This window comes from Dermacentor albipictus, chromosome 1 (assembly GCF_038994185.2).
Source record: "Dermacentor albipictus isolate Rhodes 1998 colony chromosome 1, USDA_Dalb.pri_finalv2, whole genome shotgun sequence".
In the NCBI taxonomy this organism is placed as follows: domain Eukaryota; kingdom Metazoa; phylum Arthropoda; class Arachnida; order Ixodida; family Ixodidae; genus Dermacentor; species Dermacentor albipictus.
In genome coordinates, this window is record NC_091821.1 from 405,993,790 (window position 1) to 406,237,582 (window position 243,793).

Consider the following 243,793-nt stretch of genomic DNA (forward strand, 5'->3'; position numbering starts at 1 on the left):
TTGTTTTAACCCCACAAAGCACAATACTGTATATCATTTTTGATACGCTGAATTTGATGCCCAAAAGTTCCGATTTCAACACTGTAAACCCGATGTAGAGCCCATATTAGCGTTTTTGAATGCTGGAGGGCATTTTGTTCAGGAAATCAATTACTATATAATTACTGTAGTAATTAATTTTTCATGAACTATCCTCTCCCTCTTTTGTTCATATCAATACAGCCACAAACTTCGATATAACGAATCATGCAGGACCACCGAAAATCGTTTGTTATTTTGAAATATTGTTGTAATGAAAAACTTGCGGTTATAAGCCAGTGGACAAACCTAGGAAATGAAAATGACGTACCTTGGCAGTAGATGCGTGTGCAGACAAACATACTCTCAAAGCATAGGTACGCTCAAATAAAATGCTTTACTCACTTCAAAGCTGCTTTATTTGCAGAAATCGGCAATTTTCTTCTGGTGTGTGCAGCATGCACGACCGATCAGGAATGCATCTATATCTTCCACTTTGCATAATACCTCATCGGGTACGTCATTACACCTAGCTATGAAAGTGCAGACTTTGTCCATGTGCACTAAAACATCGATGTCCAACGCGATCTCACCTTCCGTGTTCGGTGACCCACAGTCATCTTCCTTCGGGTTCTCATCGTCACTGGAGACATCCCGATCGCAGTTAACAATCTCTTCGGTTGTCAGGTCCTCCGCTGTTAGTGCTGCGCTGTCGCTCTCCACATAGTCGTCAAAGGAAGAGACGGCGAGCAGCAGTTCGGCAACCTCGGCCCACAGGTCTTCTGGGTTGTTGTCGGTCACCTCCAGGTCATCTTCAAGTTGTACAGGTGCTTTGAAAAGCCCTGCGTTTCGCCAGCAGTTGCTAATGGTGGACGCCTTCAAGTTCCACCATGCTCCTGTGAGCATTTCCGCTGCCTGACGAATATTGATTGCAGTCAGCTGGCTTTAAGCGGAGGTTGATAACCAACCACTGCACAAGGCACTTACAAAATTCTGCTTTTTCACTCTTTATAATGCCATGGTCTAGGGGTTGCAGCAAGGACGTGTTGCTTGGCGGCAGAAACTCCCAAGCAAATGTGCGTCAAGCGAACATTCACCATGTGAGCAGAGCAGTTGTAGACAACCAGTAGAATTCTTCGGTCATCCCTCCTCATTTGGTCACCCAGTTTGATGAGCCATTCCGAAAAGAGCTCTCTTGTCATCCAGGCTCGTTTGTTGGCGTGGTAGTCGTATGCTAACGACATGACGTTCTTCATGCAGCGAGGCTTCCCATACTTGCCGATGATGAGCAGTTTCTTCGTGCCTGTTGCATTACATCAGAGCAGGATTGCCATGCGAAGATGTCATTTCTTCCCTCCTTTGCACTGCTGCCCTTTGAAGTGCATCGTACGGTCTGGCAGGAGCTGATAAAAACATGCGGTCTCATCCACGTTGAAAATATCGCCTTCAGAGTATGATTCAGCCACCTCTAGAAAACGATCATTGTGCCAGGAATCTGCGCCTTCTCTGTCAGCAGCCTTTTCCTCGCCCAAGACTACCTGCCAAGTTATTCCATTCCTTTGGTGGAAACAAAAAAGCCAACCCACACTGGCGTCGAACCCAGTTATTTCCAGTGCATCGGCAAATTCGTAGGCTTTTTCTTGGAGCATTGGCCCAGACACGGGAATGTTTTGCAGTCTGGCATGTTTGAACTACGTGAGAACACTTTGGTCCACATTTTGAAGTTTCCCAGTCGCAGTCGTTTCCTCGTAGGAGCGAGTTGTGATTCCCAGTGAAGTTTGAAAATCTTGTCTCGGCCTTTCAAAATGGTCGCGATGGTCGATGGGGCAATGCCACACTGTCTGCACATGTCGATTTGCTTTTTCTCTGCGTCGATTTCATGCAATACGTCCAATTTGTCCTGCAGCGAAAGCTGCTTTCACTTCTTCTTGGTGCAGTCGCTAGCTGCTTCATGTTGGATCTCGCGCAAATATCACCGAACCTTTGTCGCGAAGTTCTTGGTGGTCTGTTGAGAAGCAGTTGGCACTCGACATGGTGATGATGATAACTACTGCACTCGCAGTTTCTGTTTTACGCGAGAGTTGCGGTGCTGTTACTTTTAGCCGAATTTGTAATACTGATGTTGCTCGGTTATAAAAGGGAAAATAAACTATGTGCGTTATTCTGAAATGTGCACTGTATCAAAATTTGTAGTTCTGAAATATTTTTACATTGAAGATATATGCAGTCTGGTGGGAATTTTTAAAATATTCATAAATTTGAGAAATTCGTTACTGTGGGACTTGTAGTAACGAGATTTGACTGCATACTCTTCATGGCCAGAAACAAATGCGAGAAAGTTATAATTTTCTGTGGTCTGAAATGGTGTACAGGCTTTGTAAGGTTAATTAACTACACTGGTGTAAGACAATCTTGTTAAAACTTTGCGTTTGTGAAATATGATGACACACCATGCAAACTGCCATAATTCAAAGGTTAATGACATTTTGCATTATACAACTGTGACACAGCAAAGCAGACAGATTTTCTGGACCTTGTCAAGCTGCAGATAGCTGCTTTTAGTCCAGGAAATCTTCTGCCCTTATGAGAATGGATCATTCTTTTCAGTTTTTTTCAATAATAAGATCCCACGCACTGTGAAAATCGTCTTACGCGAAGCATTGTTTGGTCCCCCACTTGTGCTAAGCTTCTTGTTATATGTAGGCTTAGCAGTAAAAATTAGAATTTCAATATAATCTCGAAGTGCTAACTGCAGACAACTGCGAAGAAGAGTGGTAGGTGCGAGAAATAAGGGTACACTCTTAGAAGCCCCTCCCACAGCTGTCCCTTCATGGCGACACGACGTTGTCCACGAATATAGCAAGCACAGGGCCTGTGCATACCTCTGAGGCTGAGCCAGCTGACCTCCTGCACCCATGTGCCATGGTCGTACGCCTGCGCCCCAGCAAGGGATGTTGAGCACGGTGATAGCCTCCAGATGCTCCAGATTTTTGGGCTCTCCATCCAGCCAAAGGCGCACCTTGCGCGGAAGGTCCCGGCACTTTTTTTCAAGCAAGTCACGGGTGCCATACGTGATGTACAGGAACTGCATGTACAAATTTGCACATTTGTATGCAAGACAAACTGTTTCAGTACAGCTCTCATTGCATTTTATGCCCACTAAGTGCTTACAGCCTACAGGCCACATCTTTTTGCAAAGATTAATATAGTGGCTGAACAAAGGATGCCTCCCTGGGACCAACGAGAGGCATCACTTGTTTGATTCCTGCTGATCATTTCAAGACCTCATCTTCTTGTGAACCTTAATCTTCTTTTAATATCTTCTTGCAGAGGCTATAACCACAGTATTGCATATCACTACGCTAAAGGGTGTGGCAACCTTTACTAAAGAGAAACAGAATTGCCTGGGAGAATGTGGTAGCATAGGTGCTGACTACAGGGAAGGCTGAGGGGGGGGGGGGGGGGTGCTACAGGGCCCAAGCATCCTCCAATGCTTCCCGGAAAAAGCAGAGCACTCCCCCCCCGGCGATGCCGTAGCCTACCTCTTCCTTCACCCTCCCCCACTTGAAGTGTCATTACCACAGTTCTGTTACATCATTTGAGGTTTCTTTCAAGTTGCCTCTACCTATTCACTCAAAGTTTTATTGTGGCTAAACGCTGACCGCATCATTGTTGGCGGTGACGTACAAGCCTTTTAGTTCATACTTTCGCTTTATATGAGGAGAAGTGCATTAGAAGCACCAGTGGCAGCTACACCATCCATATTTTTTCCCTTCAACATTTTTTTTTGTAATTCCCACTGTGAACACCATGCACAGACACAATATTTTAAGCATGAAATGCTTTTGCCTCCCATTGTCGAAAACCTTTAAAAGACTTCGAGCCAAAATCCAGAGCCATTATCCAGGCACTAAAGACAAGAAGGAAGTGAGAACAAGACGGGAACATCTGGGCATCGTTGCGAGAACAAAATGAGATAACCTGGGCACAGTCATAAATAAATAAAATGCGGTCTCTGGCACCCAACCCTTTGTCCAGGACCACACTACATACACAGATTACTGCCCAAACAAGTTACAAAAATATTGCTTCCAATTTCTTCCTAACGTTTGTTCACAATATCACTCAAACTAACTTCTAATACACTGAAGTTTAATTTGTCACCTCCAATAGCAACATTCAAAAGGCAGACAGATACAGAGCACTTGATTGTCATCTTTAACACTAAAACAGGGTTGCCTGTGCACTTTTCAACACCAGCAGTCTGTGAGTTCTGTGGCACAGGCTTTGCGCCACCTCGAGAGATGGTACCACACTGCGTGGCTAAGCCAGCAACATCCGGCATACCGTGGATGGTTGTTTGGCCAATACGAGACTTGCAATGAGGTTCAGTTCAAAACAGGCTCATTTCGGCTCAGTAACCTTTCAGGCCTGTGTCACGTCGTGGCCGCATGATACACTTCTGCATCATTCTTCATTTCTATAAGGTCGCCATCACAAATGCTTAAGCCGAGCAATGCAGCCCAATGAAAGGAGAGATAGGAAGCGTTTTCCAGAAACGAATTGCTTAGCAGAAGAATACACCAGAGCAGAAGACTGCTCAACTGTGCTGACAATGACAAGATTATGCGGCCATTCATGAAGGTGACAACACCACCATGGACCACGGCCACCAATTAAGGCCACACATTTGCAGCAAACCACTTCAATGCGGCAAAAATAAAAAGTAGCAACAGATGCTGAGTGTGCTGCACTGTTGGAAAAGAAAAGCAGTTATAGGCAGCAGCACTACAGGCAGCAAAAGATGCCATCTGGCTGCACCTCTTTCCTGTCCCTGTTTGCGAACAATTTGAGAACAATTACCCCCATATGGACCAGTACGCAATATGGTGTGGTGTGGTGGCGTGGGGCGTGCCATTGCCAACATGCACTATACCCATTTTAATATTGTGGCTAGTATCATCTCCAACTAATCTGCTTTGCCCATAACCATTTCATGCTTACATCTACTCTCGATTATGGGCGAGCCAGGATTATTTAAGGGGGGATGCTAGGCTCAAGAGTCAACTTTTGAACTACTGCATCAATTTTTATCAAATTTTCAGCGACTGGTTATAATCTGCTCATCAGAATATATTTAAAGTTTCAATGCGCTAGCTCAAACAGACAAAAAGTTATAGCTCTCATATTCAGCAATCATGTGTCTCAGCTTAGGAAAACTATCATTTCAAAAATAATGGAGATATATCAACTGATTGTAATTAGATATCTTCTAGATGGTTCATAGTGCAAGATAAGACCGCTCGCATGCTTTTTATGCAATTTCTGTAAAAATGTCATCAATCTAAAAACAAAGTTCAATTTTTTTGTTGTCATTACATGTCAGACATCTCAAAATATTTTCTGTTAGAAACTATTTAGCACCCTAAAAAGTATCTTATCTTGTTCCTGAGAAAATTTCAGTCTAGAAACCACCTTGAAAGCATCTTTTGGCAATGTAGTTTAGAAATGATTGTTTTCCTAACGGTTTTGTTTCCCCAAAAAGTGCAAACTCAGAAAAATGAGTTCAAAGATTTGAGAACATGCTATTTTATTTTGTGGTAAAAAAAAATTAATCAAAGTGCCCTGCTCCATAGGTCGGGCCCTCATCTTCAACGCGACGCTGTTCTGTGGCGATTGCTTCAAGCCTTCTTTTCTTTTTCTCAACTTTAGAGCTGTCCATCGCCCTTGCCTTCGCTCGGGCAATGCTTTGATGGGTTGCTTGTTGGACGTGCTTCATCGTCTGGACTCCATGTTCTAGTTCCAGCTTGTCAAATACTCTCTTGATGCCACGTGCACCCTCATGTTTGTGGTGCATGGGCATTGGCGCGTCCATACCCGCAAAAAAGTTTGCCATGGTTTTGTAGTTCATGCCGCAGTTACGGCTTGCAACCACGAGGCGCAATGAAAGCTCAGGCTGCCGACTGGACTTCACAGGTGGAGCATGCGCGGCCTTCTTGACTTCACCACACCATCTACACATCACGACAAACTCCAGATTCACACCCACACCGATTTCTTCCAAGTCCAACGACTGTCCGTGACAATGCGGGCACAGAAGCGATGTTACCACCGCCTTGATGGCTGTAACTTTTACAAAACGGTAGCCGCTGGACTCCGGCGTTTCCTCGCTTTCGTCGGCAGGACCCTGGCAAAGTAGCGCGACCTTCCTTTCAAATGTCGTCAATTGGCACTCACCACCATCAGAAGAACCAGTAGACATTTCCATAGGTGACGAACCACCATCGGAGCTTGTAGGGTTCGCATCAGCCGCCGGCAGCAGGCTTGGGCTTGGCGAACGCACAGGCAGACGCTCACTTGCTGGCGGTCGCCCAGTGCTGTTTAGGCCTCTCGCTTTCGTCGTGCGTTTTCGCTTCCCGAAGCTTTTCCGTGTCGAAGCCTTCGTTGCGGGCATCTTCGGGTCAAACCACCGGCCACCCGATGATCGCAATAAGCTCACAGAAGGAAGATATAGCAACACATAGCAAGCGTCGAGCGCAACCAAAGCAGGAACGACTCCAAATGGCGCGAAAACAGCGTTAGGTGGTCACGTGGTACATTTCCGCCAATCCGAGCTTCTGTTTCGGTTTGCCACCCACTGCTTTGGTTCGAGCTCCTGTTTCGGTTTCTGCGGCCAGTAATATGCCTTTCTTTTTTAGTTCTTCGATAGTTGCCTTGCATAGTCTCGATGGAAAGTATTCCATCACTAAACAGCGCGAAAAACAAACTTTCTATCACAGGCATTCACTTCACGTTCGGTTTTTTGCCCGCACCGCGGCCGCGTCTTGAAAAGAGCGTTCACAGACGCCTTCGACGGCAAATGCGCCCCACCGCGTCGTGAAAAAAATTCATTTTCTTCTTTTCTACTTCTCCGATAACAACCAAACCTGGTGAGAATATTCTTCATTAAACCAGCAGTCCAAAACAACTCAAGCTTTAAAACACATTTTTTTTCCGAAAATCGGTATTTTAGCCCCGCATCCCCCCTTAAATATACAGCAGAAGCCTGTTCATTCACAATTTAATTCACATTTTTTCTCTGACTTTCATTAGTTCGAATTTTGTACAATTTGAATTTTTGTAGCATCGCCGAAGAATTTGAATTAATGAGCTTTTACTGTATACACAGGACAAAGTTTATTATGTTTTTAAAGAGAAGAAGGTAGCCCAAAAACAATTATTTGTAATGGCATGGATAGCCTATGCCTAAAGAATTAAAATGCTGATGTATGTTCACCTCGCTTCCAATAGCTTTGCGTGGTTTTTTTCAACTGAGAAAAAGCCTGGAGACTTCAGTGACCCCTTCGGCAGAGTCGTTGGTTGCCAGCGCAGCTGAGCACATATGTAGCCCACACACACTGTTCTAAGGTACGACACCCGTGTAGAACCGTAAAAATTCGAATCTTTCGAAGTGCTTACATGAACATTGATGCCTGATGCTGTTGCCTGATGTTTTCTACACTGCACAGCGCAGACATTCTCCTTTGGCATTCATCTGCCTAGGCATCTGGTGGTCTCACCAACACAACACTTTCATGAGAGCGCAATGCTTGGTGCAATCAATATGCTGATGCTCAAGTGTATAGCGGGGTGTGCGAATACCAATTAGTAGATTTCGAATTGAATATCAAATCGAATGAAGAAAAAAAAAGCCAAATAGCAAATTGAATATAGAATATCACCAAATTTTTCAAAAATTTTAATGCTTACAAATTTTGGGCAAGAAACTGTGGTGCTGCACATGTTTGGGAGTCTCACGGCATTGCATAACAAAGAAGCAAGCTATCAGTAACTTAGGTACATAGAAATCAATTTATACAGTATGACCTGCTCTTGTTAAAGGAAACGTTAAATTAGTATGCCAGCCCTGATTACAGGTAGAAAATTTCTTTATCAATAAGTTTATACTGAAAAGAATCAAATGCTTTTTCTCCTCCTGCAACTAATAAATCAGTTACATTCTGTTGTACTGAATACCAAAGATGTTCTCAGTTTAATAGTGGGACAGTGTTTTGCAGCAATCATTTATCAATCGCATAGAAAGTTTTGCTTTCCAGTTTTTCCTCGGAACGACAAAAAGGCTATGCCAACTTTATGGCAGGTGGGTTATCCCAAGGCCAATCTGCGTGACAGACGAAAGGACCGTGTATAACATGACTCGCGGCACCGCTCCGTGTGTAGCCGGTGCCGACAGTAAAGAACAGGTGCTGTCCACTCCGCTTCATTGTCAGGTTCAGTGTGATTTGCCATCTGTTAAAGATTAGAAATCAGGAGGGGCACGGCAAGATTGCGCGATGCCCACCAGCCCCTCCCCCTTCCTCACTTTGTTCACCCGTTGTCTGGGCAAATTCATGCAATTGGGTCATGACATTTTTGCACCCGCTACGTAAATCCAAAGCTACCCTTGTGACGGGTTGCTCAAAGCTATAAAAAGACACCCATGAGCATTCACGAGTGGCATCGGGAACAAGAGGCCGCAGTAGGGTGTGTCGTAAAGATGGCAGCTATCAAGAATTTTGTTGCCACATTGTGCATTCACTTTCGCTTGCGAGGCGATTTGTCAGCTTTCTTGAGTGTCGCACAGCTGCTGTGAACAGATCTGCATCGATTCAGCACCAAATCGTAACTTTAATCACCCACGCCCGATGAAGCAGTGTTTTAGGCCAATATGATAATGGGACGCAAGCTGTCCTGGAGTGCTTCTTGCCACTAATATGTTCGCACGAGTCGCTCATCGGTGATCGGTCCCGAGATCACACGTACCGGTTACATTGATGGCTTGAAGCGGCATGGAGTTCGTCGGCGTGGAGTTCGTTGGCATATATCCAACACATCCTGCACGCCTGTCAGCAGCTAATCATCCCAATATTCGAACTTAACGAAATATGCGCAGCTTTTGTTGCCATTCCCTCTTTCCGCGTTGCGTTATCATATCAATCGGCCCTGTCGACCCGAACGTGTCTTGTACCGACAGAGACAGCCCCAGCCAACGCAGCGCTGTGGTGCCCGATCCCTGCAACGGGTTAACATCAAGGAGCGCTAGCATTCCCAAAGCCCGCTACTACAGCAGACCGGCTGGCCCAGCCGCAGCTCGTTTGGCTCCTCTTTTGTACTGAAAACGAAGCGAAACACTCGCTTACACGGCATCAAGCACGAGGGGCTCCACGGCACATGCAACATGTGGCACTGCACAGGTCTCTACATCGAATACAGTCGAACCCACTTATAACGATACCAGTTTTAACAATATATCGGTTAGAACAATGAGAGGCTGCTGCACTGTCGTCTTTTGTATGTTTTCCATGGCGACATAGCCCACATACGACAACACCTTTATGCCGCATTATCTGTTATAACGATGAAGTCTGGCTGCTGGGTGTCCGAGCCGAAAGGTATTGAAATGTAAAATTCTTCAAAAGAAAAAAGGGAAACAAGAAATTCGAGCCGCTGCATGATGGGCCACTCTTCCAACAGCGGCCGCACGCTAATTTTCCAGCCACCTCCGCACAGCTCTCTCCCGTCGCCCTTCCACCCCTCTCAACACAAGTGGGTTGCACCCATAGCCCTATGCCGCCCCACCCTCTCAAACACAAATGGACCGTGCCAACTGTGCCACAAGATGCCACAACTGTGCCACAAGATTGCTCGCAAGTTTCTCACTGTCTCGTCATTCAGCGCAGTTCTGCAAACAGCTAAATCGCTCGCGTTCGTCTTTGTTGGTTGCATCGGAGTCATTCCTGGCCACGCGTCTTGTCACCTTCACTTGACTCACCGCCAAACCGAAATATGGCTGATCCGCTCACTGATCATTGGCAATGCACAATGTTGCTGGTGAAGACAAAGCGCACAGCTATAGGTTTGGAAACTAAGTGCTTCTAACCGATGAGACGATTGTCGTGAATGTGCTTGCATCAGATAGCGAAGGCAACGACAACATGGTAGGACAGGCTGCCACAACGATGTCCTCAGAGGAAGCCCCGCAGATGATTCAGTCCCACCAGGGCTTAGTTTTTGCAAGGAACCTTCCGCTGCACTACGTGGAGCACTTGGAAGCCTTGGAGAAGGATGTCGGCCAGCGTTGCGTAAAGCACGCATGGCTGACGAACATAGGATTTTCTCATGCAAGCCAGTAAGTATGTGGCGAGATGCTCGTGGCGATCTCTCCTCAGCATTTCTTCTGGGTTTCTCAAGCTGACAGGCTGCGCAACAGCCTTCTCGCAATATTTAAAAGGCTCCTTTTGGGGCTACCAAGGCGATGCCTCAGCAGTGCTCACATATCGCTTGCCACCAATGACACCTCTTTGCAGTTGTTATAGCAGTGCCATTCTTTAACGCCGACAGCCGCGACTTGTTAGACACGATCGGAGGTAGCAGTTAAATGAGTTAATACAATCAGCAGCCAGGCAGCGGAAGGTGGTGGGGAGGGGCACTGGCCTCCCCGCTGCGACGGTTGGCGTGTAACACCCTGGGCAAAAAGGATGCTCGAAAGACCCTGCTCAACCGAAACGGAAGATGGATTCCTAATTTGCTGTGGTTGTCTCGTGTGGATGCTGATCTGGCAGGTGCCCTGCAGTAATGACAGGCCTCTTTGTGTGTGCGACCAAGGGGAGAACCCTTTCCACGAACTGTCCAACTCTAAGGGAGAACGCTTTCTGTGAACCAACTTCGCCTAGAAGAAAAAATCAGCCGCCTACGATGGTCCCCGACCCACGTGTCGCCACCAGTGGAGGGAAGTACGTGCGAACATCACATGGGACAGGGATCAGCAGCCCATCCACAACCACACTCAGTGCCTGTCACATGACGTTGACGTGAGCAAGATCCCGTTTACGGTTTTAGGGGGCCTATTTAAGGGGCCCCACAATGTACTTTTAACTTCATCTTTCTCTTCATCTTATCCTTCACCAACCATTGAATAAACAGCGCAAGTTTCGTACTAGAAATCGTCTGGTCTTTGCCTGGTCACCATGGTCCAGACGATTTCTAGTAGAGGACCAGACGGACTTCTACCACTTCTGTGAGCATGTTCCATGTGAGCATGAGCATGTGAGCATGACTTCCATGTGAGCATGTTGCTTGGCGTGAGTTAACGAGTGATGCGTTCGGCTTGAGTAGTTTTGTATGGGTTGTGTGTGCTGTGTGCACTGTGTTTGAGAGCCGCCAGACTTCCATGTGAGTGCATCGCTTGGCATGAGTGATGTGTTCTTGCATGAACTTCTTGTACTATACGTGGTGTACACAATGCTTGAGATGCGCCAGAAAACCACCAAGTAAACCTGGTAGAGTATCTAAAGAAAACTTCGCTATAAAGCCTCTTAGTGCATACTTTAGACAGCATCTACTATGGTGTCGCATTTCTATTTTTGTTCATAGTAGCACAAGAGATGCAAATTTATACTTAGCATTTACACTGGAGCTTAGCAATTCCGTGTTACTGCCAGGTACATAATAACAAGGTCGTACTGTACAATTAAACCTTGTCGATACAATCCCATTTCTTATGATGTCCCAGTGCCAACGTTCACAATGAAGCACACAGGAAATGACCCAATGCAGTTACACTTCTCTTTTATTGGTCGATACGTTCCTGGAAAATACATCTCTTGGCACTAACATTCAGTACATTGCCAAACTACGATCGCACGACACATTTTCCTACCACTAGATCCCATGTAAACAAGAACGCACATGCGATCACGAACTGTAGTCACCCCCCCACCCCCCTCAGAAGCTTCCTCGCAGTACTCACCCGCCTGTGTCACGTGAAAATACCGGCCCGCACCCAATTTTCTATTCAATTACCAGCAAATCATCTCCAGGGTCTGTCACCAGCCGCATTCACAGCCATCAACACCAACTTTATTGCAATAAACATCTTCACCGATCTGTGTCACAGCTTATGTGGCATAGTGCCATTGGAGGCGTACTGCATGCTTTAATGGGTGATAACCGAAATGCGCCGCAATTCCTTCTGCAGGTGCTGCAAAGTGAGCATCACGTTTTGCTCTGGTGGCATCGTATTCTGCCAGCAACGAATAGCTCAATTTCGTTTCAGTTTCCCATAGCCACATTAAACACTACGCAATAGAAAAATGACAAAGTGCACACTGGGTTGATCAACCACTGCCAGCTCGACACACATCAACGTATTGTGCTACAACGACTATCACAACGTTGTTCTGAATTACATAAATGTCAATTACAGTTGAGTATGTCAAATTGTTTAGGGACATCAGATCCCACATTTTCCTAGTTAGTGTGTTTTTGCTAGAATTTTTTTTTCTTTTTCTAAAGCTTATGAACGAGGTTCTACTGTATATATATGAGCTACACATGTGAATTTTTCCTTTTTTTTTTGCAGAGGTTGTCTTTAAAGCTGCAAGAATAAAGCACTTTACATCGCCTTTGTCCTTGAAGTGCCACAGCCTGTCAATTTTTACAATCACCAGATGAATATGTTTATGAGTACAGTCCAAGCACATATTCCTTACATTGATTCCTAACTCGTGCACTTTGTTTTTCAATTTTTTTATGCTGCATTTTCAGGAATTCGTACGTGCCAGAATGTACCAGCGCAGGAGTTCACAGGGTATGCAAGAAAACCTGAATTGCTGAATAGCTTGAGAACGTAGCCACTGATTTGGGGTTTAGTCTGCAGAGCATCCAAGCAATGCGATGCTCTGAAAATACGGGCCTCATGCCCAGGCTAGCAAAACTGAGCTTTGTCTTGGAACCTGTCCCCTGTAAGTTTTCAGCATTGATAGTCCTTTATCAAACACACCACCAAATGTCTCACACCAAATCGGCACATTTCATGAAATGGTTATGGCATACTAATCGCAAAATTCCCAGTCAACATAGCAACAGTGTCATCTCCTTTTGTTTACCTTGTTGAAAAGGCGATTTTTCCAAAAGTAGAGCCAGGACTGCCGTGTCTTATGGAAGTTGAGGGTAACCAGGGCATCAACGCCAACAGAGAAATAGTTGGTCATGTACATTTCCTGCAAGAAAATTGCAATCCCAGGCAATATGAAAGAAGGAAGCACATCCTAAAAGTGACTGCTAGGTTTTACTCAAATGAAGGGGTTTCTGCATACAATTAAATCCCTACACAACTAATAAGTTTTCCAATAGAACCTAATGCATCACAATATGCACCACAGCTAACTGTGATGGGTGTACTTTAGAAACTACCACCGCCCCCAACAGAGAAAAAGATATCACTCAAGAGCTACGCCTGTGAGTTTTGACACTAAGAAAATGTTGATGACCAAACAAAATGCAAGCATTCATTGTGTTTGAACAGCCCCCAAAAGTAGCATGGGTAACAGCCATTGAAAAGCCTACTTTCAAAGACAACGTCACCACCACTGTCATCACAAGAAAATGACAGAACAAGTTTTTGCATAGTTGCCTGTGATAACGTTTGGGTGGCTAGAATGGGGAGGTTCTAAAGTGTGGTACAGTAAAACCTCGTTAAACCGTACCCGCTTAAACAGTAGTTACATTTTAAAAGTAGTAAAGTCAAATCTTCAACTCAGTGGTTATTGAACATAATGTTTTAAATTAAATTATGGGGTTTTACATGCAAAAACAACTTTCTGATTATGAGGCACACAGTAGTGGAGGACTTTGGGAATTTCGACCACGTGGGGTTCTTCACGTGCACCTAAATCTAAGTACATGTGTGTTTTCGCATTTTGCCCCATCAAAATGTGGCTGCCAAGGCTGGGATTCGATCCTGCGACCTCGTGCTCAGCAGCCCAACACCATAGCCACTGAGCAACCACGGCGGGTTAATAATGTGTTTTGTATCCGCATAAACCGTACCAGCTTATTGCGTACGTGTCGGTTAACACTAGTGTTTCCACATTTCGTCGCGCAAACAGTGCGTCGTCTCCATCAGGCAGTCCAGCAGAACAACAAGCCTCAGAGATCGGAACAACAGCCTCCAAGCGACCTGTGCGTTGGAGGCCATGCCAGAGAGCTTTGTGGCGTCGTGCAACCAAGGACTCGCGTCATGCCGAAGTTCGGATAAAGAAGACGCCGAGTGCTCAGCATAGCAGAAAAATCAGACATCGTTCATGACTATGGTTCGTGCTGTCGAACGTGACACAAAGAAGTCAGCGCTAACGCGCGACAGGTATCTGCGGTTGACTACGGTGTGTGGCATTTGGAATGCGAAGAAGTTGCTCGGCAGCACTGCTGTGGCCGCGAAGAGATGTCGGCTACGAGGTTCAACTTTTTATCGTTGCCAAAGTGTCGACTAGCGACAGTGATGAGGACAGCACGGAAAGTGACAGCACGGACGATTCAGGCCCGAGAGTGGCAGAAGCTACACGTTAAGTCAGCCTCACGAATGCAATTGTCGCAACGAGAACAGCACCCCGCAATGAAAAAGGCACCCCGCAACTTCTGCAGCGTTACCGCGCGTGTGCACAAAGAATACGTAACGCCAACGAGGAATCTGCTTTGCGAGTGTTTGCTGAGAAGTTGTGTCGCTGGCTCGCAGCTTCAGTAAGTTTGAGGCTGCTGTGGTTGCTGCTAGGCCACCGTGGCATCAAACGAGAATAACACTTTTGTCACGTGAAGTGAATAACTACTGCATGTCTTTTTCCCCTTTCATCACGCTCTTTCTGAGTTTCGTTTATGACAGGTAAGTGGGCAATCTCATGCTATTTCGGTTAAGCAGTACTACCCCGTCTAGTACGTACTTTTTCCGAGCTCCAGTCAACTACAGCTTAACGAAGTTTCACTGTACATTTCTACAAGAAGTAGCAGCTCTGTGATCAGCACACGCTGCTAGGGGAGATATACTGGCGCAGCAGCTAGCGGCGCTGTCAACATGATGCTGCGTGCGATGCCATAATAACTAAATTTCATGGGTTCTTTTTAACAAAGGCTTAACCAGGACGAGAAATGCATAAGAAATTCCAGAAATTGAAATAGAAGTGTGAAGGCATCAATAATGGAATATTGCTCTCCAGTTTATATGTTGAAAGGGAACTTAAACTACATGCAATATCTTATTTTAAACATAGAGAAGTGGGAAGGTATTCTCTCTGTGATCACTTGTAAACTGACTGTGCAGACTCTTATCTGCCACAGAATGAACAAAGATCTATATCTCAATGCTCAACTGATGTGGAAAGTAAGAAGCATGCATGCAGAAGCGAGATATACCACCTGTTTTTTTTCTTCTTTTTTTCACCAGAAACAGATTTTTAAAAAATCGCAAACGACAGATAGCACTGTTCTATCTATTGAAGTATGCTTTTGGAAGAGGCAGGTGTTACTTGTGTGACAAACTGCAATGTCCAGGTGGTTCATTAAGAAGACTCACTAATTAACTTTTTAACCATTCCCTTCAGGGCACATGTTTCAACTGTGAAACTGAAGCCAAGCTGTAGTGGAGTCACGCCTGCTTAGCAGAATTATTCTAATACTTTGCATCACTTTCAAGATAACGTCGAATTCTATTAATTCAAAACAGACGGGACACATAAAATAGGTCAAATTATCCATTAGGTCGACTTAAGATGTAAATAAGACTCAGAAAAAAATGCAAGAACACACCGCTAATTCATTTGGCAGTACTATATACCCGATTCTAATACACCCCCAAATCAAATCTATGCCCATTTTCTGTGTGTACAAAATAAACTAAAATAGAAACGACATTAAAGCCCCTAAAAACCTAAAAAAAGGCATAAATCTAATGCATGAACGATATTTTTAGCAAGAAAAGTGGTCAAGGGTTTATGTGTCGCACAATGGTGGCTGGTTTCCTAAAGTTCGTTTCGCCGCAATACAGCCATGTAATGCAGTAAGAATATGAATGCTTCGAAGGCAGTTTTGGTTTCGTCTGATTGCACCGCACAAGAAATTTTCCGGCAAATTAAAAAAAAGAAAAAAAGACAGGGGCGTCCATTATAATCGGGTAAATACCATAATCAGATATATGAAAATCTTCCTAGGACAGGCCAAAAATAGGTGTTTTCGAAAGGAGATTGATGGGTGTTCAACACATTCACTGTACTCTAAGCTCTGCTGAGACAGGCATTGCAACTAAACAGGTCATTGGGGTCAAAAACCCATTTTAGCATCGAAATAATGAAAGTTTGGGCCCATAGAAAGCATAGGTGCTGGCCGGGACCTTTGATCGGGATCAGATTAACCAAAACAATCAGGTTAACCGGAGCCAAATTAACAGAAGTCCAATGCATTTGTCCCAAAAATCTGCTAAAACATGCAATGGCATTTTTTACTGCTTGAACCACTTTTGGGAACCTTTCACCTGGAATACCGATTTATTGTGCAGAGTACTCAGGATCTCTCGAAAGTGATGCTAATTTTTCGATTTCTGCTAGGCCAACATGACTTCACTACTGCTCGTCTTCAGTTTCGCAATCGCACATGTCCCCTAAAGTGAATAGTTAGAAAGCTAACTAGTGAATGTCTTTAACTGCCCACCTCAACATTGCAAGTTATTGTGCTAATGCCCACCTCTTCGGGTAATCCATGTCAACAGACTGAACTGCACTATGCTCTTCTTTTTCTTTAATTGGGTCTAACTAAAAAGATAGAACACACAGCTTGCTTGTAATAATTTCGCTCGCATCCTTTTTCGCCCATTTAGGCACCTGCCACGCCTTCTTTAGTGACTCTGAGGTTTAAAGAGTACTGAAATCCCATGAGAATCTTAGCAGCAACAAAAACTCGCATGGTCAACATGTATGCAGCCAATTAACCTTTTGACCAAGTTCCATTGTCGCAGTATAGGTTGAGACTGAGCTGTATATTTTTTTTTTGCCCTTATATAGTTTTTCATGCCTCAGTCTTTTATTGTTTTCCATCAGATTACAAATTCTTTTGTTCCACCCCACTTGACAACCAGCTCATTCAACCAGTACACTGAGGCTATCACAAAGGTCACCCCACCCCCATGATAACGCCCCGTACCCACACCACCACATTTCTGCCATCTTTCCTTCTGTGCATTGCGTGGGATGGGAACGACCTTGCAAGCAAAATAGCACTAATTAACAATCTCTCGCACTTCAAAACTTCTACTGAGGAAGCAGACTAATTTCCATCATAACTATTGCTGCTGTAGATCGAGCTCTTTTTATACCCAACCCTCATGTAATGTCTCTTTGATAGGACCATTGAGATATTAAAAAATATGAATAAATAAACTTGATTTGGCAGAGCTTTATTTGCCTGCATCAATTTTTCACAAGAACATGCACTCTAAATTATAAAGCAAATCTCTATATTTGATACTGCAGAGCAGGAATACGTCTGATGGGACTTGCTAGTGAATAAAAAATGCAGTGAGAACGTTCAAATGCAGCAGTTACTTGCTGTATCTGTAATAACATGAAAAATGTATTCGAATACTTCTACTGTATATACGAAACTGCAGAACTACAGAATAAAACTACTTGCTTGACATGGTGGTGCAAATCCCAATCGCCGGTGGGGAGATATGTGGACTCTCCACCTAAAAACAAGCAAAAAGCTCATTGTGAGTGCCGTGAGCATCAACTAGCTTGTAAAGAGGCTATTTCCTTTTTTATTAATGGGATAAGTATAAAATGCTTTCTTTAATTCCGCACAGAGTTCCCCATAAGCTTGCTATGAAAAAACATATAATGCATTTCCACAAATGAAAATGAGGGTTTCTTTTTCTATAACGTCTAAAAATGAACCTCACACTAGATTCAAAAGCGTGCAAAAGACACTGCTGCTTTGTGTTTCTGTGCACAGTAACATGGGCCTCCAGATTAGATTATGGTGTTTTACATGCCAAAACCATGATCTGATTATGAGGCATGCCGTAATGAAAGGCTCTGGAATAACTTGGCCACCTGGGGTTAACCCTTTCCATTCCGTTGACCAGTACAGTCATAGAAATTTTGTACTAATGTAATCAATGACGACTATAATCACCATAAACAAAAATTTGTCACACGGTGAACCTGTGATGACTATACCCATGCTATTGCATCTTGTTGCAATTCCTGACGGTAGATGGCCACACTAGTCCATGTTGTGCCATCTGTGTCCTGGCTTTTATTATATTGCCGCCTGTGACATCATCGCGTAAAGCATGGCTACCTCCTCAAAACGAGGCAACGGAAGCATGCGTGAAAAAACGTTTTTTGATGACTCCTCATTAGACAACAGCTCTGTAGAGTTTTGTACGGGAACGGAAAGTGATGTGCTCTCATCTGAGGAGTCCGATGATGACGATTCTGTTCATGGACCGGAGGCCCTTGCGGCTGCCCGTGAGTCTACTATACGAAGACAGCCTATTAACTGGTTTAGGAACAGTAGAAATGTAGCCACTATTCATGTGCATGTCGTTGCGTTGTTTATTTTATTTTTTCTTTGTATTATCATTTTCCATAGTTTATCGAGCCCTGCAAAATGCTTTTTGCAAGACACTAGAGCCCTGCAGTGAAGCCTTCTTCAGGCTATCTTTTTATGCAATTTGTGAAATAAAGGAAACTCACTGAATTGAAATAATGGTGCCGTTTTATTCAGAAGTAATGTCTCTACAAACTGGAAGAAAAAATTTCTGGTATTTTTGGTAAAATTTTCCTCTCTTTTTTTTTGTGATAGTGAAAGGGTTGACGTGCACCTAAATCTAAATGCTCAGGTGTTTTTCCATTTCGCGCCCATCGAAATGCGGCCACTGTGGCCGGGATTCAATCCCGCGACCTCATGCTTAGCAGTGCAACACCGAAGCCACTAAGCAACCATGGCAGGTGACATGTGCCTCTGACATGAAGCACATGAACAATGTAACAATGAATACATGGGGAAGCAGACTTCCCCACACAGCTTTGCTGTGTAGTAGGGCAGTGCGATGCAACAGTGGCAGCACAGTGTGATGGGTGTTTAAACATTTATCAGGTTGCACTGCCTACAGTACATAAGCAGGAGCTTAGCAGAGATAAATGATAGCTCAAAGTGCTTAGACGGATACATTTATGAGTATTCTGAGAACATAATTTCTGTTTAACAGTGTACAATGTCAGGTCACATTATGCAGTCGATACCACTTATAACACTAACACTCACAACAAATTTAGTAGATTGCATATAAACGTTAAAAGAACACCTGATGAAAATGGACAATGAAGCCAGAGCAAGCACAGGGGAAATCATTTGTTATGTTTAATCGAAATGTAGAAATAATAAGGTAAAAAGAAATGAAAGTGGACAAAAAGACAACTTGCAGTAGTTGAGAGCTGAACCTGCATATTCCGCATTACATGTGCGGAATACAGCATCTGCAACGAATACAGTGTGTTATGCAGTGAAGCATACTAAGCAAGGAACGGTGCCACTATTACGGGACATAGCATGTGTTCCTTAATTGACACCCGCACATGCGCTATGGTCAAAGTACGAGCACCAAGACGCTTAATAAGTTTAATGGCAGGCTTTCAGAGTTTTATATAGACCCCCACTCTTTTGTTGGCTTTAAATATCCACTCGACTTTTTCAAGTATTTCATTTAATGCCTTCCTTTTCACTAGCTTTCCCAAAACACAGATGATCTTTCTACGCTTATCAGTGCATGGTGCATGTGCATGCATATAATTAAAGAATGCCTACTAGGCCCCGCTAATGGTCTCATATATGAGACATGCATGGTGAGCGAAACAAGAGCTCAAATCACCACAGCAACGTCAGAGACAGCTCTGAATGGCTGCCAATATGCTTATTAGACGTCTAGGTGCTCATACTATGACTGGAGACGGTGCATGTACTATGTGCTGTGGCAGTGACCCTCCTGCATGTTTTTTTTTTGTAAGCTTCACTGCATAATACAGCTGTACTGAGGCAAAAATGACCAGTGAAGTTCCAATTATCCGGCAAAGTCCAACTTTGAGATCGAAATAGCAGAAGTTCGAGCAGATAAAAATAAATGTATGGGCACCGGCTGGGACGTTGGGTTGAATTGGATGAACCAAAATATAGAATTAACTGGAGTCGAATAACAGAAGTTTACTGTACAAAGTCTGATCAATAGTGCACTACAGCATGCAAAACCAAAACTGCCACTGAGCTCACATTGAAAAAGTCTTATCTTTCCTCCATCAGCATGCGACATGTGCCGGAAGAAGCCTAGGTTCCGTATAAAGTCCAAGTGTGATAAGATCATGCCTCGTGCACCATTTGCTGTGGGTACAAGGGAAAATGTGTAAAGGTGAACCAAGAAGGATAGCGGGTTGACCCGTGCATGCTACTGCCTGCCCAATGTTGGAGATGACATGATCAAGCACATGCTGGGAGGGGGGCGTAGGTGAGTGCACAGTAACATGATAAAGCACGCACTAGTAGGGAGGGTGGAGGAGGGAGCAGAGTGCACAGGAGCATGATCAAGTGTGCTCTACGAGAAGGAGTGAAGATGCATATGCAAGCGCGTGCTTAATCCTTCCTGCACCTTTTAAGTCTGATGTGAAAGAATGGCACACACTGCTCTGCTTGCTCTGGTTGAGTCTCGGCGTCTCACAGATCATCATTTTTAGGGCACGCAACATCATGGTAGCTAGCGACGCATAGAACCTTTGCCTTTGGCTTGGCCTTGTCCAAAGAGCAATGTATGGGAGTGAGAGATTTTGTTCAAAATAACTGTTGCATGGTTTTGAGAGTTCAAATTCTTGGGAGCTTTTCTCTAGTCAAATACATAGACCTTTGCGGGGACCAGCAGAGCAGTCCAAATTATTCGTCAAATCGAGATAAAGATTTTGAATTATCAGAATTTTACTGTACTTGGATATTCTCGGGAGTGTAAGCCACCACCCTCTCACACCCTCTGCAGTGGATGCCTACTTTTAACTATAGGCATCATGTAGTAAGCGAGCTCTTACTGTGTAACATATTTTCTCTTGAGCTAAAGTTCTCAAACTGGGTTCTGTGAACGGCATTTCAGGGTTCCATGCGCAATCTAAACAAATCCGACCCCATCTTGTTTTCCCATTCACTTCCACAATTTCTCAATTTAGAGAAGAACTTTGCATTGGACTTCGGATTTACTGAAGCCATAACACGTCACACCAGCACTTTGGTAGCTTGCGCAAAAGACTTGCGTGACAGAGTTGCGCAAAACTAATCACTGCGCGACTTGCGGGCCCACAATTTCCATGCTGAGCCTTTATCCTTCATGCTTGCGAGGGCGGTTTGTGAGAAGTGAACGGGGTTTTGTAAGCTGAGAGCCACTTCCGAATTAAGCGGAACCTGCCTGGTCAGCTTTTGTTGCCAACAGATGACGATATTGGCCATTTAAACAGCATAACAGCATACAAACGTCTTTTAACAAAGTGCTCTAACCTTCTACTTAGTCAATTAAATAGCTAATTTTCTTCTTCATACCTCGTGCAATGAAATGTGCTACTGCAGGCAATGCTATGGAAACAAGGTTGGCAGCTTGCTCAGCAGTGAAATTCAGGAGTAATGCAAGGTACATCTGCAGAGAGTCAAGTGCCATGATTACTGTCTTGTCAAAATTCTTGGTTACCGTAAAAATCTGCACATAATACGAAATTTTTTTCCTATTGTTAGCATCCCTTATTTTCGCCTCATACTATATGCGGATCCGAACGAAAATATCAGTAAGAAATTTGGGCTAGAAGTTTCGGTTTCGTCACTGCTGCATGGCTATGGCTTGGCTTCCTTATTGCTGAGTGGCCACAACTTGGTTTAGTTATTGCTGCGTGACTACAGCATTGTTTCTTCATTGCCGAGTGCACACGTTGACAGCATGTCTGCAAACCACGCTTTGCGAAGTGCATCTTTTTTATTCCCCATTGAAGGAACAAGATGTTTGGACCCCGAAAACAGTACTCGGCTGCTTTCAAGAGAAAGGTTATTTTAGCCACACAGGAAATCGGCAACAGTGCGGCCAGGAGGCAGTTTGATGTCAACGAGGGAAGCATTCGCAGATGGCGTAGACAGAAGGAAAACCTTTTCGCGTGCAGCGGAATGCAAAGAAGCTTTCACAGCCCGAAGAGTGAGACATTCCTGAAAATCAAACTCGCCCTGACGGAGTTCATATGCCAACAGCGAGTCGCGCATAAGCGACTCGCTGTAAGCGTGGAGCTTATGCAGGCAAAAGCTAAAGAGCTTGCAAGAGAAAAAGGGCTACCAAGCTCCGCCTTCAAAGCGAGCAAGCATTGGATTTATCATTACATGTGCCCCACTGGATTTTCCTTATGCCGCCGAACTTCGTTTTTGCAAAAGCTGTCAGAATCGTTTGAAGAGCTGCTTGCGGCTTTCCAGCGCCACATTATTTCGCTGTGCAAGTCCAAGAACTTCCAGCTAGGGCAAATTGGCGATGCTGACCAAATGCTGGTTTATCTGGACATGCCATCGCCCCTCACCGTGCACGAAAAGGACTCTAAACAATATTATGTCTAGTCCACTGGCAACGAGAAAACGTGAGTTACCATCATGTTGTTGTGCATGGCAGACGGACGCAAGCTCCCTCCCTATGTCGTCTTCAAGCACAAGACAGTGCCTAAAGGTGAGGCGCTGCAAAAAAATGTGGTCGTGAGATGCCATGAGAAAGGCTGGATGAACGAGGATCTTGTGCTCGACTGGATAAAGTCCGTCTGGCGTAGGCGGCCCCACGCACTGTTGTCAGCTGCAGCTCTTAGATGTTTGCGTGAACAAGCTATTCAAGGATGCAGTCAAGTGATGTTACGCAGATTGGATGCGCTCAGGTGAGCCTGTAGTGACGCCGACCGGGCAGCTGAAGTGGGCTTCGCTAGCCACACTATGCAAGTGGACTGCGGACACATGGGCCAGCATACCAGAGAACCTTGTGCGTCACGCATTCAAGAAGTGCGGCATCTCGAACACACTCAATGGCACAGAGGATGAATACCTCTGGGAAGATATGTCAGACAAGGAACTACCCAAAGAGAGCGCAGCTGAGGAAGACAGCCATTGAAGTGCGGAGTGCAATTCAAGTAAATGTTTTCCTCGGGTGTTCCTAACTCGCATTATATGTGGATAAAACGTTTTTTCCATTTCACATACCAAAAATTTCACCTTGTACTACATGCGGGTTTGTATTATATGTGGGTTTTTTTGGTAGTCTACAGGCTCTTCATCAATCTTGCCTTCATCGGCCTTCACCGCCCCATTCTGTTCTTCATGGCCTCGAGGGTGTTGTTATTCATCAGTTCTGAGCAGGTCAACACTGAAAGTAGGGGGGGGGCTACCGTTACTGTAATATCTGGACAATTCGGCACGGTGGAGCTTCCTCTTTGCACCACCGTTCAGTGGTGTCTGCAGAGTGATATGGTGATACCGCTATGTGCATTCGTTGTTAAGAAACAAATCGGCCCTCAGAGATGCCTATATTCTTTTATTGTAAAGGCAAATTTGTTGTTGTGGTCTTTACTGTAGAGGTGTTCACAATACACATGGCAGATGGGAATTCAACTCGGACATCCGAAATATTTCGTTATGCACGTCATTTTGTTGCAGAACCAGTTGTGGTAAGTGGTTGTGTTCAACTGTGTTATAACCGGGGTGTTGGAACGAAATGCTTTTCGCTCTGGTTTTAGTTTCGTTCCACTGAAAAAAAGCTCTGTTCCAGCTCTGCTCCAGAATGAAAGAAAAGTTATCCCGAATGGTTCATAATGGTTTTGGTCTACACGCAAAAATTTCGAAGCAATGTAACAATAAAAACGTAGTATTTATTTTTCTTGAGAAGTAAATTATGAATTCTAAGATCATGCTCAGTGTCTTGAGTCAAGGCACTGGGCATGATTTCAAAAGTAGCACATTATCGAGTATACTTCTCAACATTTGAGAATGCTTTTTCCGATAAAGCGAACTTAAACAAACGTAAACGAGTGATAAAACTTTGGTAACAAAGCATTGTACCCACAGAAAAATAAACAATAAGATCTTCAGCACAAAAGCTTTGGGTTGTGCCATGACATTGATCTGCTAGTACACCGAGCAGTAGCTTAGCGGAGCGTTCAACCAGCTATCGCCTGCACTATCTCTGGCTGAGATATGCACTTATTAGGACCCCTACGATAAGCATTAATTGTGACAATGCCTCATGTCAGTTCTTTCAGATTGCCAACTATCCCTTTGAGCCAAAATCTGACAAAAAGATATTTTAGTTTCACTCCGAAACAAAATAATAAATAACGTTTTGGTTATGGTTTCATAAAAAATATCATTTTGTTTCATTTTTAGTTTGCATTTTCATTCCGACACATTGGTTATAATGGATACAAGGGGCACATTGAGGTGTTTCGGTGCCAGCATGGTGCAGTTTCGATAGAGGCTGGTTTTCTACCGCACTATGCCAGTTTCCATCTCATATAAAATAAAAGCACACCACAAGTATTTTGATGGACGCGAGGAGCCACACTGCATGCATTGCAACACAGGCATTTGGGGTTACTGTTGCGACCGGTATACTGAAGACCATTCTGCAGTGTGCATGACTTCTAGCATTTGTGTGAAAAAAAAAAAACGAACTTTTGTGCATCTGACATTTCATTTGCATCAAGACGCCTTTATGGCGCACAATGGCTAGAGCCAATGCCTACAGTAGCTGTACGGACTGCACACACTGCATTACGGTGCATGGAGCGGCACGGAAAAAAAATATTCTATCTATTATCATGAGTTCCTTATCAAGAACGATGCCCTTTATGATTAAAAACAACATGCCGAACCATTACTGTCAAAGGCCACACGCAGGCACGGCATCAGTACTATGCAAAATAGAAGTGAGGCGTGCAGACAGGACACAAGAGTAAAGAACACGGCGTTCGTGTTGTCCACTTCTCTACTCTTGTGTCCTGTCTGCACGCCTCACTTCTATTTTGCATAATGAATCCTTACCAACTAGCTCAGCTTTCTGTCGTTCTAAGCATCAGTACTACTTTGGTTTTTTTACTTACGCATGCAGTGGAAGGCTCAGAGGTGAGGCTCTTCAGTTATATACCAATGACAGTTGCATATCACCTATGCAGATATTTACTGCATAAATTAGGCGTGTCTAAGAAACCTTAATAAGAAGCTAGACTATTTTTAAGAGTGTGGTTACATAATGTACAAGAAACAACATATTTGTTCACTACAGACATTCTCATGGGAACTAACATACATTTGCATGAACATAATGCAAGGGGAAACTACTGAAAACAGAGGACGGTGTAACGATTGTGACTGAAACCAACAATGTCATAAAGAAACCATGCTGTATTTACTCGATTGTAACGTGCACCCGTTTGCCGTGACCTAACAAAAAGAAAAGTCCTTTACAGTACCGCGCACCTCCTGCTTTCATACAGAAATACAACTTTCTCTCATTTGGAAAAAACAAAGATTTACTCCCAATGCACTAAAGTTGCGATGAATAAAGAAAGTCACAGTTTCACCTGAAAGGTGAAGCATCAATTACAATAGCAAATTAGTAGACAGCTATACGAAAAGTAAGAATAGTAGTTTTATCAGCCATACAAACCTTTAAACATTAGCTTACTAGCTAAATGAACAAGCATGGTGTCACGCACACACGAGCAAACATGAACATGTCTCACTCAATGATGGCGGAAACTCTTTATCAAAACGCTGGAGCAAGGAAGTGCGGTAGCAGGAGCAAGGGAATTGACCTTTGTGCAGCCTCTCGCTTCAGCACGAACTGAGCGACGCGAACACAGCGCGGTGCGCCTAGATGCGTAGACTCTTAGTCTCCATCGCAAATCACTTTCACGATAGGAGCCATGCATCTGCGCCTTACGTAGCAGCCGTCAGTGTAGAACACCCCTCCTGTTTGCACCAGTCCCACACGCAAGTTTTGGGAACTCTGAATGCCCGTGATGTGGCCCGATTTCCATCTGTCTCCGCACACGTGATCACTTTCCTTTTAATTGTGGCATCGCGATGAACTCGGCATGTCTTTGCAGTTGGCACTTCTATGATGGTAGAGCAAACACAGAAAATGGGAAGACGGACGGTGCAATAACTGAAGCCAAAGGAAGCAATGCCTAAACACCCCTACTGCAGCACATGGAGAAAGTTACGGCAGCTAGGCTTGAAGCGTGAACGAGACGGCCATTTTGAAATGCTAATGGCGATATGGTAACACAGATTTAGGGTCGTACTCTATTCTAACGCACACGCAATTTTTGGACAAGTTTTACCTGAAAAGAAGTGCGCATTAGATTCAAGTAAATATGGTATTTACTAGATTTAACTAAGGCCTTTAACATAGAGCAATGATTGATTCATTGCCATGATGCATGCTTTCATCAAAATGTGCCACGACCTGTGCAGGTGCCCACTGCAGTAATCAGCTACACACTGCACCATGTTAAAAATTTTAACATGGGTTCAATGTGATTCACAAAGAGAATAAACATGGCAATTAAGCAGCAAAATTATCTCAACAATCGTTATTGTAGTTGCCATGGTCACTGTCACTTAAGTACATGAATGTACTTTAATATTGAACTTGTCTACAGCCAACATCAAACTACTTCTTTCATTTTTCATGTTCTAATTCAATCTTGTCAGCCTCTATCTCAAAGACTTTCCAAAATACTACCAGCCTTTGCAACGTTCTTCTACTTTCTACATAAAATTCACATACCGGTCAATCTTCTCCACTTTGGCTTGGTTAATGCTGTCCACGACGTCGATGACATTGATGTCTGATGAGCTGTAGCCCTCGCCCCAGCCAAAGACCCGTGCAAAGTCATTGCCAGTGCCCAGTGGCAGGACACAGAGAGGAGGAAGAGGCTGCAAACCCCAAGCAATGCAATGGCGTCACTTCTCCCTACCACATGGAATTACTTGTGCACTGGAGAGGTTCGAGTGAACTGGAATTTATTGTCCCCAAGTAACACAGGGGCTAGAAACACCATAGCAGAGGTCTCCAACAAGGGGTTCTTCAACATGCCCCAAAGCTTGGTACTAAAGTAATTTTGCGTACTTTTGGGTAGACAATATTGGATCTAATGTAGTGGCAGATATTGTTGATGCAGGATTTCAGTTTAGTGATGTTTCGTTGTTGAAAGATACAAAAAGCATTGAAACCTATGGCCATTCGCCAGGCCCACAAAAATATTTCGTTGTAGCGAGAATTTCATCCTCTGACTTTCTTTATCGTGGGCTTTGACTGTGTAAAGCATGACCTTGATCTCAGCTGCAGAATGTCATAGCTACAGAGCTACCATGGCCAGTCACTTAGATGTGTGGAAAAAGGCAGATGCAATGACACCAAAAGTTAAAATCATATGGGGTTTGAGCTTCTTTCTTCTGCTGAAATCTCTGACATAACCGAATGCTGCAGCAATAACTTTAATGTGGCATTGCCAGTTGGGTTCCTACTTTGCTTCTTGTAAATCAAGCTTCCATTCACACATATCTGCTGTTGCAGCTTAGGGTGTCGTTAGGGCAAGGAATCCACCAAGCCCATGGATTGCTACGTCAGGTTGTAGGAATAAAGGAAAAAGGGTTTATCGACTTAGTTACACGGCTCCAGTTACAGAAGCCCACTCCATGCAGGAGCAAGTTAAACATCCGAGTTCACATCAGGACCCCCTGTCCACTGCTCGAAAAGTCACAGCTTTTAATACCGTCAGCTTCCCTAGTCGGCTCGTCTAGGGAATCTGAAGACTGTCCAGCAGCAAATCACAATCGTCGACTCTGTTGCGATACCACGCCCATGCTCGCAACACTCCGCAGTAACTCTGCTTCCAAAGGCAAGATAGCAACCTGCGAATCCAGGGTTGCCGTCATTGTTTGGTAGCATTGGATGGGGTCCCCCTTTCATCCTTAGTTCAGGCTGCCACGTAACAGTGGGGTTGCGGCCTTTTTTGGGACCCGTCAAGAGTCAGCATCCATGCTGCATTGACGTCTGGACAGGCGCTGATGGATGGGCGGGTGCTTGCCTTGTGGCAAACGTCCAATTAACGCCTTTGTGGCGTTGAAACATAACACTGCCTACCTGTCAACATTAAATTCATAAAGATTCAGCAGACGCATCAGCAAAGTCTCAAGGTGTGTGTGTGTGCGGGGGGGGGGGGGGGGGTTAGCATGCATTTCTTTTGAAACCTTGCCCCATGCACATGCCTTTTGTGGTATACATATGCACTTTAATAATTATTGTTTATCTTTTGATGCAGCAAATAAATAGCAACTAATTTGTAACAGCAGGGACTGATAAGCTATGTCTAATTTTTAGATCACAGTGAATTTTTCAGCGACCTTGTTCTTGTTGATTTCGCCTGTTTCAGAAACTTGTCTGTAAAGTGTGAATGAAGAATGTACACCTCTGGCAACCTTTCAGCATTATAAAGGCTTCCAATAGATGGTTTGAATACCAGCAAAAGAAATGTATTTGCTCACAGAATTCATTCTTAAAATGCTTGATAAACCATTCATACACTTCATAGAAGAAAATTAGGGTGAGTTGGCAAGTATACTCGCAGTAAGACTTGCCCTATAGGAATTCTGCAATTCCAGAATTCTATAGGAATTCTGCAGGAATTCTGGAATTCCTTCAAGGTGAGAACAGAGTTCCTTTTCTAGCGACCTCTACAGCTAAGAAAAAATGATATTTGTGACAGCTGTCATACACACTGGGTGAAGTGACCCGAACAGATACAGTAGACTACTCTACAATTCTGGTTTGAGAGTTCAGTTTTGAGAGTTCTTTATTGTGCATAACAATAAGGTTACAAATGGGGATTATACATACATATAGAAGGAGGGAGGTCCCGTAGTCAACAGACTGTACAGGGGACCTCCCATTGCAAATGAGTAGGATATGTAAATACAAAGCAGCTATATGCAAGCACACAAGACACCATATTAAGTTAGTCACTAGCTAAGGCTGTAAAATATTTAATGTCACAAAGCAATTATTATTATAACGATAATGACCAAATTGTTATATTGAGTGAAAAAATTTACGGAGGTTTGATTTGAATGTGTAAAAATGAGAAAGTATCTTAATATGACACGGTAATGAGTTCCAAAGTAGTGTGGCTGAAAAATTAGCAGTAAATTTACCATAATTAGTTCTAGGTTTCGGTAGTAAATAGCTGTTGGTAGAAATGAAGCAGGTAGACATAACTAGATTTCTCAGCTAATCCAATCCTGGCCAAAGGTTCCAGCCAGGGCCCATGCCCCTGATCTCTATGGTGACTCCTCTAGCGACCCATTTAGTGTCAGCGTCTGTGTTGGCTATACCTGCCCTAGGAAGACCTTCAAGCAATAATCATTACTTATAATGTTTGATTGTAGTATTCACTCGATTATAACATGCATCTTCTTTTTTAAAAGAAAACTGGACCGAAAATGATCTGCGCGAAGCAGTTGAACACGAAATCAAAAACGCCTTCAAAATGTTCGCATGCTCTGGCGCACAACATGTATTGCGGAGAAGCTGACTTAGGAAAGGAGCTTTATTGTCATTTCTACATTGGCTTGCTACTTTGTACACACAGAAAGTGAGCACATGTTTGGTTCGTGGACGTATTAGAGTTGGGCAAATGCTGCCAAATGAATCAATAGTGTGCTATAGCATTATTCTGCACCTTGTGTAATTCGATCTGCCGGATAACTCAATCAATTTAGTCCAGTCGGTCCCGGCGGGGTCGAATTAACGAAAGTCAACTGTAATGTGGTAAAAATGCAAAAGTACAGCCACACTAACAACAAAATCCACAGGCATTTGCAACACTACAAAGGACCATGTCTCTTTCACCGAGGCAGCCATGTGACAGCTTCCAAATTTACATTTTCTCTTTATGCTACAAACAGCAGTGATACTGAAAGAAATCAGATGTTTGGTCCATGCAACAATGCTAAGGAAAAGCTGTCCTCCATTAAGCTCCAAGTTCCATGGCACATTGTAAGCCAGAAAAAATAACCCTGAGGCCCATTTACCATATGCCAAGGAAATGCTGCCATTTTCAAATTTCTCAGTGCATATTTTGCAGCCGGTGGCACACCACACAAGTTTTGCCTGCTAGTGACATTGTACCTTATAAAGGATGATCAAATTCTGGTCATGCAGTCACAGCAAATGCAATGAGAACGTACCTCTAGCTTCAGCCTGTCTATGACAGTAAAAATCCAGTTGATTGTGCCATCACCCCCAGCCACAACGATCCGACATGTGTGACCTTTGATCAGGTGGCACCACTCGAGTGCAGATTCTGGTGGCAGATCATTCAAGTCCACCACCTGCACAAATAATTCACAGAACGACTTAATCACGGTAGCATTTATCCACCAACTATCCTCAATGGCTGAGTACTACAACTCATAACAGCGGTTCAGGAACGACAACCTTAGAATGCAGTGGCAAATACAGTGTGGCTCAACACAAGAAAAATTTGTACAGATGCATCATAGCAGTAACTCATTTGTGTGACATTATTGTAAAAACCAACTTCCTTCAATAGTGACACCTTTCAACAACTATGTTCTGGAGCCTGAAAGCACAATTAGCAGGCACGAGTGGCTTTCTGGATTGAGCTTGTCATAAATTCTTAAGTTGTCACCAGGTGCACCAAACACAACCTATGTGGTTGCACCAGGTGCTTGCACAGAGGCTGTCTAACCTTCTTCAAGACATACAATGTTGACAAATAGTAATGGTTAAGAATTATAGTTAAAACAATGCCCGGCTTTTAGTTTTGCACAAGGTTAACAGAGCAACATGGTAATTATAACAACTGGTCACAACAACAAATGACAAAGAAAAAGTTGTTGCTAAAGCCAAGCTGAGAAACAGCTACTGCTGTTACCTGTGGCACTGGGGTTCAACTTTTGTGGGTCGTACGACCAATAAACATGGCACATTGTAGATAAGGGCAAATAAGGAGGTGACAGAAGTGTCCTGTTGCCTTTTTGGTTATTCTTGTTAGCAACACGCCACATTTACAGCTCATATAGATCACTAACAAGGCAAAGCCGTTACCTTAGGGACTGTTTAGTGGCCTAAATCTTGACCTTCCTTTTCCCTCAAAAAAAAAAAAAATTAATGGACAGTGTTTGCGCATATACTATAAAGTTTTAGCGAGAAGAATAAGGGGAATTGCGGGGTCAGATTTTCTTTTTTATTAAAACTGCGTAGAGGAAAGCAGACAACGAAGCTAGGAAAAACACAGGGGAAATTATCTGTTGTGTGACACCAATGGTTAAAAGGACGCTTCACGTCTGCTGCCATGGCCATGAGCAGTGGCGGTTAACACTCCCAGGGCTAATCTTGTACACATACACAAACACCCAAGAAAGTGGGCGGGCAGATGGCCAATACAAAAGCTGAATTGATAAAGTACAGCATGCGTAATATGGAAGCTGTGGGTTCTTCTCCCACTTGTGGGAAGTTCTTTGTCCACTTTCATTTTTCGTTTTTTTTATTATCTTTATGTTTCAATTAAACATAATAATTTCCCCTATGTTTTATCTGGCTTCATTGTCTGCTTTCTCCATATGGTAATTCAGAGCATACATTCAAGTTCACAATAAAGTTTCTATGTTCCCTTTCAAATGGATGTCAACTTTCCATATCAAGCAACTGCTAATGACCTGTGCTGGATTGAGGATGCCACGGAAGGCACTGAGCACATGCTCGCCATCATTGTTGCCACTGCGACGATTGGCCACTACAATGAGCGGGCTCCAGGGGCTGTAGCTTGGAGGGCTGACGCCGCGCACCACCAGGTGACGCCTCCCTTTCCAGCCGACCATGCGCAGTCGAACGCAGTATGGTGGCACCACACATGCCCGGTGCCGACCCAGGTCGCACACCTCAGCAAGCTTGCCCGTGCACCCTGTGTGCACTGTCCGCTGACACCAGCAGCACCGGAAGTCAGTCAGGGCTGCCTCCAGTCCGCACAGCTCGTCACACACCGTACACCGGCTGTTTGGAGAGGTATTTCCTGTGCACGTTCAGTGAGATAGGAACCAGAGGTGTCCTGAATGCCCTTGAAGGAACACTAAAAGAAAAATATTTAAGTTAAGCAGTACCAATAGGTCAGTTCTCCACTGTTTCCAAAGCAACACGTTTACCCCGAGAATGGATTCATGAACACAGGACTAGTAACACCACTGTGAAAATACAGTGCCTGCTTCTCACGATGCCTGCATTTATAACTGGCAAACTGTAGCCGATCACTGATAATAAAAAGTTAATTATTCTGCATTAAAACTTTTCAAATTCAGTTCAGAAAATTTTATTGTACTTTCCTACTGCATAACTTGCTGGTGGACATAGGCATGTAGTGTTAAATGGGGCTTAACTGGAGAGGTTGGAAGCAGCACGTCTCTAGCTACTTCATTTCACTTGCATGCAAAAGCTAAAATTGATTTTAAATAAGAACAATAATAACAAATAAAAAGGACACATTAGGGCACACAGGCACTCACACAAGCTAAAGAGAAAACACACTGTCAGCGCTTCTTACTACTTCTTACAAGACTGTGGTGCCCTCTTTGAGCAGGTCTCAGCCATAATGCAGGTAGTAACACCTCACAAAGCATTGCAGAGACACAGAAGCAGAGAATTCAGATGGAGCACTCGGGCAAGTGTTGCAAAAGATCGTGGCGCCACCTCTTAACCCCTCTTTTAACACCCACTTGTACATGGTGCCCTCACTGACATTCGTAAGTGCAACTGTTTTCTTAATTAGGATTCATGCACATTTAGCACACCCATTTCACACAATTCCAAACATGTTCAATGCTGACTTTTTCATTCCTTTCATTAAAAGAGCAGCTTGGAACAATACCACACAAGTAAGTCTGCGGGCGTCATTTTTGTGAAGCATGAAGCACTACCCAGGAAGGACTCCTCTGCAGTGTTGTCGCTGTGCCAACCACACGTATGAATTTAGCCCCTGTCAAAGAAATTAATTGTCTATACTTTTAATATGCTAATTAATATCTATATGGCACTGCTACAATAATTATTTTGTTCCTTGCAAGATTTCATTCGAACAAGTGGAGACCTCTATTATCAGTATCAAGCCTCCATAATTATTTTACTAAAAAACAAGGCAAAAGTGCACAATATACCATAGCTGCAACTTGCAGAGAAGCTTCTTAGTAAACACCTGCCTACAAGATCACTTGTAGCAACAGGTTCTAAACTATAGCTGATCTCACTGCTCAAATCTGCAATAGCAAATCTAGTAGCCTTGGCTCTGCTGCAAGGAACTACTGAAACAGAGTGCAGTTATCAGGCAAGTCCCGCATGTAGCCACTGCGAATTCTGTTCTAAAAAGTACCAAGAAGATGCTTTGCCATTCTATCAAGCTAAGAATTATATATATGCACTGACAATAGCAACAATGCGTAAACAATGACTGAAAGTGCAACAAAATGTGGAGCTAGAAACGTTAAACCACATCTGAACATACCTTTTACCCAATGATGATTGATGGAATCTCCGCCGCAGGACAGAACCTTGCATCCGAAATTTTTGTCGGCTGCACCCCGACAGCAGTGATCCACACACATGCCACAGCAGTCGCAAAAGAGGCCATCCACAATGAGATTCTCACAGACGCTACAGTATCCTGTGCGGCTAAGGATATCCGTTACAGACCAACGGTGTCCCTTGGTGATGTCCCATGCTGGCACCTCGTAGACAGGAGCTTTCTTAAAGCACCTCCATATGAGAAAGATTATGAATAGCAGCATTCCTAAATAAACTGTAACCTGAAAGAAGAGGCAGAAGTGTTTACTGCAGCACAGTATTCCTACAATATTTTCTGCAAGTTTGAGTGAGGGAACCAGAACTCCAAAATGTCACAACACCATTATATCACATGCAGATACTGACAGCCGTGGCTAAATGATGAGAGTTGACACATGCTTAATATCAAAGAAATGCAATCACAATCTTGATTCATGAAAGTGGTACTAAAAGGAGAATCTATTTCATCTAAGTGGCGACAAACGGTCGTTCCACAGTTCCCCATTAGGGAATTTGTATAGCCGGCATTAAATCTTTATGTGGTGTAGGTTCCGTGAGAAAGTTGAACCTACAAACTGTTCGGGCCACAGTGAGTCAAACTGCGCAGCATTATGTTGTTTGCACACACTAGTGGGCGAGAGGCGGGAAGAGAGGGATGGTTGGATGCCTGTGTCAACCCAAATATAAATGTATTGCTACACGCGTCTGGTACTTGATTGTTTAAATGAAGTGCGTGGGCGCCATCGCTCGAGAAAAGAGGAGGAAGAAAAAACTGGGCTCGCGCTGTGAATCTAACAGGTCAGCACTGCAACTACTGTTGTAAATATGACCTGTAAATAGTTGCTCATCTTATTGACTCGTCCTTTACGTAACACTGCGGTGGAGGTGGAGCGTTCCCTGTCCTCGTCACGGAGCTCCAAAACGGCCGCACCGTCGTCTTCTAGGCCATGGCTTGCGATGGAACCACCCCGCCGCCACCTACACCTGCGGCGCCAACCATAACGTACATTACGGTTCCTAGTCTCCGTGATCCTGGGACCTTCTTTGCCCAAAATGATGTTGACATCGACGATTGGCTCAGTATGTATGAGCGTGTTAGCCAAAGCCACCCCTGGGGCCCTACTATCATGCTTGCCAATGTGATCTTTTCTTTGGACGGGACACCGCGTGTCTGGTATCGTACCCATGAAATCGAGCTCTTCAGCTGGGACATTTTCAAAGAGCAGCTTTGCAACCTATTTGGCAACCTGTCAGGTCGCCAACAGGCTGCACGAAAAGAGCTTGCCACCCGTGTCCAGTCGTCGACCGAAACGTATGTCTCCTACATACAGGAAGTGCTCATGCTTTGCCGGAAAGTTGACGAGCACATGACTGAGGTTGACTAGGTGGGCCATATCCTAAATGGCATCGCAGACGACGCCTTCAATTTGCTTGTCTATAACGCCGTTTCTACCGTCGATGCCATCGTCAAAGAATGCCGCCGCTTTGAGGTAGCCAAAAGCTGCCGCGTCGTCCCACAGTTTTCCCGGCACCCAAACACCCCTGCCACATCCTCTTGCTGCGCTCTTACCATCACACGACCATTTCAAGAGAATGTCACACGTATCGTTTGCCGTGAGACTCTCTGCTGGGTACTTTCAACCACTCAACATTCCCACGGAACCATTCTTTCGGGTTGGTTTGGACTTATTTGGCCATGCCACGCGCTACGCCGTCACCCGTGCGCTATCTACAAGCTGTGCCACAGATGTCGCCAATTTTATTCTATGCGACGTGATTTTATTACATGGAGCTTCGAGACAACTTCTCACAGACTGTGGCTGGACATTCCCATCAAAAGTTATCGCAGACATCCTGCAGTCCTGTGCCATGAGGCACAAGCTATCCCTGTCATAGCATCCACAAACAAATGGCCTCACGGAGCATCTCAATCGCACTCTCACAGACATGCTCATGAAATATCTCTCTTCAGACCACACTGACTGGGACATTGCTCTACCTTTTGTCACATGTGCTTATAATTCCTCACACCACGACACAGCCAGTTATTCCCCATTTTCCCTTCTGTTCGGCCGAGAACCAGCACTGCCCTTCGACACAACCCTGCCTGTTCACGCGGCACCAACCAGTGAATATGCACTTGACGCCATCGCCTGCTGACCATGCAAGGGAAATTGCCCATGACTGCCTTCTGAAATCCCAAGAGAGTCAAAGGCATTTGCACGACCGGCGAAACCAAGACGTGCACTTCCCGCCTGGTTCTTTAGTGCTTCTGTGGTCTCCGTCGCATCAGGTCAGCCTGTCAGAAAAAGTGCTGTCTCGTTACACAGGCCCATACCGAGTGCTTCGTGCCGTGACTCCTGTCACCTACGAGATCGCCCCTGACGCCCCATCTGCGTCCCAGTCCAGTGATATCGTGCAAGTTACACGACTGAAGCAGTATCATCCTCCCAGTGATGGCATTTAGATGCTCCAGGATGTCACTTCTGCCGCCGAGGGATTATGCTACACGCGTGTGGTATTTGATTGTTTGAACAAGGCGCAAGGGCGCCATCACTCGAGAAAAGAGGAGGAAGAACTAACTGGGCTTGCCCTGTGAATCTAACCGGTCAGCGCTGCAACCGCTGTTGTAAATACAGTGAAAGCTCGTTAATTCGAACTTCAATAATTCGAATTTATGGATAATTCGAGCTGTACGATTTGGTCCGGCCAAGCTCCATAGAAGTCTATGTATGAAAAAATCCGTTAATTCGAACGCGAGAAGGTTCCCTCACGGATAATTCGAACTACGCTCGCCTGGCACACGGCCAGAGAAGCGCGCCTACTGCCTACACACAAGGCTGCATTGCCTCCGAAACGGAGAGAACGGCGAGAGAAGGCAAAATCGGACAAAAATCTAACCGACGCGGGGTCAGCCAGAAGGCAGCGGCGGCTGCCGCCTCACCGTTCTACGTAACCTTGGAGACTTCTTGCCCGTTGCGAATCTCGGAGGCCTTGCAAATCTTGTACAGCACTAATGTTGTGCGGAGATGGCACGGCAAGCTCCAAAACACAGCGAATCAAGTAAGCGCAGCTGCACTTGCAATCAAGAACCAACGAATCAGGGCCTTCGCCACCTTCACATGTTCAGCGTCTTTGTCTCGGCAGTCTTCATCGGTTGTGCACCTCTGTTTTCAGCTTAGGAGGTATCGGCCGTCGCGATTCATTGGGATGGTGTTAAGCCTCGGCTAACGTTCGTTTCGATGGACATCGGTGGCGTGGCACAGTCGGACCCAGAGCTTCGACTTGAAGATGGCATGTGCCCGCGGCACACGCCATCACTTTCTGACACGCCAAATTTCTGTCATGCCCTACTGCTTCCAAATCGCAGTGTACTGTTGCCCTCCTTCACTTTCGTTAGTTCGAACTTTCGTTAATTCGAACTGAAGCGGCTTCCCCTTGCGGTTCAAATTACCGAGCTTTTACTGTATAACCTGTAAATAGTTGTTCGTCCTACTGACTCATCCTTCACGTAACAATATAAACTACACAGCTCAAAACACCATTTGAGCTATGAAGTTGAGGAAGCCTGTCATAGATAGCACTGACATATTTATAATTTCGATAGTAATTTGTCGCCGCTTCATTGTGAAGTGCAAGTGAATGAAAAATTGCCTTTTCAACAGCAGAAAATCATTTGCAGTTTTGTTAACACTCTAAAGCCAACACAGCAGCGCATGTGTAGGGATGAACCAAAACTTTCAAAACATGTATTTCTGGAGTGTTTTCTGCCACTGTGTTAATCAAATGTTCCACATAAAAAGTGATTTTGCTCTATCCTGTACCCTTGTGAGCAAGAGGCAGCATGATGCAGAGATTAGCAGGATGTCTACCCCACCTCTCCTTAACTGTGTGACATGTTTTGGCTATTTTAATTGCAAATTAATTTTCTAAGTACCTATTCATTCTCCATATCAGTTTTAGAACACAATTACAAGATGTAAGCACGTATACAAAGGGATAAATTAACTGGATAAAGAATAGCAATAAAGGTAAGGTGCTGCAAGGGCACCTAGATGTTCGAGAGACAACTAGCACATCAAGTGACAAGTCCGTTTTCTTGACGTCAGAACCTTAACTTAACGACTTAACCGCTGACAATGAGCCACAAAGCACATCAGCAACAGACCATAAAGAGGCCCCAGAGCAGGTTAAAACCATGATCTTTTGTAAGGTTGTACATATTTATATGATGTTTAAGAAAAAGATAAGTCATCATTTTTCGAGGGCAAGGACGAGCATTGATGACATGAATATAGTTGAAAAGGTCATGAAAGAAAAAGCAAACATGAACATTCTTCTTTCCTGCCCTTCTGGATTGATGTTCAGTGTTAAGCAAGGACATTATGCTAAAGCTGTCAGAGAGACAAATGGCCAGGGGTGCAAAAGACAAAGGTCCTTGTTGGTGCAGTGTTGACCTGCCCACAAATAAGGTCGAGTAGGCAACATTTAGGGTCACATGTAATGTGACTCATTCCTTTGGCAAGGATGTCCCACTCCTCCCAACAGGAAGGGTGGAATGGGTTACATTTCATTGCTCGTCAATATTTTTCTGCAAACTTTCAGAACACCTTGGAAGATAAAGTTTGTGTTATTGTAAGCAAATTTCGGGTGCAAATTTAGAGCAGTTAAGCCTGTATCTATGTGTCAAATAAACTGAGCAAGAAGTTCGAACGCAAGGACTGTCCCGTTCCTGCCACCTCTCCCCTACAGATTTCAAATCGGAGTAACACAAATCCGCGGACATGGAATTCAGCTTTTTTAGTACAACCCGCGTCCCGTAACCTTCTGACGCCAGTAACACAAGCACAAGACCGACCACGATAAAGAAGGTTTTCAATGCTTGAAATCCTGGTCTCTTGCATCAGCAAGATCCCTCTCCGTTACGACAATTTTTTTTTCCAACATCGCTCAAAATTCCAGCAGGAAAATAGCGTTCGAAATAAAATCAAAGAGGTTAGCAGAACACAATAAAAAATCTGGTAAGAGCTGACACACCTCAGATAATCTCGCAAAGCTTTCGACCGAGAGCAAGGCCACCGATATTGGGAGCAGCATTCTCTCGCAGCAGCACCTACGAATGCAACGAGGGCCTGTTAGCAGCGCTACACCATGGTAGTAATTGTACTGATGCGATTGATCTTCATACCAAGGCTAAAGCGTGCGAGAGAGCAAGTACACAGTCATGCAACGTTTACAGTTTATCGGTCAGAGGTTCATCATGCATACTTACTGTGACTCGGCGAATCAAACGAAAACCCGTATCGACAGTCTCTGTAACCAATACCCGGACAAACACAGGACGTCACGTTCGGACACAAGACGGTCACGGACGAAAGCTAGACACATTGTCCCATAACGTAGTATACTTAAAGGTTGTACGAAGTACCATTTTTGAAGCGGTATCCGCCATTTTTACATCAAGGAAGTTCACGAGCGACTGGCGCTAGCGCGCGCACGAGAAGCAGCGAAGCGAGCAACGCACGTGGAGCTGCGGCCTAGTAAACAAACCAACTGAATCCGGCGTGACAAGTAGCGCCATCTTTAGTAGGCGGGAACTTTTGAAACCTTGATTTTAGGGTGATGTTACTTGTAACTCCGGGCGCTACAACGTAAAACTATTCCAAACTTTTCTATTCCAATTCTGCTATCAGGCTCCACGATTGGACAAAAACTTTTTTCGACCAGCCCCACTTCACCTGTCTGTCACGCGACGTCACGAAAACCGCGATAGCTCCCCATCTGATAAGATGTGTACATACTGATTATGCATGATTTGGCAGAAAAAAGAAAAACAGTTATTTCTGATTCGACCCCTTTTCGCCATTAGCCCTCGGCTATTGGTAAATAGTTTTCGGGCTGCACCCACTTCACCTGCCTGTCACGCGACGTCACAAAACCGCACAAACTCACCGAGTCAAAGTGACGTGTACGCGACAAAGATGCATTAATATGCCGAACAAAACTGAATTTTCATCGGAATAGCCGCAGGCTGCCCCGTTCCGAAAGGAATAAAAGATAGCTGCCGCCGATCGCTGAGACGCTGGGTACTCGCACCTGCCGGAGAGCATGGGTGTATTTGCATATAATAAAACTTCTTGCGTGGCAGTGTAACGTTTTCGAGCACTTTCGGCACGTTTACCACCTCATTATGTCAACTCTTCTTTGCTGAGGGTCAGTTTTAGCATCATTCTTAAGCTTCCGTTGCATGCCACCGCGATTTTCGACCAGCCACTACAAGCTAAGTAAGGGCAAGCCGACCAATCGCAAATGCCGGCACCACCCTCTTCATCCGGTTATCGATTTTCAGTGCACTGGCTCTGCCCTAGCGGATCCCTCTCCACTTGAGCCTTCTCCTCGCCTCTTGTCAGCCAATTAGACACGACAAGCCGCTCAGTGTAGGCAATGTTATTCGTTTTTCAAGCAAACAAAGGTGACCTCCTATGAACGAGGAAAGTGTTTGATTGGTCTGCGCAGACAACCCTGTGGGTGACCGCCCGGTGCTTGCGTCGGTGGTTACGCAAATTTGACGTCAGGAGATTGGAATAGAAACATATTGGAATAGTTTCAGGTTGTAGGGCCCTCCGTGAGCGGAGTTTACGTCTTAGATAGCATTACCTGAAACGTATAGCCACTATATGGCGTAAACCGGGACAACCTGTTCACATACCTTTGCACGCATCGCAAAGTGCACTCGAACGCTAACTTGACCGACGAACACTTGCTCCGAACGTTGGCCGCGGGCAACGTTGCGAAGCCACTAATCTTCACTAAAATTGCTCCCTCTATATCAGTGGAAATCAGTGGTTGAAGCTGGTTGCAGAGATCCTCAGGGCAAGCGGCTCCTCGCGCTCGCAGGAAACAGGTCACAGAACTGTCTGTGGCTTTCTAGAGCAGTTCAGGCTTCTCTACCGACGCAGACGGGGCGCGGTACCGTGAAACAAGTACTCCGTGCAGCACAACACGCGATCTAATAGGGAACGCTAGAGGCGTAGCAGTGTACAGTTCTAAATATAGCATTTTTCTATCTCTTACGCGCCTTCTCACTTTCACTTCTCCCTGACATTTCCTTCCCCTCTGCAGGCCACCGTTCAGCTGCTAAGGTAGACAGTTGCAGTGTGGACAACTGAAATTTCCTTCCATCCTTCAAGACAGCAATATCTTACATTCAAAATCTTTTTTTGGTGCGACTACGCGCAAGCCGTTCTTTTGAAGAACGTCGAAATCTTACCGCAGTGTATTCATTTCATAGACAAAGGCCAATTTATCACTGTTGCTGGAAAACGTATTCTGAACGATTCATAAGTATACCGCCCGCGAGAGGCGATGCTTTACCAAACAGGCCGATTTTCTCAATTAAGGAAACAGTTGCGTGATCGGTTTTAAGAGATCGCAACAGGTTTAACGGGAGCAACAGCATATGGAGCGGTTTATGCGTCGGATAGTGACAACTGCATGCCACTGAAGCCTCACTGATAAAGTCGACTGTTTTTTTTTTTTTTCGGTTTTGGAAGGGGCGTTGCCATAGTGCGGGGGGGGGGGGGGGGGGTGAGTACTTATTATTCTTTGTGGAATAAACAGGCGGGTGAAACAAAGAAATTAAGGTTGTGTTAAGCGAACCAGGCGGTTAATTGCTCCCTCTGCGCAAAAATATTCTGAACTTCTATCTCAGTGTGTGTGCGTGGGGAGAGGGTGATAGACGGGTGTATGCGTTCGCGCGGGTGCGTATAACCTGGAAAGCAAAAAAAAAAAAAACACTGTAAGCAGTCGACATCTGAACAGCTTTAGCGTGATTAGCGAGGTGTGCAGAAAAACAAGAAAGTATAAAGACGCATATAACAAATAAAGAAAACGCTGGATCGGGGAAGTGCTGGGTTTCACTAATTCCAGCGCATTGGGGGGTGCAAACGCAACAGCTTATCACCGAGGAATTAACAGGCACCACTACGGATGTTGTCAAGAGGCTGGCGGCATAAGAAATTTGGGCGCTTCGAATATCGTGTTTCAACTAGTCGGAAGCACTGTGACTGCTGCATCCCAACAGCTGCTGCCTTCTCAACATCCTTTGCGCTTTCCAGTGCAGGATTTGGCTGGCATTTACTGTACAACACGCGAAGAGTTTGCCTGCCTCTGGCCGACATCTTGCTCTTCTCGTGTGACCAGCCAGAAAGGAAATCACAGCAGCAGCCCTTTCGCACACTTTGGCGTAGCTAAAATTAGAACCCTAATCCACTCCGTAAGGAAACTAAACAAATTTATAGAAGTTAGAAACACACGTACACGAACACGCGCATCAACACGGTGTTTTCATGTCCCTGCCCTAAATATAACATTCCGTAAAGATACACGGTGTTCAAGTCCTAGAATACAGCACTCATCTTGTGACTATGGGAGGAAAAAGGTAACTCGATATAATTCGCTTTATTATTGGCGAGATTATTATTTGCGCTAGAGACTCTATTAGTACAGAGTAGTTTGGCTTTAGCACAATTATTTTGTTATCAGCGTAGCAAAGCGTGCGGCAGCTAGTGAGGCTGCCACCGTTGTTCTTATGCCTGAAAATACCCACAAGGCGAATTGGCCCATGCAGAGGAGGATATAAACCACACGCAGCCAAAAAAAAAAAATGCTTTTCTTTTTTTTAAATTAAGCATGACGTGAAAACAACGACTTGAGTTTGGCACACACACACACAAAAAGGGACGTCATGATTGCCAGAACTTAAAGCGCAACCTTCCGAATGCATTAATGAACTTATGGATGGCTGCTATAATTGATCCGCGGGTGGCACCCAACTGCCATGCAAATAGTAGGTTTCAAGGTGATAAAGTTGAACCAAAATGACGTTATATAAACTAGAGGAAACTCATGAGGCCGACATGCCATTTGGAACAATGTTTTTTGTGTGCGTGGCATGTCTTCTTCCTCTTCTCACAACGATCACATACTTCGGGGGGTGGGGGGGGAAGGCACCCATCCCACCCACCCCCCCTACCACCCCCCCACCAAGAACGATCGTTCAGCAAGCTCCCACGCTCGAGGCCTGGGAGCGAACGATCAATGCTGATGAACCAAAATGCCAAGCCATACTGGCAGAGTAGGCTAACCACGTCGCGGCCACATGGCCTCCACGCTAGCTCCTCGGCCAGGGTCTCATTAACTAATACGCCTGTGATGAAGCTTACTTCTCTCTTCCTTAGAACGACAGGAAGCTGAGCTAGTTGGTGTGGATTCATTATTCAAAAAGGGGGGCGAGGCGTGCAGACAGGACACAAGAGAAGAGAAGTGGACAACACGAACGCCGACTATGCAGAAATCAGGCATTTGTATTGGCTCAAAGGTTGCCCCTATTCTTAGCGATATTTCTGAGTAAGGTTGACAACTGCTTAGAGAAAGCCTTAGGAGATTGCATTATCAAGATATTTCGTTACGTTGATGATTACCTGATTTTCTGCAATAGGGAACAATTCGATTCCGCTGCTACCTCAGTAAGTGAGCAATTTAAACTTTATGGAGGAGGATTAAAGTTTACCAAGGAATTTCCTCAGCGACGCGTAATTCAGTTTCTAGACATTTCCTTGGTCTTCGAAAAAAATCACGTTTGTTGACGGTACTCCCCAAGATCTCCGAAGCCGTTGTTAAACTTTCAATCCAAGCATTCCAAAGTAGTAAAAAAACGTATTTGCCATGTCGTGCCTTAAGTCTTCTCTCACCAGATCCTGCATGCCCAAAATGAGCGCCAGTTTTAATGCGCAGGTCCGGCGCCTATTAGAAGCAGGTTATCCTAGCGTAGCAGTGGCCACTCGCCTAAATAAGTCGGTTTCGAAGGGAACGGACGTGATTACAGAAAGCAGTAATAGCAAAAAAAAAAAGAGAGAGAGTAGTGGCTATTCCGTACATTCATTCAGTATCGCACAGGCTTTAAAAAGTTGCAAATAGATATGATGTTAAAGTTGCTTTCACTGCTCCCAATAAGTTAGGTAAGATATGCGCTGCCGTGCAGAGAAAAAAGGAGCAGGTAAAAGGCAAAAAAAAAAGAACAGATATTTGTCCAGTGAAGCACAATAAGAACAACAGTTTTACTGATTGCCGTATCGGTGTGGTCTATAAGGTTCCCTTTAGCTGTAGCCAGTACTACGTAGGACGAACGGGGCGGTGTATCAATCAGAGGCTAATGGAACATAAAAGGTCGTTAACCGGTGCATCGCCTTCTAATCTTTCCCTTCATTGCCAAAATTGTAACTGCACGTCAGAGTTAGATGAGTGCGCGATATTGTACAGGCATAAGAATGATACGCGTCTTATGGCAGAGGCATGGCATATCTATAATTGTGTAAGTGTGTGCGTGAGTCAGCCTTCGATTACATTGCATAAGGAAGAGATTAAGGTATCTCTCACGTAGACCGACTCATGTACCCGACTGACACGTGGTGATACCATTCCACATCTTGCGCAGATGGGTTTTGTGTCTTCTTTCTTTTTTCGCCTCAGTGCTCCCTTCAGTTGCTAGTCGGCGTTCGTGTTGTCCACTTTTCTTTTGTCCTGCATGCACGCCTCACCCCCCACCCCCCATTTTTTTTTTTGCATAATGATTCTCTCTTCCTCTTCTCCTAGTCATCGTGAAGGTGATGTGTCGGTGCGGGTTACATTTGTCTGAGCCAAGACGCCTCAGACAACACTCTGGTCACCAAGTCTACTTCAGCACACCAGCTATTGTTGGGAACAACGTTCCGGAAACACAAATGCATTGCTCATCTCTAGCAAAAGAGGTGTCAGAAAAACCCATATAGTATATGTATACGGCGGCAGAACTTGAGGCAGTCCGCACCGCTGTTAATTATATCACTGAACAATCATCAGAGAAACAGATCGTGTTTTGTGACTCAAAAGCCGCGCTTCAGAGCGTGAAATCTATTTTACGTCACAGTACATGTGAGCAGATGATATCTAAAATAAGATAAAGTAAAAAACATGCTCTGGAAAAAGGGCACCATGTCATATTTCAGTGGCTTCTGGGTCATTGTGGCGTTGTCGGTAATCGCCTCGCTGACAAGGCTGCCCGGTGTGTCCACGGAGGCAGCCGCAGACTAATGAAATTCCACTGGCAAGGATGGACGCTGCAAGATAAATTCGCTTGCTCTTTTGCACAAAGACGCAAGCTCTGTGGAGCTCTCCGAGTGTATCCAATTGTCTATCGTACTCTGGATCCTTTGTTACGGCTTCAAATACCAGCTAGCCCATCCCGCGGGTATTCATTACTGTTCTACCTCCTATGGCCTGTTGTGGCATTTACGAACGCATATTATTTCACTGTTGTAACGACCGGTGCACCAATATACATCGAACACCTGCTGTGCACTTGACCTCAGTGCAACGTCCAGCGCATCTCTTTACAGACCACACTAAGCCGACTGGACTCTGGCAAAACATTTTCTGAAACAAAAATTATTTGATCGTGGCCACATCCGTCGATGACGCAGAAAGCTATTCGTGCGCTATTGCAGTTTTTGAGGAACAGCGGCTTCAGTGACCGATTGTTGTCCTGCTGTGTATCCCCCTGCGCGCGTGCTGTATCCCACTGCATGCGCGCAGTGCACATTCTCTCCTTGTTTTCCTCTTTCTATTCACCTTTTTTCTTAACCCCAGTGTAGGGTAGCAAACCGGGCGCTCGTCTGTTGACCTGCCTGGCTTTCCCCTCCTTGCTTTCTCTCTGTCTCTCTCCCGAAGAGCAGAGCGACATTAGAACAACGTGTAACGTGAACGACAGAAAACATAATAAAATAAGGGCCGAACTGCACATGAAAAAAAGAAGTACAATAAGAACAACCAAAAATAAATAAACGAGCTGGTCATCAAGACACAAATCACTAAGAACTAAGTTATAGACGCATACACGAGAGGCACCACAGTCCCAGATGCTATTAAACAAACCAGCAGTCGGATAGGCTGTACCAAGGACGCCTCCGCAGAGGGTACGAGAGATTTCTTGTGCGCGCTGCAGAGGGTGTAACCTCTAAAATGACGTAACCAAATACACAAGTTACATTTGTTCACGTATTACAAAGATTACATGCCTAGCTTATGCTACATCTAAGGGGGTTCTTATGGTCTAATTCTGCAATCGTGTTCTCTCGCTATTCGTAGTGGGCGCGCCGAGGTCAAAGGGGTGGACACGATTTGGCGTCCCTCTGTCTTGCTTCCCGAGCATTCGTGCCATTTCTACACCTTACGTGTCGAACGCGGGGGTGCCATATGCGACCGGGTAACCGTCACACTTCTGCAATAAAAGGCACACTTGTAAGCCTCATATCTCCTGATGAGCACGTTTTGAGTCTCTTTCAAACGTGACCACCCACGCTCAGATTAACAGACCTACTCCTGAGCTATGCCTAAATCTGAACGCTGAGGATGTGGTTAAGGTTAGCCCCTTCGTGGCACGACAACAACGCAATTTGTGCGTGATATATTCATACATGATCGAGTAATGGCTTCTTTCCTCCACACAGCAATACAAACATAAGGCGCGTAGGTCGGTTTTCAATGATATAGGCGATAATAGTGTAACACGTTTTTGATACATGCGGTTTTAGCAAGCGACCTCCTGTGAACAATTTTAATGGAGTTTTACGTCAAGAACAACACTATTACGCAACACGCCTCTAGATTATCAACGTACAGCACAATTTGTTTTTGTGCCTCGCTCATTTCCAGAAAACACGAGTTTACCCCAGCTGGCCCGAATGCCCATTTTTTAGTTGTAAATCTATATTATACGCTATGCTTCTACATCGACAAAAAAGCAGCTAGATTTCTTTTCCCTCCTAACTTGGAGGAATTAGGCAGACCATACTGACTACGTTTGCTTCAAACATACAGAAATTCCTCCAGTTCCGTATTTATCAACTTGGAGGTGCGAAAAAATAATGCGTTGCCATCCTACACAAAACAACTGCTGGCAACTTGCTGCTGAATCAGCTGAGGTAAACAACCAACACTTTTATGTTGCAAAATCAATCCACGAAATTTCCGACTGGCTGGCTTTCACTGTAAAGCTGGCTTTGCTGTGAGTAGAGATTTAGAACAGAGAAGCCAGCACCCTGGTTTTGACATGATGTAAGATCTCTTGTCATATGAGCGACACCTATACAGAATGACTGGAATACTTTCTAAACGCCGGAAAAAGTATCATGCGTTTCGGCAATGCCATTCTTATATGTTCAAACAAATTTTACCACATAGTAGAACACAAACAGGGCGAAAAGAACAGAAAACGAAATAATCTGACTTCATGGCCAAATGGGCTTTAATACTTGAAAAGATGTCGAACAGAAATGCCCTTAAACCTTGCTTTTAACGCCATTCCACGCCATAAATGGCTGTGAGACTTTATTGACTTTTTCCCAGGCGTACGTCATGCGGTAGCACTAGTGTTGATACCTAGGTCTGCCTTGACACGTATTCACTGACCCTCTCGTCTAACGTTTCATTTACTCACCTACCCCATCTAACTAATTGAAGTTCACCGTCAAACATGTTTTTTTGCTCAACTACACTGTATCAACACGGGCGCTGTACCAGACACCAGTCACAGCAAGCTGCGCTTTGTGAACATAAAATTGTATATGTGCAGTGTGTGCAGCTAACCTGAGCCAGGATGTTAAAATACACCAGTGGATTATAGAAGTACGCGAGTAACAGAATGTTTCTGGGCCACCATAAGGGTCAAGCCGCACTAGTTTTGTATTTCGTCTAAATGCATAGTTAGGGAAGATTGGTTAACCAACTTTGCAAGTGTGAAATTTAGGGCAAAGCTTCCAATTAGAAAGTTCTACACAAAATTTTAGAAAACATCCTATTCAGAAAAGTTCTACTGCTGCCTATTACACAATAATTATTCCGCGTACTAGAAGAAGCTCGCGAGGGAGAGAGAAGAAAAGAAGAACCCTGTCAACCTCGTTGCGATCCCGATGCTCTCAAACATAGTGCGTATGGAGAAAAGGTGCTTGAAACATAGTCCGCGGCCGCTGAGGTTTGTGAAATAGAAGCTATGATTTCGTGTTCTTCAGTCCACTTATCGCTATCATGAACCATCACACCTGCTTTTCTTGTCACTGCCAGCAAGACCGATCGCGAGCGTGAAGTTCGCTGCAAATGCCTGCGCCGCTCTTGCTCTCAAATCCTCTGTCACTTCCTCAGCGCCAGGACACCAAGCCAAAAACGTTAGTCCTCATGTACAGTACGTTTCAAAGCACCGCGGTTATTGTCTGGAAGCGGCTAGTTATGTGTTTTAAATCGAAGTTTTCGTTGCCTACCTCTCGTGATGCGATTTGGCCAGTTGTCGTCATCGGCTGTCTCGCCGAGCAGAAACTGTCGCTCAAGGGAGAAAGAAAATTACGTGCTTGATGGTTGATTCCGCAAGCGTTTGCCCCAGTGCAGAAGCCTCATGCATATCTGCCAAGGCTCCGGAATTTCTCTTACTCTTTACGAATTTTGACAATTTTTACGATTTCAAAATTTTTGCGTCAAGTTTTCAGCAATAATTATGTTTGCGACAATGTATCCTACGTCGGCCCCAGTACTTTCGTCGCGAGTCTGTTGGTGGTGAAAGGATGCGAAATGGGATGCTTTCTTCAGGCAAATTTGCACAAACAAGTTCTCCAAGCTGGTGAAATTGGCAACAGCTAAGTGGTAGAAAACGCCACAGTGATCTGGGAACAGTTCGTGTGTGTTTTTTTTTTTTTGGCAGTATCTGCTGTTTGAAGTTTGCTGCTACTCGGAGTGATTCGTCTGAAGGTAAATCATCGTTACATCGTGCGTATGTATCGCTGAAAGGACGTGCACTCAGGGCAAGCTTTAAAAAGAAAATGTGTGGTATTTTTCCCCTCCCCGTCCGCCTTCCTCTCCCACACCCTCTCCCACCTAGTTCAGGATTTTACGAATTCCAATATTCACGGGTTGGCATGTATGCCGACGTTCATCATAGCTTCGTTCACACCGACTCTAACAGGGCAGAGGGACTGCATTATTTTCTTTTTGATTTTCACGCAGAATAGTTTTTCTGTACGTGGAAAGATAAAAAGTGCTGAATCAGACATTTTCTTGTAAGCTCCGCAAGTTTCTCTTTAGACAATTGCTTGCTTGCTTGTTTGTTTGTTTGTTTATTCTTTAATTTAAATTGCGAAGTTGTTCATTCGTTTTTCACTATATTTATTGCATTCTTTTAGATAATGCAAAAATAATTGTGATTTGCTCCATAGAGTGGCCAACAGTCATCTGCATGCTATACGCACCGGTATACTTCCAGAACCTCGCCTAAATTTAGCAGGGACATGTTGTGTATTCCGTCCCAGTGGCGCTACAGATGCTGGGTATTAAGTTGACCGATGTCCCGCCGTGCTGGCTCAGTGGTTATGATGTTCTGTAATCTGAGCACGATGTCATGGATTCGATTCGCGGCCTATAGGCGGCCGTATTCTGATGAGAGCTGTAGTAAAAACGCTCTCACACTTATAGTTGCGTGAACTCTAAGCAAACTCAGGTGAACCAGATTAAACCGGAGCCCTTTCACACGACGTTACTATTGCACCAGTGTCGTTTTCGTACATTAAATTCAATCGGTAAAGTAGGCCGATGCTGCGATCTCACGATAAATCATCGGAGTTGTCGATGCCCCATCACATGCCTACGACTTTGCTCGCCAACTATGTATACCAGCCTCCGGAGCCAGATTACATATTTCTGTTCCCGCAATTCTCTCTCTCTCTCTCTGTCTCTCGACAAAATGTGTAAATCGATAAAATGAGATGTCCCACAGAATCACCACACAATTAACAAAATATGGTGCAGCTTGAAATATACCGTTTATTGCTGTATTTCGACAAATATTCACTTGCATTCATCCGCACGTATGCAAAGTGAATGCAATGTTATTACGTAAATTTGTTTTCTAAAGATGTTTAAGGCATTTAGGTTATGGGGACAATGCGTTTAACATTCAGTGCTGTGAAACTACCAACGATAGTTATGCTTGAAACAGCATCTATTTCACTAATCCCAAGAAACAGCCAAATGTGTCAGCGAAATCCTGATCCAGTGCACAATGGACGTTTCATGGCGTCAACGTGCTTTGCAAGATACCCACTTCATTTCTGAAGGTCTGAAGCTATAAGGACCACTCTTCATGAAGAAAGTTTAAGCAGACATTTATTAGTCCACAAACAAATGTTATGAAACAAAACACCGACAGCGCATGCCTTTTATGTTAAATCGACTCAATTAAATATTGCTATGGGGCGTTGCAGCAGCGAACGGTGATGAAAGGACCGACGAAGACGATGATGGCCGATAGTCGCGTGCACGGGCTCCATCTGCTATGGCTGTCTTCTGCCCATTGTATATGTCTTGTAAATATATTGTCAAGCGTCTTTTCTCCCCGTAACACTATTAGAAGTTCTGAACGATAACAGAAACCATAAAAAGATGCAATTTTTTTGGCGCGGTAGTGCACTACCTCCGTAATCGGCTCGCGCAAGAGACCGCGTTTGTACCAGAAAGCTTGTCTTTGTACATAGCGGTCGCCACCAGCGTTTCCAGTTAAACATTATGGTTACATAACCTGAAGTTACCGGGAAGTGCGAGAAGCTGACTCAGAGATATTTGAATGATATCACGTTCCACTCTTAAAGGCGAAGCTTAAGCATCTTCCATGTTTTTTGTCTCTAAAATGCAAGAAATTTAATTCAAATAATTTCAATATCTGTCTCATGAAAGCATTTCTGTGTTTTACATATGTGATTTGCATGAATATGAAAATATGAGTTGGCCTCGACAGCTAAAATTGAAGCTTCTCTTAAGCGAGTGGTTTTTTAGTTGGGCTCGGCTGCCAATGCATCGTTTAATTATGAAATAGTCACGGTAAATGCATAAACCCTGTACAAGCGCACGTCATTTTTTATGCTGCTTAATTCAAACGTTGGCTCGATCAGTGCGAGAAGTATGCGGATTGCGCACGCACTATAGTGGAGCGGTTCTGAGACTGCAGTGTGATAGAGATACTATCTCTGACCTGAAAAGTTAGTTTTATGGCTGTGAGAAGCGCGCTTCGAACTTTGTCACTTCTAAGTGAGGCGTGGCGCTTCGGCGAGTCTCGAAAAACAACTCATGACTGCGTCATTTCCTGTTATCATCATACAGTCACTTCAGGCACGTACCCAGGATATTTTTTAGGAGGAGGGGGGGGGGGGGGTACCTTTACTAGCACAAATATGAATAAGGCCCACCATTCGCCATAAACACACGTAAACCCGAAAAAGATAAGGGTGTATGTCACAGTTACGCCTGTGAGGTAGCATCTCCTTTACTTGACGAACAAGGGACCACATTTAAAGGACTAGCGCAAGAAAGAGGTATTTATTACAAGAGAAAAGCTGAGAGGTCGGCCTGAATCAATATTCTGATCTGCTACTCGGCGCAGGAAAGAAGCGAAGGAAGAACACTGCCAACAACAAGTAAGCAAGCGAAAGTGTAAAATAAAAATTTCTACTAGCGTTTTCTGAATTACCTCTGAAAGAATGATAGATAAATATATATTTGAGGAACAATCACAGTTCTTTGGAATCCCTCGTTTACTGCTCTGCCAAGTTAAGTGCCAAAGCCGACTCGCATTGTTATTTGAGAAGTTGCGTAACGATTCGTGGCCGCCATTCATCTATAACCGCGCAGAGCGCAGGACAGTGCGGTCCTAGACGTACTGCGCCCACCGCGGAAAGTTAGAAAAACACCCACATAAGCACAGCAGAGAAGTGGCTACGTCAGACGGCTCGACTGAGAAATGTAGGAGCGTCATTCAAAACACACGAAATCATTCTCAACTTCTGGCGGTGTTGTCTCTACCTCCCTTTTTAAATAAAAAGATGTTGATCCATGAATATTTTCACAAACAACGGTTAATTTTGTTAATTTTCGATTTTCCTTGCTGTTTGGGTGTTGTCTCGGCGGTCTTCCGTAGTAGGTCGCTTAAAATCTCCAACCCTTGCGACTCCTGTTTCTATTTACCAATTTTGCATGAAAAGTGCTGTACAATTAGGGAAAAGCCAGACGAGGTATACCGGGTGACATTCATATTGCTTAGGGATTTAACAGTTATTGCAGGGTTTCACAGTGGACACAGTTTTGTATGATTTTGTTTCCCACCTTATCTAACCCATATCACGGGTATATGGTTCCGAGGATCTGCCAGCATCGCGGCGAGCCGTCACTCGTGGAAATAGTGAAGCAAAAGGGAAAGTTAAATGCAACTAGCGTTTTGTACGGCCACAACTCATTCCACGAGTATACAGACCAGCTGACCACGAATTGAATTCCTTTCCTGGCCCTTGGATCAGTTTAAACAAAGAAGGTTGAACTAACGAAGCAACCGAGATGCGTGTGACCGTTGCAATAGATGGTGACAACTGAACGCATCTCGAGTTAATCGCGCGGGCACCGAATCGATGAGAAAACTGGCCTTCACACTCCAGGAGATGGCGATAACTACCACCATCCACAAGGATGAAAAAGGCAGCAAAATGTTGACCGCCGAATAGCTGTCAAGTCTCAAGATTGATCTGGCGGCGTTTTAGGAATGTGTCGAGTGAAAGTTGGAAGGGGGGGGGGGGGGGGGGGGAGTTATGCCACTGAATTTCGAAAAGGGCGGGGGATGCGGGCTCCTCCGAGCCCTCTCCTGGGTACGTGCCTGAATCATTTATCAATATATTCTTTGTGGAGGAGCCGAAAACACAGTGGCGGCATAAGCTGCTGGCCACTTCTGAGTAAATAAACTATTCAAGCTCGCTAAGACCCGATTTAACGTTACCGCGAGACTCGTTAATTTTATTTAAATTTCGACAGCATTTCCCCGTTAGTACTCTATTTCAGTTGGCAATGCAACAACCCCCAAACTACACTTCAAGTTGACGCTAAGTTCATGCAAAATGATCGCTTTTCCTACATTTTCGTTCTCAGACTTCAAAAAGAATCTAACCCGCCGTGGTTGCCCAGCGGCTATGGTGTCGGGCTGCTGAAAACGAGGTCGCGGTATCGAATCACGGCCACGGCGGCCGCATTTCCGATGGGGGCGAAATGCGAAAAAACCCGTGTACTTAGATTTAGGTGCATTTTAAAGAACCCCAGGTGGTCGAAATTTCCGGTGTCCTTCATTACGGCGTGCCTCATAATCAGAAAGTGGTTTCGGCACGTAAAACCTCATAATTTAATTTAACTTAAAAAGAATTTGACCCTGAGCCTTCTTGCCATTTCTCCTCACTTTCGCAGCAGACAATCCACAACGGGATTTTCTTTGCCTTGCGCAGAAGGGAAGAAGACTGGCGTTAGCAACAGTTGCAAATCATCAAAATTATTTCAGTGGAGCCGTAATTAATGACAAGGTTCCGTTAAGGCAAATGACATATTCACTGGGTGCGACTAGTCTAATATCTTCATAATCATACTAACAAAAAAAAACATAAGCTGTTCCATAATGCTCTTTAGGGTGATGGAATTGCTAAATTTACTAAAGCAACCATCTTAGACAATATGACGGCGCTTCTACTACGACACTTGACCTCCTTGATGGCAATAAAATTTGATTAAAACATTATTAGCTATACTACTTCAAACTGAAAGACGCGTTCGGAATTTCGCTTTCATGCGCTTCGTTCACTGCGCCAGCATTACTTAATGAGATATTATTTATTTAGTGAATGAGTCGTTAAGTGCCACAGAAATATTCGATTAGGTAAAGAAATGTCCACAGTATCCTGACTCGACTGCTTGTCTAATTCGCCGTGGGCCACACCACAAGGAGCTGAGGATGTTTAGGAACTCGCCGACTTAAGAGACAGTCAGGAGGGGGAACATAATGAGGCCTGAAGTTGACCCATTCGGCTCGCAACCTTCTGGCCAAGCGCAAAGTTTAAAAAGAAGCGAGTGGTTTTCTTTTATACTGTAGCAATAACCCCGAACACAACAGCAAAAAAGAAAAAAAGAAGTAAATAAACCTCGACACGCCGGTTGACAGGCATCACTTCTGAGGCCTCACGAGTACAGACGCCATTTGTCACTCATACAATACCGAGAAAACTACGAGGTGTCGCGGAACCAACTTGTAAGACGATTCGCATTTTGGACGCGTGTTATTCGTTGGAAAGACGAACGAGAGACCAAATAAAAAAACAAATATCCAACAGAAGCCTCCTTTTGACTGATGCCGACTGCCCGGCCTTTTAGTGTCTTTGCATTTTTTTTCTAGCTTCTCTCTGACAGCTTTCTTTCTTTCCTTCTCTTTCTCTCTCTCTTTCTTTCTTTCTTTCCTTCTTTCTTTCTCTCTTTCTTTATTTCTTTCTTTCTTTCTTATTATTCGCCTGGTCCTTTACGTAGTTTGGACGGAAGCTCTTTACTTGTGCGCGTTTCCCTTGGGTACATCATCAGAATTTGCTATTAGTTTGTACGTTTCTTTTCCTTGTTATCAACCATTGCTCGCATTTTTTTTTCTTTCAGTATCTTTTTCTTGTCTTTTTTTTTTCTTTTTCTCCTGTCACTCTCTCGTTCACTGGCAACGCTGACACTATAGGCGCTCCCTCAGACTCATCGCCCTAACCGTTTTCTGGAGGTGAGTGGAAGGAAATGCATCTTCGTGTTTTCCGACATGATTGCACTATACAGGCTCCTTCTTAAGTTTTTGAAATGATTTTGTGATAAAGTGAACTGTTTCACCGGGAGCGCACACTCTGCATGAAGTCAGTGGAGTTCTACCCTACCTCATCCCCATAACCCCCCCCCCCCCCCACCCGAAACAAAACAAAGAAGACAAAGAAACAAGACAAGACAAAGCGAAGAACGTACAGAAATCGTAATTTGAAGTTATTCGTTCACAACGTAAGCAAAAAAGAGAGAAAGAAAACATGCCAAATCAGAGTTTCAGCTGTTTTCCAGGTAGAGTACACATGATACGCTAGCCACCGAGCTACTGCAAGCAATCGTCGTTCGTGCTTAAAGTGCTCTTTACGCGGCGTCTGAGAGCCACTTGGTTCAGTTTTGAAACCGCCCCGTAACTGTAAAGATATGTTTCCCAGTCCTGTTGCTATGCTCCTGTAGCACACCGAGAGCTCCAAAGTCTATAAGAATATGAGAAGCACTGCCGTTTGCGTTATCTGAGTTTTCGATCAACGGAATTTAAAATGCGCGGGACACACGTACTAACGGCAAAATCCGTCGAAATTTTTGACAAGCACTCTACGTAAGTACGGTTTGGAGAAGCGCACATGTTTTACATACTGGACTTCTGTCGTAGAGTGAAAGCGACTTACGACTACGTCGGCTAGCTAGTTAAATATAGCCACCTTCAAAAGCGTCTGTTTAAGTACGCTGACGACTGCGAGCGAGGTTGAACTATACGTAAATAGGGCAACAACTATACCGTGTGTCCTAGATAACGTTAGCGAATGTATTCAAAGAAGAAAAGAAAGATTTAAAAAATCTCGGTGCAAGATATGATCATATGACCTACGGTGCTCGGTCGTCAGATGTCTGACGACCGAACATCGTCGGTATTAAGATGGTATATCGCATCGTGTTTTCTTAATTTTTTTTTTCATCTTCTTTGACTAACTTGGCTAACGTCAGCTGGGACACCCTATAAACGCCGATTGCTAAGACAACAGCAGCGATACCAATAAGATGAACGCGTGCTCAAGTCATTGTGTAAGACATGAATATATGCCGATAGAAGCACGATGTTATGCTTATACCTACGGTCGTAAAAAAGAAATACACACAACAAGACACCGTTGTTTAATTATGGATACATATATTTATAGCATAGAGCTGGCTTTCTTGCAATGCTAAACTGCTCAAAATATGGCATCCAGCTGGTACATTGTTAAGATGGTAATTGTTGCACAGCGCACTCGTTGTTCTTCCTTTCATGCATTAAATACGACAGGAAGAAATGCACAAAAAGAACAGGAACAAGGCATGGAGCACAATCATTTTGACAATGCGTTAAACCGATATAATGTGGCGCGCTTTGTGCATCGACCAAGACAACAACAATGTTTCTGGCTGCCGCACAGTGCTCGTGCTGACCTTAGCCTTGGATACAGTGTTGTACCATACTAACGGCGTCTGTAAATGCACTCTGGTAAATATAATATCACCGTAACGTTTTTGGTGGAGGCGCAGTTTTGACCAATTGTGCACCGGGGACCAACCAGACTGACACTTATAAGAAAGAGTTATAGTTCGTAGGAATGAGGGCATTGAATTATTTGCGTGGCTGTGTTTTCAAAGCGGAAACGATGTCATCCTGCCGGATTTCACAAAAGATGCACCTGGTGCCGGCCCCCATCTTCTATACAGGATTGGAACTCTATAGAGAGGCAAACACTCTGTCTTTTCTTATCTTGTTTTCATATCACGCTGTCACTGGAAAAACACAATGGTCATGGATGATCAGTAGAGTGCGGCACTAAGTGTTATACACGGGAACATAGGAAATGACTTACAATTTGACACCGCGGCAGCAGCACTGTGCGAGCTCTGAAATATCATGGACAAAACAAAATCCAAAGGGAAATTTTGAATAAGAACAGCAGTATTTGAAAGCCTTGCTCGAGGCATGCGACATACTAGTAGGCTTTGTAGAAAATTTATTCGTGATTTACTTTTAACTTGTATTTGAATTTACTTGTTAGCGTTCAATTTGACCACGATGGTAGCTGAAGGGCCATTGGTTCTGCAGGCAAGCCGTCCTTCAGTACCCTGAGGAGGGTAACATGACGTCATCGCGTTGTATTAATATTCTTATTTATTGAAAATTGTTGAGTAGCAAAAGAGAAAGCTTCCTTAGAGAAATCTGTATTTTATTTGTTCCCCATAGATGTCATAATTGGAAAAAACGCGTCATATTTAAGAGAACACAGTGGTACTTCTCAACAGGACGAATACATCACGCGATTAACATTCACTGCGGCCGCAGTGGTGGAGCGCCATCATAGTTGTGAATCGCCGAAGTCGCTGTCCTCATTTACAAGCACGCCAGATTTGAAAACAGAAATTACCTTCAACATGCATTGTCGCGAGACATTTTTGTTTCACAGCAGCATTACGCTCCAGATATTTTGCCTCTCTGAACGGTATGAATCCTATGGTGCCGTAAGCGATTTGTCATTTATTCCAAATAGAGATTAGTTTTTAGCCTTAGGGTGTCAACGGCTACTACTTTCTTTTTCTTTTGGTGAGATATGCGCTAGATGAGTATCGATAATTACAGGTAGAGCAAAACACCTTAAACAACACTGAAGCATAAAAAAAAAACACACACACACACACACAAAAGCTTTAGCGGCTTTGCACTACGTCCCAACTTCGCAAAAGCCCTCCTCGTGGTCGCACCTTTCGTCGCACATTCTTTTCGTAAGAAAAAAAAAACAAGTCAGCCGCAAAAGGTTTCCCGCCGTCAACAACCCACCACTGGCCAACTCTTCGGCTCACTCCTTTTGTCGTCGCAAGCCTCTGCAGCTACTTTCCCTCGGAACTCTGGTGCTCGTTCCCTTCGGGCGCGCAACAGCGTGCTCCAGCGCGTATCTCTTCCCCCGGGGCGCGACAAAACGAAAGCGGCAGAGGCGGGAGAGGGGCACCTGGTCCGTGCCAGCAGCGTGCCGTGGGGGGAAGACGCCCCTCCGGTGCGCGCGGGAGAAGCGCACCCGCGCGCTCCAGCGCCCTCGCGCACCGGGCCGCGGCGCGCGACCAATGGGAGGCGGCGCGGGACGGGACGGCGGCCCCATTCGAAGCGGCCGGAGAAGAGCGTCCGCGGCCGCAGTATGAGGAGCGCGCCGAGAGCGCGGCACGCCGCTTGTCTCCTGTGAATGGGGGCCCCCACGGCGCTCGTGTCCGGCGGCGGGCCGCCGGCCCTGCTGCTTGTCCTGGCGCTGGCGGCCACGGCAGCCGCGAGGGCCGCTCCCTCGTCGGCCTTCCTGAGCTCCATGTTCGCCGCGCAGACGCAGCAGGACCCGTGCTTCGACGAAATGAACAACCCGCGCCGGTGCATCCCGGACTTTGTGAACGCCGCGTTCGGCAAGGAGGTGCGCGTCAGCTCCGAGTGCGGCAACCCGCCGTCGCGCTACTGCGCCACGGCCACCGACGAGAAGGGCGAGATCGTGCGCAACTGCCAGATCTGCGACGCCGGCAACCCGAAGCGCCGGCACCCGGCCGCCTACCTGACCGACCTGAACAACCCGAACAACGTCACCTGCTGGATGTCCGAGCCGTTCCAGCAGCCGCTGCACAACGTGTCCCTCGTGCTCAGCCTGGGCAAGAAGTACGAGCTGACCTACGTGAGCCTGCAGTTCTGCGGCGCCAAGCCGGACTCCCTGGCCATCTACAAGAGCACCGACCACGGCCGCTCGTGGCAGCCGTTCCAGTTCTACTCGTCGCAGTGCCGCAAGATATACGGCCGCCCCAACCGCGCGTTGATCACGAAGGCCAACGAGCAGGAGCCGCTCTGCAGCGACCCGCAGTCGAGCACCGAGCAGCTCTCCGGCGCTCGCATCGCCTTCTCGACGCTCGAAGGGCGCCCGTCGGCCTACGAGTTCGACAGCAGCCCCGTGCTGCAGGAGTGGGTCACTGCCACCGACGTCAAGGTGGTCTTCAACCGGCTCACCAACTGGGCGCTGCCGGAGCCCGCCTCGGCCGACAACGAGACGCTGGTGCCGGCGCGCGACGCCTCCTACTACTACGCCGTGTCCGACTTCGCCGTGGGCGGCCGCTGCAAGTGCAACGGCCACGGCTCGCGCTGCGTCCAGAACAGGGACGGCCAGCTGGCCTGCGAGTGCAAGCACAACACCGCGGGCCGCGACTGCGAAAAGTGCAAGCCCTTCTACTACGACCGGCCGTGGGGGAGGGCCACGGCACACGACGCCCACGAGTGCGTCCGTAAGTACACCCAAAAGCACGCTTTCACCCGAAGCACTTTTTCCCGCTACCTCTTCTTTACATGTAGATGTGTCCATGCGTTCAACCCCCACCGATAAGAGCTGCATGAAGTTTGAACTGTTGAATGTTTGTGTGCGAGTTATCGTGATTCCGTTCACTGACGTGGGAGTTCTTCCCGAAGTGTTCTTCCCAGGTGAGAGCAAAATGAGGCTGAAGAATCCAAAGTCGTCATCTTGACAAACTGCAACATATGGCGTGGATGAGGGATGAATAACACAAAGATGCACGCGAAGCGCGCGAAATGCATGAGCAGACACTGTCTTACAACCTCACTAAGTTCACACGGCCGTTCTCCTAGACTCCTAGACTAATCGAAAGCAACAAAATAACGTAAGCAAGTGGAAGAGTGCTCTGCTTGTGCTTTGACTGCAGAACTGTCCAGTCACTTTTGAACTGTCCACCAATTCGCACAATGTTTATGCAGCGACAGGAAACTCTTTTGCTTATTTCGCGTATGTCTACCGTGGCACGTATTTGCAAGCAACATGCACCGTTCGTTCCGCATGATTATCCGCTTCCGCTCACTGTCAGCGGGGCGTGTCCTGTAGGATTACAGGGTGTCTTACTGCACACTTCCGTGCTTGCAGCGTTAAAGATTGTTACTTAAGCGATCTTTGAAAAATTTAAACTTTAAAAACAATATACAATAAGGATTCTTGTCAGTGACGTCGCAGCAACTGGTAAACAGAAAAAAAAGAAGTTTTACGCTTTACATTAATGCCGCATATTAAGTTAATAAGCTGCAATTTTGAAAACAATAATAGTCACCGTGTTATTAATATAACTGTAGGAACTTGTTCTTTTTTTACTGTCGATACTAGAACTTTTTTTTTATCTGCGGACCCAAACGCATAAATTTAAACGCGAGTCTTTTTTGCGCACTGTACTAAATGTTTTTAGCACAAGCCAGACATGTCTGAGCCAGAAACCCGGGTCCAGGCTGCCCACGTCCGAATTGATAGTAAATAGACAGGGTAGTTTAGTTTTTAACACTAATCACAGCTGTCGGACGCGCGTTACAGTATTGCGTATACAGTCACGGTATACAGTATACAGTACAGTATATATAGTACAGTAAACAGTACAATATAAACAGTATACAGTACAGCATATGTACAGTATATACAGTATACAGTACAGTATGTATACAGTATATGCAGTATACAGTCACATAGCTGCGTGTACGCAGCTATGTGACTAGTCTTTTTGATTTTGTCACCTAACATTTAGTTATTATTTACTTCTTCAGACTTGTCTTACATCAGAGCTGCTTGTCGTCAGTCTGGCACACTCGAGGCATAATATGCTTCCATTTTTCTGGTTCATTGTAGAAAATTTACACAGCGCTTGGTATGGAAAGCACAGTGAGAGAGAGAGAGAGAATGAAGAGGAAAGGCAGGGAGGTTAACCAGATATGAGTCTCCGGTTTGCTACCCTACACTGGGGATAGGGGATAGGGGTTAGAAAGATGACAGAGAGAGAAAGGAAAAAAAAAACGAACGCGCACACATGGAGACACATACACAAAAGGCGTTCCAGTTAAAGTCGTTCACACAGGCCGGTAGATCGCAAGAAGCGCAAAAGCGCTTGCACGGCCTTCTTCTGTGACGGTAGGTCCTTTCGATGTTGCAGAATTCTTTTTTCAGATAGCGGTTGGTCGTCCAGTTGGTCTAGTTCCTGGCTGAGGCATGCCCTCTGTGGACTGTACTCCGGGCAGGTGCACAAAATATGGCCAATTGATTCTTCATGGCCGCAGTGGTCACAGGTTGGGGTGTCGGTCATCCCTATGCGGAAGGCATAGGCTTTAGTAAAGGCAACGCCCAACCAAAGTCGATATAAAAGCGTGGCGTCTCTACGGCGAAGCTGTGATGGCGCTCGAAGACTTAATGTTGGATCAAGTGAGTGCAGTCGCGGATTTCTTAAATGTGGCTCATTCCATTGCGACGCGGTGCACTGCCGAGCAAGTAGGCGGAGCTTCCGTGCAGCGTCAGTTCTAGAAAGAGGAATGGGGACGTAGCGCTCCTCAGTATGGGCTGAGCGGGCAGCGTGATCCGCCCGTTCATTGCCGACAATCCCGCAGTGACTTGGAAGCCACTGAAAGGTTATGTCGTGGCCTGCATCACTGATATGGTGTAATGTCTCTGTAATATGGAATATTAGTTGTTCGTGCGGTCCGCGTCGTAGAGGTGACAGTAGAGACTGCAGTGCCGCCTTCGAGTCACAGAATATAGTCCATTTGTGTGGCGGTTCATCACCAATGTGATGAAGAGCAGTAAAGAGCGCTGCGAGCTCTGCTGCTGTCGATGTTGTCGCGTGGGTCGTCTTAAATTTGATTGTTGTAGCTTTCGCTGGTATGACGATTGCCGCCGCGGAGCTGCTTGGAAGGACAGATCCATCAGTGTAAATATGCGTAGAGTCACGGTAGTTCTCGTACAAATATAGTAGCGTGAGCTGTCTAAGGGCTGGTGATGACAGATCAGCTTTTTTCGAGATACCAGGTATTGCGAGGTTGATTTTCGGCTGAGCGAGGCACCATGGAGGGATCGAAGGTCTCGCAGCCGGAGTGAAACAAGCTGGCAATGATTCATCATATGCAGTTATCGTTTGGCTGAAAGATGTGTGTGGCCTGTCCGCTGGTAGAGAGGCTAAATGGTGACGAGGAGTCCTGGCTAGATGCCTTATATGGGTCCTGAGTACTTCAATGTCAATGTGGGTCTTGACAAGGTGGTCTCTAGCGATTGCTATCGTAGCCACTGTTGAAGCACTCTGAGGCAGGCCTAGATAGATCCGGAGCACTTGACCCTGAAGACTTTGTATAGTGCGTAGATTCGTTTTGCCTGTGTTGATTATTGCTGGCAAGCTGTATCGCAGAAATCCCAGAAAAAGCACCCTGTACAGTTGTAACATGGCACTAGGCGACATTCCCCAGGTCTTGCCAGCGAAAAATTTGAACAGGTGGCATATGCCTGTCAACCGTTTTTTCACGTAAGATATGTGTGGGCTCCATGACAAGTCCCTGTCGATTATGACACCTAGAAACTTGTACGATCGGACCCGTCGTATTACTTGGCCATTTATCGTTACACTGTAGTTTGCCATGGGTTTGCGCGTAAATGGCACTAGTGCGCATTTCTCGGAGGAAATTTCCAGGCCTCGACTACGGAGGTAGACAGCAGTTTGTGTCGCGGCTTTCTGAATTCTCGCTCGCAGCTGTAGGCGTGTTACCGCAGATGTCCATATGCAGATGTCATCCGCGTACATTGATAGCCTGACTGTGGTTGGCACGTGCTCAAGGAGAGCAATTAGTGTTAGATTAAATAACACGGGGCTAAGTACACCGCCCTGGGGGACTCCGCGGTAGCTATAATGTAGAGAAGTATGGCCTTCCTCGGTGCTTACAAAGAAGGATCGCATGGATAGATAGCTCCGTATCCATTGAAACATCCGACCACCCACTCCTACCTCTGCGAGTGCAGAGAGGATGGCTTCATGCGTAACGTTGTCATACGCCCCTTTAACGTCGAGGAATAAGGATGCGCAGAGACGCTTACGGCGTTTCTCATCTTGAATGTAGGTGACCAGGTCGAGGACGTTATCGATCGATGATCGACCGCGTCGGAAGCCCGCCATGGCATCTGGGTAGGTGTTGTGGTACTCCAAGTACCACTCCAGGCGTCCTAGGATCATCCTCTCCATTACTTTGCCCACACAGCTCGCCAAAGCGATAGGGCGATATGATGAGAGCTCCAACGGCGACTTGCCAGGCTTCAGCAGTGGAACAAGGCGACTTGTCTTCTAGGTTGTTGGTAGCGTGCCATTCCTCCAAGATTCATTGTACACCTCAAGAAGAACCCCTCTCGCTCGCTCCCCCAGGTGACACAGAGCTCGGTTGGAAATTCCGTCAGGTCCTGGCGCTGATGTGCGGCTACACAAAGCTAATGCTGCCTTAAGTTCGTGGATCGAGAATGGTAGATCCAACCGGTGATCACGTGGTGGCGGACAGCTGCTCGAAGGCGATGGAATGTTGGTAGCTGTGAGTTGGCCGGATAATCTGGCGCAGAAATCCTCTGCCACGTCAATCTCCGATCTCTTTTGAGAGAGGGCAAGTGCCTTGAATGGGAATCGCTGTACGGGAAGTGTCCGCAGTCCGCGCACCGTTCTCCATAGTTGCGATAAAGGCTTGCGTGGATCTAGCGACTCACAGAAGGCAGCCCAACGTTGCGATTCGAGCTTGTCTAACCGGCGCTGTATCTTCTTTTGCGTGCGCCTGGCGGTCCGTAGATCATCCATTGTTTTCGTACGTCGGTATCTTCGTTCAGCACGTCGTCTGATTGCTCGAAGTCGTTCTAGTTCCACATCATAATCATTAAGTTTCGAGGAGCATGTTAGAGTACGCATAGTGTCTTGCACCACGCTCTTGATGGCCTCTTCCAAGTCGAAAGATGGATTGGCGTCGCAGTGTTCTTCCATAATAGACTGAAATTTAGGCCAGTCCACTCTTTGGATCGTATCCCGTATTTTGGAAGCGGTCAATCCTCTGATCTTGATGTACGTGGGGATATGGTCGCTTCCGTGCGTCTCTATGTCCGCAAACCACCCTGCACGCCTGACTAGGCTTCGTGAGACGAAAGCCAAGTCAAGACAGCTGCTGTACGTGGAGCCACGCAAGAACGTAGGACTTCCATCATTCAGCAGCCAAAGTTCATTACTGGAGGCGAAAGATACCAGAGCTCTGCCTCTTGCGTTGATGATCGGACTTCCCCAGAGTGTATGATGGGCGTTGAAATCTCCAGTGATGACCCAGGGATTGGAACTTGAGGAAAGGATGTCTCGTAGTCTTTTGTAATCAAATCGACTTGACGGAGATAGGTAGGCGCCTACAAAAGTGAAGGCCAGATTCTTTTTCCTTACGTTGAGGCATATATATTGATTACTGTCATTAGGTGGTACAGGCTGATGAGTGTAGGTGAGGTCACGGCGAATGAACACCAAAACCTTACTGTTTTCATAAACAGCTGACGACATAAATGATTCATATCCAGAAAGCCTGATTTTGTTCGATAAGTTCGGCTCGCAAATGACGATAATGGGAAACATATTGGCGAACACGAAGCGACGGAAATCCGAAAGGCGCGCTCTGAGTCCGCGGGCATTCCACTGAAAAATAGCTGCTTGTCGGACCTCTTCCCTAAAAGACCGTGGCTGTGGAGCCATGATCTACTCAAGGGTTGCAAGCACCGGACTCAGGGCGTCCAGTACTTGAAGCGCACTTCTGGCAGACGGTGTGTGCATGTTGCTTAGCAGCACGCGAATGGCATTCATTAAAGGCCTAATAAGTGCTATCACTTGCTCATCTGTTTTCCGCGACTCCTCGGATACAGCACCTTGCTGTACTGGGGGCGGCTTCTTCTGCGGCTCTTCTGGCGGTCGTATACGTGGAAGTGGCGGCCATTCCTTTGTGGAGAGAGATCTGGCAGTTTGCTCCCTTCCAACATTGGTGATCGGAGTGCTGGAAACGTCCGCTGATGATGATGCTTGACGAGGGGACTTTTCCTGAAAGCTTGATGTTTTCCGCCGTGAAGACCGTTGTCGGTGACGTCGTCTTCGCCGTACTTTCACAGCGGCCTCTTTGTGGGTAGAGTTGTCTCTCACCATTTGCTTAAGAATGGTGAACTCTTTCTTGATCTGGGGACAGTCTTTGGAAGAGGCGCAGTGATCACCTTGACAGTTCGGGCACTTGAACGTGGTTGCGCTGCAGTTGTCTTCTGAGTGGGGTTCGGCACATCGAGGGCACACGGCCGAATTTCTGCAAACACCCTTCACATGTCCAATCTTCTGACAATTGAAGCATTGCATTGGTCTTGGAATAAATGGTCGAACCTGGTGGCGAAAGTGGCCGACCTTCACGTAGGGTGGAAGGCAGTCGCCTTTGAAGGTTATCTTCACACAACGTGTGTTGCCGAGGCGACTAACATGCACAATCACGTTGTGTTCGCTTGCTGGTTTTATGAGAATTGGGAGGTCCGCATTAGATATTTCATTGTCAATGTCATAGATGACTCCAGTTATTGTGGCACCATTCGTTGGCACGATGGATCGGACCTTGATGTTTCCCAGCTGCGTTACATGTTGTAGTATGGTCAGTGCACTCGGGTTCATCACATCGATTGCCAGGATGTTTCGTCTAGTATTTATCCTAACATCCTTGATCTCATTTGGCACGGTGTTCTCTAGATACACGGAGAGTGCTTGCCTGTTGAGGACGCGCAGGTTGTCGGTAGCGTTCTGTGGCACAAACAGGATGGAGTGAGGCCATCGCTGAGGAGCTGTTTTCACAGTGGTCGAGCTGGACGCCGAAGATGAGTTGATAATTCTTCGTTTGGCCTTGCGGTACTGGACAAGTCGAAAGCTGTCCTCCGAGGACTCGTCACCTGATGCGCAGTACAGCTCCGTGTCCTCGCTACCACTCGACGTACTTCCTCGCTTCCTCGAACCGATGTCCGCGGGTGAACGGGAACCGGGAGGATCCTCGGGGTGTTGTACATCCATCACCGCGATGGAGGGGGCGGTAGACCCCACAGGTGCAGTAAGAAGTCCAGAAAAACACAGAGACGGGCGAGATGTGTTCCGCAAGAGAAGCACTTCGTCTTCCTCCCCCCGAAAGCACAGTGAAAAATCCGAAATACCTATAAGGACATTTAATGACTGAAATTAAAAGGAATGTTCAACTCTGGACTGGGAAATGACGTCAATACATGTATTATGAATTTACAACTGACCGAGTCTTTATTTCACGTGTTTTAACAAAAAAATCACGATTATACTTAAGGATAGAAAGTTGGGCGAGTTGGCACCGTAACATGACACATGTCCATGTCACTTCGCGCTACAATCCAAGATCATATACTTTAGGAATTCTAATGAGCACCTGTGATTATAATTTAAAATGGACTTCTTATTTCTGCGCCCACACAAGCATTTCAATCTTCGCCGTTATCCAATGTAGGCGTGATCACAAAACCTGCCACGTTTCTTTCCCGATCCGTCTTGCAGGCGTCTTGCACGTTGATTACAAACACTAAAGAATTATCGCTTAAAGCGCGACTAATGGCTTTGTGACACTTGCGAGAAATGGATCACCTTCATTCATCTTGTTCTGACAGCTTGGCATCAAGTACGTAAGCGAAGGTGGCATAGCTGCAAACAGCTGGAAGCTTCGACCATAATTAGATTGGCCTGTGGCAATTATTAAAGCTCATTAAAGGAACACAAATCCTATTTAGAAACGTTTATTCGTAATGTGAACAGCTTGTACGTGTTTCGTGACGGCGAACGCGCCACTGAACAAGCAATTAAGTGCCTGAAAAAATAAGCTGCGCCTGCATGGTCGCAAAAACGGACCCGATAGTGTTTCTGTATGCCACGATTCTCGTGTCTAAATTGCGTGTCGCTTTGAACGAACGCTCCAAAAAGATATAATAATAAATGGCGAGAAAGAACTAACGGAAATGAAGGAGTCCCAATATACTTAATCGAGTAAAGGCCATGGATACAAAGCCAAATGACACCGTAGTAAGGAACGTTCGGAAAAATTGAGGAACATTAGCTTCTTTTCATCGTGTAAAGTATTCAGTAAGTGTATAGGAGGGAAAGTTTGCGATTATTCACATATTTTATTAAAGGAAGAAGGTTTATTTTGGCCTCGGTGTATGCTGGGTTTGTATGATTGCTCTTTCCTTATTGGTTACTTGTCCAGCAGCGGCAGCATTCGAGCTGGGAAATCGCTGTCCTATAAGACGGAGCTTTGCTATTAGTTTGAATTTGAATAAAGGGAAAATCAGACATCCACCCGCACGTAGCAATTGCTACAAAGTTTGAGTTCATTACGTTCGAAATTTGAATTTGATCATGTATAAGCAAGGTGCAAGGTTTCATCATTGCCGAATTATTCCTATATGCATATACGACGTACGGTCACCCCCAACTAAACCAACTTCAGCCTTCGTTCAGAACGCAGGCCGGCACAGCTTCTGTTAATGTATCTTACTCGTGCAACGAAATAACATCAAGGAATAAGCAGCGCAGTTCCAATATAATGAGCAACAGTAAATCGCTCCCAAGGGCTTCATGCTGTCCATTTTACCTGTTTCTCAACTCTTCATTCCCTAAGAGTAGTACTACGCATGACTACATGTAGCTGTTCTTTCCAAGAGACAGCATTCTCTCATTCGCTGTCATCTGTGTACGATGAAGCTTCTAGCCAGCACCTTCTACGATATTTTTTTATCGAATCTGCTACAGGATATGTAGTGAGAAGAAAAGAGTCACACTGTCTCTGTCAGTGCCCAAACCGCACAGACTGCTTCCGTGAAGTCGCGGGACACGGTTATGTGCGCCGCCCGTGACGATAAATCACTCACTATACCGCGCTTCCTCGTCGCGTGTACAAGAGACGACCGTTTTTGCCCCGCGAACGTTTGTTTCTGCAGGGGCAACGTTTTATGACTTGCTACTGGGAGTCAGAAATATGAGTCACAAACCGCGGTGCCATCATCGCAAGTGGCTTTTATCTTATTTTCCTTATTCTTCATTTGCTTTCTTTTTTTGTGTGTGTCTGTTCATCTCTTTTTCTTTTCTTTCTTCTTCCGTTTCTATTCGCGCGCACCAGAACATCGTCGCAGTTCTCTGCTGTTTCTGTGCAGATAACGAATAGTATATATGGTGCCAAGTTTACGAGCAACAGCAGCAGCTCGCATTGTCTCTTTCGGGCAGAAGCACTCGTAAGTCAGCGACGCCGGGACGAAACTGCGAACCCGTTGCGAAGTTTCCTTTCCTTCTTTTTTTTTTTTTTTTGGTGTGGGCGGCATTGTCGGACATCTCCCATAAGCTATAACTATACGGGTGGCGTCTAACATTGCTCCTTCCCCGACACCTCGCGCCCTTTTACGTTTCATAACTCAACAGGGAAAAAGGGCCATTACAGGCTGTCCACGGTGTCAGCTATAACGGCATGTACGCAAGGTGATGTGCAGACCCGGAGAGACGGGAACGCCGTGAGGCGAAGCACAGGTACTCGTGATTTGCAACTATCAGTGGCTAAAGGCTGAGGAAAGCTTGTCTGCCTGCTTTCTTTATGTCCCTGCTTAAAAAGCCCCTCATGACTGGCTGAACAAATTACGCTTCTTTATTGCTTTGTTTTCAGCGGGTATCACTGATCGGTTGAATCTATTTGTTAGTTCTTATTTAGTTTCCTATATGCAGTAAGAAACGAAGAAATTTATGCACGCTTTACAAGAGCGAGCACTGAGAATCCTCGAGAGAGAGAGAGAGAGAGAGAGAGAGAGAGAAAGTAGAATTCAGGAAGGCAGGGAAAAGAATTCAGGAAGGCAGAGAATCCTTGAGCGTGCGTCGTATGTTAGAGGTGATAATGCAAAACATGCATTAAACAATATGGAAACAGAAAAAAAAAGAAATGGAAACGAAGACGGGAAAGCAAAGGTCGCAAGTGACTTGAAAAGTTCTAAAGAATGATTAATCTCGCAGTTCATCACGTTTTCAGAGAACCATGATGTTGACGAAGAAAATGAGTGCTAAGATTGTGCAATAGCTATGGGCACACGGTATTCGCGCTTCAAGTACGAGTAGAGACCGCTAAACCTTTCTCGTTTATTTTATTTTCTCTTTATCCGTATATTCCCGTAGGGAGCTGCTGCTACTCTACTGATCATGTTACAGCAACAACTCGCCCTCCTTTAGAACACTCGGAATTTCGCGGCACCCGATATTATATATGTCCGTCCATAAACGCTGTTTCGATTATTACCACTCCGAACACGCATGCGCGACAACAGGGGGGAGAGGCTTCCCATTCACTGTCATCTGTTCGTCTCCTCTTCTTCGACGGCAACGAGCGTTTACATTCAAGCCGCGTACTTGCAGGTACTTACGGAGACATCACTCTTACATCTAACCTGTCTTTCTCTCTCCCTTCCCCACAAAACACTCACACGCGCAGACACCGACAGACAGAGAGAGAACGTAGCCCGGTTCGAGCAACCGGCCGGCAGCCCGGCCCAAAAGTGCAACCTCGCCACGGCCTTGTCGGTCCGGCATTGGAGAACACAGACGCGCGGTATAGCCAGGCACGCGGGGCGTAAGCCGGTTTCGCGCACCTAAAAAACGCCGTCGAAGAGCTCCGCACACTCACGCACCACTGTGCGATGCGCACTAAGCAATTGAGCAGCGGCCGAACCAACCGAGTGGCCGGGCATTTAATGATACTGTCGTGGTTAGCTCCCCCCCCCCCCCCCAACCCCGCGGCCCTTTCCTTTTCTCCCTCGACCACTTTCTTTCCACCGAACTTTCGAACGCTTTCTTTCTTTCTTTCTTTCTTTCTTTCTTTCTTTCTTTCTTTCTTTCTTTCTTTTCGAGTCTCCAGTTCATGCTGGTACACGTACGCACCTGCAAGAGCGCTGCAAGCCGCCTTCCCGTCGGCCACTTATCCAGGAGGGAGCCGCTCGTAGTGCCTTAAATATCTACTCGGCTTAAGCGGGAGGGAGGTGCCGTTTTCATCTGTTTCCAGAGAGGAGAAGTGCATCGGTGAGAGAGAGAGAGAGATCCAAAGTTACGCTACACGAGTACGTTTTGCACGGTTTGTTTCCTAACGACGACCACGACGCTGGATTGTTGCCCTCGGCAGCGCGTTCAACGCGAGCGTAGGCAGGGAAGCCCGGCGTTCTTCGCGGAGCACAATGACGGACTCGGAAAAGATTAATGGCCCACGCCGCTCATGTTGTTGTTCTCGCCGAGCCGTTGCTTCCACGCAATGTCTGAATGGTAGAGCCAAGCAGGCGTATATATACGCTAACGGGTGATGCGTGGGGGGTCGTGTGGTCCTTCGCAATTTCACGCGCGCGCGCGAGTGAATGAAGGGCTGTGTGATTATACGTGCGAGATGTTCTGGCTTCTTTAGGGGTGCCCAAAAAGAGGAGCTGGCCGCGATACTAGTTGGCGTTTAGCCGAGCAAGATTCGTTCACAGGGGCGAGTACGTCCGCCTGCAATTCGTCCACGTGCACTTGGTGTGGGATGACGGCAACGGAAATTCGGTCCTGGCAACAACAAAACATTACAAAAAAAAGTGATGCACTCTGGCGAGTTCAAGACTCGCACACAAAGTAAGAAATAAAGAAAGGGAGAAAAAAGGGGACATATCCTATTCCGAGCTATGTGTACGCATTGACACGTGAAGTTCTTTAAACGCGTTGGTCTACGTGTATCACGAATGTGACTGCTTTGTGAGTACGGCGTCCTCAGAATATTCGCCGTCTGTATCCCCCAGGATGTCGCCCGTCCACATACATACATACATACATACATACATACATACATACATACATACATACATACATACATACATACATACATACATACATACATACATACATACATACATACATACATACATACATACCATCACGGAAGATGCGAAGCGATCGGGTTCTCGCTTCAAAACGACTCGACTCCCTGTCGACTTCAAAGGACGGAAGGCGCCGCAGGCTCGTCGCCTCCCCCGCAGCGGGCGGCTTCTTCACCGGCAGCCGCGATGCCTCCGGAAGGAGGATCGAACAAAGACGCGATTCAGGTGCACGGCTGTCGGCGGCGGCCCCGTCAAGGCCGGCGCGTCCCCGCAGCAGCCAGCGATGAGTCAGCCTGCGAGGAACGGGAGACGGCGGCGCACAAGAGCCGCGTGCGGCGATTCACCACCTCGCGACGCTGCCCCGCGGGACCCGGGAGGAGAGGACTTCAACCTCGAAATTGCTCTCCCGCCTCACTCGCTGTCTAGCGGTGGCCCGGTGTCGCCCTTTCTTTTTTTTTTTTCGCCAGCCGCGCGGCCGTCGCTGCGAAAGCGCGTCCAAACGAGAAGTCCGCGGTGGCAGAGCGGCCGGGCGCTCTGCTACCGTTCTGGAGAATCGCCAGCCGGGTCGCGGGTGGGCGAGCGGCGCTCTCGCGAGCTCGCCGACCGGCTTAACGCTTGGCACTGATTATAAACATAGGGAGACGCCGACTTTGTGACGACTCGGATCGCTGTCGCCGCATTCACTTGTCACCTGTAATGCCTACTTCATTCGTTTTTGAGCCTCATTCTCGATGCCCGTGTCACTCTCAGCTGATTGTTGTGCCCTCGTCCGCTTCCTCGATCACGTACGTAGAAATGCCGGGAATTCTTCGGGCTGGAAGCTACGTTGCTGACAACGAATTTATTTGCAGTTGTCTTGTATACATTCTTGAGATATCGGCTTGATGTGATTCTTCGGGCTGTTTCGTGTTCGCTATCATACGAGGCTGCAAAGGCATTAACCGTCGCTTCATTGTCCGGCATCACGTTCAATTTCTTCGGATCTCTGGTGAAACTGGCACAACTGGAAACGAGGTATAGCCGACCGAATACTGGCTGCTGCTCACTGCTTGACACTCGTCACCCACCTGGAATTCATCCTATTTGACCGCGTGAGAAAGCGGATACCTTCTAACTTCCAATACTGTGACGCACCAGAGATTCCTATGTGGAGAAATACCTGACGGTTTCTATCCGTAATATAAAGCACAGTGCGGCCATTTACGCGAGAAGTTGAAATAATTTGTCAGACGTACTTCTTTTATAACCAGAACATACTTTACATTTGCATGCCCTGCCAAGCACGGATGTGCTCTCACAGCCCTTCGGGATTTCCTTGTGATCAGCAGTCTATAATTAATTTGATTTGTATACATTTCATTTACTATGCGCTACACTTTGTTGCGAAATATACTCACATGAACAATGCGACATTCGTGCGTGCTTGCGTGTGTTAGACAAGAAAAATATTATATTGTTCGTCAGTAGAATGTATATAGCTACATCGCGTTGGCTTAATATAATATGACAGCAATATTGGGTAACTTCTGTCGAAACAGCCTGCAATCGGCCTTTTTATTTATCGAGTGGGTTTATGAACATAATAGATAGGGGGGCTACCTAGCCCGTGGCCTGCCCGTACATACGATCTGATATAACCCAAGAAGAGAGCACGTCTTCAGTAACACGTCTACAGTAACACGTAAAAACCTCACTTGGCACGGCGTCACCTGTTACGTGCTTACACGAGTGACTCGGAAGCAGAAACAAATCAGGTTGCTTTGAAGCTACGAATACATCAGCACGCCACTGGTCCAGCTATGCCAAACAGTTGTACTCTTACGTTTGATGCGTCGAAGAGGGAAGTCTCCGTAAAAGCACCTATATAGAGCCGCACTGTATACGGGCCCTGCCATAGGGTACCCCCATAGATCATGCTATACGCCACCTGAAATGATGACGTGCACGCATCGTTTGCTGGCTGCTACATGGCACTATCGTTGCCGGGGCGCAGGCTTCATAACTCAGGAGTTACGCGGAGGAACACCGCGACACACTCAAACAAAGGCAAACGGAGAAAGACAAACAGGCGAGTGTGAAACTCTAGTGCCAGTGCCGACGGGGAAAGAAAGAAAGAAAGAAAGAAAGAAAGAAAGAAAGAAAGAAAGAAAGAAAGAAAGAAAGAAAGAAAGGAAGAAAGAAAGAAAGAAAGAAAGAAGGAAAGAAAGGGAAAAAGAAGGGAAGAACACGTATGCACGTACACGTTGCACTTATACACACACGCTCATATATACACAAACACGCACGTACCAAACAAATGCACGCGAAGTGTGTATATCAGAGAGCCAACAAGCGTGTACGCATATCCGCTGCAGCCGGCTTGCGCAACGGGACACCCGTGCGTGCAGGTAAATCAGTAAGAGGACCGCGGCAGCGCCTGTAAACACAATCAGTGGTAATGAGCCACGTGCGGGACGACGCCGGCTTTGCGCCATAAGTCAGCTGGCCGCGACAACAACGGCACGTCGCCGAGGAAGCTCCATTTGCATGGACTGCGCGCCGCAGCCAGCCCGGCATCCTTGCGCGAGCGATGGCCGTGCGAGAGCGCGTGCGTGTACACGTGTGCTCGCTGCACTATACTGCGCAGTATATATAGCGGCATGACGTGCCAGCGCGCGAACACTCCCCCTTCCCCTCACCGTTCACCCTTCCTCTTTGCCTGCCCCCACGCGAGGGCCTTAAATCCCCATCAGACTTTTCACGACGTCTTTGTTTGCTTTGTTGTGCGCACGGGAGGGAGACATTCATCAATTACGGCAGGCCCTCGCGCGTGCATGCACGCACGCGCAACAGCGGCTGCAGCGCATCGTACACTCGATGCATCGCCTCTCTCTCACCAACATTTTTTTCCTGCGCGCTGTGATGCGGAGTGGCGCTGTATCTCCCGCTTAGTCCATAAGTTGTACAAAGGGACTCCTTGCTTTGCTTCAGCAAGGTGCCTAAGGGTGGCTACCTTTCGTCTGCGTTAATGTTGCTCGCGAGCGGTACAGCCTCGACGAGTTAAGTAACCGGTTCCGATGGTCACTCTGTGAGCATTGTTTCTGTACCGTGAGCTGCGATGTAAATAGCAGATACTATTTCTTAGCAAGTTATGTCATATCGTTTTTTTTTTCTTTGTCGTCTTCTTTTTTCTTTCTTTTTTCTTTTTGTTCAGCTGATTAATACGGCAGTTTTTCACAGTGAGCGAGACTGATATCACTCTCCTAGCCAGGAACTGCGATGTAGACTTAGAGGCATGAATTCGTTCACGATCGAGTTTAGCTGTACTTCATCTTTTCTGATAGGAAAATAAGTTAGTTAACCACTGTTAGCCGTTACTTATACATACCATTGCGTCAGTGTGTATTCTTCCCCCTCCCTCCCTCCCTCTCGTTCTCTCTCTATTTTTTGTAGTTGCTCTGGAGCGTGCAGCAGTTAATCGCGTCGAGGCAGCGAGTCTCAGCATATATCGAAGTATCGAACCAGTTCATGATAAACGCGATCACCCGTTGCGTTTATCTATTTTATACGGACACAATAAATGTTTTTTATTTCTCTCTCTCTCAAGCTCAATGTACTATATATACGTCGTATCAGCATACTTTAGAAGAGTAGTGTCGTGCGAGAAAGTACAAACATAAGTTGTTACAAAGGAATAAATAAAAAAAGAAATTAACGATAAAGAAGCCTCGTGAATAATCAAAACAAAATAAACGGTTTTATATAGAGAGAAATAGAAACGAGGGAAAAGAACTTCGCACTGCAGAGAGAACGCGCGTCGCTCAAGAAGATTCAAAGCCCGCCTTCCCTAACGAGAACTTGTCGCTGTGCTATGCTATAACTAGGCGCACGCACAACTACACTTTAGAACGCCGAGTAAAACTTTTTTTTTTTACTCGAAGCCGATTGCTACTTTGCGTATCGTTCCCATATCAGCGGAGTCATCCCTTCCTTCCGTTTAGATCTGCATTATGACTGCTCGTACGACCTAATGATTTCTCTCGGGCAGTTTCGCAGTGCGACCGTCTGCACGCATCCGGCAGCAGACGTCGCTTGCGCGCGCATACACATATATAGCTAACGTGTATATAGCTCGCCGAAAAGTGCACGCCGTACGCGGCCGTAAAAGAAGTCACTGCACTCCGCTCTGGCCGTTTCCCACGTGCGCACCCCCATAGTGCCGAGCCGGCAGACGACGCGCCGCAGCGTACGATTCCGCAGCGGAAGTAAAACTGTCTCGCAGCACTGACGTACATAATATCCCTTTACGTGAAGCGAGCGCTCGCTCTCGCGTAAGTACAGCGATACTCACGCCCACACATACATTACAGACGCACACATACGCTCACTATATAGTCGTCTCCGTGTGCACTGTATATACGTAGTGTAGGCTCCCGATGGTCTCCTTTTATCTTGCTTTCGGACGCCAAGGCGCAAAGTATACGATAAGAAGAAGTGAAAGATTGAAGCGCGGGTCTTTTCCCGGGGCTGCGCCGACCGGCCGGATCCACGATTCCCGCGCAAGCCTGGCCGAATCGCGAAAGAGATATAAAGTTCTTGCCCGTGTGGAAGCAAATATCGACGGACTTCCTAGAAGAGCGAGTCTGCTATGTGGCTCTCCCATGCGCGCATGCGGGGGAATTTACGACTCCGACCATTCGGCAAACTGCGGCCGAATGAGCGACAAGCTTGCGCGAGATACAAGCCGCGCGCCGCCGTGTCGGCTGTGGCGGTGAGAAATGTATCTTACGCTGAGGCTGGGCAGCGCGGTCTCCGAATTTCTCGCTCGCGGCTTCCGTGCGCCGTTGCGGCAGGTCTGCTTGTTTCTGCTCCGTGCGTCCGGCTTGCGCTGTGCGCACATTTGTATGCACGTCGCGATACGAGGAATCGGACGGCGCGCGAAACGTCATACTGGCTGCGCAAGCGGGAAACGGTTAGACGCATAAGGCATGTATGACTCCGCCGGAGGAGACACGTGTTAACATCTATCACGGCCCGTATTCGTAAACCTTCTCTTGCGTGAGAACTCTCCCTGATTGGCTGGTGCTCTGGTGCCCTGCACACGTGATGCAAGCGGCATGATAACGAAACGCCACTTGGCCGGCATTTACATGGAAGAAGAGTTTTGCGAATGCGAGCCCAGAATGCGCGCACGTCAACGTGGTGTTACGAAAGTCATTTGTCTATATCAAATTACTTTTATAACTTGAACATGTCGACTTTGTTTGAGTGAAACGAGGTCATTTATTTTGATTGAGAGAATTTAATATTTGTCTCATGGACAAATGTGTATGCGTGTGTGTGTGCACGTGTGCTACATTGCAAAGGACAAATAACTGTAGACTTCAATTCTTCACTTTCGTGCCCTTTCTCAGTGGTGTGTTTTGAATCCTTTGTAGAAAGAAAGTACATTTATTATACAGGTATCACGAACATGTAGACGGAGCGCCAAGAGAACGGCAATTATAGTCAAGCCCGCATGTAATGAAACTACCCTTAAAATGGGATTGATTCGTTATATCCAAGAATTCGTAATAGGGGAAGTTTTTCTACATATGGTGACAATGTGACGTAGGTTCATTATGAAAAGGCCAGTCAGTCCATGCAACTTCATTCTACCATCGCGAACGTGCGCAACTCTTTTTTTTTTCTTTAGCGGGAATAACGTTCACCTACAAGGGCATTGCTGCGGACAAACTGGCACGAATCGTGCTGTGTAAATGACGTGTCCATCTCTGGTGGTTATGCTTTTTTTTTGTTCTTCTATAAGCCAAAACACACTGACATAATGACAGCCATCTTATAGTGGCCAATTGCGTGAGGCTGCTTGCAAGGGAATGGAGAAGCTTGCAAGGCAGTGGAGAAGGGAATGAAATGGCCATCTTAGGGGGAAGAAAAAAAGTAAAGGTAAATGGACGATGTACGGTGCGAAAGAAATGTGAGACGGGAGCCGCCTCGCAGTGCAATATGAGCTCGCTCAAATTCGTTGGGTGCCTGAGTATACTCCAGTGAGGCCTGAAACACAAATGGAGCGGCAAGTCGTTAAGACGGCTGTGAGAGCGAAATCTAAGACTTTTCCACATTCCGGAAACCACTAACGGCCCCGGGAGGGCTGTAAATGTGTTCGGTGATGACGGCGAATAACCAGGCTGTGCGTACGGCACAGGTACGCGAATGAGCCATGAAAGTTAACCTTCACATGCACATTTAAGCGTTTTCTCTGCTTAATCAATAAGCAGCTTTAATGTTATGGTGGCCATGCCATTTATTTCTACATATTCAAAAAATTGATGTAATAACGATGAAACAGCTGTGCGTTTTCTAGAGAAATGATTTTACATTGTTTGCAAGGTGTTTACGAAAAATTCAATGCTGGGCAGCTGTCGTACTTTTTTTTTTTTTCACCGGCAACATGATGTTAAACTCTAGGAGAGTGTGTTGGGAGGCTTGGTAAGGCATTATTTCGTGAACGATATGGACGAGACACCGAGGTAGAAGAACACGGGACGAGCGCAGATTGCGTTCGTCCTGTCTTCTTCTAGCTCGGCATCTCGTCCCTAGCGCACTTAAAGTTCACGAAACACTAGTAAAGGGGATCCAGCGGGTGTAAAAAATATTGCGATCATATGTAATAAGCTTGTAGTTAAGTAAAGTCTACCAGTTTACTTATAAATCATTAACTTTAAGCAGTCGCACCGGTTGCCCATTTGAAAACATCCAATGTTTAAAGACATGCTCATTTGCTTAAAACGCTGAGTCTAGCCTAGCTTCCGAGGTAACGGTCTCCGGATTAGGCAGCAGAGCACTATGGTGATCCATGTAAAGTTCGCAGAGAGAGAGTGAGATCAGATGCAAAAGGTTGGTGATATTAACCGGAAGACAAACATCCAGTTTGCTACTCTGCGCTGGAGAAGGGGTAAGTGATGACAGAAAACTCCAAAGAGAACAGCACATGCAAGGAGAGAGAATGCCGAAATTCACGAAGAATCTTTTTTGGAAAAAATTATACGTGGAGCATCTAGTTTACCGTCTACATTTTGTGTACTAAAATTTTGGAAGTGGTGCTAGTTCAGTCATCATACCCAGGAATGTTGTACATTGGCCCGGGGCCATCTGTCGAACTTCACCGCAATGCACTAGCGTAACACTTGGGCACCATTTTCAAACACACACACGCATATATATATATATTTCAAAAGGCCGCTTGAATTGCAACAAATTTCAGTTAGCGACGTCGAGAGAGTGCACCTTTCTAATAGCATGCTTATTTACGGCGCTTATTCGTAATTTTCCTGCTGCGTTATAGCGGTGTTTTAATCCTGACCAAAATTCTGTTTTACCGCATCAAGGACGTTACGACTAAGAGCCGTAGATACTGATGTTAACAAAAGGGCGTGCCCTCTCCTTGTTGCTAACTGAAAGTTTTTAAAAATTCTGGTGGCCTTCTTAAATATCAATCTCTTTAAAATGATGTCTTCCGAGTTACGCAGGTGCACTGCGGTGACGCTCGACAGATACACGAAGGGGTAATGTTCAAAATTCCTTTACCTGTGCTAATGAGAACGAACAGCGCTGGTGAGTTAATTATTGGCCCTGATTTCTATATGAACCCCTAACCTCATGGTTGAAAAGCTATGCAGTGAAACTTTAGCCAACTATAGCGCCCTTATTTGGGATAACAAACACGTGTGTTGCAGAAATCACATTCCTTATTGGCGCCCGTTTAAGTTCATTCTTTCAATGTTTATTTTAGAAGAAAAAAAAAAGGAAGGGGTGTAAAAGGAAGCAATGTGTAAAAAGATTTGCTTTTTACGGTCTCTTAAAAGCTGTCACCTGCGATACACTCCCGCGTCTTTATTAAACTAAATGCAGCGCTCGTCATCTCGTCGTTGGGTCGCACAGTTGCGACCCCGTTCCGTTGGTGTATGCACGAAACACGCAAAGCAGAAACCCACGCTGAAGCACCGTGCAGCGAGAGCTTCCACGCGCACCACTGGCTGTCCCTTTTCGGGGCAAAAAGCCCTCCGGCCGAGTCGCCACCCCGCCTCTTCCCGTCCCCTCCTTTCCGCAGCTGTTGCCCCTAAATTAATTCTCGCACCACTGGACGTCCGCTTCCTCGGCGAGAATATTATAAAGCGTGCGCAATGGGCACTTACACGGGAGGAAAAATGAAGGGAACGTATAACATGTAGGTGACGGAGAGGTGGCGTGAAGAGGATGCGGGCCAGAGGAAGCGACGCGATGTCGGCTGCCGCGTGGCCCCACCATCGCGTGCTTGTTTGTGTGTACGACAGGGGACGGAGAGGGAGAGGGAGGAGGCAGGAAAGGGGGCTGCGTTGTAGTCGTAGCAGATCCGGCGCGCGTCGTTTGTAACGTTTAAAAGATTAAGACGTGTCAGTGCGTGGACGGCGACCGGCGGCGCACGATGAGGGGAGCGGTGGAAGAGGGGCGCGAGGTATGATGAGAGGCGGGAGGCAGCTCGGACCGACAGGCAGCCAGCGGATGTACGGATGCCTCCACCCCCCCCCCCCCCCCCTCCTCCACTGCTGCTGTTCCTTCTTGTACTGTTTTAGAGCCGACGCTCGAGAAGCCGGGGCGACGGAGAAGCCGCGGCCTCTTGTGGCCCCGTGTCGCTTCGGCGCGCTACGGGGCTGCACCGCTCGCTCCGTGCAGTGCCTGGAGAAGCCGACCCCATGGGTGGTCCGAACGCTTCCACGCGCATGGTTGCCTGCTTGGCTGCCTGCGTTTGTGCGGGCTTTCTCGGACCGCATAAACGCATAGCATAGGCGCCGCGTGACGGCGCCTTTGGGTCGCCGCGAGCTGCTGGCTCGCACAACGAAGGAAGTGCCTCCCGAGGAGCTGCTTAGGCCTGGCGAGGGATCGGCGCGATGAGCGCAGTTCCGATACGGCACGTTTCCGTTGGTTATCGTTCCGTTTTTCTTTATATTCTTTCTCTAAGAAAGCGCCGAAAGAAATGCGCTGCTGTTTGTAGACAGATATAAAAAAAAGATAAGAAAATAACCGACAGGATAGGATCTAGGTGGGCCTTAGATGTGACACAAAAAGCCGTCTTAGAACTGACTGCCTTCAGACTGTTCTGAAAACGTGGGCAATCTTGTATTGCGTGGCGTCGCAGATAAAGAGCACCGCAAGTGGAGCCTAAATATATTTCGGAGTCATTAGCTTGCGCCTCTGAAACACTATCACAGGCTGCTGCGACACTGCGTCCTGGCAAGTTGCCCGGCACATGCTGCAAGGGACGTAATGGAGAAAGAATGGCGATAGCGGTGTCTGAGAGAGATTGCGCGTTTTGCCTTTCTTTTCGTTGTCCCTTTGTAGCAATGGCTAGCAAACACTAGTAATTGTGCAAGACGTTTTGTTTGTCATCGTCGAGTTTCCAATCTGAGGTGCTTTGAAAGACAGACGCGTAGAGTTTACATCTACATACGTGGACGTCTAACTTGAGCAGACGAATGCCGAGTGCAGCTGGTGTAAGGGAGTGGGGTCCTTCTTCCTTCTGCTTACTCGATGAATTTAGAAGGTAAGAACAACAATGGAGGTCGGAGGGTGAGGTGCCGTGGATTCCCACTATAGACCGCCTTAACATTTGACGCCTCTGCCCTGCCACCTAATCACCCCATAAATAAATTTTGTCTCAATATACCCGGAGTGTCATACTTTCACGTGCTTTCGACATGAGTGATACGCGCTTCTTCTTGTTGGTGTATGTGAAAAGACGTATTCACTATAACGTGTAGCGTAGGACAAGAAAATTTCCTTCTTCTCGTTGAACTAGCCTGCGAGAAACATAAAGCCGACGCAATGTCCTCATTGCACGTCTGCAAACCTTATGCAGATGCTCCCGCATTAAACTGTATTGTTTAATCGTAAACTGTATGGGAACCTTTTTACTCCAGGCATTTTTGGAAAGCGATGAAATTAAAACCTCGTCTGACACAGCCTCCCGGCTTCTTCGATCATTTGTCCCGATGATGCCTACTATATATACTGTCACCGATGGACTCGTACGTGCAACCGTCGAGAACAATAGAATGTGGCAAGAGGGGTTTGCTGGTAGTTATTATCTAAATGAAAAGTGCACGCAAGGCGAACTGATATTATTTTTCGAATGCCCAGCTTCAGTCGTTTACTCTTTCCCGTGATTCTTCCGTGGCACAGAATAGTGTCGAAATTTAACGCTGTGGGTGTCTCTCTCTAGCCTTGTCAGCTTTCATCCCGGCTGCTCCTGTGTGCACTTTTCTCGGGACCACCAGAGGAAACATTGATTTATTTTTCCATTTATAGGAAAGTGAATACGTGAAAGTAATAACGCGTATGTGTTAATGCACTAAACAAAGCCCGAGGACGCCTAAGCACTGCTTGTGAGTTGTGAATCCGAAAACATTAATGTCCAATTGAACACCTCTGAGAGGTCCTCCGAGTTTTGCGCTGCGAGTAATGTACCATAGCGGTACGTGCTGCCCGAGCCAGCAAGCAGCAGCAGCCTGCGGTGTCAACGCCGCAAGCCACCGACGTCCAGCAGCCACCAAGCCGGGCGGGCGCGAGCAGCAGCTAAGTTCAGCGGGGATGAGAGAGAGAGAGAGAGAGATACGGACTGCGCGTAAGCTCCCGAGAGCGAGTGCGAGGGTGACGTGGTGACGTGGCGTCGCGGCCGTGCCCTTTCCCCTCACGCAACACCTGACGCGCTAGCGAGGCAGCAGGTGTTCCTTTCCGCCCACCTTGCTACGTCGAGGCGCGCTCGTGACGTGGCGTCACGTCCTGTGGGATTTTAGGTGCCGTTTCGCTGCTACAGACGACAGACGCTGGCTTTTTCACTCAGTGGGCCATTTGACGCTTTCGCGTCAATAAGTTTCCGTGTCTGGAAACGTGAAAACCACGCGGTTCTGTTTCAAATATGTCTTACCAACTCGCCCAGACGTCTGTTTTAATGGGCCTGTATGTCGCCCATATAACTCGGCCTGGCGAAATCGCACACGTCGAGACGCAAACTAGTTGATTTTGTTCGCTTTCTCACTTTTTAACAGGCATAGGCGGGCTAGTTGGTGGTCGATATTGGAATGCATCATGTAACCGCGCAAACAACAAAGGACAAAGAAGGAAACGCACAGGATAGGCGCAGAATTCCGCGCCTGTCCTGTGTGTTTTCCTCTTTGTCCTTTGTTGTTTGCGTGGTTACATGATGCATTCCAATATCGCTTTCTCACACGCGTCGTATAAGCGCACGATCAGAAAAAACACAAACGAATGGTCAACGCGCACTCATGAACAATCGAATTCTCGTATAACACCTTTGATCCTGTGATTCCTCACGGGGTGGTAATCCAGTAGTCGGTGGTATTTTCTCACCAGCTTCACGAATCGGTTGTTTTATGAAACCACTCCGCAGGCTCTTCGTATATGAACGATTCGCGGAAGATTCCTTAAATTATTCGAAACCCGATGGCATGCCGAAGTTGTGACCAGGCATCGCTTAACCTATGCAATGCGTCCTCACTTTATGTATCATGTCGTAGACCACAGAACAGGTATGAAACCTATAGCGTGATAAGTGATATTGTCTTAAATTCACAAACGAGCTAGAATTCCGCGACATGTGTTGCTGGCCGGACTCGCCCGGATCTCCGTTGCGAGCGTCGACGTCACACGCGTATACACGGACGCATCGCGAGACTTGTCACATGAGGCAGAAACGACGTCCATGCGAGGAGGTCTGCCGGAGATAGACGTCCCGCGCAGCTCGGTTATATATACGGACAAAGACGCGCGCGCTTTCGAGGCGACACGAAAGAAAGAATGAGGAGGAGGAGGAGGAGGAGGAGGAGGAGGAGGAGGAGGAGGGCCTGACAAATTCCTTGTCGGACAGACGTCGCAGAGACAAAGGAAGGCTACTGCACGGGACATCCGTCTTCGGGAGCTTCGCTTTCACGGTCGCCCGAATACGCTTGCCTGCCTTCTTTTTTAATCATTTTGTCATACTACGTAGCGGTACAAAATGCGAATTATACTGTATCTCGCTAGAACAGGACAGTGCTGATAAGGTTAGAGCGTGCTTCGTGCTATCCAACGCGAAAGTGTTCAAACGTGAACGAACTTTGTGACTGACCAGCGACATACCACTGGACAGTAGCGTTGACCAAGGGTACTGTACCCTAAGAACCAGGCGCCAATAGTGAACCGCTGGGAAGCGGAAATAGGCTTTTGTGAGTTCGGTCTGTGGTAGGCTAGAGCACGCGCTATGTGCACTGCAGCTTCCGCAATATTGCACGCTTTTGATGAGACAGCTGGGGTATAAATCGCTCCCATGAGTTTTCTTTTGCTCTGCATGCCTCGTACATCGACGCGGTCTTCAAAGGAACCGGGCACGCATGGAAGCGGCCCGCGTTGGCTGTTTCGCGGAACGGTTGTGCCAGCGTTTCTTCTTTGCGTCAGCAAAGAAATGAAAAGAAAGGAAAAGCCGTGCAACGTACCCTTTTGGCTCGGCTCTCTTTAAGAGATGATACGGACAAAAGGGGAATTCCCGGGTCGTTCACGCCTGAGCCGTTCAGTTCTTCAGATATTTGACGCTCTTTAGTTTCACTGCATGGTAAATTAGAAGAAAAGGAAGTGCAAAGTGAGAACAACAGGAAGAGAGAAAGAAAAGCAAAATCTGCGAGAATAGCGGCTTCCTCGAATTGTGGCGTAATTCAGCTCAGCAGAATGAGTTTGCCAGGAATCTGAATCCGGCCAACAGGTAAATTACCCAGAGACCACCCGAATGGCTAAGGCTTTATACGGAGAATCGAAAAATTTGCCCCCGTGAATCGCGGCGGAAAATGGAATTACCATAGAAAATGGAATGCTGCGGACAGTGAAGAGAGAATAGCTGCTCATCTGACGTGCCTATGTGTGCTGCTTATTAATTTGCTCGCCTGTGCTGCTTTACAGTCTTTTGTGTATAGGGATAGATCGTATTGACGCCACATAGCTTTGCATGAATTCAGAGTTAACGATGGGTTAAGATCACAGCAGGAACGTTAACTAACGGTTAACCAGTGTCGCGCCCGGCTGGCTGCCCTGCACTTGGTCAGAGAGCAAAGAGCGCCTAGATTACGAAGTTTCTGGTGGGCACAAGGTTGTATGGGTACCCGCAATGCTATAGCAAGCCAGCCTTTCCTTCTCCCTTTTATCTCGCTCTCGCTCTCTCAATCAGTAGCATGGTGTTCGGGTACCCTAATATAAAGCTCTGCATAAAAAAATATAGAGAAAGACGCTAAGTTTGTTTGCGTGGCGAGAAGGTGACGTTAATGGAGTCAAGTTTATCATACGTGCATTTTTTTTTTCGGCGCGTGACTGGTCACCTTACGCACGAAAGATTTAGAGAGAGATGAAATCATATAGAAGTTTATTGGGAGTGCAAGTACTCGTTTTTTTTTTCGCGTTTATTTAAGTACAAGTAGTGAAAGTTGGACGACCTTTTAGCTATGCAGCGTGCACGCAACAAATGAGGGCACAAAGGCAAAGGTAACACGCAAGCGTATTTAAGTACATATTTCTTCCAGGAAGCGCCGCTTCATTTAACTCCTTTTAACTCGTATCTTCTCCTTCGCTCCCGTAAGCTGCCGTTCCACCTTATCTCCGTTGACGCGTCGAAAAAGCTCTCGAAGCGAGTACAGCGGGCACGAAACGAAAGAAACGAGCTAGGGGACGACGCTATAGAGCGAAACAAAACAGTAAACACGAGAGCTTGCGCCGAGCGTTTTGTGTCGGATCGGAACATTCCATCACGGCGCTCAGATTCATCGCCGGCTGGCTGATGCCAGCCTGCATTCCTCGAGAGTCTGCGATTCTGCGCCTCGCCGTGAAACGCACACAAAGGGGAGACGGAGCCTTTCGCGCAGCGTCGGACTCGCTGCGTGGTCCGCGGAGACGCGGTTCCTGGGAAGACGACGACGGCAGCGCGCTCGCGATCTGCTGGTCACGTATAGCGGAGCGCACACGCGGCTTGCCCCCTCCTCGCCCTCCTCCTCTCCACCAGCTTCCGTCCGCCCAACTTATTTCGCCGAACCGGAGAATTCCTGCGACCACGACTCGCGCGGGTCCGGTGCGTACGCGGCGATCGTGCGCCGTGCGCGTGGCGGTGGAATCTGCGCTTCGGTTCCGACCCGCGCAATGAGTTCCCCCGAGAATAGTGTGGCCCCGTTCAATTTGCAAAATACTGCCGCGGACTGGGATGAGACGAGCGCTGTTCTTAGAGCTGCGGTCTGCTGACTGCCTATGTACGGACCTCGCGAACGTGGTAAGACAAAATTGAGAAGCGGATACGAGTTTCATCACTTTAATTTGTTTCCTGCATGGCCAAATTTTGTACGAAGCGGTGGAATGTCGCTTATCTTAACAAAAGTGATAACGGAGCTCACCGTAGTGCCATATTACTGGTTGCCTGCCCTGTCAAGTTCACCCCCCACACGCCATGTTTTACCGGAGTGAACAGGAGCACTGCGAAAGGAACCTTTCGTTTGGGAGTGTCCGCAATGTCCCATTGGGTCCTTTAAGCTTTGGGTTGAAGCCCAAAGTAAGTATTCAATTTCACGTAGGTATTCAGGTTCATGGGGTAAGCATTCAATTTCATGTTGCGTAACAGTCACAGTGCAGCCTATAACGTACTGGGAAGTATAAGCCTCTCAATATCCTGTAATTTATAGGTACTGTTCGGTCATACAGGCATCTATAGTTATTAAAGAGGATGTAAGTGTCCCTTGTCGGCTCTTGGTGGTCCTTGCTGTGAGATGTGTTGTCCAACGTCCAACATGCGTATAATGCCACGCTTGTTGGATGCTTTCTGGCTCGAATTCTGGCTTCAAGACATATCACAGTGACGTCTTTTACGGAGACTTCTCAGCTGCGTTCGCTACGGTCGTGGAGTGGTGCATTGTTGCCTCAAAATCTTTCTGCCGTCGTTCTCTCTCTCTCTCTCTCTCTCTCTCTGCGCCTAACAGCACTGATAAAGCACTCCCAAACAAAGCCTGCTTTGACAGTGATGCAGGGTGACGTTGGAGCCGGCAATGAGAGAGGGAGGTAGATGGCCCGGCTGGCCCGAAAGGGCACTTTAGCGACGCCCGACTTGAAACCCTATATCGTATAACTATTCCAATATGTTTCTATTCCAATCTCCTGACGTCAAATTTACGTAACCCCCGACTCAAGCATCGGGTGGTTACCTACAGTGTTGCCTGAACCACCCAATCAAACGCTCTCCTCGTTCCTAAAAGGAGGTCACTTTTGTTTGCTTTTAAAACGAATAACATTGCCTGCATTCAGCGGTTTTTCTTGTCTAAGTGGCTGTCAAGAGGCGAGGCGTACACTCAAGTAGAGGGCGTTCCGATGGGGCCGAGCCTGCACACTGAAAATAGATAACCAAATGACGACGGAGGTGCCGCCGCCTGCGATTGGTCCGCTATGCCTTACTTAGCTTGCGGTGGCTGGTTGACAGTTGCGGCGGCGTGCAACGGAAGGTTAAGAATGCCGCTGAAACGGATCCTCAGCAAAGTTGGGAGAGTGATGTCGTAAACATGCCGAAAGTGCTCGGTAGCGTTACACGGCCACGCAAAAAGTTTTATTATACGTAAATAAACCCATGCTCCCCGGTATGTGCGAGTAACGGTTGCTTGAGTGATCGGCGGCAGCCGTCTTTTATTCCTTTCGTAACGTGGCAGTCTCCAACTATTCGGAAAAAAAAATCTGTTTTATTCGGCATATTAACGCATCTTTAACGCGTACACATTGACGCGATGAGTTTTCGTGGTTTTGTGCAGCCTGAAAATGTTTGACCAATAGCAGAGGGCTAATGGCAAAAAGGCGTCGAATCAAAAATAATTATTCTTCTTTTGTTCGGTCGAATCATGTATAATCAGTGTGTATACGTCATATCAGATGGGGATCTATCGTGGTTTTCGTGACGCCACATGACAGACAGGCGAAGTGGCAGTGGCCCAGAAAAGTTTTTGAGCAATCGTGCAGGGCTGGTCGCAGGATCGGAATGGAAAAATTTGGAATAGCTTTACGTTATAGCGCCCCTGAAACGGACAACTGATTCACAGATTGTTCGCACTCCATTTGTGAATGTGGCATATTATATGCGAAACCCTTAAAATCACCGTGCGCATGGTCTGGGGTTATATTCTCGGTTGGCCATGGATTTCGGGGATATCAATTTCAGTGCGGATCCTTTGTAGAAGTCAGCAGACAAAGTGGCCGTCGCTCATACGAGATACCACGGTGAACGTTTAACGTCACGAAAAGGTGAGAGTATATACTTCTGTTATTTATCGGCCGAGAGTGCAGGACCTCAGCACGGCTGTCGCAAATACCGCTTCGATCTTTGTTCGAGACTGCAATTTCATTTTGTTCTCCTTCTTTTTTTTTCTTTTTTTTGCCAACTGCTAACGGCAACACAAATAGCCTGAGTGCATAACTAGTTATAACATTCCGGTGTGTGTATTTATGTTTCTGCATCAGCATATTAATTACCACTTTTCAGTTCTGTAAGCTCGAACAGACAGGCGCTAGCACCGGCTCCGCGTAAAGGACATCATACGCGGTGCTACATGGGGGAAACGCTTCCCGTGGCAGAAACAACTCAATCAGTCTGGCGTAATGCGGGGGGCCGAGCGGGCGCTGCGAGCTATCCGGCCTCAGGTATATAACTCAATCACCGCACGTACACACGCTGCGCAGCCAATTCGTCTAGTTGATACGCACGTCCACGACGTGGGGCAGGCGCACACGCGCCTTCCATCGGCTAATATGCAAATGATACACCTTTATTTTACCGCCCCTCATTCCAACAAACGAGAACAACTCGCGCTGCGGCGCGTATTAAATGACCGCGCAACGAGTAACCGCGGCGTGTTTCGAAATGCGAAGGCGGGAGCGTATGCAACCTACCTCGTTATTACCAGCAGTATGGCCGTAACAAATCAGCCGAGGAAAATGAACGCCGAGTTTTATGTTTCTGCTTTTAAGTGTACACGTTCTGTCTGGGCGTGCAAAATGCGTTCCGAAGGACGTCGCACGTCCCCAACTCCACGCAGCGCGTCTTGCGGTATGGAAAAAAAAAACAATTACAAGGCCTCACCTGAAAAAAATACACACACACACACACACACACACACACACACACACACACACACACACACACACACACACACACACACACACACACACACACACACACACACACACACACACACACACACACACACACACACACACACACACACATGCCAACTGTGAAGCCACTCCTTCGCCATTGGCAAACGGAAGCGAACGAAGCTGTCCGCTATGAGAATAAATGAGCGAACGGTTGGCGAGGCGCGCGCACACGCTATACACACGTATACGTTTCAAGGTGAGCTATGTCGTTTCTCAACATTGGAGGAAAACCTAATGGCTCGCGAGATGCTAATGGGTCGGTCGTGTATTTGCGTGTCTCTCGCGTTCCTCCGCGAATTCCGAGGCGGCGCGCTCGAATAACGAGCAGAGAAAATAAGCCAGCCGGCCAACCGGTGCACGTCGGTCCGTTTGCGATGAACGTTGTGCTGCCACCGCCGACGGCACCGTGCGCTGTACGCTGTAGGTTTCTCGGCGCCAAACACATTCGCGAGGAAGTGACCCGAATATGAAGCAGAGAAGTCGATACGCGGATATGGCCGTCGATTTGCCAAATGCCCGGTCATTAGGAGAGCGCGCGCGCGATGCCCGGCTAAATACTCAGCGGGGAAGAGCTCGTTCGCGATTTTCTTGCTTGTTTATGTCATTTTGTTTGACGCCCGAGCGAAGTAGGCTGTACTACTTAAAAGGTTTTCACGCCCGTGGAAAGAAGGCTGGTATAACTTGTAGAAGGAGAGGAGGGCGTCATAAATAACGTGGCCGTGAGAACCAACCTCGAGATTCAGTTAAAGCGTATACAGGAAGCACGTATAGGGCAGAATAAACACGTTCGTTTAAGGCAGAAAGCTGGGCTAGTTGGTGGTTATCCGTATAAGGGGACATAGCACTAGCGCGTAAAGAAAGGACACAAACAGGAACATGAAAAAGACACGCCGAACGCTAGACATCAACTGGCTTTATCCTCAGGAGGACACGAATATATATACGCAAAAAGACGCGTGCTACTACATGATCAATCCCTGAAGCGCATGCACAATGGCACCCTAAAGCCAGTTGACGTCTAGCGTTTGGTGTGTCTTTTTCATGTTCCTGTCTGTGTCCTTTTTTACGCGCTACTGCAATATCCTCTTAAACATGGTCATCATTGTGTAAGGCAGCACCTGCCTTAAAATAATCGCGGTAAGAGAAGGCTTGTAGCTGCAAGTAATTGAAATGTCGCTAACAGTACTTGACATAGAGTATATAAAAATGGCCTGTAACATGTGTTCTTGGGCACGCTACCGATACGTATATATATATTTACACTATAACTTCTTAATATCCTAATGCCATGAGAGTTAACGCGCCTCGCAATAACTTGTCACTGAAGAGAGAGAGAGAGAGAGCAAATGATAAAGGAAAGGTAGGGAGGTTAACCAGGACTGAGCCCGGTTGGCTACCCTACACTGGGGAAAGGGAAAAGGGGACGGAAAGATTAAAAGAAGAAGAGCAAGTCCACTTGGGATATCGTTCGGTCACTCAGTCCGGATCACAGACGCTGACTCAGTCCGGTAGCCTTCAAATATCGCAGCAGAGCTTTTGTGGCCTTTTGTAGCTGCGATATGTGAGGCCATGGTCCCAAGATCTTCTTCAAGGTGAACGGTGTTCTATCCAGCTGATTGAGAGCTGTGCAGAGGTCATGTCTTTCGTTTTGAAAAGATGGGCAGTAGCACAGTAGATGTTCTATAGTTTCCTCCGCACCACAGGCATTACACTGAAGATGAAGGTATATACCTCGGACGTTGACCAACCAGGAGCGCGCTCATGCGATTGCGTTCACGTTATCGCGCTTGTCCCTCCAGCACCGGATAACTGCTTGAAACTTCCACTCCGGTTCCGTATTACTATGACACAGACTGTAGTGTATCGGTACATCGGAGTAACAGCCCGAGAAATTAGTTACAACCAATCACGAAACATCACATTGTCAGTAGCAGTCCCCGCTTGCGGACAAAAGCTTTTCTATAAGCGAGGGAGAGAGAGAAAGAGAAAGAAAAGAAAGGCAGGGAGGTTAATCAGGTCGCACTTGGTTTACTACCTTACACTAAGCGAGGGGGAAGGCGGCAGGAAAGGGAAAAGAAAAGAAATATTAAGGGATGAGCGCACAAACGTACAGGAGCATTTGCTTCACGCTCAAAGAGGTTCGCGGAGCTCAGTCGTCTTTAAAAAGTGCATCGGGACTCTGGAGGCTTTCTGTGCCAATGACGATAGGGTCCATGGTCACGATATTTTTTTTTTTATATCACGAACCCTCTCTCGTTCAGTCGGATTGCAGCAGCACGCAAGGACTGTCGTTTGTCATCGAAAGAAGAACAACAGATGATGAGTTGTTCTACATGGCCTCGTCGCAATCACCGAAGTTTATCTTGTATAGATGAATTGCACGCCCACAACCACAGGCCCAGCTTTTGTACGCCACGACTAAAGGCTATCCTGTCATCCACGTAGTAAAAGACGCAGCGCGAGCTTTCCTCCGATGTGTCCGCAACAGTGAAGCGGTCGCCACACGCACTTCCGCGTTTCGATGCCGCGCCTGTTTCGCGGCGGGCGTTCAAAAGAGTTCGCGCCTGCACGCGTAGAGCGTGTTCGGGTTGCAGGTCACGCTTCTCAACTCGCACTTCTCGACTCCGCGAAACGCTGGAAAGTGTGAGGAAATTGCAGAAGCGGAACGGGCTCTTGGCGGGCGGCTGCTGGCGGCGCGAGCATTGCGATAAAAGAAGAGATAACAAGGTTACGTGTACGTCCTTGGCCTTTAACATTGCCTATTTTATCCTCGCTTCTTGCTCAGTTTGTGCACTCCTGTTGAGCGCGAGCAAAGTTTCATTACTGTGACGCTTATTTTTTGCATAAAGTAAGACTCTCGTATTGGAAAAAAGGAAAAGGTTCAGCAGTGTGTACACTCGGGCGAGCGCGGAACCTGGAATCGTAAGTACCATTGTTTTGTTTTTAAAGTCTTTTTCTTTTTCACTCTACTCTTTCTTTTCACACACAAAAACTACATTGACTTTCCTACTCTGTAACGAAGAAGAAAAAATGTCTTACATTGCGATTTGACTGAAACATTTCTCTGGAATTTGATTAAGAACAATACGTAGGCGAGAGAATATACATTGTACATCAATACTACGACGTGGCAGAAATGTGCTTGTCTGCGTGGTCAGTATCACGTTGACCGTTGTATGCATAATAGGCTCGCCTTTTTCTTCTGAGCTTTTCGTTTTCTGTCATTCTGCACTATCCAGTAAAGTAACCCCGAGTTCTCGATTATGCTACAATATTTCAAGAAGTATGATTTAGCGAGATCTCATTATTTTCCCAATATACCGGCATTCTTCGCATGAAACCATTTAATCCAGACGATTCAATCCAGCAAACTTTATTTAAATTAGAGGTTCTGCGTCCGAAAGCTGCATCTGGCGTAATGACGTAACTAAGACACTTTGTATTAATTTCTACATTCAGGAGCACTCTGGCGTGCACCGAAATCTCAGCTCACTGTATTTTTATGATAGTGGTCCTTTTTTTTGTTATTAGGCCTTCCATGTATGCGGGTAGCTGTTTGTTGCTGCTAACATTGGCGGCCTTTCAGTTGGTGAGCAAGACTACGCAAGACTAGACTAAATGAGCAAGACTAAATGATTCATTCATAACGCTGCCGTCACGGTGGACGATAGAACCGGCAAAGTCGTGCTCGGCACGAGGAAACCCGCCAATGTTAGCAGGAACAAATTTCAATCCCTATACGTGTTATTCTGACCGACGCCTCTACCGCGTTATACATGTACAATGAGGCACAGAGAAAAGACCGCGGTGTATCACGATTATAGTATAGCAGCCTGCTGCACCGACGTGGCATGATAATATTTGTTGTACCACTTGTATACAAAAACCTTCACATATCTTAGGCTTCACAAACATGTCATCTACTGCACACTACATCAAGTACTAATATGCCAACAACAACCTCGAAGATGGTCAATATTAAGCGACTCGAAGACAGCACTGCAGTGTTTGCTTTCAACCCTGCGACGCGGACCACAACAACTGGTATTCGAGACTAGAAAGCTAATCCACACCTTCACCTGCCGTGGTTACTTAGTCGTTTTGGTGTTCCGCTGCTAAGCACGAGGTCGCGGGATCAAATGCCGGTCACGTCAGCATCATTTCGATAGGGACAAAATGCAAAAAACAACCGTGCACTTAGATTTAAGTGTATGTTAAAGATCCCCAGGTGGTCAAAATTAATGCGGAGTCCCCCAATACGGCATGCATCATAATCGGATCGTGGTTTTAGCACGTGAAATCCCGTAATATAATTTTTTATCCACACTTTTGCCCGAGAAAGGACACCACGTGACATTTCAGTGGCTTCCCTGTCACAGCGACATCATAGGTATATATAACGAACACGCCGATAGGGTTAACCTCCCTACCTTTCCCTCTTCGTTTCTCTCTATTTCTCCGATAAGACTGCTCGGTCGGCTCTTCAAAGCAGAAAAAGGAGCTGATGCCATAATCAAGGACAGATGCCGCTAGAAAACTTCGAATGCTAGCACGAGATATCCCGTTCTCCAGGTTGAACGCACGAAGTTTTCAAGGCTGCACCCCCTGGACTCTCCTCCCCGCCTTCGCATCCCAGTTGGACTCTGACGACGCGATGCTACCCTGCTTTGTTGAATATGACTAGGGATGGCTTTTACGAAGTTTTTGCTTTCCGAATCAGATGGGCCGACAACGCCTCGACAACGCCTCGCGCTGTAGCGAGGAGACTCTTCAACGCTTCCTGTGTTACTGTCCTCGCTACAGTTCACAGAGACTATCGCCAGCCATTGCGGTAGCACGCTTTGATCAAACACCGTTAACAGAGGAAATCGTCTTAGCATGCCGACCTCACAAACCGTCGCAGCTGATGGCGTTGAGGACACTGTTGCAGTTTTTAATGTCTACAAACCTGCACAAGTGCCTTAAGCCTAAACTGGTGTTTGCAGTGCTGCACATGCTACTGTGCGGTCATAGTACACGGTGATAGTGACCGGCTGTGATTGTGCGTCTGCGCTCCCATTTTCTCTATATACTTTATTATCTCTCTCGCTATACCCTCTCACTATCCCTTCTCTCTCTTCCCCTTCTCCCTTCCTCCAGCTTAGGGTAGCCAACTGGAGTCTTGACTGGTTAACATCCCTGCTTTCCTTATCTCTCTCTCTCTTAATCTTCCGCCCCCTTCCCCATTGTAGAGTAGCAAACCGGATTTTTATTTCTTGTTAAACTACTTGCCTTTCCTCTTTCTTCCGTCTCGCTCTCTCTCTGCCGAGCTTAGGAACTCTATTAACGTTTTCATTGCTTCCTACGCCAGCGAAGGGCCTGGCCATGGTCCAAAGACCTTTGTTTCTAAAAATGCTCTTGAGTACAGCCGTTGTAATGGTATAGTGTTCACGCTGCACGTCGCACGGGCTACAAAGGCACAAAATGGGCTGACTAGTGTGTTCGCATCCGAAAGAGTCGCCCATAAAGACACAGTTACCGTCGTCGTCGGGACACCCTCTTTCTTCCGTCTTGTTAGCTTCCGAAAGACACGGATGCGGCCGCACCTCGACGTCTGTGCATGGCATAACGCGACGGGAGGCAGGCGGTATAGGCGCTTGAGGTGCAGAGACGGGCACTTATTGGGAGGCGCGCCGCTATATAGCTCTGCATCTCCTCGCTCGGCACTCAGCCGTCGCAGAAGCTTCTTTGCGAGCCCTACAGCTGCCGTCATCGGCGTTATCTGCGGGGTGCTATCGAATGACAAATTGCCGCGCAGTCTTGTCCCTTCGTACGAGCCGAACGTGCGGCTTTCGTCCATCCGGCGGAACGGATAATCTCTGTGTGGCTGCGCCGACTCCACGCTTCCTTCTCCTGTGGAGTGCAGGAGGACCTCAAGGCGGGGCTCCCGTATAGACAGACACTCCTAGCATGTCTTGAAGGGGCTCTGGAGCAAATGGAGAGCACTGCGCGATTTCTGGTAATGCGTACGGTGTTAGTGGCGGTGAGTGGTCCGAAGGGGTTTGACAAGGGCCCTGCCCGAGGAAAACACTTCTGCTCATTCTCACACCGCCGGCTCCCTTTTCGCACGCGTGTGGTTGGTGTGAGCGTTACGTGCTCTTGTGTCGCTGTGCGACTGCTTTCGGTAATCTAACAGTTTTTGTTGCGGCACACTGCTTGCCTGTCAGTGGCATAACATTAGTATATTGAGCTGTTAATTATACTATCAACACACAGTCGAGGGACTGGACTAGTAGCTAGACTGGACTAGTAGTAGATCATTTGAATCAATCAATTTATTTCTATTCTATGTAATTCAAACGTACGGTCCAATGGTACCGTGAGAGGGCTATATAGAGAAAGAAATATCAGCAGAATTCGACGATATCTCTGGTACGTTACTCATTATTTACTGCGACAGCAGCAGGAGCACAGTGCGCCCCGCCATTTCCTCGAGAGCAGTTCCTTCTTCGCAATGCGCGCAACTCGTCATCCGCTACGGCATTGCCTGACGTGACCGTCGTACGCGGTACATGCACGGAAGCCACACTCAAGAGTTTGCGTGCTGCACAGCAACCTGCACGAATCGCCACGCGCCATATTTCGCGCCTAATTTAGCTTAGTGAATATAGCGTGTCCAGCTCCCAAATGCCCTTTCCCGCAGGCGCATGAAATCGATCCTTAGTGGCGATGGCAGGCAAAGTTTTGCGTTTCTGTGCCATGTGGTGACGGTGACGCCGAGTGTTAGCGGGTGGCTTGGGGTGACGATGAGAACGTGACAGTGACAGCGCAAACGAAGGGACGATCGGATACAGCCAACCCAGCTTTGAAATCATGGCTACTATCTTAGTAAAGTTTTCTTTACCTGTGAAAATACAATTCAAGTGCTCCAGCAGAATGATTTATCCACATAAACTAAATTAGGAGCTTCGTTCAGAAGGTATGTCTATGTAAATGCATCGCACCATTTAACCATTACGGCTTGCACAAGCACGCCTAGTTTCCTTCTTCATCTACTGCAGCTAAACTTGAATAAAATGATCCTCGTTACCAATGAATTATGCAGAATAACCCGAACCTCACTGGTTACGACATGGTCTATTGATATATTATTTTCTTTCTCATCTGGGGGCGCACGCGCGGATTTTTTAAAATGTTTTTTCGTTAAGGCTGCATACTCAAGGTAACCAATAGCTACACAGATAGAAAGCCTTGTACCGCTCATATTTCCCCCTTTGTTCACGCATTTCCGCGTCTTCTTTGCGAATATGGTCCTCGACTTGTTCATGTCAGCGCAAGTAACCGAACAGACGTCATCGCAAGGGATGTTTTGAAGTTATTCGCATGGTCTTGCATCACAACGCAACGTGGCATGTCCGCCTGCAGAAAGAGTGAACGTTTTCTCGGTCCCTGGTCGCAGGACTGTAATGAACAGGGATTTCGAAGGAAGAGGAGCCTGCCTTCAGAGAATACAAGATGCAATCTACGGACAAACGCGTGCTTCTTTTAATTGTTCTTTCGTTGCCTTCTTCTCCCGGTGGCCTTCCCCCGCGCCCTCCCTTTCCTTCGGTGTCGGGGCACGCAGTGTTCAAGAAGAACAGGAAGGGTACAAGCAGGACGCGAAGAAACCTGATGCATCCCCTGTTGCTTCTGCTCCCCCTCCCTCCTCCACTGCGATGTGCAAGCCCGCCAAGCTGCCTCAAGGAGAGAAACTACGCATGACGCGAGTGAATCCCACGCGACCAGACTCGCCCGCCCACCAAACGACCATTCGCCTGTTGATCCGCGTTCACCAAACCACACAGCACCAGAGGGCCCCTTTCTCTTTTTGTCTTTCGCTCTCCCCATCTTTCGAGTGTCGCTCATAAATTATTCACCCGCAAACAGATCGAGATCGGAGACGTTCCCAGCAGAGGCGAGGACGCTGCATGCGGCCCACGCCGAATGGCACGCAGCTGGACGAATGCCGTCTCTTTGCTCTGGACTCGACGCCGCGACCCCGGTTCCTATATCATCGACCCTTGGACAGCGAAGGAAGGGGGGTGGGAGGCTGAAAAGACAGGGGATGGCAGCTGCTCTCTCTATAGGCATCGCGACGTGTGCGTAGGTGACGTCAGCGTGAGAAGTCCAGATGTATATCGCGCCGTTGAACTTTGAGATAAGCCACCAAAAGGAGACATCGGAAATATATCCGATCACTTCGTGTTGACGCGCGAGAGTCGGAATATACTTATTGGGCTATAGTTTAAGGCGCTTTGCACTACAGTTGTCGGGGTTCACAACGGAATGATAGATATTTCGGAACAGGAAAATATTTGTAGCACTCTTTTCAACAACTCCTCGCTGCCCAAAAAAGGCAGCTCGCTCTGTATAAGCATCAAATAATCACGCCTTCGGGCTGCCCGCGCATTTTCAGCGAACGTGCCGCTCTCGTGTTGCGGTGAGCGCAGGCCATATGCCCACACACGCTGAATTATTAAAAGCAGCCCAACAGTCCCAGAAGGCGCACAAGCTAAACACTCGGACGAGCCACGCTAAAACGAATTCCCGATTGCCGTCGACGCCGACGCGCGTAACAAAGCAAGTGGGCTCCACAGCAAAAGCCGGAAGGGCTGTGTAGGAACCACTCCGCGATCCTGGCGGGGGAGCTAACTGAGAGGTATATGCCAGCTCTCGCACCACATGCACGCGGCTCAGCGATTTCGAGCTCGTCGGATCCAAGGGCGCCTCGCTGCAGCTTCATTCCCCATCTCTGCGTGAACGATTGGCTGGCAAACACACAGTCGGCGTGCGCGTACGGATCGCCACTCTCCCGGACATCTTCTCCCGAGCGCAGAGAGGAAAGAAGTCCCGTGCGGTGATCCGGAATGAAGACAAATTGTGCCGTCCCGACGGTGGCATACGCCCCGCGCGATTCCACCCCTCATCTACCGCTCTCCTCCCGCCCTTTTACTCCGCGCTCTTCCCGCACGCTCACGCGCCCGGAACAAAACGAGGCGGTGCGTGCGGGGGTGTCGGTTTACTCCGTTCCGGGCGCGCTCCGTATACATGCATATGAGTGCCTATACGGCACGCGTCTACCTACAGTAACCGAAAGCCTCGAGGGACGGAAGTAATTTTCAGATATAGGAGGAGGAGCTTCGCTTTTCGTGGTGTCACTGCCAGGAAGGTGTCGCCCAGGTATTGTGGTGATTTCGGCCAGAATTAAGCCGGGGAAATGAATGACTAACGCTTTAGTTATCAGTTTACTCGCGGGTATGATTTAAGTACCTAACTAGGATTATCTTAAAAGCTGATTTGCCCCCGTCTGATGTCTCATTGTTTGTTATTAATCAACTCTTTATACCTGCCTCTCGCTGCGTTCTTAAGCGAAGCAGTATTATGAAAAAAAAATACAAACAAACACTCAAACAAGCCTGAACGCTCACTTCGAAACCTTTCGTGAGAAGAAAAAATCGGGTAACAGGTGGTCATCTGTCCTACACGTCACGTGTAGACAGCTCTGTCACGAATAACATTTCAATTTGCTAACATGCACTTGCAAGAGCGTGAGTCAACAACATCCGAGAGCTCTCAGGAGAAAGAACCTCTTCGAAATCGGCGCACACGACTGTGAGCTGTCCGAAGGTGCAAGTCATTGGCATTGAGTTCACTTGGTGCATGGTTGATTATTGGAAGGTTGTTTTCACAAAGCGGCGACCACATATGCAAAACGCATACTTTGTTACAGTAAGTGGCGCAGGCTGGTCCGTACGCATCATCACCATGAATGCTCGGCGTACGCGTAGAGAAATGGTCCCTATGCGGTAATGCTGGCATCAAATGCTACTCCGTCGGCCGACTCCCTTACGTCGCAATAAGGAAGGAACGCGCGATGGCAGGGCACGTCACTCGAGACCGCTGCGCCTGGCATACGTATAATGTATGTGCCGTGATTTCCTCTGTTCACTCCGCGTGTGCGCTCATGAATTTCAAAAGACATTCACTGCCGACGTAGTTGAGACGGACGTCCAGCCACGTGTGTTAGGCAAGGAGTTCAACGTGTTTGTGTGTCCACAAGGTCCCTCCAAAATACTCGGTTCTAACCTGCCTAGTCCAAGAAGTAAAGTACAAGCTGTTGTCGCGCTCGAGCGAAAAGTGGCCTGTTAGTAGGTATGGCACAGTCTAAACGGTGCGGGCATAAAATTTGGAAAAGAAATAGAAAGATTATTATGAATAAAGATAATAATTTCTGCGTGGACCTTCCAATGCTTCAGCTAAATAAATGTGTGGCCAAAAGACTACAGAAACTTGCATCTAGCTGCAAGTTTTAACTTTCCTGTATAAATGCAATGATTGTGACCACATGTACTGCTGAAAGGCGAACCGCAGGTCTGTATTACGAACATGGTGAGCTAAGATTGCGACGCAAAACGGTGCTCATGCGAGGACGAGGGCGAGAAACGTGCATAGGTCTGTAAACGAGAACAGTCTTATGTGGTGTTTGACAGCACCTATGCAACTCTGACCTTGAGCAAATCAACTACGCCAGACACTGCTGACATGGTCAGCGTATCGAAAATTAGGACGCGTTTTTTGAACCTCTCACCGCAACGGAGTGGTCAACTGACATTTCGCTGTCAAGAGTAGTTGTTGTCTACCGAACACGTGACTCCTGCAGAGTTCGCAAATAACTCGTTCCGCCTCTTCCTTTTTAATTCAGTACGTTCTCGGACTTGATGTATCAAATACATATGCAATTACACGTCATGTACTTACGAATATTATGCGTTGTAACTCTGCGCCGAAGATTAGGTGAGAGTCCAGCTCTATTCTGCGCACAACTCCTCTGTTCTGATTAGCATCTCTAATCATGCCCCTACGCGTTCACGTCCATGTTCCAGAGGAAGAGCACAGACACGTATACTTGCAAGAAGGTTCGGTTAATCGGTCGAACCTTTGACGGTGGCTGCAATGAAACTAATCAAAAACAAAAATAAAAGTGCAGTGCCTAGCAGATGAAAGACGGTGCAAAGCAAAAGAATCTGCATTTAGAGGTGGTGTACCAGTTTTGGCGCCACGCAACCCATTACTCATTCCAGGATCGAGAAAAGGTCGGCACCGTCACCTGCATGTAAAGCATGGTGCGCGTGTCATATCCGTACCGCTGGTGGGCGAAGATATATCGCAGGAGCTCAGTCACCTTCGCTTCGTGCTGCCCGAGAAGGATGAGCTGTATCACGCAGGGAGTTCTGTGGCGACCTGAGGAACTTACAATCTTTCCAAAGGAGGATGCCGTGCGAGTGTTGTCCGTATAGATTCTAGACGGCTGGAGTCGGCCTGTGCAAGATAAATCCCGTATGCCGATGCCAGGAAGGTGATATGGTTAAAGGAGCCGAACAAGCCTGTAGAGGTCTCGTTCTTTTCCAGACTGTTTTTGTACACTGCCCGATTTTGTTGTCGTCGTCGTCGTCGTCGTCGTCGTCGTCGTCGTTGTTGTTGTTGTTGTTGTTGTTGTTGTTGTTGTTGTTGTTGTTGTTGTTGTTGTTGTTGTTGTTGTTGTTGTTGTTGTTGTTCTGTTTATTTGCCTTGAAATCGCTTGAAGGTTTCCAGGGTAGACTACCTCTTCTTCGTGGCCTTTGTTTTCGCTCCATCATGGATCATGGGCATGGAATAAAGAATAGCACTCGGCTACTGAGGCGATGCAGATTTAAGGTCCTCTGTGACGCGTCAGTCACGTCAATGGAGATTCTCTGGTCGATTCTCGGACGTAGGAAGCAAAGCGTACATATTTCTGTGTATTACCGAGCTCACAACTTGAAAGCCACAGAATGCACAACTTTACACACACACTGTCAAGAATGGCGAGCTGCGAAACAAGATTGCCACACAGTTACGACAGGGCGACACGACGCGCACCTCTCCCTCTCCGTCGCTGCAGCTGGGAGGCGTTCAAAGAAGCGGCCTTCGCGCTGGAGTCCGCCGCCTTCCACCCGCCCCATCGACATTGTGACGGAACTAGTTCGGCGTGTGTGAACAATGATTCCGGAGTTCCCCAACGCGGAGCTGATTTGACACGCATGGACAAGCTGCCGCGGGAACAACGTATTTTTGTGCTTCTCACGCTTCGGCGTGGCACGGAACAACGAGCGACCCTCGATCGGCACCGATAGTTCCCGGAACGGCACCCCGCCAACGCCGTCGTCGGGCATCAGAGCGCGGTTGCCTTTGTGTACGTAAACTGATCTGCAGAGCAGCGGCGAGTTGGTGATGAGTAAACGAACAGTCGCCGCGTCGTATGACCGGCGGATCGAGTGTATAAAAACTGTGGTTGTGCGAATGCTGAGGACACTTCTCTTGAGCTGTCATGTTAGACTGAGTCACTTCTCTCATGCAGTCATGTTGGACTGATACTCTTTTTCTCAAGCAGTCATGTTAGACTGATTTAATTTCTGTATATAAACCCTTTTCCTCGTTCTCGATGAGAAAGAGTTCTTCACTTCATCAACGATCTCAGCGTAAATAAGTTGGACGAAGGCATGGGCCAGCTACCTTCGAATTCATGCCGTACTCCAATCTTGGCAAAGGACCACGGACGATGGGATTGAGCCCCCAATCCTGACAACTGGCTGACAGCGGTGAGATGGACTTTGCGACATGGTGCTGTATCTGCGGTGAGTGCTTGGTTTTTGCTTTGACTCTCTGGGCTTCATTTTGTGGTTGTTCTGTTTAGAACAGTAGGGAAGCTAGATTGTTGTGTGTTAGCTAGGTTGCGTTTTCCTAGCTAGATTTAGAGAGCAGAATCAAGGCAGTTAAGCAGCAGTCATGGAGTTAAGGACACTGCTGAGAGACGAGTTGTTGATTGTTGGTGAGGAACTGGGCCTAGATGTACGCAAGGAAATGCTCAAATCGGAATTATTGGAGCTAATTTCCGAAAAGGCCAGTGAGGAAGAAATTGAAATGGGGTTTGAACTTCTGAAAAAGAGAGAAGAACGAGAGAGAAAAGAACAAGAGAGAGAGGAACGCGATAAAGATCGCGAGTTAAGAAAAATGCAACTGGAACTTGAAAGCAAACGTTTGGAGATGTCTCAAGGAAGTGAAGGCGCTCTGGGACGATCAAGTGAGGCAGAATCGTACCGCATGGACAGGCTATTAAAGCCATTTGAGGTCGGGACCGACATAGGCTTGTTCCTATGCAATTTTGAAAGGACTTGCGAAAAGATGAACTTCGGCCCGAGTACATGGCCACAGCGGTTGCTGTCTATGTTGCCGTGTGAGGCGGCGGAAGTAATCGCCAGACTAAGTGTGCAGGATGCATATGATTATGCAAAAGTTAAGGCTAGTCTCCTGAAGAAATACCGCCTTTCAGCCGAAGCTTTTCGGCAAAGGTTTAGGAGCACAGGCAAGAAAGATAGCGAGGGCTATCCGGAGTTTGCATATAGCTTAAAGGCCAACCTAGTCGAGTGGCTTAAAAGCGCGGAAGCGTACGACAGCAGAGACATGATCATTGAATGCATGTGTCTAGAGCAGTTTTACAAAACCATCCCCCAAGCTGTGAAACTGTGGGTGCAAGACAGAGGTAATGCAAACACTGTGGAAAGGGCGGCTGAATTAGCCGAAGAGTACGCAACCCGTAGAAAGTTGAACGCCGAGGAGGGAAACTGGGACGGTCGAAATGGACCGCGGAAACCATTTCCGTTCAAAAAGGGTGCGCAAACTAGACGATCCGAGCCTGTAGACATGGCGGAAAAGCCCGCAGAAAAGAGCGAGGAGAAACTTAACGGAGAAACCGCACAAAAAGAACAGAAAAGAAAATTCGAATCTGTTAGACCAAGTCGCTGTTACAAATACCACAAACTGGGACATATAGCTGTAAACTGCGAGAAGTCTAGCGTAGTTTTTTTCCTACGTGGAGGAAAAAGATGAGAATATGGAACTTTTAAGTCCATATCTCCACGACCTGCAAGTTAATGGAAAACCATGCCGAGTGCTAAGAGACAGTGCCGCCACGCTGGACATTGTCCATCCGTCTTACGTGATGGTAGATGACTTCACCGGAGAAGTAGCATGGATAAAACAGGTTGTAGAAGAACACAGCGTGTGTCTGCCCATGGCCAAAGTCAAAATCAGTGGACCATTCGGGGAGCTAGAGACTGAGGCTGCAGTTTCCAAATTTTTGTCACGGCAGTATCCCTACATCTTTTCGAATCGTTCGAATCAGTTACTGCGTGACAGAGGGCTCAAACTGGGAGAGGGCATAGTACAGGCATTGACCAGAGGCCAAGCTCGTAAGATCGCGGCGCTTTCGGCTGAAAATGCTCAAGCTCCTCCAGCGGAAGCAGAAAAGGGAATAACTTCAATACCCGAATCCGAGCTAGGCCCGAGGGACAAAAGAACAGTTGAGGAGAGCCTGCCAGCTGACCAGCTCAATGAGAGCGTAGCACTAGAGTGTCAGAGTTCTAGCCTGCAGGAAGAGAAAGCAGACGCGCTCACAAGCGAGACAGGGTCGTTATTATCACCGGCCTCAAAGAACTTTGATCAACTCTTACGCGTGGATAGAGAGTCACTGGCAGCTGAGCAAAAGAATGATGAGAGCTTAGCTAAATTACGTGACACAGCTAAAGAAGGCATTGCTAGGCGCAACGTAACGATACATGAGAGAGGAGGATTGTTGTATCGGCATTACAGAGATCGAAAGGGTAGGATTTTAGATCAGTTAGTCATACCTACTAAGTATAGGGAGGACCTTTTGAGTCTTTGTCATGGAAATGGGTGGTCCGGCCACCTAGGCATAAACAAATCAAAGGAAAGATTGCTTATGGAATACTACTGGCCTGGCTGTTTCAAAGATGTAGAAAACTTTGTAAGATCATGCGACGCCTGCCAGCGTTCTGGTAAACCAGGAGAGACTTGGAAAGCTCCACTGAAGGTAGTGCCCTTAATAACAGAGCCTTTCAGACGACTTGTAATAGACACGGTAGGGCCTCTTCCAAAAACAAAATCAGGCTACAGGTACTTGTTTACCATGCTGTGTCCGGCTACCAAGTTTCCAGAAGCAATCCCCTTGAAAGAGCTCAGCTCCACCGAAGTAGTAGACGCGCTTTTGACAGTGTTTGCACGAGTTGGGTTTCCAGCCGAAATTCAGGCAGATCAAGGGTCAGTATTCACGAGCGCACTGACTTCCACATTCTTGCAAAAGTGCGGGGTAAAGTTAATACACAGTTCTGTCTATCACCCTCAGTCAAACAGTGTAGAGAGGTGGCATTCGGTGCTTAAGCGAGTTTTGCGTGCGCTCTGTTACGAGCACAAGGAGGACTGGGAGAACTGTCTGCCGGCAACTTTGTTTGCTTTGCGAACGGTTCCACATGAAGCGACAGGGTTCTCACCAGCAGAACTAGTGTATGGGAGGACACTCCGTTCTCCACTGAGAATGTTAAGAGAGATGTGGGAGGAAAGAGGGGAGAGTCCAACCGTGGTTGAATACGTGCTAAATTTACTGGAGCGGCTAAGCGCAACCCAAGAACTAGTCGGAAAGAACATGGCACTAGCTCAAAAGAACGCCAAATTCTATTACGACAAGAATGCGAGGCTTCGTACGTTTAACGCCGGAGACCAGGTAATGATCCTCAAACCTTCAAGAAAGAACAAGCTTGAAGTTCACTGGGACGGGCCCGTTAAAGTGTTGCACAAACTTTCAGATACCAACTATGCTTTGAGAATGCCCGGTCGCAGGAAGGAAGTGAGGATATATCACTGTAATTTGATGAAGCCGTATGTAGAGCGGAGCGGAGTCGTTAACTATACCGTCAAAGAGCCGGATGGCATTGGTACCAAGTTTAAGGAGTATAGGGCAAACTCCAACTCTGAAATCGGCCTAGAAGAAGTAGTAGAACACTCGGTAAGCTCGCATGCTCTAAGACCCGAGCAGCTAGATGAGCTAAAAAGGGTGTTAGGGGAATATCTCGACAGATTCAGCGATCGGCCGGGTAGAACCGAACTGATAACGCATGAAATTGAGCTGACCTCTGCCGAACCAGTAAGATCAAAACCTTACAGGGTGTCTCCAAGACAGAGAGAGATTATGGAGGCAGAGATACAGCGCATGCTAGAGTTGGGAGTTATTGAGCCCGCTGAGAGTGACTACACGTCACCGCTAATACTCGTAGAAACCCCTAACAAGGACCCTCGTCCGTGTGTTGACTACAGGAAGTTAAATGCGATCACTAGGGATCAGCTGTACCCGATACCCAACATTGAGGAACGAATTGAAAGAGTTAGCGCTGCTAAATACATTTCAACTATAGATCTCGTGCGGGGGTACTGGCAAGTTCCCCTTTCAGAAAGTGCCAGCCGCTATGCCGCATTCATCTCGCCTGTAGGCACTTTTCGCCCTCTCGCACTCAGCTTCGGGCTGAAGAACGCGCCGTTTAGCTTCTCTAAGTTAATGGATATTGTCCTAAAAGACTTGCAGGAGTTCGCCTTACCTTATCTTGATGATGTGGCCATTTTTTCGGACAGCTGGGAACAACACGTATCGCACCTCAAACAGGTGTTCTCACGGTTGAGGGAAGCCGGCTTAACGATAAAAGCGGAAAAGTGTAGGTTTGGTTGTTCGCAGGTTGCTTATCTGGGCCATGTTGTCGGTCAGGGCATGAGACGGCCGGCTGAGCTGAAAATAGCGACGATTGGAGATTTTTCTCAGCCGCGCACGAAAACGGACCTTCGTTCATTTTTGGGACTTGTGGGGTACTATCAACGGTACATTCCGAATTACTCGCAATTGGCAAGTCCATTAACAGACGCCCTCCGAAAGGGAGCACCGAGTAACGTACACTGGGATAAGGACAAAGAGAACGCTTTCCAAAGTTTGAAAACGCTATTGGTTTCTCGCCCTGTGCTTCGCGCGCCAGACTACACAAAGGAATTCATAGTTCAATGCGACGCAAGCGACAGAGGTATGGGCGTGGTACTTAGTTAGGTCGGCGACGATAACGAGGAGCATCCTATCCTCTACGCCAGCCGTAAACTAAATGTAAGAGAGGAAGCCTACAGCGCTTCAGAGAAGGAATGCGCTTGTTTGGTTTGGGTCGCCCAGAAGTTGTCGTGTTACTTGTACGGAGCGAAGTTCATCTTCGAGACCGACCACTGTCCTCTGACGTGGCTCAATCAAATGTCACACAAAAACGGCCGCTTGCTCCGATGGAGCCTCACTCTCCAAGAGTACAACTTCTCCGTTAGATATAAGAAGGGAAAGTTGCATAGCAATGCGCGTGGTTTGAGCAGGCTAATTTGAATTCTGCGTTTGAGGGTCCCGCCTAAATTTTAGGGTTACTAGTGTTAGCTTTTCTTTAGGCGAAGAAAATCCCCTCTCATTCAGCAGAATTCCCTCCATTAATTGCTGAATTTGTCAGCAGGAATTTGCTTCAGAAATTGGCATAGTGAAATGTAGCATTTTTTTTGTTTCTGCACTTATGTTGTTGTTGTTTTTTTGAAGCCTAGCGAGTCTAAAGTGAGAGCCAATGCACGTCATCTCGGCGCAGAGCCGTGTTGTGGGGTTCATTTTGCAGTTGCCTGTCCTTGTTGGATGTTTTGGGGCGGTGACATCAATGCACAAGTGGTCGCTGCGAGCCAAGACATCAATCCCCCCCCTGACCAGCAGCCGTTCTCTTCCTGCCTAGCGGTTGTCAGCGCTACACAGTCGAGACTTTCCGGACCATGGAGGCGCTGTCAAGAATGGCGAGCTGCGAAACAAGATTGCCACACAGTTACGACAGGGCGACACGACGCGCACCTCTCCCTCTCCGTCGCTGCAGCTGGGAGGCGTTCAAAGAAGCGGCCTTCGCGCTGGAATCCGCCGCCTTCCACCCGCCCCATCGACATTGTGACGGAACTAGTTCGGCGTGTGTGAACAATGATTCCGGAGTTCCCCAACGCGGAGCTGATTTGACACGCATGGACAAGCTGCCGCGGGAACAACGTATTTTTGTGCTTCTCACGCTTCGGCGTGGCACGGAACAACGAGCGACCCTCGATCGGCACCGATAGTTCCCGGAACGGCACCCCGCCAACGCCGTCGTCGGGCATCAGAGCGCGGTTGCCTTTGTGTACGTAAACTGATCTGCAGAGCAGCGGCGAGTTGGTGATTAGTAAACGAACAGTCGCCGCGTCGTATGACCGGCGGATCGAGTGTATAAAAACTGTGGTTGTGCGAATGCTTAGGACACTTCTCTTGAGCTGTCATGTTAGACTGAGTCACTTCTCTCATGCAGTCATGTTGGACTGATACTCTTTTTCTCAAGCAGTCATGTTAGACTGATTTAATTTCTGTATATAAACCCTTTTCCTCGTTCTCGATGAGAAACAGTTCTTCACTTCATCAACGATCTCAGCGTAAATAAGTTGGACGAAGGCATGGGCCAGCTACCTTCGAATTCATGCCGTACTCCAATCTTGGCAAAGGACCACGGACGATGGGATTGAGCCCCCAATCCTGACAACACACACACGCACACACACTCACACACCCGCCGCGGTTGCTCAGTGGCTATGGTGTTAGGCTGCTGAGCACTAGGTCGCGGGATGAAATCCCGGCCACGGCGGCCGCATTTCGATGGGGGCGAAATGCGAAAACACCCGTGCACTTAGATTTATGTGCACGTTAAAGAACCCCAGGTGGTCGAAATTTCCGGAGTCCTCCACTACGGCGTGCCTCATAATCAGAAAGTGGTTTTAGCACGTAAAACCCCATAATTTAATTTTTTTAACACACACACACGACACGCGCACGCTGGGAGAGAGAGATAGAAATATGACGTACAATCATGTCCTGTACTTTTAAAAAACTGTACTTTTTCTAACAATGTGAGGGATTCAACTTTGACACACTAATCACCTTGACCTCAATAATCAACCTCGCCCATTTAGGCACTATTTATAATTCAATTGCCCAGCATGCCATTATGTCCCACTTGCTATGCCGTCGAGGGCTTGGACCACGTAATTTGCATTTCCAGAAGCTTTACAACCTCGACAGCTGTCTTGATGAGCGCTTTAAGCATGCATCGCGACACGCGTTTTGAGCGGCTATAGACGTTCTTGGAAACCGGCAGCGTCCAGGCTTAATTGTTTTGTCCCTACCAAGGTGCCCATAGCTTTTCTGCGGGATACAAGCCTACATTGTTTACTCTGTAAATGATTTGTGCTCCTGAATTTCGCGTGTATATATGTGTGAGTGTTTGTGAGTGAGTGTGTGTGCATGCAGTGTTTTCCCATACTGCCCTTCCTAAATCCCTTATCAAGTACACCAGGAGCACGCAAGCCTATCGCTAGACTGACTTTCTCTTTTGCTCACTTATCTTGGCTTTGAGCGCGGCTTGAGTATTTATGGAAACAATGCGTTACCCGTAGCACTCCACAGGCGACTACTCTACTTCGTATGGCGTTTTTCTGCTGCCCTCCTTGTTCTGTCATATATCGTTTTTGCTGGCCGTGGTAGCTTTTCCGACATGAAAGCAGAATTCTGTACACCATGGACCGCAACTAGTTACTTGATCATGGAGGTTTTCTGTCAGGCTGAACCAATTCACCTAATTATCTGTCCTGCTGAATAAATAAGATGAGGTTGTAAATAAGCACAGTTCCTAAATATAGTTCGTTACTACTACCTATAACGAAGCATGAAGATATGAATAAACAGGTGCTACAAGAAAAATTAAATAACAGGACACACATCTATCAGAGACATGTGTAGCTTTACAGGCTGCCGCCTAAATTATTCACTTACGCGCAACGCCATCCACGACACCGTAAATCACTCGTGCAAATGGGGTAGTTCTTTCGATTGACTTCCTTTAACAACGCTTCCGCTATCACCACTCACCGGTATTTCGCTTTAAGCATCAGTTCTTCAATAAACATAACTTTCTTTGATTGGCTTTTTGACGATATCATGTTGCAGTCAGTTTATCTCCGCCGTTAAGCGTTGTCAATCACCTTGTATAACGAACACCGTATTGCCCCGTTACCACTTTATGCTGCGATCTGTGTGGCCGTTCATAATCAGTGCCCTCTCAGTGCACCAATTCCTCATCAGTGTACTCCTTCTCCACACGCGACGCTGCGGATCAAAAGACGTACGTGCGATGGAAGTGAACGAATAATGCAGGACACGTCGTCGGGGAAACAGGTCGATTCTGAAAGAATGAGACGTTCCGCTTACTCTCTTCTGTAGGTGTTCTCGCTACGTTTACGCCAACCGACATTGTTGATTACCCTTCACACCCTTCAGGCACCCGTGGCAACGGCCACGCTAGGGGAACGTCGTGCCACGGAAACTGGAGAGGACGAAATAAAAATACGAAATGGTTCCATTTATACAAGTTTCCCTACAACGTCTGTTGCCTTGCTTTCCCTTCGTGCACATGCTGTGTCAATCTGGCGTAGTATAGAATGGCCTCATAATGTCGTAATTACGACTCGTCGTGTTAATTAGGAGGCACCATTAACCGGCGGCTAGTGCCCTCCCCCCTCATTACGGGAGCGCGCGGTAGTCCTGTCGTTCTATGTACGAGCTGCCGCCTATATACGACCAAATTGCATTAGCAGAGGCAATTTGACGCCCATTTGTTGCTTCTTCCCGCTCTCATCGACGATCCCCGGCACATTAGTTGCGAGCTCGGTGTCGGGAGGGAAAGCAGCAAGCAGCATTTGGCGTGATGCATTCTTACAGGAAAGCGATTAACAAAATTCCAGTTTTCTGCCTGTACGTTAACGCACGCACATGCGCATTCCCACGCGCACGCACAGGCACTGAGCTAGCTGTAAGCAGCGTCTTTATTTCCAAGACCCGAGTAATGCATGTACACTTCACCAGGCGTGTTAACAAACACGTGCTCAAGGCAAATTTACTACGCGACAAAAAAAATATACATTTCTATTCAAATAGCGTTATTTGCTTTGTTTTTCTCCTTGACATTAGGGGAAATGAGCGTGATTAGTAAAATGTTTCATCTATGAGAGTTGTTCTTCGCCAGTGTCCGATGCCTTTACTTTTCATTGTTGTAGCGTTCAAACAATTTTTTGGATATTCGGACAACACCCGTAATCCGGGTGTAAGAATGTAAAGAATGAAAGGAAACAGGTTCCTAGCATTTTAAGAGAGGTAGCCGGTTCTTTTTTTTTTTTTAGTTTCTTGCAGCTCTGACTAGTGCATGTGAGATACGTACAATACACGTATGAGAGGGATGTTCTCTGTGAGCATAGGCCCACTCTTAAAGGAGCTTGCGATGGACTTTTGCAAATGTTATCTCGAATCTTAAGTGTTAAAAAAAACACACTGCGTTTATCAGCTTAATGGGCGTCATACATGGGTCAGAGAAAGTTCACGTGCCTAGTTCAAAGTATTGTATACATACGTACGTAGCATTATTTATTCTCTTCACTCATGAACATAATCTTTAAGTAGCCTGCATATAGCGCACAAGCGTGTCTTTGTGCACATTTTTTTTTTCTGTTGCGGTTTCCTCCAATTCATCACCAGGAGCTCCTTAGTTTCACGGCACGACGCGCTCAGAGCAAGGGGAAAGGAAGACCTATCACGCGCGGCCTTCCTTTGGGTGCGCTGCACTTTCACAGACCTGGCCGTCGCGTGCAGGTATACCGCCACACCCAGCCTATCAGGCGGGTGCGAGGAGCGGAAGGCTTTTGATCCAATAACGATGTCTTCCAGCCTCCTCTCTTTCCTGCCGTTCACGCGCATTCTACGCAGACGTGTATGAGGCGGCGACCATGTCCCATCGCTCGACAGTTCTGCGGTGTCATGTGCGTAATATAGTGCATACACGCACGTATACCCGGTATGCACGGGATCGCACCCCGATTACGTCATAAGAGAGAGCAGCACCGCAAAGCTGACAAGCACGTGGGAAGAAGGCTATAGCGACGCACTCTTCGCCCCGTGTATGCGGCAACTGACAGGGAGCGATCTTCAGTCAGAAGCCACGTTTTCTTTTTATGGGATGACCGTGGTCGTGGTAGATTCACAAAAAAAAAAAAACGCAGCGCGTGCACTCTCTCTTGTATGCGGATATACGACCTATTATGCGCGTAGTTCGTGGCGGGGAATTGATTACGCCTCACCGCGGGGATTCTGTATACCTGTAGTGTGCGCTCACCGCGCTGAGCTTGGCCGCGCAGATATCGGGATGCCGCGGCACTGTGCTGCTTGTCACTTTCGCGAAGACGGATGCTGATGGAGCGCCGAGGTACGGGGTGAAGAAAAACAAAAGTAAAGAAAGAAAGAAAGAAAGAAAGAAAGAAAGAAAGAAAGAAAGAAAGAAAGAAAGAAAGACGCAGCAAGCCGGTCAGTGCTGACGCTTTTGCCATCGCAGGTTCGCGCGTCGCCGCAAGGCGTCTGGGCGCGCGCGTGTATACGAGCGTGCACACAGAGTCAAACAACGTGACTGTCAGCCAAGCCGAAACAGATGAGCGGCTGCCGCAAGAGGCGCGCGAGCAAGGCGGCGACCTTAACGGGGACTCGAAAACGAATGAAGAAACGCGAGGGGGGGGGGGGGGGCAAAATAAATCTGCGAGCGAGCCAAGGGCCGCGCGATCGAGAGAGGCTTTACTCATTTTAGTTTAGCCCTGCACTTAGAAAAAGAGGAGCCCCATACTCGTCGGCTGTGTACGGCGCCGTTATAAGGTCTGCACTGCGTGGACACGCGCATTCCGCGGCCCGGTGTTTACACCGGGGGCTTGCCCTGCGTCGTTTGGTTGCAGGCTGCAGCAAATGCGGCAAGCACGGCTACGTGCTCGGCCGCAGGCATGCGAGGGACCTACGTCGCATTCCTGTGGAAACTGAAGAGGTGCTCTGTCTGTATATATACACACACACACGGCTCGTTCGCAGAGCACGTGGAGCGCCTGTTGAGAATAGCCTCTGGCGTCGGCCTCAACCCTGCTCTCAGGACAGAAACACTCGTTTTTATGAACCGTCCCATTAAGTAAGCGAGTGCGCTGCTGCAGAAGAAGGGGTTCGTGCAGCGGAGAGCAAGCCCGTTCGCATAAACGAGTCACCGCACGCACGCATAGATCCGTTATAAGGGCATTCACTAAGCCGCGTAAGTAGAATACGAAATGATGCAGGCGTCAAAGTCGTGTTTAACAGAATTTCATCAATGGGCATGCAGAAAATCACAATCAATTTTGTGGGTACATTCGCAAGTTTCGTTGGTTCAGTCCTTCTACTCCGCGAGTGAGCACGTTGGAGACGCGATGTAGAAACGACCATATCCTGAAATATCTCTGCAGGTGATTGATCATGGATCTGATTTTATTTGATTGATTGATCTGATCTTTATTTATTTATTTACTTGGGAATGACAACTTTAGTCGCCGCGGCTTTTCCACAGTCACATAATTGTGAAATCGACAAACGGAATTAATATGAGACGGCCAAGGTTAGTATAGTCTGCTTCCTTTCTCCCTTTTCAGAAATGAAGTTGGAAGGTGTACTGTAGAAATCTATGTTTTCCAGTATTTATTTTTTCAAAATTTTCTCTCGGACCGCATTGCGTTTATGTTCTGACTTGTGAACTTGTGACTTGAGTGCGACGACTTTTTAACTGTTCGAGGGAATTCGTCTTTGAGTGTCTTCTCTATCGTTATGCCGTTGTTTTTCTCAGGGTGAATAAAGGGAAAATGAGACATCCACCTGTTCGTAGCAATTGCTACAAAGGAAACCCATACGGGTTCCTCGAAAGAAAAGCCTCATAGTTGAAGAAAAATTCGTCCTCGTCCGGGACTCGAACCCGGGACCACCGCCTTTCCGGGGCAGCTGCTCTACCATCTGAGCTAACCAGGCGGCTAGCAGATGGCAGGGCGAAGTCGAATTTGTCGACAACACGAAGCAAAGGCAAGAGTTTGACGTAGTGGATTAACCGGGTGTTTCAGGGTGTTTCCCTTTTTATCGCAAGCCGGATGTTGACACCTCGACGAGGCACCATCATCTACAAAATTAATAATGAACGAAAGTTCAGTGTCAGGCGTTTCAGCATGGCGACCTCGTTAGGTGTGTATTTTGGGCGCAAATATATCAATAACGTAAGCGAAGATGGGCACTCCATCATGTACTCCTATGGCTTTAGCATTGTCTGTAGATCTAGAATTAGTTCTTAGTAAATTAAAAGCCTTCTGAACATTGTTCTCGCAAGCTGTGGCAGCACACTTGCCTACTGGAATCGAGGCACTAAAGGAACCGAAGCGGCCCAAAACGTGATCCCGCGAGCACGACGAAACGATGCAGTTGGTGAAGACATAAAGCGTGTTATTTTCTCCTGTCATTTCACTTTCTTCACTATACTGAACGAAAATAGGCAGGCGGACTTCTCAGCGAGTGGGCCGGGAGGCCAATCAATGAGGAATGTTTGGCGAGACTGTGAGTTTGAGAAATAAATAAAAAAATAACGGACGAAGTTTTGTTCGTTCCATATTTAAAGAGTCGATCTTCGTTGCCGTGTGTATAGTGTAGTGTATACGCTATCGCCTGCCGTTTATCTTATTATTACAAAAACATACACACTCCAATTGTTTTTATAGCGGTTCCTTTGAGTTCGACCGAAGAAAAGCAGGCGAAGAAATGCTTTGCTTTGATTTCATGACAGGTTGCAACAATGAGCTTATTTTGAAAGCACTTGCCCAGCTCAACAAAACCCAACTGGCGGACGCAACAAGAACTCTAATCCTTTTAAAGCTTATTTCTTGCTTTCCTTTCCTTGTTAGCAACGTCGTGATCTACCCAGGATAGGTACCGGCTATTCTTTAGCTTTTGATCGATATGCTGTGTAGACAGAGAGACAGATAAGAAAAGGTAAAGGCAGTGAGATTAACCGAAAGGCGTCCGGTTTGCCACCCTAGGTGGCAAACTAAGGGAAGAGAAAAAAAAGGGATCTGAAAGGAAAGGATGCACAGCGTAGTTACAGCAGCGCTGAATTAAGTGTTAAACATGTCATTTTGCTTCACTACAATAGCTCTCTGCCCTGTCGCATCGCCCATCTTTTGTAGAAATAGCTTTTTACGAGCATTGCCGAGTCATAGTCTGAGCATCGTCGTTTTCATAGAGTGACTGATTGGGGTCTGGAAGATGGAAACTGGCATGATAACTTTTCGCATGAAATACAGCTTTCGATTTTGCTGCGCTTTTATACCACACTGCTAGCTGTTTTCCTTTGTCGTGAATGTGTACCGACATTGTTTTCGGCCGCGCTCACTTACGCGCCAAATGATCACGGCATCTGAAGTTGCGGAGGACATATTCTTCCTCGGGCAGAAAAGAAAAAGGAGGGGGGGGGCAATAATTAGAACTGGAGATCTCACCCAGCATTGCGAATTCTTCCAGATGTTTTGACCACGATCAGAAATGAAAGAAGGGGGGAAAAGTCAAATTTGCGGACCGTGACATGCAAGCTTCGATGATCAGATAAATTTGCAAATGTGTGCTTGCCCTTCGATGTATAAGCTCATAATCTTATCCTGTCTTGTGGATTGTCTTTTTTATGCATTTATTTCATACCGTCCCATTGGCTGAACGAGAAATGGGTAAGGTCTGTCTGCTCGCGCCAAAGACGAACATCGCTGGTAGAATTACTTGCACGGTCCAGGATATGCAGTTTTGAATTAACAGTAGCGAAAAGATACGCAGCAGGTTCTGCACTTACTCTGGCTGTCGGAACGTTCAGACTTATATACTTGCTGGCTTATCAAACAACCAGTTTTACCCTGCGTATCTATTGCAAAGGAACGCGCCTTCCCGTGGATGTCGCAGTTATACATGTAAAAGAAAAATGCGAAGGAAGGAAAATGTGGAGAAGGAAGGCAGGGAGGTTAACCAGTTTCGCTTAACCGGTTTGCTACCCTACACATGGGAGCGGGATGGGGGAGATGAAAGATGGGAGGAGAGAGAGAGAGAGCACATAACACAGCGAACACATCGTCAGTTACAGTCCGTCACTCTTGCGCAGTGCGCGATAGCACTGTCACAGCCGCTTGTCCAAGCCCGTATCCTTCATAAACCGAAGTAGTCCCTTCGTCGCCTTCAGCTGCGATCTCTTCTGTCGGCGATGTGTGAAAATGGTTGCAACTGACAATGGTCTATTGTCCAGGTGCGCTAGAACAGATGCCATGGACTGTCTCTGAACATTATATTCAGGACAGTCGCACAGAATGTGTTCCAGAGTCTCCTCGCAAAGACAGGCATTGCAGAGAGCGTTATCGGCCATTCCAATGCGAAACGAGTAGGATTTCGTGAAGGCCACCCCTAGCCATAAGCGATAAAGCAGGGTGGCCTCACTTCGGCGGAGTCCAGTTGGCATACAGAGACGCATCAATGAGGGCAGGTCGTGTTGATGATTGCTGCGGTTGGTCTGGCTGCTTGGTGTGCACCATAGAGAGAGCGTGATCTCCCGTGCAAGCACTTGAAGTCTGCTGGCTGCGTCGGACCGCGAATGTGGTATGGCCTCTTCCTGTGTGTCTTCAAGAGCTGTCCGAGCGGCTTTATCAGCGTCTTCATTTCCTATGACGCCGCAGTGACCTGGCAGCCATTGAAACGTCACGTGATGTCCTTTCTCATGTGATGTATGAAGCAGGCATCTAATATCGAGCACGAGCTGTTCGAATGGCCCGCGACGCAGAGCTGATAGCACAGATTGGAGGGCTGCCTTGGAGTCACTGAAAATTGACCATTGTCGAGGTGGTTCCCGATTGACGAAATCCCGATTGACGAAACTAAGAGCAGCGCGAAGAGCAGCTAGTTCCGCAGATGTAGATGTCGTTGGGTGGTCAGTCCTAAAGCTGATGGTAATACCTCTTGCTGGGACGACCACAGCACCGGACGAACACTGGATGTTTGTGGAACCATCTGTATAAATATGTGCACTCTCCGCGTACCTCTCGTGCAGAAGAAGCAGAGACAGTTGTTTGAGCACAGGCGACGACAGCTCAGACTTTTTCCCGATTCCTGGTACGCTGAGATGGACTGTGGGGCTGACAAGGCACCAAGGGGGTATCGGTGGCTTAGATGGAGCGGTGAAGCCCGAGGGAAGTTTGTCGTTGTACTTGACGATAGTTTTCGAGAATGATGCTTGGTGCCTGTCTGAAGGTAGTGTTGCAAGGTGGTGATAGGGGGCACGTGCAAGATGTCTGATATGCGTTCTCAGGGCTTCCACCGTGATGTGAGTTTGCATTGGATGATCCCGAGCAATCGCAATAGTTGCCTCAGTTGACGTGCATCTGGGCAAACCAAGACAAACTCTGAGTGCTTGAGCAGAAAAATGCGAAAGTTTGTGTGTGTAAAGGGGGAGAGGGTGGACAAATAATGATCAACAAAAAACCAAGGGTCAAAGCTGTTAGGCAAAGTGGTCGAGAGAGAAGAGCCAAAACAAGCTTCGTTCTGTGGGACTCGAGGCGGAAGCGTATCATTAGCGTTAAACCGGTTAGTGCGCTGCGGCGAGTCCGTATGTGCGTAGCAAGTCTTTCGAGCTCGAAGCGCGCGAGTTGTCGAAGGGATCCTTTTAAAGCCTAAGATAAGAGGACGACCGCCGCGCCGCCCGAAGCGAAGTCACGCGCCGCCGTGTAACTAACTCCCTCGTTCAACATTAGCGTCACATAAGAACCTCCGATCACGCGACCCGATCAGACAACCTCGCACACGTGAGTGCGGGCGGCGTGCGTTAGTCGTTGCGTTTCCGCAACCGCGCCGGTGCGTGTACCTACCGCAGCGGCAGTAAATCGTAATACGGGCAATATTTCTTATACTCACGGGATCCGCGTAATGGCTTGCTGAAGCTTAGTGGCGCGCACACTTATTCCCTTTGTACTCAGAGAGGACGTCACTCTTCGAATATGTCAACTGATCGTTAGAAATATAAATAACCGTACAATTTCGCCCATCTGTAAGTCCCAGCCCTAGAATTTCATGCTGGCTGAGTTGCTTGTTTATGCTGTAAAAGCGAGAACCTTTCAATAGAAGGAGCAGGCTTCGTCGTATACGGAACGGCCAGGGCCTTCTAACAAGAGGGACAGCGCGTCGGCACGTCTGCTCTTTTCCTCTGTGTGCTGCAAAAGCTGAGTGGCACGAGCGCTCCCTCTTAGTTGTTCTTCTCTTCGCACGCCACTCTGCTGAGCAGAAGATGCTGCTTGAAACAAGAGACGATTGGTGTAATGCATAGAAAGACAGGCAGGTTAACCAGAGGCAGTTCCAATTGGCTACCCTACATGGAGGGAAGGAGCAGGGGGATAAAAAGAGAAATGTAGAACGCAAGTGTACGTCGTTTGTTTGTGCTCGCTTGAAACAAGCGAGTCAACACGTGCTATATGGGAGAATGCAGTTATAGTTAATCACACTGGACGTGCTGAAGTGTTTGTTACATCGGAAATTTCGTCCCAAGGAATGTATCTCCAAACATTTGGTTCAGGCAACTAAGTTTTTTTTTTTTGGGGGGGGGGGGCAATTACAAAACTGGGACCATATCCAGCAAGGACTTCTCAAGTGTTGCGTAACAATTGAGAGTAAAAGGCGCCGGCAAGTCGTATAGTAGTGAATACGTTCTTAGCGAAGTCAGTCGGCACCTATAACCGAAATGATCTTATGAAATTATCTTAGGAAAGCAACCTTAATGAATTTAGGCACTCCTAATTAGCGAGCCAACAAAAGGCGAAATCCTGGAAACCTGTACTGCGTTCCAGTAAGAAGTATATAGTAGCAGTATAGTATAGTAGTGCAGAGTAAAAGTTCGCTATAAAGGATGGCATTCTCACCAGCGCTTCAGTGTAAACTGCACCAGAGCACCAGGAAGGGTGGTGGTGGTATCTGCTGCGAATATTAGCCAAAAATCCGATACACCTCCGTCCGTCCGTCCGTCCGGTCCGTCCGTCCGTCCGGTCCGTCCGTCCGTCCGTCCGTCCGTCCGTCCGTCCGTCCGTCCGTCCGTCCGTCCGTCCGTCCGTCCGTCTGTCTGTCTGTCTGTCTGTCTGTCTGTCTGTCTGTCTGTCTGTCTGTCTGTCTGTCTGTCTGTCTGTCTGTCTGTCTGTCTGTCTGTCTGTCTGTCTGTCTGTCTGTCTGTCTGTCTGTCTGTCTGTCTGTCTGTCTGTCTGTCTGTCTGTCTGTCTGTCTGTCTGTCTGTCTGTCTGTCTGTCTGTCTGTCTGTCTGTCTGTCTGTCTGTCTGTCTGTCTGTCTGTCTGTCTGTCTGTCTGTCTGTCTGTCTGTCTGTCTGTCTGTCTGTCTGTCTGTCTGTCTGTCTGTCTGTCTGTCTGTCTGTCTGTCTGTCTGTCTGTCTGTCTGTCTGTCTGTCTGTCTGTCTGTCTGTCTGTCTGTCTGTCTGTCTGTCTGTCTGTCTGTCTGTCTGTCTGTCTGTCTGTCTGTCTTTTTTTTTTGCTAGTAGTATATGCTTATTCGGGGTCATTGCCGCTGATTAAGTATATCGATAGACTCATAATATCCGAAGTGCCCATATAACGGGAGTCGTATTCAACATAAGCCATGGCAATACTATTATTTCGTAGCAATTGTCTGTCATTGGCAGGCCGCTTTCGGTAATATCTTCGTGTCCTTCACGCTATCAACTGTTCTCGCGAACCATTCCAGCCTGTAGAAGATACTTTCTGTATCTGGAACCTGAACGAATGTAGACCGATGCCAACGCGTGCGCCGATCAAGAGTAACGAATATGCCCGTACCTTAAGAACAAAAAGGCCATGCATGTCGATCTCCTGGTGTCTATATATCCTCTCATGTACAGGTGGTCAGGCAGCACCTCTCGTTCAAAGTGACCGTCTATTTGCTTCCCATCTCCTCTCGCCAATACAAATGCGCTGGATCAAGCAGGTTTCCGTACGTAGGGGAGTAATTCTTTCTATTTTGCTATCCGCCACCACCATCGCTTTAGATCGCTCAAATAAACAGATCGTCTGTAGTGGTAAACGAAGGATCTGCTTGTGCGAAGGAAGTTTAGCACCCACGCAAGCTAAGCACATGTAACTATGCGTCTATTTGACGAGTTTATAAGCAGACGCGTGCCTGTACGCTATTTTAATAGCATGGCAAGAAACGAGTGAAGCGATTCTGTCCACGTCGTTCTTCAGGGCGCTCCGAAGCTCACGTAATCATCCCCATCATCACCGGTCCGATATACTCTTTCGAGTTGCTTATCTCTGTTCCTCAAAGAGAAATGAAGGAAAGGGAGTAAACGCACTAGCATACCGAGCCACAACTGCAGGGAAAAATTGCTCGGTGGGAATCTCTAAGCCGGCAGACGAGAACGTCCATGGTGTGGGCTGCTCGCGCGCTGGGCGTCTATTCCCCCCCCCCCCCCTCCGTAGCCAGTTCGCTCGGAGCCATCGCTCGAGCAACGAGTGGGTGAGAGGAAGCATTTATCAAGGAAGGGATCGCGCAATAATCTCGTCTTAATTGCCTCGCGTTTATTGTGTTACGGGGCGACGTCCCCTAGTTCCCGTCCATCCGCGACGTGCGCATAGCATGAAACGAGCGCGCAGGCTGCACAAAAGAAAGCGAGGGCACACAGCCGTGTTCTGCCCGTGAGCTGCCCTTACTTCTCCCGATTCGTTCCGGTGCTCCCGTCTTGCTTCTTTTCTCTCAGTCTCTGTATGTGTTTGTGTCCTGTGGGTGCGTACTGAGGTGTGCATATTTCGCAATGTCCCGTTTGATTTTTTTTTCACCCTCTCTCTCTTCTTGCCGCACATTTTGCCTCTCGTTTCAATGCGGCGCTGCCGGCCACTGATGAACGCCGAGCTCGCAAGGGAGATAGAAAGTTCATTTGGAAGACAAGCTGGTCAGTGTTGCAACAAGACAGACACTGTTAATAAACGCAGCCCACACAAGAAAAAAAAGAAAAAAAAAGAAAAAGTGCGTGTGTAGGAGTGGGGGGAGGGGGGTACTGAGAGTACGTGAATTGAAAGAAGCATAAATCAGAAAGCTCGCTGTGATTTCATTAGCAGCGTAGGAAATATTCTGCGCACGTAGTGTAGGGAGTGAAGTGGGTAAGCCCGACATGTAGGGGCATTAAGATTATGCCGTAAGACGCAGTTAGAAACTTACGCAATCAGAAGTGATTCGGCCCGTGTTCTTTTCTTTTTTTCTTTTTCCTCCTCCGTGACTTCAACTTTCTGTTGTACCATTACTGAGAAGAGTTTTGATTAAAGTGCAGAACGTTTCTTCCTACGAGTGTGCTTGTATACACTACATGCTTGACGACGTCCTTACCGCGACAGATACCGTAGCACATGGAGGGCGCTCCCTGCATTTGGCCGCACATTTCCCGTACAAGGTCAGTGCACACTTCGGAAGGCTAAAAGTTGGCGCGGCGCGCTAAATTGGCTCTCAATGTTTTCCATTCCGGATGTCGATTCAGGGTGCCTGCCACAGAGCAGGCGCCAGTGTTTCCCAATTCTATCCAGATAAATAACTCACGCCAGCGCAGGGGTGCAAACGATGCCTTCTCACTGAGAACATGTCATTTGGCACACTGCTGTCAGAGTAACGGGAAAGGAAAAGTAGTCGTTTCTGGAAAGAGCCGGCGATAAGAGACTCCATCTGTGGCTGAGTGAATTTGACCACGCGTTTATAATTAAAATCGATACGAATGTATATAGCCAGCGCGTATAACGCTACGCAAAACTCACCATGACAGAACATGTTACGCTGAGAAAGCTACCAATAGTTATCGCGTGTACATTGTTGGTTATGCTTGTCTCTGAAAGCGTTCTACCCTCAGACGGTTTAACAGGGTCTGCAGAAACGGGAGCGGCTCGCGGTAGTGCCAACGGTCATACCAGGGGCTGGATAACTTTACTATATCCGACCGCAATAATCACCTCAAATAGAGAACGCAGGGATGCCATATAGCTCCGGCATGTCGATGAATTATATCACCAATTTCCGCACCCGATGCAGAAAGTAGGGGACAGAAAACTTAATTAAATCGTACATGCACAGTGCGGCGCAAATGCTGGTCTGTGTCCGCAGGTTGAAATTACTGACATCTCTCGTGGCCCGAAGCGCCGATAGTAGGGCTAGAGACCAAAAGAACGGCGGCTCTCCCACCATACGTGACTGCCAGCCAGAGGGACAACTGTATTCGCGTGGTGTTCAGGTGGCAAAACCGTGCACACAGCCAAACTGGCGCGCGCGCGCTCTGTGGCTGGCAGTGCTCAGGGAGGGGGGCTTCTCTCCTCACGTTCGAGTCCCCTTCCCCCGCTTCACGCAGCGCAGCTTCGCGAGGGTTTCGTCGGTGGGTGGCCGGACTTTCCATTGTGCCGAGGTGGCGTACAAGCGCGCAGCCGGCTCCTTTCCAGGTCTTTTGGCACCGTACACGGCAGCGCAGACAAGCCGCTCCACTACGGGGTGCCGACGGAGAAATCTGTGACCCACACCCGTCGCTGCGTGCTTGTCACCTCGCCCTTTCCAGGTCCATTCACCGCTTCTCTGCATTTGCCGATGCTTCTACTTGTAAACCTTCTCTCTATTTCTTCGTGCGTATATTTTCTTCTTTTTTGCCTTTTTATATAAGTATTTGGGGTCCCTGTCTAGCATTCCCATTCTTATTCGTCCTCTTCTCCTTCTCTTTTTTCTTCCCTCCCGGAGGGTTTCGGTCGAGACCGTCGTAGCAGAGTGCCTTCCGGATTGATTCCGAGAAAGAAAGCTCACTGGCAGCGCTGAAACGAAACCGGGGCGCAAATTTTGCTCCGCCACTCTGCCAAACGCGCAAGAAGCGGCGAGAGACGTCGGGTATATCTCATTATCGCCTTGGGTATAGGAGCTCATTTCGTTTCATTTGCGCAGTCCTTCTCAGTCGGACAGATTACTACTGAATGTCCCCCTTTCAAATCTGTAATCATCGTTACACGTTCGAAGCAAGGTAAGATATACATGAACAAACTTATCTGCACGCGGTGAAGTTAGTGCGTTCTTTTGCCCTCTTCATCCATCGTGTGCTTCACTGCCCTACCACAGCTCCTACGCATATTTCTATCTGTTTCACAGGCTCACGATGTGGCCGTGAGGCTTGGCCTTCCAGTCCCAACGTGGGAGCAGCCCACTTAGTGGTTAATTATCACTACTTGCAGGACCAAATAAAGTTTCCCATCAATCCATTCACAATGAGCTCAAGCCGAGATAATATTGATAAGAAGCTCATACAATGCAGTCAACCAGTGGAGGTCACCACAGGCTGCGTAACCGATAGCGTTCCTGATAATTGTTGATCACGAAAAAACGAAACGAACCATGCACATAGTCCGCAGGAGGCGATACTCACTCGTTTTAGTTTCCTTCAACTTGCTCATCTTGAAATTCTACGTGACAACAAGCAATGTAGCACATCACAGTGCAAAACTTTTCCTGATATATTGAACAAAGCTATGACAAGAGATGCGTCTATGTGGCCACAGTGAATTCTCATAGTCGAAGTATAACTGTCTGCTCGTAGCCACAACTTAGTATTTGAAAAGTGTAAGGGGACAGGTTCAGACGCTGTAAAAGCAAGAAAGTAAGCTCTAGGCTTCAATGCGTGTGAACCAAGCAACAGTTCCCTTAATAGCATTTGCTCCCTCTTTCCAGGCAAGCTAAGTGCCTTGAAAATCCGAGTGCCTTGAAAACACAGGTCTCTAAATGAGATACTTCAATTAGTTTGATTGTTGCGTGCTGTGATGTGTTTTGTGAATGTTGCGTATCTGGGACGTGCACAGCGCATATCATTTAATTTCAACGTATTCTTCTAGAGTTGCATGCCTTCGGCATGCCGCCAGACAAAGAGCTCTCCAGGATTCATTAAAGAGCTCTCTCTCTCTCTCCCCCTCTCTCTCTCTCTCTCTCTCTCTCTCTCTCTATTCAAGCAGACATTATAATGTAAGCATTGCGGACACTTGCGCATTGCTACAAACGAGACACTTCTCGCTCGACAGCGATAGCGCGGGGTATAAGTGTGGCTTGAGGCGCCGGCTAGAGCTTCATGCTATAGCATCAAAGCGTGGTTATCGAAAGCGCATTGCCCATTGCAGAGGGACATAGAAATATTGGTAAAGCTCTCTGGCGCGTGGTAAGCAGAGTGAATGAGAGCGCTAAAACGGCTGCATAGCAATGAAAGAAAGAAAGAAAAAAAGAGGAAAAAAGAAAAGAAGGCGGCAACCGGTAGCGCTGGTGCGGCGTTTTTTACGGCTCCGTCGGAACCTTTGTGGCCCGGGCCATTTCGACCGCTTGGGCACCCGCGAGCCCCTTGCATGGGACCGACCGTTTCGCAGGTGTCCCCACAATGGTGCGAGCGGCTCGAGTGTAGTACGGAGAAGACGCGACGCGCTGAAGGCGACGAGCGGTGAGCGATGGGAACACCCAGAAGACTGGGAGTCGTATGCTGCAGAATTTAAGTGTGCAAGAGGCTCTTGCTCCAGCAAAACTTCAAGTAAAGCTTAAGTTTCTCTCTATTGAGATGAAAGTAAGAGTATCCATCACCATTATAAGGTGGCTTCATCTCTTTATTTTGCTTTCATCTCAATAGAAAGAAACTTAAGCTTTACTTGAAGTTTTGCTGGAGCAAGAGCCTCTAACACACTCAAATTCTGCAGCATATGACGCGACGTCTTCTGGGTGTTCCCATCGCTCACCGCAGTTAAGAAGTAACGTCGCAGGTTCGAAAATTCATGGGCGGAGAGAGCTAAAGTGAGTATCTAAGAGAGATCCTTACATAGTCTGAGACACTGGAGCATACAGACGCAAAAGACGAGGTCAAGTTGCGCCCCACACTATACTGAGGCCCGAACAGGCATACCAGGCCGCGATGCCATTCGAGATGAACAGGCCCACAGATGAGGAAAATACACAGATGTGATAACAGAGAGTTTTAGAATAGGGGCCCCAATAGTTTGGGACCCCAAAGAGCTTTGCGGGTGTTAGCATGGGGGCACGCAGGAGTGAAGAGCTTTAGAATAGGGCTTTGCGTTTGCGGATATCGTCTTGCGCTGACAGCACCACTACGATGTCAAAGAAAAGCTATTAGAAATAAATAAATAAAATATACCATTTTATGATAAGAATATTAATTTTGACTTTCGTGCATTCGCGTTTAGTTACAATTATTTAGAGGTTATTCTGTATGCAGGAAACAATTGGTTGCCCTTAATTATGAGTAACCAACCTTACGTGCCTTCACCAGCCAAGCTAGGCCGTGTTAGGCCTACGAGCCATAAAATCCACAATCGAATTCGGAATCAGCGGCGTCTAGCTAATGAATCAATCTTCATAATACACGCTAGTTGAGAGAAAGCGATAACCGCAGTCACTTCTCCTAGCTTGCGAACATCACACCTTACCCCGAATCGGACCTAGTTTGGTGCTATAGGTTAGAGCCGTCGCTTCGATGGGTGCCGCCATGTTTGTTTACGCAAATCTTTTGGGGAAACGTGACTTCATTGCATTGATTCTTGAGCACGCAATTCGAAATATTCTTTCGAGTTCTTGTTTTCTCTCTAGCTTTCTCTTTCATCTTCTTTCTTTCTTTCTTTCTTTCTTTCTTTCTTACTTTCTTTCTTTCTTTCTTTCTTTCTTTCTTTCTTTCTTTCTTTCTTTCTTTCTTTCTTTCTTTCTTTCTTTCTTTCTTTTCTTTTTAGGGGAACAGCAAGTGAAGTTAGGAAGTAATCTTAATCAATCCTCCTCTCAGGAATTAATTTTCTTTGGTCTCTCTTCAATCTCGACATCAAATGTAACACTATATATAACCACGCAAGTTGTAACAGACACTTCCAAGTGAAGTTCGGGGAGGATACTTACACAGTACACAGCGCGCGTTTCGTTCTGTCTTTGTACCCGAGCCTATTTTGCGTCGTCGTAACTTAAACCAATGCCACGTTAGCTCGGCATAAGCAACTGCGTTGCGACAACGATACGGTAGTCTCTCCTTCGGCCACGCGAGCGGCAACAGGTGCGCGCGAAAGGCAGCTCACAAAACTCTATCTGACTTTCCAGAGTTGTCGGGGCTTGCTCCCCGGCTTACAAACAGTAGCAACGACGACGACGAGCGGGGCCGTGCCACAATTAGGCACCATGCGCAAACACAGCACGCGAATTAAGGGTGAACTTCTACTTAGTCGCGAAGTGTATACTGGGCATCTCTGCGAAGACTGCCAGAACATGTTTTAAGATTACCTGTGGCTATTCTTTGATTAGGATCACTCAATGAGAGGAAGATCATTTGAAACTGAAATGCATAATTGCCTAATTACTAGAATTAGCTAAGTATGTTTTAACTAATTACCTTATGGCACGTATTATATTTTACAAATATGTGGCCAGTGAGACTGGAATGCACTTGGAAAGAAGTTCCTGAATGACACCATTATCGAGACATGTACCATCAAATTCGCTGTTAAAATGCCCTGTATTTATAAATAAGACACTGTGTTATTTTCTTTTGTTATTCTTTTTTCTTGGGTTGGAGCATAAGAGTAAGTGGACCAACAATGCATTTGTTCGCGAAGTTCGGGAATTAATATCTCACAACTGATGTGCTACCTAGTATTTGTTCCTTGCGAACTCCCCGGCTACACTTTGTAAACTGCAATATGTGCGGTATAATAAATTAATTAATTAGAGCATAATTATTGAGCTTTAGTAACTAGTGACTTATGAATTTTCAGCGCAAATAATGTCCGCCTGTTATTAGGTATTTAAGCTACAGGACTGGAACTGTGGTATCTGCCACAGTTGATATTTAAAAATTTTGTAGCAGTCTTCGCAGAGACCATGCTGTATACAGTATACGGTATTTACCATTTCCTATCTCATCTTTCTCATCCTCTCTTTTGCTCCAGTTCTCAAGCCCCGCATTTCTCGGTCACCGTTCAGGTACAACCGTTAAGCAAGACATGTACAACGCGTTCATTTTTCCCACATTTATTTAATAAACACAACCAATTACTTCAGTAGGGAAAAGGGGGTCGGGGGACAAGGAGGGGGAGTGTTAGAAGCTCTGTGAAAAGTTGCGCAATACAGTTTTCTTCGCTAATCCTGGCACAGTGAACGGCGCAGACACGAGTATGCAGGCCTTATTCTTGCACTCGCGAGGAAAGAGAACTGTTTCTCGACCCTTCCGACGTGACCTGGCTTGTCAAATACGCATTCGCCTTCCCCTCCCTCCAGACTTCTCCACCGCCAGCAACCTGTTCCTATTCTTTATGTTGTTTTTTTTTACTTCTTTCATTTCACTATCCTTTGATCAACGTTTCCTCCGTCGACACGGGCATTCAGAGAGGGCCTTCCGCGGGGCATCAGATCGCACTGCGCACCGACTTCCAACCACACTTGCTGCCTCTTTATTTCTTTTTCTCTTGAAGAGCCGTTTAAAGCAGTTCAACAGGCAGATAAGAATTCGCGCAGGCACAGCAAGATCTATTGCGGAGCAACCGGCTTCGCCACAGTTTAAAGACTTAAATGACATAAATGATCGCACTCAGCATTATGGCGGTAAATGCAACACTTGTTCCCTGTTTAAGTACTGTTTCTCTAGACCCGTGAACTTCATCAGTACCTGCAATACTCTGCCATATACTGCGAGCATATACACAGTTATCTACACGAGGCCTGTGGATCGACGTAGCGTCTACAAACGCATAATGCGCTTCACGTAGGCATGAAAGACAGTCCTGCTTCTGAAGTATATATGTGGTTGTGATCAAACCATGAGACATCTAGTTTGTGACTATCCCTGGCTTCACTAATAGACAGACGCTCTGTTCTGCCTTGCTGATAAGCTGTAACGCCATCCGCCTTCTGAGTTTAAAGGCCAAGGCGCTCGGCTTTTTTAAAGACGATAGGCTTAGAAGTGCGATTACATGCCGGTGTAACTTCCCTCTTCTTTCTCTTTTCATCCCTGCATTCCCTTTCCTCCGTGTATGGTTCCAAACTCGATTAATTCAGGGGTTAACCCCCGTATACATTTCCTATCGCTATTTTCTCTCTCTCGACACAAGGCCTGCATACTGACAATTGGTGAGTCACATGGGTGTTTGGCCCTCATACCGCAACTCCTAGTTCTGCAGCATCTATACCGCATCTAGCCTTCGCCTCTGTCGATGAGTGGCATGAAAACTGTGGAACTGGTCTTATAGCACGTGGCTTCTCGCGCGTGTGCAAGTCCTACGAAATATGCCTGTGACTGTTTTGGTTATTTGCAGAGCGGTCAGAACTCTACACGTTGACCAGAATTCTAAAAAAATATAAAGAAGAGAATAAATTTCGCTTGAATGTCCAGATCTAGAAGCGCCCAACGCTCCTCGTTAAAATTCGTTTTAATTAACCACCCGTACGCAACGAAATTATGCACCCGTTCACCGTGAGCACGGCACCTCTTCAACCCTCGTACTGGCATCACACGTGCGCTCTCAATGCTCCCTGAAATTAATCGTCGTTGAATTATTCAACAGCATTCTTTATCGAAATTAAAATAAAAGAGAGATGTAGTCACCTTACAATGGTAACGGCTGTTCCTTTTCACTCAATAGTAACAAATTTAACACATATATATTGTAAGAAGAAACTGTGTCATAAGGTTGAAAAAGTTAAGGCATACAATCCTATTTTAACGTGCGAACATAGCTGTGAATGAAGTGAGTTTCCTGTGAGCAACTGAGAGTTGATTATACCGCATGTAGATATGGATGCTGCTTTCGGACTCGGCGATCATCGACAAGCGCAACGATGAGAATGCTCAGTGACCATTGGTACTGCAGGTGCGAAGCAGTAGTTACCGTTTCTGAAGCCCGTGTACTATACTGCAACGTGCCTCCCGGCTCAGAGTGTGCAGACTGTATAGGAAGCTATACAAAGACTTAAGATAGGGCGCTCCGTGGCCTGAGGAGTTTGCCCACGCCTTCTCAGAAGGGTTCCCGCGCAGAGAGTGAAGGAGAGAGACGCAGAGGAGGAGCGCTGACAGTCGTTCATCTTCATCTCAGTCAGCGCGCTTCAAGGCCAGACGTTTCGACGGCAGCTGCTGTCACCGTGGACGCCTGCGGCCGGACGTGTGAATTGAAAACCCGGCTGCACTCTGTCACGTTTATTTGCGCTATGTTTTTCCGTTTCTTTTTTTCTCTTTTTTACGCCTTTTGTCTTTCACTCGGTCAACTGCCGTGCTGTCGCATAATCACTTATGGTTGTAAAGCACGCTCGACAGATTGTCTTTCAGAGCAAGACCCCTCAATGTCACACTGGACAGATTCTAAACATGCGACCATAACGTCTCTTTTTTAAATGAACTTGAAGTAGCTTACTGCACATGCATCAACATCCTAAAATTGATGTTAGTCTTGCTGCATTTATGGTATCAGCAATCGCAATGGTCGTTGCAAAATACGATACGCGAATTTTTGTGAGTGGGCTTTCCCGCGCATCTAAGTTGCTCTACATAAGAAACACAACCGAGTTCCTGTTGGTAGCATTCAAGCTGAAAGATAGGTTTTTAAAGCTTCGATTGGTACTAGGAACGGAAGATGGCAGGGATGGTGACATCACACGACAACACCTCCCACCCCCTCTTCTGGTGCATAATTTACGATAGTATCATGAGTTCCGTCATCCTGGTTACATCTGATAAAGTGTGTGGAGAAGCAAGCTTGCGAATCTTGCAAATCGTCCATTTGCTGGGAAAATAGAAACAAAGGAATTAGTTCTGATCCTTATCGAAGTGAACTCTGTTGAATTTTTCGAGCGTGAGGAAAGCTACGCAGCATGACTGAGTGCAGCACGATGAAAGACAGAATTTTAAAAAATATATCCTTGAAGCAGAGCTCCATCGGCGCTGAGTGAAATCTGCATCGACTGAAAATTGCTCGAAAGGCTTCTGTGACGGATGCACGAAGGCGAGGAAGCATTGCTTACACCTTCGTCCCGCGGACCTTTTCGAGAAAGTTTCAGACGACAGACGCAAAGAATTTTGTTTCTCTATAGTTAGTACGGGCGATAGTTTCATTACCTTGCAACAACTCTGTCGTGAGGATTTGTCACATTTGCTTAAGAGGAACGCAAGAGCGTTGTCATTGCAACACGTATCCTTCCTTTCGTTTTTCTAAGTCTGCGAGCGGGGAACACTCTTCTGGCTTATAGTGGCGGGCCACTCCGGCATATATACGCCCAGCGATGGGCCCACCACGTAGCCACCGAAATGTTGAGATGCACCGTGCTGACCGCTGTAAACAGAACTCACATCATCTAAACAATAGGAAAAAGCAGGCAGCGCGAGAACACCTAGCCACACAGTGAGGAGTAGATTTGATAAATCTCCTGAGGCAGATTCACCAGCTCCCCGAATCCGGAAGTCTATCTCGTTTTCTAAGGTTTTATTTCCACTGCTTTCTCGCATTCAGCTCGTACAGCTAACAGCGTGCAATGTCTATCCGCAGGCCGCGCAGCGTGCGTAGATAGACGTAGCGCTCTACCCTTGCTGGCAGGGAAATTGCTTTCTAAAAGAAACAATCCGTCTTTTCCCAGCTCGGACCTCAATTGCCACACCTTTCTACCGCTCGCCTTTCTTTTGATACTCCATTCTCTGTTGCTTTTCTCGTTAATTCGTCTTTATTATTTTTTTTCTATCTCTGCCTTTCCTCTCGTCGCAACGCAAACGTGGGTGGTGAATGAATGCCCGGCGTTATCTATAGCCGAAGAAAGAAGAAAAGGAACGCGCGGGACGGAGCTGAAACAAGGGGCGTAACGCGAGCGCGCCGCGGCATGCGGAGAAAGTTTGTTGCGCGCCCTAAAGCTTTGTTTGCTTTCGCAAGCCGTTTATCCTCCCGCCCCAGCTGTGCCCGGAGCTGCGCCGTGCTGCGACCCGGTCTGAGGCGCGCCTGATTTCGCCGGAGAAGCTTGTGCGCCCGCCGTCCCTGTAAACGCCAGCCGCAAGAAACAGGTGCACGCGTTGTTTGTGCACGCGGGCTATGGGGAACGCGCGCTGTTTGTTCTTCTCTAAGCGTAACGACAGCGAGGGGGTAAAAGAAAGCTTGTCGGAAACATAGCGGACGCACGTCACGTCCGAAGGAGAACACTGTGTCGCAAGGTCAGTGTCGGTGCAAGATCTTGAGAGCATGGGGGTAAAGAGGAGGGGGAGGGGGCATGCTCGAAGTGTAGCACATGAAACGAAGGACCGCTGGTCCCCCTACTTTTTGGCCTCTTCATTAATGCTTAATACTTATGTCTTATGTAAGTTATATAGTATGCCGCACATACACAAAGAAACCAATGATCACTGACAATCAGAAAGTGCGGACGGGGAAAATATTTCCATGGTGTGGCGGACCTAGCGCAACGTGAAGGTTACATGAACATTTTGTTGGCTTCGCCGCAGCACACAAATATTATGTTGCCTTCACCGCAGCACCAGCTCTACCGCTCAATCACTGTGGCAGAGCAGGGAGTCAGGTGTGTCTAAACACACATAGTCAGATGCGTGTTTCGCACATTTGACCATGTGTGAAATAGTCACACATAGACACATAGTCAGGCGTGTCTAAAGGCAGCCTGCCCATAGACGTGCCGGCTTATTTTACCTCCCCCTGTTCCTGTTGCCTGTCCAGTTAGTGTTCCTTTCGTGTTGCGTGTCTAGAATGGTTCATTGCTTTATTTACTTAATATCCGTCAGTTAAGCAAACTAGAGCTAGTAGTTTACATGTACTACACGCATCGGATGTCTGCAGTATCGCAAAGAGACGAGTGGGTAGCAACTCACGTGCACATAACACCGAGAATGTCATGCGTGACGATTACGTTGCATTAGTAGGGGCTGCATTATATACTGCTTTTATTTTTCCTTTTTTTCTCCTTTTGTTGTTTCTTGCTGCACCAATTTTTTTTAAATAATTGCCTATGGCCCATAGCGCAATTCTAACCCTTTAGCTAAATTACTTGATGAGGCAGCCATTTTTTTCTACGAGAAATCAAAATGTGTAATTAAGTATTAAGCATAATTACAATAACTTTTTAGTTTGTTACATTAAGGCACATATTTCAATTTACTATTTGTAGTCGGTGAGTTCGCAAGGTGTATCCACTTAGAACGAACTCTCAGGTCTACACCAATTTCGAGATAATAATTTTCAATGTGTCCGATGAAATTCATTGGCATTCCTGTTACTTCTGCGCTCCAATGCATAAAAGAGCGTTTTCTTAAAAACGTAAACGGCACAGCAGTGCGATTTTGCTGCAAGTTTGACGCCGCATTTCTAGAAACCAGTGCTATTCTCCGAATTCGTTCTAAGTGGATATGCCCTGCCAACTAACTGTACTCGCGGACAAATTTCTGTGGCAACGAAAGGAAAGCTACAAAGGCAAAGCGCGCACAAGTGAGAGCGCTTCTGAAAAGAGTCCCGTGTTTTCATCCACGTTAGTTTAAGCTGGGGAAAAGAAAACATAAACACCTTACTAACAACGGTTAAATAAGTTGAAACACACCACTGAATGCAAACGTTTACTTATTTTGCGGCTTTTCCCTTCCGCGTCTCGGCAGACGCGAAACCTTCACACGTGAAACTGCCTCGATCCAGCGTCTTTTCCGAGCAGCCAAAAGCACCGTCAAACGCTGGCGGACTACTTGGCACCGTAACACATGTGCAGCAGCCACGCGCCCGTAGCTTTCCCTTCCTTGCCACAGAAAGTTGTCTCCGAGTAGAGCCACATTTCGTAGATTTAAACGTGCTCCGTAAAGTAATCAATTAAAAAGTTCATTAGTGTAACTATGCTAATTATTCAATTAAGCGTTCTGATTTCTCGTAGATGTAATCACCGCCTCATCGAGTAATTTATATCGAAGGTTATAATTGTCCTATTTTCCACGGGCAACGTTTTTAAATTTGAGTGCATGTCAAGAAAAAAAAAAGCACCCTATAGAAAAGCTGCAATATATGCTATTTAATTTCACGGTGGCGTCGACACCACACTACTCAAGCAGCATTTTATCGGCGTTTATTTTTCTTTATTTTTCCTGAGACGAGACTTCTCAGACATGCAGCTCTCGTTCCTTTCTTTTTTTTTTTTCTTAATATGTCTTTCCGTACACTCCGCGTGATTTCGCGAGGATTTTTGTTTGTTTATGCTTGTCGTTAGAAAAGATTTAAAAATGAGACAAAGGAAAGGAGAAAGACAGAGACATCAACCACAATAGAAAGTCCCGTTTGCTACTCTACACAGGAGAAGGAGACGAAGAAAGAAATAAAAGAACGAAATGGAGCAAGGTAGAGACAACGTACACACTATCATCACCGTTCAGAGACCACGTTTGCAGCACAATAATGTAGTTAACTCAGTGCTGAAGCCGTTTGTGCAACTCGGTTGCCTTTAAGAAGCGCAATCGTCCGCTTACGGTAATTAGGATTCTTAGACCCTGGTCCCAGCCGACGTCAGCCCGAGTTGCTTCCAAAGGAACAGATGCGCTTTTCTTTAAATCATCGGGACACTATGAAAGACTGTTATCGCTGTCAGGTGCCTTCATAGTGTTTGTGAGGGAATATCCTTGCATATAACTTATCTTCTTTTCCCCTCACCTTTTTTACCCTTTACTGTTTCCCCAGCGCAGAGTAACCAACTCTCTCTCTCTCTCTCTCTCTCTCTCTCTCTCTCTCTCTCTCTCTCTATCTCTCTCTCTCAAGAGCCGTAACAACGGCTTCGTCGCCCTCTGCTATATACGAAGGTCGGTGAGGTTGTACTTCCAAAAACGATTCGCTATTCTAGAGATCTGTCATGCACGCTAGATAGCGTTAGATATCGAGGACAGTTACGAAGAATTGGTCCAAAGCGCTCTTCGCGACCCCAGTAACCACATGCACTGATATCGGCTGTACAAATAAGGACAACAAAACAATTTGCAAAGGCTACTCCAACAATTTTTGGGGCAACCGCCCGCGTCCTCTCTCACCCGCTTAGTTAACGTGAAAGGCGGCGTGCGGGGCCAGTGCGTGACACGTCGCGGGGCCGCTCCATCCTTCGCGGGGTGCGCGTTTTTACGACGCTCTCGGGGTCTATTTTTTGCCCTCATGCCCGGAACTTGCCACGTTCCCGTTCGTGCGATGTCTGGGCCACATCTCTTCAAACAGCTGGCTGAAGGCTCCACTTTTCAGCCGCCGGTGTTGGACATCTGCTTAACTCGTTGCACAGGCGTTTGATTTAAACCGGAAAGCAGACTACACCGCAAATTATGACCTCAGCTTTGGAGGTGACCCTCATAATTTGCAAGAGAGAAACACGAACCTTTCGCCGAATCGGCCTCATCCCAGCGTTCGTACCTCTCCCCTTCCCTCCTTTCTTACCTTCTACTAGGTGCGAGGGAGAGAGAGAAAGAGTCGTGCTTGCACTAGTTCGTGTTTTCAGTGATTTCTGGTGGCCAGCCTCTGTGTGGCACTCGTTTCTGCCCTACAATTTGTTCATTGGACTTGGAATTTTCCACGAAGACATGGTAGAAAAGCCAATGTCGTTACTTAGCGAGCGTTAAAGCAATCTTCTAGTCAATTTTTCTGGATTGTATTGGTATTTATATTTCTTTTATAATATATTTTACACTTAAAATAATATAAATAGGTATTTCTAGATTTCTTCTAGGGAAGCTTTTGGTACACAAACATAACATTTTGATAAAGATTGAGCAGATAATGATTTAATCACGCCCTGAACGTTAAAGTGTTATTTCACTCTTCCTATTTCTTTTTTTTTTTTCCGCGTGCAACCTAAGGTGTTCCTCTTCTTCACGATCGCGGCTTCGACCTACTAATCGGCGCTATCGCATTCAATTATAAGGCTGTATGCCGCTCGTTTTCTGGACTGGCGACTACTCCCACCGCGGCCTTATTAAACGCTATAGACACCCGACGAATGACCAGCGCGCTCTAATCTGGGGCGCCAAAATTTGCCCCGATTGCCGGTAATTAAGGAGAGAGAGAGCGAGGGATTGACCCCTTCCTCGCACACTCATCTCGACACAGCCTGCTATACATAGGTGCAGGAGCCAGAGCACTAAATCTGGTCTGGTCAGGTTCTTTCTTTCTTCCTTTCTTTCTTTCTTTCTTTCTTTCTTTCTTTCTTTCTTTCTTTCTTTCTTTCTTTAGAAGTGTATGTGTATCCATTGCTTACTTCGCCGACTAAGCACTGTCAAGTGCAAGGACCCATGGACCTTGTACGGTTTTGTCGACTTTATAGTTCGCAACCCTCAACGTTTCTGGATATTTATGATCTGAAGTTTAACTACAGTTTTAAGGAAGTGAGTTTACTTATTTATTACTGCATCGTTAAATTTAGAAATAATAACTGTAATAATAGAAAGAACACGAGCATAGTGCTTATCATCAAGCTTATTACACAACTAAAAATTAACAAAAATAAGTTGTTTCGCGATGTCACAGAGTAACTTGATCATGGAGTAACCACCCGGACAAAGACTAGTTAGCGTCCCGGCCTTCCCTTTGTCTCTCACTCTTTCCCTCTCCCGCGCGTCTTCCTTGTCATCCCTCATTCACTCCTCAAATGTCTTGCCACCCCTCCCCTCGACGCTCGCTATACTACACGCCACGCCACTGGCTGTGAGGACTGCGAGGAGACAGGCGGCGTCCTCAGAGGCCGGGAGCGCGCGCGCGGGGCGCGAAATTGCCTTCACCTGTTGCGGCAGGGTGCGCGTCGTCGTCGCCGGTGGCGTCGAGCCAAACTGGAGCAGTGTCAAGAACCTCGCCGCGGCGCGAGCGTGGCGGCTGTCTGTCGGTGCGCAGATGCCGTCGTCGCACGGGCGGCCAATGTTTTTCACGCTACGAGGCTCCCGGAGAAGGGATACACGCTGTACAGCGTCCAACGGCGGCGCGTCGGCGGGGGGCCCAGAATAGGCGACTCGGGCGGCCCGGCGTCGACCGGGGCTCGAGGGGTCAGGGAACGCACGCGCGCACATCGCCGCGATATGCTTCGCGCCGCGTTATGCATGCTATATAAAGTTCCGTTTGCTTTGACGCGTTTGCGCTTCTGGGATAGCCGTGCAAAGCGCGCTTGTTTGATACGTTAGGGGCGTCGGCACGAACGATGTAGCGAAGCGGGGGACCGATGTTACGCTCCGCCGCGCTTCCGGGTTGCCAGCCAAGTGCATCGTTTGCGTAGCTCGACTTAAATTTTTTTATTCGTTTGTTTCCCTTTTTATGTTTTTTTTGTTTGTTTGTTTTGACGCTACGGATTCTATTTTTCATTCTTCATGTCTAGATACAGGGTGGCTGGGGAAGGTGAAGGGGGGGTCTAATTTTCTGCTCTACAATATCACACTGATGCAGCGCGACTGTGAAGCAAGGGAAAAAGCAAATGCAACTTCAGATCATCAAAAAGCTCAAGCACACGCTATCACCTGTCCTTGTCTGACTTTCACCCTGTTTGAAGTTTCATTTCGAGGCGATGTCACGCGTTTCCATCACAGCTTCGCTCCTGTGCTTTGATGCCAACATTCCCTTTCACACGGCATTTTACTTGCTGTGCATTTTCATCGTCATTCAACCCGCGTTCTTGCAGAGTGAAATCATACTTACTTGAGTGCATCGCGCGCGTTCGACGTTTTGCCCGTTCTTCGTATTTACCTCCTCCTTTTGACGAACTTAGTCGGCGAGCGAGACAGCAACAAACTAACTCTACGGCCCGGCGTATAGGCGCACATAACGCGAGAACTCCGAGTAGTGCAAGCACCTTTTACAACCTCAATATTTCACGAATTCATTCCATGCTTTAATCTTGAAATACCTCGCTACAACGTTGAATGGCACGAGATGGTCATGTCAGTACAAGGGAGTGCTGCTGGACCAATTAAGCTCGCTAATTATGCGCGAGGGTAATATCGCGATAAACATGATAGTTGCTTTTTTTTTTAGTAGTGTGATTTGCTGGGCCATTTGGTGCATGGTGAACGTAAAAGGGGTTCCAGCAACTACAGACGCGAGCACAAGTAAGAGGAAATGGACAGGACAACGCTAGACTTACAACTGATGTTTATTGGGAATACATTCTACAAATCTCCGCCACGCATGCGTATACACCCAAGAAGAATAACAAGGTATATAGTCAAAAATCAACAAAAGATATACACGTACACAAAAGCCTGGTCACGCCTCTTACCGACAAGGGCAACAACACTTGGATTAACATGATAAATGTAAAAATTGAAGTTCTTTATCCATGATATGGACCGAAGGTTCACTCACACATGTATGCGCGCCCAACTTTTTGATGTGGAACGCTTCGCTTATTTCTCTTTCCAGTTTACTTCATTCATTTTTCGCGAGACATTTGGAGAGATGGACCCACGAGGGCGAGTCTGTCCTGTCCGTTTCTTCTTACTTGTGCTCGCGTCCGTACTCGCTGGAACCCCTTTTACGTTCATGATACTTGGCACTTTCCTTTTGTGCATCATGCTATCTATCTATCTATCTATCTATCTATCTATCTATCTATCTATCTATCTATCTATCTATCTATCTATCTATCTATCTATCTATCTATCTATCTATCTATCTATCTATCTATCTATCTATCTATCTATCTATCTATCTATCTATCTATCTATCTATCTATCTATCTATCTATCTATCTATCTATCTATCTATCTATCTATCTATCTATCTATCTACTTTCCCTGTGTAGGGTAGCCAACTGCACAATTATTTTCGAGTTAACCCCCTTATCTCCTCCTTCTACGTTCTTTCTCTCGGCTGAAAATGTGAAGTACACTCCTGTTATTCGGCGTGAATGTCAATGCATCCCTGCAATTGTCAAGTTCAATGATGCTCACCTCGTCCTGACGTTTAATATCATGCGACGCGCAAGTACGGACGCCATTCAGGGCTGACTCTCCGCAGACCATGCGACCCGCACGGGCTGCAACACCAACTGCACTGACTCCTCCAGTAGCTCTCTCTCTCTCTCTCTCTCTCTCTCTCTCTCTCTCTCCGGGTTCCTTAAATGTCCATGCATTCGCGTTGTGCTTCCTCCTGAGCCATATCTGGCTCGTCGCCGTTGTTGTTGTTGTTGCGGCGCCTATTCAGAGTAGGGGAAGGGAGAGTACATGATGAATGCCCCAACGAGACGATACGCCAGTTCTAATTACCTGTCACGCGGCGGCCGAAGCAGGGCGCGGGAATTCTTTGTGCCAGAGACGAACTCCCTCTCTCTCCCGTACTCCCTCTCCTGTTCTCACTCACACCACCCGGCAGTGGAACCTTCCTCTAGTTACCACGCCTCCTCCCCTCCCCCCCTCTCCACAAACACACACAGACAAACTTCGTGCCGGAGTCACCGCATACACCTTCTCCCGGGTTCTCGAGTACGCGAGAGGACTCCTCCTCGCCCTTGGCATGAAGAGGCGAAGAACTACGTCACGTTTTGCCTTTCCTGATTAAGTACTTACGCGTCTCCGAAACCGCCCGTCCCATCTCCCCAGCCCAGCATGTAATGGGCCTGCGTAGGAGAAGGAAGACTCGCACTCGTGGGCCCATCCCTCCAAATGTCTCGCGTCGCTCGGTAGGCCCTTCGCCCCAAACCGTGTTTCTTTTCTTGCATTAGACCAATTTGATAGCTTATAAGTGATCGTAGGTTAAAAAAAGGAAAGTCGCAAGTTTGGCTGAGAATTTCTTTTTCTTTCTTCGTCCATTTTTCTTTGCACCACGGTGTCATCCGTAAGCGCAGCCGATACGGTCGTCATGCATGCGGTGCGCACCAAGGCGGGCGCGAAAACGGCCCTCACTCTCTGAAAGATTGATCGACGACGGTGTGCTCGCGTCTTGTTTTTAATCATCCTTGTCGACGTTAATCAGAACCCCGGAACGACATTTCACGGGTGAGTCGTGACGGGACGCGTATTCACTGGTTAACGTGACTCTAGAGAGCCGGCAACTCCGTGAGAAAATAAGTATTTGAAATGCTTATACGCTCGACGTGTCTCGCTATACGTGTCGTTTATTTGACGGTTCCCTAGAAGAACCTTCTGTTGCTATCCATGAGACGCGGCGGAGCGTGCTCACAGTCTGCGAAACTCTCTTGGGCCACTGGCTTTCAAACGGTGTTGTTTCAGGTGAGAGGACACATACATCAAGTGCCACGCTTTGACAGATTTGACGGATTCGGCGTCAGTAATACCAAGGGTCTAGAGCGCGGGATGAATGCCTGGTCCTGCGCGAAATTCACGTGCTCAGTGGGCGACACGTGAGAGAAAGAAATACAGTCTTTCATTAGTGCGGAGGATATTGGCCTGGCCATACGCCCAGCATGCAACTTCCCCATGAGATCGGTTATGCATGAAATGACTCACTCAATCACAGACAGTGCACATTTGCAAACAAGATGCACAGGTAACAAGCAAAAGTATATACAGTGTAACGAGCCTTTTGATCATTTGCTTCAAGCCATCGTTCAGGGTAGATTAAAAGCGGCACCTAAACAGGCGTGTAAACCTTAGATAAAACTGCTCTGCTGATGTATTGCTCCATACTGCCTCGTATAGAGTCCGAGCTTGCGTACGCTTTATGTCAGTGTTGTCGAGTGTCCTGCGTGCAAGGCCAGCGTGGCACTGTCTTCTACACTTTCTCTTCAGTTACCATGGCTTACCGGCCATGTTGTTCTACCGCGGGATCGCGGGTTCTACTCCCAGATGCGCGGGGGGCGCATTCTACTGAAAGTGGGTCGAAAAGAGTCCACGTATGGCAAAGAGCTCCAGGAAGTTGAAGAACCTCAGCCGGTCAAAATTATTGGGAGGCACCCATTGGCTATAACGTCTCTCATTCCCCAGGTGTAACTTTAGGGCTTGATCCTACCGATCGCGCGCGCATCTCCAAAGGGCAACCAGAAGGGCAACCAGAAGGGTAACCTGCTGCAGAAGTACAGAATTGACAAAGGGTACCAGAATTGACAAAGGGCAACCAGAAGTATGATTCAATTGAATACAAATACTTTGTTTAAGCATGAATCATTTAAGCAAAAATGAGTAATTTTGGCCATCGTCTAGGAAACAATTATGTATTGAGTGTTCTGTACACTCAAACGCGAATACTCTAAAGTACGGATCCTCCACAGCTGATCGTTTCAGACTCTATATCGTGATGTCCCCGCGATCTCCTTTGTGTCCTACGAATGACACACGACCCCCACGACCTCGGTCGCCAACCCGAAAGTATATGGTCGACGAGGCCCGAGCACATGTCTCGGGCGTTGACGACGCGATAAGCAGGCGCCTGCGTGCTATAATAAAAATCCCTGCAGAGCGCATCTGCTCGACGACGTTCTCAGCGGAGGAGCTCACGGGAACAGAGGAAGCAGCGGCGGCGGAGGTGGAAGGGAACGATGGAGGGAGGGGCCCTGGCGGCGGTCGTTTCTTTCTCGACGGGACGGACAGATCCCACCTGCGTGCCGCAAAGTCAAACCGCGCGGCAAACAGCGGACAGCGCGCGCGCGCCCCGGCACCGAATTTCGAAGGCCCGGACCGGCTATAATAATTCACGCCGCTCGCGGATTTCCCAGAACGGTGGTGCGCGTACCGCGAACAGCAGCCGGGACCGGCGGGCCGGCCAGCCGTTATCTGCTCCGATGGTTCACCAGCCGTTTGCGATCGTCTATAGGGAAGCTGGAATGTCGCCGAGCTGGGGGTGTACGTAGCTGCTCGCAACGGAAGCGCTATAGGACATGTGTCCGTCTTCTCTGTCGTGTTGCTGCTTCTTCACCGGCACTAACGTTAAGTAGTGCGATCGAAAGAAAGTGCATGGTCTCCGAACACGCCCTTAATCTATTTGCACGTAGATTAGACTATAGAAGTGAAACATATTTGCAAAAGTGTCCCGTTTAGTTAAATATTGCAACCTATGCACCACTTTTACGAAACTTATCAAGTTGCTTGAAATGGAAAAGAAGAAGAAAACGCAGGAGATCTTTAAGATACCGGTTCTCTGTGTGTGTGTCTCTCTCTCCCTTTGTGTGTGTGTGTGTGTGTGTGTGTGTGTGTGCGTGTGTATGTGCGTGTGTGTACCCTCATCTGTGTACTCGCATATGTCTCTCTTCCATTGATCATCGTACACTTTCCCGAGCTACCATAAGGGCGTGTCGCGTGCCCTCCTCCATCCTCCCCCGCTTTCAGTTATATAATGTAAACATCTACACAGTCATGGCGCATTGGCGAGCACTTGCTTTGCAGTATGTAGTTCGAGGCAGCTTATTCTTGGAAAAGAAGCGCAGTGCCCCAGTCTTAAGAACGGTGACAGTGGTTTCTGAATCATTTATTTTCAATGTATTTATAGCGCACGTGCTAAAAGAACCAAATGCGTTCAGGGCGGGTGCCGCGGTTCCTCGGCGGGCCAATTTCACAGGCTAATTTTAATTCCTGGCGCTTATGTTCTCCCGAAGGGCGAGCGCTTCTCAACCTGATTTCTCTCTCTCTTTCATGTTTGCGATAATATGAAACTTACTTAGAACCACTGAGATTATTTGAGCCAATATTCTGCACGTTATAGCTGGAGTCCTGAAATCACGTATTGACTCGCCAGAAATATGTCACCTTCTATCTACTCTCTACGACTGGCCTACCTGAGATTCCCATAGGGCACCGTCACGAGCGTCATCAAGGTAATTCATTCAAGGGCATCGATTCATCCCGTTTAAAGGCAGCGCTGGCCTTTTTTAATTAACTGTATTTAAGGAGAGGTTGGTGCTTATGTGTGGCGCCGGCTACTCCTCTTGCATAATAGTTATCGTCGGAAAGTTGTCAACAATCACAAAACTGGACTAATAAACACATGAACGAACATTCACGTACTAAGTCTCAGTACTGCGATATAAATAAATGTTCGCGCAACAGGAGAGCTCACATAGCATAAATACTCACAAAACCGAAGTGTTCACACGCAACACACGAGTTCACACAGCATAAACGTTCACAAAACCAAGATGTTCACAGAGATGTTGGGCACTTGAATGCCGCACTTTAATTACAACAAATACAAATGCTGCATGAACACGAAGACACAGTGAACATGCAATTAAGGCTGCCGGTAAATAATAACAATGCGAGCAATAACTATTGTACGACTTAGTATTCTTGTGATATTTCTGATTCCTCCAGAAAATTGTGCTAAGGCGCGCGCAGCGATGTTTTGAAGTTTTACTGTTGGCCACGGACCTAAAATTTTTCCTAAGTATAGTGGCCATCTATCCAAGCCATGTAGTTTTTCCGAAACATTCTTGCGGGGAGCATCATTACCTTTAAAGTGTAGGAGAAGGTGTTCCATGTCTTCTTCAGCCTCTTCCCACAAGTATGTAGCACTGTTAGTTTTTCTTATCCTACACAGGAAGCTTTTGGTATAGACACTGCCTAGCCGAAGCCTATGAACTGTTGTTTCAACAGGTCAACTAATTTTGAACGGAATAGCGCTGCTCTTAATAATCACCAGTTGAGATATAAAGGTTATGAGAGTATGGTTCTCGCATCTGCCGAACGTCGGTACAAAGTGGGTATTCTAGTCTAAGTTCACCTCTCTCTAGCAGTTATATGTGCGGCGTGCTGTGACTAAGGCTTCGCACTGATCTTTATATGGAAATGGACGATCTAACGGTATCGTTCAACGTTTGGATTACGTTAAGGGTTGCCACTTGATGCGTATACTCCAGTAGTTTTAAGCCTCATAGTCTTGTCTGTAGCGAGCCTAACATTATGAATCCTGCCACGCTCGGACGCCCAGGTCAGCCGTTAATTGCGTGCAAGGAATATATTTCTCACTATCAGTGTATCCACACGAAGCTTAACGATGTGTCCTACACAGTATACGCCGCATACAAGTAGGTTCGTCTATACCGCATCTATCAGAGCATCGTATTCCATATCGTATAGCTTGGCGTCGCTATAGCCGATGAAGTTTGTGTCCACGGTTGCCCTATTATGGATATCAGGCGATCATTCACTGTTTGCTATGCGGCGGCCTCAGCTCTCGAGCGGATCTAACGGCCAATTATGAAGGTGATTAGTCGTGCGTGAGCGTGTCTCAACACAGCCGCTTTGCATCTGCGGTTCAGCATCAAGATAAGTGGAAAGCCGGAAGCATCTCTACATGAACGCGCGCAGATGTTGTGGTTCGGTGGTATCAAAAAGGAAACGGGGGCCATTGCGTTTATTCGATTGCTCTTAGAAGGCTCCACCAGGGCGACAGGGAAGGGAATCCTGCTTCGATGCTTACCAACTATGCGTTTTCTTTTTCTTTTCTTGTTTTTTTTTCTTTTTTGTTTTGTCTTGGCCGCAATACTGAGTTTGGGAGGCACGTTTCGGCCGCCCTGCGGCTGGCATGGCCGGAGCATAAACCACGTATGTACGTGATTGGCCCTGCACCGTGTGCGTCAGGGATAGTGGTGTCACGGAAAGCAAACTACATTTTGCGACGTTCTTGTCTCACTCGCCTTTCTTTTTATCCTATCTCGTTCTTACCTTTGTTAGGTGCAGCAAGAATACGATCGATCTGTATCTGTGTGCTTTGGCATCTGTATGTGACGTGTCGATAACTTAGGATGCGAACAGTCTGCACGTAGACGTCAGCTGTCGATCCAAGGAGACCAGCTGTTCTGTTCGTGCAGCTGTCCATTACTCACGTGGCACAGCTGCTCCGCGTAAGGGTGCACGTATAAGCGCGGCGCACGTGGGGATTGGGCTAATATTGTTACGTGCTTTTTTTGGTAAGGTGCATCGGCCACTCAAGTTGGAAGAAAACATGCACGCCTGAGTAAATGAAATAAGTATAGCAATGAGACACAGCTTGCTTGGAAATGTCTTGCACGTGATTTCGACTCCTGCCACATTATTTACGTGGGTGAATTATGCTGAAGTACTTTTTTGCAAGCTAGCTAGTCGATTAATTGTTTATTCCAACATTTACCAAATATGAAAGAGAGAGAAAGGAAGAAAACAAAAGGCTAGGAGGTCGATCAGACGAGCGTCCGGTTAGCTGCCTTACACTGGGGGTAAGGGAAAGGAGGAACAGATCGACGGAAAGGGGGATTATTTACCGCGAATGTTATAACGTTCAAGTCAATTCAGTGCTCAAATGCTGAGCACGATGTTATTGGGCCAGCTGCTTAGGCATTCTTTCTTTATTTCTTTTTTTCATCGAGCATTCTATTTCTTCTACTCTCTTCGTCTCGTGATGTGCTTCTAAAACCATTGTTATGTTTGTTGGCAAGTTAATGCACTTGTCAACTCCGTTGGCTCCGTTGCCGCATCAAATATCCGCTAAACCCATCCTATATTCCGCAAGCTGGCTCTCCCACTTATGCTGGCTGGCACAGTTAGTGTAGCTCTCCTCATGCTCGCTACATTTCCAAAAGTGAGAACCGCTTGCCAGAAGCGATGAAAGAAGATTTGAACATGGCACTAACCCGGGCACGTTCGCACCTTCTTTTCACTTGAAATTCGAATTCCACGATCTCTTTGGGGAGAAAGCTATGTGAGAAAAGCCTGCGTAGTAAATTTGGTGCTTGGCCCTGTTCTCTTGATTGCTAACACAAACTGCCATAAACAACATTATTCGACTGCACACGTAATGACGAGACTCGTTCTAACGTCTCATTCTTCAACATCAGTAGTGTTTAATCTTGCTTCCTTTCCTCGCATTCTTTCTTTTCCTTCGGGAGACACAAGTGCAGTAAAGGGGAAACGTTTTGAACTCGAGACCCTTCAATAAAACTAATCGCGCCATATTGTGGAGGCAACTTTGTTTATAGCATGGAGCGTGTTAACGACTCGCTGACAAGGAAGCCGCCTGGCCATTGCGGCCTACAAGCAGCCCTTTTATTTAGACAGTGCGCTCGCCGTGTACACAGTTTTACATCGCACGCTTAAAAGTTCAGCGGTCCGCGTGGGCCCGTGTGCGGCTCCAGTAGTCGCAGATGGGGGCCATCACGCTTGCAGTCTTGCAAACCGGCGGCTGGACAAATAAACGCGGCGGAGGCCAACTGCGCGCTCGTGCGTCGCACGTCGAACCTGGCTCGACGCTCGAGAAGCCCACGCACGCGTTGCTCCTGCACTTGAAGATACACAGGCCGCACAAAGCGAGGTAAACATGTGAGTGGGTCGCGACCTCCTTGATGCACATATATATGAATGAGCCATGGTTCTGTAAGTTGTGCGCTCGTCTTCAGAAACACATGTTTTTGTAATCGTCTGGAAGGCACCGTTTCTTTTTTTTTAATATGTATAGACATATTGTATTGTATGTATAGACAATATGTATAGGCTGTTTATGTGGACCCTGTGCCGTAGTTGTCGGACTTCACTAAAAAGGGGCGACGTGACCTAGCGGGAAAGGAAAAGAGCTCAACAGGTGGAAAGGGATTGGAGTGACCCCTTTTATTTTGCGAGAACGCTATGTTATACGCGAATCTCATACTGTTGTCACGCCGTGCATTTTCGGCGATCGAGCCAAATCGGCATCGAATTTATCTACAATTGATTCCACTCTGCCGCGAAAGAAACAAATGGTGTGCCGGCGGTTTGTGGCCAACGAACAGCGCTCAGCGATTGAGACGCGATACTAGGAGCGCGTGGTTGCCGGCAGCCGCGTCAATCGTCAACCCAATCCAACCAATCGTCAAAACGATTGAAGCGCCCGCATCTCCAGTGGTGGGCTTTGAGCCCAATGTAGGGAGGTTTGGATTAGCGGTTCCGCACATTCCATCCCAGCTACAACTGTGGGAATACCACGAGTAGTGCGTACTCCCGAGGAAGAAGCTGCCTACCGCGAAAGCGAAAATGAGGCGAAATAATGGTGAAACAAAATATTTACAATACGGACTGCTTACGAAGTTCGACTTGCATGGTGTAACACTCGGTGTATCTAAAACATCTTCGCTGTTCGACCATCTTCACGAACTGAAAGGGGCGGTGTTTTTATTTTTTTGCTTTTTGTTTTCTGTGGCCTTCCCTCATCCATGGACTTGCAGCTGTTTACTCATATTCATCCACTGATTTGAAATTAGAACGACAAGCCTGATCTTGTCGTCTGTGTGTGTCGTATTATGTGTGTGCGAACGCAGCAGAACGTAGTGCAGAAAAGACCTTGGGCGCTATAACGTAAAACTATTCCAAACTTTTCTATTCCAATTCTGCTATCAGCCCTCCGTGATTGGTCAAAAACTTTTTTGGACCATCCCCCATTTCACCTGTCTGTCACGCGACGTTACAAAAACCGCAATACCTCCCCATCTGATATGATGTGTGCACACTGATTATGCATGATTTGACAGAAAAAAGAAAAACAGTTATTTCTGATTCGACCCCTTTTCGCCATTAGCCCTCGGCTATTGGTAAAAAGTTTTCAGGCTGCACCCACTTCACCTGCCTGTCACGCGACGTCACAAAACCGCACGAACTCACCGCGTCAAAGTGACGTGTACGCGATAAAGATGCATTAATATGCCGAACAAAACTGAATTTTTTTCGGAATAGCCGCAGGCTGCCCCGTTCCGAAAGGAATAAAAGATAGCTGCCGCCGATCGCTGAGACGCTGGCTACTCGCACCTGCCGGAAAGCATGGGTGTATTTGCGTATAAAAAAACTTCTTGCGTGACCGTGTAACGTTTTTAAGCACTTTCGACGCGTTTACTACCTCATTCTACCAACTCTTCTTTGCTGAGGGTCAATTTTAGCGTCATTCTTAAGCTTCCGTTGCATGCCGCCGCGATTTTCGACCAGCCACCACAAGCTAACTAAGGGAAAGCCGACCAATCGCAGAAGCCTGCACCACCCTCTTCATCCGGTTATCGGTTTTCAGTGCACTGGCTCTGCCCTAGTGAATCCCTCTCCACTTGAGCGTTCTCCTCGCCTCTTGTCAGCCAATTAGATACAACAAGCCGCTCAGTGTAGGCAATGTTATTCGTTTTTCACGCAAACAAAAGGGACCTCCTATGAACGAGGAGAGCGTTTGATTGGTCTGTTCAGACAACCCTATGGGTGACCGCCCGGTGCTTGCGTCGGTGGTTACGCAAATTTGACGTCAGGAAATTGGAATAGAAACATATTGGAATAGTTTTACGTTATAGGGCCCCTTATTTAATTCATGAATAATTGCGCAATTGCTGTATCTTACCCACGTACGCAGCGACGTAGCAGAAAAAAATTTGGCAGCGACCTCTTGGCGTTTTCTTGTTGTCTATATTGATCAGGTGGTGTAGTGCACGTGTTCGCGTTATTGCCGTTAGCAGTGCTTAGACATGCGATACACCATGTTTACACCATACACCATGTTTACACCATACACCATGTACACCATGTTTCTGAAAGGCCTGTTACGGAAGGAATTGCCAGCAGTGTGTCCACGAAAAACGGCACGAACCGCTAAAAAATATTAGCCAGCATATCTCCTTGGAATGTGAAAGTTGTGATTCATATGGAGCTGTTGAACTTTTAAAAATTGTAATAATAGTAAAATGCGAACAGCAAAAAAAAGGGGGATAGAAAAACATTCCAACAGACAAACTCCCCAAGAGCGAAGAAATCCCGTCCTGTATTATTTCTTGGGTAAAATGTCTCAAAGTTAATCTCGAGATATGTTTTCCTTTGCAACAGTAGCACTGTATGTATCGAGAACGCAAGACGCACGGCTAAGTCACAGAAGAACAGCCTGTAGATCTACAGGCCGAGTAGGATGCGCAGGGCCGTCGACAGCCCGGCGCATCCTACACGGTTTACTACGTGAGCAGTTCGCCGGCTGTACGGCAATTCAGAAGAAGGACAGCAGCTGCAATAAACATTTACGGCTTCGATCAATGGCTTGCACAGACGTACCACAACTGGTAAACCTACAGAGAGAAACAACTGAACAAAACCTAGAGACGAAAGAATCGTAAACTTTGAGAATAAAGGCAGGATGGTTCCGCAACAATCGCCGAATTCCTCCCGCCGTTTCCTAGGGCAAAAAAATAATAATAAAATAAACTCCACACTTAGGACCCGTAAACATTCGACGCGCTGGCCACGTCCAGAACAATGCGATCAGCACTCGCCAGGTAGAACGCACTGACAACGTGCGGCAGCTCATTCAAACTTATTCCCAGTCCGCAGTCGTACACAAACAGCCGCTGGCGGCCATTACATCCTGTTAGCGCTGAAGGGTCTTGCCCAGGCGCCGTGCTTTCTTTACAACGTTCAGCAGCGGCAGCGAGTACGAGACTAGCACAAACAAACAGCGAAAGTGAGATAAAAGTTTGAACAAACGAGTACGCTCGGCTCGCCGCCTTCTCGCGATGCTCCCGAGCGCCGGTCACGCGCTAGTTTTATCACTGAAATGGACGGGCGCGAGGAGTGGGCCGTATGGTTTAACGACCGTAACAGATGTGTAATGTATGGGGCCCGTGGACAGGCAGGCGGCGAGCGGCCGCCACAGATCGCGTACGTTCGTGCCACGGGATGTCTTCATCGCCACCGTGGCCTGTTGGAGGACTGAATGCGCGATTCAATCTCTCGCGTATTATTTCTCGTGCTACACTAGTCATTTCCTTTCTTTCTTTTTAAAAAACTTCTGGCTGTAAAGAAACATCGGTTCTTCCCTTTTCCCCCTCCCCAAGTGTAGGGTAGCCGATCGGGCACGTCCTTGGTTAACCTCTCTACTTCTCTGGCTCTGATTCTTGGCAGCTGTGCAAATGGCAAGCCCGCCTGTCGTGTGAAACAGCTACGTTGACTAGAGGGAGATGGGGGGTTTATGGTCGCGTAGTGCGCAGCTGTATACGCCCGATGTTTTGGATTCGTTTGCACCTGTGAACTCCTGCGCGATCAGTTAGATACTGAGAATGCCAGGATGTTCGATATGTAGCGCACTTATATAGGAGACAAGGAATGTGAAAGAGAGAATAGGTAAAAAGGAAAGCATTAAGTGACTTGCGCACACACACAACATGCAGTTCCCTGCGCTTGTTCAAAGGTGATCGAAGAATCCAATCGTCCGTAAAATGCGTAGCAGGGCGTTTCTAGCTTTCCGTCAGGATGACGGTCCGAGCAGGCTTCCAATATCTCGTTCTGCGAGCGATCTGTCAAGCAGCATTCAGAGAATGTCCGGGATCGTCAAAACCAAGTTACGGTGTCAGATGAGCACGTATTGGTGCATTTTTTGAGCGAAATGGTGGAAAGTTGATCAAATTAATTGCATTTATGATCCCTCTAGCGGGGCCAACTTCCCAGGTGACTTAGACTCGAGTATTCATATAGAATTGCAACATTCGCCTAAATCGAGGAGCTCAACCCAACACGATCATTATATCATTACTGATGTAACGTAGCGTTGTAATCGATGATGACGACCGGCCTTTGAACTCTTTGTCTGAAGTATTCCGCTAACAAATTTAGCTAAAAAACCAAGTGGTATATACAAAGTCCTTAGCTCGACTCTATGCGATGCATATAGTGTGCTTTAATTGAAAACAATCTGAATTTTTTAATAATGAAATATCAAGAGAGAGAGAGAGGAATGACAGGGAGGTTAGCCAGTGTAAGTACCGGCTGGCTATCCTGTGCTGGCGAAAGGAGTAAAGGGAATGAAATGAGAAAGAAGAAGAAAAAAAGAACAGAAAAATTCACACAAGCTTTTTCTTTGCTTCTTTGCAGAGACCGCGCTGCTTCCGTCTGGTTATTAGAAACACGCATATCCGCTTGCTCGACCTCATTCATCTTGGAATCCTGAATATCTAGCTGCTGCACCACTCCAACAACTTTACAAAATATTTTTGCCTTAAATTTGTGACAACAGCTGTCTCGCTTACAATCACGCAGCAAAGGTCAGGCTGGCTCCACATTTATACATACATAAATCTCGGAGTCTCGAATACCCGTTGAAACTTGTCGTATTTAGCGTATGAGTATCTTCGCATTTTAACCAGGAATAAATTTTCCTTCAACCACAAGACATTGCTAAAATGCGCGAGGAACACCTCGAGAGCCCATTGTCACCACACAAATCTTAAATACAAATTCCGTGTTCTTCCTCGATTCTAGAGTGAACGGTTGCTCGAGGGAAATGTTCACTTCGAGGAATACAGCGAACCCGCCGCTTCTTCAGCTTTGGTTCCTAAAGCTGCCGGCGTAACATTTCTTTTTTTTTTTTCTGCGGATATCGACGACCAAAGAACGAGGTCTATAGTAATAAAACAAGACGCCGTGATAGAATGCTCGCGCTGTCGGTTCCATACCCGGGCTTCAATTTGACAGCGCCTCTAATTTTTACCCGCTCCTATATAATGGCATGCTCTCCTCCTATACTTGCTACAGCTAAATGGGGCCGTGAATCTTCACAGGAGATAAGGCCAAAGTCCTCGCAATGTTTCCCTCGTTCTATTTTTGTAACCCTTTACCGCTTTCTGTAGCTTTCCGTACGTGCACAGCTGGTCAACAATTGAGGAAAAAAAAAGGAAGATGAACAAAAAAAAAAACCATAGGTTTCCACGCCTGTCCGCACCGACCACACCGGCATAACTCTTCGGCCGACGAACGAAAGCCGCTCGAACTGCCGGCATGAAAACGACCTTGCGGCGCTGCTCATAATAGATGGCAATCGCGCAGTGAAATATTGTGCGGCCATGTTTTAGCGAAAGGGCTGCAATTTGAAGAGGGAAGAAAAAAGAAAAACAATAAAGGGTTTCACCTGCTTCGGTGCCTCTTTAGCAAGCAAGCGGCAGTGTTTACTTGCGCGCACAAAACGCGAAACAGTGAAGATGCAGAGTGCGCCACTCGTTATTATTTTTATCTCACTGCCGGGCATTTTTGACCTCGTGCATTGGACGTTGTTGCGAATTTACGGCGGAGCGAGATCCTGTCTGTCTTCGTGGGAGACAGCGTGTACGTGTGTGCGCACCTTCAAGGTTGTTCATAAATGCTGTGCAGTGCAGCGTTCCGATGCCGAGCTGGAGCGCACGTAAGTCATCGGTGCGTTAGAATGCATTCGGGCATGCCTGTGTGTAGACGTTGCGTGACACGGCGCCATGCTCGCGTATACTTCTGCTTCGGTGGAAGTGTGCTATAGCGCACTTTCTTTACTTTGCTCATATTCACTTAAACCCCTTTCGCTTGAAGGTGAGGGGTCACTTGCGCGAAGTATGTTACCCATCGTAAAATTTCCTCACGGGTGTTAAAAAGAAAAGAACGACAGGCAAGTCAATGATCATTGGCTTGCTATATTAAATGGAGGAACACAACGAGACAGGCGATAATTCGTGCCTTCACTTGATGCACCACTATCCAGTTTTACGAGCCGTACCGTAAATGTCTCGTCGCATAAAAGGTGCATGTGCTTGACCACAGCTTATCACGTACAGTAGCCCGGATCACGACCACCTTAAATTGTGGACAGGTTCGTAGACGTCACTGACGCTACATAACATGTTCCCTATGCGAAATTTTTCATTTTGCTAAGAGCGACTCGTCACTATTGACACTTTCAACAATTGCTGCCCTGAACGTCGCCATAGTACCTGGGCTGTGGTAAATGCGCGTGAAACCCCAATAAAAAAAAAAACATTGCGGACGCTGCATTGCAGACGCTCCAGCACGTGCCTTTGTACTCCCACGCCATAGTCTATAGAGGAGGTTTTCGCTCTCCCCGATGACAACGTCTATGGACTTCCCGTCATCTTTAGGCGCAGTATAAATACAGTAAACCGTCGTAATAACGAATTCAGCGGGACAAGAAATGAACTTTGTTGTAAGCGGTACCTCGTTAAAAACGGAGACGCTCTAACACAACCAAATTAACGTGGGACGTGCACTATGACAGCGCAGGAGCTCGTATAATATATGGAAACAAAGCCGCGCGCTTGACCTGCACGCATCAGTTATGCTATTCTTCAATAAAGAGCCCTTTCTCACCTTCCGTGCTGCGCGAAATGATCACTCCTCCAGAAGCGATGTAATCTAGCTTTCTCGTGTTTTAGTCATCTACCATGCTTCTACAAAAGACTCTTGAGGATGACGGGTGGCTACCAGCTACCATACGACATCCCAGATCCATGATTTCCCTTCCTTGCTGGGTTTCGCACTCAAGACGATTCAGTGCATGCATTCTCTAGTCAAAACCTGTGGACATCGCAAGTTTCTTGACCTTTAACTCCGCGGGGAGGACATTTGGAAGAAAAAGCAAGAAAGGAGAAAAAAAAAATCATTGAAAATGGGGTTTTTCGCCTTCAGAGGAACGATTTAGTTTGCAGCACGGAAGAACATTACGTGATCGAAGTTTAGATTGTTGCTGTAACGAACCCCGTGGATTGGCGCGGTGAGATGTGCGCATGGGTAAAACCGCGTGCGGCACACGTAAAACCCACAATTTTCTTCGACCCCTCTTGAATATTCATCGCGCTTCCTCTGCCCCGCGTAGTGTCATTCGTCGAGATTTAGGTGCCAACGAGTCGAGGCGGCACGTCGCGGCAGGAAAGGAGTGGTCCGTATCCCTTTGGCGGCGAGCTGCCCAGACGATAGCCTCGGTCGTTCATAACAAGCTGTCGCTGCTTTGGCCGCGGCTAATCGTTCTCCATTTCTCTGTCTTCTCCCTCTTTATCTCTTCTGGAATTTTGCGAGACCGCGCTGAGTTGCTACGTTGTCGCGTCAGTGCTCTTTTCGGCCACACAAGTGCGGATCGAGAAGATCAACTGAGGAGGCAGACGAGACGTCCTTCAAGCTGACTGTTTGCAGTGAATGTACACGTGCTGGCTCCGTCTCCCACGTTTTTCTTCCAACTTTACTGATTGATCACAAAAGCATGACAATATATATATATATATATATATATATATATATATATATAAACGAGAAGAAAGGCGGTTAACCGAGGGACCCGATATTTATTAGTCATGTAATGAGAAGCCAACAAACACTGACACCAAGAACAACATAGGGGAAATTGCATGTGCTTAATAAATGAAATAAAGTAATGATAAATTAATGGAAATTAAAGTGGATGAAAAAACAACTTGCCGCAGGTGGGAACCGAACCCACAACCTTCGCATGTCGCATGCGATGCTCTACCAATTGAGCTACCGCGGCGGCGTTTCCCCATCCACTTTCTTGGGTATTTATGTGTACTAGTAGAACCCTGGGAGTGTTAGCCAGCGCCCCCACACACAGACCTTGGCGGCGGACGTGGAACGTCTTTTTTGCCGCAGGCGTTACGAGAACGTGATCTTTTTGGGTGAAGGCAACTGGTCAATAAACCCACATATGCTACCTGAAGGCATCTATCTACCTACCTGAAGCATCTACCTACCTGAAAGCATCCACTACCTGAGGCATATATATATATATATATATATATATATATATATATATATATATATATATATATATATATATATATATATATATATATATAGAAGCAAAGGCAAGGAGGTTAACCAGAGGATATGGCTATCCTGGACTGAGGAACAGGGAATCAGGTATGAAAGATGAGAATGAGAGATTACCGATGAAACGTACCTATGAATTTATTACCTTGACGTTAGCTATACTCTCATATAGCACAGGTATTCCTCTAAGAAAGGAAATATATCTAAAATTAGTTTGTCTATTTTAATTTCTTCTACAATTTCAACTTTACCCTGATATATACTTTTTCTCTCAAGTTTTATCTTCACCCAACCGTGTTCAACTGCCGGCTTTTTGGCCAATCTACCGCAGTGCGTACGCGCCATGACATGAAGAGAAAACGCGCAAACGAACTACAGTGGATTGTGTGGGTGCTGTTACACAATATGTCAAGACACCATATTGCCACACACAGCGTCAGCGTCAGGTGCACAGACGCATGCAACTTCACACAGGAAGAGACGACATGTGTACAAGAAACTTCACTTTCCATATTTGTGCGCGTGTCCGAAAGAGTTATTCAAAGGGAGCGAAGCAGCCAGAGGGTCAATGGAGTCACCTAAGGTCAGTGAAACCTGTTGTTCAAACGGTCATCGGGACACATGACGGGAGTGTGTAGGTCTTGGTAGCCTTGGTAGGCGTGGCATTGGAGCTGCTTAGCGCAGTCATTGATTAATCGGGGCTGTGGGGTCCGTGCTTTTCTTTCTTTCTTTCTTTCTTTCTTTCTTTCTTTCTTTCTTTCTTTCTTTCTTTCTTTCTTTCTTTCTTTCTTTCTTTCTTTTTCCTCTTTCTTTCTTTCTTTCTTTCTTTCTTTTAACAGTCAGCACACATACGTGCGTGGCTAACTTCAGAGAGAGAGAGACAAAGAGGAGGAAAGACAGGGAGGTTAGGTTTATGCAATGCTTAAACCTCGTTTTCGAACATTTCCGTTCGCCTGGAGAACCTGAACGTTTTTCACCACTGCGGGACCCCACGCATCCTCATCGCCTCTCTGAAAAATTGGGAAGCTACGCAGCTCGATTTAGTTTCCTAGTGAGTTGCGCTGATAGGAACTAGCCTTTCGCAAGTATGGCACACCTTACCGCAGTATATAGATTGTATAGATTGTATTTTATATATGCCTCTGTGGTGACTGCCTGCGCGCCTTTGACTGCCCTTGGCGCATTCTTTCACTACTTTCACATTGTTTTCTCGCCTACTAATTTCCTTATATGCGCCCGGTCTAGTTGACATATCATCGATAATCAAAATATGTCGCATTGAAACGCCGTTACTGGGCGTTGGAATCGCCATCAGTGTACAGCATGTGTCACCTGAACCGTTGCGGGGGGCGCTCGATCGGTTTAGCGCATGCGCGGTAGCCCGATGTCTCCATGTTACAGCGGGCTGAGCAGCGGCCTCCGATTCGAAAAGACCTCGGCTCCCTTCGGTTAGAACACCATTGTTTGTTTGTTTGTTTGTTTGTTTGTTTGTTTGTTTGTTTGTTTGTTTGTTTGTTTGTTTGTTTGTTTGTTTAACCGCGCTTGCCGTTCCAATGTCATCGATGTCTTTTGTACGCACGACTTCACTTGTAACATAAACCTAATGCTCGCAAAAAGAATAAAATACAGAAGCGGGCTTCACCACGCGAGTATTCTTGGTGCGGTGTGGCCAGCTTTAACAAACACATTTTAAGGGAGAGGGGCAAAGGTGTAGAGAGAACACGAAAACTGCATCGAGATACGAATACGGCTCGAATAGCCTGTAAATAAAACAGCGTGTAGTATATTACGAAAACAATTGTTAGAGGCACTGGACGCGACAGATAATTTGCTTGAGTTATTAAGGAAGTACGATGTGACGCCGATATGCTCGCTGATCGATGACGAACTGATCAGCGCGGCGCAAAGCTTCTTATACACTGTGTTTTTAAGACCATCTTGGTTACACAAGCAAACGAGATATGCACACGAACCTTTAGTAGTGCTTCGTAGAACCTCCACTGCTCTGGCACAGCCCGAAACAAAATTAAACGCGTTCAATGCTGTAGAGCTACCAGTCTCATTATTGTTCACGCACATCAGGCATCGATGGAACGGTCGGCATGCTTGATATCACGTTCCAAACTTGTATTTCCACACAGCGTGTGACTCACCTGTTTACAAGCTGACGCGTCATCACAGAGTTATGTATAGTAACGCGTCCTCTGCGAGACAACCCCATGCACCAGAGATCGTGTTTCTTTCTTTTTTTTCTATCGGCCTTCTGAGCGTGGAAGCCGATAGAGAAGCCGACGGTAGAGAACGTCCTTGAAACCGGAGTGCCCTGGACGGCGAACCAGACGCGCAACGACGAGCGTCAATCCAACCGCGCAACGAGCTGCTCCTCGGCCCACGAGCCGAAAAAAGAACATCAGCCGATGCCCAACAGCATACAGAGTGCAATGGCCACAAATCAAAGATGGGATAGAGTCTGGAGCCGCTACGCTACCTGGCGTAAGCCGTTAAGCCCGCGGGAGAAAAAAGAAAGCGAGTCACCGGTGGGGCAAAAGGGGTGGCGTGGGGTGATATAAATGAGCGCCAGACGATAAGGAGGAAGAAGAGACCGGCCGAGCCCCCGTCTTTGATGAATGCTCGGCGCCCCGCGATTGTAGGCTCCCGGCGGCGCATTAAAGGTGTTGCCGAGCGCTGCGGGAGCCTGGCCTTGTTTCGCCCGCGGCCTTGAACCGCTTATGGTTGTGCTTCGACCGTTTCGGGCGACGCTGGTACGGTATACGCGGACCGATCGTTTCTGCACGCTCTCCTTTTACTCGGCGAGCCTTTGTAGTGCAACGAAGACCTCCTCACCATGGGCACGGGCAAATCATCCGTGGGGTGGCGCTGACGTTCCTTATAGGTGTCTCGCTGCGAGACGAAACGAATGCGGGGCAAAGAGATGCGGCCTCTTCCATTTCTCAGCGTTGCAGTTTGGTCCGCTGCAAAGAAACTTATTGCACCTATAAATTGAACAAGGAAGGAAAAGAAGAAATCTGAGAGGGATTTTCTTGACGTTTATGTATTAGAACGTTTGCAAATTTATTGAGCACGCAAATACACGCGCACGCAAGCGCGCAGAACTCGTTAGTGCGAGGGAGAGAACGCTCGATTATAAATGGAGAATCAGCCTACCCACGGGCTCTGCGTGCTACTGCGGGTAAGCGTCACGCAGGATGAAGAAGTGTAAGAAACAGAAACCACACAACGCATGTGCACGCGCACACCATGTTTCTCTATTTCGCACGCACATATACACATGTATACACGAGCGCAAGCCTCTGTCAGCTATCTAATGTAGGTATACGTTTTCCAGCAATGAGAAAAGTGATATCGGTATATAACCATACTATTATATGTTCTATTTTAATATGTTCACAGCCAGGACAGTATAGTGTTTCCTGGCAACATCCAATTACTTCGGAATTATGTCGGTCGACTACACATACGCCGGCGAATTTCAATCTTATCACACCATCTACAGCATTCTGCAGCCCTTGTAATTGTCTACCTCCCCTTTACACATCTTTCCTTTTGCTGTAATAAACAGCCGGTCATGGGTTCAACGTGTTACACGAAGTTCTCGACTTCACTTCTTCCTCTCATTTCAACTACACTATGCTACGCGTGCTCACTCTCTAATTCGTACGGAAGTCTTCTTACCGACTTACGTCACGCCTATCAACTTAAGCTATCACTTCATGAGCTGTTTTGGTATCATTTCTTTTTACCCTTCCCCCAGTGCAGGGTAGCAAACCAGAATCTCATCCAGTTAACCTCCCTGCCTTTCCCATCCCGTTTATCTCTCCACAAGTCGGTCTCACGCGGTAATGCTGGCAATATGCATTGACTTTGTAATTTGATTTTCAAAGATGTTCATATACAGCCCTTCATAACTTGAGAATGCCTTGAATACGTGCTTAAGTTTATTTTTTGTATTGTTATGGATATTTACTTCTCATAATCCGAGTCACCTGTGACCTGCTTCGCTTAGCAAAGCGTTCTTCCCAGCATCAAGCCACTGAAAGTCAAACCCCGAACTGTTGCTCCCTCGGCATACTACTGACCATGGCTTTAGACTTAAGCATGATGTTCTTCAAGCATACCCGCAGCCTTTGATGGTTCAAGCCTTCAATTATTTGCTACGATGAGGAGGCGGAAAGGAGAGGGAAAGACAGGGAGTCTAAGCCTGCGTAAATACCATCTGTGCACCGACTGTGCAAGTTATTTGTCGTAGGGAATGGAGCTATAACTTATTGTTAATCCAGGCATCTGCGAAACTCCTTTGGTTTTGCGATTGCATTATAATCTACAACCTAGAATAATTACCGAATCTGACACTTGCCGCGTGTCTGACTTAAGTGGCAGAGGTATACCTTTTCATTGTTGTTCAGGATTAAACGCATGCTTGAACCCTCATTATGTGACCGTTTTCACGACAAAAATGACCGAAGTGATGCTACCAGAAAGATGATACCTACCTTCGTTATCGCCGCAGAAGTCATCAATCGCCTTGCAACAGTGTTTTCGAAAAATACCGCAAGGCAAACTCGTTAGCTTACCGACACCGAGTCATCATGCAGACAGATTATTCAACGTAAATGTCTAGCGCAAGCAAATTGAGCAATCCCTCTTATCTCCCAAGGGTTGACTGAGAGACTACTTTCGTACAAGGTTAAAAAAAAGCCGCATTGCCTGACGGCATGATACTATAGAAGAAGCACATAGACACAGCCCCTCTCTCTATTCAAGTTATTACTTTTTGTTTTCATTATGCACTAGACTGCTTAATTGCCACTGGAAAATATCACCCCCAAATAATTCTAAGCATAGCCAAACACATTCAGCTTTGACCCTTACCTACTACGCCCTCCCCTCCTCTCCCGTCTATTCAATAATGCAGGGGAGGCGAGGGAAGGGGAGCAGTCGGGGACATTATACATGCTGACATAGCCTCTATATAATGGCACTATTTCTGCGTATGCTATTTAACCTGGAGTAGTTGTCGATGACATGAAACCGTATGATATTCCTTGCACACATAGTCGAGTTGTGGCGTTACAGTGCACTTCAGCGGTACGACATTGCTGAATTCAATGCTCACAAAAAGATTCGTATGCCAGTGTTTGTTACTCTTTGCGTTACCTTGCAAACTTCTGTCATGTCCGCAGTCGTTCGGGTACGTTATGGAAATTAATTAAAGTGCATGTCAATACGCCGAATATGCTTCTGTCACTATACATTTAACCAACTCTATGCATCGCCTTTTTTTAAGGAAGAGAACATTTCCTTGTAGTGTTCGATAATTCTCCGAGGAGAGGAACAAAAACTGGCAAAACTACCAAATAAGCGTTACCCCTGCAGCTCAAAAAAGAAGTTGAAACTGCCATTAATCGAAGCGGAACATGCGGAGGTGAATATAACAGATAGCAATAAAACCCAAGAATGCGGCCTAAATTCGGAAAATTCCGGCCACGCAGCCCGTTCCCACGCGGCTCATGCAGAGAGAAAAACAGGACGCGCTGTATACACTACTTATCTACTCCGAAGATCTGGCAATTCGCATGCTTGTTTCTCTCAGAAGCATATCGTGCGGCACAGCCCACCACATGCAGTTAAGAGGCCGCGCATCTTCTAGTGGTGGCTATCTTGACTTCGCATCGGTGTTTGTCTTCCTTTGCCTCTCGTCGATTAGTATATAGGAACTCGCTTGGTACGGTGGCCGATGACAGCCAGGCTTTCTTTGCTAGTTTGTATCTGTGCAGAGACTATCAACCTTTATTTAAAGAAAAAGCGCAAATAAAGCACGGACAGGAGAAATAACAGCAAGAGGGCCAGTAGTGTTTATGTTTCCATCTGCGCTCTTAATTTTTTTCTACGTATATTGAGTCAACTCGGCCAACAGCATTCCTGGTTAATATATCAGCTCTCCTAAACGTTACACAGCCTCATGCACGCTATCGATGCAACACCGAGCCATGTAGAGACCTGACTATTATGCCCCTATGTAGAGATAAGATGGACGTGAGAACACGCATGAGTATGGACGCCCGTCGTCAAATTTGCATGGAACTTGTGCTCACCAAGACACTTCACCGTGGGCTACGAAAAGCGCACCATCAAAATGGTGAGCGGAAAGGCTGGCTTCTTTCTCTGTCCACCTGCACTGTCCTACAAAAATTGCCTCCGTCAAGGGGGAAAATAAAATATTAGGTAAAACAAAACGCTGCAGAAATAAACCCCAGAAGAGGACTTCGTGGTGCAATCAACGCGCGTACATCGTCATTGATCTTCCCCTAACAGGAAAACTTGTCATATTTCCTTCTCTTCTTTTTTTTTTCGGGACAGCAGTTTTTCGAGCGTTCAGATTTTTCTTTTGTTTTCTTAAAATTTAACGTTGCAGAGAGGGTTTAAGGAGTGCATGCTTGACGAATAGTTCAGACAGCCGTTATCACATATTTCTAACTATAATACTGTTCTACTTGAATAGGCATCGAAAAATGAAAAAAAGAAGAAATAAATACATACGATAATACTTCCCTATACTCTTCTATGCGTATACGAAATTTCAACATACAATATTCGTATACACCTACAATGTAAAACAGTGCATCAGTAATTATAGAGGTACACTATACGAGCGGTGGCGTTTGTGCATGAGAATTTGTTCTTGAAAATACTGTGTCAGCTTCGAGAGGGAGGGAGGGAGGGAGGGAGGGAGGGAGGGAGGGAGGGAGGGAGGGAGGGAGGGAGGGAGGGAGGGAGGGAGGGAGGGAGGGAGGGAGGGAGGGATGTTGAGCCTTAATGTGGCTAGCTTTCGCCAACAGTTATTTCCTCAACATGACGCCGAGAGTTATTCGCAAACTATAGGCCTGTTTACAGCAAACAATATCTACATTCTTCCTCTTTGCTGAAATAGGAACGGCTGTGTACCGCAGGTCACGAACTGTCTGCGAAATAAATCCAGATACTAGCAGTAACCATTCAAGTGTTGCCCCGCCTTTTTTTTAATGGTCACAGTACTGAACATCGCATTTAACAACGTCCATCTATACGATTCGTGACAAGATGCACAACACTAGGGATTACGCTCAGGAGTGCGCGTGTTCAGGTTGACTCGATTTCCGCTTTGAATACAGGCTGGATGTCGGGCTCGGGCTCTTAAAATATAATATTGGAGTTCTAGGGTGAGACGAGGCGCTTTCCTCCTCCCCCCCCCCCCCAGAAAAAAAACAAGAAAGAAGAAGAAGCATGCTCCTTGCGCTGATAACGACATTCGCACTTAACGCTAAAGGCAGTCTTCGTAAAAATAAAATTGCAGGTGGTACTAGGACCCAAGTCTATCTTGTGTAAACCAGACGACTACGCACAGACAGAATGGACCACTCCGAAACACAAATCTGTCCACGAATTCAAGGACCCTCTTAAAGCACCTGCGCCGTGCGGATAGCTGAGTGCAGCGGCTTTCGTAAGAATGAAAAAAAAAAAGAAAGCGTCTAAGCGCGTTGACGGTGATGGATTTCATCTACTTGAATGGCTTGTAGCGCTGTTCATTTCATGGCAGTCCATTGTATGCAGAGCCAAACCAAAAGAGTGGAGAATCGCCCTCGTTAAACGATTGAATCGAGCAGCTCAACAATGAGCTTTAAGTGAGCGTCTGCCGTCGTCGGGTTCGTCGCGTCGGGTCATTTTGGGACAGCGCGAAGAGGAAATGCTTCCCCGGCAGATATCGCATTACGAAGACTGTATTGGCCCATTTACTAAAAGCTCTACTGGCCTAATTACGAAAAGCATTACGCCTACGGTGCACACTCAACGCGCAAATAGAGCGTATGTTCATTGTAAGATTGGATAAAAAATTACGATAGAACACTTTCCAGATCATAGAAGACTGAACAACACGTTTCCGTTAAATACGTGGTAGGAACATGACAGTGTTTAAAGAAAGTAATATGTCCTACACACACAAAAAAAAGAAACGTCATTCTCTGGCAGGGGTGGTCGAGTAAGTGATTAACCTTCCGATAAATTGGAAGGATAAACATTATTCGACAATAATTTCTGCTGGATTAGATAGTCGAAGCCACTGAGAGTGAGGTAATACAAGCAAGCGCGTTCTCTTAAATAGCGGCGTCTGCCGCACCATTACTTGCACCTTTGACGTATGTTTGTTTTTTTAAGAAAAATCTGCGAACATGTTTAGAGGGGGGGGGGGGGGGGGAGTTGAAGAAGGACATCGCACATCTTCGTCGTGCTCTATAGTGTAGAACGTGATCACTGTGCTAGCGCAACCTCCTTGAGAAGCCTTCTCGAAAATGCCCCTGAGGAGAACGGCCGCTTTGCTATTGCATACGGGGACGGCTGGTAAAAGCGGCACTCACATCACATTTAAGTCAGCGTGTTAGAACTTACAACCAGAATAATTTGCAGTGATTCATTACGAGTGCGGTAGCATGAGACAAAACGAAGACAAGGAAGCGCACTCGCCCTCTTTCCATTCTGGAAAGAGGGCGAGAAATTAGAGAAATTAGGCGCGAGATTAGAGGGTAATTGATTAATTAATTAATTTTAAATATAAGAATTTGACCTTCATTTGCTTTGTAACAACAAACCTATTACATCGAGATTAACTAAAATGGGCTTATTAAAGAACTTTGCATTTTAGACTTCGTTCAGTGCTTCCCCTTACAGTGTATCTTGAAAGGTTGTTCGGTGCCTCCTTAAGGCGGCCGAAGCGCGTAATATATAGATGCGCGCTATCGAAATCTTGCTGCTCGGATCTATCGACGCGAAACCTCCGCGACCGCGGGGATCGACCGACGGACGAGGGTCCGGGGCTCGTTATGCTATGACGGAGTGGTCGCTGATCCAGCGCGGCAGGTGCACGCCGCGTGCGCAGCGCGTCGGGGCGCCATTTGTCGCGAGAACAAACTGCGCAGCGCGTCGATTTCTTTCTGTCGCAATAACTCCCGCCTCGTCGCATACGGACGCCGCCGCTCTCAAGCGCGGGAGACTTGGCTTGGCTGGCGGCCACTGGCCTGTCCACACGACGACGCCGGTGCCCAGGAAAAGTAGGGGGAGGGGGGGACACGCCCTCGCGCGTCGCATATAAATGGCTTCATTTTGCCAGCGGCGGCGCGTTCACACGCAAGCTCGCAAAACCGCAGACATTGCACCGGTGCCGGTGAAAAATTGTGCACGCAACTTAGGAAGTGACCGCCATGGCGTCCTTCGTTTAGAGCAATGGCTGTTAGGGGTCTTTACACTGATAGGATACGTTGTTGCGATGTTGTGATGTAAGGGCGTCGCGTCCGTCGTTTAGTTTTCGACTAACCTAACGTATTTTATTTATGGCTGTTACAGTCATTACGAGCAGGCTAGCTTTCCAATCTATAGATCTACTACATGGTTTTGGAAGCAGGGCCACACATACTCGCAGACTTCATACCTGCATACAGGCCATACGCAAAGACTTCAAGGTGATAATTTTGCCTACTTATCTACATCGTGACAGGGTCTTCGATGACAACCAACCATGGGGGCCACGTGCCGAGGCCCCGCATATCATGCTCGGCGACTGATTGGACCACGCCTCTATATTCTGAACTGAGACACGTGGGAGATGTAATGTTGCGTCGGTACCAGGCTTCGCAAAGTACCGACAAGTTGGTTTCTTCACTTATCACTGTCCAAGATCGATCGCATACTCAGAGCTTAGGAACTCTCCTCTCCCATAGAGTTACTGTATAGGCCCCCTTTAGGGAACCTGTACAGTAACTCTACATCTCCCCAATTCCACACTCGTTTTTTTTTTCTTTATCGGACGTATTCCTTCTGGGACATCCTTACCACTTTCGCTTTGTTCTAGAATGTAGTCTCGATAAGAAGACAGGTGAGCCCTGATGATAAGTGACCGCGTGAAGCATAAGCCCCGGCTCCTGGTGACTCTTCGGAATGAGCGTGGGCAGGTGACAGCGTCCGTGCTTTCGACGGAGTCAGTGAGAGAGAGAGAGAGAGAGACAACTTTATTTGACCAAAGGATTTGGGCACGTAGGTCCCAGGGTCCCCGCACGACCCCACTGCACTACACGTTTGTGAGTTCATGGAGTTCCATGACGTGGGCGGCCCGGTCAGTGGCGATCTTCTACCTGGCCGGACCCCTCGAGCCAGGGGTAGTCGTCGATGAAGTAGTGACGGCTTCTAAGTTGACTGACAGCGTCGCGGAGAGGTGCAGCTAAACGGATGCGAATCGAATGTCCTACGTACTTCTTAGCAGCTGAAACGTATTTCGCCCCCTTCTGTCTTAAAATTCACCCCAAGGAAAGTCCACATATACATTTGCAGACCTCTTAGTACTTACGGCTATTTGAGCTGTTTAATTGTCCAGGCAAGGTTTCTCTCACTACTGTAGTGTTTAATTGCGTCGCTGTTATCTCCACTATATGCCGTTTCTTCTTTCTTTATCGCGTGGAGCATTAACGCAATTCGGTCTGTTCAGGTGAACAGGCACTTGCACGAGAAATTGTACTGTCCGGGTAGCTAATTAAGAAGCTCCATTAATTGCACGTCTAGTTATTAATATTAGGGTACATGTTTAAATATCAGAATTGAAGACAGACGGTCTACTCAGCAAATATCCTAATTCTAGCGACACTTTTGAGTCAGTGCCTAAAGTGTATGTACTGCGATATGCATTGTCATTTCAATTGTTAGTTCGCCAAAAGTCTACTTCTAGTAGTTCGGGACAGTTATAATATCATTTAATTATTTACACATTTGATATTTATAGAAAAGATCGCGACAAAATATTTTCTAACATGTCCCCGTATCTCCAAACAAATCAATTAAGCAACGCCGATTCAATTTCAATTCAATTTTTTAGCAGATTTTGGGAACGGATCTATCGTAAGTGGTCCTATGAGTATTTTAGGTATGGAAGTACGACTGCGTTGTACTGCTCGGCTTGTATTTCGAATGTGTTGCGCGTGTGTTGCAGTTATTAACTGAATTGAAAAGATTATTTGTGGATATTTTTTTTTAATTAATTACCATGACCTTGCCATTTCTCACGCGGGTAAATATCACCTCTCCCAGAAATCCACGTGAATATGCAGAGCAGCGCTACGTTTCACGGGCAACTTTTTTTTTTTCTGTAATCGGAACTGAAAGAAAACAAGTGGTAATACGCAGTGCCCAAGCAGGCCATGTGGTCTGATAAGAAGTCACAGCATGGCCCACCTGTTCATAGAGTACTCGCACTCTACGTCGCCTATTGGGCCTTCTGGGACTTCCTGTATTCATTCTCATGGTCGTTGGTACCTGCTAATGCTGGCATAAACGAAACCACGCCGTCACAGCGCTTCGCGACTTCCTTGTCGATAGTTACAGCCTCTCGGAATGGCAACACCGTACTGCAGTGTGTGCGTCCAGAGTTTTAATTTGTGTCTTTTGCTGATATTGTGCAGATTCACCAATGGTTCGATCTCTCTCTCTCTCTCTCTCTCTCTCTCTCTCTCTCTCTCTCTCTCTCTCTCTCTCTCTCTCTCTCTCTCTCTCTCTCTCTCTCTCTCTCGCTCTCTCTCTCTCTCTCTCTCCCCTTAGTTTCTTTATTTTTTTGTGTGTGTTTTTTTTTAAGAAAGCGCCGTTGCTCACTTATATGTATATACGTAGTAACACCAGTGAGGTGCTTGTATGCTGCTATTTATTTTGTTCCTTTATTTTTCGTCTATGCTGTAATTGTTTCGCATACCACTTGTTCAGATGTTCTGGTATAGTCTTCGCCGAGACTGTATACCTTCACGTACGGCAGGTATACGGGGTGATCATTTTTAAGTTTTACGGAATTATTAAAAGTCGACTGTTGCAGACAAAATAATTCTGGTCCTTGAGGTGGATTGAACTCTAGTTTGGAGATATGCGCCATCAAACTCGACGTAAAAATTTACGGTTGTTCCACTTACTATTCTTTTAACAAAATGCTCGTCTATTCATTGAAGCACAAAAGTATAACTGGAACACCGATGTATTTCGGCCTACAGTTTGGGAAGTAATATATGGAACCAGCTCTCAGCCTGGAAATTCATTTCAAGTGGATACTTCTCACAGACTCACCGACTACAATTCGTAAATTGCAATATGGGCCGTGAAGTAAATAATTGAGAAGTTAGTGATTTTTTCATTAGTTTAATATGTGTTTAGATTTTTCGTCCTAGTAACGTCCGCCTCTCCTAATAACCCAATTCAAGAACAATAATTATGTCATCCGCCACAGGCGATGTTTAAAAATTCCATCAAACTTAAAAATAATCTCCCCGTAGCTCGGACTACAGAGCAGGGCCGGCTGAGCTTGCCTTACGCGATGTCTACTGTTTCGATTTTTCTTTCTTTTCTATTTTGCTCTTTTCTTTCTTCTTTGCCAATCTTGTTTAGCCACTCGAGTTTATTTTCGGTGTTCGTGGGACAGCAGCTGGACGCTTCGGCGTCCTATTTTCCCAGGCTCCCAGCGTTCGATAAAAAAGAATAACGCGCCTGCTTCACGCGCAAGAGCGATGCGACGAGGTCACCGAAGCGTTTTGAGAATCTTCGTTAGCTTCTCGTTTAGTGTTCCAGAATGCAAAAGCCTGCGCCGTGTTTTCTTTCGCGGTCAGCGCTGTTTTCAGCACCTGTCGAGGCGTGGCTTTTTCTCTTGGGTCGGCAAGCAATATAAGCAAACTTACGCGTGCGCGCACACACATACATACACATACACACCAGACGCACTCGCATACACACAAAAAAAGAACTTTATCGCCGGAGAAAAGAAGCTCGCGGTATTCAATTAAGAGCTTGCAGTCTCGAGATACGAATCTCGGACGAGATCGCTCGCTCTGCAAACATTCCCCGCTTCCAGTGCGTTACCTAAACTGCTCGCCACCACGCGTTCAGCGGAAATTTCGGCCCCCGTAAATTCGATTGTATCTCGCACGGACCAAACACGCCCTCAGAAGTGTAAACAGCCTTGTCACGCTCGGTTGCTCGCTCGGTTTCCCGCCAAAGCGAGGCGGTATTGGTGAGAAAAAAGAAAGAACAAAATTTTTGACCCTCCGTTCCCCTGTCCGTTCGTTTTTACAGCCTCCCAGGCGTATTAGACTTATCGCACTTCCAGCAAGGACCCGTGGAAATGAGTGCATAGCATATTTCTGCGCACTCGGCCACAGGTGGAGTATATATCCTCAATAGGCCAGGTCGCCGAGGTCTGCCAGAGGATTGCGTTCATCTTTACAGGAGGCCACCTCCTGGTCCCACATCCCTCCAATATACGTTCACGTACATGCTCTCTCACTTGTTCGGTGCAGCACATGCAATGTAAGCCAAGAAAGCTCTGGGGCGCGCTACTCGAGTCGAGAAAAACAAATCAGAAAGAGAATAAGAAGCCTTCATAGAGGCGAACTTCCGCATCTAGATTTGCGTATTAGGCTTACAAATAAGGAAAAACGATATATGAAAATTGTCTGTCATAGCAGATACACGCACGAATGAAGCAGGATGCAGGAATCGACGAAGGTGACACGATGCCTCGAACATCTCCTCCCATCTCACTGAATAGCCGCGGCTTCGGTCACCGATATACAGGTTGTACTGCACCGAATTAGCGAGGCGGTGCACAAGTTTTACGCCGACGCGCTGCGGGCATTGGTATTCGCACCGTGCTCCACCCAAGAAACAAGTTTGAGGCCGCTCACGCGCATTTACGCGTTGGATGTGCGTGCGTGCGTTCGTGCGTGTCTGCGCCCCTGCACGAAGTCTTCTTCCCTTGGTAACAATTATTACGCGTATAGGGTGGACAGCCCCACCGGCAAGCTTCACGTCTCTTTAAATGCCCTCCTCCACCCTCGTGTACTAGCGGTCTGCATGAGCCTGCGTACGAGCGACGAGCTACTACAGGCTCAGCTGAGGTGTCTTACGACGTACGACCTGGATATTGCTTTCTAGATGAGGAATGCCAGCCTTCGTGGTGCATACATGTGTCTGCTGTGAAACCATATAGCTGTGACTGTGGACATATTGAGGTCGCGTGCTTAGATAAACTCTTGTTCTACTTGTTCCTATAGACATTGTATGAGCAAATATAGGTCACACTTTTCATTGTAGCGTTAGCAGAACCAGAAAGAAATAAAATCAGCATAAGAAGGCCATTTTCTGACCTACTTTGAGCGTTTCCATCGAAGCAAACCTATATTAACGCATCGAAGTTTAACCTCTTCGATGCGTTAAACTCGAACACGCTTCAAGGTCTCTTATTTTTCCCTCAAGTCAAACAACATCTAAATTGCCCATATGCAGAACGTTGTTACTCGTGTTCTTAACCGAACGCCTCTCCCCGCCCTTCTTTCCACCCTTCTCCCGCCCTTTACGGAACTGGCTATATAAAGAAAAGCCGCTGTTTGACAGCCATAGCAGTGGCTCTAAAGTTAATTTACTTCAGTGGACAGGAAATATTTCTCTGAAACAACGGCCATAGGTGGTCGCAGAGCTTAGGTAGAGACACATGGAGAACCTTATTCTGCAAGGCATGCTGTTCCAGCGATGCGACGTTGTTTCGACGCTCTCTATCTTACTGTATATGGCTGTTTACTGTATTAGGTGTGTTACCTTTTTCTCTCTTTCTTTCTCTCCCTCTCTTTCTCTCTCTGACACACACACATGTGTGTTTAGTTCACAACCAGCGAAGCTGTAACGTTGTACATGTTGATACAGCAAGTTTCCACTAAATTTGTATTCTTCAGACTTCGTATGATGCAATGACCTTTGGAGAACGGCCTGAACATTGAGGTTAAGCATGAGCAAGCGTGAGGCTTGAGACATGTGCCCCCACTCTCACAGACTCAGCAAGTTGCCGTTACCTTGCCGACGAAGCCGCCCGGTCTGCCCATCTGGAAGCGCGACCACTTCCAATCCCCTTATCCAGAACCGACGCTGCAAGAAAGCTTCATATCGTGGCTAAAGCTATGACACAGAAATACTGGTCTTCTCCCAGCCTCCCAAAGTGTCACCTTCATAGGCTTGATCCATACTTAAAGCTGCAAGTGCCATCAAAAGCTTCCCGCTCTGAGGCGACAATATTGTGCCGCCTCTAGCTCAGGGTGGCATTTAGGAAGACCTACTCGTTACGTATTGGAATAGGGGATAGGCCCATGTGCGACTCATGTGAAACTATAGAAACGATTGAACACACCATATGCCTCTGTCCCCAGTACGACGTCGATCGTGAAGCTCTCCGGACAGCATCGAACCAATTGGACTCTAGACCATTTTCGGAAATGAAGATCCTTGGAACATGGCCGTACGCGTCGATGACACGGAAAGCCACGAAAGCGTTGCTGAAGTACCTCAAGTCGACAGGCCTTGGCAACCGTGTGTAGAGTTAGTGCGAACCTTCAAATGTGCGCGAACCTGCTCTCTCTCTCTCTCTCTCTCTCTCTCTCTCTCTCTCTCTCTCTCTCTCTATCTATCTATCTATCTATCTATCTATCTATCTATCTATCTATCTATCTATCTATCTATCTATCTGTCTATCTATCTATCTATCTCGCTCTCTCTCTTTGTCATTATACCCCTTCCCCCAATGCAGGGTAGCAAACCGGACGTGCGTCTGGTTAACCCCTTGTCTTTGCTCTCTTCTATTTCTCTCTCTCTCTCTTCGCCTTCCACTTGACCACGTACCGCTCAACTAACAGTTTCAATCCAATTTCTTTTTAACATTTTGTGAACGTTGCGTTGAACGAATCACGTGCTAACAAACTTCCTGTTCTTCGATTACGCTCGCTATTATACAGTGTTGCGTGCTGTATTTGCCTGAACTCTCCGCCACGCATTTTTTTTCCCTCTGGAAAATGAACAGACCAAGCAGCAAAGACTTACACTGTAGTCTCTTACAGGTTATTAAACATAGGAACGTCCATCCTTCCTTATGCTTTCATAATAAGAGCCTGCACGCTGTTGGCGCCGTCCGCGCAAGGTATGCACCGCTGCGCGTCGTGCACGCATATAACTTAGTAGATCGGTAGCCATCCACGCGCTATCTCCCTAGGGACCACTGTTAATCATCGTTTAAGCAGGCATCGTGCAGACCCCACCTCGGCAATCTGCGCACGGTATACACAGACAGCCCATAAAGAGATTGGGCCCTTAAGCCATCGAATAAATCTGGGCTCCTTTGTCTCGGACGCTCGCATCGGCGGCAAGGTGTTATTTTCCAAAGGGGCCCACGCGGGGTTCGTGAGGAGAAGGCGTTCTCCCGGGCGTCCGCGCGGACCTGGCTTTTCGGCTCGGCTCTCCCTCGTCTGGTCTAGCGCGTTCCGCATAGTCGAGAGGAAAACCGGTGTATGTAAGCGTACTACGTCCGCCGCTCCTGGGACGGCTCATCACGACGCTGTCGGTGACCCAATCGAACGAAGCGAGGGGAGCTCCCGAGTTGAACTCCTAATCGGATCTGATAAGGGCTTGTGAAGTGGGAAACCGGAAAAAAAAAAAAGAAAGAGCCTCGTTGCGAAACCGTCCATCGCTCCTCTCTGATCTTGAAACTGCGGCGGCGATGTGGTAGCTACCGCGCTGCTCTTTAGCGAGCCGAGAAAGGAACGTCGTGTTGTGGTTTCTCGTCTATAGCTCGGCGGCGTGTATAGGATACGAGTGTCTAACGCTTATACGGAGCGCTCACTTTGCGGTGAGCGGGAGGCACGAAGTGGGGTACGGCAGACTGTTTCTGTTTTTTTGAAGACGTTCTCCACGCGGTGCGCTCGCGCGATGAAAATCGCGAATGACCAGAGCCCAGGGAAGTGTTTAGCGAGGCTTCGGGCCCTCAATCGTTTCTCGATAACGGCCTGCACAGGCCCTCCCCTAACTGGCCATCGTTCGAGTTAAACGGTGACGAGTTAATTTATTGCTGTCTTTCCTCTGCCAACCGTCGCATTCGCTTACGAGTCAAATAACGCTACCTGTTTCTCTTCAGAATTGTTTCTTCGCAACACATTGAAGGCTGCATGTTTGACCGTCCTCGCGTATAAATGCTGACATGCTCTTTCAATGCCGTTAAAAGCCTTGTTCGATGCTCTGCTTCTGTCGGCAGTGCTTCTTGGACTAAGGAGGTTCCTGAAGTGTACGTATCGAAAAATGAGAAATGCTGACACATGTGCGTTTCTATATACGCGAAGGTGCGAGGAAGAAATTACCACATAGACAGTGCAGTTACGTAAGCAACAGCAGTAACTCGTCACGCAACTTGAACTATGCACACCAGTCAATGTGTGCAGAATGCGCACACAAATCGCACACACATTGTGAATGACGGCGTGCGGTGTGCACTGCTTTTCGGTTTGAGCACCAGTACACGTTATCACGCAAACTTGCTCAGTGCGTCCATTGGACTCCAAAACAGAAGGCTCCTAGTATCGTTTGTGTTATAACATATACAATATCTTTGGGTGCCAGCAAAGACTGTCATAAGTTTTTTCGCTTTCCGTCCGTGCTAACAGTCGCAGCCAGGATATATACAGGTAAGACATGGATCGGGCATGCGGAAATGCTTCGAAGACGAGAGCGTGCGCAGTATTGACAACGATTTATATTGTTTCACAATAATTCGCCCAGTATTTCGCATATAAAACCCTTAACGAGGTATGGTACCTGTTATTGTATGCACAGCGATTATTTTATTCTGCAGCTTTCTTGCGGTTTAAGTAACCGCATATAGTGCACGTGGCCGGGAGTGACGATTAGCATCCTGCTGTTGACTGCTGAAAACCGATCTCGAACAGAATCGCGGAATGTCATGCACAAACTGGATCGGCGTCCTCTGCCACAGAGCCGCAGCGCTATTCTTTTGGACGCGCTCAGTAGAGAGAGCGGGCCATTCTGGATGCCACTTAACCTTCAGGAAGAACAAAACGGCGCAAACTCCCTTGTCGGCGAAAAAGATTTACGGCGCTCCCTTCTGGAGCAGCGTCTTAATTTTGTTCCTCGCGCGCGCCTCACGGGCTCTGCAAATAGCGCGCCTAGCTCTCGTGACTGCCTGCTCGGTTTCGCCTCTGTGCGTTTGCTTGGAAGTGGGAGCTCGAGAGGTGTGGTGGGAGAAGGCGCGAAAACCTGTGGCGTCAAAAGTCAAAACAGTCGTCCTGTACGCAACGGAGAAAAAAAAGCGCACGCGTGCGCGCATGTACGCACTTAGAGGCAGAGTGAGAGAAGGGAGTTATGAACGGAGGGAAGGGGGGAGGAGGGGGGGTGCGATAGGGGGTCGACCTTTCTGTACGGGCCAGAGACCGTAAATTACGCGGGTGTCCGTTGTTAGCTCATACATATAGAAGGAAGCGGCGGCGCCCGCGCGCATCACAGCAAAGGCAGCCTTGACTCGCGCCGGTGAAACGTGTGACCGTGAAAGACGGTCCGCCCCTGTCAAAATAGACGGAGCTGCGGCGCTTCGCACGTGCGGGCCACGAGGCGACGTCGAATGGGAACAGAGCTATTCGTCAAGCACGCCCGTGTTTTCGTGACCGCCTGGGCTCTATGCGGCGGTGCGTACCGGGCGTTTCCTTATATATTTAGACGTTGTTAATTGCCTTACACGTTTCCCCGCGCGCACCTCTCCTTTCCTTCTCTCGTGCTACATTCCTTCTTGGGACATTTTGTATGCACGTCATTACGCATTTACCGCTATCTGCAAGCCCGTTTGGTGCGTCAAAAACGACTCCAGCTTGAGCGTGCGCAGCGTAATTTATGCGCGTGTACAGCGTGAATGTATAACAGCATTTGTCAAAGGTTTTGAAGCAACGTGGCGCATATGCAGCTGCACCCATCCTCGTGTCGTGTAATGAAGCCGCTGTAGAATATTCGTTGTGAAAAGTACGTAGATGGGCACTCATTTTTCGCAGCCTCGGTGTGCCAGGCGTGTCGCGTGAGCTCTGCAACAGAGCCCCGCTATGGATCCTCGCCCTCGTCGACAGGCTTGGATCTCTTAAAACGAACACTCTGCGTAAGGCAGACTCGTGCATAAGACGCTTCCTGAAGGTATGGTCTCTCAGTGTCTTTCTTCTGCAGAAAATGCCTCGCCTGCTGGAACAGTGTCGAAAACCGTTGACGAAACTAATTTCGATCAGTTTTTAAATGCATTATTTTATTCTTATCGCCGGGCGTAGTCGTTTCGTTTCGAGGTGCGACCGCGGCAATGTGTGCTCACCGGGAGATTTAGCATATCTAAGAAAATTAACGATATTAACGCGATAGCGTTAAGGGCCCCTGTCGCATAAAATACGGTGTTGGCGTCTTGCGTCGGACGTCGTTTAGCGAACGATCATTCCGAACCACAACCACGCAGGCCCTCCGCGTGGCGCAGAGGCGTTACTGAACTAAGTGAATTCATCAAAGCGAGATGCGTCAGAAAAAAGAAAAATGTGAAGTACAACCTAAACACAACCTACAGACTTGATAGCGTCGGATGGTAATTTGAATAAACCAAAAAGCATAATTCTGTTACGTGGAAACTCAAACATAAACACCTTTTCCAGTGTTTCTACCATTCGTACAGCGGTGCGCTGGGCTCGGTTCCTTGCAACAACGCCATCCAGATGGCGCTCGCCTCCCCGCTTCCGCATCTCACGAAAGGGGCCGCGTTTCTACCCGAAAGCTCGCCCGCTCGTCTTCGTGCATAGCGTTCTACTCCAGCGTTTCCCGGAAAATATTACGGTTACGTAAGCCGCAGTTACCGGGCAGCCTGAGAAGCAGTCAGGGATCTTTGATCGTTATCGCGTTCCACTCTTAAAGGCGAAGCTTAAGCGTCTTCCAAATTTTTGTTCCTGCATTCTGTTTTTCCTTTTCTTCATTTTTTGCCGGCGTGATTGTCCGACGCTGTCGTGACTGTCCGACGCTGTGATTGTCCGACGTTCGTGCTGCATGCATGGTCCATCACAGTAAACACTAATCTTCAGGAGCCCAGTTGACCGACGAGGTGCACAGAATGTACTTGAGCAAGCATCAATCTCGAACAACCCTGCTTGAGCAACCTTTCTTGCCCATGAAACGAGAAAGCACAAGACAACGTCGATAAATACACTGCACAAAAGACGTGATCACATCGGCAGAGGCTGCAAATGTGCACGTCGCAGCTTGGTCAGACATAAAAGGACAGCGCGAAGAGAGCACACATGTCAAGGTGTACGTATACACGCCACTGAGACACGGCTTGCAGCCCGTACACGCGCGGAGCGTGTAATACATATACGTGAGACTACCACGCAACCGTTTTGCGGTCCGACATAATATTGCCGAGACCGCCAACCATTCTTCCGAACCAAGTGGTCGCTGAGAGATGCCTCTTTTCCAGCGGGGACAGCTCTCCGTGGAGAGCTCCACGTCTGGCCACTCCTGATTTCTTTTATTTGTCCTCTGGGCCATTCGCACCCTGTCGCAGTGCAACAGAGTGCTGCTGATGTCGTAATGTTCTATCTCCTTAGTTCTATGCAGCGTCACCGAATCAGTGAGCCTGCAAAGGTGGTTCGCTTCTTCTCTGCGTCCAACAGGATACTCCCTATTTGGGACAGGCGCACGACCAAGCTTATTAGTGTCTGGCTTAGTTCAAGTAACGCTGTACACTCAACGGAGTCCAGCACTAACTTACTTTGGGCTGATTCTGAGGACTATATATTGCTCCAGTGTGTTTGTAAGAGGGATGCGAAGGAAATTACGTGAAGGCCAAAGAAAGCCACGGATCGTTTCCGTTCTTGTTCTCATCAGCGAACGAGAATAAGCCTTGGTGTAATGCACACAACTAGCGACGAAAACGTAGCACATACGTGCGGACGAAAACGAAAGCTCACCGTGTGTCGCCCCAGTCGGCTGTGGCACCTCGGCGCGGAGCTGACAGCATCCATTTACTGCACCGCGCGTCACGCGCCGTCGTCAACGTTCATCCATGCGCGGGGTGCCGAGACCGTCCCTACAGTTAGCGGCTGCAGCTGCCCCCCACTACGTATATGGTAGGCGCTCGACCGCTGGGAACACATGGCCGTCTTCCGGACACTGATGTATTTTGCACGTAAACAAAAAAAAAGATGAAGAAGTTTGCCCGAGCACCAGCAGGACATACACTTACACTATATGGTATGCATTGACGTCCACGTAATGTAAAAAAAAACTCATGTGACCGTAGTATGCCCGATAATGGAAAGAAAGTTTGATTCGTCCTTTTCCGCGCGGTCTGTCGTTTATATATATATATATATATATATATATATATATATATATATATATATATATATATATATATATATATATATATATATATATATATATATATATATATATATATATATATATAGGCTACAGACAAAACGTTCCGCAGCAATTGTTTCGCCAGGGTTTTCTCCAGCACTAAAAGCATAAGAAACAACGACCAAATGTCTGAGTTACGCCGTGCTTGTCGCGCATGAGAAAACATAAGTGTGCCAATTTGTGGTGATGCCGCTAACGGCGCTCACTGTGTGGCTACGGTATATTCACCGCACTCAACAACTGAAACTGCAATAAACTCCACCTTATGGACAAGGATACCTGCTGCTGCAGGAATGTCACTCGCATTCTGCAGATTCAAAGCCACGAATACTTTCTCCGATCGCGCGACGACCTCTTCTCACAAACATCCGCCGACCACCGCAGTCGTCTCGACGCGAGCAAGTTATGCGCTCTGGTGCAGGGCTTCCACAAGAGACACGCGCAAAACAGACGATCCCGAACACGTGAACTCGCAAGCCGGAAGCCATAGCTAGCTAGTTCTGCGTGTCTAGCGTACCTTTTTTCTTCGAGGCAGCAAAAATACGAAGATTACAGAGGTACGTTTATGGAAGACCAGGATACTCCGGACAGACACGAGTCTGCTTCGGGCGGGAGGGGGAGGGCGCGGTCTGCACCCGAACGCGGAAAACCAAACGACATCCATCATTGTGTCACCTCCGACCGTTGCTGCGGCTCGCTCTGCCTCCGCTGCGGTCGGCCGCCTCTTATTGAAGCCCACTTTGCCGGCAGAGCTCTCCGTCCGCGCGCTCTCGCTGACCGTGCCCTCCAGCGCGCGGCTGGCTGACTGCGCTTTCCGCGCCGGCGATGCAGCCAGAGCACGGGGCGCATTATTGCCTTGCCTCTCCGCGACTCGCGACCGCCGCTTGATAAACGATACCGGCCGCAAATGGACCCCAGGCACACACACACGCGACGGTCCCCACCGCCGCGCTTACATGTGACGGCGGTCGCATGGCACCGCGAAATGCCCGCGCGCTCTCACGTCAGGTCCGCATCGTGCCACACAAGTGGACCGCCCCGCATACGACATTGGACGTGTACAGCAAGTACCGCGGTCCAGAACCGCGACGCTGTCCATCTTGCCCTGTTTGGGTTTTCTTTCTCTCGCTTCTTTCTTTTCTATCTCTCTCGTTTGCGGTTGTACGAGCGTGCAATATTATTTGCTCGTTGACCTGGCCAGACGCCGCGGTATCATATTGTGAGCAGGCGTATCGCGTTGCCGGTCGCGATGACCACATGTGCATGGGGCGGTGCAACAGGCCCTCCCGTCTCTCATTCGGGCCTCTCTCCCGCATACCCGTCGGCAGCTCTCTGCAAGGTTGTTCTCTCCGGTATCCCTGATGTGGACGGCAAGATTAAGCAGAATCGGAAACGCCGTTGTTTTTGCTCTTTCTGTATATACGCAGAGAAAGGCACGCAGACCTGCTCTGGGGTTCCGGGGCACGTTCACGAGCAAACAAACACGCAGTACAGGAAGCAGAGACGCAATAATAACAGAGGACACTAGGCAGAACGACGGATACATGCGAGTGACCATGACTGTTCGTATCTGTATACACGCGCGTAACTTTTAGCTGTCTACCTGTTTCACTGTGTAGTTCGAAAAGTTTGTTGCGCAACCTCTCGAGCAGCTTGTCCGGAGGATTTACCTTGGGTAACATGGTCTAAAGTCTACAGCCTATTAACGTGAATCACGCGGGCAGACTGCACGACATAGAGCAATGTTTATATGTTTGTACTTACGTAAAAGTGATACCTCTGTTGTTGCTGGACGTGGCCTGAGTTGTTGACACACTTGTATAGTTTGGTAGAATTCGCAATTCTCTTATCCATATGGCAAACCTGTCCTGAGAGCTTTTCTGGGAAAGTATAATATAGCCACATCACTTCGCCAATCTCACAGAATAGATGCTGCCGGCAATGCCGCGCTTATCGTTGCCACCAGATGAATATATTTCATTACCAGTGCACTATAAATCAGTCGACAAACGACCACCATTTGGCGACAGATGTCGTATACGATGCAAAGAAAAGCAACGAAGCAATGCGTCTTCGGGGGAAAAATGAGGAGCGTTGTGGTCGAACGACCAACAGATTGATTGATTGATTGATTGATTGATTGATTGATTGATTGATTGATTGATTGATTGATTGATTGATTGATTGATTGATTGATTTGGTTTGGTTTGGTTTGGTTTCACGTCCAAGGCAACGCAGAGGCTGTAAGAGGTGTGTTGAGGCGCTCCAGATCAATGTCGACTGCGTTTCCTACTTTCACGTGGCAACCGTATAGGCTTTGTACACGAGCGTTCTTGCATTCCTCACCCGTCGGAATGCTGCCGCCACAGCCTGGAATCGAGCCTGCGACCTCTCGCTCCGCATATCAACACTATACCACTCAGCCATCGCTGCGGGTATACTATACCTCCAGGGCTAGTTCATCGTGCGGCTAGTTACGCGCTCCACGCAGAGGCGCGAAGTACAGCTGCACGTAATCACGGTTTCAACGGTAGTGGGTTCACAATACACACCGCAACGTGTTTGAACCCGCCACCTCCCTGCTTCGAAGGAAGAAGCATTCAGCTGCGAGTATGCGCAAAATAAGAAAGTATAGATGTAGTTAGATTGGATTAACGGAGTCCAACTGGAGAGAATGGAAACTTCGTGCCTTAGTGATTGAAAAAAAAGAATGTGCCTTAAATAATAATAATAATAATAATAATAATAATAATAATAATAATAATAATAATAATAATAATAATAATAATAATAATAATAAAACGTCAAACAAAAAGCACGATTTATCGCATAAAAACACAATCGAAGAACACGTGGTCTGTCTCCGTCGGCCGCTCCACACACCCCCGATGCGGAGAGGAACGAAGGGGACTACTCCGGAAATGAAGCTTTACGAAAAGCGAGGCCGTCATATCAGTGAAAGCCGATTTTTGAGCTCTAGCTCACTTCTAGCTTGACGAGGAACACAAGTATACGTAATGTTGCTGCTTTTCTATAGTGTGGGTGCAACATATTCAGGCTACAAATTTCTTTGTATGTGTACTACAGCGATTGATATTCTATCGCCCAGCGGCTTTAGACGGAACATCGTTTCGCCACACGGATACGAGGCGCGACCTAAGAAAGACAGTAGGCGTTTTGAGTGCGTTCACCTTTTATAGCGAATAGCTTTGCTAGGTTTTCTCTGCTGTTTTCGTGGATGGTGGTCGGTGCATGGTCGCACCCAGCAAGAAAAACGCTCGTTCGTTCTTTCTCTTTACTAACTTGCGCTCTTGCTCTCTTGCTCTCTCTCTCTCCTCTAACTCTCTCGTTCGCTCGCTGGCCCGTTCGTTCTTGTTATTTGCTTGCATTGGCATGGTTTCAGCATATTTCTTTTGCACCTTTAGAACCGGCGACATATTCATTGGCGCTTGTGTTACTTCCATACCATTTATAGGCATCACATTCGCCATGGAAAACGTAATGTCCTCTCATCTCCTGGGGTATAAAATAGCGACATGATGTATTGTCAAAGCACGGGTCGTTTGCTTGCCTTGCTCACTTTGTGCCTCATGCGTTGTATGGTATTTCGTGCTTGCATCAGTTAGCATGTAAGTTCTTGTCGTTTTTATACGTATTAAGAGGAATTTCTTTTCCAGACAATCATCGAACCCGTAATCGGATGACAACACAAAGAAAAATTGATGCACATTATAGCGTGTTCGTGTGTTTAGTGGTCCCTGCCACACAACATAGTCAAATCGGAGCTTCGCCTAGCAGACCTACTCTATAAGGCAAGAACATAACGGACTCCGGCAGCACTGCCATTTGAAGCGGATTACCATAATTGCAACCGCTAATGTGTAGTATTAACTAAGTGTATATCGAAGCAAGAATTTGGTACGTACGCATGAAGGTAACCCCAGCGATAGAATATTACCGGGCAGTCGTATCGCAATGTCGTTGACAGGCACCGTAAGTAAGGCATATCGTCGCCTACCGCGAGCAGCGCTAAGAAATTTTCACATAGATATACCATCGAAGAACACCGTGAACACATTTAATACAGCGCATTTCGTATAATTTAACCACTCGCGGGTAGACGCATGAAAATGGGCGATAGAGAGCGGAGTCGCGGCGCAGGTGTTTTTTCGCGCGTATAAGCTAAGCTACTAACCCCTGTCATCTTAGTGCATCACGCCACGACTTTGCCGCTCCCGCCCGAGGGGCCGATTCCATTGTGTACACAAACAAGAGCAGCGTTATGCCCAGCCGCCCACTGAACTGCAGCGCGGCTGCGTATCGCCGTGTGCCCATCTTTAACCGCTGGGTGGGGAAGCCCACGCATGATACGCCACGCTCGGGCACAGGCCCATGCACGAGGAGGACGGATCCTTCAGAGATGGAGAATACGCCAGCCCCTCGCTTCCTCCCCGGTGACGTGGACTGCCGCCGCAACCGCCGTACGTACGCGGCCCGCCAAGGCGAGGGTTCATGACCTCGGTCGACGAGGAAGAAGAGAAAGGCGTCAGCTACACGAAAGGAGAGCGAAGAGCCAGCCCGAAGAGGCGTTAAACTTGTGCCGTGGTGGCGCAGCGAGAATCGCTCCGATCCTACGCGTTCTTGTTTCGAGAGTTTGTTTGCTTCTTGTTATTACAGCGCGTCGCGTGTGCGTACGCGGCTGGAGCGCGAGCGAAACGGAGTTGGCTCGCGTTTCCGCGTGGGCGTTCCAGAGCGCCGCGTGTAAACCGTACGCGCACCATGCAGCAACGCGGGGCGCACGCTACAACAGTCCGCCGGCGCCGCACGTTTCTTCACCTTGCGTACAGCCGTGCTCCCTCGACCCGGGGGCAATTCGTCACAGCTCGGCCCGGCTTTGGCCGCTCGTTCCCTACGCGGAGCTTCTTATCTCGCGTTGCTCCTTGTCCCTCCACCCCGGCGACCGCTCCTCGCGAGCGCTTGGCGCTGTTTTTGTTTCGTAATCTCACTGCGCTGTGTACACCCGCTGTGCTGCGCCCCTCGCTTATGCGCATTTGTTTCCCCCGTTTTCTCCGATTTCGGGCGTGCTGTGTCAGCTGTAACCGTGCCTTCGACGCGGGGTCCGCCGGTGGAGTGGATAGCGTCTTCGCTCAAGGTCGCTTGTCCGTTGGCGCCCTCTCCGCTTTGCCCCGCACCGTATAGCTGTCCGCAGCTTCGATTAAGCGGCTCGCTTACGGCAGTGGCTGCTCGCCTGCCCGAGCTCTTCTCGCCACCCGCGAGGCACGGCGGTTTTTCGCACGTCCTGGTCTGGCGCCTGGCAGATCATAAATATAGAAGTGCCGCGGAGCGGGCGCATGCATGTACATGGGGCGCCTTGCAAGAGTGAGCGGCTGGTGGATGGAAACAAAACAACCGAGTCCCTGGGAAGGAACGTTCATGTTTCTTCGCTCTTACGTTTCCTTCAACTTCTTTTTTCACACTGCCGAGGCATGTGCGCGCACTATGCTTCCGAAACAAGTCGTCCTCATTCTTTCGAGACTTTCCAGTGAGCGTCTGAGTTTGGAAGCTTCCTTCACGTCTGCCGTGGTCTTCTAACAACTAGCTATGTCCGATTTCTATTTGCCGTGACTCTTTTTGATGGGTTCTCTGAGGCAATAAAAGGCAAAAATTGAGCAATAGGTTTCTGTTGGCTTTTTTTAAACTAGGCACTGGTGTTAGTCCCATTTAGAACGTACTCGCTTGCTTTTCTTTACAGATACATTTTTTTTTATTTAGATGACCTACATGCCACTCGCTTACCATAGTCGGTAAAATAGCGAGGAATATTAACCACCTCTCGTTGCCTAGGTTCCGCCACGATTCCAGAATTATTATATTACTCTAGTATAAACATAAACACCACACAAATAGAAAGAGAAGTGCGCTGGCAGCTGTCTCCTAAGAGGGATGATTGCAAAATAATGACAGCGCTTCACGCGCTATAGGGTTTCTTCTTGCCTGATGCGCTACTAGTATACGAAATAAGCGACACGTAGGAAAACAAGGACTCTGACAAGTGTGCCTGAGCATTACGGTGTCGTAATTTGTGACAGTCTGCCGTTACCCGGCCTGCATTCTAAAACTGATGTCACAGCTAAGTCCATTAAACCCAAATGCAGCCTATAAATAGTGCATAAAAGATCTTTTTAAAAAATTTGGAGGAAGCTTGAGCTTGGCCTTCAGGAGTGGAACGCGACAGCATTGAAAGATCCCTGACTGCTTATCACGCTTCCCGGCAACAGCAGCTTATGTAACAGTAATGTTTTCCTGAAAACGCTGGCAGCGGACGCTATGCACAATGGCGAGTTTTCTGGTTTTTGCAGTGAAGCTGTATATGGCTAGCCGATTCGTCCATCCGTCCGTCTGTCGCCCGTACACCGAAAACGCCACCGGCCCAACTCAGTGACCATGTGCGAAAAAAAGAGAGAAATAGAGGAGCGCGATTGGTTTCTCCAGTAGTGACATCGTTGCTCTCCATCGCAGCCGAGCGCGTGCGCAGCAGTTTCTATCCGGCTGCGTAATGGGTAGGCAACGCGTCATACGTACTCCTGAGGAGCAATCAGCTTTCGATCATCAACGCCGCGAGCAGAACCAGGAACGAGCTCGTCTACGCCGTGCCGATGCTGTAGCCCGGGCACAAGAACAGGCTCGTGCAGCTGAGCGCAAGCAGCAAGTGCATACCGGGGACCCGGCAGCCCACCGGCTGTCGCTTAATGGACCGTCGGCTTGCCGTCGGTATTAACCCAGCGATAAACACCGGGACCGCACACCCCTGTTGACGCTGAGCCGCGCTGCCGCAAGGGCTGCAGAAAACAGCGTCAACCTTTCCTTATCCCTTCAAGAAGCACTTCTCTTTCAGCTTCGCTGGTCAACCATCTGTACGGAGTGCTTGGGCGGTGATTTTTTCTTTGCTTTGCTGTGTGATTGCCTGCGTCGCTTATATTTCTTGGTGTGTGATATCAGTAAACTTAGTTGTGAGTCAGCGCGCATCATTTGTTTCTTTCATGCCGTCCGTCGTTTTTCTTTTGTTGTTGTTGTTGGGGGTTCCACCCCTGCGGCGGGTGCCGCCGATTTGGGGAGACGAGCGCCAGAGTTATGGCGTTGCAAGGAACCGAGCGGCGCGCACCGCTCCTAGTAAGACACACCTCGAACTGCAGCTGTAAAATGGATTTGTGTTTGAGTTTCCACGTAACCGAATTATGTTTTCTCGTATATTAAAATTACGTACAACCCGACGCTACCATGTCTGTAGGTTGTGTGTAAGTCGTATTGTACGAATTTTGTGGCGCATTCTTACATTGAGAAATTCAGTTCAGTAACGCCTATATGCGCCACGCGGACGGCCTGCGTGGATCGGGATGCGTGGTTCGTCATGAATTTTCTCATACGGACATCGCCGCCGGTGCCGACGCCGGATTTTCTGCGATCCGAGGCCCTTACCGCTGATGTGTTTTTACTGCAAAAGCAGCAGGCTCTCAGCGGACACCACCACCTTCTCAATAAAAGCTTCCTTACGATGCTCAATATTGTCTGCGTACGCTATACAGTGTCGCCTGTTGAAGCCTCCGGCACCCGTACACAGAGGCCGCCACTCTCGGAGTCGGCGTAATGCACAACATCGTGCAGAAATCACCAAGTGCGATTGCTGGTGGTTAGCGCGTCCGTCGCAAGCGCAAGCGCGCATTGTCTCATGAGCATAAGTGCGATCCGCAGAGGCGGTGGAAGGCAAAGTATATATATTGCTCTTGTTTGTCATGGTCAGCGTGAGCATGAGGGTAAAGAGGTCCTGAAGACGACGACAATGACAAAGTAAAGGAAACGACGGACAGTCACATCAAACCGCGCTTCGCGCTGTCGCAATAAAAAAAAAGAAAGGAAAGAAAGAAACGACACATTCGCATCAGACTAAACAGTATCGTCGTTATTTATGTTGCTCTCCCGGATGCGCGCCACATATAGTGCATCTGAGTATACGTGTTGCCGCGCTACGGGGGAGCTCGACGCTTTTCGAGATGCTAAAGCCGCGCGTCAACCTCGATCAAGCGTGTATAAGGTCCGGCGAAAGACCGCGATCGTGTACCCTAAAATACCGCCGAAGCGTCCTGCTTCGCCTCCCAGGATCACCCTGCGGTTATACTATACAGTGGGAAATGGGGGGCGGTCACAATTCGGCTGGATTTTGCTGCATATATACGTTAAACATCCCCCCCACCCCCCCCCCAACCCTCCCATATGAAAAAAGAAAAGAAAAAAGCTTCGGCCGACAGGCACTTTGTCAGCAGAAGAGCGCGCGGCAGGCTCGCGAGACAGTGACGAAGCGTCGTGGAGAACAATCCAAGCGCAAAGGGAGCGCGACCGCTATTTGGCCGTCCGAAGCAGCGGCGCAACTGAGGGACGCTCGGACAGCGCGTACACACACCGCACATATACTATGGCCGGGACGAAGTGGGCATCAGCTATACGTACCCTCCCGGTGAGAGCAGGCGCTCCAAGATGAATGAAACGCAAGCAGGGGCCCCGACTGCGGCGTGCGCCGACCTGCGACAGCCTCTGCCAGTATACGCGCGTCGGCCCCAATGCGTGAATGTCCCGCGCGCTCTGCCTTCGCGCGAAGACGCTCGAGCTGCGCGCGCCGAGTGCCACGCACGCACGTCGGAACGCACGTCCTGTGCAAACTCGCGCGTCCTCCAAAGCTTGTGCAAACTCGACGATTGTGCTGGCTCCTTACAATAAGCGCGCACGTGCCTCTGACATCTCGGACTCGACTGTGCACTGTCCGTGGCCGTTTCGTTTGTTTCCGTAGCTGTATTTCTGCCCTTTTTTTTCTTCCGGATCTTTGCTTTTTTGCCTTACGTCACCCTTTAAGCAAATTATAAACATCTGTTTGACAAGGCTGCATTCCTGCGCCTCCGTGCGCTGCGCGGATTATGGGCCCTGGGGCAACGAGACACATCCTTGGCTCACTTTTTCCGCCGCACGCACATATATGCAAGCGCAGCTGAACAAGCGCGATAGGATGAAAGCAAGCTATATACTAGTCCTAATCTGTGAGCTAAGCGAGAACAGATTGTTCTCGCTTTTCAGAAGTGGATGTCTTCCTGAAACAGTCTGTACCATTTTAGAAGCAACATAGTCTGCCCCATGCGCTGAAGTTGGCGGCAATAGCGAGACAACCAGTGCAGCAACAGCGACAACTATTACTGCAAAACAAGTATCTCTGAATCAACCTGACCAATTCTAGTAAATCCACAAAAGGAGCTTACGCTATAGCTCCCGTCAGCGTACAGAAGCAATCTTTTTACCTCCCTCTTTTGACTACAAGGGGGGGAGGGGGTGGAGGTCCTTTAGCGTTGTCTGCCGCGCAGCTAAGACAAAGTAGAACTCGTCCAGGCACTGAGAGAACAAAGCATCAAGCCTTAGCTTTGGTAAAGTGCGGCGTGGAAATATAACGGACTGAGGTGACGTGCTGTTGAAACGTGCGCGCCGGCCACGGAAACTATAGCGAGCGCGCGTTGCAAAAGAGGCTCCTGAACCTGACGCGGTCAAAGGAGTTCGCGCAGGTGCACGGCTGTAACAGCACAGCACAGCACGTCCCCACAGCACAGTGCGGCACGTCGGCAGAAGCTGTGGATTTGCGGCAGAGCAGGTATAATGACGTTTGATTCATCCTGTCTCGCGGGCTGCTTTCTACACCTCCCGCCCCAGGGCCCCGCGGACGGAAGACGATAGAAGACTCGACGACGGCAAGGAGAAGGAAAAAGATGCTCCGCTGGCTTTGGTGGCTCCGACGGGCGGCGTCGGCGGGGGGATTGTGCGGCGCTTCTTCTTCCGTCCTCTTTCTTATATTCCTGACGAATGCCCCCACGTGCGTTTTGTTCAAGCCTGCATAAGACCTGCGTGCCACTAGGGTCGTCGAACTGCGCGTACACGTATATGGAGAGCCGCGCGCGCTCTGCGCAGCACAGACCACGGGAGCAGCAGACAGAAGCTGTCGATAGGCGCACGAGCGGCGCAGCTTATTCCTTTCGTTGTGAGCGACTTCGCGAGACCCGAACGAGGAGGATATACCCGTTCCTTCGGATCCCCAGCCGTAACGGCAAGGAAAGGCGCGAGGGCTTTGTGTTCGGCCTTTGCACCCGCCTCTGTGTATACCGTCCCTATATAACAGGCATCGCACAGCAATGCCTTACCGGACGTTCATTGAAGAGATGACGTATGCGTGACGTTCGTAATAGCCAAGTGATCACGGTCGTTTCGTCGGGATGTCAAAGCACCCGAGATAGCTTCCGAGGCCGCCGTGACAAGGAAGAGCGCAAGTGAAGCAGGGCCCCATATTCAGAAGACGCTATTACGCTAGAGTTGTTCGTAAGAGCAAATTCCAGCCAATCGTGACGCTGGAAACATTATTAGCGAAGGTGGCCGGTCAGTCGCAAACAATACTCACGAGCAAAAAGCTTTCTTGTTTTTTTTTATTTGGCCTTAGATATTCAACGAAGTATTAAAAGGGCACTCGAAACGTGGAAGAGAGGGGGGGCATTCTGTGTCCGCGATGGCCACTCTTTCTAAAAGAGAAGGTGGCCATGTCATCTAGTTGAAGGATTCACTCCGAATAGAGGCGTCTCCCATAGCTTGTTCTCCGATAGTTTCTCTTCAACAAGATTTTCTCTGGTAACTTTCTTCTTTTCTTTTTCACGTAATTGCGAAAGCGGCGATAAATCGAATCTGTATTCGGAATCATATGCCGTCCTTAAAGTTAGCGTTTCTTTCCAACGCACTCAAAAAGAATGTAACCCCCCCCTCCCCCCCCAAAAAAGAATTATACACTTTTTCATGCCTGTGATTTTCACATATTTATTTGTCTGAAACGCAGAAGCCATCTCACATCAGGTAAGCTAGGCCATACTTTGAAAGAACAACTTGAGATGAGTAGCGAGAGAGCAGCATGCGTTACTATTCTTAGTTGCAGAAAATAGCGCCTCTTCCTCTTCACTCTTCACAATCTCTCTCTCTCTCTCTTTCTCTCTCTCTCAGCAATGAAACGCTCTAGCGTCCGAACACGTTTCAGAGGTATAAATCAAACGCCGGGAAGGCTTCGGGCCGTAAAACTGGCGTGACTGGTCAACTTCACGTCGCTATGCGAGCATCCCATATACAGCCTGCTGAGAGCGACGTCTGCTAAAAGGGTTGTAAGAGCGCAAATAAGGCGCAGATGCAGCGCGCATTAACGCGCTTATATATGGATGGAGTACTAAGATAAGAGCTCACCGATCGAGACACGAGAAGCAAGAGTGCAAGATACGATGCGTCTCATCCGCGATGTTTTGTGTGTCATTGACTCGTGTTGGGAGAGCTGTAGCGAGAAATGAAGCAAACAAAGTGTCGATAAATACTCTTCAGCATAAGAGAGAGAATTCTGGATGGATGCCGCCAAGGTTCAAAACCGTGCCAGGTGATTCGGGATTCATTCCACGTAGCTTCCACGAATCTCGCAGGTGCTTCACTCTGAAATCTCCCTGGCGCATGGCTAGCATATTGAAAAACCCGCGCAATCTGTCTCAAACATGTCTGAACTGGCCCTGCGCTTTCTGAGTGATTTCTCGGGACCTTTATGCGTAGTCGGTTACTCGGATATGCAGGTCTGTGCCAACGTCCGCGTCACACGCTGTAGCTCGCTTTCTGACAAGCGTGCCCGTCTACTATACTTTATTTTCTTCTATCTCGTACATCGTCGCATTTCTATGGTACACTCGAGTTGGACAGTGAAGGTGTTGCTTTTAATCTGGCGGTATTTCATAATTTCTTCATTCAGTTCCTCTTGATCGTTCAGTTCTTGAGAGACTACAAAGGACGCACCTGTAATAAAAGGAAACACTCTGAAATAAAGCTTACAATATTAAACAAGTGGCGCCGGCATTCCTCGTCGCGAAGAACATGCATATGTCTAAATTACAAGTTGCGGAAACAGAACCGTGTCGCTGTATACGTCCAGTGAATATGGTAGACCACCGACGTACTTTCGAGGGAAGAAAAACTGTTGCACTTTAAATACGCTTGTTGCTTCGGCAGCCAGTAACTTTCAAAAATACATTCAAACCATTTACAAAAATACTTTCACAGAATTTTGTAGTTGGTAGATGGTTAAAATACTTTCAAGTGATTGGCTTGAAGAAAGTGCAACCTTGGCCATATTGTGGGATTTTTTTTTTTTGAAGAAATGAAGGAAGACAGAGAGAAGAAAAAGAAGGGAAAAGTTATATTGCCCTTGGCGAACCTCGCAATTAAAGTACCTGAATGAACAGAGCCGCGTGGTTACCTAGGAGTATGCAGTCTTCGGAAGAACTTGGCGCCAAGAGCTTGGTCTGCCAAACTACAAATGGCAAAGCGCTGATATCGTACTGTCAGGAAACTATTTACACATGTGATCAGAATCTAAGGTCGTTGCTCAGTCGACCACTTTATCCGATACTTTCGGGTTCTTAATAAGTAATAGTCAGCGCGACTGCTCACTGGAGTGCCGGAAGTCCTCCCAGGGGCTCAGCCAATCAGCGTGCCACTGAAAGTGATATGCGCATTCATTTATAAGCTTCCTTTTATGTAAGCATCTCATCCCAGCTATAGGGCGCTAATGATCACTGTCGCGATCGAAATCGCCACAACCGGTCGGATAGCTGCAATTTTCCCTTGTGGAACTTTAGATAACAGCTTCCATTGTATGTATAATGGGCTGTTGCTCGATGTATACTGGTACGCTTTAGTATTTTGCCGATAGCACTGTCGTTCCATACAGCACAGGTGATTCAACAGGACTGCAAAGTTGCTTGTTTTTGCTGACATTCAAATTGAAGTCTAGCAGTAAGTGACTTGCGGATAGCCTATACCAACAATACATACGGTAGCCTTTCGCGACGTCTATACCTAGTATTTACGTTTATATACTTGGCCGTCTGTCATGTCTTCGGGATGACTTCATTCGTCGTTGAGGTCACCTTCATTAAACTTTTCGCCATCCTCTTTGCCGGCTGACAAGACCTGCGCGTTTCGTACTCACCGCTATCTTCTCAGACTGAGTGCGCACCCAGCTCAAGTGGTCATGTCGCTGCGGAAGCAAGCGTGAAGAACAAGCATTTTCTTGCAGTTTTTCGTGTTTTTATGCTCGACAGATATCTGCTGTACGTTCGCCTTGCATATACTATAAGACTTCGATTTCGGCCGAGGCAGCCGACGCCAGATGCTTAACGCAGTTGATTAGAAAAGCAAGCGAAGGTTTCAAGTCAGTAATGGTCTTATCTCACGTTACGCCGGGTGTTGCAAATTTTCTTTTTGTGCAAGCACGCACACATAACGTATGCCACTGTACGCGTGGACCACGCTCCTCAATCCTCACGCTTGCGCGGAATACAGCGCACTCTATACAGCCTCTGCGGGAAAGCCACACCCGGCGATAAACAGAGGATCGCGACACTTAGGACAAGCCTTCCGCATGTGCCGGCTTTACCGCAGAGGATGCGAGACAGCACGTGATGCAAATCGCATCACTTCAAGCGAAGGCGTGAGAAACACGTGAACAAAACTAACTATCCGAGAAAGGAAACGAATGCAGTATGCAGCGCGAAAGGCTGGTATACTAACGAACTGATAACACGAATCCGAAAGTAAAGCGAGGAGGGAACCGACGAGAACACGAAAACAAAAACAGAAAAAGGCCGCCCGTTTGCCGCTCTATCTCCCGACAGCCTCGCGACCCACCCAGGCGTCACGAAGATCGTAAAAGCAGTCCTCTGTTGAGGCGAACCGTGAATATTCGCGCTTAAGCGAACGTACGAAGACCTGTCTAATGGCTTTCCCATAGAGAAAAGAAATTTGCTTTCCCTTTCTGCGATGGCTAGAAGTTCCGACTCATTTGCCCGCTAAACTCGGCTCGTTATCAAGACTCGCTGCCTGTTCTTGCGATCGTCTGGCGACCACCGGCAGCCAGCTCCTAGGCCTGAGGGTTAGCGGACTCGGATATCACTCTGAACCAGACCAGCCGAGCGGCCGTTGTGAGGTCTTGAACAACAACAAAAAAAAATTGCACATTCTCCCCCTCTCTCTCTCTCTCTCTCTCTCTCCCTCCCTTGACTTCTTTTTTTTTAATTTTTCTTTTCTCGACTCCTGTTCGCCCCGGTTTGTTTACCTCTCTAACGCCCGAATTTCCCGTTCTCTCGCTCCTTTGTTTCACCAGATGTGCAGACGCGCCTTCCTGTGTATACGCGGGGCGGCACTGCCTGGGCGCTGACCGTAAATTGCGGTGCCTTTGTTGTCATTCCTCCGTTTGTTTTCACTTGGCCACCGGCGGTGGTGGTTGTTGCGGTGTGGAAGTCGTGCCTTTTGCACTGTGGCGTGCCTGGACAGTGTCATCGAAACGGGCGCACGTGGCCCTCTGGAAGGCCGAACAAACAGGCAGGCACGCGGTGAAGAACTGGGCCGTCGAAACTCGCACTGCCTCTCCACGCACGTCTGCCGCCACTGCTTCACGCCGTTTCGCCCAGCGCCGCCGCGTCTTCCTCTTGCTTGTTTAGTTCTCGATTTATTTTTGCCGATGGCCGCTTGACGACTTCTCCAGTATGGAGGCGTTCGCCCGCCCCTGTAAGGGCCAAGGAGCTGTGACCAGGCATAGATTTATGCATTGCTTGCACTCGGCTACGAGAGAAGCCGCAGAAACCGTGAATCTCCCCTCCTACAGTTTCCGCCGGATGGTGGTCTGTGGCAGTCGACTCCGGATGACGGGTTCAGCATACCGCAGTCTGAGCCAGTCAAAGCGTTCTAAATGCATCTCCGAGAATTATTGGATGCTGCCAAGTTGCGGAAAATATTTATTTATTTATTTATTTATTTATTTATTTATTTATTTATTTTACCGGTGGCGGTGCCATGGTTCCTGAAGGAGTTTCGTTACATCCCAGGTTTTGGTCCTGAATGACTAACGCTAAAGTAAACTATAGATTGAAAGAAAGCAAGAAAGTAAAGCGCGTACAACTTACATCAAGGCGAACACAACAGAAGTGAGTATTCCGCTTTTCTTGTGAAACAGCCCACAAGAAATCGTCACATAAAAAAAAGAAGAACTGCAGATACGCAACGGCAACAGCAATTAAGACACCGTTAACGTACCCTCATCACTGTCTCTCGCCAAAAAAAAAGGATATAATAAATACAGCACTGTCTTTGCCTTTGCTTTGTACCGCGTAGCGGCTTCTCCCTGTGCCTCACATGTTTTGCGTCATTTCTCATCTTGCGCAGCGTGCAACTGCAACCTGCACGCCCGGCGGTGCCGCTTCAACATGGAGCTGTACAAGCTGTCGGGTCGCCAGAGCGGCGGCGTCTGCCTGAACTGCCGCCACAACACGGCCGGACGCCACTGTCACTACTGCAAAGAAGGCTATTACCGGGACCATTCCAAGCCCATCACACACCGAAAAGCGTGCAGAGGTACCTTCCATACCATATTGTGTGTTTTCAGTGTGCCCGACACACGCTGTTGTTCGGTCCTGCTTCTGTATAGCCCCTAAAGCTTCTCTTGCGAGCTTCGCACCTACCCGTGAGGGCAGCGCGTCGTCTGCAATTATGCCTATATATAGCGGCCCAGACGTCGTCCTGGACGCTTTCCTCTTCGGAGACAGGCAGACAGAGCGCGCAATGCAGCTTGGCGCCTTCCCGTCGGCTCAATGGAGCCGTGCATTGTCGTTTTTTTGTTTCGTCGTCAGTCAATTGTCTCGGAACCCTGAACAAGCCCCGAATGTCAAAGTAACCGGGCTATAACGTGGAGGGGCCTCGCAGACCTAACGGTGCCCACAATTTAAGCGGTTGACCTCCACAGTTCGAGAAGGTGGCCTCTGCCTCCCGTACAGACGGAAATAGCCGTATCGCCTTGTCGTGGGGCTGGGTGCGCTTGCCAGTGATGGGATGAGGTGTGCGTATAAACGCTTCGCGAGGTGTGGATACCTTTATACTCTGAAATCAGTACAATGTCACTCACAGCAGCACTTCCACGCGCCAATACGTATTAACCGGTCGCAAGCTGTTTGCCTCGGGAATTCAGATATAGCACATACACGCTATGTACGCAACGCAGATAGTAAAATCGTGCTAATAGCTTAGTTGCAATTATTTCATTGAAATGGTTGCTAGTCAACTCGCACGTGGTCTAGAAACGTCGTCTTGGAATAATTACCAGCAGTGCCTGAATTGTTGAGTCGGTTTAGCCACGTCGTTGCACGCCACTGGAATCACGGTACAGCCAACTTCGAATGATGCTCGCCTCGGCTATTTCATGACGTGAGAACATGTCCACGCAACTTTTGTAGCTGCATCTCGTGTAAAGATAAAGTGCTAGCGAGCACATATGTGTACAGCTTGTCCGACATACTCACTTGTAGAAGATGCTTTTCCCATATTGCTTATCCAACATGAGTTCCCGAAAATCAAGGCTCAAGCAGGAGCAAAGCGTTTGAGCTTGTGCTGCATTCTGTCCTTCGCTCCTGCACGACTATCATTGTGGATAGCGTATAACCTCCTGAGACCCGAATGCGGCTATGGGACATAATCGCTTTTCAACCTGGTTATTATGATATACTGGCGTGTTACTAACGTGAAAGGAACTTTTTTTTATTTATTTACCACGGTTAGATGCCAAAAGCTGGATCCTCATGTACATGAAAGAAGTAACCATCTCCTCATCTCTGCAGTGGTAAAAACTGCTAAGCACAAATATAAAGATGGAACTACGTATAGTACAATTGCCGTATTGCTGTTGCATCCTATAGATTTTCGCGCAACCTCGAGGAATTCGAAGGCGACTTCAGTGTTACTTTCCGACGTCTGTGACAACACAGAAGTCTAGATCAATTTAGTGTCAAATTTCTCAAAAGCCGGTGAAAAGAATATGAGTAAACCATTTCAGTAGTGTTCTGCATGCATCGAACTTTCATATCCAGGACGAATATTGTAAGCAATCGCTGCCGCATTGATTATGAAAAAAAAAATTTGAAGGCAGTGTGCGATATAATGTACTAAGGGTACAACACAGCAACTAGTTTTTTTTTTTTTTTGAAAGCGAAGCAATGCGGCGAAGTTAACCTAACAGAATACCTTGACTGCCACGTACCCCTGAACACTGTAGAATATTTTTTTTCTCCTCAGTGGCTTCGTCTGTCTTCATTTGCTCACGACAGAGAATTGTCCATCGAGACACGCGTATCTGGTGGCGCTGTCATCCGGCGGCGTCATTAAGAAAAAAAAAAGATTTCTTTCTCTTGATGCTTTGTCCACATCACCTTTCTAAACAGAATCTATGGGTAGAGGAATGAGCGACCGGCATAATGTTTCGGATGAGCCAACAAACTATGTTTTGCTTAAAACAAATTCAACGCAGTTGGCAAGTACCGCATCTTACGCCATGTAATGCGCCCTTCCCTTCTGCGAATATCATAGCAATCGAGATTGCCGCTGGGTAGGGGACAGGGCTAGCTGGTACTCTATCTCGTTAGAATTAACACCGCGGAACTGGACAAGGTCAATGAAAGTGGAACAGACACTTGCTCGGCGAGTTTTAATGACAAAATTGTGTGAAGTTGAAAACCCAGTCGGTACCGAGCGGAGCGACCGAAATCAGCGTTCGTATCTGTCCGCTTCCACCCTCTTAATCTAGTTCCGCGCTAAGAAATTCTTACAAGATAGGAATATAAAAGTGACCAGTCGGTCGGTATACCGTGATAAACACTCCGTGGTTCGCGGCTTGCTTTGTTTATTATTTAGAACATTCTAGTGGCATTTATCTGACTTAAGCTTTACCACAGCAGTTGTCGCCATAAAGTCTAACAAGTCCTCTTTTTATACATATCAACGGCAACTGGCACGACAGTTAAGCGTATTCTCGAAATCATTGCGTCTGTGCTCTTTTCCGCCTGCACTAATAGACGAAACGGAAGGGTGCGACGCAGGGATAATACAGAAGACGTCTACTTGTGGTTCTTACCCACATTACTTCTTGCGCAGAGCAAACGGTGACATTTAAGCCGGTATGTGGTACACTTTGCACTGACATGCACAACTATGCATTCATATGTCCGAGCCACTTAACGACGAAGAGACAGCGAATTGCAGCGATTTCACTTCGTATTGCATTCGACCAGCAGGTCTACTAACGACAGCGACATGTTTACCGGAGCTACAGCTTTTAGGTCTAAGTGAGTGGGGTGTACACCGAGTAGAAGAGGGAGAGAGCGCAAATAGAAGGTACAGAAACTTTCGACTTTTGCAAGCTGATGCAGTTTGCTCTTAACACCATCCCTACAAACTAACTACACTACAGTCTATAATTACACTTGCATAAACAGTCTCATTTATTTTTATTCTATTTTCTGTTTCTTCTTCTTTTAGGGGGGGGGGGGGGGGCGGGTTAGCGCAGGGGACTGTGGCTTACAGCAGTTTTCAGCCGACCAAGCTGCGGTATAGAGTCATAAAAAAGCTAGATATGAGCAAGAAAATGTTTACTCCTGTGTCATGTGTTACAGCCTAAAAAATGGCCTGATTTGCCGGCTAATAATTCCTCGTCCTTAACGGACACTGGCATGCTTCTCATATATAGCACTCCAGCAATTATAATCTGCGCTTTCATCATGACTGCACGCGTTTAATGGTCTATCTAAGTTGCTGAGATCTAAGATACATCTAAGATCTATCTAAGATCCATCTAAGATACGTCTAAGTTGCTGTGAACTGTGTAAGGCTCTGCTTTTCACGGCCGCAAAGTTAACGCACCGTTCTACGCATTCGGCTTCAGTAATATGCCGGAAAACACGGCTGTTAGGACGCAGCAAAAAAAGAAAAAAAAAGAAAAAAAACGTGATCCGCGCTTTTCAATGTCTCCTTGTTCTTCTTTCGTCTTGCCTTTGGCATCAACTACTCTGACGTGCATGATACACGCAGCTCTGTTAAAGCAGCACGTGTCCATAATGACCTGTCGATCTCAGCTGCATAATGTTTCCATGCGCGGCTTTTATTTTATTTTTTTCTCACGTCGGCTGCTGTTTTGCCGCGAAGAATCATTTGGCAACGGAAAGAGACGCGTTGCGTAACACATAGGCTGAAGAAAGGCTCTGCTGGAACCTCCTTCGCGCAAGCTCCCTGCACGAAAATTTAAGCGAAGCGGGGCTGCTAAGATCCGCGTTCGCCCGGAATCCGTATCGGACAGCGTTCGGCCACCCTAGAAGCTTCTTTGATTTCATTTTCCAGCATGGCATTCCCCTCTTCTAAGAGTATATACGAGGACCCCCCGGTTTACGGAACGAATAAAGATAAAACAAAGATAAATAAAGCAGCTGAAAGCTTTTTGCCGACAAAGCAATGTGTTCATTCCTGTCACGTATAATAGAGTACACAGAGCAACGCCCCCCGGAAAGAGGTACGTGACAAAAATTACAGTCCCGGAGCAGCTTGCCCAATAGCTGCCTTTCTTCCCTTCTTTTTTTTTCTAATGTTTCTAAGATTCGCTACGGAACGGAATTCACAACTACTTCGAAGGTGTTCGCTCAAAAGCAAGCAGCCTGTAATAAGTGCAAATTATGTCCTCCCGTCTGCTTCCGTCTTGCTGACTTGCCTGATATTACGCTGGTTTCTATTTTCGTTTATCGGAACTGACTTAGTCTTTCTTCCTTTTTTTCTTTCTTTCTTTCGTTCCTTTCCTCTTCGTTCTTTTTTTTTTCAGTAGACTACCTCGCAATAATAAATTATCCATCGGGTTAGCTCACTGAAACAGCGAATACATTGATGTGCACGATATGCAAAACACAAGACACTTACCCGCATCCGTGTGTAGAGCTAAAGTGTTTGAGGTAACATAGCAGGACCTATCGCGATCTGCAATGTTTTGCTTTTGAGATCCTCCTTCTTAATGCGATAATATTTGATCTTTCGCTTTCCCCTCCGGTCTGGTAACCAAAGCAAGCTCTCGTGCTCACTATATTTGGCTCGTCGGACGCATCTATCATTTTTCATCGCCTGCCCCTGTCACGTTCTTTTCTTCACTTTGGCATTACCTTCGAGAGCCATTAACGTGCCTTGGAGGGGTATAGTACCAAGGTCATAGTCAATATAATAGTGAAGCCTTGTAACCAAGAAGCAACCGATGAAAAGAAGTGCACTAAGTGCGCAGCGCGTCCTTGAGCTCTCTCTCTCTCTCCTCATCCCGGCGCATTTCTCCAACAAATAAATTAAAAGAGACTCCAGCATCTGTGGGCGAAGCTAGCTACTCTTTCTCATTTAGTGCCTGAATAAAGATACGCAAAGATAACAGAACACGTTACTCGTTTCAAAGAAGCACGCAAGCACGCGAAAAGGGCAGAAGGTAATTTTGTTAAATTACCACCGAAGCTCAAGTAAGCTCACTCATAAAAAAAAAAAATTGTTCTTACTTGTTCTTTGCCACTGGCCGGCCGCCTTCGCTAATAATTTGTCCAGTGTCAGTGTTGGCTGGCATTTGCGCTTACGAACAAGTGTATAGCGTGTAAAAGATCTTCGTGAGTGCAGGTCCCAGAAAAAGAAGCGTGTAGTTCATAAGCGCAGTGATTTGCGGTTCTCACAGTGGAAAGCGATATTCAAATGGGGCTGCTAATTTCATCATTAACTGTTGGCTTCCCATCCCAAAGCTGTGCACTATAAGCTATGAGAGGTCCCATAATAGAAATCGCGGGACTAATTTAATGTCACCTGGGACTGTTATAAAACCACCTTTGGAGAGAGAGAGAGAGAGAGAGACTAGTGTTATCTGGGGAGTCTAGCCTAGCGACAACCTCGGCATGCTCATGCTATACTTCAGGTGAAGTGATGAGGGATGAAAGAGTCTAACTTCTCAAGCGTGCGTGTTTGTATTACATCTTCGGGAAAATGAGGCCAATGTGGCCAGTATGCGAACCCGCGGCCTGCTTCTCTTGAAGCATGAGGCCCGCCTGTTCATTTTTTGCTGTTTCTTTACCCTTCCGACACCGAACACGCCGAGTTTAAACGGAAGCTCTAGTGGCGCGTTGGCACCCCGCTGACTTTCTACGAACTTGTCAAAATAAATTGCTGCTCTCTTTCAAACTCTCATTCTCTACCCCCCCCCCCCCTTTCATGTCGTGTATTCCAAAGCGTGCTTTCATACCGGTAAAAAGAAAGGTGTGGCACCGAGGCCTTCGGGGTCTTCGCGGAAGGACCCCCCACGAGGCTCATTGCCGAACGCCGACGTAGACTCATCGATGGAGAAGAAGGTGGCAAATAACATAAAGGTTTCCTACTAAAATTACAAACTCTGGCGATGCGAGATTGGTGGCGCAAGCCACCGCCCCGTTTCGAAGTGGACGCAGCATCCATCTATCCGTTCATCTACCACGGGAGTAATGGTTAGTATATATGGATTTGTCTGACCTTCGATCGTGCTTGCGCCTTCAAACGTTCTTGCGTTTTCACTTACTGCGCTTGGCCTGCAGCCTTTATCGGCCTAAGTTACGAAGCAATCCAGTATTTCTAAACGCAGTAAGCAATAATACTGCGCGCAATTGCAGGATTATAACTCATTGTTTCAGTTATAACGCAATAGTTTGTTGAAAATTATCTATTTCCAAAGTCACAAAGCCGTGTGAAGCCAGCGGGACGAAGTTTAGACATATCCATGCACTATAGCCATCGTTCCCATGCTGGCTGCACTGCCACGCTTGCAGCTACCGTAGGTACTACAGATATATAGCGCCTGAATTCCCTCTGTCAATTTTTGTAGGAAGATCTATGGCAAGAAAGGAGTCTTAGAATATGTTCACGATTGTAACGACTATTACGATAACTACAACGACGGATTCGATGTTGGTGGTGGTGCTGAGGAGAAGAAATTAGAAGTCGGGAGGTATTGCGGGTAAAGAAAAAAAAAAGGCCTGCAAAGTCCAGCGTTTGAGCAAGTGTCGCTCAGTTTATGACCCAACGCCGAACTGCATACGTTGCTATCCGTAATGGGTACACGGCGCTTTGTCCTCCACTATGATTTTTCTCACGTGACGGGAGAAAACTGTTACGCAGGGAATCACAACCCTGGCGCTTCAAAACAGCTACCTTTAGTTAGTGACACAATAAACAGAGGCTACCAGCGCTTGGCGTATACCTGTAACGAGAAAAAAAAAATGCTCGAGGAGCGTGTGTCTCCATTCACTGTCAAGGTTTTCAAAAGCAAGCACGAATGTGGGTGGTAGAAAAAGCTGACAAGGAAAACATAGACTAAACGGGCCACGTGAAGTGAGTAACATTAACGCAAATTTGTAACCACAACAAACAGTCCTTCGCAATGAGCGAGAACGCAAGGAGACACACGTGAGAAGAAAGACGCTCGTCCATCCCATGGGATGTCGGAGCATTGCCCCATCGTGCACGGTGGGGAAAAAATGAAACAAGGGAGAAAAGCGCCTGTTCCGGCTTTCAGTGAAAAAATTACGGTAATAATGCATGGACAGCAGGACAACCGTGCATCATTCATTGACTGGCGAGAAAAAAGAACAGAGAAAAAGAAATAAACAACGATAAGTGTGATCACACGGGCAATTAAACATCACATAAGGTTTCAAGTTTATTAGCATAAATGCTTATGTATAATACATCGGTCAAACATCATACGTTTTTCAGGAGGAGGCCCAACAATGAAAACTGTGAGAGGTTCTACAGTGGGGATTAGATGAAATAAGTTTGCAGTATACGTAGCGCTGTGAAATGATGTTAGCTAAATAATCTGTTATGCAAAAAAAATATACGTGCAGATTAGAAAGAGCGAAGGCAAGAGAGAGAGAGAGAAAGGCAAAGGAAAGACAGGGAGGTTAACCAGAGATTATCTCCGGTTGGCTACCCTGTTCTGGGGGAAGGGAAAGGGGATGCAATAGGTGAGAAAGAAAGAAGGATAAAAAAAAAAGCGAAGGCAAGAACATCAATAGTAACTCACATGGTGCCCCCCGAGATGCTAATGTTTACTCTGATTAGCGAAGTCAAGTGAATATCTGCGTACGGATGCGTACGAAAGACAAAATAAGCCATCGCCGCTTCCAAACCCGGTACTCATCGAGATGGTCTTCGCCTGTCATGTGTCTTCAGGTAACCGGCATTTCATGCTACCGACCCGTACTACAATTTTCTTAACACATTACATTATGAACCGGGAAACAGGCTCGACCACATGGAGCCGCGGAGCAAGCAATCGCAAGTTGCCCGATATGCGTGACAAAAGTGATCACCGCGCCCGCGAAAAAAAAAAAAACTGTTTTCGCTACAACCGCGCGCGACCGACCGCACTTGCGAAAGCGCGTTCGTCCGTAGCCACTTTCGCGCGCGTTCTCGCACCAAGCTTTCCTTCTCTTTTTGCTCTCTCCAGTTTTATGTTTTCCCCTCCTTACTTTCGCGCCCCGCGCGCAACGTGGGTCCTTCGCTCGTTGGCGCGAACGCGTGCGCGCCCGATTCCCCGCCGCTGCGTTCGTAATCTGGCGCGAAATATATATCTACGCGTCAAGCGAAGCCTCCGCGAGGGCGCGGACCACACGCAGGCACAACGGACGCGACCGTGCGCGGAACATTGCGAGCGGCGCCCGAAAGGCGGCAGGCAGCGGCGGCGATACGCGCATCCTTGATGAATTCGCCGCCTGGCCCGAACTGCATGCGACGATCGCCAATCGCTTCGCAAGAGGAGCGGGAAAGCGTGCATGCTTCCGAGCATCGGTTGAACTGACTTTTTCACGGTACAGCGTGTGCCCGGCATATAGCTGCGCATTCTCCCGATCCGCTGCGGTAGGGCCCCCGAGTCGCTTTACTTTCGCATTTTCTTAGCTATACACACCGCTCCTTTGCCAAGTCCTATTAATTTTCCTATACGCGCGATGTTTTTTTGTGTGTGCTTACATTGCGGTAAGTGGGTTCGCTAACAAACGGGAAAAGAAAGAAAGAAAGAAAGAAAGAAAGAAAGAAAGAAAGAAAGAAAGAAAGAAAGAAAGAAAGAAAGAAAGAAAGAAAGAAATGATTTGTGCGACGGCCTTGAAGCCCAAAGGAAGGCGAAGGCGTCGGCGAAAATAGCCATAGAAGTGGGAGGGGTTGGGAGGACATGGCACTAAGAAAAAGACAAATGAAGATGTTGTGGGAGAGGCAGAGGCTTCGAACTTGTGCACAAGCCAGTGGCGATCGTAGAAATTCGTCACGGTATTGCTCGTAGGTTACGCGACTTGAACCAACCGATTATTCGAGACCTGTTTCGCCTTTCGCGCACACTATTCTTTGAAATCGCTCGCTTTAAATGATTGCAGTTGTCTCTTAGGAGCGTCGGTACACCTTCACTATTACAAACATGCTAAGTGTTCACAAAGTTGGTACCCTGGGACCAGTGGCATTGCCAGATATATTTTTCGGGAGCTGAGGGACGGGGATGGTGAGGAGGGAGGCGACTGGGCAGGCTGCATACTAACACAGAAATTTCGTCATCTTTCTAACCCCTACCTCCCATCCCCAGTGTAGGGTAGGAAACAGGAGACTGATGTCTGGTTAACCTCCCTGCCTTTCCTTTTATGCGAAGCATATTACGAGGGCTCAACCCAGCTCCTCAGGCGCGGCGGTGACCATGAAATCACGTGACACCGTGACGTCACGACAGAGGAGAAGTGGCTTTGGCTCAACTCTTGCAAGACGGGCTGGGTGGGAATCGAACCAGGGTCTCCGGAGTGTGGGACGGAGACGCTACCACTGAGCCACGAGTACGATGCTTCAAAGCGGTACAAAAGCGCCTCTAGTGAATGCGGTGTTGCCTTAGAAACGAGCTGTTTCTAAGGCTCAGGCGTGCGACGCTTGCTCAGGCGCACATTTCGTTGCCGCGCCGAACGCTGCGTTGCTCGACGCTCACCGCGTCCAATGCGGGGCGCGTAGTCGCTGGCGGGTCGACGGGAACGCTGTCGCGTTCCACTCTTGAAGGCGAAGCAGGGTAACGCATGAGTTGTTTCTTCGTCAAGCCGAACCAAATATAGCCAAGGAACAGCAGTTCACCAGGCTAAACAGTGGTTCAACAAGTAAAATAAAGGCTAGTATGCTTCGCATCCTGGGCTTAACCTTAGCTAAGCCACAGCCATTTTTTTTATCTCTCTCTCTCGGGGAGAGGGTGCGTGCCTACGCGTGCCCACGCGTGCCCAGTGTGCAATTCCCCCCCCCCCCCCCCCTCCGTCCCCCGGCTAGCCCCTGGCTACGCCACTGCCTGTCTTCGGCGTAAGTTGAACAAGATTGCTAACGGTAGCGACGGAAGTTTCTTAATTTACTTCGTAGAAGGAAACACACAGGGCTGGTGCAGAGCTAATACTCTCAACAGCGGCGACAAAACGCATCTTTAGACACAACTGCTCCGTCTCTTCTGTGTCCTTATTTTGACAACGCCTCCATAACTCACCTGGTTGGCAACATTTACGGCAACGGTTACAGTCGGGCGTTGGGAAAAGTGCGTGCACAATGAAAGTTGCGAGCGTTCACCGGTGGAAGTGGCTTCGATATTCGCTGCAACGGCTACACTGTTAATAAACGTAACCGCTTGCGCCGTGAGTACTAAGCCGAGCTCTCATGTACACGAAGCAGCGGCTGAGGCGCAAAAGAAAGAGTGCCTAGATAACGCGCGTGTGCTCTGTACAAGAACGCTCAGGCTCATCCAGCCGACTCGGTGTTCGCAGTTCAAAAGCATATTCTCTCGCGCGGATGGTTTAGCGCAAGGACTCCACGCCTCGGCGTTCTTCTTTACGGACATAAGCGCGCTTGAAGCCGTTCTCATTTTCCGAGACATTAAAGAATGCCGTTCATTACGGGCCCCCACGCAGTAAGAGAAAAAGAAACGGTGAAAAAAATTTCAAAACAAAAGGTTGGGTGGAGCAAAGGGGGGTGGGGGGGTGGGGGAGTTGGGCGCCGTCGCCTGCTCCCTGAGCGGCGGCCGCTTTACGCGTTGTCGGCTCCTGAAAAGGGTGCCCCTGTGGTTATGCTTCACGCTTCATAAACGCGCCAAGAAGCTCCGTATCTTGTCTGACATCGCGCAGAAATGACCCGGTGGCTCCAGAACTGTCGCCACCCTCCGTCCCGGGCTCGTCGGAAGGAAAACGAAAACTATGCAAAAAAGAAGAGGAAGGAAAAAAGAGAAAGGAAAAGAAACGCGCGCGCGACTGCATGGACGCTCAAGGAAACGCGCCCGCAACGCACGCTGTTGAGTGACTTCTTAGCGGTGCCCTCGCTTACATCAAAAAAGGGAGACCGCCAATGGCAGACAAGGAGAGAACGCGACGCAGCTGAGCGCGCAGTTATTCGCCTCTCGTTGTACTTTCCCGAAGGCCCACAGCACAGCGGGGCAGAGTTATCTTCGTCTTCCAGTAGGGGGGAGCGCTCACGTTCTGGATGAAGCGGTTCTTATAACTTCTTTTTATTGATATCTACTTGTTTGATCTAAGTGATCAACTCTGGAGCAAAACCATTAGGTTTCCGACTAAGCACTTTCTTTTCTTCTTCTTTATTGCGTTCACTCGTTAATTTTTCGCTCCATAGCAGACACGCTCAAGACATGGTGCGCGTATTAATTTTTTATCGCTCGGCATGGTCAGTGAAACGAAACTCTGTTTCACGGCACGATGCGACGTGGCACACTGAAAATGAAGATAAGTCTGTCTTTGAACACTCGTTTAGTTTTGGGATGGCTCTGCGCAAGCAGATATCTCCTGGCGCGAGTCTGTGTCACAGGTCGAAAGGACTAGACGTATCGTACAAGACACTCCTCTAAGCGAGCGTGACGAGTGCTCGTAACGAATACAGATAACGCACGCACAAGCACGCGCAAGCACGCACACGCAGAGACCCGTAGGCACGTACGCACGGTACCGCGCGCGCACACGCATAAACACATGCGTTTTCTACTTTGCGAAGAAGCGCTAAGGAGAATCCTACAAAACATGCTCGCCTTGCATAATGAACGGAAGAGAAAAACATTTCAATTATGTCTGTAGAGTTTAATTAGTTTAGCGACAGGCCCAACATGTTACTCCGGGTGAAATGGTAAGGGGTGAAAGAAATAGGTAGTGAGATAAAAATACACTATTTTTATTTCATTTTTTGGACAGGGAAAGTATGCCAATTTTCGTAACATATCCTTTCCGTGCTCTTAGCTTTTAAGTCAGGTTCTCTTTTTGTGATTTCACCAAAATAATCTGTTAATTTCCTTTCCGTAATTCCTACAGAAACAAGATTTTAGATGGTTTATTTCACTAAGGGAACAACGTTTACTCCCCTCGTGACTACAGCTTTTATATATGTAGCACGGATGAGTCATATGCTGAGATGCGGTTGCAGCAGATCATACACGTACAGGTGTGGACACTACGTAGAACATGGGAGATCTGACCACTCCGTGACAAGACATCTGACGCCAAATCATCCGGAACTACGCGACACATTCAATTATCCACTCTACGATTCTACATAGCCATCTTCTCAGGAGCATGACTCGCCCTGATTTCAGCTATATCTTATTCAGAAACTGAGACGAATTGGCTTGCGTATGCGAAATCTATCTGTCTATACAACCGGAGGCTTTAACTCTGCTTAACCTCCCTGTCTGTCTCTCATTTGCATATCTCTCTCTCTCTCTCTCTATATATATATATATATATATATATATATATATATATATATATATATATATATATATATATATATATATATATATATATATATAACACAATTGTAACGTTCAATTGAATTGTTAATGCAATTACGCAGATGAATTGTTTAAGTAATTATTTACGTCACATATTTCAATCTACGAATTATAGCCGCTGAGTTCCCACGGCGTATGCACTCGGAACAAATTCTCTGGACAGCACCAATTCCGAGATGTTCATCTCCATGTGTGCGCGTTCGTTTTTTTTTTTTGCGTTTTCCTCTCTGTCATCTTTCTAACCCCTATCCCCCATCCCCAGTGTTGGGTATCAAACAGGAGACTCATATCTGGTTAACCTCCCTGCCTTTCCTCTTCATTCTCTCTCTCTCTTCAAAGTGTTCGACGAAATTCATTGGCGTTCCAGTTACTCTTTTAAAGAAACCGCTGTTTTATGCATTGAAGCACAAAAGTGTGAAACATGGCGGCGGTCCGAAGTCGAGTGAAAACGAAACCTTTCGCCCGCCCGCGTCGTTGTCAGGATCATTTCAGTGAGTTCTTTTTTCTAAACATGAACTAGAACTGGACAAGTAGCATATTATTTCGTCTTGTAATACAATAAAAGGAGGATTATATTTTTTTCAACGAGTAGCTGAGTGCTAGCGGCAGAATTTAACCGAGGAGTGCTTTCGTCATCGAGCAAGTACTTGGATGTCCCGGGGGAGTCTCTCATCATGTCGTGCATTTACCTCTATTTAACTCTATTTACATCTATTACCTCTATTTCTCTATTTACCTCCATAATATTGACGCCTTAGAGATTCTCAAGCACTAATCTATCACTTCAGCTTGACTTAATATTCGCTTTTAGTGTCCCTTTAAGGGGTGACAAGATGGCGCATGATTCATGCATAAACTTCTTGCATATTTCCACGTGTCCGGTTTAGTGTGTGATCGGTCTATAGATTGTATGTAGAGATTGGTAGTAAAAGACGGGAAGATAGTGATTTTTCGGTGGTGACGATTTGCAATGATTTTGAGTCTATGGCGTCTCAGCAATGTGTTCGGCCAATACATTACAAGCTATGTGCTTTTCCGCCACGCCATTCTGGTATTGTCCGAGACGCTCTTTGCCGACCTGCAACTTGACCCTCACCGAAATTCGGGATTCAAGATATAAAGAACGAATTTCTGCCAACCAAACTGCTAAAACGAATTACGGGAAAGTTTGTGAAGCTTGTACGAAAAATCATGCCCGCCTGATAAGCTAAACTTTCTTTCTGTTTTGTACAGTAGTTAGCCAATATAACGTACATTCACCTCTCTGTCTCCTATGCATCTCTCAATTGTCCGCCGAGGCTCGACCACGCACCTCAGCAATGCACGCTAGCCCAACAATACGCGCTCTAACAAGAGTCCAATTCGCAAACGCAAGCACCGTGGCGGCGCCTTGTGCCAACTAAACAGCAAGACAGAGGAGTCCGTGACGTCCACGTTTGTATTCGCGCACTCGGACGGAACGGTGCATACCGGTCTCTGGCGGAGGAATATTCCACAAACGTGATCTCTCTTTCTAAGCGCGCAGGCTGTGCCCAGTACGAGTATTTCCAGTCAGGAAAGCCCGGGGTAAGCAAGAGAAGGACAAACGCAAATACGGGAACGAAGGCGCGGTCTCCACTTCTCCTCTTCGTCGGGCCGTGCGAAGGGCCTGCGCTCACTAAGCACTTTAGGGAATCAGTTCTTCGTGGTCCTTTTGACGTGAGCGCCGCGCTACGAGACGAAGGAGGCTTCCCGGCCTCCCGTGCTCCTCCCGCCCCCAACTCAGACAGTCACAACCGCCTCGTTCATTGTTGCGCGGGGCAACTGGACTCCACTGTGCGATCCATTGTGGCAGCGCCAACTGCGGGCAGCCGCTCGGACGGCGCGTTCGAGGAAACAGGGAGTCACGGTGTGAGACGCAGCCTGGGCAAGGACTCGCACATCTTCCCGAAGCTTTGCCGGAAGAAGACACTCTGTATGCATTCAAGTCGCTATAGGGGCAAGACGGGGACTCCTAGTCGATGAGGAGGAATGGGAAACGCGTGAGATTTATTGCAAGAGGCGTCCACGAAGGCGACTGACCAACAAGAAAGAAGCGAGTTTATCATTATTCTGCATCTAGCACTCGGTGAATGAGACAAGATTGCACGAAAAGAGAGGGCCATTTCGGGGCGCTAATTTCGTTGCGGGGCGTACGGAGAAGGAAAGGCGACTGGTGCACTGCGTGTGACTGCTTTGAATGCCTGTAAAGAGCAGACGTACGTTTGAGACGTGCTCACTGCGCACGTGGGTAAGTACAAAAGGCTGGGTCCCACGTGCCAAAAAAAAAAATAAGAAAGGTGGCAGGGGTCGATTGGGCGAAGGATTTCGATTCGGGATGCATCGTGCATGCGCATCACGGACCAGCACCCGCGTTGAGCGATGCTCTGTAGGTACACAGAGGAGGAGAATGGGCCTCGCACGCTTACCATGGGGGGAGGGAGCAAGTGCGGATGGGTCCGCGATATTGTGAACCGCGAGTCAATTCTGGACAAGAAAGCCATCCCAAGTGCATCAGAGGATGAGTAAGGGCGTCGCAACGAAAGCTCCGGGTCCCTATTCTTTCCACTGTTAACAATGACTTTGTTACGGCAGTGACGATTACTGAATCAATAGCAATGCCTGCTTCTTAACACTGGCTTCATCTTTGGTTTTCTTACGATAAGCACAGCATATAGCTCGAAGAACACTCTATGCTAACCTCCAACAGCTGTGCGTTCCATTTCCCTATTCCGTATAACCAGCAAAAACCTTCATGTGGCCTGAGATCACACAAAAGCAACACGATCGTATTCACGTCTCTATCTGTCTTCGCGTTAATTTTGAACTATAGCGCATATGTTTCAATGAATCTGAGATATATATTTTGTAACGAAGTGTCCGATCCTTCACCTGCAACCTCAACTTCTTCCTGTAGAATATTCCGCATGACAAGATGATATCCTCCCGCGGCAAAAATGGGGTCAGTCTGCGTTCCAAACTGAACCCGAACCACGTGCAAGGGCGCGCACGTTCGGCACGCGAATGGGTTCAGGTCGGTCGATTCCAAAACGGCTGGCATACCTTTGACATATGCGCCAAATAAGATTGCGACCAGGAGTACACGCACAACTATGCGCATCTTTCCAGAAATGGCGTTTGGATGCGCACGTGCTCTGAAGATGTTGTTGGAAAAATATATGGCATTCGCTGCAGAAAGGTATATCTTACTCATCAAAATGATAACAAGTATATTTTCTACCCGTGAGATTCATATATAGGTAAACATTCCTACGCACACGCCGGGGTTTGGGGGGAGGGAGGGCGGAGGAGGGTAAACCCGTTTCAATATTCAGACATGGGAAATAGGAAGCAGCAATAAGGGACGGAGACCGCGGCTTTCATTTCGCCAATAGCGGGGCCCAAAAGTATGGGCACGTACTGCGCATGTGGCACGTTCCGGGAGGCGCACTTTCGGAGTACCGCTGCTCGCGCTAAAGCTTTTTTCGTGCTGAAATGAGTCAGCCATCACTTCCGCCATCTCGGGCCGCCGTACGCGTTTTCCAGGCCGCAAGTTCTCAGGAAAACGAATGCGGCGAAGAGCGATCCTTGCTGTTTCCACATAAGGACGGTTTTCGCTGACGCACTATATGTTTTCTTTTTCTTTCCGAACTTTCGAGCGAGACATGGAGGACTAACTGTCTAACCCCCCCAAAAAAAGAAAAGTAGAATCAACATTTCTGGTTTGTTGGAGATGCGGTCTTCTTTCGGGATATCACTTTAGTAACGATTAAACAAGAATTGTCCTTGACAGTACATGGCACTGTTTAATTATAACTTTTGACATATGCTCTTTCTCCTCGACCTCCACAGCACTTGGAGGAAATGCATGGCTGCAAGAAATCGTGATGTAAATCTGCGACCAGCATGTTTATACTCTGACGAAAATGTGAGTGAACTACGCGAATCGTTTAAAGGACGGGGTTATGACAAGGAAATGTTGTTATTGATTGATGCTCCTGTCAAAATTAAAGTTAAATTAGTGTTAAATCATAAGTAAGCTGGCAGCTTAACGATGGAGAAGCAAATCTTGCCATCGCATGGAAGCAGTTTTCATTGCAGTAGTTGCCCAAAGTCTGAAAATAAAAGACAGACAGACAGACAAACGATCATATTTTTCTATGCCGCACAGTATTTAGTGCTGACCCGGTCGTCTTGCTGAGGTAGGTGACGGTGCAGCTGCAGCACCATATGTCATTCCAGGAGAAAAAATTTGCATATGCGCCGCGCGGACAAATTTGTTGATTGTCCTTGTGTGCTGACCTGAAGTCCGGAGTCCGACAGCGGTATTTCAGCCTCGAGAACATGTCTTTGTTTGAGGTCGGCGTTAGGATCTGCATACCTTAATGAAGGCATTTAAAGCCGCGTAAAGTACAGAATAAACCTCGTACTTCCGGGACGGTACTTTATGAAGTAGTCGACCGTTCACAGAGTGCGCTGAGAACTTGTAATTAGTGTTTGCTATACCGACGTTCGGACTTAACATACGCGTGAGAACAAATATTATCCCAGAGTATTTATAGCAATGCGATCTCCTTGAAGGGCCTGATCTATCCAAACGCCCATATCTGTTGGTGAGAGTCTGACGGTTGTACTTCGACTAAAAGAAAATGAAAACCGAATTTTAACCAAAGTTGTCTTTTATATCAGATACTCACTGTCCGGTCGGCTAACCATATGTTATGTACTTTTCCATTGGACGTTGGGAAACGCACTTTTTCTACTATTTCACACGGGTGTACGTACTGGAGCTCACCATGTAGCCTCAGACTAGCTGCTGACGGGAGCTCACAACGGTGACATGGCCAAGTCATAACAGTTCCCTATTGGATACTGCCAGTCTCATATCCGTGTGAGTCTTCACCCTCGTGCTATTTGTCCTCACTGATGTGAGCACACAATAGAGCAGTTATATTATCAAGTACATAATGACCGCATTGCAGGAACTTCTTTCAAACATTACGCACCTGTTAGAACGTATACTTATAAGAAGCCTAATCGGACGAAGCGTGGCTGGCCACGCCTCAGAACACTCTGAACGCAAGTTTTGCAAACAGGAAATGAATGCTACTGGACTTGCACCATGCAGACGAAATCTATCCACATTTTCTCTCTCTCCTCTCTCTCTCTCTCTTTCTCTCTCAATTACTTAAACGAAGCAGATTTTTCATTGAGAAGGGGAGAGAATAGAGGAGGAAGCAGCCACGCGATCTCTCAGATTAATACGCTGTAGTGAACGAAACCTGCGAATGAGTATGTCTCATCAGAGGAAATATAACAGACGTCTTCCTGACTAAAATTCTCGCACTCATGTTTCGAATGTACATTCTATTCTTATCCCGGGCTGTTTCATTTTGTGAAAGTCATGGCAAGCGTTTAAATACGTGGTGTGCTCATGCACATGTAAATGTATCTACTGTTCCTCTTCCTTTTGTCCCTCTTTCTGTACGCCCACAATTCTCTAACTTGTTTACGATAGCAAACCAAAGCCCCGTCTGATTGACTTCTCTTTATTTATTTTATTTTTCGCTTTCTTTGCATCCCTCTCCTTAAAATCACATGCTTCGAATTCTGTGCTCGCGTCAATGTTAACGCCGCATCACCTCCTCTCGTGCCCGAAAAAGCGTGGCGTACGCGGCAGGCCACCGGGAGCGCCCCGCGGAAAGAAACAAACTCAAGGAAAATGAGTGTCGAACTTCGAATTCGTCCGTTGGACATGCATAAATGTTCAAGCAACGTGAAAAGAGAATGACAACAAAGGCGATTCCACTTGCTTCGCCAGTTTAAACTCACCGGACCTTATCGCTTAAGCTATGAAAATGGTCTCAATCATTCGTGCGCCCGTCAACTACCAAGACGGTCTTCGCGACGTGCAACGGAAGCATTGTTTCACGCTGCCAATACTGCCACTCACAGTTGCCACTCAGACTTCCAATTGTAATAGCGATGATGAGCCTTTTGATATAATACCACTAATATGATTGTTGCACAGCTGATAAAAAATTCGTATATGAGGCCCGGCATTTCGAATTGTTTGTTTCTTCAAAATCTAATTTCGTTCATATGATTGTGCGGTTCAGAGACTGCAAGGTTGAGGCCGAATCTTCCATTCAGAAAGATAGAGGACGAGAAAAAGAATTTAATAAATTGTTAAAAAATAAGAACCTTTGTATTGGGTGCTCCTGATTGTTTCATCGTTGCTCTGCACAGCAATGGTGGCGCGTATGACAGCTCTCGCGCGAGAGCACGTACGCCTCAAATAGCTGTAATAGTAGGCGTTGGAGAGCACGCACCCTTTGCATCGGCGCCTTTATACCAGCGGTGAAAGTTCAACCACCATTGACTGCCAAGCTCTAAAACTGGCGTAACAGCGTGAGAAAGCTACTAGCTTTAAAACAACTGCTCAGAGTCGGAAGATGGACATCAACGGGGACAGCAACAGTTACAGCAACTAACCAGCGCAGTGCACGGAAACGGGTTGTTTCCTACGACGCTTATTCAGGAAACCTGCAGGCGTGACATGGTGACCCATATTTTCAGATTTCTCCACCGGCTCTCAAGACATGATCCGCGCGTTCAAGTCAGCCATGTATTGCTCGCACGTATAATAGCATCACGATGTGCCTGCAGAAAATAGCGGACACACAAAATAACACTTGCCCGTCATTATCGAATACCAAAATTACTCAGCTGTTAGCATAAACTATATGGAGACGGCCTCAAGAGCTCCCTCCACGCAGACATAGAACCCGCTTTATTTTTCCCCGTGCTAACCTCGGCGTGCCTGAAGCTCCCTCCCGTACGCGCATATTGCCGAGACACATCGCGGGAAACGTCGTCCGATCGTCGTCACTGCTTGGCCCTCGTGTTCTCGGGCGCGCGAGTATAAATTGAAGCGTGTGACTAGCGGCCGATTCCACGCGTCCTTTTGTGGCGGCGTTCCCCGCAAAAGCCATATGGCACAGCTGACAGCTCCGATAACAATATATGCGACGTCACGCCGGCGTGGGCGAGGTCCCGCGCATTGGACGCGAAGTGTGCCGAGGGCCATCGGCGGCTCCCCCCTCTCTCTCTCGGGGGGCCCCACGCGGCGACACCTCTTTTGCCGGGCAGCATAAATTGGCGCCGGATACCAGAAAGAGCCAGCGACGGCCGTGGGAACCGCTGCCGAGCACGGGATACCCCCCCAGACCCACAGGAGAAGAAGAAACCCCCGTACGTGTCCCCGTGAAAAGAAATTCCTGAGCCCCAGTGAGCCTCCTCCTCTCCTCCTCTTCTTCTAAGGATGCGTTGCTCGCGCACGGCACGTCGTTGCCCGTTGTCGCTGACTCTTCTCTCGGGACCCCCTGTGTAACCTCCCCCCCCGCCCCCAAACCGCTAGCACACTTGGAAGCCGAGGGCTGGGTCCGGATGCCGCGCGTTTGGATTGACGGAGAGGGCCATATTTAAAAAGGAAAAGGGACGAAAGGTGCGGAGGCGGCTTGGGGAGCAAGCGTGCATGCCAACGCAGCTGCCCAGGCTATTTACGCTGCTGTCACCTCCAGCGTGGCGAGCTGCGTGTCAGTTGTGCGTGTGTCTGTGTGTGTTTCGTCGGTTGCCGTTTCCTCCGCCGCTGAGGTCTTCGCGGCTGCCGATGTTTGAAAGAGGGAGAGGGCGGGTACCGTGCGCATCTCTTCAGGCTGCACGGCCAACACCGCACCAGTCTGCACGTACTGCCACCTACAGCTCTGCACGTTGTCGTCGCGATCTCGTCTCTGGTGGGTGATGGCGGGACAGTGGTTGTTTGAACAGGGCCGGTGGGAGGACGTGGATGCCAACTTCGTCGCGGCTAAGCCCCGTTCTAGCGTTTTCTTGCCGCCGCATCTCCGCCCGTGCTTGTTTGTCTTCTTTCCCGATCGCGCCTGTATACCATGCTCCAAGCAAAGGGTTTACACATCGGGCCGACGTCCTCTCAAAGTATTTCCATGCCTACCGACAGCGCACCGAGAAAGCAGTGAACTCTTTCGTATCTTTTCTTTTACTTTATCAAAGAAAAGAGAATGTATCACAGCAGGCGTTCGGAAGCATATATTAACTTACTTGGGATATTGAATTCTGTCCTTGAGGAACTACCCAAATGAGCCCGTAGACACGCGAAGCGAGAATAACAGGGGTGAGAGGCACTAAAAGCTGGAAAAACATTTTATTACAGCGCGAGTCCAGGTTCACGGGTTCTGATGCATCCCTGAAATAGTCAACTACCTTAATCGCATTCGTCTCCTATGTCTAGTCGCCATCACTTTCCCATTATCACGCCTGTGCCTTCACATTACCAACCCTCTCTTTTTTTACATTCTTCATTTAGTCGTTTCCGTGACTCTTCGTTGATGGGTCCTTTCCTTACGTCTACTCTTGCGACGTGAACCGTTTGTTTCGCGAGCAGCGCACGAACACATGCTGGAGCTGATGAGCTCGCTTCTCTTACACGTCCGAGCATTTCTTCATTGTCCAGCGCTCGGACGTCCACCACTCAGGATTGCAATCGACATGACGCCGACACGATCGCTGAGGCGACGGCCAGTCTGCGACAACGCTTGTGGGAGAGTGTATAGGGAATACGTGCTTCCTCAGAACTGCCTGGGTATATCTCCCCATCGGGGATACGGCGATAAAGAAGCGATACAGACTTCACGGCAATACGCACCGCCGCTCGAGTTTATCCCTTGTGCTGGAAAGACATCACCTACTGTATTATTATTTCTTTGTCGTTTCTTCATTTCCTTCAATAAAACAAACATCGGCATTCCGACACAGAAGACGGCTTACGCGAGCAGAGGGAACGGAAAAGCTTTTCCTAAGGCTTGGGTCCCGTAACTTTCGGCTCCGGGTAACCGAATTCAGTGGGAGCCGTGCCAACCGCCGGTCGCCTCAAGGATTCGGAACCGCACAACTCGGGCATGCCACGGGGAAAAGCACACACCCACGACGAAGGATCGCGCCGTGGAAGGCTCGAGGGCCTTTTCATCGGGGGTGACGACGTCCGAGAGTTTGTTTATCGAATGCGAGGGGCCTTCGGGCACGCGTTCGGAAATAGCAAGTCACTCCTCTATTCCGGGAGTGGCCGCTGCTGCACGATGCCGGGATGGGTCCTTCCGCGACCGGCTCGAAGCGCGCGTCAATGTTTATTCCGACCCGCTACGCTATTAGCGGATGCGAGCGCAATGGCAGTGCGTCGAACCGTCGCGGGTCGTTGGCAACCTTCGCATCGTCGAGTGCCATGACGCACGCGAAATGGACGCGGGTTACAAATTTAAGATTGTGGACAGTACCGCGTATAGGCTGAGCCCGTGCGTCAAATCCGGTAGTTTTTGATATCCGTTTATATATATATATATATATATATATATATATATATATATATATATATATATATATATATATATATATATATATACGTGTGTGAGTGCGCGCGCGTGTGCGTACGTGCGTGTATGTGTGCGTGTGTGTGTTGGCGAACCGTTGGCGAAGGGGGCGAAGAATGTCTAGCAGGGGTTTGGCGTTCGTTGTCGTTTGTTCACCGGACATATTTTTGGATATATATAGGGTGTGTTTTCTATTTTTTTTTTAGCTGCACCCATCTTATTTTAATTGCCTGTGGCAAATCGCACAATTATAATCATTGAGCTGAATTACCCGATGAGACGGTCATTACGTCTACGAGAAATAAAAATGCTTAATTAAATTATTAACACAATTACACTAACTTACTTTCTCATTAATTACTTTACAGCACATATTTCAGTCTACCAATGATAACGAGTTAGTTTGGAAGGCATATTGACCTGGAACGAATTCTAGGGATGGCATCGGTTTCAAAATATGCGACGTCAAACTTGCGGTAAAAATGGCCTGTTCTTCCACTTTTTGAAGAAAACGCTGCTTTATGCATTAAAGCACAAAGTTAACTGGAAGTCAATGCAGTTCGTCGGACACATTGAAAATCACATTAGTACGCATTAGTCCCATTAGGACACTTTAGTATATCGCAAACTGGTGTGCTCCTGAACAATTCGGTCCCACTGGATACGCCTTGGGAACTCACCTGCTAAAATTCTCTGTCTGCCGTAATATAATTACATAAAAATTCATTTGTGCAATGATTTTAGTTATTTAATTAAGCACCTTTATTTCTCGCAGAAGTAGTGGCTACCTCATCGAGTAATTGAGCTTAAGTTAAAGGTTAGAATCGTGCTATCTGCCACAGGCAATTTTTGAAAATCTGTTGCAGCTAAAAAAATAAATACGCCTGATATAAACAACTCGCGGCACTGCGTATGGCCCTAAATGTACAAGTTTCTGCCGGCTGTTGTATATAGACCTAGGTCACTGAGTATCCTCCTGAAACAAAACGAGCAAATAAAAAAGACTGGGTATATATATATATATATATATATATATATATATATATATATATATATATATATATATATATATATATATATATATATATATATATATATATATATATATATATATATATATATATATATATATATATATATATATATATATATATATATATATATATATATATATATGACCATTTCTTGGTCAATTCCTAAGAATGGATGTCCCAGTGTGTGTGACACAAAGTGTATTAAGCCTTAAATGTACTTAGATATGTGTCGTACGTATCTGTGCGCACATTTCTCATCAACATTGCTTCGTACTAACGTGACACGGATAGCTAACAGCCACAGGCGACACGGCTGTACTCGCGTCATCTACCACTGTTGCTACCTCGCCAACTCAAACAAGGTTTATCATTTTAGTTGATAGATTCCAAGATTGCGCTGGATATCTGCGTCTTGTTTAACCTTGTTTGCAAGTCCACTGTGTACGTGTTTCTTATCTCTGATTGTTTGATTCCTTAAGCGTTGCTTATAGATAGAGCGATCTCTGCAGTAAATCTACATGGCTTTGTGTCAAAGGCCGTGTATGTCTCCCCACTACTGCGTCCTGTATTTTCTATAGCACAGCACTGTGCTACAGTTCTGATTCAATGAGAAGACATGGTTGTTTGGCGACGACGACGGTTATGTGTGTCGGTTCGGAATGGCTTTTCTGGTGGTGTGCTTACCGAGGCAACACGGGCTTGCCTGAACTCTCCGGGAAAGAGGTAAGAAAGAAACATCCCCTTGAACGCAATTATACAACATTCAACAGCACGCAATATAATTCGAAAAAGAAAATAAGTTTTAATGTCTTCATTTTGGGTCTTTGTTCCAGCCACCTATAAAACAGGTCGCGCACAGGTCGATATCAATATTATTCCAGAAGTTTTGATTACCTATAGATTTGTTATCTACTGTCACCCGCAGCAGAGAGAGAGAGATGATAAGGAAAGGCAGGGAGGTTAACCAGATATTTGTCTCCGGTTTGCCACCCTAAACTGGGGTTGGGATATAGGGGTTAGAAAGAGGACATACAGAAAAGGATTTTAAATTTTTTTAAATAAAAATAAAAAAATTCACACACAGAGAGACGCACACGAAGGGCGTTCCAGTTAGATATGTTCCGAAAGGCCGGTAGATCTGAAGAAGTGCAGTAGCGCTTGCACGGCCTTGTTATGTGACGTTTGGTCCTGCCGATGGTGTAGAATTTCTTCTTATGATAGCGGTCGGTCGTCCAGCTGGTTGAGCTCATGGCGAAGGGATTCCCTCTGTGGGCTGTAGTGTGGCCAGTCGCACAAAATAGGGCCAATCGATTCTTCATGGCCGCAGGTTGCGGTGTCGGCCATCCCTATGCGGAACGCGCAGGCTTTGGTAAAAGCAACGCCCAACCGCAGTCGATACAAAAGCTCGACGGCGAAGCTTTGATGGGACTCGAAGGCTTAATGTGGGATCCAGGGAGTATAGTCGGGAATTCCTGAAATGTGGCTCATTCCATTGCAACGTATACAGTACACTGGCGAGCAAGTAGGTGGAGCTTTCGTGCTGCGTCGGTTCTAGAAAGTGGTATTGTTACGTGATGGTCTTGAATATGGGCTAAACGGGCAGCTTGATTGGCCCGTTCATTGAAGATAATCCCGCAGGGACTTGGAAGCCATTGGAATGTTTCAAGTATTGTTACGGCCTAATGTCGTAGCGTCCGGCGCAGCTATTTCTTCGCAGCTAAGTGATCGGGTGGCATCAGAGACGTCACGCTCCAGAACTATGCGAACGGTGATTCCAAGACTCGTTCTTTGAAAGAGAAAGAGAGACCGGCGTGGAAATAGATGAAAACGTCACATACACCAAACTAAATGGGCGCGATATCTCCGCGACGGTGTTTCCAGCCTCGCTATCAACTCGACAAGTATCTGCACTCGCGGAGAAAGTGACCGCTTCTCCGGCACTGGCTCGCAAGAGAGACGTGGGGTGAGACCGGTCATCTCTTTCGTCTCTTACACTTCGAAGAGGTGGGGCAAAGAGGGCATGCAATAGAGCCCCCTGGGGCCAAGCGCCAAGCGTATAGGTAAACGCAGAAAAAAAAAATAAGAAACACCATGCCGCCTCGCCACGTGGTTCAGACGCGTCGCGCGAACCATCCCGAGGGGACAGCGCTATAGCACAGAAGACGGTTAACCGTCAGACCTGCACCCCGCGTAAGAACTGGGCTGCTGCGTATTCCGAATACACGCGGCACGCGTGTCTAAAGCGGGGCCCGCGGAAAAGCGCGGGCCCCCTAAATTTGAAGTTACGACAGCCGAGTCCATGCTTCCCCCCCAGTGCTATCCGGGAGCGGCACGCGGGGCAGCCGGCCGGTGGGCCGGCACGAAGCTTTACGGTCTTGTTAGCCCGCTCCCGAGGAGACAGGTATGGACGTGCGCGGAGATGCGAAGCGCGTGCACGCGCCCTGGGAGAGCGCCCCTGCTGTGCATCGCGGCTGATCGAAAGCAACCTGCGGCTTCCGCGAACCCTTCCAGCCAGAGTTTCTTTCTTTCTTTCTTTCTTTCTTTCTTTCTTTCTTTCTTTCTTTCTTTCTTTCTTTCTTTCTTTCTTTCTTTCTTTACATGGTTACTTACGCGGAATGTTCTAGGCCTATAAAAACCGCGCACGCAGTTAGAGCCCGAGAGCAGTCGCGGAAGGGCTGCAGACGCAGATCCCCTGAGCTACCACGAGTGAGTGAGGGCAAGAAAGAAAGGTACCTGCAGCAGGAATAAAATGCGAGTAACTGGATTCCGCGCGACGTTATGGCCTTCAATGTATGTGAAGATTCGGCGTAATTTCGCCGAACGTTGCAGTGACTCCTTCCTGCACTACGGTTCCGCTTTAGCGATTCGTTCAAAGTTACGAATCTCCAATGCTGAGTCATTGGTGCAGCGACAGGACATTGCGACTTTTCTGAGGGCGTGACTGCGCACTTCGTCTCACTAAAGCCCTTCAGCTATACGTGATACCCAAAGCTGGAGTCAGTCGAGCACAAACCGAATTCACAAAGCTGTTTGGAGGAGTGTCAGCTTGCCATCGGTCGCCGATACTTGTTGAAAAATCGTTGGCGTTGAATGCTACGAGTGAACAATTTTGTTAAGTTGGGCTCTGAATGGTCAACGCTGTATCCTTTCAGAAAAATGGACACTGAATCCATTGCTATAAGTGGCAACTACGGTTTTGTCTAGGAACGTACATTATTCATCAGTTTTATTTCTCTTCTAAGTAACTGCGACTGTAGAAATCAGAGTCGTCAATCATTTAATAGATGATTGACTCACGTGGAAACCGTGTGTTTTAGTGATCCTACTAACCGGGGAGCGGAAATATATCCTCCTAAATAATTGGTAAGAATGGTTCCGAATAATGCCTACATCTACAAAGCTCTGTGCCCCCGTAAGTCTGCTTTCTCTCGGTACTTTTGTCATGCGTGGTGAAGCTATCAGCAGCGCTGCAACAGACTAGTCGACGACTAGCCTGCCCGCTCACGAAACATTAATTACTTGATATTTGCATTCTAATGCATTGCGCCTTCCTATTAGTTGTTTTCTCCCACTTAATTTCGTAGGTTCGGTTGCGTTGAGCAACTTCTCCTTAATTAACACCAAAGGTCATGAGTTGGACTCCCACAAAATGTCGCGGATACGAGCGGCTGAATTACCTATATCTTAATTAACTGTGCCTTAATTAACCTAACAGGTCGTTGGTTCGACTGGTTCAAGTGCCTTAATGAAGTTCACCATAATTAACACTAAAGGTCGTGGGTTCAACTCCCACCAGAGATCGTGGGGTCAACTCTCGACCTGCACAATGTCAACTGGAATTCAACTTGGAGACATGGGCGGTTCACCCATATCTCCAAGTTGGTTCGACTCCCATCAAATGTCGTGGGTTCGAGTGCCTCAATTAACCGTATCTTAATGAACTGGACCTTACTTATATTTCCCTTAATTAAGGCCACTGTTCGTGCTCACGCTTCTTCTTCGCCTCGGCTTGACGCTTTCTTGTAAAGAAATTGATGGTCTAATTCGCCCTAATTAACACCAATCAATGATCGTGGTTTAGACTCCCACCAAAGGTCGATGGTTCGACTCCCTATGAATTTGGTGCCATGAATTTTGGTGCCATAACGCCGGACGGTGCAATGCCGGAAGGTGCAACGCCGCACATCAAATTTTTCGTCCCATGAGCTGTCTAAGGCTTTCGCCTTAATAGCCAGCCGTGATGTATTTCCTCACAAAAGATGCAAAACTAGCCCAGCAATGCCTTTTGTTAAGATGTATTCACGCGTATACCCTGCTTAGCTTAGTTTTGATGACTTCATTGTTCAGCTGTGGTCGACGGCGGTAACCATGAAAGGCTGCACGCTTAGAATCTTTAGATACTGTTCATCGGTAAGTGACGTACCGTTGCGCGTACATTCACGCGCCTCGTGTAGAGCAGATCACGTGCAGAAAACGGTCCATCTAAAGCAGCCTTCGGTTGCCGCGGTGTCCGCACGTTAGCGCGTTTTATGCTACCGGCGTTCCTGCGACACGAATCGCACGCTGACGACGAACTTCTAGCAGTACTATAGTTCTCCACAAAACTTCGCGGTTTCGGAGTCCTCGATGCGATGATATTGAAGATGTGATATGCCGCGACGGCGGAATATTATGAGAACCGGAAGGATATTTCATTGCCACGTTATAATATCAATAATTGTATCTCAAATTATCTGTGTACGGAACTGTTTTGTAGTTATCTTCGTTTTACTTGCACCTGGGCTCTACTCCTAGCAGTTGTACAACATACGAACTGCTCATAGGGCATGTGTGCACGTCGCATGTGTGCATAGTTTTCTGTGTTCTATGATCTGGATGTGCTCTCTTTCCTTTTCTTTCTCTACCACGTTTTTACTTTCCCTTTCTCTCTTTCACCTTTCTATTCTCCATTTGCCTTCCTCCAGCGTAGCCTAGGCAACCAGTCGCTTGTCTGGTTAGCATCCCTGCCTTCTCTCTTTTCTGCTCTCGTGTTCCCTCCCTGCCATACGTAGAGAAACAGGTCAGAGATAGAACTCCTCAAGGCTGACCTTTCTGCCTTTCTCAAATCTATCTATCTATCTATCTATCTATCTATCTATCTATCTATCTATCTATCTATCTATCTATCTATCTATCTATCTATCTATCTATCTATCTATCTATCTATCTATCTATCTATCTATCTATCTATCTATCTATCTATCTATCTATCTATCTATCTATCTATCTATCTATCTATCTATCTATCTATCTATCTATCTATCTATCTGTATCGTATGGACGGGATCCAAGAATGAAAAGAACGTTTATTCCGGAAACACACAGGGTATATATAGTCGTCGGCATTCACAGGCACGTGTTGCCGTAATCTTCGTGCTGTCACTCAGTTCGGGCCGATACGTGCGACGCATGCGTAGTCTGCACGATACATCTTTCTCTGTTTAATAGTTGGATAAAGCCGAGATACACAATGCACTTGATTGAAGTTGTGGTCGTACTGCAGCCGTCTTGGCTGACGAGTTATCCGCCTAGACCGTCTTGGGATCGGTGTTGTAGGTTGAGTCGGGTTTACGGGCACTCCAGTTGGGAATGTTACCGGCTGGTCGTCCTCGCTTTCCGGCTCATCGCTGTCGAGGTCATCGTGTCGAAATGGCTCACGCGTTGTAATCAGGTGTCTCCGATTCCGACGAAGTACTTGGTCACCTTCAGTAACAATGCGATAGGACCTAGGCGCAGCCGGTCCCATGACCTGCGCTTTGCGGGTCCATGCTTTATCTCGGATCCTCACCACATCCCCTTTTCGGAGTACTGGTAGGTCCTTTCTGTGTGTGCCAAGTTGTCTATGCTTAGACACAAAATTTTTAGGTTGCGAGCTGAAGTCTGGAAGCCTGGTTCGTAGTCTCCTGCCTTGTAACAGCTCACCCGGGGAACGACCGTGCTCCAGTGGTGTAGATCGGTAGCTGAGCAGGCCCAGCCAGAAGTCGTCGTGATTTTCTTGTGTTTTTTTCATGATCCGTTTTACTATCTGGACGCCTTTCTCCGCTAGTCCATTGGACTGTGGAAAGCCAGGACTAGATGTCACGTGCTTGAAATCGTACCTGGACGCAAAGGTGGCAAACTCGTAAGACGCGAACTGGGGGCCGTTGTCACTGCATACTTCGACTGGGATTCCATATCGCGCAAAAATGCAGCTCAATTTGGCAATGATCGTGCTCGACGTGGTGTCGCCCAGTTTTTCCACTTCCGGGAAGTTTGACTGCGCATCGAACACGCACAAGTACGAGCTTCCCCCATGCTGAAAGATATCAACGCCGACTCTGTACCAAGCGTGGCCTGGCGTTGGTCTAAGCATAAAAGGCTCGCTTGGTTGCCTGTATGCATACTTTCGGCAGACGGCGCAACTTTTCAACATCGTTTCAATATCTGCATTAATTCCGGGCCAAAACACCAATCGTCGGGCTCGTGCTTTGCATTTGTTTATGCCCAAGTGCCCTTCGTGTATACGTTGAAGTATTTCGTTCCTCATCGACTTTGGAACCAATACTTTGGTTCCTTCTAGCACCACTCCCTCTATTAGTGACAGCTCAGTAGCAAAAGGTTTCATGCAGCCATCAAGATTGCCGCTGCCGCTGATATAGCGCATCACTTTTTGTAACTCCGGGTCACTTGCAGTTGCGGCAACTAAGCGGTCAAGGGTTTTTCTGCTTACCAGGTCCGAGATTGCACCAACGGCGTGAACCTCTATTTCTTCTGTCGAGCCACTCGTGTCCGCTGGGTGGTTGGTGGGCGTCGACCTTGAGAGCATGTCGGCCAGCAGCAGTTGCTTCCCTGGTACATATTCAAGCACATAGTCGTAGTTCAGTAAGCGCATGAAGAAACGCTGAAGACGCGGCGGCATGTCACCGATTCCTTTGGATGAAATGACTAGCAGTGGTCGGTGGTCGGTCTCTATGATTATCTTACGCCCGTATGCGAAATGGTGAAATTTTTCACACCCGAACGTTATGCCCATTGCCTCTTTTTCTATTTGTGAATATCGTTGCTCAGTCTCATTCATCACGCGTGATGCATACGCAACCGGCCGCCAGCTGTCACCATGAAGCTGTAGAAGTGCAGCGCCTAGTCCACTTTTAGAAGCGTCAGAAGAAATTTTAGTTTCCCTGGCAGCATCGAAAACAGCCAACACAGGTGCGCTGCTGAGCCATGTGCAGATGGCTGTCCATTCATTTGCGTGGTTGGCCGACCATTCAAACTTGGTGTCCTTTTTGATGAGACTGCGCAAAAGTTGTGTCTTTTCTGCCAGATTCGGAATGTATTTCCCAAAGTAGTTGGCAACACCTAACATTCTGTGCACTGCAGCTTTGTCCGTTGGTTGCGACATTTCTTTAAGGGACATGCTCAGTGTGGCATTTGGCCTTATTCCGTCTCGGCTGATGACATCACCCAAAAATTCAACTTCAGTAAGGCCGAACTTGCACTTGCTTGCGTTAAAAGTTAAGCCAGCGTTTTTTGCCAGCTGCAATACATTTCGAAGGCGTGTGTCATGTTGTTCTTTAGTGATGCCCCAGACAAGAACGTCATCTACATATACACGCACCCCTGGAGCCCTGTCGAAAATTTCGCTCAAGGTTTTTTGAAAGACTTCAGGAGCCGAGGCGATACCGAAGGGCAGCCTCAGAAAACGGTAGCGACCAAAGGGCGTGCCGAATGTGCAGATTTTTGAGGTGGCGTCATCCAAAGGAATTTGGTGGAAACCTGAATTCGCATCGAGGCGGGAAAAATATTGAGCGCCGGCGAGCTCAGCCTCAATGTCTTCACGCTTAGGCATCTGATAGTGCTCACGTTTCAGGCATTTATTGATATGCCTAGGATCAATGCATACACGTAGTGTGCCATCCTTTTTCCGTACAATAACAAGCGGGCTCACCCAGTCCGTTGGTTCTGTCACTTTCGTGATGATGGCGGCTCGTTCCATGCGGTCCAGCTCCTCCCGCAGTGGTTCTTGTAGTGTCAAGGGTACGCGCCGCGCTGGCTGGACTACAGGTATCGAACCAGTGCGTAGTACCATCCGATACTGGCGGGCGACACAGCCTGTTCCTTGGAAGAGTTGAGGAAATTCCTGCAGTATTTCGTCGGCAGCGCTAGCGTTGACTGCATCCACTAGCGTTGACTGCATCCACCGACCTCGCGACCAGTCCAAGCGCCTCACTTGCAGATAGTCCGAGTATTGCCTGGTGGCCTTTTTTTACTATAAAGAAGTCGAAACTCCCAGCCCGATTTTTTATGGTGACTGGTAACGACGCAACACCGAAGTGACTGATAGCGTCACCGCTATAGGACCGCAGAATGGAACTGCTCGGCTTCAAACTTTGCATCCCTTTGCACTTCCGATAGACCGAGTAAGGCAGCAAGTTAGCTTGGGAGCCTGTGTCTACTTTCAAGAAGGCATCCTGGCCGGCCACTTTAGCGTTTACGATCCAGTCCGTCAAGCTTCTCACCTTGCAAGTTTTTACATCAAGGATGTCGAAAGTGTCCTGCACGTTGACCACTTCGCTTACTGTAGACCCTTTCTTGCAACACGCTGCAAAATGATTGGTGCCACCACATACAAAACACGTCTTGCCGAACGCGGGACACCTACTACGTTCGTGCGAGCGGTTGCATTTCATGCATTTAAACAGACGCTTCTTTACCGACGCGACCTGTTTTTCCGTCTGAGCCCATGCCTCGTTCTGCTGGCTAGAAAGTTCAGCAGCCTTGCAGATTTGTTCTGTCTTGGCTAGCGTCAAGTCTTTTACCTTGAGGAGCTTCTCCCGCAACTTGGGGTTATGTACACCGAATACAACCTGGTCGCGGATCATTGACTCCGTTAATTCAGCGAAGTTGCAGCTTCGGGACAGCTTTCGCAAGTCGCGCAGGAAATGCTCAAAGGGCTCCGCTTCGTCCTGGGTTCTTGACCGGAAAATGTACCTCTCATAGACTTCGTTTTGCTGTTCTTCACAGTACTCTTTAAACTTCCGCACGACCGTCGTGTAATCATCCTTGCGTTCCGCCTCAAGAAAGGTGAAGTTGTTAAACACCTCAAGTGCATCGTCGCCAGCAACACTCAGCAGCAGCGCAGCCTTGACAGCTTCTGACCTTGGTTCTTTCGGAGATGCTGTCGCTTGTAGGAACAGTTCGAACTTCTGGATGAACAGGTTCCAATGCTTCGCGATGTTGTCGGATGAGCCGGAAAGTTGCAGATGCTCCGGTGGCTTGACTAGCTCCATTGCTCTGAATGGTTACGTTCAACCAGCGGCACCACTTCTGACACCATGTATCGTATGGACGGGATCCAAGAATGAAAAGAACGTTTATTCCGGAAACACACAGGGTATATATAGTCGTCGGCATTCACAGGCACGTGTTGCCGTAATCTTCGTGCTGTCACTCAGTTCGGGCCGATACGTGCGACGCATGCGTAGTCTGCACGATACACTATCTATCTATCTATCTATCTATCTATCTATCTATCTATCTATCTATCTATCTATCTATCTATCTATCTATCTATCTATCTATCTATCTATCTATCTATCTATCTATCTATCTATCTATCTATCTATCTATCTATCTATCTATCTATCTATCTATCTATCTATCTATCTATCTATCTATCTATCTATCTATCTATCTATCTATCTATCTATCTATCTATCATGCACTTCTGTTCGCGTAACCTGTCTCAGTATAGTCATACGGCGGGCCGTCCGGCGTGCCCGCGACCGGGCTGGTGGGCTAGACCTGCCGGTCCCGACGTGGGATTAGCCGGGTGCGCGACGAGTTCGCGTCCTCGCCGGACCTACAATAAAGTTTATTCACTCACTCACTCACTCACTCACTCACTCATATTGCATGCACCGACAAAAGGACGCAGCGAATTTGTTGTTTTTATACGACGTGAACGCAGACGGCGCCACGACAAGTGCGCGTAGCCCACAGCGCTTTTGCAAAATGCTCAGTTAAGTGACCTTACACGTACGCATTCGCAGCGTGCGACTGCCACCCGGTGGGCGCCTCGGGGCGCACCTGCAACCAGACCACGGGCCAGTGCCCCTGCAAGGACGGCGTCACCGGTACCACGTGCAACCGCTGTGCCAAGGGATACCAGCAGAGCCGGTCGCCCATTGCGCCATGCATCAGTGAGCAACCCCTTTTCCTTACTTTTTGTTTTTGTCTTGTTCTCTCTGCAGTGTTCGCGCGAGTAGGAAGCTCACGCACGATGGCTGGCAGTGGCTGTTGTGCCTCACTTCGCAGTCGAACCCTTAAGATGATGTGAAAGTATGCCGTCTTAGCTGCCCAAAGTAAAATCATTTTCGTCATAAGTTGACTTATGATTGTCTAAATTTTACGAACTTAAAATAGGCACAGATTTTCTGTATACACAATGTAATAAATGCCATTACTGATTCTTTAACCCATTTCCCTCTTTATTTATATTTTTTAATGCAGTGCTGCTGTTTCTCTGGATTCTCTTAAGTTTAGCTTTGAGAACGCCTTCTGAGTTGCTCTGATATCTATCCCAGTGCCGAGAACCCCGTTTTCCTTGGCTTTTAACTTAAATCTCCACTTTTTCGTGTCGATGTACCTGTCGTACATTCTCCTGATATGGCCAAATAATTAAACGACCACTGGGTTAAACCTCGAACAATTCACGGTCATGCAAGATCGGCCCATGCACTCACATCCCTTCGAGACAAAGCGACATGCATGACTAATATTCATAAGAAATTTTCCATTCGCACGTTCATACGTAGAAACTCTTTAATGGTGCACCACATTAGCTTCTCGTTGGGCACACAGCAGCGACGTAATGCGTTTTCCTCGCACTGGAAAGTACATTTAAGCCTAACAGGTATACGTATTTGCCACCTACAACACTTTTCCTCAGTTTATTTAGAGTAGTATGGAGAGTAGCGTGCCATGGATTTATTTTTCACGCACGTAGAATGAACACGATGGCATGCCATCATCGACCATCATTCACGCATTACGCTGTATTTTCAAAGCAACGGAATGTGGTGGAACGGAGCTCAAAATTTTTTTAGAAAGAAGGGATGGGGGAGGGGGGTGACAGAGGAGGAATGGCCGAAGCGAATGAGTACAACGAGCAACAGGAGTGCTCTAACGCGAAGGAATAACGCAGACCTGAGGGACGGCCAGTAAAAAGAAAAAAAAACTGAGATTGTCGCCACACGCGTCCGCACGATAGGCAGGGAATACCACCGTGGCCACTCTCGAGTCGTTCCCGCTCCATTACCTCGTCTCCCCCGCCATTTCTCGCATCGTAGGTCATTATACGTACTTTTTTTTTCTTTTGTTGATTTCTCCTCTATCACGGGCAAAACCCAAGTGTCCTGAAATTTCACACAGCGGGATCTCGCCTCTGCCGAAAATAAAATATAAAAAGAAAAGGAGGGGGGGGGAATAACTTTAGGTGGGGAGTGGGTGGAGGGGAAGGAAATGTATATGGTGGGGGAGTAGATCGGAGAACAGAAATCGGGAGGAGACGGGGAGGCGTGGGTGCCGTCACTGGCGTGCCGTACATAATGCGAACCACCGGTTCGACCGCGCTCGGCGTCGTGCGCTACCATACCGACCGCCCGACCACTTTGGTCGAGGAAAGGAAAGGAATAAAAGGAGGCGTAAAAGGCAAACACGTTAGGCCTAGACGTCCTTAAACTTTCCTTATTCTTTCTTGCGTCGCTTTCCTCCCCGCTTTCAGCACCCCCCTCTCGAAAATCCTTTCCCGAATGTTACACGTTCTATCTTTCCACATTACGCTTACGTTATTTTTTTTTCTTGCTCTCGCCAGCGTTAACATTATGGAAAGCAAGCGAGGCAGACACGCAGTGAGATCGCAGAAAGCAGACGGCAAATGCAGACCGTTCGCTACCACCCCCCTCCGCTCTACCTTTGTACCTTGCCTTCTTTCACCCGCGTATGAACGCGCCAACACATAAACACGTCACGGTAAACAGCCGAGACTGCATCGCCGCCGCCCGCCGACCCTCGCCGCTCTTTTCTATTACTAAGAAAGAAAATGGCGGAATAATAAAAAAAAAACTAATACGAGATATGAAAAGTATATGCGAGCAGCGGTGGCGGCGAGCACCAGTATGCTTTCGGGCGCGGGATGTTTGAAGGTATTCGGCAAATTTGCCGAAATGCGTATCAATCACGTTCCCCGCACCGTTTTCCGGAGTTTCGCCTCCTTCCCTTCTTCTCCTCTTCCTCAATTTCTGGCCCCCTCTCTTCATTTTTCGGCATACAGCTCCCGCGCTGCTTTATTGTAGGTAACGTATGGAAGACCTGAGAGCGTTACACTTCTGGCTATCCGCAGGCGCACTAAACGACGCGAGAGCTGCGACCGAGAAGCTCGAGGAGTGAACGAACAAGGAGGCGAGAGAGAGCGGGAGGGAAAAGAAACCCATAAATCTACGTTAGCCGCGCGATTCGCTATGCGCAACTATTATGGAACCCGCCAGCCACTCCCGAGGAATGCCGCGGCCTGCCTGGCTGCTTGCCCGCCGACCGGCCAACCGGCCGGTCTCGACGCCTGTTAGACGCGTCCCCACTCCCCCCTGTTTTGGGAGTGCTGCCTCATTTTTTTTTTCTTATCGAGACTCTTTCTTGCCGTCTCTCCTTCAATTTGAGTGCACTTGGGCATAGCCGCATAAGAGCCAGCGGCGAGATATCCGAGGCAAATGAGCCGGCAAATCCCACTGTGGCACTGAAGTGCCCGCAGCTCAAGAAGTTAGCCATCCTAGGGAGGGAATAAGCAGAGTCTGCGAGACGCGCGTGAACGACTCGAATCAGCGGTGCGCGCAGACTGGACGCGCGAGCATGATCGAACATACTTTAGCAGAAACATACAGGTTCCATCGTGAGCTAGGTTGTGTCAGTGACAGGGCAGCGTGTGTATCGGTCTTGTGAGATATACGATTGAACACGGCGCCCAAAGTCTACTTAGTTCAATGGTTTCTTCAGAAGGGCAGGAATAGTAATTCGCTATAAGCGTTATACGTTAAGGTACGTTACCATGTTTGGGCAGATTACAATGAGAAAAAGAAGAAGAAAATAACTACGCGAATGTGCATGCAAACAAGACTTTTATATTGAGACCCTTCATTATTTCGCTCTTAGATGTTCTCAGGGCCGTAACAAGGTAGAGGGTTAAGGGGTTATGAGCCCCCCCTCCCAAGTTATTGCTGCGGTGATTACCATTTACCACAACTTACGTGTAAGTCAATATATACATATGTCAATATATATAATATGGCTATACTACTTTAAATGACAGCAATGCGTAAACGCGGCACACAGTGCGAAAGTCAGACCTTATTCGGCCGATTTCCTTGTAATCTATTCAGGAGTGATTTCAAGCTGCAAAACGATTGTGCGCATGGGAATTGAAGACGCGTTCACTACGCTAGTTTAAATACAACCAAAGTTGAAGTCAAAATACCTTGTTCTTAGGCTATTTGGAAGTTTCTCGGTAAAGCCATCGTAGCGGGAATAAAGCAGACACAATAACGACGACACAAGTCCGTGACGTCCGGTGTCGTATTTCTTGTGTCTGTTTTATATGCGCTGCGATGGCTTTACCAAGGTTGAAGTATTTGAGTTGCAATTGCTAAAGCCCGCCGCTAAATAGCCAAGTACTTTCCTTCCGTACCTTCCGTAAAACAACACGCAGCATGTCCTCATGCGCTACTAGCTATATGTATAGCAGACGCAGGCAACAACTGCGCAGAGCACGCCGCGGCCTTTAATGAATACGTGAACGAGGACATAAAAGATGAGGACTGGAGGACACAGCACAAATAAAACACACATGCAGGCGTCAACAACAGCACACGCGAGAACGTCTGCCCATGTGTGTGCGTTTTATTTATGCCTCGCACCTTTGTCCTTGTCTAGACTAAGGTTCTCTCATTTGTCCTTGCCCAGACTAAGGTTTTGTTTTATCGCGCCACCCTCGTAGTTGTTCTTTCCTTTTGCCGCAAATGTCTCACGCCTATAACAGCAAGTGGAACAAGTTGCAAATGCTTTTTGTACTCATTTTGTTCCGAAACTTCTACTTCGCAGAGATACCTGCGGTGGACCATTCAGTTATGGCATCTGGAGGACCTGGTAAGTGTGCTTTCGCTCCGCTTTTCGCTTACGTTTCTCCGCGACGTTTAGAAATGGAACAGGAAATGCTATTTGCGACAGCGGATAGAGCAATACTGTTCGCCCTTGACGTGCCTGACAGCGAGAGTCCCTATAAGGACAGCATTGTGGACTCTCTATTCATTCTTTCTTTATACCGGGCGTTCAAAATTAAGATTTATGGTTTTCTTAACATTAGGCACTGGGAGGCACGAGAAAACCACCTGCAAATAAGTTATGCGGCCAGGGGGACACAAAGTGAGATGATTAGTATCGCTGTCAACAGCCCAACTAACTAAAATTCCATAATCAACATTTTCTTAACTGCATTAAATGGGTATGTTTGTATTGAAAAGTTAGAAGCAGTCGTGTTCCTACACAGTATCAGTTGGAAGAATTCTCTATAACGTGTCTGCGCTCCGAGATATCCGACTCCAAATTTTAATTGCTGTTCGCATGATTACGAATGCAAGAGAGCGAGGATCGGCGCAAAACTCCTCCCTGATGTGATGCGTACGGCTTTTAGTCTGACAACAGGGCGGAGGCATAGGCAAAGATGATATCTGTTTCCCTTCTCCTCTCGGCAGGTGAAATCCAGGTATCACAGCGCCGTGTGCCGTGCAGTTGTTGCTCTTGATTTCAATAAAACTTACAATAGTTAGAAATCAGCAGTGACTTTATATGCGTAGCCCAGGCAAGGGCCATGCTTACTCGTCTAGTCACCATTACGCACGCGCACTGCCCTCCGGCTTCTCCGCTCGCACCATTATCTCGACATGGCAGCTGCCGCTATCGTTACAGGCTGCGCGGTCGCGTGTTACGGCAGTGGTTCCGGGTTCTTCGATTTCTTTTATTCCGCCAGCCGAGACGGGAAAGGGGACAGTTATCATCGTTGTCAATGCCTCCGCCCTGTTGTGAGACTAAACGCCGCACGCAACAGCCGCGTCACATCAGGGAGGAGCTTTGCTCTGATCCTCACTCTCTTGTATGCGTAATCATGCGAACGACAATTAAAATTTGGAGTCGTATGTCTAGGAGCACAGGCACGATAGAAGAATTCTTCCAACAGATACTGTGCATAAACACGACTGCTTTTAACTTTTCTACACAAACACTTGCTGCAGTCAACAAATAGTTAATTATTCAATTTTGGTTAATTGGGCTGCTGACAGCGATAATTAACATCTCACTTTGTGTCCCCCCTGGCCACATAACTTATTTTCACACGTGGTCTTCGCGTGACCCCCAGTGCATAAATTTAAGAAAGCCATTAAGTTGAATTTTGAGCACCCTGCATAAAAGGTGAAATAATAACTACACGCGTTCTCGATACGTAACATTCAGCGTCTAAATTGACGAGACGCTACAATACAATTCAACGGTATAAAGTTCGTAAGTGTCCAACATCACAACAGCTGGGATGGAGGTGGACTATACGTAAAAAAAGTTGTACACACAGGACTCGCACCTCCTTACTCTGTGAAAGTATTTTGTTTCTGGTGCTGTCAAGATAACCTTAAGGAGACCGCAAAAAGAAACGTAAAATTTGCCATAGCGTATGCCTTTCGAAGAATCGAAGATTTAGCACTCTTTTCGTATCACATGCGCCTCTGAACCAAGATGTGTTGTCAAAATGCAGAGTTCCGGGGATGACTCACGAAGTTTTTCGTTCTTAAATGCCTTTTGGCATTGGCTAGCCGCCTTCACCAACATAATGTTAAACATCCCAAATTGGCTCTCATCTGCCCGTGCGAGCAGTTCTCGCGTGAAAACATTTTTGTAAATGCGTGTTTGTAAAGGCCTTTTGTAAATGCGGCCCCCTGGTGATCGAGTTCCCATCGTTAGTGCCGTCGAGCCAAGACGTATGCGTCCAACGAGATTCACAGTGTGCGTGTTTTGTGTTTGCCCAGAACAATGCTCGAAATGCAAAACGACGACAAAGAGAATCAACCAGAGAAAGTACTGCAAGCGGGACTTCGGTAAGTCGACTGAATTAACCGTTCGCAAGGTGCCTGCGCGCCTCATCCTTTCTATAATAATCAGCAGACTCATTGTATTCTATGATATGGTTGGCGGTATGCAACTTGTAAACTCTCTCATGTTCTTTAAATGCTAGGTCTATTTTAAATTGAAAGTAACAAACAACGTTAATTTTGTTGAAACTGCATTCGTTGGGTCAACAGTAGCAAATCGGACGATGGGCGAGAGAAAGTTGCGCCGTATGTTCCAGAATGACGACGACGACGACGACGACGATGATGATGATGATGATGATGATGATGATGATGATGATGATGATGATGATGAGGAGGAGGAGGAGGAGGAGGAGGAGGAGGAGGAGGAGGAGGAGGAGGTGTGATGGAGCAAGGGTCAATAATGGCCAATAATGAGCGTCGCAGAATATTACCGCAAGCCTGAGAACTTGAGCCTACCGAAAAAAAACGCATCCCCTGGTGCCAACAACTTTAGGTAATCACATCGGTTTATAAGGGATTCTATATGACACTATCGAACCGTGTATATGCACGGCATTGGGCTCTTACGGTAGGACGTTCGTCCAGAATAGGTTAGCTTGGAATAAATCGATAATCTGTAAGTAAACAAATAAACTCTTCTCGGTAAGTCGGTCTCTATCCTCTACGCAACAGCGATATGCTTCCTGCGCAAAAAAAGAAAAAAAAGCAAGATTAGGGGCCCAGGCTTTGACCGACGCAGTATAGTTGCAGGAATACTTCATCATTGAAATTTTCGTACCATGTGCGGTTGAATTGAATTATGGGGTTTTGCATGCCAAAAGCACTTTCTGATGATCAGGCACGCCGTAGTGGAGGGCTCCTGAAATTTTGACCACCTGGGGTTCTTTAACGTGCACCTAAATCTAAGTACACGGGTATTTTAGCATTTTGACCCCATCGGAATGCGGCCGCCGTGGCCGGGATTCGATCCCGCGACCTCGTGCTCAGCAGCCCAACACCATCGCCACTGAGCAACCACGGCGTCTAATTCTACAACACTCAATCAAGCTTATTGTCAGCCAAAATTATAATTTTATCTCAAATCCACTATCTTTAATAATTCAAGAAGGCGGTCGTCGGAGAAAAACGCGGCACGTGAAGATTTGTTTCCAGACGAACTTGTGTCATTAGTGCTGTACTGGTACCGCGGAAGTGCCAAAGCGCCGAGCTCAAGAAGGATTTATGCTTGTTAACTTTAAAAGCTCTTCGCCGGACAGCGCGATACATCTCCGTATATTTCCAGCGGCCCTTCCACGAATTCGGAAAAACGAACACGTATAAGAGGGAAGCTACTTTTTCCCTGCGATCATAGCTCGCGCCTTTTTTGCTATCGGAATTTCAGTATACACTTAAGCAACAAGCACTCGTCAGACACGGAGAAAAGATCATGTGCGCAAAACCAACGCCAAAAAGAAAATAAAGCTGTGAGGGCATGCGCAAGACAGTTTTTTTTTTTGTTCCTGTTCTTCTTGCATAACCACAGAATCTACAGTGGTCCTTCTTATCGACCATCTCGTATAGAAACGGAGACCTCGCGAGAAAGACGCTGTCCGCAGCAATCTGGCGTCATGTCGGTGCTTTATCAAGGACTGAAGCCGGCTCGGGGATGGGGGGGGAGTGGAGACAGGGGGCTCTGGGGGGTGCACCGACACATCCGTGCTGATCCGTGCGCGTTTGGTGCGACGCCAAGCGGTAGTCGGATAGCCGTGCGGAGGAGACCGGACACGGAGCAGTTGAAGAAAGCCCCCCCCCCCCCTCCTCACCCCGCGCAGCCTGCCCAGCATGCACCGCGAGAAGCGAAACCCCGCCAACCCCGGCTTCTCATGGCTGCCCTTGAAAAAAAGAAAAGAAAGAGAAGAAAAGCCGCTGCGCGAAACGGGGGCTTCGATAACAAGCCCAATAAAACTCTCCGTGGTCCCCGTGACTCCTGTAGCACACAGCGCGCCGCGGATGGAGCAACTCCGCGGTGCATGCCTCGTGCGCCCCAACAGACTCCTATATCTGTCCGTTTTGCTTTTTTCCCGCTCAGCAAGCCTGCGCAACACAAATTCCACGGCAGGTCGTAAATAATAAAGGCATGTCGAGCAGTACAAGTTGACGGTTCGCTCACTGCGCCGGCATGCGCGCACGCGCCCGACGATAAGTGTGCGTGCCGCCGCCTCTGTGTGCCCACAGGTGGCGCTGCTGCAGGGTGTGCGGGGAGCATGTGCACGATCGAGGTCATCGCTTCGACCACTGGCAGCGGCAACGGTCCGGCTCCCTTGAGTGAAAGGGACGCCGAAAAGGAATAAACAATAAGCTGCATCGGTAAAATACGCTTCGGCAATATCGAAGAGCGTTTGTCGTCGTGAGCGTGAGTTTAACATATGCAAGAAAAAAGCGCAAACACGAAAGTTCGCACCGGCTGAATAAATTTAACAGCGCCTGCTCAAAACTCGTTAACGGTTTATCTGTAAGTAAGGAGTACACACTGGTTCTAAAGGAATCAAGGATTTCATCCATAGGCACACCGCGGTAGCTCAGTGGCTATAGCGTTGCACTGCTGCGCTCGAGATCGCGGGTGCGATCCCGACCGCGGCGGCCGCGTTCCGATGGGGGTGACATGGGAAAATACTCGTGTACTTAGGTGTACGTTAAGGAAGCATAGGTGGTCAAAATTAATCAGGAGCCCCCTCCCCCCCCCCCTCCACGTCGTGCCTCGTAATCGGATCATGTCTCTGTCACGTAATACCCTCAGAATTTAACTATACTTTTTTCTTCATGCAGCAAGTTTCGATTACATTTTATACAAAAAAAAATAAAAGAACACGGTCGTGACACGCGCATCTATAGCTTAAAACACGTGACGAAACACCGGTGATGTGTACCTGCCGCTTAGGTGCTACATTCATATAAACAAAGTTCCGCTTTCGTCTTTTCTGCTATTGTTCCAACGTAAATGAATGCACATTACTTGAAAAAAATAAAGAAGAGAAAAAAACAAAAAAAACAATCTCATCAGTCTTAACTGCTATCGCATTTAGTATCAACTACAGGGCGAAAGCGCGTGCCAAAGCGGTCGCGCGTTGTAGCTCGCACTGAACGCAATAGTACTTCTATATAAAAGCTTATTTGTACCGCCCATATAAGCAGGATGCAAAAACGTTTCCATTGCGCCACCGCCAGGCTATCAGGAAAAGGAGCTTTTCCCACTTTCGTTACGATAAATCGAACCTATAGTCTGCATAAATGTGGGGAGATTTGGACACTGACTACCCACTTACAAAGAATCAAAGAGAGAGAGGGACTTTGTTCATTGCAGAATGGGTAAATTCTTTCTTACACGTGATAAGCACATGCAAGCGAAGCTATGGCCCATGTGCGCCTCTCTTAAACAGAGTAGCTAGGCACAACACTTATGGCAACCTAAAGTGATAAAACCGAGTCATCTGACGTTTTAATTTCTTCTCTGAACGTACATTTTTTTAAAGATACACCGGGAATTCACAAACGCCTAAATGAATGCCAAGAAGGCCTCAAAACAAGATTTTATCAACTTCGTGGCACAGGCCTATAGCCAGCAGCACGAATATTATGTGAGAACGTGGTCTGTCGTTCGCCTTATATAGTGGTGAATGCTCCAAAGAAGGCGGACTGGGCTAGGTATAGGTGTGTGCAAGTGATGTTTTCGAAGCCGCAACGAATTAATTATTTAGACACATACCAGTATGTAGGCACTGAACTCGATCATTTGGTGATGTCCCATCTGATGGCTTAGATATGGACAAAGACTAAATAATTTTCTCATATGTCGAATTGGCAAGCACCTTTCGTTATTTTCTATCATTCTTTTTTTTTCTGTCACTACTTCTCCATGCTCCGCTCACCAACTTCGCTTCGAAGGCGAGTCGTTGTCGATCGCACTTCTCTTCTCCCTTTTCTTTTCAGCTTTGAGGAACAACAGCGGACTACTGATGTGCTATGATTAATTCTTACAATCACACTAGAATGACAGCTCAAGAGAAACTGTGGTTATTAAGTCTAAGCCTACCGGTTGATATACCTTGGACTGATGCTGCGGCGCCCGCCATGTTGGAGCACTAGAAGCAGGGCAAACACCTGCCTCTTATTCGAACCTTAATAGCCGGCTCATCTCAAGAAGCTCGGTGAAATCAATGAATTGGGCTCCAATATGGGCTACCATGACGTCCCGTACAAGTTATAATTTCCTACTTGAACATGTTCTCGTCCTCAATAGTTTTGCGTTGGGAGGAACTCAGTGCTCTTCCACTATGCGAAGAAGGACGACCAGCGAAGCTGTGTATGTGGGCCCCTTAATGGTGAACTGCACCTCCGCCGCGGGTTGGCATGGCATTGCACTATCTTCGGGATCGGCCCACGTATGGGGAGTGCTTAACACCTGCTTCACCTCCGCCGCGGGTCGGCCCGGCATTTCAGCATCTTCGGAATTTTTTTCGACACCCGAACACGATAGTGGGGAAAGTAGCCCTTAACAGGTTCGCTGTAAAAGCATGGTGACATTTCCGTCAACCGAGCCAAAGGTCTCTTAACGAAGGCGAGCTGTCTGCTGCAAATCACGGTCCGATCGTATATAGATGGAAGAGCGATGATTTCAATCACACGTGATCGTGTTCTTCTGTCACTGTTGCTGACGCAGCCATCCAGGCCAATGTGCTGTCCCGAGAGACGGTGGGCAGCTGGGTGCGGTTCAACATCCAGGTGGTGGACATCTTCAAGTACGGCCCGTCCAAGGTGCGGCGCGGCAACGACTTCCTTTGGGTGCCGATGGCCGACCTGGCCTGCAAGTGCCCAAAACTGAGGCTCAAGAGCAGCTACCTCATTCTGGGTGAGGGCTTACACTATCTATCTATCTATCTATCTATCTATCTATCTATCTATCTATCTATCTATCTATCTATCTATCTATCTATCTATCTATCTATCTATCTATCTATCTATCTATCTATCTATCTCTATCTATCTATCTATCTATCTATCTATCTATCTATCTATCTATCTATCTATCTATCTATCTATCTATCTATCTATCTATCTATCTATCTATCTCATTGGACGTTATCGGCGTGCTAGACGCAAACGCTACACTTTAAAAAAAAGTTTACACCTCTTGAGTTAAATATTTGCCACAATAGTAATCGTCATCTGTCTTGCCCACATCTCCTTTCTTGAAAACGCTGCGCTCGTTACTTTCCTGTCGAGAACGCCCTGCCATGCTGATAACGCGCATGCCGTTCGTGACTCGGAAGTACCGGGCTCGCAGCGTTAAAGGAATGAAATGCGGGCAAGGCAGATGACGATTATTGTTGTGTGGCAAATATGCACCCCAAAGGGTGCAACTGTTTTTAGATTGTGTATCGTGGTTTCGAACCCTCCCGTTTGACGAAATTTTCAGTTTACTGTTACGTTGAAGGGAACGACGTGCAACCGTCACTATTGCCGCGATAGCGTTAAGGGCCCCGTGTCGCAAAAAATTCGGTGTCGGCGTAGGCGTCGGCGTCCGTGGCAGAGAAAATAATCCCGAACCACGCAGTGCCTCCGCGTGGCGCATAGGCGTTGCTGAACTAACTGAATTTCTGAAAGTAAAATGCGTCAGAAAATTCGTAAAGTACGACTTGCACACAACCTACAGACATGATAGCGTCGGATTGTAATTTGAACATACGAGAAAGCATAATTCTGGTATATGCTGAAACACAAACACAAACCCCTTTTAACGTGATATTCCAGCTCTTTGAGGTCTGTCTGAAAGTAAGAGCGGCGTGGCCCTCTCGTTTCCTTCAAACACCATCAAAATTTTTAGCGCCCTTCTACTCTGTGAAGAAGGATAACCAACCAACAAAGCTGTATTGGAATAACTATATTCACAACTATATTGTTTTATATGGTTGCTATATTGATTAAATAAAGACACATACAAGTGACCTCATGGTTTCTCTCTTTATTTTGTCTCATTCGTTGCCACAGTGACGATACCTTTGTGGTCGCTGTGCTACACCGCGATCGGTTATACTGCTATGCCAGACACGTTCTTGCCAAACGTCAAGTCTATACACGACCGGTGACGCGTGGTCGGCACACTGACATCGGTGTAGCACCGTTCCAACAGGAAGGATACAATCCACTTACCGTCGTGGCCCGCTAGATCGACATTACAGTCGACAATTGCTGGGTGCACTATTGCGTTTTATACACCCGCCGTGGTTGCTCAGTGGCTATGGTGTTAGGCTGCTGAGCACGAGGTCGCGGGATCGAATCCCGGCCACGGCGGCCGCATTTCGATGGGGGCGAAATGCGAAAACACCCGTGTACTTAGATTTAGGTGCACGTTAAAGAACCCGAGGTGGTCCAAATTTCCGGAGTCCCCCACTACGGCGTGCCTCATAATCAGAAAGTGGTTTTGGCACGTAAAACCCCATATATTATTATTACTATTGCGTTTTATTACACTTTTCGACCCTCCAATGAGAGCAAAGGAGCGCTGCCATCCCACGTTTTAGATATCGCCATGAAGGTCATGCGTCATAACATGGTCGATAAGATGATAACATTCAGAGCGACCGTCCCGACTGATAACATCGCGCGGAAACAGTTGGACAACTATATATATTATTTCCATTCTACAAGGCTCTCGCCCATGGACACATTTTTCATCAGAAACTAGCCATATACAGCTTCGCTGTGAAACGAAACTACAAAGCTCTCCTTCGTGCATAGCGTTCGCCGCCAGCGTTCCCCCCAAAAATATGGGGTTTAAAGTGCCAAAAGCACTTTCTGACTATGAGGCACGCCGTAGTGGAAGACTCCGGAAATTTCGACCACCTGGCGTTCTTTAATGTGCACCTAAATCTAAGCACACGGGTGTTTTCACATTTCACCCCCATCGGAATGCGGCCGCCGCGACCGGGACTCGATCCCACGACCTCGTGCTCAGAAGCCCAACACCACAGCCACTGAGCAACCACGGCGGGTGACAACGCTCCCAAGGAAAACAATACGTTAGCATTAGCTGCAGTTGCCGGGCAGCGTGAGAAGCAGTCCATGAGTTTCATTTCTGTCTTAAGTTTCCTCTTACCCTTACCCTAATGCAGGGTAGGAAACCAGAATCTCTTATCTCGTCCAGTTAACCTCCCTGCCTTCCTCATCATCCCCCCCCTTTTTTTCTTTCTCTCTCTACACTCACACACACACACGTATATATATATATATATATATATATATATATATATATATATATATATATATATATATATATATATATATATATATATATATATATGTGTATGTATATATATATAGTGACGTCGTGGTAGTGACGGTGAATAATACATTCATAGAGAAAGAGCGGTAAAACTGAATGAAACATATATATATATATATATATATATATATATATATATATATATATATAAATTAGAAAAAGTACCACAGAAAGCGTACAGGAAGCGGCGCTGGCTGTAGCTCAATTGGCAAGAACATCGCACGCGTGATGCGAATACGTGGGTTCGTATCCTACCTGCGGACAGTTGTTTCTTCATTTCCATTTGTTTATCATTTCTTGAGTGAAATTAAGAAGGGCCGATAATTTCTCCTCCATTGTCCTTGGTGTCATTGTTCGTTGGCTTGAAAACAATGACACCAAGGATTTGGATTTCTCTGCGGGACCATGTTTTACCAATGATCTTGGAGATAAAATTGTACTCCTGCATTGAAAGAAAAGCACAATCATGTAAAAGCAAATTTTGGATACACTTCCCAAACCATAAGCGTGAACAATATTCTGCCCCCTTGCCATTTTTTCATCAAGTCAGAGACGTTCGAACTCAACGTTGAGCGCCTTTGGCATGAAGTGACCCCGGTGCGAACAAGTGAATCGCCTATGTTCTGTCGACATGAACCCAACTATACATACCGAAAGTACAGTATAGTACGCCTTCCCTATTTGTAAGCACAATTGATTTCGTACTGCTCTTGTAATTTTTATGCGATTAGTATTCTTTGGGAGCTTCAGGAATTTTCAGGGGACTCTCTGCCTGGCTAACCGTTTTCCCGCAAACTTGGATCCCTGAATAGTCCATGGTCTAATGGGAACAGTATAGAGTAGCTGCGCTGAAGCGACAGGGCTCGAAATTAACCGCCTGAGTAGCCGTTTATCTTAGATGAACCTCTGTCACGCTCACTTGGATCACTTGGAACGTTCCAGTAGGTATTTGCCACTCTTTAATGAACTTATTTCACGTCAACTTGGGTGACTTGTTATGTGCCACTGGGTATGTGCTGTTCTTCACTGAACATCTTCGACGTCAACTTGGCTCACCCGCCGTGGTGGCGTAATGGCTTTGGCGTTACGCTGCTTAGCCTGGGGAGCGCAGGATCGAATCACGGCCACGGGGACCGCATTTCGATGGGTAAGATCTTCAACAACGCCCGTGTACAGCGCATTAGGTGCCCGTCGCAGAAACCCCGGGTGTTCAAAATTAATCCGGGTTTCCCCGCCACTGCGTGCCTCATAATCATATCGTGGTTCTGGCACGTAAAACCCCAGAATTTAATTGAAACTTAGGTCACTAGGTATGCGCCACTGGGTAGGTGTCACTGGGTATGTGGCATTGGGTATGTGCCACTCTTCAACGACAAATAACAAAGATTTTATCCGGTGCTGGAAGGAATCGAACCTGCCCTATATGTACTGTGACAGTCTTGTATGATCATACATTCACATATGCGCTAGGCAGGGGCTTCGCGGTGGGGCCACTAGATGCTGCGGCGTGTTCAGAAACGCGAGAGAGGAACCTTGTTGCGTGCACGCCTCACACATAAGGCGTGTCTGCAGGGGCAATGCCGTGTAACACTACATTGCTTCAATGCTAATCGCACGCATTTCGACATCATCGTGAAATGAGTTCTGCCGAAATTTTTTGAAACGCGAGGTCTTTTTAGCTGACTTCACACTGTTTTGGCGTATCTGGGTATCTTGTAACCACTTCCAGAAAAAAACGGCCCTTTTGCATCCCCAGAGCATCGTAGCGAGTCTCAAGAAGTAACAACATGCAGGTCTCAACGAGACAAGAAGAAATAATTAGTCGTAAAAATAGGTAAAATTAACGGTCCGGGCTTAATTAGCGTCAATATAGTAAAAGCTTAGCCACAGTGCACTATACCGCTGTAAAGGGTGCACCGTCGCAGAGACAGATATGTTGAGGCAAAGCCGCCGTACAACACACGATTCGGAAATGGAGCGCGTTCGCTTGGACTAGGCAGGGCTCGCGAGAGGCAATGGTGTCTGGAAAGTGGCTTCGGCGGTACGTGCTCACAAGTGGCAATAAGTTGCAGAGTAAGTAAAGTTAACGGTGCGAGCATAATTAGTGTCACTTAATAAAAAAAATACCCACCTTGCAATATCTCCAGGACCGGCCCACTCCGGCTCGGCCCGCTCGGTAAAAAAAGATAGGGTCAAGACTAAGCGTCGACGCTAAAGAAGAGAAGTCCGACGAAATCGCTCGTGAAATACGACACGAATAAGATGCGAAATTAGTAAATAATGAACGTGAGAAAGAGATAGAAAGAGAGAGAAAGATGCAGAATAGAGAGATGAAATAAATTTAATCATCGAATCATTTTGAACCATGATTACGTTGATCATGTCTTCCTTAACGCCGACATTTGGCTTACCTTTTGTTTGTATTTTAACAAATGAGTCGAATTACAGTGCACATGCCCTTTTATACAAAAACCTCGGCCCGTATTTTATAACGTGCCACTTCACTTCCCATTTTTTTTTAATCCACGACGCGACGAGTGGCCGATCCCAGCGATAACGCTGAAGGTGAATGGGGTGAATGGGAAATTAAATGAAATTTTAGAAAATGCGCCTCCTGTGGTATCTTTGCTTCTTTCAGACTTTGTTCAGTACATTTTTGTCGACCCATCTCAGACGATTCGTGCACTATTAACATATTACGATAGTGCGAAGTGGCGGCAATTGATGACCACTCGATCATTTGACGTCTTCTCCGATCCTTCTGGCCTGTCGACGACACTTGCAATCCCATAAAAGAACGAAAGATGCAGCGGAAAGCAAGGCTGCTGATTTCGAAGTCACGGAGGGCAGCATCAACTTCTCAACGCACCATTCTACACGTATTCGAAAGAGGACGCCTCAATTTTACGATAAGCACAAATCCACACATTACTGGCCCCGCACTATACATGTATAGGCACTATACATATAGTAAAAGGAATCCAGGCTCCCAGACTTTTAAAAACCGCGGAACCTATCCACGGAATAAACATGTACACCTAGTGGGAGTGCCCCGCCACCTCCACCTCCAGAAACATAATATTTTCGAAAATACTACCCATTAAGTGTCCCAGCAGCTGGGAGGAGCGCACCACTCGCCTACGAAAGCTAGGAAAAACTATGGAGGCCGCTTCTGGTGCAGCACATCAAGAATGTGCTGGGCCAGAATGCCCGAGCCAACAAGGAGGCCCGTAATGGTGCCTTAATAGTTCCTACGAGACTAACAAACGTTATTTCTTTCCATCTCCTTTGCAGGTAACGAAGAGATACATGACGGCCAGCCGGGACTCACGGCGGACAAGAACAGCATCGTCATCGACTGGAAGGATGAGTGGGGAAGGAGGCTGCGAAAGTTTCAAAGGCGGCAAAGGAAAGGCAGGTGCAAGAATTGAACGTAGCTGGGCTGAACGAGAACCGCGCACTCCGCCAACCGACCAGATTTTTTTTTTTTTTTTTTGCAAAGGCCCAAGCGGAATGCGAAGACGCGCGCGCGCCATATCGTCTTGGGGCTTTCATCTGCACTGATCTGTCTTGACGATGCATCGTCCAGACCAAAGACTTGTTCAGCGTGACAGCCTCAGTGCAACGCTGATATCCTTCGGCTATCGGCATATATACGTGAAAATTCGTACTCGTATTCGTTCGGTCAGTTTAACACGCTTACGTGGGCTGTAGGAGTGTTGCTCCAGCAATGCAAATGCGTATACCGAATGTTCACCCCTGAATTTGTACACAACGAATCAATATTAATATTCATTCTGACTGGGTCTTGTACGTCCGCGTGCCCGCAGCTGAATTATCCTGGACACTGTAAACCTTATCACGAACGTTGTAGCCTTTCTACTCGCTAGGGTTGAGGATTGGGCCAGTTGGTATTTCATTCTAAAACTGGTACAGCGCAACATGAAAAGGAAGAAACAACCCGAGCCGGCCAGATGAAACAACAGAGCGCAGTGTGCTTTCATGTGGCTGGCTCGGCTTGTTTCTTCCTTTTTATGTTGCGCTGTACCAGTTTTAGAACTTTCTACTCGAGAATTTTTCTATTTGATATTAAAGGCAGTGGTATGTTCTTTCTTTTTTCTTTAACGCCACAAACTGATAAAAGAAAAAGGAGTCACAGGGGCGTGAACCATAACGGGAGGTCCACCCATACAAGAGAAGCAAACATAAATGATAATTCGAATTAACACGTCACAGCATCGATTCTCAATACAACACCTGTGTCAGATGTCGACAATGTCTCTGATCAAAGTCGTAATATCTCAATGAAGAGACAAAAGGGGACAACAAAAAGGACCCAGAGGAGTATTATGCGATGCCAGTAATTGTAATGTATATATACTAATACTGCGGTTCTGTCCCGGACACGACTTTCGTTTTCTTTTATTAAAATGCTGCTGGGAGTTCCAAACAGCCAAGTTTCGGAGTTCATGCCTTACCACTTAAGATATGCCACAAGAACATTCTGCAGTACTGCCTTCAGATTTCGATCACGTGACCGACAGTGCGCGCAGACCGATTGTTTTCTAGGAACGAACCCGGCCACAGGAAAATTTCCCCAAGCACGTCGCGTGTTATTGAGATTACGTCAAATGTTCTTGTGCAGCGATCATTATCATACATTATTGCCTTCCGTGTGCCAGCCAAAAGCACGAAATTGTGGAAAGTTGCATAAAAAAGCTGGAAGTGCACCGCGCAAACCGGGAAGGAGCGGAAGTAATTTTTTGTAATTGAATTAAATTGCTGCAACGTTTTCTTTTCTTATTGTCCGTGTACAATAAATAGGCTGTACATGCCTATCACGAAAGAGCCAGCACGTATACGTAGCGTTCGAGATAGCGTTTCTCAAAGCCAGCTACTCCACAACAAGAGTCCTTATGAGGAGAAGCCTGCTTTTGTAACACTCTTTCGTTTTAGATACGACAGCCAGATAGCGGAAGTACTATCGACTTGAGTGTAACTGAGAACATTACCATGGGACAGAAAGCAGCGTTGTAGACAAATATATCACCATGTTCGAACCTAGGTCCTCCTAATTCCGCTCTACTACTGGGATTCAAGCGACTGCAACCTGCTGGTCACGTAGCCAGGACTAAAAAATTTAATCTCTCACAATGCAGCCTGAAACGTGCGCACCATGCACTGAACTATTATGATGGTTGCAGTATCCAGGGGTGAAGTAGTGGCATGACAAACGAGGCAAGTGCGAAAGGGTAGGCACAAGTATGAACGCGAATCTCGGGAACATCACAAGTAACCTCAAGGTTGTAAAAGGTGTTCCAGAGGCAGCTTGGGATGGGAGTGTGACCAATTGCTGAGCAATTGTTGCGGAAGAACAGACGAAATTTCAAAATATGGTTGGCTATTACTTCATTCTGTTGCATGACAGCGTGGAAAAGGTGTGGATTTTAATCCGCTACCATAGAAAGAATAAATAAGGAAGAAAGTACTGGCCTTGATTACAATGCATACGCTAAATGCGCGTTTTGTAGCACACTGATCATTAGGAGTGAACAACTGAAGACTTTTGTAAGCATCAGAGGGTTTAAGGCATTTTAACCAGCACCAGAGTTACGGAGCTTGCACAAGCCGTATTATGATTACAGCCAAATGTTGCACTCAGGCTATCATACTGGCCAAAGAGATAATAGGCATGCACTGGTAAAAATGTGATATGTCTCTGGTTTTGTTTTACTAACAATTTCTTTCTCTGGTGTCACTATCTGGATGCGCTTGCAGGCAGTTGTTTCTACCTTGGCCTGTAACAGCAGAATTCACTGGTGGTTGGTCGGACTGTGAAGAAAAACAAAAAAGCAACAACAAAAATGAGTACATTGGATGGTGATATGCTTGTATGGCCTTCCTACTTCTTGCAGCTGCTTTCTTTTTCTCGTCATGCAGCCGAACATGCCCACTTTGCACCTGCATTCCACTTGTTGTTTGTGAAGAATGCCACATATATACTCCGGCAGTGCATAACCTGACTAGTCATGTGAGTTGTATGTGCTCTTTCTACGGACCTCCATTCCATTCTTCCCAGTGAAGACAAGTGAAACAATGGAAACGAGTAACATCCTTTGTTGTTCTTACAAACTATTGCTGTGCCAGACATGGCTGTTGTCACCTTGCAATTATTTGTGAAAGTATACATATACTATATATAGGTCGTTTGTCATATGTGTTGGCATATACATGTGTACCTACTGGCTGGCTTCTATGAGCTTTTGTGAGCCCGGAGACATCGAAGGTTCAAGGTTATACAGCGAAAGCATTTGTTTGTGCACTACTCAAAACTACATGCACAGCTACACGAATACCCTTTTGCTCTTACACTCATGGTGTCCAATTTGGGACGGTATAAAATGGGCTAAATTGTGCAGAAAAAGCAAAAAATCCACATATCACTTGTCAGCGAGATCCTCCCACTCCAAAGAAAGAGAAAAATGAGCACCAAGCTTGTTTTCAACACAAAGCTTGTCATCATTGGTCATTTGCTGCACTGTTTTATTTATTTATTTGATCATTAGGAAAGCATACCATGTGAACATATTGCATGTTTTTTATGGCTACAGCCCTGTTCTAATGACTGTGTGATGCATGTGTCTCGTTATGATGTGGAGCATGTGTATGATGTATTAACTCTGTAATCAGTGCTTGTGATATGCTAACACATCTCCCTTAGTGTGTGTGTTAATACATAATCACCTTGTACTTAGTGTTGTATAGTGTAATGAAGTCCAACTTTTTTTTTAGTTTACTCGTAAATGCACTTAAGTTCTATTTAAATACATGATACCCCATTTCAGCATGGAAAAGCTACTGTTCTAAGCAATACCTTCTCTTTTGTTTTCAGAATGGTCTGAAGAAGGCTATGAGGAGCCCTCACACTTTACACAGTGTCTAATGAGCATTTACCACAATGAAACCGTGTCCTTTGATGTAGCAGACGATGACACTTTGCCATCCTGATAGTAAGCTCTAGCCATGTTCAAACACACCTTGAGATCCCATCAGTGAAAAAGAAGTTGATGTCAAAGTACTCCAGACTGCTTAGTCAAGGTATTTTTCTGTTTGTTCATCTTTACAAGAAAAGAAAAAATGTTTGTGCTGCTACTCATGAATGCCAAGCAATGCAAACTGATACCTGAGAACTGTCATATCATAAAGTGAAAGAAATGTGTTTATGCACTGAACACGCTCTCATGGATCTTCTTTGATGCTTGCACGAGTGTGGCCACTGGTAGTCATTGTATTGAAACTAATAAGTGCAAACATATCTGCTGCACATGAACTCTTTGTCTGTTAGCTGATCAGAAACATTGCTAGCATTATTAGGAAAAAAGTACGAGGTAATTAGGCATGTTTTACACAAGGACAATAAAAGGGCATGCGAAAAATAGTCTTCAGTCACAGTGTTAAGTGCTGTACATGTCTGCACAATAATGAAAAACCTGTGTGTAGTAAAAAAAAATTGTTCATGTAATGATTACAGGTATGGCACAATTTATGGAATGAATTCAACCTCAGTTTTGGTCTTTGTCTTGAATAGTAAAATTTATCCGAAAGCACACACATCACTGGACCACCGATACCACCAATAGGAGCTTTGACAAGACTGTCGTTGCCGTTTTCCTCCAACAACATACTGCTACCTCATGGAGAAAGTTGTAAAATATCAAAAAATGAAAAACAAAAGCATGCAATGTTGTTCTTTCTTCCTCTTTCTTGCTACAACACAGCTGCTCTGAACTCTACTCATATAAAAGATTTTAAAAAAAGAAGGGAGGCAGAGGTGAAAAGGGACAGAAAAAGGAGTACTACTTAATCGTGCAATTTTTGTTCTGTCCGGACAGTAACATCACACGGTATGCTACATGCATGCAGAGATTTGACAGTCACTCTAAAATACATCACAAACTGCAACCCACACTCAAGTGGCTTGACGAGTGGGAATGGGAATAAATACGCCACCAAATTTTACAACCCAGACAGTGCACAGTCTCAAAGCTGTCTCGTGCTAAATCAAGCACTGCATGCGTGAGCCTGTGCAAATCTCATTGCACTGTCACTTTTGTGATTGCGTTGTCTTTAGTATTAGCCACAACTTTGGTGAGTCAATCTAGATAGTCATACATGAGCCAAGGTTGTCCAACTTGAACTGTGAACCTAACAGTGATGTGAACGCTGCAGATATAATTTGCTGGTGCTTCTCCTATCACCACTACCATGCTACTGGCAGAACCTTGGTCATACTGAAGTCTGTTCATGCAGTAACAACAGCAAAACCTTGGCAAGAGGAAGTTGAATTTGTTAAGCAAAATCTCAACATGTCAAGGGGCATGACAATGTGCTGTCATTGACTGACTTGTGCGGAAGGCTGCAATAACAGATGTCAATCACACCAATTTTTTTTTGTCTACACTCATGCTATCTAAGACATTCAGACTACACACACACACACATACGAAGAAATTGTGAGGAATTGAAGTGCAATGTTGGCCAACTGTAATGATTCATAGTAAGGTTCGTTAGAGCGCAACACAAGACAAGGTCAAAAGAAGGCATAAAACCTTGTGTTGCGCTGCGCTATAACGAACCTCACTATGAATCCCAACCAACTGGCCCAACTTGCCGTCATGATCAACTGTAACGAATTATATCGAAGGTGTCAGGCAACCAAAAAAATGGTGGGCATGTTCTACTGTTCCAAAGCAGCCAACACAAGTGCTATTAGGGATGCTGCAATGGTGAGCTCCAAATTTATTTTGATCACATGGCATTCCTTAATGGGCACCTTAAGTATGTGAGCAATCTCACATTTTGTTCATGTTAGAATGTGCGTGCACCAGCTGTGAATCAAATCCGCAGCCTCATTTTCAGCAGTAGAAAAAAAAGCACTTTCACTGAACCACAGTGGTGAGTACCAAGCAGTGATCAGTTTGCTAGTAACTTCCTTTTGACAATGGATAGGCGGCAATGTTACCACCAATACTGATTGGCATTTTCTTGTTTTTACCATAAGCATTTCCTCTCAAACAGAAAAAAAAATACAAAGGGGTAAGAAAATTAGCACTACACTGAAGTGCAGCCACAATAATTTGGTTTTAGAAAATTGCACAAGCAAGCAAACTAGTGTTGAAGCGGTGACTGCAGGTCAATAACGATAAAATGAAAAACACCACTGTACAGTAGTTACTAATATGGAGGAGAACATTTGTGCTAAACATCATCAGGTGTACTTTGTTTTTCTTGCTCTGAATTAAAGAATATACAACAATGTAGACCCTTCAACAGGACAGTTATTTAGATGTCACATTGTCGCAATAGTTACTACTTGAATACTAATGAGGTTGTTATTTCCATTGGATCTACTCTGCACTTAAAAAAAAAAAGACCATGTGTACTAAACTAATACGGAACTTCCTTTGTGGCGTCACTTGTAGCTCAGGTGCATCTTTGGGGCTAATGATATGGGATGACTTAGCTAAAAAGCTACATAAATTGAATGCTTGCTTACTGTACTAGATAGCAAAAAGCATGCCTTATTTCTGGTCTGAGCACTGGATTCCTTTATTCTATACAAGATGCCAAATGTAAAGATGTGCAAGAGCGTTCGTTGTGCCAAACTGCTGATTTGAAAATCTTTGCTTAGAATAAAAAACACATGACCTGCCATGTTTCTTTTCTTGCACGTATTCATTTATTTGTGTTTCAAGTGCCACAGTAAAAGAGAGAAGGAGTGAAGAATATAAACTTATGAAACAAATGCTGGCTGTCATGTTTTATTTTACCAGAGTTGCACAGATGAACTATATATTCATCCATCTTACTTGGCAATAAGGTAAGAGACTTATACTATGTCTTTGTCAGTGCTACTCAGGTAGAAAGGTGCAGGGCGGTGACCTCCACATATTGAATTTTCAGCCAATATATTTGAATGCTAAAATGAGACAACCAGCTGCAAGCTTCCAGCC

General features: G+C 47.1%; 3 protein-coding genes across 6 annotated transcripts in view; 1 reads left to right on the forward strand and 2 right to left on the reverse strand.

The window, feature by feature from the left end:
- Positions 1 to 39,074, reverse strand: part of Dgkepsilon (diacylglycerol kinase epsilon) — a 60,037-nt gene extending 20,963 nt beyond the window's left edge. For 2 of the 4 annotated variants that reach the window (XR_010564835.2, XR_011511436.1), the window contains exons 1-9: positions 38,826 to 39,047; positions 38,591 to 38,666; positions 33,495 to 33,795; positions 31,663 to 32,015; positions 30,169 to 30,312; positions 26,708 to 26,856; positions 17,509 to 17,563; positions 12,945 to 13,058; positions 2,901 to 3,103 (exon numbers count right to left, since the gene is read on the reverse strand). Coding sequence is in view for 2 of the 4 variants with exons in the window: in XM_065433848.2 (XP_065289920.1) it covers positions 2,901 to 3,103; positions 12,945 to 13,058; positions 17,509 to 17,563; positions 26,708 to 26,856; positions 30,169 to 30,312; positions 31,663 to 32,015; positions 33,495 to 33,795; positions 38,591 to 38,650 (1,379 nt within the window). In the remaining 2 variants the exon portion in view is untranslated. Of the gene's footprint in view, positions 1 to 2,900; positions 3,104 to 12,944; positions 13,059 to 17,508; positions 17,564 to 26,707; positions 26,857 to 30,168; positions 30,313 to 31,662; positions 32,016 to 33,494; positions 33,796 to 38,590; positions 38,667 to 38,825 lie in introns of all 4 variants that reach the window. The other 2 variants (XM_065433848.2, XM_065433847.2) reach the window with 2 other exon arrangements.
- An 18,357-nt stretch (positions 39,075 to 57,431) lies between these two features.
- On the forward strand, positions 57,432 to 243,585 carry LOC135903536 (netrin-1-like). The gene is made up of 8 exons (XM_065433845.2): positions 57,432 to 58,561; positions 187,288 to 187,476; positions 220,325 to 220,474; positions 224,424 to 224,468; positions 226,397 to 226,465; positions 231,159 to 231,347; positions 237,075 to 237,194; positions 240,673 to 243,585. The coding sequence occupies exons 1-8, from the start codon at positions 57,496 to 57,498 to the stop codon at positions 240,786 to 240,788; spliced, it is 1,944 nt and encodes a 647-aa protein (XP_065289917.2). The 5' UTR covers positions 57,432 to 57,495; the 3' UTR covers positions 240,789 to 243,585.
- On the reverse strand, positions 215,580 to 219,737 carry LOC135903537 (uncharacterized). The gene is made up of 2 exons (XM_065433846.2): positions 218,221 to 219,737; positions 215,580 to 216,391 (listed from the first exon to the last, which is right to left on the reverse strand). Exon 1 carries the CDS (start codon positions 219,560 to 219,562, stop codon positions 218,435 to 218,437), a length of 1,128 nt encoding a protein of 375 aa, XP_065289918.1. The 5' UTR covers positions 219,563 to 219,737; the 3' UTR covers positions 215,580 to 216,391; positions 218,221 to 218,434.
- Positions 243,586 to 243,793: the final 208 nt, after the last annotated feature.

Coding starts and splice junctions, on each gene's coding strand:
- LOC135903536 (XM_065433845.2), top strand. CDS start 57,496: ATGGGGGCCCCCACGGCGCTCGTGTCCGGCGGCGGGCCGCCGGCCCTG. Junction 226,466..231,158: donor GTACTGCAAGCGGGACTTCG/GTAAGTCGACTG, acceptor TTGCTGACGCAG/CCATCCAGGCCAATGTGCTG. Junction 237,195..240,672: donor TCAAAGGCGGCAAAGGAAAG/GCAGGTGCAAGA, acceptor TTTTGTTTTCAG/AATGGTCTGAAGAAGGCTAT.
- LOC135903537 (XM_065433846.2), bottom strand. CDS start 219,562: ATGGAGCTAGTCAAGCCACCGGAGCATCTGCAACTTTCCGGCTCATCC.